This window comes from Rhinichthys klamathensis, unplaced genomic scaffold (genome assembly GCF_029890125.1).
Source record: "Rhinichthys klamathensis goyatoka isolate OS25496 unplaced genomic scaffold, OSU_Roscu_1.1 h1tg000076l_1, whole genome shotgun sequence".
Taxonomy (NCBI): domain Eukaryota; kingdom Metazoa; phylum Chordata; class Actinopteri; order Cypriniformes; family Leuciscidae; genus Rhinichthys; species Rhinichthys klamathensis.
The window spans coordinates 2,384,637-2,629,540 of record NW_026606618.1 but is presented as its reverse complement, the minus strand read 5'-3'; the positions used below and the strand labels follow the sequence as shown (position 1 = coordinate 2,629,540).

General features: G+C 37.3%; 6 protein-coding genes and 2 long non-coding RNA genes across 23 annotated transcripts in view; 4 read left to right on the top strand and 4 right to left on the bottom strand.

The window, feature by feature from the left end:
• Window positions 1–8,922: 8,922 nt before the first annotated feature.
• On the bottom strand, window positions 8,923–15,715 carry LOC130085260 (uncharacterized). Its single transcript, XR_008807127.1, has 3 exons — window positions 15,628–15,715; window positions 9,097–9,257; window positions 8,923–9,009 (listed from the first exon to the last, which is right to left on the bottom strand). It is a non-coding gene; the product is annotated as an uncharacterized LOC130085260 (long non-coding RNA).
• Window positions 15,716–30,855: 15,140 nt separating this feature from the next.
• On the bottom strand, window positions 30,856–79,636 carry kiaa1549la (KIAA1549-like a). 4 transcript variants are annotated; one of them, XM_056250894.1, is made up of 23 exons: window positions 79,057–79,636; window positions 58,232–58,582; window positions 56,549–57,139; window positions 55,121–55,236; window positions 51,742–51,964; window positions 50,843–50,976; window positions 50,558–50,726; window positions 49,471–49,530; window positions 48,899–49,050; window positions 48,231–48,402; window positions 47,601–47,761; window positions 46,574–46,609; window positions 43,991–44,178; window positions 40,902–41,029; window positions 39,880–40,004; window positions 39,357–39,595; window positions 37,788–37,917; window positions 36,867–37,229; window positions 36,647–36,744; window positions 35,241–35,380; window positions 34,194–34,351; window positions 33,920–33,994; window positions 30,856–32,715 (listed from the first exon to the last, which is right to left on the bottom strand). In XM_056250894.1, the coding sequence occupies exons 1-22, from the start codon at window positions 79,256–79,258 to the stop codon at window positions 33,965–33,967; spliced, it is 3,966 nt and encodes a 1,321-aa protein (XP_056106869.1). In that variant the 5' UTR covers window positions 79,259–79,636; the 3' UTR covers window positions 30,856–32,715; window positions 33,920–33,964. The 4 variants fall into 4 exon arrangements, with proteins under 4 accessions (XP_056106869.1, XP_056106871.1, XP_056106870.1 ...); XM_056250896.1 differs by having other exon boundaries at window positions 34,200–34,351; XM_056250895.1 differs by having other exon boundaries at window positions 40,902–41,026.
• An 872-nt stretch (window positions 79,637–80,508) lies between these two features.
• hipk3a (homeodomain interacting protein kinase 3a) lies at window positions 80,509–121,617 on the bottom strand. Of its 2 annotated transcripts, none has more exons than XM_056250899.1 (16): window positions 121,229–121,617; window positions 116,515–117,706; window positions 95,928–96,051; window positions 92,118–92,237; window positions 91,886–91,972; window positions 91,389–91,573; window positions 91,139–91,298; window positions 90,916–91,039; window positions 90,327–90,448; window positions 90,063–90,181; window positions 89,810–89,971; window positions 89,273–89,569; window positions 88,670–88,816; window positions 88,319–88,575; window positions 85,812–85,942; window positions 80,509–85,047 (listed from the first exon to the last, which is right to left on the bottom strand). In XM_056250899.1, the coding sequence occupies exons 2-16, from the start codon at window positions 117,702–117,704 to the stop codon at window positions 84,619–84,621; spliced, it is 3,654 nt and encodes a 1,217-aa protein (XP_056106874.1). In that variant the 5' UTR covers window positions 117,705–117,706; window positions 121,229–121,617; the 3' UTR covers window positions 80,509–84,618. The 2 variants fall into 2 exon arrangements, with proteins under 2 accessions (XP_056106874.1, XP_056106875.1); XM_056250900.1 differs by having other exon boundaries at window positions 90,063–90,178.
• A 3,722-nt stretch (window positions 121,618–125,339) lies between these two features.
• Window positions 125,340–131,894, bottom strand: tcp11l1 (t-complex 11, testis-specific-like 1). 2 transcript variants are annotated; one of them, XM_056250926.1, is made up of 10 exons: window positions 131,737–131,894; window positions 131,179–131,332; window positions 130,963–131,095; window positions 130,637–130,757; window positions 129,451–129,671; window positions 129,234–129,370; window positions 128,920–129,083; window positions 127,022–127,203; window positions 126,447–126,619; window positions 125,340–126,341 (listed from the first exon to the last, which is right to left on the bottom strand). In XM_056250926.1, exons 2-10 carry the CDS (start codon window positions 131,324–131,326, stop codon window positions 126,124–126,126), a joined length of 1,497 nt encoding a protein of 498 aa, XP_056106901.1. In that variant the 5' UTR covers window positions 131,327–131,332; window positions 131,737–131,894; the 3' UTR covers window positions 125,340–126,123. The 2 variants fall into 2 exon arrangements, with proteins under 2 accessions (XP_056106901.1, XP_056106900.1); XM_056250925.1 differs by having other exon boundaries at window positions 131,179–131,329; window positions 131,737–131,885.
• Window positions 131,895–134,120: 2,226 nt separating this feature from the next.
• On the top strand, window positions 134,121–143,770 carry LOC130085246 (coiled-coil domain-containing protein 73-like). Its single transcript, XM_056250919.1, has 17 exons — window positions 134,121–134,170; window positions 134,267–134,404; window positions 136,338–136,409; window positions 136,570–136,641; window positions 136,713–136,748; window positions 136,910–136,984; window positions 137,960–137,998; window positions 138,466–138,601; window positions 138,968–139,047; window positions 139,170–139,298; window positions 139,369–139,428; window positions 139,691–139,795; window positions 140,386–140,496; window positions 140,647–140,787; window positions 140,955–141,108; window positions 141,289–142,767; window positions 143,435–143,770. The coding sequence occupies exons 1-16, from the start codon at window positions 134,129–134,131 to the stop codon at window positions 142,569–142,571; spliced, it is 2,673 nt and encodes an 890-aa protein (XP_056106894.1). The 5' UTR covers window positions 134,121–134,128; the 3' UTR covers window positions 142,572–142,767; window positions 143,435–143,770.
• A 15,231-nt stretch (window positions 143,771–159,001) lies between these two features.
• wt1a (WT1 transcription factor a) lies at window positions 159,002–176,253 on the top strand. 5 transcript variants are annotated; one of them, XM_056250938.1, is made up of 9 exons: window positions 159,002–159,751; window positions 163,347–163,469; window positions 164,955–165,057; window positions 168,400–168,480; window positions 171,946–172,045; window positions 173,383–173,530; window positions 173,617–173,706; window positions 174,386–174,469; window positions 175,752–176,253. In XM_056250938.1, the coding sequence occupies exons 1-9, from the start codon at window positions 159,355–159,357 to the stop codon at window positions 175,871–175,873; spliced, it is 1,248 nt and encodes a 415-aa protein (XP_056106913.1). In that variant the 5' UTR covers window positions 159,002–159,354; the 3' UTR covers window positions 175,874–176,253. The 5 variants fall into 5 exon arrangements, with proteins under 5 accessions (XP_056106913.1, XP_056106911.1, XP_056106912.1 ...); XM_056250936.1 differs by having other exon boundaries at window positions 159,004–159,751; window positions 174,386–174,478; XM_056250937.1 differs by having other exon boundaries at window positions 159,004–159,751; window positions 168,397–168,480.
• Window positions 176,254–210,775: 34,522 nt separating this feature from the next.
• LOC130085257 (uncharacterized) lies at window positions 210,776–212,120 on the top strand. The gene is made up of 3 exons (XR_008807125.1): window positions 210,776–210,823; window positions 211,822–211,864; window positions 212,055–212,120. It is a non-coding gene; the product is annotated as an uncharacterized LOC130085257 (long non-coding RNA).
• A 29,498-nt stretch (window positions 212,121–241,618) lies between these two features.
• pax6a (paired box 6a) overlaps window positions 241,619–244,904 on the top strand; it is a 17,932-nt gene continuing 14,646 nt past the window's right edge. For 3 of the 7 annotated variants that reach the window (XM_056250927.1, XM_056250931.1, XM_056250928.1), the window contains exon 1: window positions 241,619–241,987. The gene's annotated coding sequence lies outside the window, so the exon portion shown is untranslated. The remainder of the gene's footprint in view (window positions 241,988–244,904) is intronic. The other 4 variants (XM_056250929.1, XM_056250930.1, XM_056250933.1 and 1 more) reach the window with 2 other exon arrangements.

The window sequence follows — 244,904 nt, the reverse complement described above, 5'->3', positions numbered from 1 at the left end:
AGGTCAAAGCATGACATAACTAAGGTCTTTTGACAATGATAAATTCCTCTATTTTAGAAAGAGAGTCATTATTTTACTTTACACTTCCGACTTTCTTTTGATCTATCGTGAATGGATGGAGCCTTCTCTAAATTGTCTTTAAAATGAATTTCTAATCAAAGTTAGTCTAAAAAGTAATTTCAGTACACTGTCTGCATGCCATGAGAAATTAATGTAGTTTTTAAACTATAAGCAGCTTTTAACTCCAAGCAAAGTTTCCATTCAAACAAACAGTTTTGAAGTAATTCTGAGCCAGACCAAAAGGAATTTTAAATGATCGATCACCCAAAAATATTTTTTCTGTCAAGATATAAAAAAGACAAAAAAGGGTTCATAAAAATATCTTAAAAGTGGTTGTGCGATCTATTTGTTATATTCCAAGTCATAGCTTTGTGTGAGAAACTGATTGAAATTTGACTTATTATCTGCAAAATGTCCCCTTCAGCGAGCCACTGCAACTGATCTTTGATTCAGTGAGTTTGTAAATGAATCATTTGTGAACTGTGAACTTTTATGAACTGATTCACCAATTCATTTAAATCAATAAGTTATGACAAAATGTTTTTACAGTGCTTTAACTCATCAAAATAAGGTAAGCAATTTTCAACTTTTTATACAAGATTCAACTATTTTTTTTAAAGTAAGTAATTTAAGTTGAAATGACTTAAACATCCAAGTTGATTATACAAAAAAAATGTAAGGCAACAACTTTGTATACAGTGTAAATACATCAGTTTGACCTGACTTGATTCATTCACTTCCATTACATGCAATATTAAAGAAATAAAGTCAAACAGTTTTGGAGCAACATGAGAGCAAACTATTCTTTAAATACAAAACAACAAAAGGGTGTGAGGAAACTACTGTAACAAGCCAATAAAAAGCTTAATACCGCATTTCCCTGCCAAAGTTATTTTTTCTTATTTGCGAGAGTGCTTTTTATGGCGCTGCTAAAACATCTTTAAAAAGCTGCAAGCAATTTAAAGGCCCCATAAATCCAGTTTAATTGTTTTAAAATGGGCTGTAAATTCAAGCCTCTTTTGTTGATTTCTGATGTACAGAGCAAATCGAGTCCAAATGATGTCATAGCGAACAACGCTAGATTTCGCCTTCCTGTTTTAATTGGAGCTTAATGTACTCATGCGATCACTGAGGAAACTGCTTCAGAAATTCCCTTTTTATGCCCCATGTGTCAAAATAATGAGCTCTGGATGTAATTTAAACATTGTATTAGCTAATAAATATCGTTGCCTCCAGAAAGCTGATTTTAAGAAAGGACGCAGAAGCTACCAACCAAAAACAGGGGTTTTGAAACCCAAAACTGATGATACAAGATCTTGGACATCATGTCAGAAGTGAAGAATGGGATGCAAGCATGCTCTTTCCACTGTCAGAATACTTCATGAAACAATGCATCATCAAATAATGCGGTTATGTGCGAGACCACCTGTAATCAGAAATCCCAGTAGCACTTTTGTGTGTATTCTAATCTTCCCGTTTTGTGCTCTGAAATCGCCCGACAGTGCCGGCCTTGTCCAAACCACTGTAATTACCTCTCTTATCTGAAAAGAGAGGGCTTAGACCATTTCCTTTTGCTAAAACAGCCACTTTGTATGACACGTTACAAAAAAACCCCTAAAAACCGAGGTCTGCAGACACTGCTTTTAGTATTGTGTTCAGAAGGATTTAATATTCTGAATGAAAGTAAACGTGCTGCCCCCGTTCGCTTCGGTTTGTGTTTGTGACTCCAAGCAGCAGAATACAATCAAAGTCCATTATGACTGGAACAGCAAATCGTATCTCTTGAATTTTAATGTGCTCTGGAGAGGAAATATGACTCGAATTCAATTTTATTAATTCTAACTAACTGCATAAGCCTGTGCAGATAAGGCAAGAACTTTTTGAACTTTTACCATACATTTTAAGAGGGGTTAGTTTTACTGACTATCAATCATACTTTTGCTTAGAAATAATACCATAAGCTATAACTGAAGAGCTATAAATCTAAATAATATAAAACTGTGAAACAACACAGATTTTCTGATTCGATTCCGATTCTTTTTGGTGTATTTGTAAAATAATCCATTTTGCTAACATATGAACCAAATTCTCTCTCCAATTACTTGTCTTTCTGAACCATTCTTCAAAAGAACCAACTCATGAAAGTCATTCGTTTCAGGAATCGTGCTACATTGGTGGCCTGCACGTATTTGATTCGCTATAAGAACCAGTTCATAAGAGTCATTTGTCATTCTTGGATCGGGACTAAGACGTTTTCACGCAGCCACTGAGAGTAAGAGTAAAGATTGTATTTGTATTCAAAACATCCATTTAAAAGCCATTTCAAGCCAATTAAATAAACATGTGATACTGCTTAAATGACATATAAGAGGATAGTAATGCAGAATTATGGGTCCAAGGTCAAACAACCCGTGCCGCTTGGATATAACATCTTGAATGGTTAAAATAAGTAGCTTTTCAACTCCTAAAAAAACATAGCTTTTCAACTCCTATGCTCACAGTAGTTCTACTGAGACCTTTTCCTGTCATAGTCTAGAGACTCTAAGGACTCGAGGGTCAGTAGAACACAGCCAAAGGATGACACTTAACTCAAAAGTGAGGCTTGCGTGCAACTGCAACCGACAAGAGAAGAGGAAATTAATGATCACTCAGCGGCTCGTGAAGTACACTTTGGTGCGGGCTTGATCCAGGACACACTTCTAACATACAACAAGGGCCAAAGCTTAAGTGTTTATTCCATCAGACATCAGAGTGGATATTGACACAACAACAGAAACATGGAGTACAAGCTGGGTGGGGTTGCCAGATCTTTACAAATTTTTGACCCTTTGAAGATATACTATGTACTATATGTATATGTCTGTGTGTATGTATGTGTATATATATATATATTAGGGCTGTCAGTTAAACGCGTTATTAACGGCGTTAATGTAAACCCATTTTAACGGCGTTAATTTTTTTATCGCGCGATTAACGGTCTTTTTGGCCTAGCAAACTTTGTAGTTTTTTTTTTTCACATGCTTTTGCAACAGGACGCGGCATGCGCCGCGCGAGGACGTTTTGAAAGCGCAAGCGGATCTAGCTAGACTGGAAACAAAACAACAGGCACGCCTTGCGAGGTATTTCCTTGAGGTTTACGTTATGTTTTGAGAGGATGACGAGTGCGAGACGCCGAAATGGATGCCAATAAGATTCTGAATGGAAAGTTTACTTTTAAAAAGTTGCCAAATGGTTCCATTGACAAGACCAAAGTGATCTGTGTGTTTTGTCGTTGTGAACTGAGCTATCATCATTGCAGCACATCCAGTCTGAATTAGCACTTGATGGCCAAGCACACACACACACACACACAGCTGATGCGAATTCTCCGCCCCCTCGTCAATATCAGGACCTCGTCAGTATTTCTTTCACCCTTTTATTGATGGACAGTGTTATATTGTGTGAGAGATTATTTGCTCCAAGTGAGAATGTTAGTGTGAAATTGAATTCAGTATTGTCAATGTTGTTTTCAATAAAAAAACATTTGCACAAAGCAAGCCGATCCACTTTTCCATGTTGATAAGAGCATTAAAATGAGAAAAAAGAATGGGACAAAAAGAAATCAAGAGACATTTAGAATAGATAAAAATGTGCGATTAATTGCGATTGCATTAACTGTGACATTAATGTGATTAATAGCGATGAAATATTTTAATCGTTTGACAGAACTAATATGTATACACATATAGTACACAAGGACACTTATCTAATATACACGTTGCACTTTGTGTGATGTGTACTGTCAGTTTGCAAGTATTTTGGCTCATGCATCATTTTTCTAAATGGTCTGCCATATAATGGCAGTTCAGGGTGAGATAGAAAGATTCTTCAGAGAAATGAAGCGTCAAGGCAGTAATGTAAAGCGATGTATGGCATGTACAAATGGTACAAATTGTGTTGAGCAGATAACTGCAAGGAAAATCCACTGAAAGCAGAAAAAGCACATACTTTGAAGAGCACATCTCCTCCATTAGTAAATTTGATGAATTTTCATGCCAAATTCCCTGGATTTGCAGAAGACCTGCTTAGCAGTGCCCTATGGAAAATAATTTTTTTTTTATTTAGTGCCATTTTTATTTAGAGAGACATTTTGCTCTTAAATTGCCTTTCCAAACTAAATGTTTTAAAAGTCAACATGAAATATACCCTTTCTAAAACAAAATTTTAAATGAGCTTTGAGCATGTCAGAGTTTTAACATTGTTACTCGACAAGCAAATCAAAAAAATGCACTCATACTGTACTTTATCATTTCAATCTAAATTCTGTAAGAGAAAAACCGAAACCGAGGAACAGCAGAATAATCCATCTCAATGAAGCATGGAATCATGCAGAAACAGACAAAAAGACTGGATGGAAGACCAATCAAACCTGCAAACCAAACAGACATGGTTAAATCTGTATTGGATATCAGATGGAGAATAGACTTTTAATTAAATCCGGATTGTCCCTAAAGACAAAAAAAATTTTATTCAAATTTATTATGCTATTAATTCACATCAGTATTGGGTTGGCTCAGCGTCGGAATGTTATATGATAATATGTCACTGAATCTTTTTCAAGAATGCCAACGGTCCTCATTTGCCAAATATTTTCCATGGCAACAGGAGACAGTATCCTGATTAAGTGTTTGTGCATAAATCGACCAAATAATGATGGTAAAAAATACTTTGTCATAATTGGACAGTTTTGCAGGCTCATCCAATATATATGCAAATTCCATGGTGTTTGAGTGTATATTAATTTGGTCGAATGAAACAAAATATGTCTTGCACTTCACTGCTAATGTATGCCAAATTGACACTTGGCCTTTTATTTTTAAGTGAGAAATGTCTGTTCCCTGGCCATCGGCAAGACAACTGTCACTGTAAACTTTGTTGTCTTTTTAAAATCTAACTTAAAATTAGCCTAGCATGAAAAATAGCTAGTTTTACAGTAAACACATGAAATGTCTGGCTCCCCCCTTAAAATGGTACATTTGGCCCGTTCCACCTCAGAGATTTTAACCTTCATGACTGTATCTAACAATTAAAATCATACAACAAGGGCATCATTTTGACAATCTTTTGTTTCAAGAAAAACTAACATTACTTTTCCCACAGCATGATGGAGACAAGTAAACAATCTCATTCAATTTTGTCAATTTCTACACAAACTTCGGACAATTTTTGCTTTAACCATTCAACCCTGCCATGTTATTGTAAGAAAAAAATCATCAAACAAATATTTCTCTTTAATTTATGGGAAATGATAGCTATAAACCAACATTTGGCCCTAACTAGCTAGCCCATATTTTCCAACCCTGTTACAAAAATAGATAAATAAATAAATGGATGAGATTTTCACTTTTCTATGAGAAGCAACCATGGTCTAAACCTAAACATACATATATATATATATATATATAAAGTGAAAATCCCATCCTATGTGACTTGCTATATTGCTCTCATACAGGGTGACCCCTGCTAAACAAACACATCTGCAATAGGTTTGTGATGGGAGCCAACAATCATTACTCATTCGCTTCAGATAACTTCACCTGCCTTGAAAGGACTAGGGAGGTTCTGGCAAAACACACTGCTTGCAGACTTTAAGCTTGTATTTCATATTGGAGCAAAAAAAAAAAAAGTATATATATCATGCAATTCTTTACTAATCGCCTTTACTAAGTTCTTCCTTCTTGCTTGGATGTCTTATGAATGTATGATTACATATCTGGCCTCTTAAGTAAGACATATCTGTGCAGGCCGAACGAGGTTTGTGCGTTGTATTCTTTGTTTTCATTCATTTCATGTGTGCAGCAATAAAAGCAATTTCTCCCACCATAAATGATTAAATGTTTCCCTTCATAATCTATTGAATTTGGCCTAATGCTGCCAAGGAACAATAAACAAACCCAAATGGAAGCCACTAAGGCACAAGTGAAGCAATTTTCCAATTGCATGAGAAACTCTTTTCCTATTTTTTCACAGCAAATGGGAATGGTGCTTTGTTTGAGATTTATGCTTGCTTTTTTCTTTTTCTTTTTGATTCTCACTAATACTCTCTAAATCGTTTTACAAAGTAAAAACAATTTGTTGTAGTCTATTATTCATAAGCTTGCCACAATGTTATGGCTCTCAATAAGGAAACATTTATGGGTGTTTCTTCAGCTTCAGTTTTATGGCAATTTTTATGTCCTAGCAGTTGAGTTTTATTACAATTAGCAGATTTCAACATTTGTCTTTGCATTATAAGACGCTTAAAACAGTCTTTATGGTTTTTTGCTACTTTTCAAATAACTTTTGTATAGACTATCATTTTGTTTTCTAAAAATCTCTCTAAAAATACAAAAATCTACCATAAAGTATTAATGATAACATTTAAAAAATATATAATAATTAGGCAAATAATGAAGAAGAAAAAAAAAGGATTTCAGTCATGACAACTATTGGGATAGTTTATAAAATGTTTTATTAATGTAAACGAAATGTTTGGTCTTGGCGGACTAGTATGCAGGTGGTGCTGGGGAGGACGGAGGGCTAGAATAAGAATTTGCATAGCGCGCACAGTTAGTGTAATTGTTTGGACGTGTTGTAGTCATAAAGGGAAGTAGTACTGAATACATGAAATAGATTGGCTGTGGAGGTTTGAAACAACCAATCAGAACGCAAATAGTGTTTCGTGGTTGAACTATTCATTTATGTAAATTTTTACACAAATCCTTCCTCACTACAAAAAAGTAATTTTCACCAAGTCATTTCCAACACTATTAGAGTGCTATTAAACACAACACATAATTGGAGAGGTACGTGTCTGTAATGACATTTTTGAATTAATTAAAAAAATAATTTCTCCCGTAAAACATATTTTATATATTGCAAGTGGACAAATTACACTAGTAAGAGTGTGAAAAGTGAGTTAAGAGATTTTATTTTCAAATAAGGGCCCAGAGTTGAAGACGCACCCACACTGTCAGAAAAAACAAGCTGTTGTACCCCAAAAGGAACATTTTTTACGATTTTTTCCCTGAAAGTGCATAAATCCTTGCTTTGTGCGTTTCATTAAATTATGACATGACGTTGTGCTGCTTACCTTAGTTTTAATCCAATTGGAGATATAGGTGCTTCATCATTGAGCAATGACACAAGAAGAAAGAAAGATTTTCCTGACTCTGTGCCCAGCACTGTTGTGCATACTATCTGTTACGGAAAAACTATTTCAGGGAACCACAAGTGTATCGATTCAAATTATGGAATGGAATGTAGCATCCAATAATTTTCCTTAATGCCGTAACTAAATGTGCAAAGTAAAATATGATAAATGATTGTGCAGTACAGGACGTTTTGTTCTTTAAGGGTTATTCTGTAATGAAACTCATATTTTGTTCTAATATGACATACTACTTACTTTTAAACCTTAAAAAGGAAGTAAAAGCACATAAAAGCAGGTGCTCTACCTTCAAATTCTGAAGTGAGGAACCTTCCAAAACTTAAGTTTATTTACTTATCACCTAAATTATTTAATCAGTGAATTGAATTTTAGAGCTAGGACAGTATGATTCATACAAATCATTTAGACCACTTTTATGAACTACATTCAATGAGAGAAATGATTCATTCTTTGTCAAATCATGACCGTATTAAAATTTCTGGGTGATTATTCTTTTAAGTTACCGACTGCTACACAGCATAACTTCTACAGCATCTTTTATAATGGCATCGAGTTTGAACCTTTGCTTTATAGCTCAGTTAAATTTCTTTTTGTAATTACTGCCAACTTATGTCATTTCCTTTGAACACAGCACTATTGTCTCTTTCTGTCTTTCATCACCAGAACAAATGTGTATGGCATTGGCTTGTTTGAACTTGTGTGAGCATAGAACTTCTATATTAGCTTATCCTCTGAGACCATTTGCTTAAATTAGAATAAAAGATCAAAGTAAATTTCTCATAAAAATCTCTCTCTTGTCTCAGCAGCAAAGTTTAATGGTTAAATAAGAATGGTTAATCTGTCAAAAAGTGATTGCGAAACCAACTTTCAAACTTACATAATAAGTCCCCCTCCACCTCCCCATTAGTTCTGGTCTAAATAAGTACCAGTATGTTACACCTCTGGAAGAGGGATGCCATTTTATCACATGTTTGCACTTGAATGATGTTCAGGATATATTCAATGTAATGTTTTAGGCAATATAGAGGCATAAACCATCTGAAAAACATCTTATTGTTGCATCTACAAAAGAATATTTTTCCAATCACATCCTTACAATCTCTGAGGACACACTACAGCATATTCTTTTAATATACTATATGTATGAAGAAAATGGACAATATTTTGTGAAAGCATACTGAAAAATGTTCAAATCTTGCCATATTGAATTTAGACCAGACTTCATGAATCAATACAAAATAATATTTCTGATGGCTCGTCAGTGTGGTTGGTATAGCTTCAAATATCAAGCCATATTTCATATCAAAAGTGTGTAGCACAATAAAAAGAGAGTTATATGAAGCTGTAATAAACAAATAAATGTATTGAAAGGTTTAATCTTAAATTTAAGGCTTAATATTTTAAATAAATAAAAAATTATTAAAATACAGTGATAGTGTATCATAACAGACTTGGGGAGAGCAAAGGGAGATTTAATAGAAGCAATAGGGTAAATCACAGAGTGGTAAGGCACAAAGAGTTTACCTGCAGGGAAGTCAGTGCAAACCATGCCAGGTTGTTGGGCATTCTCGATGTCCATGATATCCCACCTAATCGGTGCAAACAATTATAGAAGGGTCAAGAATGTGAGAGTTGGAAAGGTTTACTTGATACGTGATAAGGCGTCAGCCATCTTGCTTGGCGAGGACTAAAATGTTTGGCAGGCCGGATGTATTCTAGGTTCTTGTGGTTCTAGGTTCTTGACCATTGGCGGAGTTCTCCTTCAGACCAAGAGATGTCAGGATTGTGGAGGGCTAATAGCCAAGAATAATGGGGTTTCAAGGAGACTGGACAATATGAAACTCTACCTGTTCTTTGTGCAGTAGTCACACTTGCAGTTGAATGGCAGCAATGATGGCTTGAACTAGGCCATTTCCAATAGGTTTGTCATCAATAGCGGTGATCCTGAGGAATCTTGAGTCTTTCTCGGCATCAATGAAGTTGGCAGCAGCTCCTGAGTCGACTAACGCTGAGGCAGTGAAAGAGAAAAATCATGATTGGTATAGCCTCAAACATAATGTTCCACAGCAGAGTAATTTTTTGTTCAGATAACTAAAAAAAATGATTGTTGGTTTAACTTAAAAAAGTAAGTAAACCAGGTTACCTTAAAAATTTGAGTTCATTGAAATTAATTTATTTTTAGTTAATACAACGAAGAAGATTGGTTTAATCAACTGAAACTCAAAATATTATGTTATCTCAACCACATAAATTACCTGAGTTGATTTGGCAAAAGAAAAAATGTGATAAAAAAATATTGAAAATATCTTTTTACAGTGTAGAAACCACTGCTTTAGCTACAATTTGCTGTCTGACAGTCTTTCAGGAAACATCATCGTGATTTTCCTCATCATTCAAAAGATCTCTAAGCTCTACATTCCCCTTTGAACATTTATTGTCATTACTTCATTTAAATAACCAAAAAGCGATGGGTATTGTCTTCCACGTCCTCTTATCAGCACAACCTATTGCAGCATCCAAAAGAGGTCTTAAAATGTGTGGTTCTGAGAGGCCTGTGGAAATGGTTTTATCTTTGAAGCAAACAGCTCCTTCTGATAGAAAAGATGAAAGGTGCACGGAGAGAGAGAGAGAGAGAGAGAGAGTGAGTATCCAGTTTATCCACACAGCAAACAGAGATGCATGCTTTTTGAGTATTTGCATGTGAATGTGAGAATCTGTTCCCATGGCTCTCTCAGGCACGAAAGGTAGGACGACAGCACAATAGCTCATGTTTAGCATTTGAAGATCCCAGCGACAAAACGCCTCTCTATTTAGCCTTCACAAACACTGTCGAGGGATGCACATACCAAACTGGGAGAAGGTGACAATGTATTAGACACATAATAAAGTTCTTGGAGCGAATACAATCCGGTGACAAGGAGGCACAGTCTGTACTACAGCATTGTGTGAAGTTAAATAAAGGTTTGCTGATGATTTAACGGCAGAACGCTATGTTCTCCTCAAGCTGTTTATGTTTCAAAGTGAGAAATTTTAATCAGAAGTCTTATGGCTAGCTGGCAGTTCTGTTGGAATGAGCGCCTTACACCCTCACGACTATCTCAGAAGTCTCCGGGTTGACCGCAAGCATATGTAGTGTCTAAACACATTTTGTCATCTTGGAGTTCAATTACAGGAATAACAGTCGTTGCTTCTGTGGCTGTTGTGGATTGCACCTTCACAGATGCTGCATAAACCACTAAACAATCAGACTAAGGCTTTATTGGCTGGTATACACATGTGGCACACTGGCAATTGCGGAAATTTAGTTTCTACTGTCTGGACAGAACGGATCAAGATAATGAACTCCCATTTCCCATAGTACACACTGGCACTCAGACAAAAGTGCACACTTGGGGCCAAAAGCACATGAAGCTTGCCATGTGTTTTGATATAACAGCAATGCTTTTATTATTAAAGTTTGCAGCTTATTTTTTGTAGCTGTACTCATTTTAAAGCTTATGAAAAGAAGTTTTGAGCTGAGGATTTGATTTCTAGTGGATTTTTTATTGTCGAAATAAAATTTTCTTCAAGTCTAGCTGCACTGTAAATAACAAAAATATAAAAGCATAAAAAAATATATAAAAACTCTGGACATGTTTAGTTTTATGAGTATGCGCATTGCTCAAGAAAAAAAGATTCATCACAAACCAATTCATTCTTTGTCAAAGCTGAGCATTGAATGTTGAGAATCAATGCACACGAAAGCGAAAATTCATCATTTAACATTCACACAAAAGTGGATTTTTGAAGAATATCATTCTTTTCAATACAATAAGAAGTTAATGATGACTTGGGCTATCAAGCTTCAAAAACAAAAGTATCATACAATACGACTTGTGTGTGATTTTCCATTCCTTCTTAAGCCATATCTTTTTAACTCAAGAATTGGGACAGTCAGATTCATAAACAAATCATTCCATTTTATGAACTAACAATTCAATGAAAGAATCAATTCCAAATTATGTTCATAAGAATATAAGATACTTTACGTTGCTTTTGCGTACTTTTGAGTTGCTTTAAATAAAACCATCTGCCAAATACATAAACCATTATACTGCAGTTCCATGTCAAAATCTGCTGCAAAAATGCAAATGTTTCTATTTGACCTCGCACAATAGTATTAATTTACAGAACCATTTTACTAGACATTTTAAATGCAACCGCTGACATTTTAGTTGGAGAGTGAATATTTGTGTTGCCCCTTCATTCACCTATAACATAAAGGCCCACCACATCCTTTCCAAGTTGCTTATGCTGCACTTCCTCCACTCCTTTTCTATTGGTTGTGAGAATGAGCCTGATTTGTTTACTCAGGGTCAATTTGCTCATCCCTCTATTGTGCTTCAGAATATTCATCACAGCTGTGTACACTTAATTGCCATGGAAACAATTAAAGCGCCTTCCAGTTAAGAATCTGCATCTGCCCAGCTGCAATAACAGAGAGGCTTGGAATTAAATTAGAAACGTCAGTCAAAAAGGATGTAGGTGGAGGAAAGGTTTTAGGTCACTTCAGACAGCTTTTTTGCACAGAGACAGGCATGCTAATGGAGCTGCATTTCCCTTTCTCGCATTATTATTGTGGGTTTTCAAGGAAATGGACATCTTACAGTGGAACTGTCTTGCCCCGGGGCTCCGAAATGGCGGTAAACAAGAAATCCCCATGACCTGGATCTTTTTCCTTCCCATCTTCCGTTCTTTTCTCCGCCTCCTTTTTTGGCACAGGCCAGTAATTTCCCAGTGGATGTTAGCACAGTAAAAGTCATTATCTTTTCAAACTGTGACAGTATAGCCTAAGGAATGTCAAAGTGTCTACTTCTTCGACATTAAACTTTGGACCCCCTGACATCCACCTTCCATTCTCTGGTTGGATTGATTGGCTTGGAATAGATTACTCTCAAACATCAAGCTGAGAAATGAGCCCGCACTTAGAGACAGGTGAGGAGGCTAACTCACTCACTCATTCTCTCACACACACACACACACACACTCTGTGGTTGATGTGTCAACCTGGCACCAAAACCTTGACCCGGCACAGACCCGGGGGGGTATGGCATAATACTATACATTCAGGAGGGACATTTACTCACTATCGTGTCATTTCAAACCCAAATTACTAATCTTATATTTAGTTGATAATATTTATTGCACAGCTCTCTGGATGTTTAATAATGGAATTCAGTGTAAAGAACTACATTACCCATGATTCTGCAGAGAATCTCCACCAATCAGAGAATCACAACAAGCAAATTGCACCAAAAGAATTCTTTAGCGCCCGCCCACTTCCACGAAGTCTCTCTACACTCTCAAACTATTTAAATATTTGTATTTTTATGTATATTTTGCAATAAAATGTAAACTATATTGTTTCTATAAACGTAATCTACATCTTTAAATGAATAGTTTTATATTTATCCATTGTTTGATTATATTATTTGCAATGCTTTATAGGATTGTAGTTCTTTCCCTCATTAAAGCTGATAAGTACAGTCTTGTACCTTTGTCTTTTTGTCTCATTTTCAAATACTTTTTTGATTCAAATCAAAGTTTGTAATGTTGTGATTCACCTTGTTGCTGGTTGGTTTGGTTCATTGCTTATAACTCTTTATTGAAAACTTTTTAAAAATCTCTTTGGGAAAGATGAACGTGAAAAATACTTCCGGGACCAATGCCACTGAAAATCAAACAGACACTGTTGCATTCTCTCTACTGTATACTATCTTTCTAAGGCCAGTAAGCGCATTATCTTGAGTATTAGGCACATGCTTGATTTGTATTATCCCATGAAAGCATAAGACGTTTGGCTTTCTATCTAATTCTGTCTTTTAATCCCACTGTCCAGCAGACACATTCATTACAGAAGTATTTGCTGAGGAAGACAGTTTTCACCAAAAATATTTCTGCACAGTCTATTAAAATCCTCCTCTGTGATATTTTCTTTCATTTAAAGAATAATGTATGTGCTGTTCTCTCTCTGTTCTGAAGTGCGAGATAGTATCTACTTGAGCAAAACAAACTTGCTTTGTTAAATTTGTTAAAAATCTATTTTTTTTTAAGGGTCACATTTCACTCAACATCAGGACAGCTTAAAGAAAACAACTACAGAAAGCCACAATGATTTCCAAAAGAACACTGTGGGTACAGGGATCTAATTATGAATAATTGCAACCCGGTTTCTCGTCATGACAGGCGTCCTGGCTTGGCTGTATGAAATCATTATATCCCTAATCACAGAAAGGACGCGACGCCCTTCATAAATCTGCATTAACGTGAATCTCACTATGAAAGACTTGTTGGTACCACTGCTTAAATCACTATTACATTTACATTACTGTACTTGCTGAAGTTGTGACGCCTTGACAAATGGCTTACATTGCGTAAATGTCACTCGGAGCGCAACAACGGATTTGCTGTAACACTTGCAATTACATTTAACATACGTTCTGCACAATCAAATGAAGCTTGATTCAATTTGCACAGGATCTAGCATTGAATAAAGCCGATTTGCAAATTGTTGCAGGCACCGGACTCAACTGGGATCCTTATTCTTATGCACAATTTGATTTAAGATAACCACATTAGGCCAACCGAGAAAATAATCAGACCGTTTTAAAATAGCTTACTTTTAGCATCATTGCTTTTCATAAAGATTATTACCAACTCAAAAATTATGTCACTGCAAGTCAAAAGACGTCTCATCCAAAGCCTAATAAACTAGATCTCAGTTCCTTCCCACAGACGAAAAAGATTTTCATCTTTTATCTCAGTTTGAATCCACATCGCCTGCTTTCTTTCACCACTGACCTTTCCAAACCTTCAGAGATCATGATTTTTGATAGGTCACAGAGAGACTTTGAATGTTATCACTTTCTACACCCCTATGTTGAAAATTTGTGTCCAAGATGGCTGTCCTCTATGAACTTTTTCTATAGAGATATGAGTCGAACTATGAGATTTCTGTCTTTCTGTTTAGGTGACAGGTTTGTTTTTTCCAAGTCTAAAAGCATAAATAATAATTACTGATCAAAAACATTGAAATGTATGGGCCAACAAAAGCTATAAAAGCTCCCGTCCCACGGGAACTCCCATCCCACATGCTGAACATTTGTTTACATACCTCAGGGACGCTTGACATGTCCATAGCCTTTAAAGCTGGGTCTGACTAAGGGCAAACCAGACAAAACAATACAGTGTTTTGAGAAAGTAGTTGTTTTTAAAGAACCAGAAAAAGTTCTTTCTGATATGAGTCTAAATGTAATATTCCTTCTCATAAGATAATAATCAACGAATAATCTTATTCTCTTAGTACAACGGATTCTTGAATAGTAAAGAGATTGATTCAGAAAATTTGGACTAAACCACTCAATTCATAAGGATTCATTTTACGATCACTTTATGAACTTTTTGCAGTGTCAAAGTGGTAGTTGCGTAGCTGTCAATGAAGGGACAGAAATCTCTTCATTTGTGTTTCAAAGATGAACGAAAATTGTCCTGAATTTGTATGAATTAACCTTTAATGTCCCAATTAAAGTAACTCCCAAAATTCTGTTTATTTCTAAAATCCCAGATTTTCAAAGTGGTCTCAGACTCTTAGAGCCCATGTATGTTGAAGAAACAAGCGAAAATGACAGGAAAACATACCAATTTAAATCTAATTATAAAAACATAAATCTAACGGTCGGTTACCATTAACAAAAAATACACACGCTCACTTCAATCCAACACATACTGCTAAAATATCACAAAAATTACCAAACACCAAATCCTATCTCCAAAAAGCCATTTCACTTTAAACAGCCTATGCGTTGCACCATTTATTCTGTATGACACTGAGAGACAATTTGTTTCAACACAAAGACATACGCTAGCTTCAAGCTAATGGAGATGAATTAAGCAAAGTTAGGGTTCATTTAGTTCACAAGGCTTTCCCATTTCCACCGAAGGTGTTTAGCTTAGGACATTTCATTTTCTCTGTTATTGTGCCTGTTAATTCGCAAACACTTCCAAGTCTTTATTTTGTACATATCCATCATCAAACAATTGAAGAATCTAACAAAGCACCTTACAAAGCTCGTTTTTGATGACTTTGGAAGCTAGTTGCCAGATTCACGTCAAACGTCTTCTATCATTTGATGATGAACTGGCGGGTAATTTGTCTGTTGTTTATAGTTTACAAGCGGAGACCTCATGCTAAGGTGCCTATAAATCTCTAAAATCTACCAACAAGACTTTTCCGGAAGACAAACTGCAGGCTACAGACATCTGGCAAGAGATATGAGTTTTGCTACGCTGCTGTGAAATATAATTTTGGCACAATGTGTCATGAGTCACTTCTTTCTTACTTTTTGTAACTATGTTTCACGGCGAGAGATTCTACCGCCGTCATTCGCCGAGCCCAGTCAAGATGATGTTCTGCGTAGCCCTTGGCTTCTTACAAAATGAAACACAAAAATGAAACATTATTGAACTGCACCTTGGAGATACCCAGGGAGTAGTAGTCTCTTTACTGATATCTCAAGTGCTTCACCTTGTAGACGGAATATTGGAGTGAGTAAGATTTGAAAAAGAAAGAAAAACACGAAGAAAAAACAAAGCGGCCGTGAAGCGATTTCAGATTGCCCTTCATAACCTTCCAATACATTCCTGCAGAATCCAATTTAACGAAAGATATATGGAATAAAACTGTTCACAGTACGGGAAATGTTATCTCCTACTGATGTTTAAGACATACTGTGTGGCTTAAATTGAATATTTCTTTGAAACTTTGAGTTTTTCAGGATGAAATTCACTTGTTCTTGCCAATGATTTTATTTCCTGTTTCATAGTAAAGTCGTTGGCTGCAACTCCGATATATTCAGCGAGCTAATTTCAATTTCAAATTGCATGATTCAAGTTTACTGTGACACCAGACTGAAAGTGTGCTTATCTAACTCTGGATCGCAGTGCCTTCACTGTGATATCCATCATCATTTTAATGATCTGCAGGCAGCATCTAGAAGTTTTTTGGATAGTGTAGTGTCAGCCAATTCGCACCAGTACGTGTTGCCGATAAGTTCAGGACTTCTCGATTGCACACGGTCTCCATCAAGGGCCCGCAGGGACTTCAGGTGAGGCAGGTACTAGCTGTATTATTAAATGTTATTTTGTGGGTTCAGCAAAAATGACCAAATGGAAGGAGCTGTCCTCTGCAACCAAGAAGGATATTGTTAAAATGGCTAAATCTGGTCAATCGGTTTGGGATATTGCTCATGTGCAGGATATGAATGGTCACAATGTCCGCAGAATTATTTCAAAGCCCCGTGAGACCACTACCATGCAGAATGCAGAGTGCTGTGGCTGGTCTAGGACTAGTGAGCATTTTGATAGGGGGATGCAAACCACCTCACAACAGCTTCTAAAGACCTGGATTAGACCTTGAACTGTATGCCAATGGCTACAAGAGGCTCGATTGAGAGGTTGTGTACCAGTAAAGAAACCATTTATTTGTTTTATCTACTGAAAAAAACACCTTGCATTTGCCAAAGAAAGAAAAATTTGGTCACTTGGTCCGTTTGCCACGTGACCCCTTTAAATTAAATATGCAGTATACTTGGGGTTTTCACTTAAAGGGTTAGTTCACCCAAAAATGAAAATTCTGTCAGTAATTACTCACCCTCATGTTGTTCCAACCCCGTAAGACTTTTGTTCATCTTCGGAACACAAATTAAGATATTTTTGATGAAATCTGAGAGCTGGCTCACTCGTTCATAGGCTGGTAGGTAATTGCATCTGCCGGCCCAGCGAGATCTGGGGTGCGTTTCCCGAAAGCATCGTTAGCCAACTATGGTCGCAAGTTCCGTCGTTACCAATAGAGTTCAATGGGATTTGCGACCAACTTGCGACCATAGTAGGCTAACGATGCTTTCGGGAAACGCACCCCTGATCGGCTTATTTTTATTTTTTGACACGCTTGCAGATAAAGGCTTACCAAAACAAAGGTACTGGGTTGTCACTTTTCACGTTTTCTGGGTTGGTAGATGCACCGGGACCCGATTATAGCACTTAAACACGGAAAAAGCCAGATTTCCATGACATCTCCCCTTTAAAGGTTTTTTTTTTTAATGCCTTAAAATAACTTGAATGCAACTCTACACTCTTGCTTTATTTAGTATATGCGGAATCTGAATATGCTAATTAGCCCCGCCTCCACTCACTCACACCAGCTCACAGATTCACTCGGCCAACTTACCGAGGTAAACGCTGCACAATGGTATCGCTCTTTACAACGCCGGACACATAACGGTAATTCATATGATTAGCCTTTTGCTTGACTATGTTATCAAACAGTTAATAATGTGTTGCTAATGTTACACAAACCATGTTCCCATTCGCATCTCAGTCTGCCTTCTAACAATCATCAGAAACGTTTTGAACAACTCAGAACGTCAGTGGAGAAAAGCATATAGTTCATCATAACATCGTAATATACATCATACACCAGCTATATTGCTAAATCAACCCAATTTTTCATATCAACAAAAAAATATACCGGGATAACCTGGCATCTTTCGAGACCCCCCCCCCCCCAGTTCACTGTTAATGATATGCTAAAGCCCGCCGCCACATTGACGTGATTGGTTACAAGGTAGTTTGTGACGTCAGAAACACCAGCGATTTCAAACCGCTTTTTTTCCACTGCAGTTTTAAGGAGAAAATATCAGCAATGGTGTTGACTTATGAATTTGCACATGGTTTGTCTTAAAGCACATTAAAAACACCACAAAGACATATAAACCACAGGGGGGACTTTATTTTTCCCCACTAGAAAAACTACCAAAACTATCAACATCCTAAGGATAACCATGAATGTATGAGCTAAAACACACGGAATCTACCAATTTACACCGAGCATGGGAACTAGGATGATCTAGATAATGATCATCTCCCAGGGTGTTTTTCACACCCAGTTGACTGAATGCCGTGTCTTTACTGATTCTCAGCTGAAGGAGAAGAGGTGTGGAACGAGGGATCCATTAGAGGGAAAGGAAACAGCAGTCAAGGCTTCCATGCGCTGATGATTTATGTGTTCAATATGAGGGCAAGGTGCATTTTTCTCCATTTTAGCGCTTTAGCCCTGACACTCGGAGCAAGGGGATGCAGGAGGCCGTAAAAGTGTTTGGTTTGGACTCAGAATGACAAGATGTTATTCACAGACAACCTCTGAAAGAAGTACAGCAGCTTCCTGTCAAAACAGGATGCGAGAAATTTTAGGCATCAATTTAGGCAGAAAACTCTAATTTGAAAACTGAATGAATAAATAATAAAATGCATACAAATAAAATGAACGAATAAAACACATGTATTAATAAACTAAAAAATAAAAGAATAAACAAAACATGTATGGTGGCAAGTTTAGAATACAAAAACATGCATTTAAAAATGGATTTGGACCAGACATGAGTCAATCAAAACATTATAATATGTGATGGTCTATTCTGCAGTCTTAAAAGCATATAAACCTTGGTCTCCAGAGCATAGAGATGTCATAACATGGTGATTTGCAGTGATCATCATCTAGGGCTGTTTTGTCCCAGGTACTGTACATGTTGCGGTTTTGAAACGAGGGCCGTGGGTCATTACCGGCTCTCTCTCAGCTGAAACAACAGCTTGGTATTCTTTACTTAAATTACAGTGAGACTGTCAGAAAATAGGGGCAATTTTGTGCTATTAGACTGTCATGCTTTCTTTTTGTTTGCTAATTAGCCTACTGAATTGTAGCTCCAGAGCATGGACTGCAATCCTGGTTATAAAGCAATGCATCCCGAATCACCCATTATCTGCATTCACAAAATGAAAAAGAAATGTATAGCCTATAGTGAGGTATTGTAAGTGAGTGTTGATCACATCTTGAACTACATAATAGCTGTCTTTTTTTTCTTCTTTGTTTTTTAAAACTAGGCTTCCACTTACTTCTGTTTCTTTTTACTAGCGTTTGCTAAAAGGTTTAATGCATTTGTCCCATGATGCAGAACCTTGCTGACGTTTGAATGCAACACCACAAAAGACCTGCCAGTTGCATCAGTTTTCGTCTGCTGCTTTAATGAGGTTCGGTGGGTTGTTTTAGTAGGGAAAATTTCAAATGTGCACAAGGGAGCCAAAATGCCACAGAAACAACTCTTGGTGTTTCTATAAACATGGGATTACCATCCACATCCTTTTTCCTCCCAACCAAAATTAACTAAACATGATAGATGAGTAAGACGCTGTGTTTTATTTTCACATCCATCTGCCAAAATAAACTTTCTCACGTATTGGATAAGTCCAGCTGTGGACCCGGCAGTCAGAGTTTTCAGAATGTAATCGGAAAGCCCTGTTTGACATCGTGACAATCAGCCAACATGAATTTTAGTCCTTCCAAGCAACCAGTTTCGAAATGTTCTCAGAATGAACCTTATGGCAATAACCTAATAGTACATTGTTTTTACTGAATAGGTGGCTAATTCGTATGAATGAGATTGTACAAGCTTTTGTACAATCTGCTTATGTCGCAATGATGGTTCAGTTTAGGGGGTGAGGTGTGGACCTTCATGCTTACTTTTTTCTAAAAATCTTATGATTTTGTACAAAACAAAACAAAATTGTATTTGAAAATGACACTTGCGTTGAGAATAGAAATGAAAGGTTTATGGCTCTCTTATGATTTTTTCTAAATTGTGTGCATTAATTCTCACTAATGTGCCCACTGTCTGTCTACCTGCACAGTATTCAGACAGACAGATTGATCTTATCTAAACGACTGTCACTGGAGGATGTCTTTATTCAACCCTGAAACAGTATGTTACCGTGACCCCTGTACGCTAGCAGAAGGACACAGATCTAGCACCTCACAGCAAAACACTGTAAATCAACACCGCTCTATATTTCTCTTGTCAGACTGAGGTAAAGTGTTACCAGAGTATGAGTTTTCTCACATAGATTCAACTGGAACTCATATACAGTAGCATGTTGGTCAAATGTAAAGAAGACTGGGCGCTGTTTACACCTGGTATTAAAATGCCTTTTGGTCGATCGAATCACAAGTGGACGATGCTAAATACAGGTGTAAACGGGGTCTAAAACGTTTTGAGTTTGTCCAGTCACGACCACTTCCAGAGGTAGTCAAAAACGCATTCGACTGAATTGCTTTCGAAGTGTAAACGCTCATGTGGTCGAATACATTCGAACAGCCGCGAAAGACCAACCTACTGACCTAACGCGCAAACATTATGGGAAGCGCGCTAGCCAGATTTTGTCAGAAGTTGGGTTTGAAGTCGAAAAATGTACCAAGCACAATGTTCTCTCACCATTTCTGATTTTTAACACGCACTCACCGCGTTAGTCTTGAGGTTATTCGAGCAGAAACGAAGTGGAGTGTTCTCCTAGGTGCTATCTGTTAATATGTGTGTGTGTAGCAGTGTTTTTATTGTTAAATAAAATAATTAATAGGAATAAAGCTGAAATAAAATCTAAATATTAGATGAAAAAACTAAATGTAAATTAGAAGTACTAAAAAAAAAAAAAAAAACTGAAAATATAAAAATATTGTTTTTCATATATTTCACTTTCTTGCAACATACAGAGAGAGCAAAAGAGGATGAAGAGAGAAAGAAAGCCAGAATTACAGGTTTAAGACCCCATTTTAGGCCTTAATTTACCAGTTCTCCATTGCCCACTTCAGTTTTTCCAGTTCCCGCTTTCCCTGTGGTTACATCTAGTGTAAGCAGTTTTTGTCCAGTAAGTGTTATTAGCACTGTGTCAAGAAAACCGATCACTCAGCTCCCTGCCGGGCCACACTGGCAAAATCCGCCACACCGAGTTTAAAGTGACTTGAGAACAGAGGGGGATGGGGCACAGTGGTCGTACCACACCAGAACGGCGGAGCACAGAGGTCGCGGAGATACAGAACTTGTCCAGATCCCTGTGGACAGCCATGACGGAGGCTTGATTGCCCTGTCACATGATTCCAGCCCGAGACCTAATGAGAAACATGCTTGGAATCGCCAGTGACACGTGACTGCTGCTGCTGGGTGAAAAGGCAGTTTACAATAATGTAAGTCAAGGGACCATGACCATGATGTCTTTGAGAGGGTGGAAACGATGTAGGAGGGTGCAGTCAGCTGTCAAAACGTTCCCACGTTCACACGGATCCACAAAAACGGTTAAAAACGCTGCATTATGATGCCAGGCCAGTAGTTGGCGATGTTACTTTGTAAAGAAACTACGCTCCTATAGACTGAACATGACGTCATAGTTTTCACAAATTTCACAAAGTTTAGACGGAGACAGTAAGGGTGTCATTTTCAAAAACGTGCATCGTGAAAACATTTTCAAAAGTTTTCTTTTCAGGTCCCCAAAACGCCATTGTCATGTAAATGAACAGTTTTTTCAGTTTTTAGTTGAAAATTACCAATTAGTTTGTGCCAAAAGCAGTCACACACTTCACAAGAGAGAGATTTATGTGAACAAAAATGAGTCAGCACATGGAATTGAACAAGGAGGATTCATTAACTTGAACTAATTGTTCAGTGCTCATTTCTACCTACCGGTATTTGACTTTCATTTTTCCGAATCAAATAAAACTAGGTAATTCAGACGAAGCACACTGGAAACATATTGAACATGAAGCACACTTTTCTGTCAGTACCTGACAAAGCCACAAAGCATTTTTATAGTACAACTGAAAGCCATATAATTAGATTCAGCAAAGGTTAATGAGCATTTTCAGTGCACAATATTATTATGTTTAAATATATGGGAATACTTTATTTTAAGGTGACGTAGTTATATGTTACTAAATGTACTTACTATAGTAATAACCGTAAATTATGCAGAATTACAACTTACCCTAAACCAAACCCTAACTGTAACTCTATAGTGTACATGTAGTTAATCAATGTTACTATGTAACTACATCACCTTAAAATATAGTGTAATCAAAAATGAATATTGCCCCAATGGCACCTAATGTATAAAGCCCTGTTAACATCCAAGGGAACGGAGATCTATAAGTCAGCCAGGGAAAAGTTTTTGATTGCTTGGTGAAAAACTCAGTGTGGGGGCTCAAAATATGTGCAAGATAAGAGACAAGGACAAGAATAGCACAACACATTCAGACTCACAAAAGCCTGACAGTAGAGCAGGTTGCAGCTGGTCATGAGGTGGTGAGCCTAAAACACACACAAACACACACACACACACACACACACACACACACACTATCCCACTGGCAGTCACAGTCGATAGATGGACCGAGAGATAGATGAAGAGGTAAGAAAATGTAGTGACAGATGGAGAGAAAATGTGTGTGGGCAGGGGACAGCCAGCCGCAGGGACATGCAGTGAATCTATTGTTTCCTAAAGGTGAGAGAGAGAGAGAGAGAGGGAGAGAATAAGAGAGAAAGGAAGACAGAATAAGAGGACGGGAGAGAGGCTGAGAAACGACATTCACTGGCCCTGAAAGACACAATACATTCAGCTATCAGGCTCATTGTGAAATCCTCCCTTTCACAATAGTATTAAAAGAGAGACGGCACCAAAAGAGACATGGCTCTTTTATTTAACCCCTCAAAGAAGAGGAGACGCAGAGAAAATGGAAAATGTGACAGAATTACAGTCACAGAAAATAGCCCCCGCTGAAAATCGATTCACACTTAACAATCAGCCAGATAAGGCAGAAACGGCTGTCATGCTGTATCATTCAGTTGGGTAGAAGAGGATATTTGGTACCATGATGCATCATGGGAGGGAAAAGTGGATCTGCAAGTCTTTCTAAACTCCTTCATCTTCACAAGCTCTCTCTACTAAGATCAAATGACACACAGCGCCCCCTATTGGGAATGAGATGCAATTTCAGATTAACCAAGGAAAAGAATTACTAGCATACTGATCAGTTTTTTTTTAAATAGTATGTGAAACAGTTTGTAATATATAAAAAAAGTTTAAGATAGTAGTATGCTACACTGTTGCTATGTGCATGTCGTTGAGTGCTGACCCGTCTACATCTCAGAAAAAAATTATAATTTTGCATTTTAATCCAATTTTGTACAAAAATGTCTTCAGTTTTGGCCAGTCTAACCAGATAATGAGTAAAGAAAGATATATTAAAAGTCAAGTGCATTGCATTGTGGGATATATTACTCAATCCACTGTGCCCTTGTTGTATACTGTATACCATCTAGGAAATGTAGTAGGTCAAACAGGGTTTACATGAATACAAATAAATTGCATACCAGTGTTGTTATTGTTAACTAAAACTAAAATAAATAAATATAATTTTCACTAATTTAATTAAATCTGAAATAAAATAAAGATATAAGATACATTTTTTTAACTTAACTAAAAACTAAAAATGAATAGAAAATAAATAAGTGGACATTTGAGTACTAAAAATGAAGTAAAAATGAAAGATCTATATAATTTTTTGCCAAAAAAATAATAAAATGAAAAAAGCACAAAAATGTTATACTTAATATTAATAATTAAAGTATTAAAAATGTAAATAATATACTGTATATAGATAATAATATTATATAATATTTCTTATCATTTATAATATTATTATTAATAATAAATCTTTTTTTCACTTTTCTGCACTTTCTGGTCATTTTATCTACATTTATCTCACCTTATCTTTTATGGTATCAATATAAAAAAAAAGTATTAAAAAATATCAATATAAAATCGGTCTCTGGCTTAGCAGAAATGAGGGTCATATACAGTACTATTGTTACAGGTATAAGCATAGGTGCATGTTTATGAATGTTGACATGTGCCTTTCTGTACTTCTAGGTTTAACTCTATTAAGCTATAAGTTTAATTATCACAGGTAATTATTGCCTAATGTCTAAGCAGCAAAATCTCAAAGGTTAAGGATAAATATTTTCGGAATAAATTAGCGAAACCCCAAACTGTCACAATTATTTTTCATCCGCGTCTGCAAATAACCCTGAAATAATTATTTTAAGTTTTCAACTTAATACAAAGCTGTCCTGCCAGAAAAGAACGTGAGCCGGTAGCATAAACTGCTAAGACTAGTCTTACAAGTTAGTCATCTTTTTTTTCTCCTTTAAGACTTTATAAGTAATCTACATAAAACGTTAGATTGGTCTAATTTGATACAGAAAAGGAAGACCGATTACCCCAAACTAATTGCGATCATATAGTTCTTAAGACACAGTCACGTTTCAGTCCGATGATGATGATGATGAAGAAGATTCAGATAGAAGTGTTTTTATTAACACAAAGTAAACTCAGGTGATCCGCAACGATGCGAGATAGCATGCAAGCACAAACGCACGATCAATACCGGACCATGAATGTGCACTAAGGAGGAACTTAAATACACAGAGATAATGAACTGAATATAGACAGGTGTGCTCGTTACATGACTGTCCATGAACACCGACTAGTGGCGGGAAACTAGAACAAAGGAAACAGGTACAGTAACAGAAGAGAAATGAAAATGAATAAAGCTAAACTGAACATAATGGTTGACATTATGCAACTGGCCCCAGAAAACAAAAGTGGCCTATACTGTGTGCGCTGCTGTGTCTCCCATTATTGTAGGGTAATCGTACTTAAATGTGCATTGCTTCTGGTGGAAACAGATAAAGAGAAAACAGCACACTGTGCGTCTATAGCTGTCAGACTGCTGATCTTGCACTAGTGTTGCGTACGGCATGTTGAGAACCTGACACTTCCCTAGCGCTCATTTGCATAAGGCACAGACGTGCCCAGTCAGTAACGGGCATGCAAATCTGGAGTCATTGCTCCATTGCACCTTCATATATAACTGGCGTCCTGTACTTTGATTTGTCTGAAGAATATTTATTTAGGTTTCGCGTGGTTGCTGTGACGTGCATAATGCCGCATGAGCAAAGATTTGTGTAAATTATAGAAAGCGCAAATATCTAATGTTTCGCTGATAAAACTGCATTCCGAAGATTAGGCGATTTGATCCCGGAGAAAGACAAGAACTTGTCAAAATCAACTAGGATAACCATCTTCTAAGAGCAAACAAAAACACATCTAATCAAATGCAAAGAAATCATTCCCCACAGGACACAAAAGCAATTCCTAATTCATGAAAAAGGTTGTCAATCAGAATACGAAAATTCAGCTCAGGGAACAGTGTATGCATATTTTTATCATTTGAGAACATTTTTCCCCCTCTAGTTCCTCTCTCCGCCTCCCTCAATGTCATTTCTCTACCTCATTCCCTTTCTCAGGCCCTCATTTCGCCCTTCAACAATTTAATCAGAGCCGTAGCTCTGCCAGGTATATTGAGCTATAATTATAGCCTTGCCTTCGTTCTTATTAGTAGATGAGACTTTGATAATGAGCCCTCAGAGAGAATCCAAATGGAATTGCTCCTGGCCAAACAAGGCATCTATATGAGCTTGGCGCTCGTGTTGCCCGTGTAAAAAACTGGGAGATTACGGTGTAGATCTATGGAGATATGGATATGTTAGAATGGAGATCAACTGCTTCATTAATTCAAGATTTGTTCCATTTCCATCCCACTAATGAGACATTCTACCACCCTGACTCAACCAAGTGCACTTACTCATCGTCAAATCCAAAATACTGCTTCATTAAGTTTGATTCACAAACATTCTGCTGCTTTCTTAGTCATTGGGACATTCATTGTCTCAGCTGGCATCTCGCTTTTTTGAGCCTAACTCTAGAAAACGACTCACCCAGAACACCTACTGGACAGGGTCTATGAAGAGCAATGTTTACCTCACATGTAACACTTTAAATAGCATATAATATTTATGCTTGTTGTCTGGTAGATGTCATACTTTTTATTCGGATAAATTTTTTTGGGATTATGATGTGGATTTTGAACGACAACTTTGGAATAGACACTGCACCACTAGTGGCCACAAACGGATTTGCAATGTTTGTCTGCTGGCTAGACGGGGCGGGGCATAGCACCAACTGTGTGGATTTAGGGGTGGAGCTAATCGGTTTTTGACCACTAAAAATGTTAATTAGGGGTGTAACGATACCCTTCATGTCAGTATTCGATACATATCACATTACTGAACTCACCATACGATATTATTGCGATACTCCAAGACATATGGTAAAAGGTTAACAAAAATGTACTGTTGATGAAAATGCTAAATTTGCTATTACATTGGGGGTGGAAATGGATAGGGTTGGACTTGGTGCTGGTAACCCAAAGCACAGGACAGTGGTGACACCAGAATAAAAATATTCATGATTCTGAAGCTGAAAATACAGAATTATTGAATCATAACGAATATGCTTGCACTCTGTCACTGACTAGATATATTTAAAATAATGTAGGCCACTTTTTACTGGTAACATAAGACATTTACCTATTAGAATGATTTGTGAAGGATCATGTGACACTGAAGACTGCGAGTAAAGACATTTATCAGTATCAGGACCCACAAATATTCCCAGATTGCATTAATATACATTATATATAGCACTTTAATGTAGTACTGACACTAAAACTCTGAAAACTTGAATTTTTTCCTCCCACAGAAATTTATTTTTGGGTGAATTATACACAATACATATTGTCACTATCCACGGTACATATTGTTGCATTTTTGTATTGCGAGATATTGAGACACGATATATTTTTACACCCCTAATGTTAATGTTAATTTATCATTGTTTTTGCAATTCTGTTGGGCGTCACAAATGGGCGCAACAATAGTTCACCAAAAAGAAATAGGATATTTCTACATCGAACACACCTTGACCAATAGTGAGGCACGTTGTCGCACTATAAAAGGTAAGTTGTATTATAGAAAAAATATACTTTAAAAAAACAGTTATTAAATGTCATACTATAGCTGTGGATTTCAGGTATTGCACCAGAGCATAGTTTGCTCATCTCTGGGTAGCTAATGGTAGCAATGTTGTATTCAGTATATTTATAGAATGGTTGTCAAGCACACAGTTCAATATTGCAAAGAACACAAAGAACTTAGAGGGAGTTGCAGTAGCCTTCTGTCTTACTGAGAAGGCGTTCGGGTGGTGAGGGTCATTGTTCTTAGTCTACAAAGAGCCGGCGTGGGGCAGCTGAAACATACAGTAGATTCACCCTCTCCATCTATTAATTACTCAGGCATTCATCCAGTAAGCTCCTTATCTCACACAGTTGCCACCAGGGCTGTGCATCAGAGCCTGCCTGGGGTGGCATTAGCCTCACTGCTGGATTGTGACTGGTGAGTCCTTGAGTTTGTCATATTAGTGCTCGCGAGATAGTTTATGCTTGCTGTTGAGCAATCCAGGAACGGTAGGCCTATAACATTAATCTATTTCAAATTAATGCTCAATGAATTCTTTGAAACTTTCTAATTCAAAGAATCCTTAAAAAAATTGATAGAGGTTTCTATAAAAATACTATTAATATTAAGCAGTACAACTGTTTTTAACATCGATAATAATAAGAAATGTTTCTTGAGCAGCAAATCTGCCTATTAGAATGATTTCTGAAGGATCATGTGACACTGAAGACTGGAGTAATGATGCTGAAAATACAGCTTTGCATCACAAGAATAAATTACATTTTAAAATACATTCTCATGGAAAACGTATTTTAAATTGTAATAATATTTCGCAATATGCAGCTTTTTTCTGTTTTTTTTATCAAATAAATGCAGCCTTTGTGAGCATAAGAGGCTAATATAAGAGGAAATATTATAAAAATTATTACAAAATCTTACCAACCACAAACTTTTAGTGTATTTGGTGTTGCTAATGACACAGACACATTTATAGCTGCTTTATTATAACTCTTCATTTTCCAAATATCCCAGGATGGTTTCTAGATGTGGCGATGAAATGAAACCCTTCCTTACAGGTTATTTTTAAGGTTACTTAACACAAGTCATGTGCTCTAAGTGCAAAATCTAGAATTGATTTTTGCATATCCCGCAGCTCAGGGGAGATACATTTTTTAGAAAAATAAGTCTGGCTTTATAAAAAAAAAAGAAGCAAATTCTAGAGGAAGTAGATTCTGAAGTGAATGGATTATAGGCGTCTAAAATAGCTCAATGATTATTAAATATTCAAAAGAGCTGTTATAAACCACAGGGACCACAACACAGAATGAGCATTTGCTGTTGTGGTTTAACCAGTGTAAAGAGTTTCTGCGATGCAGGAAATACAAGGACTGTGCAAAATTAAGCCGCTTGAGATAAATATGCAAATATCCTCCTGGCATATTTAAAATGTAAACATCTTCAGATAATACCACAGCTTCGCCTACCTACATTCCCTCTGTTATCCAAGAGCCACATGACGCCTCAGGGACCCACATTTTTTTAATCATTTTCTACTTTGCCAAACTTGTTAAAAATGCATGCTTGCATTTGCATTATGTCACTTTATGGCTTTCTTAAATGAGAATCACTTTAGCTTTAACCATATTTAGTTCACTTAAGCTGCATTTTCTCGCTTTCTCTCTCTCCCTCACTGGAAATGTAAATCCTCCGAGTGGCTGATACCCTCCACTCTGATCATTTGCTGAGTGCTGTGCAATTCCCATTTGTTTGCCTTTCAGTGATTGCACATTAATTACTGAAAGAGGCGATTAAACATCTCTTATTACACCAGGCCTCCCAGGCAGTCCACACGAGCTGAGCCAGCAGAGCTCAAAGGGCTCCAAACGCATATTTACATCCTTGACAGCAGTGAAAGTAGCCCAAGCCTCGAGTAAAGTTGCTGCTCTGGCTCTAAGGCCAAACACATGATGTGGGAACAAATGGGAATTGACTAGCCAAAGGATCAGTAAGGACGAGAGAGATGATGCGACAATCACTGTAAATTGCATTAGGGTCAATGACATATAGACAGTCCACAATAATGACTAATATTTTCAAAGATTTAGTTCATAAAAATCTACTCTTTGTATTGATGTTGGTTTAATATGGTTTTGAAAAACATGTATACCATTTTCATAAACTATTAAAAGGAACAGTTCACCCAAAAATGAAAATTATTCCATAATTAACTCACCCTCAAGCCATCCTAGGTGTATAACAGTTTAGAGGTCATCCTTCCGCCGGAACTCGACTCTCTCGCGAACGTCCGTTGCCAGAATCTAGTGATTATTGTTTATAAAGTTTTAAATATGGATATTTTTCTTACAAAAACACATCGCTTCGCCTCACAAAGCATTTACTAGCCCACTGGAGTCGTATGAATTATGACACTGCTTTCTCGAGTTGAGAAAGCTAAACTTCTAAAACGTAGACCTTGCGTTACAGGTCAGTGTAATGGGGGGGGGGGGGGGGGGGGGGGGAATGCAGAAAAACAATGGAAAAGTAGCGTAGAAGAATAGAAAAACGAGTTCTGTGTGAACAGGCACTTAATTTTTCAAAAAGTATATTTTTTCCTACACACTGTAATGAATTGCTGTAAAAATTACAATTACATTACACGGTGTAAAAATTACAGCATTATTTTACAGCAGCTGGCTGTTTTGTAATAATACAGCATATTGCTGTTAACTGCAATGCATTGTGGGGTCGCGCGGCGAACTCACATTAGAGTGAGTAAATAATTACATAATTTGTATTTGGGTGAACTATCCCTTTAAGGACAAGCGGCAGCTTTTTAAAATTAATCGTGAAATATTTTTTCCATTTCGCCCATCCCATATAAACTGCACTTTTAATGTATTCTTGAATAAATTAATAGGGGAAAAATCGTTTGCTGGTCTGAAGTGTTTTTTGACAATATATTGCCGTTCGAAAGTGCAAAAGTGTGCAATAGTCGATAATTAGTCTTTTTTGCTAGCCGAATACGAGTGTTCTTTGGTTACCATTCAACTAAATGATTACCACTCTTCGTAGCTTAGCTAGTCATAATGGAAGTCATTCCGCGTGAATTATGACCAAAAATCCATTTACTCTATGTAGCTTCACCTGCAGTAGTCTAAAAGGTGAACAGTAATTAGCGCTTTAAATGCAACCAGACATTTGGGAGAGACAGAAGCTCCGTCCCTGCAGTGATTGATGTGACTCATGTGGCTTTGAATGGCTTTGCTGTCACAGATAAAGGGCCAGAGACGAGATCGAAGTGGACAGGCCGCTTTTACCCTCCGGCAGCCTCTTGCGTCGTTAGAGAAACTCACCTCAGCCGGGCTGACAGCCACCCCACCCCGCCCGGCCAGTCCACAAGTTAGCCGATGAAAGACACCTTGGCAAGGTAGATGGATCCCCTTGAGGGACGGGGAGAGAAACAGGGACCGCACATAAACATCCAAAGCAGGGCCAGATAGAAAATACGTCTCGAAATGTGCTTAAACTAGAGTTAGGGGACATAATGGATTTTACAAAGTGAATAAAAGCCGCTCCATCAATGCCAGGAATAATTTTGCAGCGGAGGAGGTTTTGGTTGAACTGAAATAGAGGGGTAGTGCTGCCCTCTACTGGACAGGAAATGAAAAGCTAAGCAAAGCTAGGCTAGCATGGACACCATTGTTTACGAACTTTAAAAATGCTACAATGGACAATAAAGCAGTTAACTGTTAGTAAAACATGAAACACAATATGAAGTCTTTTAAAATCATTTTTAAATGATCAAATGTCGTTTTTATTAGATTTGATTCAGTGTGTAACCCACAAAAATGAGTCCTTCAAAGTGTTAAACCATTATATAATGATGGTTATTTTACACTATGCTAAATAAAATAATCAAGAAGAAAAGAAAATAACAAGTAGAACGTTTAAACCGAATTATTTTTTACAGAAACGAAGGAAAATATACAGTACTGTCAAATATGGAGTTATTTAGTGTCATATAAGTAGGAAAAGAAGTCAACATCTTATTTGTTATGATGATGTACACATTATGAATATTACACAATTTTCCCACATAGGTTCACAAGAAGGCATTTTTTTGTAGTTTTTTTTTTTTTTTTTTTTACATTTGAAGCACAATATTGTACATTGGTAACAATTTTTAGCCGAATGTCCTCTGTTGTTGGCCAAAAAAAGGTGATTCAATTGATATAAAAATATTAAAAGAAAAAAACTTTAAAAAGGAACAATTACATGATAGATATTTGCACATCCCCTGCACCACCGAAGTTAAACAGAAAGGACAACGTTCATTTCAACACAAATCATACAGTAGTGGCATTTGTAATAATGTAATAATTTACACGACACATTATGTAATTTTCATAATCCGATTATGTTAATGTATCTTGATTCATTCTGCAAATGGCAAAAAAAAAGAAAAAAGTTTGTAAAGTACATTGACAGGTAGCATGTATTTAATGGGATACTTCTGTTGTGTATGATTCTTTTTACAATAGATTTCCGTCATATAACTGCCCAAATAAAATATGGGACTTGCTTGACATACAAAGCCCTTATGATTCATATGTCCAGACTACATGCATTAGACTCATTCTCTTAAGAACACATGCCCAATGTTACTTCTGCAACACCGTACTTGCTTAATTATAGCAATTTTATATCATATTAGGATATTATGCTAGAGTTTTCATTTGATTTCATGGGATCAATATATTCTAAATCAGATTTAAAGTCAATTTTGGTGAATGCTGCATATTTTATCTCATAAATATCTCTATGTTTTGGTACCTTTTATAAGGCAATAAAATATGTAGTTTTTGTTACTCTTCCAGTACTTACAAAAAGGCTACTAAAAATAAGAATCCCTCCATCCATTCATCATTTATCAATCTCTTTATCCACTAAACCTTTATGGCTATCTTCCCAAGTCACATGTAAACTCTCAAAACATGATTCATGTCTTTCATGAAAGCTTTTGCATCGTGAAACACTTTAATACAGCATAAGCTATGGATTTTTGAGAGAAAGAAAAAGCATATACTATTTTTTTTGCATTGTGACTACAGTAGATACAGTACAGGATGTAACATCCCTCCAAATGTTTGATTTCTTTTATATCATTCATCGTCATCATCGTTTTTTTACACAAGCCATACGGAGTGCTCAAAAAGAATCGCCCGCAAGAACCGTTTCTTTAAAAAATGCATGAATGAGAGCAAAAGACACAGATAGGCATCGATGAAGCAAGGAAAGCCCAAGACGGAAAAAAAAAAAAGTTTTAGTTTTTCGTTATTAGTAACTTGGGTGTTTAAAATACACTTAAAACCACCTGCATAAGATACAACACTTCTTAATTTGAAAAAGCTTTAAGAAAAACACAGTTTTGGCCAGTGAGGAAACCTGTTGCTTGTTCAGCGTGGTTGTTGTGGTTATTTACCCTCACTGCAGACGTTGATTAATAATGGGTGCTGCATCTCACTTAGGCTGGCAGGTGAGTTTGTGGCTTATGGGTCTGGGTGGCGTCGTGGTTGGTTGGGGCTGCTGAATCCAAAATTTCAGAGTAGACGACGATTCTTTTTGGTGGTACGCAACCTGAAAGATACAATCACATGGCTTCTTAAAAAATGTTGTTAAAAATTTGTTTTCTGATATTACCTTGTATGGACAAATAGTTTAAAAAGGAAAAAATTTAAATAACACCACATAATCTTTAATATTTTCTCTTATATTTAAAAGCATAGTTCACCCAATAATGAAAATTCTGTCATCATTTACTCACCCTCAAGTTGTTTCAAACCAAAATATCTAAATATCTTCTTTTGAGTTCAGCAGAACGAAATTTATACAGGTTTGGAACAACTTGAGGGTGAATAACTGATGACAGAATGTTCATTTTTGGGTGAACTGTCCCTTTAAGAAATAATTTAATTAATATTAATATACAGTTATAATTAAATTATTTATTGTATTATATATATATATATACACACACACATATATCAGAGATCATTTAAAAATAATTTTGGTAACACTTTAAAATAAGGTTTCATTAGTAACTACATTAGTTAACATGAACTATCAATGAACAGTAATTCTATAGTCTTAGGGTGTTTAAACGACACTGTTTTCAACTAAAAAAGGAAAACTTGTTATGCGTTTTGGCCGTTCATTCACACGTCAACTGTGTTCTGGGGGCCTGCAAATGCAAACCTTTTAAAACGGGTTTCAAAGTGCACGTTTTTGAAACCGATACCGTTATTGTCTCCGTGTAAACTACAAAAACGTGAATTTGTGAAAACGGTGACATCATGCGCATCATGCGTATTATGTGTTCAGTCTATAGGCACATAGTGTTTCTTTACAAAGTGACATAACCAACTACTGGCCTGGCATCATAATACAGCGTTTTTAGTCGTTTTCACAGATCTGTGTAAACGGGAATCGTTTTGACATTGTCGTCGTCCGTTTTTAGTACATCGCTGTTGTGTAAACATACCCTTAGTTAATGTTCATTTCAACATTTACTAATTTCTAAAATTAAAAGTTGTACTTGTTAACATTAGTTAATGCACTGTGAACATGAACAGACAACTGTAACGGTTTATTTTATTAACTAAAATTCACAAAGATTAATAAATGTTGTAACAAATCTACTGCTCCCTGTTAGTTCCTATAAGTTAATACATCAATTTAAAAAAATGAGACCTAATTGTAAAGTGTTACCTTAATTTTTTTTTAAATTTATAATCAGTGTAATAATAATGTAAATGGATAGTAATTTAAAACTCCAATATACCCCTTTAAATTTCTGTGTCTGCTCAACATCAGAAATGACTCCAATTCAGCAGATGGTCTCCAGGTGACACTGGTTCTGTAAGAAATTTTAAAAAAGAAAAGAAAAAAAGACATTTACATTTAAGATGACACAACAGAGGCATTTCAGATGAATAAAGGTTCTTTGTGGATAATAACAAAATGTGAATGTAATTGGGTCACAATACCAGATGTGTTAGGAGTCATCGGGTAGGGTTAGTCACGCTGGCGGTACTTTATATAGAAACAGAGCTTGCCTTTACCGTGTCATTCCACTGATGTGGAAGGTCCTCTGGCTCTGGAGGGTAGGACATCCAAGACGGGCTCCGGTAGGAGGACGGTGGAGACAGGACGAAATAGTCAGAGTAGCCGGGACGGTTGGCAGATATGGCATATACTGCTGTCATTGGGTTTCCTGCAAAACATTGGAAGGCAGATTTTTTGTTTTCCTTTTTCTTTAGTGTGTTATGTAGCTGTTAGTGCGAGTATAAGATTTGCAGAGTTACAAAGCTCAAAGTGTCAGAGATATTATTTGTAAAAGTTAAGGCTCAGCCACGCCTTCCTAAAACGCTTCATTCAAACGCCCCCAAAAATCTACGTCAGTGTGTGTGGCCAGAGTTTCAGAACACCGCACAACTGTACACCCAAAGAAAGAAGGCGTGACTTTTATTCTCTCTGTATTATTGTTGCCGCCATGTTGTGGAGACGCTGTATTTTTCATTGTGAAAGCCAAACTACTTTGTTTGGCCTTCCAAAAGAGGACACAATTAAAAAACAGTGCTTAAGCTTTATTTACAACACTGTTCCAGAACAGTACAACCAAAATACTTGACTGCGTGCTGCGCATTTTTCAGAGGACTGTTTCCAGAACCTGGACATTCTTCCAACATTTTCTGGTTCAGATTCAGGCTCGAATTGATAAGGTAGTACGACATTATCACCTGTCATTAATGCTTTGGGAGCTGATGTTTCAAATATGGTAAGGGGCGTGACATTTTCTGTCACACGCTTAAGGTTTTTGGGCCAATCATAATGCACTGGATCGCTGGCCAATCAGAACACACCGCGCTTTTCAGAACGACGAACTTTGTAAAAATCGGTGTGTTTCAGAAAGGCGGGGCATAGTGGAGCAACAGAAAGGCGGGGCATAGAGGAGCAACAATAATGTACAGTATGTATAAAATAATGACTTTTTTGAACCTAAAACCGCGTAAACACATTGCATTAAACCAAATACACAAAATAATGTTCTTTTTGGAACCATCATATGACCCCTTTAACCAGCGTTTCCCGAACACACTGACCTGAGTAGCTTGTCATAGACTCGTCGACAGTAACCGCAGGGAAAGGAGCTCGGTTGATTGGCAGATAGGGGGTGCCATTGTGCTGACTCATCTCAGAGGCCTCAGACACTTGAGGCTTCAAACTCATGTCTGGTGTGGAGCTGCAATAAGAGATGAAGAAGTCTTGTTATACTGTTCTCAAACCACCAGGGGGCAACGCTGGCCAGCATCGCCTCAGAGCCGCATGACAAACCTCAATGCAGTCAGCAGGACTGACAACCATGCAAAGCACCTTTAATGCATGCCAGCCACAGAATCTCAGAGGGAAAAAAGCTTCTCTTTTTCAATGTGATGCTGTAATGCTATGTGCTTTCTCTCAGAAAAAGAAATGTGCAAAAAAGCTTTTCGTGTAAGGCAGTACGCTCAATTGTAGCCCCGCTGTACCCTTTATTATCAGTTAAACCTTGTCTTCCCCTAAAGGGCAATATGACAGTTAATAGGTCAATCAATTCAAAAATTAGCCAAATCTTTGTAGCTAATAATTATTAACATGTGGATATCAAATAAAGTATTTGATTTTGATAAAAAAATCTTTTTTTAATACATTAAATTTTTTTTTATAATTTATTAATAAAAACGTAGATAAATAAGCCAATTGAAACTATTTTTATTTAATTAATCTAAATGAATTCATCTCATTTTTCAAATGATTATTGACTGTCACATTTGGTCTTACATAAAAGGATGCATAGAAATGTACCTTTTAGGTGTAGATATAATACTAAACCACAGGAAAACTACAACAAAACAAAAGGCATGATCCAAATATGAGTATGAATATGTTTTATATATAATATTAAGCAGCTGGAGTTATGGCTGCTACAAAATTCAGCTTTGCCATCACAGGAATAAATTACATTTTAAAATATATTGAAATAGTTATTTTAAATTGTAAACATATGTCACAATATTACCATTTTGACATTTAAAAATAAAATGACTTAAAAAGCATGACTTAAATATGACCTTAAATAAAGTATGAAAAATAATTTATTTTATTTAGCATGCAAACACAGCAAATATAATATAATATAATCCTATAACCCAATGCATGATCTGAATATGAGTATGAATGTATGCGTGAATATATAAAATATATATATTTTTAAATATATATTTTATTAAAGTTATATTTCTTAAATTACACTTATATAGTTATATATTTTTTGACAAACTACAAAGAGACCTTTTTTCAAAAACATTAATACAAATTATGTAATTAAAAGATGGAAAATAATTTTGCGTTCATTTATTTCATTTAGCATGCAAATAAGCATATACAGTATATATAATCTATATAACCTATAATATAATATAATATAATATAATGCATGAACCAAATATGAGTATTTTAAGGTTTCTCTCACCGCCTCAATGATGTTCCAGGTGGGGCTCCGCCTCGTGGAGGGATGAGGGGTGGTGGGGAACCCAAACCCATATCAGGCAGCTGGGTAAACCTGAATCCCTGCAGAGCCAAGCACAAAGTAACTTTATGAATACTTATACGATGACTTATATCAACATATGACCGTAAATCCTCTAGTTTCTTCCCAAACTCAACTCAAAGTACAAATGCGCGGCACTCACTGGTTTGGGGAGGCTACACTGGTGCATTTCCGGCCCAAAGGAGGATCCGCGCTGTAGAGCTCCATTGGGGTGGTTCATAGTCCCAGGTGCGCTGGTAACCCCGTCCAGGTAAGGGCTACCGTGGCTGGGGTTGTACGGACCGTGAGGGTGGTGGTGGTGGTGGTTTGCCGGAGTTGGCTCGGCAGAGGCCAAACCAAAGGCGTTGTCCAACAGGAGGTGCATCTGCTGCCTCACTTCATCGATGGAAGGCTGCGAGCTCAGGGTGGACGAGTCGGAGTGACCTTTGACCTGGTGGCCACCGCCAAAACCCAGGGAACTCAGAAGGCGGTCCACATCTGTCTCTTCAAATGGTTCAGGCTCACCCTGAGGTGGATTCAATAAATAGACATAATTAAATGACATAAATATTTCCTCTCTGGTTTACATGTTTCAAAGTCCCATAACTAGAACAATGATAACACAGGGTTAAACGCAGTGTAAAAAGCCCTGATCTGATCTCACTTGTGTTGCAAATATTATCTGAAAACTCAGAACTTTTAAAAGCCCAGCACATTCACGGTTATTATCCGATATCGAATTTCCAATCTAAAACACAGAAAACACCATAATTATAATTAAGCTCAATGACGTTCTGTTGTTTCATGATGACGTGGGTTATTAAAAATACAGGGTTAGTGCATCGGCTAGGCTACCATCATCTCAAGCTCCCTTCCGTCACATCCGGGTTTAAAGTTAAACCTAAAGGTAATCGCCTTCATTTAAGCCTCGAAGGAAACTTGAGCTGATAGCCATTACTAAAGTAAAAGTAATCTCTGCCGGCTCCCTGAACTGTGAATGACACGCGCCGTGCGGAAAGACTACAGCAGAAGACTTTATATGGGGGATTTGGGGTCCCATGATGCAACAGGCTGGAGAGCTTACATCGTAGCCGCTGTTGCGGATGCCCCTCCTGGATCGCTCCCTCATGACCAGCATGTCCATCTCTGTCTCTACAGGGCTCGGGGTGTTCAGAGACTGCCTGCTCCAATATGCAGGTTCCCTGTGGGAGTCACTGGGGAGAGAATGTTAAAAAATTCAGTATCGTGATCTTACGAACCGACATATGGTTATGGAAGTCATGGTTCATTTTACATAATGCTTTATTTTTAGCTGTATACACACTGAAATATTAATGTCCAAACATTACGTGCTCCCTGTTTTCGGAGAAGAGCTTTAAAGGGATCTTCTTTCATGCCACAGGGGGAATTTACTAAGAATTAATAGTGTTGTTTATTTGGATCATCTGTGTTGTTTTAGTACGCAATTCGATAAAAGGAAGTATGCAACAATTATGCAATGGCACAAACATAAAAACATATGCTCTATATACAGTATACTACATTATAGTTTACATTATAGTTTGTTTTTTGATAAGAAATGTTTCAACGTAATGCTGTTCTTTTAGACTTTCTATTCATCAAATAATTAAATCACGGTCAAATGTAGCTTTTCAATATTGAATATAATAATAAATGTTTCTTGAGCATCAAATCAGCACATTTCTGAAGGATCATGTGACATTAGAGAGTGGAGTAATGATGCTGGAAATTCAGCTTTGCATCACAGAAATAAATTATATTTTAAAACATTAAAATAGAAAGCGGTTATTTCAAATTGTAATATTTCGCATTATTACAGTTTTGACTGTATTTTTGATCAAATGCATGCAGCCTTGGTGCGCATAGTACATTTTGACAAAAAATCTTACAAACCACAAACTTTTAAATGGTATTGTGTTGCATATATGAATTAATAAACGATTGTCAAATATTTTATTATATATGTACTTACATACTATATATATATTGTATATGTATATATATTAGGGCTGTCAAATGATTAATCACATCCAAAAAAGTTTTTTTTACATAATATATGTGGGTGCACTGTGTATAATTATTTTGTATATATATAAATACACACACATGCATGTATATTTAAGAAAAAAATATAATTTATATATACTGTAAAATATTTATATTTATATATAATATAAATTATATATAAATCTATATACAGTATATACATGAAAATATTTCTTAAATATATACAAGCATGTGTGTGTATTTATATATATAAAATAATTATACACAATGCACCCACATATATTATGTAAAAAAAACTTTTATTTTGGATGTGATTAATCACGATTAATCATTTGACAGCCCTAATATATATATATATATATATATATATATATATATATACACACACACATGCACAAATGTATAATATATATATATATATATATATATATATATATAATAATATATTATATCAACACAAACTTTTATTTTAGAATTGATCGAATAAGTGTAAAAGTTCCTTAACTGTTTGGTAAATTCACCCCCATGATTTTAGTGCATATTCTATATCTAGTAACACGCAACTGGCTTCATTTTCTCTAAATATTTTGGGATGAGTAATAGCAGGGATTTAATCTCCGCCTACCTCCTGCGGTACTTTACGTAAGTGGAGGGTTTCCTGTCCTCCTTCGGCCCCCTCAGATCTTCCAAGTCCAAGGAAGCGTTCTCGCGTCTCAGCCTGTCTCGATGACTGTACATGTGACCGCTGCCGCTCCCGCTGCTGCTGGTGACCGGCCCGTCACTGTAACCTTTCCTTTTAGCTTTTAACCTCAGCTTATTACGGTAATGCTCAATGTCCGACTTCTGCTTCAGCCCCATGTTGACCTGCAGGTGAAAAGCTGATGATATTTATTTGCTCCCATTTTGTGCAACTCAGCAGCTCATAAATCAGTTCTTTTTTTTTTTTTTTTGCTGATCTTGCAGGGACATGCAAGTCCGTTATAACTGTTCATTATGTTCAAGTCCAGCATAACTGTTCATTATGGAACAGCTTCTGTGTGGGGAAACAGTAAGTTTCTGTTGACAAGCACTCAGCACATGTAAAAATAAATCAACAATAAAAGCCTCCTAATGAGGCGGCCCCATCTCCATGGTGACAGCAAACTCACCTCTCCGTTCAGGATGACAGAGTCTTGGCTGTGATTGGAGGAGTCGGGATAAGAATAGTTGAGTGGGGCAGCCATAGGCTTGATGGTGATGAGGCGTAGAGAGCCAGTTAGAGAATCATAATGGTCTGCAAAAAGTCACAGGAGACCAATGCAATCAAAAAATTACAGTAGGGGGGTAAAAAGGGGATCAGTAAAGAGTCCAGCTGTAAATACTCAAAAAGAGCGTGATACTAGTCACTGGTGCGGAATATATTGAACAATCAATTTTATATGGGTTTGGGGATTTAGTGGGAGATATCTTGGCTGGCAAAGCTCCTTGTTGGACAGCATACTGTATATAAAAATGTTATAAAAAATAATGTTACTGTATTGCTATTTTAAGACCTTATACACTTATAAAACCTTTAATAAACTATTTATGAGAAAGAAATACATATTAATAGTTTCAACGCTAGTTTTTCAAAACAAAACAAAGCAAAGCAAAACAAAGTAAATCAATGCAATGCAATGGAAAGTAAAGCAAAACAAAGCAAAGTGAAAAAAAACCATTATTTTTGTTCAGCAAAAATATCTATTGTAATATTTATTATAAACCAAACTAATATTTAAAAATTGGTTTATTTATTTTTTACACCACTGGCAAAACTTTGACACAATTTAGTGTAATAATATAATGTAATAATAATATTTTAGCATTACTTATAAATGTTTGTAATTTTTTACAAAGTTCTCATGAAAGGACTTCAATAATAAGTTCTCATATAGGATATATTTCTTCTTTAGGATCTTTTTCCCCTCGTTAAATATCCAAGTATCTTTTGCTTCTACAATAATTTATCTTTTTTAATGATGCTTACATTTTATTATTACATTACATTATACTGGAAAACAAGACAAAAAAACAAATGTATTTTTTTTTTTTTTTTATGAATTAAAACCAACATTCTTATAAGACCATTATGGTTATGAACCTAATAAAGGAATGAGAATTTTGTTGCTCCTTTTACTTCTGCCTTTCTCACCATTTCTCGCGTGTTGCTCTTCTTTGGGCGCTTTCTGTGCCGTCGATCTCCGAGCTGTGGAGCTTCTGCCCGTGTTCAGCTTCCCGGATTCATTGCTGGAAACAGAGCCGTCCTCGCTTGGCAACCTGCTGCGGGTAGCCATGGCAACAGAGGCAATGGTTAGTTTGTTGCATGCAGTGTGATGCAGGGTTAACTGTTGCCTTGCAGGACCCTCTGGCCTCTGTTAACCTGCGTTGAATTGCAGTGGTGTCATTTAGCAGACATCACCGTAGGGTGAGCATCCACTCATCATGGTTTGTGTCATTCAAACAAATGTTCAACAACAGGAGGACATCCTGCTCTGTAACAACAACCACAATGGGCCACGGACAACATATCAGAATGCACATCATGTGCCGGCGAGAGTTGTAAGGCATCACAACTGGATAAGCACTGGTACGCATTTCACCTCAACATTGACTTGCAAGAATGAAGAAAATTTGAATCTGACTTTTTTATGGTATAGAATAAAAATGATGAAGAAACTGAACTGGTCCCAAAAGATCTATATCGGGTGAAATGCAATCTAATTTAAACAGATTGTGAAATGAATTTGAAATCAAAACTGACCAAATTTACTTTGTTTCTTTTATTAGTGTGAACGAGTCACGGTCTAAATGAATTTGATATATGTATATATAACATTATATAGACACACACGCATTATTTAAAACATTTATATATTTATGTTAAAATTTGAATACTTACTTTTAAACATACTTATATAGCCTATATATTGATATGTATTGTACTATATATGTATACATACATGCTTAGTCACATATACTATATACTACCATTAGTGATGTCACTAACTAATATTAGTGATGTCAAATCGATTAATCGCTACTAATCGCATCTAACATAAAAGTCTGTAAATATATGTGTGTGTGTATACATATATAATTTTAACTTTTATAATATAACTTTTATATTAGATCCGATTAATTGCGACTAATCACGATTTATCGATTTGACAGCACTAATCTATGTATAAATTTTGTACACATTATTTTAAACAATTATAGATTTATATATATTAAAGTTTTAATTATACATTTATACTATATATGTACAGACTTACATATATAATTTATATAAATAATCAATTCTCAATGAATATCTCATTTTACTCAGAAATAAAGTTGAAAATGGGGTCCACATTGATTTTATAATTCAACTGTATTTTATACGATCCATAAAGTTCAAGGAACCTTAAAAGCAATTAACTATAAACAAGAAAAATTGTATTTTCACATCACAAAATAAAATGCTTACACCGAAAACCCATCTCTCTCTAAGAAGGAGATAATAAAGCACAGTCAACAAAATATGAATATTACATTAAATCAGCTAATCTCTCAGGCATGCGTGCCAACAATCTGCCATGCACATAACGCCCAGCCCCGCTGGACTCGCTGCCGCACGAACACACGCACGTCTTCTGGGTCTGACACAGTCGGCCAAGCTGCCTATGGGCACACTGAATCATACATGATTCTGGAGCTGTGAGCGCACTTATCTTCCCTGCATGCATCTCTGTCTCTCTGCCAGGTTTAAATGCTCGTGTATTCACCACATTTACTTTCCAAATAATTATTTCCCCAGCTCTGCTCTCTGCAGGCTCATTTCCCTTTAATCATGCCACTCAGGAGAGATAACAAACGGCAGAATACATTTGTATTCCGCTTAATAAGCACGGAGTCTAATAGAAAAAGAGCAAGAGAAGGAGAAGGAAAAAGAGGGAGAGGAAATAGAGGTGAAACGCTAAGCCACACTGCAACGATTTCAAGGATCGGTGCTCTTTGCTCTGTCGCATTGTCCCGCGTACGACATAAAGGCATATTTACGATCCCACGGCCCGCAGAGAGTGGTTAAGTAAGCCTGGAGATGTGGGAGATGTGTGGTGGTGGGTTTTAATGACCTTGAAGAGTTGTTTTGCGACGAGACCGTCGTGCGAACTGAACGCTGATACATTTCCTACCGTCTTTCATTTGCATTTTTAGCAGGATGCGAAAAGAACCTTGGGAGGTTTTGCTCTTTGTGAAGAAAGACATTTCTTTGAAGCATCGAGGACAAAGAAAAACACAAAATTGAAACCCGGTGCACACTGCACAATTTGATCTGTCCTTAACATTTTTTGCTTGTACGGTATGACTTGAGTTATCTTGAGTGATGGTCTTGTGTCTGCATATACAACATATACATATTAGTTAGGACTTTAGCCTCAAATAAACAGCACTGACTGGGCCATTTGTGTTACATAATGTAAACCTAAACAAGCCATTTTGGCAATTTCAGTAATATTTTGTCTGTATTTTCAAAGAAAAGTTTGTGGATTGCTCATTTTTCAGAATAAACTTAAGGGCCCGGTTTCACAGACAGGGCTTAGATTAAGCCAGGATTAGGCCTTAGTTCAATTAGGGCATTTAAGTAGCTTTTATAAACGTGCCTTAAAAAAACAAAACATTACTGGTGTGCATCTTGAGACAAAATAATGGCACTGACATTGTCTTGCACACTTTGGTCATGATTTTGTCCAAAAAAAGAAGTATATATATATAATTTCTACTTTTTGGACAAAATCATGACCAAAATCATACAGTGTGCACCAGGCAGATGTTGGCATTGGGGATATTTTTGTGGCACGTCTGTCTTTCTTGATTTACTTTCTATAAATATACGTCAAAAGAACCATGTCTTTGTTCCTAAGCACACGGTGTACTTTGTTCTTCCCTCCACAATGTCTCAATGTCTCTGCTGCGTCTTAAAGTCAAGAGCTCAATCCGCTCACTAGTAATTATACGTCATGCTTGAGGTGTACTTGATTTTTCAGCAGAAGGAGATAAGAAATGCAACTTAAATAGAACATTGTGGTCATATCGGCTGGGATGGCTTTTAAAACATTTATGACGTTCAGGCTTTAAAGCCTCCAGTGTTCTATAGAGAGTTGAGCGATATACTATCATACTAGCTTATTCCATTTGGTAAGCCTAAAAATGTGCACATACTTCCACATTGCTTCTTTGTTCTATAATTAAAGCACTCACCTGAGATGCATCTCGGTCGACTGGGGTCTTTTTGAAGCTGTGCCATCTTGTAACACCGCCACCCTGTCTTGTGTGAGAGGGGCGTCCCGTACCGGTAGGGATAGGACAAGTGTTTCCTTGGTGACTGTGAGAGCCTCCTCACCTGGCCGGCCCATGTGCTTCTTGGCGTAGTCGAAACCCTGCACGGGCTGGACAGGAAATGATGCGCCGTGATTGGATGGTGGAGAAGAAAGCAAGAGTTACACAATGCCACATCCAGCGTTTCATTTCAATCAGCAAAGGAATCCCGGCCATCCTAATTTATTCATGGGCTGAAGGTACTTTGAGTCAAACTATATTTTATGGAGCCCGCATACGATGTATCAAGTTGCCATGGGATATTTAATATGGAAGAGCTATGGAGCCCCTCGTTTTAATGAATTATGGATCAATCTCCTGCGGAACAGGGCGAACGGAGGCAGGGTGCCTTTTGGATCTTAAAAAGGTGTCAGAGGGCGTTGCTGTTATGATGTAAATGGGGAAAATGTGTGATTAATTCAATTAATAATTCATGCGACGCTGCACTTTGCACATGGTGCTGTCACATCTACAAGATCCTTTAGTCAGGTGTATAATTTTTATCTTTCATGCCTATCTAAAATGTGTTGACAATACCAACAACATTTTAATTTTAAGATCATCACCCTGGATGTTCTGTACTGGACATTGACCTTGAATGAGGTCCAACTCAAATATAATTCACATGCTCAGCTGAACTATAATTCACTTGTGCTTCATCCGATTGTACTTAAGAGGAGCCGGACGTGGGTCGCGACAGTCCACAAACCCCTTATATAAATCTTATTTCAATCCAAGTTCAATTTGATTTAAGGATAGAGACGTCGAGTCCTGATTGTAAGTCTTGCACAGGATGTGCATTGATCTTCCTCACACTGTTGTACAAACAAGCAAGGAAAACACGCAAGGGCTGCTCAAACACAACGACAGGTAGAAGCAAAAAGCAGGCAAGCAGACACACATGCAATTGATCACGTCTGAGCCTGACCAATCATCAGTGCCGGTATCCGAGTCCTTATGCCACTTTACACACCTCCTCTAATTCCCCTGCGCTAACACAGGAAACTCTTGTGTGAAACCGGAACGCTTTATACACTGATCCGTAAATTACCGTGCATAAGCAGAATCATGTTCCTGAAAGGACATCTTAATTGGACGGAGCAGGGAATGTTTTCAGATCAGAGAACACGGCTATGATCAAAGAGACGATTATCATAATTGCAATTGATTTGCATATTGTTTTATTCCATTACTAAAAACAATACCGTTATACTACAGGGATAGATCACCCAAAAAGGAAAATACCGTCATCATTTACTCACACTCATGGTCTATGCCTATATGACATTTCCAGAATTTTGTGCCAAAATTTCGAAATGAAAGTGAAAGGTGACCATGGGCTATCATAAAAACATCATGTAAGTTGAATTGTGCATTACATTCCAAGTCTTCTGAAGCCATTTTATAACTTTAAGTTTTGGTCACTATTCACTTTCATTGTAAAGAAAGAGCAGCTTAGACATTCTGCTAAACTTCTATTTTTGAGTTCTATGAAAGTCGAAAGATTTTTTTATACTCAACAAGGGTGCATGTGTTTGATAAAAAATACATTAAAACAGTAATATTGTGAAATATCATTACAATTTAAAAGAACTGTTTTCTACTTCAATATATTTTCAAATGTAATTTATTCTTGAATTTTCAGCATCATTACTCTGGTCTTCAGTGTCATTCAGTGATCCTTCAGAAATCATTCTAATTCTAATCTCAAAAAAACATTTCTTGTTATTATCAATGTTGAAAACAGTTGTCGCATACAATGTGATACAGTTTTTAGAAGAATAGAAAGTTCAAAAGAACAACATTTATTTGAAATAGAACATTATAAATGTCTTTACTCTCACTTTTGATCAATTTAATACATCCTTGCTGAATCAAAGTATTAATTTCTTTGAAAAATTTTTTTTTTTAATGCCCATAAACTTTTAAACGGTAGTGTATAATATACACATTTGCTATAAATACATATGAACACATAGATCCTATAGCTCATTCCTGTTGGGTCATTTAATGCATCCTGTTTTAGATGGAAAAGTCCTGGTAATCTATTTAAACTTCACCTAATTATTCATATATGTAACCTTGGCATATCTCTCAGCTTGGGGTGGCCTAATTTATTACCCTGCATTTGGCCTGTATCTATTTAAAAGCCCCCTAATCCAACCACAACAAAGAAATCATAATACAGTAATACTGTGGTAATACTTTAAATCCTTCCCATTCTGTTATTAGTCACTGTCCTACGATCTGAAATGGAGGTACAAGAGAGGAGATATTTGTGCTGTGCAGATCAAAGATATCCCCAAAGCACTAGATCTTACTGAACAGTTCATTGATTATGCAGAGGATAGATAACCTTCTGTTTCCCCTTCCCCCTGAGGACCGATTTCCCACAAGCACAGTCAACAAGAAGAATGTCTGGACTGTAAGCATGCAGCCAAGCACCACAAACAAGCCAGAAAATACCTGGTGGTGATAACTCCCATCTCTTCGATACGAGGTCTAGACAGGAAGAGTAGTGAAGACACAATTGGAGGGATATTTTGTGGGAGTCAAAGTGAAATTTTTCATTCCAATGTTTTAAACAGCATGTCTCGTGTGTGGTGACAACACAAAGTGTTTGAGGAACAGTCCACCATTTTAAATCGTCTAGCACCATATTCAGAAATAAGATAGAAAACAAAGTTATTTTGTGAATAGTATGAAGGAAAGCAGGATATTTTAAGCCTGTTGGTAGTCATGAGATGACATCATCGGTATGACATCACAACGGGTCTCATTGACTCATTTAAAACAGTCCTGATTCATCATTAATATTGACAATAAAAAAACAAACCCACACACGAATCAGAGTTTTTTATGGGAAAAATGTTTTTTGCACATAAAGTACACAAAGTTGCTATCAGATTTTTTATATAGAAATATACTTTATTAATGTTAAATCATATATTTTATTTTATACATAAATATATTAAAAATAATTAATGCAATCAATATGATTAATAATAATCAATAATTTAGTTAACAAAATTAATAAATTGTTATATATAGAAAATAAAATATAAAAAATATTTATGTTAAAAATAATTTAAAAAATACAAAAATGTCTATTAAATTGTTTATGTAAATATATATGAAATTGATTGTTATATTTACAAAAAAATACATACATACACACACACAGACATACATATATATATATAATTACATTAAAACAATTTAATCATTTTTTTTATCTATTTAGAGAAAATAGTACAGAATTTTAATATGAACCATTCATCAGTTATAAACCGCATGTAACCAATTGTCAGCTTCTCCATGTCAGTCAGAATTTTAAAAGTGGTGTATTAGTGAATGAGACCCATTGTTACTGGACTTCCTTATAAAGTCATCTTTAATATTAAATGGATTTAATAATATGATGCTGACATAACCGGCCCCCGTTTTGACAAGACAGTGATGATTTGAAGAGTCGTGGTCTGGATGAGCCTACCTTAGTGCGGCTGTGGAAATTGCGAAACGCACTGGTCTTGAAGACGGTTCGGTTTCTCCTGCATAAGATAGCAACCGTCATGACCACCACGACCATCACAATTGACACAGGTATCAGGACTGCCAATGTCCAGAGGTTACTAGGCAGACTCTTCACCACCGCTGTTTACACACAAACACAAACACAGACATACATTGGAAATCAATAAACTCAGTCACAATGTTTGCACATGATTTCCGCCACTTGCATCTCCAGCACACTCTCTTACAGTAATCCAACTCCCCTCTGTCTCCAAATTGTGTTTTATTCATACAAAACTGGGGCTTTGCTCTTCTCGGGCAGACAAACTGGGCTTGATGCCCCAGTTGAGAGCTCAGTAAACTTGTGTAAACTCTCTACACCCAAGTCCCCTGCGGTTTCTTTAGCGTGGTGTGAGATAGCTATAGACTTCATTTGGAAAAGTAATGCAATGCAAACTATAATGTACTGGTCTCTTTTGACACTTCAAACATAGTTCTTGATCGGATGTACAGTAAACACTCACAAAATCCTAGGTTTTCCTGCGTATAAAAAGAAACTAATTAATGGTTTGGAAAGAAACTGGGCTAAATGAGTCAAATATATACATACCCTCTGCTTGAATCTGGACAAAGTATCCAAGAGTGAGAGCCATGGTCTGAGAGTCCACTGTGTTGAGGGTCTTGGCCGCAGTAGTGCCAGTTATTGGAGATCCATCTACTTGTACGTAGTAGGTCATTTCAGCTGGGTTTTTGGGACCAGTCAGTCGTCGGATACTGACCATCTGTATGAGGAAAACACTCCGAGTTGGTGTTTGATGTTTCCAACACAAACTTCAGCAACTAGCCTTAATCTAAAACCTAAATTGAATCGAACATTGGCCAAATTTCGATTTTAAATTGCCATACTATACACTTTTGTAGCATTTTTTCCTTGAATTCCATATAAAACAGTAACATTTATTGCACCAAACAGACATCTATATGCAAATGATCTCATTTATGATTGGCTAACCTCTTTGGATGCAAAATGAGAAACATAATCCACATCCACCTTTTAAAAAACAAACAGGCCTTAGTTTCATCGCGGTCATTAATATGTTTAGCTAATTGGTTGCAGGTTGTTTTGGGGAGGAACTTTCTCATTCTAGAGCATTTGATTGGACAAAAACCTGTGTAGTGCAGGATGAGTCATCAATATATTTGTGTTTTCTCAAGACAAGAAAAAACTATAAATTGTAAATGGTAAAATTACAAACAAAGAACAAATTGACAGCACACCTGGACAGTGTAATCGCCTGCAGTCGTGGCTCTCCTGAAGCGGAGGCCGTGTCGACTGGCAACCAGAAAGAGTTCGGCCAGCCGCTGCTCCATTAGACTCGCAAAGCTCTGATAACTCCCTTCAAGAGAAGAGCTGTCAACGTCCTGAATTACTGGAGAGAGAGAGAGAGAGAGAGAGAGATGAAGCAAGGTGAAAAAGAGAACTTACCTTTCTTACACTTTGAATCTAAAAAACTGCAATTACTATAGAATTGACCTTGGTAAAAAGGATTTGTTCTCCTGGGTAAAAGAGGGGGAGGAAGAGCTAGCTAAGGCAACAGAGAGAACATTGAGTGCAAGAACTTAAAGCTAGAAATAGCTTTTTCATGCTCAATATTCTGATCAAATGTGATCTCTCCTAATCAGTTGATGGGGGAAGCTAAATAATACATCAATAGCTATCCTAAAAAAAAAAGAAGGCTCTCTGAATTTAAAAGAAGGGGGAAAAACATTAGCTAGGCTCTCTCACATAACACATGCTGGCAAATAGCTGTCTGGGTGCTGGTTAGCAGCTGAAATGTTAAGGTAATTACCTGTGATTACCCAGTAATCTCGGGTTGCTACTGAAGTGTTAAGGTTGTGGTACTCTAGAGCTGTGAAAAAAGCGGTAAAGAGAGATGGATGTTTACTAGAAAACCATTCTGAAAAAAAAAGACAATTCTGTCACCATTTACTCAACTTTATGCTATATTGGTAATTTAATGTTGTTATCATATCAGTCTTACGTATATGTCGAAGAAGCTGATAAATTATAGTCAAATGATCATGGGACCCATAGCCTACTTAAGATAAAATGTTACTGAGAGCCAGTAAGCCAGTAATATATAATTTAAAAAATATTCATATTTTTTATCCATAGCACACATGAATTTTGTTTCTTCATTCCTTGTTATATTTGTGAAAGATTTTTTTAAATATTGAATAAAAATATAAAATCTTTTAAATTCATATATATTTAATTGAATACATACTAACATAAACATATTGTGTTTGTGTGTGTGTGTGTGTGTGTCGATTAGATAGATGGATAGATGATTATTTATTATATTAATAACAATTAATAATCACATATTAATATGAATCTACTCTACATGATATTAGATATCAAATATGGACTTTCTTGATTTGTATGGTAATCATTCTCACAAAATTATCCTCCTCCAATATACTGGTTATCAGCTTCAAAATATAATAATGATCAGTTATTGGTATCTGTCAAATTTTCCATTATCGGTGTATCCATAGTGCTGTGGTGACCAATAACATTTTAAAAGTACAAATATTCTAGTCTCTTAATTAACATGTTCACAAAAGTTGCATGCATATCAGTTAAAAAGCATAGCAAAATAGCTGTTTAAAATACTTTTAGATGGAGTATAGCATGTTGCACAGCAGAACATGTCAACTTCCCAAAAGTGTTTTACATCAACTACCCATCTAAAAAAGGAGAATGCTATGCATCCTTGGAAAATGTCTTCTGGACCAATCAAAACTGAAGATTAAGGAAAACATAAACTCACGGATTCAAACAGAAATAAACATGAACTACCGTTCGTGCACTGACATGAAAAACACGAAAGTAAATGTAACATCAAGCAGTAAACACAAGCTGGAACTTACGCTCAGCGATGATCAGAGGGGGGAAGAAGAGGAAGTAGCCCACCAGCTCGGCAGTGAGCTGGTTAAGGAGTCCGCTGGACACAGTACCGTTCAACGGAGTGCTACCGTTCCACACCACATACACCAGAGTGACTGCCAATGAATTCCCGGTTTGATACGAGTTCAGAATCTGTCCGAAAACATAAAGAAACTATAAATCCAAATCCAACAGAGGGACGGCGTTATCAGGCCTCTGAAGTTAAGCCATTTATCAAACTTTGTTTTCAAGTTCAATTGAAAAAATACCTCAACAGAAAGAGTCCCATAAGAGTCCTCCACTTTCTCCTGCGCCTCAGCAAACACATTTTCCAATCGTTGCTCCATCATTTGGATGAACACGCAAGACTTGATGTCATCTGCCGGCCCAACAAATCTGAGAACTATATGCAGAATAAAAACAAAAAAAATGTAACCAAAAACACACCAATTTCCATTCTAGTTACCAAGATTTAACTGAGTAAAATACAATTTAACAAACAGCTAGATAAAACAAAAGTTTGTCTAGACAAACTTACAAGTTTGCATGAAAAAGCCTGACTAGAAAGCTTTGGTTCTCAAAGGTTTTCAGTTTGAACTAGTTTTAACATATTGTTAACATGTTTTTGCACATTACTAGCATGAATTAGCACATTATTAGCATGAATTAGCATGTTTTTGCACATTGCTAACAAGAATTAGCACATTGCTAACATATTTTAACACACTGCTAACATGAATTAGCACAATGCTAGCTTGAATTAGCATGTTTTAACATGTTGCTAGCATGATTTAGCACATTGCTAACAAGATTTAGCATGTTGCAAGATCGAAAAGATAAGCAAGATTAGAAAAGATATAGCACACTAAGTCAGAACAGTCTGAAGGTCTGACCCGAGTTTGGTGGTTGTAGAGTTAGTAAAGCTCTAGGACGAGTTAGAGTCAGAAATTTTTGTCTACTAGGTTAGGTTAATTAGGTTAATAACTTCAACCTAATAAATGGATGTTGACTTTTTCACACTACACATTCATGTAGTGTGAAAAAGGTTAAACGAAGAGACTCATGTATAAAACTTCTTAAGAATTTTGCATATTTAACATGGTTCATCAAACGACAGATGATTTCCAGTCCGATTTCCCAACAATCTCCCAATGGAAAAGAATCTCACCCGTTTTGAGCTGCAGGTGGATGCCGAGGCTGGGCAGCCAGGGGGCCACTGGATTTGGGACGGCCAACAACACAGGAACATACTCTCTGATGTCATTCAAAAGCTTGTCAAAGCCATAGGAAGATAAGGTGTCTATTACAATAGAGGCCACCAACACGGTCTTCCCTCTCGAGACGTAGTAGCCCACAGTCACATTAGAAGGCGTGCAGATATCTCTTTCCAACTAGAGAGAACACAGGTGATGTAAAATGACATGAATAGCATGTATAAAGAATGTATGCTGGTGGATAGTGATTAATTCAAAACTAGTGAGTGTATGAAAAGTGCATACAATGTTTACATATGCCTCTCTGAATTCATATTATAGTGCTAAATTCACACAAATGCTCTTACTGGCTTTGTTTATTGTTAAGCGCTTGAGGCAAATGCTAATACAAATCCCACATGAATAAATTTCATCATATTGAGCCAAGCTGACTGACCATCTCTCTCTTTTTACTCCAACATAAACACACACTCTCTCTCTGTGTTTGTGTGTAGATAGTGATTGTGTCGTCTCCTGCTGATCACCTCCAGGGTCTGTAATGATACAGATCCTCTGATCTGATGGACAGTTGAGGAGGAGGAGGAGGAGAAAGAGGAGGAAAACATCACACAGAGAGCAAAACAGACATTTATAGAGAAAGATCTTCCAAGAGAACAGATTGAGTCACTCAGCATAACAGACACAGACGGTTGCACTTCAAATGCTAATAACAACCTTTTCAGTGGTAAATCGTCATTAAAGGGACAGTACACCCAAAAATAAAAATGTATAATTTACTCACCCTCATGTCATTACAAACGCACATGACTTGTATGACTAGCACCTTAAGTATAATAGAGTCATACAGGTTTGTAACGACATGAGGCTGATTAAACGATGACAGAATGTCAATTTTTGGTTGAACTGTTCCTTTAAAAAACTCTTATTTAGTCGGCTGCCCTCCCTTCAGCACATTGTCTCTGCTGTTACCATGATATTGATTCTTTTTTTGCAGCATATGAGGTACCAGCGCTGTGCTATTTCTGAACGTGCAGTTCTGACGGACAGACGTGCGAATTCTCCTTAGGCTTCAAACCAAGTGTTTCATAAGACGGTCCATTCTCTGTGCTTGAAAACAGGGAGATGTTCTACACAATCTCACTCAATGAGCTGCACACTGATCATACACAGGAAACACCACCCACACAACCTCCCACCACATTGTCCTCTGCTAAACTACAATTCCCATGATGCAACTGTGATAAGATCCCAGATGACTGCGGTCAAAGCACTTATCTCGTTGCTGCTGAATATTCTACTGTATAAGTCATATTTTACTGTGTTTCCAATGGCAACAAACTATTCCGATTTGTTCTTTTCATTATTTATTTTGCATTTCTCATTTCATGTTGTACTTGCAGTGAAGGAGAAATAAAAGGGCTTGGATAAGGTACCGCATGAAATACTGTTTCTTTTTTTTCTTCTTTTTTCTTTTTTTTTTATATCCAAGATGCCACTGGACAAAATAAACATGAAATGTGATGAGGTCATGTGATAACATGATGTATAATGCATCGGTGTTGTAGGCAGTATACACTTACTGGTCACTTTATTAGGTACATCTGTTCAACATCTCAATGTAAATTCCTAAACAGCTAATCACATGGCAGCAACTCGATGCATTTAGGCATGTAGACATGGTCAGATGATCTGCTGAAGTTCAAACCGAGCATCAGAATGGGGAAGAAAGTTGATTTAAGTGACTTTGAACGTGGCATGGTTGTTGGTGCCAGACGGGCTGGTCTGAGTGTTTCAGAAAGTGTTGACCTACTTTTCACGCACAACCAACTAGGGTTTACAGAAAATGGTCTGAAAAAGTGAAAATATCCAGCGAGAAGCAGTTCTGTGGGCGAAAATGTCTTATTGATTCCAGAGGTCAGAGGAGAATGGCTAGACTGGTTCGAGCTGATGGAAAGGCAACAGTAACTCAAATATCCACTCGTTCCAACCGAGCTCTGCAGAGGAGCATCTCTGAACGCACAACACGTCGAACCTTGAAGCAGAAGAGCTACAGCAGCAGAAGACACACCGGTGTCACTCCTGTCAAATAAGAACAGGAAACTGAATCTTTCAAACAAAATTAGAAAACAGAAGACTGGAAAAACATTGCCTGGTCTGATGAGTCTCGATTTCTGCTGCAACATTCAGATGGTAGGGTCAGACAACATGAAAGCATGGATCCATCCTGCCTTGTATAAACGCTTCAGGCTGCTGGTGGTGTAATGGTGTGTTTGATATTTTCTTGGCTCACTTTGGGCCCTTAGTACCAATTGAGCATCGTTTAAACCCCACAGTCTACCTGAGTATTGTTGCTGACCATCGCTTTATGACCAGTGGACACATCTTCTGATGCATACTTATAGCAGGATTACTCACCATGTCACAAAGATCAAATCATCTCAAACTGGTTTCTTGAATATGATAATAAGTTCACTGTACTAAAATGGCCTCCACAGTCACCAGATCTCAATCCAATAGAGCACCTTTGGCATGAAGTGGAACAGGAGATTCGCATCATGGATGTGCAGCCGACAAATCTGCAGCAACTGTTTGATGCTACCATGTCAATATGGACCAAATCTCTAAGAAATGTTTTCAGCACCTTGTTAAATCTATGCCACGAAGAATTAAAGCAGTTCTGAAAGCAAAAGGATGCAACCTGGTACTAGCAATGTGTACCTAATAAAGCGGCCAGTGAGTGTATATGGCCCAGTATTCAGTAAGTAGCCAACTACAATTTAATTTAAAAAGATATACTACTGTTCAAAAGTTTGAGGTCAGTATTTTCTTTCTTCTTCTTTTTAAAGAAATGAATACTTTTATTCAGCAAGGAGGACACATTAAATTGATCAAAACAGTAAAGACATTTATTAAGATTTCTATTTCAAATAAATGCTGTTTTTTTACATTCTGTTAATCAAATAATCCTTAAAACAATCTATCATGGTTTCCACAAAATATTCAATATTGATAATAATAAGAAATGTTTCTTGAGCAGCAAATCCGCATATTAGAATGATTTCTGGAGGATCATTGAAGACTGGAGTAATGATGCTAAAAATTTAGCTTTTTCACAAAAATACATGACTTCTTAAAATAGAAAACAGTTATTGTAAATTGTAATAATATTTCCCAATGTTTCTGTTTTTACTGTATTTTTGATCAAATAAATACAGCCTTGGTGAGCATGAGAGATTTATTTCAAAAACATTCAAAACATTACCGATCCCATACTTTTGAACTTTTATAAAAGGTGTTTCCCTTATTATTCACCGACAGTGTAAAACTACCAACCTGAACATGGATGTTGCTGTCGTTGAATGCTTTCTGCAGCGCATGTGTGAAACCTTTAGACAGGTTCTGTCTCATTCCAGCTTCTAGGCGATTTCGGCGCATCTGGATGGACAGCACTGGGGGGAAAATGATACAACACTTGTGAATATCAGGATTTTCTAACATCAAAGCAGCCCATATCCCAAGGGAGACAGCCATTCCTGTGAACATGTTGGTTTCACTGCAGTGCATATGCCATCACTGTAGAATGTCGGAAAGGAGTAAAATGACTGCATAATATTATTTGCATAATAAAGCCTTTTATAAGATATGTGCACTAGTACATTGGTTTTGTCATTTGGCTCCGCTGTAATAAGCTGAGCATAATTTAAATGTCAAAATGGCTTTATTTTTTAAAATGTTACTGCATGTTTATTCATCATTCCATAGCTGTTTATTATTATTTTTTAATTAAATTAAAATCTAATTGGAAATACTGAAAAATGTTAAGCTATATGACTAAGTGCGCTTGTTTGCACAAAACACTGTCAACCAAAAAAATCAGGTCATTTTAAAATCCTTTTGTAAAGATTTACATGTGCATTGACAATTCATTTTGATTTGAATAATCATATTTTTCTTATTATTTATAAGAAAACAAACAATCACTATAGGGAAATACAAAATGTATCAATGTAAAACACTGAAATAATTACCAAAAATATATAATTAATTAATTAATTATTAAATCACTTGAAACTAACTAATCTATTTTTATACATTTGACATGGATAAATCCTATACATTCCCTATATGAAAATAATGATAAAGCAAAGTAAAAAATATATTTAAGAACACCCAACCAACGCAAAGAAACCCGCCAGAAAACATTATTTACCCATCTCTTGTGAAATTATTGTATATTTTATATTTGTAATTATTTATATTTAGACTTTTGTATGTTTTTTTCTAAGACTTATGTTTTTTTTTTTTTTTATCTATTTAAGAGTTTAAAATTCAACAGAATAATCTATGTTTTTCCTGATGAAACTTTTTAAAAACAATACATTTTATCCTCCAATCTCAACAGGAACATGCCGAACAAACCCCAAAAGAATTTACATACAAAGCAAAACCATGGGTAACTGGAAAAAATGTAGGTGTGCTGACTGGGTTTCACTTAAAACGTAACTCTTTATGCCCAAAAAAATGTTTGTTTGCAGCAACATGCAAGTTATATCAAGACCTAAACAGAGGTCATGCAAAAAAAACTCTCAGTGGTAAATTCACACACACTGGCGGCACTTTGCGCACAATATTATTTCAACAATTCAGTTGAATGAGATGCTAAATATGCTGTAATAGAATGTAAATTACATTCAGCTCAGATTTGTGGCATAATTCCTTTACACGTGCAGATAAACGCTAATATAGTAAACAGGGGCTCACCTGTTTTCACCCATAACCTTTCGGTCACATTGCAGGTCAAAGGAGCACTGTCAGTAGAGGGGATGGCTAGTTCAGTCGTGGTACTTCCAGAGGTAGATACAGCGGTGGTTTGAAGAGGGGTTGTCATTGTCATTGTGGTAGTTGCTAAAGTGATTGTGGGCGGTTTTGTGGTCGTAGGCGCTACTTTTGTGGTGGTGGTAGTAGTTGTCGTAGTGGTTGTGGTGGTGGTTGTAGTTGTGGGCGGTTCCGTCTCGGTTGTAGTGGTTTGGGTGGTCGTTGTGGTGGGGATGCTGGTCGTGACCTCTTTCGCCACAACGACGGCGGTGGGCGGAGTCACGGTCATGGATGTCACAGTTAGGGGTGTGACAGTCGTGGTGGTCACTGTGGTGAGTTGGAGACTGTCGCTGGTCACAGTGTGGGAGATGTTGCGTGCTGAAGCGCTTTCAGGAGAGGTGGCGTTAAAAGCAGAAATGGAGACCGAAGTTGTCACATTGTCAGTGAGGGTGGCGTCTGTGTCTGCCACAGGCATGAAAGAGGAACCCGAGGCGGTGGGTAAATCAGGGTTCCTGGGGAATTCACTGAGGGTCTCGTCTGAAAGCAGAGAACGTTTGAGTGAGCCACCTCAGGAGCAGGAAGTGAGATTGAGGACACATGAATGCTCGCTGATGGTGAAGAATGACACATAGGACATGTGCTAGCTAGAGGACACATGTAGCTCTGGGGGATTATTCAGTAGAAGGACTTGTTGAAGTGTGTAATTTTTGTGCCACTAGAATCATCAAACCAAATGCAACTGAAGATAATGATTTTATTTCCCATTGATTCAACAGATTCAGTGAAAGTCAATTTTGTGGTGTCGGACTAGTTGGGATGCACAAAAATTACATTCTTCAGCTTTAACAACAACATGAAATCAAAATCGACCCAATACACTACTTGTTTGAAAGTTTGGGGTAAAATACAGGAAAAAATAGAGTAAAAATAGTAATATTGTGAAATATTATTACAATTTAAAAGAACTCTTTTCTATTTTCATTTATTTTAAAATTTAATTTATTCCTGTGTTGGCAAAGCTGAATTTTCAGCATCCTTCTTTACACGATCCTTCAAAAATCATTCGAATATGCTGATTTGTTGCTCAAGAAACACTTATTATTATTGTTATTAGTGTTAAAAACACTGCTGCTTAATATTTCTGTGGAAACCATGATAATTTTTTTAATAGAAAGATCAATATGTTCTTTTGTAAAATTATAAATGTCTTTACTGTCACTTTTAATCAATTTAATGCATCCTTGCTCAATAAAAGTATTCATTTCTTTCAAAACAATATTAACAGTCTAATATTTCACAATCCAATCAATTTCTGATGAAGTCTTACATTTATTGAACTACCGTTTTACTCAGAAAATGTCACGTTGACCAAGTAAAATGGGACGTGAATGCAATTTCATGTTGACTTTAAAGGGATTGTTGTAAAGAAAAATGTTGATGATGATGGTAACAACAAACACAATGACCTTGAAAATGATGATGACGTTGATGATAATGATGAACAAATGATGAAGAAGGGATGATGACAACATCAAATCAGCAAATCAGTCCCTGAAAAGAGACACCTTTCAATATATCACTTGATTTTTGTACACAGCATTCATTCGACGCTTCATAATCGAGCGGTACCTGGGCTAGTGGTCAAGACACTGTTGATTTTCTGTGCCGGGGACGGTGGATTTGGCACTCTGACGGCCAGCTCCCCAGGGGACTTTTGATTGGTGCGATTGTCACTGTTGCCGGGTGGGGAGGGCAGAGAATGCACCAGCGCTTGAGGCTCTGTTTCTGCAACCTGCAGGGTCTGCACTGAGGCGAACACAGGCTGCTCCCTTGTGCTTTCTGCCCTCGCTGGTGGGGAGTGAAACTGCGAGGCAAAGTCTTCATCCTCCAATAGTGAGGATGAGACTGTGATGTTTGGGGCTCCGGTTGGATCCCGGGAAGGACTGAAGGGTTGCCCTGATGCCTCCACCTTTGCTTCATCTGGTAATGAAATAAAAGGAGATGTTATGGTGCAAAATAATAAACATCACTCTTATAGAAGGAAGGATTTTCACCGAGTGAAAATCTTAAAAATAATATGATTTCATTTGTCGAGGCAAGATTCGAAATACTTGACGGCATTAGAGGCAGCTGCATTAAGATTGTGAACCTAATGACACACTTAATCAGCATTAATGATAATGCGCTGTATTAAATTGCTCTCAAGGTATTTGAGACAGAGGAAAAATTGAGGGAGAAACAAGCCTGCTTGCTTGCTTAATTGTAGCATACAACAAGAAATATACCTGAATTTGAAATACATTCTCTGTAAACAACTCCCACAATGTAGATTTTTTATAGTAAAAAAAAGGACAAAAATGTTACTTAAGAAAAATATTTTTGCGTGTATGTTGAAGGCAAGTTTTTTTTTTTTTTCACACTTACTTAAAGTCCCTCTAAAATAACATTACTCTCTTGGGTGTCTTTAAATTATTTAGCTTGCTTAACAACTCAGAAAAGAAAATTGACTTCCATCCCGGACCGCTGGCGAGTCCTTCTGAGATGATTAATATCGTGATTAATCGACCTTTACAGCTCTTTACTTTATTTTTATCTTGGGGAACATAACACGGACGGAGTCATACAATATAGTGACTTGTGGACATTAATCATAAATCCTTTAGCCGGAGGACCAAATTAGAAATGTGAAGGGTTTACTTGGGTGCTGCGAGCTCTCTTGGTCCCTTTCTCACTCTCTTTGCTCCTAGTGAACAGCCTAAAGCTCAAGTGCTTTGTTAATTAACTCACCCAATCACATCCTTTTAGTCAGATATACAGTATACACACGCAACATAAACGTAATATTAACTTACCGGTACATCTGACGCCATTACAACTTACACAAAGATGACGCAAAACCACAAGTGTGAACTAAGTTACACACTATCAGAATGTGTAAGTAATGTTGTGAAGACGCTCTTTCCGTAACAACACACTAAAACATACAATAATAAAGCATTCACAACATTATATTATAATAGTGTACTCAATATGTTATTTCAGGATTCCAGTTTGATCATAAAAACAGTTCTCAATGGAATATGACATGATACAATACTTTTTAAAAGATTTCTTTAAAGATATTTTCAAAAACAAGATAGATAGATAGATAGATAGATAGATAGATGACAGATAGATGTGTGTGCAATTTAAGCATAATGCAATGTATTGCGTGGGTTCTGTAAGCGGTCACGTCAAATTCCTATCCTCCAACAGATAGCCACCTGCTCTGACAGTTCGAACATATGGGATTGTCCTGATTAACAGGCAGCAAGAGAGAAGATGAGATGTCATGTGAAGGGGGCTCTGGGTGTGCATCCAACCCATCATCCTAATGACTGCACTTCCTGTGAACGGGATAGCAATGAACTCTGAAAGCTCTAGACACTTGAGTACGCTTTCTGACGGCCTGAGATTTAAGTGCGCCGTAATGTGTCACATGACTTGGGTCAGTGAGCTGAGCCAATCAAACTCTACAGCTAGGCAGAACAGAGTGAGTTGATTGGAAGACAGGATGGTAAATGCCAAGAAGGCTTCATCCATCACAACCCCCAAGTGCGTGGCCTGGTCTCAAACGGGTCCCACTGCATATTGTGGGAGCTTCCGAATCAATAATGTCAAATGTTAAAAATGAAGGACATGTTTTTAGAGCCACTGCATATTGTAGACATCAGGGGGCTAGAAAAACATGGACCTTCTCCATTATGAGGACAGGTGGTGAAGGGGGCTGATGGGTACCAGGCCAAAGCCACTGAAGCCCATGAGGGAGTATATGGGGAACCAAAGCATGGAGTCACACCATTCCAGCAGGAAAGATCCGTATCCGTAGTCTATTCATAGATCCCATCTGCTTTTGTTGCATCTTGTTGTGGCATTGCGAAGGTAACAGCATTACATCTGTTTGTCAAAATAGTAAAGAAGATTTAAAGGGATAGTTCACGCAAAAAAATAAAAATAAATTGTCATTCCAAACCCATATGAACAAAACAGGTGAATTTTTGTACAGTATCTGGGCCATTTTTTCAATACAATAAAAGGAATGGGCTTTCAAGCTCTGAAATGACAAAGATGAACCACAAAAAAGTGGTACATATGACTATATTCCAGTACTTCAAAGCCATTTGATATGTTTGTGTGAGAAACAGACTGAAATATAAGTCATTATTCTCTGTAAAGTGAAAGTGGTAGTTGAATTTGTTAGCAAATCAGTTAAAAGTGGAAAAAGCAATTTGTGGATTGATCAGGGGTTTTTTTTAGTCAGATCTTTTCAATGAATCTATTGATCTGATTCACAAATACGATAATCAATTTGTTGATTCATTAACGAATCAGAATGATCTGGTTCTTGAGGTCTGTTCAAAGCTATCGCATAGTCAAGTTGACTTTTTATGATACTTTGCATTTGTGTCCTTCTCAAGCTTGAATTCTACAGTTCACATTCACTGTAATTCCATGGAAAAAAAACAATATCTAATATTCAAAACTTAATTTTTTATGTTCCACAGAATAAAGAATGCCATAGAGGTTTGGAACATGAGGGTGAGTAATTGTTAAAAAAAAAAAAAATCTGGTAAAATATTCCTTTATCAGAGCTTTTTGCTATTTAAAAATCATATTTCTATAAACATGTGGCATATTTCATATTTCCAACATCAAAAAATTATACAGCAAAGCAGATTAGGGCGTCTATGCGCAATGAAGCAGATTAAATGCTTTGACATGGAATGGGATGTCGTCCAAACGAACACCCATCAACCCTCAGGACAGAAAGCACTTTGAGTGTCGCATATCAAAATCATTCCACACTGACCGTAGACGCTGCACAGAAGTCTCAGCTGTGGAGACATGTCTGCATTAGTATCATGTACAGTTAAAAAATGATATTATGGCTCAAAAAAATATTTTTTTTTGTCCTATTTAATTATTTAAAAAACATTCACATTTACATCATATATCACCTATAATATAACCAGCTCCATATGTATTTTTTGTTTACGTTATTTTTTAATTGCAATAGAGCGTTAACCTATTAGCACCACTCTCTGCACATTTCATTTCCCAACTGCCACGATACAACCAACATAATAAAACATTACCAGATTTACGTTTCAAATAAAACTAAACAAGCTTTGAGTGCCACTCATAGGACATTTTACTTTGAAAGTGTTGCGAAACACACTGTAATATAAAGCAAAGCGACGTAATATAATTTAGCAGAAATGCCATTCACAGGCACATTTTTCCAATGAGCCTGGGCTAAAAAACTATTAAGTGGAAGAAAATACACTAAATTTGCAAGCAAGGCCTTCTTAGCCTGGTTATACCAAACTCTGCTACTTCACTTTGCTTCGTAGACAGAGTCTGGAATGGCATAATTGAAAAGTGTTTTCTTTCTCGCGGGGGGGCGCTTGTCTGAAGTATAAAATCATTGGTTACCCGTAAGCCAATCACATAACGCAATTACCTCTCTCTCCAACTTAAACATCACCTCTTCTTGTTCGGGCTTCAGTTTGCAAATGCCGGTGTTGTGCCGAATTTCGACCCCCTGCCAACTTATTACCCCCCTCGTTGAAGTCAGTATCTGATTGCCTAATCCCAACCCCACCCCTAATCCTAACCCCTCCCCCACAACTAATCCTAAACCTACCAATGCTAGGGGGGTAATAATTTGGCGGGGGTCGAAATTCGGCACAACACCGGGAATATTCTCCACAACAGAGTGAATTGCATCCCATATCTCCATATCTGCGGTCGTTTTCGATTTCCCTAACCTAAAATACAATCTTAAACTCGGCGCTTAGCGTCTACGTCACGGCTCTCAGCCCGCCCTCTGTTCGTTGATTGGCCGGCTGTTTTCAGGCCGGGGGAAAACTGAGAGACAGGTCGCTATCTCAGACTGAGTCCAGAAGCGAACTGAAATTGAGCGGAAGTGCGAAGTCTGACGTAGTCAGGCTAAGGCCTTCTATCGTTCTTTGAAAAAACCTGGTTTCTGTTCCTGGTACCTGGTTCCTGGTTTGCGGTGCCATGGTGCAATGATGATATCAGATGGTAAAGCCATGGTACTGAATAATTATCTGATATTCCAATGGTACTCCAAGGTACTTCAAAGAATACCAGGGTATATGCCCCAAAACATTGTATTATCATAGTACCATGGCACTTTTTTAGTTAAGATGAAGGTCTGTGTTTCTGAAGATGTTTAGGACTGTTTATTAATCATTAGATGTTCAAAACTAAAAATATGCCACTCAATAATGTTAAATTAATCACGTTCAGGGCATAGCTCATACTGTAGCTCCTTAAAAATTGGCTTGTAGCTTAGCTACTAAACAACTGGGAGCTGCCAGCAAGAAAATGAAAAAAGAAACAATTGACTCCAATTTCAACAAACTGCTCCCAGCAGGGCAGGGTAGGATAAGGCCAGACTAAATTAAGACAACACAGCACATTTGCTTTGGGTATTCATGTTTACATTCAGATTCTATTCCTGGAAGTTCTTGCTCAGACACCTGACAGCATTCAAATGGGTTGGAGGTTGATTAACAACAGCAGAATTTTCATTTTTGGTTGAACTATCCCTTTAAAGTATAAAATCCCGGTTCTTTTTTCTAAAGGCATGGGAAATTAATGCATCATAATATATGAACAGCCGGTACAAAAACAACACCTTAGGGCCTCCCTTGAACTAAGCAACAACCCACATCCTTCGGTGTATTTTAAAATGCTGTGAGCAAGGAAATTAGGGGCATGGCGGACACACACATCCCACACACACCAACACCATCACTGTTTTTAGATGAGGCAGGGGATAAATCTGAGAGACAGGGAACAGTGTGCTCTTGGCGGAGAGCTGAGGTAACAGCAGTGGCAAGCAGATTTGAGATTTGAGCTGTATTAAAGTTTATCCCTCTGCTGATGGCTATATGTGTTTTTAGAGTTGATATACCGTGGCACACCTGCTGAGAACACTGGGATGGGTAAGTACTGCAGAGCACAGCCCGTCTTTGAATAATTCAAGTGCTGGCTAAGCATCTGGACCCTACGTCTAAAAGCAACATGGCATGGCCAAACTGTGCATCAATATCCGTGCTGAACATCACTATCTTTAAAAAGGAAGATGCTGTGTATTAAATTATATTTAACATGTTTATCTCCAGATTTTGCATTTATAAGCATAGTTCATCCAAACAAATCATACATCCTTTTTTTTTACCCCCATGTCATTTCAAACCCATTTGCTGTTGATTCTTCAAAAAGCACATGAGACTGGAATGACATGATGGTAGGGCTGGGTGATAAATGGTATCATATCGAGATCTCGATAAAAGCTCTGGACATATGGATTACCCTACCAGTCTATAACACAGCTGAAATAAACGTGACAACAGCCAGTCCGTGCAGGAAGCCGGTGAGGGAAACAAAAGCAAAAGTGAACTTGCATTACCCTCCAAAGCAGAGGAATTGGTTGGGAAAAAAGGTAACACAACGTCAATTATATGGCAGTGGTTTGGGTTTCTTAAAAGCAATGAAGTGCAGATTAAGGGCCGGTTTATGCAGAACATGAACGTGGACACCGGCACCAGCACGGACAACAGCACGAAAACCCGGCACGGGCTCACCGGCATGGAAACCTGGCACGGAGACCGGCACGGCATGGACACCGGCACGGAAACCCGGCACAGAAACCCGGCATTGGCAGGGGCACCGGCACGGAAACCAGCATGTAAACCCGGCACGGCACGGCGGAAACCTGCCACGGAAACCCGGCACGGACACCGGCATGGGCACCAGCACGGACACCGGCACGGGCACCAGCACGGACACTGGCGCGGAAACCCGGCACGGGCACCAGCACGGACACTGGCACGGAAACCCAGCATGGGCACCAGCACGGACACCGGTACAGACACCGGCGGCATGGAAACCGGCACTGACACACCATCACAAAAAACGTGAATTTGACTTGGTTACATGAGACTAACCAACAGCGGTTAAACAAACAAAATTAGACAAAATACAATGGAAACATGAGGGCTATTTGTACACCAAGACTAATGACTAACAAGAAACACCTGTGAACAATCAAGACAATCAACCAATGAGAACATGACACCAGCGTGTGTTTACATAGAAAAACAGTGTAGTGGAGGGCAAAAACCCATTCTGTGTGAACTGGCCCAGTCGGTCTGCAAAATAAGTCGTTGGTCAGTTCCAACCAAGGAGTGAAAAGCAACAAACCTTTTCCATCACCTAAAAAGGTACTATCCCAGCGACAACACAGAGAATACGAAATGTTTCATGTCGCATGTTAACCTGTGTAGCATGATGACTGGTTTACAATGTTTAAATATTGCACTTTTTACAAAAAATTCTACCTTTAAATCATTTCATAGATGTAAAACCAATGCATAGGTAATATTTTTGGACTATATCTAACAGTGAACTTTAAATATTTGAGATGTTTACTGCTACTATTTTATAACGTTACAAGGCAACCTAACTTCTATTGTTTTAAGGCAGAACAGCATGTTTTCGCAGTTAAACATTTACATTATGTTATTCTATTTTTGTTAATAAACTATATTCTAAAATGTAATTAAAGAACCCTCTGGTTTCTCCAGGCTCCAGTCAGTCGGGATAGTCTTCAAGCTGACAGCATTATCAAGTTATATTTCATGATTTATAAAAAAAAAAATTGTATTTCTCATATTTCTTGCTATATCACTCAGCCCTACATGAGGGTGAGTAAATAGTATTAATTTCATAAATAATATTGCATATGGTATAAGCCTGAATAAATATTATGGCCTTGAGCTTTGGTGCTAATGAGTGAGTTGTAAGTTTGAATCTTGCTTGTGACATTTTCTGATTTCTTCCATCATTTCTTGTCTTTGCTCCAGTCATATTGAAAAAGTAGCAAAATGGCCAAAGTAGAGATAATACTGTATATTCAGTATAATCTATGGAAAAGATATGAGATGCCAACCAAATATTTAAGATTGATTCATCGTTTACTTGAGCAGGAGTCATCAATCCATTCCCTATCATCCATCATCAATTATTTTCAGAAGGAAGTTATGTGGCTTTAACATTAATAACCGTATTTCTATATATAGTGTTGCAGTATAGAATTACTGTAATACAATTATTTTTACATTTAAATCAGCATTATCATTTTTCAAAATAAGATTTTTGCATCACAGCAATAAGAATGTAAACTGTGGAGAGAAATGTAATTCAAATATGTCACTGATTTCCCCATTTATGTCACAATCCTAAAAAGTGAGCCATTGAGCTGCAGTAATCATAAAAGCTGTGGCTTCGTTTAGCTGAAAGGATGATGACATGAATTATTGAAGAAGATACAAACACAGATCTGATTAAAATAACAGCCTGTACCCCTCCAGCCTCTCTAACTGATGAGGCAAACACCATCACACATCTGTGTAAGCATCACCGAGCACTGCCTGATTGGATAAAGGGGGGTCATGTGACTTCCTCGCATGGGCACTGGGTAGGTTATCTAGTCCCCGTCGAGTCTGGGGGAAAAAAAATGGTGTATGTGACTGACTTACACTAATCATACTCTCCGGCGAAGGTTTAAAAAAAGAATGATGATGCAGTCGAAAATATTACATCATCTAGCATTTAAAAATGCAAACATAAATGGAAAGTGCAAGAACAAGAACCAAAACAATAAGCATGCAATGATTGATTTATTTTGACTCGAGATGAAATTACCAATCAGATGCCGAGCGCTCAACATGCCAACACAGCAAAAGTGAAATTCCACAAGCCCTCATGCTACCTTCCCATCAATCCTCGTAACGGCATGTGTCTCCTCAGCCTCCTGCGCAAAACCTGCAGGCTCAAATGATGCTTTTCTATGTTTGTTTTACTTTTCCCAATCTTTCACAGCATTACACAACTGTCAGACCTGGTTAGTTTCACCTCTGGGATTGACTGGAAGTGATATCAATTTTTACACAGACTGGAAAAGATTCCATATTCCCTTCCGGAATATGTTGTAATATTCAGGAGCTCGTGCAGGACACCTTTGATGCACTTGACTCAAGAGTCTCATGGGCAAGGCGGGTTATTGCAAACCCCATTAAAACTGAATGAGTGTCTCACTCTCTCTGGTTTGCTAAGAATAAGTAGCGCCTACTGCTAGTGTCAAGACTTTCTGTTATTTTAGCACCATCGTGTTTTTATTTAAATCTAAACAAGTTACTAAAAAAAGAACAACTACTTTAAGAATGTGAGTTTACTTGCTTAACGAACCAAACAACTGTTGTAGTCTTTATGTAGCAATTTACGTTTTAAAAAAATATGACACTTTCGAAATTTACTTATAAAACCATGCTGTTAAACAAACCGAGTCTCTTTACATAATGCTATTGCTAACCACAGATCTTAGGCCCTATTTTAACGATCTAAGCACATGGTCTAAAGTGCATAGCGCAAGTGCACTTAGGGCATGTCCGAATCCAATTTTGCTAGTTTAATGACGGGAAAATGGTCGGGGTAACCGGCGCATGGTCTAAAAGGGTTGTCGTCTCTTGAGTAAGGGGTGTTTTTTGGAGCGTAATGTGCAATAAACCAATCAGAGTCTCATCTCCCATTCCCTTTAAAAGCCAGTTGCGCTCGTGCCATGGTGGATTTGCTATTTACATGGCGGAATATGCAAGCAGAAAAAATTTACTCTTCTCTAGCGAGGAAACGGAGGTTAAAGCGCGCAAGCAGACCATCTATGGGACAAAGTGTACACGCGTTGTGGATCCGCCTATAGGCGCACATTACTAACGCTCTCTTTAAATAAAAAAATATATATATTGCGCCATTGACTTTAGCAGTTTGTTTCAGTTGCCTCAAAATAGCAACGCGCCAACAATGCGCCTGAACACACCTAATTTTCAGACCAGCACGCCCACGGGCGCACAAATAGGTGCAAATGCATTTGCTATTTAAACAACGCGGCACAGGACATTAAAATGATAACCGCATCAGGCTGAAACTAGCAAAAAACACTTGCGTTGCGCCAGGCGCCATATTTCGCCGGGTGTATGATAGGGCCACTTATTTTACTCATAATTTCAAAACCAAGTTGGCTTGCAAATTAGTGCATGACCAGTGTTAATCTTTAAAACCAACAAAGTGTAAACACGATGAAAATAAGAGATTCATTTGTACAATTCACAAGTGCGCGTCTTGTGTTGAACAAAACCTTGTGTGTTTTCAGCAGTGTTGACCTATGTATAGCACCTCTGATAGGCCACTGCGTTCTTGCGCTCAACACATATGATTGTGATTGGCTACAACCCTCAACGCTTGTAAAAACACACTGTAAATAGAAACCTTTGATTAGGGATGGGACGATTACCGGTTTCACGATAAACCACGATAAAATGTCCTGGCGGTTAGTATTATCGTTTAAAATTTAATTATCATAAAAACCGTGTTTGATTATCGTGATTTTGAAAACTCGCGGTAAATCCTGTCCAGCCAGAATCAGTCTGACGCAGGCGCGAGCACTCAGCAGGCGCGCAGATACAATGTTGTTTTTTTTGCGCGAGAAGACATGGCGGAAGTCAGTGACAGCGCACGGGAGATTTTTCAGCCATCCAAGAGGACAAAATCGGAGGTATGGTCGTATTTTGGCTATTACAAGAGTCCCGAGGGCAATTTAATCGAGGATGGGCATCCTGTCTGCAAATCTTGCAAGAGGAAAGTCGCTGCAAAAGGGGGAAACACGTCAAATCTGCTAAGTCATCTAACGTTACGTGACAACCACCCACTGAGTTAATTTGTACCTTAATAGCACAACTAACTTGGGCAAATAATTAGACAAAAAATTTATTGGAGATGAATTATTTCATTATCTCACGCGAAGAGAAAAGTTTTACAGCAAGTGGATTTGAGCCAAGACGAACGAACATATTCAAACTATTAAGGGTGACATTTAAGGGATAATGTATTGTATTCATTCATAGTAAACTTATTACAGTTTTATTTTTTTATTTTTTACCACAGAAATAATTTAAGGGACATGAAATATTGAATTGTGATTAACTTAATGTTTTTAAATCTTGCCGGTTTATAAATCCATTAGCACTATACAAGTTACAGTGTCCAAATCAATCGTAAAGTAAATGTGATCACTACAACAATATTGTTGTAGTATTAATACTAAATTACTCTGATTTAATTTTCAAAACAGTCAAAACTGAGACGCAAGACATACACATTTGAATGAAACCAGAGATTGCGTCCACGGTGATCCGAGACATGGATGTGCGCTGTGTAGTAGTGCGTTGCTATTTACAACAGTCATTATAAGTATTCCAGTAGTTTAGTCACCCTGACCCAACCAACATATTTTGTTCATTTAAAGTGTGTGTGCGTGCGTGCGTGCGCGCGTGTGTGAGTGTGAGAGAGAGAGAGAGAGAGAGAGAGAGAGAGAGAGAGAGAGAGAGAGAGAGAGAGAGAGAGAGAGAGAGAGAGAGAGAAGAAAGTGATTTATTATTTATTCATAACAATAATAATATTCAGTCATAATAACTTACACACATCCATAAGTGTTATTATCATTATTAATGATAGGGTTTAATGACGGGTTCATTAAAACCTGCACTAGTAAAACTTATACCTCTCACTCTCAGGGTTCCATGTTAATGTTAATATAATGTTTATGCTTAAAAAAGTGCATAGCTGCTAGCTTGCTAATTGTATTTTTTTGTTTGTTGATTTTCAAATGTTTTCAGGGTGAGCATCAGTTCTTTTTGAACATTTCCATCTCATTTTAACAAAACCGTGATAATATTGATAATCGTGATAACTTTGGTCACTATAATCGTGATATGAAATTTTCATACCGTCCCATCCCTACCTTTGATACTCAAAACCGGTGTGTTTGACAACCCTACTCTGTACAAAATGACAAAGTGAACTTGAACTGTGCTAGTCAGAATGTGTAAGTCATGTTGTGAATACGTTAACTTATTTCTGTAGCAATGCACTAAAACACAAATAATTAGCCTTTGCGCTCTCGATGACTAAAATGTTATTATCGTCAACTAAAATTAGGTGCAATTTAATTTCGAATAACACTGACTAAAATTAATGAATGAATTTAAAGGACTAAAAAAATAGGACTTAAACTAAGAAAAAAAGATGTGTAATCCTGAAAAGAATGACTTAATTTAAACACTCGTGCTGAAGCGCTATTTCAGTGCATTTATAGCCTAAACTGGATTGCTGGTACAGCACAGAAAAGTAGCGCAGCTGTTTAGTGAATTTGCCCCAGTCTCTTTCCCAGTTTTCCAGACCATCTCTTATGTTCAAGCCAATCTGACCCCCAGGGAAAAGAGCAGAGCAACCGAGAGTCCTCAAAATATGCATTCTGCACGCGAATTACAGTGAATATTATGGGCTTTAGCATAGCAAACATGACATGGCCACATAACATCAGCCTTCTCTGAAGGCAAAAATAGATAATCCCATTCCTTTTACATGGCATCATTTTCCCTAAGGGATTTTTTAACGGTAAAGCTGATGACGTCTGAGGTTGGACAAGGACAGAGTTCATTATGCAAAAAGCAAATCTTTTCCTTTTTCTCATCTAATGAGCACTGTCATGTGGGTAATTCCAGGTGTGAACATGAAGCGTACTTTTATTTCAAGATAGGAAGGCAACAGTTTGACCTATTGAGGGTAGGACCAAAATCGAATATGGCAAATCTATCAACAAGAGCAAAGACGACCGCCTGATTTAATTACGCAAGCGATTCCACAAGCACAAAGAGAATTATGCGAATGCACATGCCCAATTAGCTCAGAATATCTGCGCTCCGGTTTTCCCGCATTTTTGCTGGAACAACGCTTTGACTAGATTTCAAACACCTCTAGAGTCAAATGAGGCCACAGCTATGAGTTCCAGGTAAATGAACAGTGGTTGAGTAAAACGAGGACAGATTTCGATCAGGCCCAAAAGACAGACAGACAGAAATCCGCACAGCTGAGCCAGTCTGGAGCTTTGAAGTAGGATAAATGCCTCTAAAAAAATGGGTGCGCTATAAAAGCTTCAAAACAATATTCAAATCAACGACATCCACCCTATACGAAAAGCTCCATAAAACAAGTGATGTCTCTCTTTATACATCTATTGACCCTTTTAATGTCCTTTCTTCTTGCTCACAAACCAGATTAGCCCCTCCCCAGCATAAACCTTGTTTCATAAGCCTGAGGAGATTTTCAGGTGTGAGCTGGCACTCAATTTCATTACCGGTTCTCTGAATTGTGTATTCATCTGGAAGGGGTCAGCATCAATCCCTTGATCTAAGCAAAATAGATCAAAGTGAGGGAGCAAAACAATAACTCTTTGGTTTATGGCATGGATAATGGACATCATAATCTGTTCATTCATTAACAAAACAGATTAAATAAAACATATTTGTTTGTCATAGCTCCGGGCAAAGGAACACTTTTAGGGAGACGATTGGCATCAGATGGTTGGATCTAAGTATTAGCTCGACGCACGTGACCTGAAAATGACTGGCTTGTGTTATAGCAGATGTCCTCATAGGCAAGTGACAAACAAGAGAGCTGTTATATAGCAATAAATGAACAAGAAGCTGTTTAATAAATGCAAAACATTAGGGATCGATGATATTATTATCAATGAAAAGCTGATATTTTCATGTTATGGTTATATAGGCTGCTATTATTATATATACTAAAATATACTATTATTTTTATTTTTGCTAAAGATTACATTTAACAGTGTTATTCTATTATTACACTCTAAACAATGCTGGGTTGTTTTAACCCAAAATTGGGTAAAATATGGACAAACCCAAATGTTGGGTTAAAAATATAATCTTTAAATTTTAACCCAACTTCAACTTTCACTTTCAACTGTACATTTTTAACCCAACATTTGGGTTTGTCCATATTTGACCCAAATTTGGGTTGAAATAACCCAGCATTTTTTTATAGAGTGTAGCATTTTTAGAGATGAACTTTTAAGTGAGTGTTAAATGGAATAAATAATATCGGCCAATAACCAATTTGGAACCGATATATCGTCCATCCCAACAGAAATGAATTATGTTATGCAATAAATGTTGTCAGATCCAATGCTGGAAGTGGAATATTATATTATACTGTTATATAGGCTACCAAATACATCCAGAAGCTGTTAAGAAAATGCAAAAAATAATAATATAAAAAACTGTTATTGAATAAATGCTGTCAGAGATATCATTAATGAGATTTCAAAATAAAGTTCCATTTATGGTAGTCCAGGCCTACATTTCAATCGGAGTCTAAGAAAACACTCCCAAAAGTGTAAGTATGACCACATTATCAAGTGATCTGGATACTCACCTATATATTTCATATTATAAAGAATTATCCAAAACACTGCCAAGGAAAGCAATTTCTAAACATTTTTGCTCCAAAGCTCCTGAATCCACATACCACATCATAAGATGGAGGAGATGGTGGGCACCCTGATTGAAGTCATTCATCTCTGGAGATGAGCTGTTTGCAAACGGCTTGTCAAAGCTCTGTACTGATCATTCATCATGACACGGTCACTGTTGTCGCTGCTGAACTCATAGCTGCAATGTGGCGGTTATTTCATAAAACTACCACAAACAAAACAGCATTATATGTATAAGTTTGTCCCAGGCAAGGGGCAAAAAGCACCTTTTGGTGTAGTGTTATATAGAAGAACATACTATAGATTTGTTATAACGACAGAGTAATGTCGAATTGGGGTTATGGATTTTAGCACCCGCATAAATTAGCTTGGGCCCAGCAGCAAGGCTATTAGCAAACTGTGCCAAAAAAAGAATGAAGGAGGAGGAAAATAACCTTTTGTATATATGGAAACAGAGTGAGCGCCTCAGACTCGACATAATCAACTTTCACATGGGCTGTTTCACTAATGAAGCATGGAATTGTCGGAAATGGGAACATGTCAGCTGTGAAAGCGGTCAGTCAGGGAAGCAGATCGGCTGCTTTGGTCATCGCTGACATCAGCAGATAATTAACTGGTTCAGGACTCTAGTGGCAGTAATTAGACTGAGAGAAATACGCATTACGAAGACTGAATCCTGTCCTACTGGAAACTGTAATTGTGTTTCTGTTTGAGACGCCAAACGTCTACTAGTTCAAATATGATATTTTCAGCATTTCAACACTAGTTGTGGTGTGATGCATCTTTTTCCTGGCAGGCTTTGATCCTCTGGAAAGAATCCTGGTGCTAACAAAGTTGGCTCTAATGTAATTCTATGGAGTGTGTAAAGACTAACAAAATGGATGGTTAAAAGACAAGCCAAAAGGCTTAAAAGGGTTTAGAGTAATACAACCGTGCTCTTTATGTAGGTTTTTCACCTTCACTGATGCTATTCACTGACCATATATAGAGTTTGACATCTGTGTGGAATTTAACAAGCCATTATGAGAAATAATGCCAAGAAATAATTCCTTCAACATTCTGGAACAATTAATATTTATGAATAATTAGTCATTTATATTATCAATCATAATGAATCAAATAACCATTGTTATTATTATTACTTTAATTAATTATTTATAAAAGTATTTAACTTCTGCAATGAATTCAACCTAAATAGCTTAGCATACACTCTTTTCTAGATAATAACAGCCTTAGCCATAAAAAAAAAAATGCTCCAACATTCTGGTTAGGGGTTTGTTCAAATTATTTATATCATTTATTAATTGTTAGTTATTTTTATCATTAATAATAATGAATCAAAATATTATTATTTAATTATTAGTAGTATCAAACTTATTAAATTAAAGGGTTTATTCAATGTGCAGCATTATTCAATGTGTTGATGTAATTTCCACTGAAACAGGAAGACGGGTGGGACATGTCGAACAGCTCCTCCCCTTTTTAAAAGTAGCCAATAGCGTTTAGTTTATATCACAGTTCGGCCAGAGCCGCTGAGCTCGCTAAAGCCGCAGTTTCCTCCTGATCTCTAATGGTGTGTTCACACCGAACGCGAATTTAATTATTTGCGCGAGTGGATTACATACAAAGTCAATGCAAAGACGCGAATAGACGCATCATTCGCGCCGGGCGTTGCGAATGACGCGAATTGGGCGACGCGTTTGCCGCGAATGTCTTCCGCGCAAGTTGAAAAATTTGAACTCGAGCGAATGTTCAAGCGTCTAACTAGACGTGATAGACGTGTATTTGACGCTCTATTCGCGTTCGGTGTGAACACCATAACCGTTTCTCGTCCTAATCTTCTGTGCAGAATTCAAATGGGTCCGATACGCTTTCTGGTCTGTGCCGACTTGCGCGCATATGATCCGTTCTGTGCTATCGTGTCTCTGTACCGGAGCAGACTGTGCGCGCAGACTGTGTACTTGTTCCCTATCCCCTATATAGTGCACTATGTGCCATTCACCATGTAGAAAATAGTAAATGCGTGAACAAGTGACCGATTTCGGCTGCAACGTCTATTTAGAATGTAGGGGGCGGGACGCTTTAGATTCTAGAGAGCATTTGATTGGACAGAAAATCTGATGAAAGCTGAAGTGCAGAGTGATGTCATCAAAATTATTGATGCATTTTGGTGGAAATGAGAGACTGCAAGTTTAGAACGCTTATATCTTCTAAATGCAAATTTTGTCATTGTTTTGAAGCACACTTGCTTATACATAATAGTAAGGCTAACATATTTATAGTAAAAGTATTTTTTAATCTGAGACGAACGTCATTAACCATTGCGCTTGCGTCTCACGCATGGCACTGCATTCTAAAAACGCAGAGCTTCATTTTAAATAAGTTCAACATACGTTGTCTCTAGACCTAGCACTTTTTTTCGTTTTACTGATCTGCGTCTTTTAACCGGCTCGCGAGAACAAACCTCTTGCTGAAGCTCAAACGTGCTGCGTAACACACATGAATGAACCTCATTGGTTATTGCGGAAGTCTTTATGCTATGGTTGATAAATGTTTATATGTTAATAAAAGCCTAAATTAAATCTGTTCATCATATAAAGTGAGCAAATCTCTTCAGAAAATTTGGACTAAACCGATCTCTTTATGAACTTTTTGAAGTGTCAAAGTGGTAGTTGCATAGACTGTCAATGGAGGGACAGAAATCTCTCAGATTTCATTACAAATATCTTCATTTGTGTTTCGAAGATAAACGAAAGTCTTACGGGTGTGAAACGACATGAGGGCGAGTAATTAATGTCGGAATTTTCATTCTTATGTGAACTAACCTTTAATATAACCCAAATAGCTTAACATACTCTCCATTCTTTGTGTAAATAATTTCAGCCTTATTCATAGAAAAATGCATTGCATGACATAAAAATAAACAATATATTGATTTCTAAAGCCATTTTTTTGTAATGTAATAATTACACAATAATGTCTTTAAATGATCTTGATATGAGGACTTTCTCAGCAAATGTTGATATGCAATTCCTTTGATTAATTAATCAGTATATGATGTAATTAATCCGATTACATTTTATAAACGATTGACAGCCCTAGTAAATACATAATAATATTATGCCAACCTCGTCTTTAACCATATCAATATTTCAACAGTGATGTCATCATTTTTTTCAACCTAAAGTCTTTCTACCATTTTAATGGCAGTATTAACAATGTAAAAAGCTCTCCCCTTTGTTCTCAGTCATTTCAACCGTACATGGCTGTGAATCAAAGACTCCCGCAGTTGTCATCATAGCATGTTTTTTTTTATGCAGCTCCCTTCTTGAGGGAGAACAGATGGGTTTTTGCAAAGATGCTTCAAACGTTTTGATGGGATGTTTGACTAGTCCAGGTTTTATAATGTGCGTTACAGAATAAACCACCACAGATTTCTTAAAGAGCAATGAGAGACCTGCTTCTCCAGTTATAATAATTACACACACAGCACGGGTGGAAAAACACTATGCCTACTCCATTAAAACTTGGCTTTGGTTCCGTGTTACACACAACCTTTCTACTGACAAGTGACAACGCGCATCCCCATAAAATAGTCAATTAAAGCATGAATCCAGTGTAGTTAGGTTTAACTAATTGCTGAATCCAGTCACTGCAGGTCTGAGGCCGCAAAAAGGCCTTTGAAAAGCAAACGGAGCAGTTCATCACTGTCATTCTTGGTAATACACTCACTCTTTCCACTCTGGTCAAAAAAAAAAGTAGATCAGTTCCCATGGCAACATAGCACAGCAGGCTCCTGTTGACTAGCAGAATCATCACTGTAGGGGCATTGAGGAGAGATGCCTCATCCTCAGCAAGCCACAAGTGTGTCTGGCCATGCGCCATAGACCCAGCTCAAAGCCAACAAGGACAATAGCAGTTTTATGAATGAGAAGGCATAGGCTCTTTACCTCTGTGTATTAAGCCTATGGTCCAGACTGACGCATGTCTGCGTGCCCACATAAAACTAATCTGGTGTAATTCTAGCTTTAGAAATGTATTTATCTTGTAATTCTAGCTTTAGAAAATCTAATCTGCTTTTTTCGATATCTGTATTTCAGATGTTTAAGAAGGGCCATCGTGCCCGGAGCGAGTTCACATCATCAACGCTGAACTTGTTTGCACAAATTAAATCATTTTTTTGTTTAAATGTCCTTCTGGTCCTCAGGCACAGGCTACTGATACATTGCAGCATTTATAGAGAACACGGTTGGAATTGAAAGTGCCATGTTGATGTACCAGACATTTCAACACTCCAGTATCATTTTCAGGAGGAAAACATCTGCAGTGTGATGGGGTCAAAGGTCAAGAATATTAGGAACACATTCAACAAAAAATATTTCACCAGAAGGCAACCTACTTGGCTACTGTCACTGATATGGACTGAAAATCAAGTTGTATCATTATTATATGGCTCTCTCTAGAATACTTGCTTCTTGATCAGTTGCACCATTCACTAGTTCAATTTAAAAAAAAAAAATCCATAAAATATAACAGCTGTGATAACCAGAACTTTACACTCTTAAAAATAAAGGCTCCAAAAGGGGGTTTTCACAATAATGCCATAGAAGAACCGTTTATGGTTCCCCAAAGAAAACATTTTATTGAATGGAATTGTTCTCATATTTATATACGGACTCAACTTTTTTGTTCACATGGCACACTAGAGTCCGTTTGACGTTCTGTCATTTGGTATGAATGCGTCTTGGGTATGGTTCGCAACTTCACATTTTATATGAAAGCAATCCGTTCTAAATCATGGAAGTGTCGTGACGACGTATATTTTTTCAGAACTGTCAGCACAACAAAAACATAACCGCTAGTAGCCTACTCACTGTCCTTACGTTGATACTCATGTTCAGTGGTTTAGACCCAGAAATGAAAATAACAATGTGAAAAAGAAGGTAGAATTTAACCCAAGTTCAGACCAAACAACCAAACAAGTGTTATGGTGCGTCAAGTCATGTCGAAAAGATTGTGTTCAGCGCACACGAACGCCACCACAAAGTCGTAAATACGAGTGGGAAGCTCGGGATTTTCTTTAAGCCCCGATCTTTACGAGTTGGGGGCGTGTCTGTCTATAGCCTGGTTTCCATTACAGATTTGCGCAGAACTTTGCGATATTTTCTAAATGTCGTCGATAAAAAACTATTGCGAAATGACGGCTTTTCCATAAACCGATGTTATACGACTCATTTTAAATATAGACGTAGGCTCAACTATTGGCCGACGCTGGTCGTGTGTGTGATGCGTGTGACATACAACACAGAAGCTTTGCGCTGTTACACTACGTGAACTAACTCGAGGCCTACAGAGAAGGAAATTAATAGTTGAATAAAGTCTCTTTTTTTTTTTTTTTTTTGCACAAAAAGTATTCTCGTCGCTTGATAAACTTAAGATTGAGCCACTGTAGTCACTTGGACTATTTTAACGATGTCTTTAATAACTTTTCTGGGCCGGCAAGTTTCGATCCCTTAAGAAGCCTATGGAGGAGTGATCCAGCTCTCAGATTTAATCAAAAATATCTTAATTTGTGTTCCGAAGATGAATGAAAGTCTTACGGGGTTGGAACAACATGAGGGTGAGTAATTACTGACAGAATTTTCATTTTTGGGTGAACTATCCCTTTAACGGTGACATTGTCAGACTTTTTATTTACAACAAAATAAATTCCCTAAACAAAATATAATAGCATTGTAATAACAATAACGATAAAGTTTACACGGGCTTCATAAATAAATATATATATATAAAAAAAAAACGTTTAAAAGCAAAACACAACTGATGCACTTTCTTCATTTTCTAGAAGTAGAGTTTCAAAACCTTGTGTAGTTAAGAGAAGGCACGCCGCCATCTTGCACCGATGAAAGTGACTTGAACGCACCTAGTAAACACAAATAGTAAATTATTTGTAAAACTAGTAAATACGAACTTCCCAGGAATACTGACCTTGAACCAAGTGACTGTTTTCCTCCATTTAAAGACTAATTATAACAGGAACCAATAGAATTCGAGTGCGGGCTGTAAAGGAGATATTTAATTGGCTACTGAATAAATAGTCCTACATCCCTTCACTGAAGCATCTCGTTCGTGAACTAATTAAATAAACAATACATCTCGTTTGTCAACCATAGACATAAAAAATACAATATTTTATATGTCTACATAGACATATACAATATTGTATTTTTGTTGTTGATAGCAAACTGAATTAAAAAAACATTTCGTTTAGGAACGAACTGAATGAACAAAATATCCCATCTTGTTTGTAAAAGATATTAACGAATCAGCCATCTCGTTCTCGAACTTTTAGCAAATCGAAGTAACCTGCAGAAAACGTAATTGAACGAATCCGTGAAGCGTTTTGTATCCTAATCAAAAGATTCGAGATGAATCACAATCTCCAAATTCCTTCACCTCAGCCACTTGGTGATTTTTGCGAGTGCGCAAAATCACCAAGAACTGAAAATGAATGAAAACGTCTGAGGAGCGACAGACCACAGCACTGCAGCACTGAATGCCCTGGTCAGACGTCACATGCTGTTTATACACAATGCTTTAGATTAGATAGAGTGATGTAGGGCTACGGCTACCTGCATCTTGTTTTTGTCTGAGAGCTGTTGCTGTGTCTGTTTTGTTCACGGTCACAGAAAACAGACACAACAACAAACACACAAGTGGTTAATATCTAAACAAATAGTATATGGTCTGTATTTTAATGTGATAAGGTTTTCATAAGACCGAGTTTTTATTCCGCATTGCGTTTAACAATTAACCTCCAAACAATACTTCGTTTGAAATGATTCGAAATCCAAACGTGCCGTTTCAGAACATTCAAATTAAACATAAAAACACAACACCTTTTTTTAGAAAGGTTTTGAAGCTGGACACTCAAACAGGTTGTCCACAAAATAACCCAAAAATATCTCACCGTTTATGGCAAATATGGACGGAACCAGGAGCAATGTAATTCCAACAGATATCAGACACTTGGTCCACACACCGTGCAGGTCAACATATTTTCGGCACAAGGACAAGCCTATCCAGTCCGACATGCCTTGGGTTCCAGCGTTGCCATTCCCGCTATTGGAGCCCAAAATGTAGAAATCGTTACGCGCATTTCTTGGGGCCATCGGGCTAGAGATAAATTCAGCAATAGGCCGAAAGGTCCCGAAAAAGACATTTGATCTATCCTTTACAGTTCCTTAGACTGAGGTCTTCTCTCCACTGTTTTTCTGCTCTATGTCAGCATTGAAACTTTAAGGCGATGCGTCTGCAAAGCGCATTCAGAATCATCCGTGACCACCACATCAATCACCCGCGCGTTATAACAGCAGGTTATCTAGCACGCTTCATGAAACGAATATTCAGCATAGGAATCCATGAGCGTCAATCCTATAATCCCGCTATTATATTAATGATGCTGCGACGGAAAATCGGCTGCTTTTGATTGGGAAAAAAGACCGCGTCTCCAAGCGAGTGTATGCAGGCAAACTGGTGATGAGGCAGGCGCGTTATAAGGACTGATGAACAAGAGGAAGACGACCTCTGCTGGGTTTACATGAGGATGACTGCTGCTCATGGATAGGCCAATGCAAACATTGTCCATCGACATCATGCTGTCTGCTGTTGTGGGAAATTCTACGAAATTCCTTTGGATTTTATATATTACCAGACTTTTTTATACTGCCTTTAAGTGGTAAAAAAAAAATAGCACCGTATATCTAAAGCAAAATTATCATTAAACTAATATGTAATCTTATAGCATTGATATATGTCTATAAAGCAAGGGGTTGACAGTTTCAAAGTTAATTTTGAACTCATGTCATAGTTAAAATAACGTTAACAACAATCTGTTAAGTTAAATGTTACAGTTAAAATATAGGCCTACACGTGTTATACTCAACTAAAAAGTGGACGATGTAAGGGAATTGCAGCAATAATTTGATTTGCAAATAAATAACCGGGTATTAAAATATGTGTACTTACTAAAGAGATTTTAGCAGAATAAATGTCCTTGTATAGGCTACTTATAAGTAGGCCTATCTGTTACATAACAACCGGAAGCAACGATATAAAACGTCATACAAAATGTGTGATTCCATCCGCATGATGGCGCAATTTCGTCAGTTTCAAACTTAGGTTTTTTGTTCGTTTTTTTTGGCCTGGTACAAGATTATATTTTTGTTTAGAATTAAAATAGTATAAAAACAATGATGTAAATAGACATTTAAATATAATCTTCAGAAGATAATCTTATTTGTGATAAGAAATTTTAAACAAGTGTTTTCAACAAAAAAAGCATGCATCAAGCTAAGAACATATCACATTCTTCATGTTCTCAGTTGTCTTAAAGATTTCTTTAAATAAAGACAAACAAACATTGTGTGCCCGCAGCAATATATATTTTAATTCAAAGTGAATTTTGACAATACACCATAATTTCTTTAATTTGACACTCACCAATAGTCACCAGGAAAACCCGCTTTCTGTGACAAAGTACATAAGGCTTGGTCACATATAAATCACTGAGAACTAGAGAGAAATACGACCGCAAACTGTAAGAGACATTACATCAAAAAAACAAAACAAAAAAGATTCCCAGTCCTCATATAGTGAATATTGCACAGTGCAGTGGCTACATGGCAAACTAATGTAGCATAGAAATCAAAAGCAAACAGAAATCAGAAAGCCACAAAAAAATGTACAAATATGAAAACAGTAACAGTTCAGATTTAGTCAATCAAGTCTGTTTGCTCTTAAGTCTAAATATTATCCGATAACTTGCAGTGAGATTTAACTTTTACTAAAATATAATCTGCAGAGGAGTTAAAAATAGATCTAAAGCAATCCAACCCAAATCCTACGGCAAGTGTTACACAGTAGCACATATGACAAATACAAGGACCCTGAATTAACTGTACAAGAAGATCTAAAAGAAAAAAAAAACAGGAATCAAAGAAAGCAAAAACTGTTTGGTTTGGGAGTTTCAAAGACATTTCAACTTTAGTTTCGTTTGCAGATCCCTCTGTCCTTCACGTTTACGCCAAGTTTCACTCTTATTAGGTTGGTAGACCTTGTTAGAAGTAAAACATTTCGAGAATGTTTACTTGCAGTCAATTAATGAAAAGAATTCATATGATGTGCGCATGAGTAGCAATTTAGTACTCATCTCTATTCTCTAGTGCTACATGCTAAATGTAAAATATAGGGTCATAATGCGAGGTACAACACCATATTTTGGACTGTATCTCCATGAAGTCGGCTATGCTAAAGCAATAAATTCTGATCACGTCCTGTGAAACAAAGGGCAATGTTCATTCTACTTTACAAATGGTGGTTTACATTCACAGTGTATCATGTAAAGCTTCCCAAATACAAGAAAACCGTGTCTTGGGCGTTTAGTCAGCATAATAATAATAATAACAACAATCCCTGATATCATTTCATTATTGTTTTGCTGCTGTTGTTGGTCATAAAAATATAAATTAATCAAGCATGATTGGATTTCCTTTCCACGATTTTGAGAAACAAACATCCATTTTTCACCTTACAGGTGATTACTGCATTGCATGAGTATCAAGTTACACTCGCTATTGGTTATCAGGTTATCAACATCCAACAGGATTACGATCTACTTTTGAGCAACTGGTCGGTAACAGCACTTCAGTTATGACTATCAAACACTGCAGTTACACTTTCATCCCTCGGTCAAGCATGAAAGCGAGGAAGAGGCTGGCAGGCAGTGTTTGAAAAAGGGATATAAAGGTCTGAAGCACATTTCAAAGGCACTAAAGCAGTGTCGCTCGCTTTTAAGAGCAGGGACCGGTGCGAGAATGAACACACCTATATAGAATCGCCCACAAAATGAGAATGGGTGCCCTAACAACTCCTGGTTTTCAGAGTTAGCGAACAGTCCGCCTTAAAACATAAGCAAAACGTGCATTCTGTATCGTGTGGTGTGTTTTTTTCAATTTCTTAATACATGAATATACCTGATACACCTTTTTGTGTGCATTTCAATGTAAAATTATAATAAGGGGGAAAATGAAATCAAATCAAAATTCTAAGCACTGTAGTTAAGATGAGACGCCCAAATGCGATTTTTTTTTTTTTTTGCCCAGCCCTACATTTTGTCTAGCTTATCAAACGTATCAAGTGCTAATAGCATTACTAAAATTAATATTTTGAAATGGTGAGATGAGTGGGTCATTGAATACAGAATTTAAACAAATCAAAACAAAAAGTTAAATCAATCCTGCAAGCTATGCTTTAACAAAATGCAAATATACGTACTAAGATAGATATACACCAATATGCATCTAATACGTAAGATTAGCCCCAAGATAACAACAGATAAAACACTGATGCAAACGAAACGTAAAATACAAAACCCACGCACACAAAAACCCAAATCTCCATTACTTGCAATACAGTAGTTACAATGACACTTCAAAAAAAGAAAGCAAAACAGAGAGAGGCATTAAAATGCTTCTGATGCCAGTCAGTACGGTAAAACCCAAAACAAACTAACAAACAAACGGAAAAAAAAAATCATCTCACTTCTATTTCAAGGTAATTAGACATATATAAAAATAAGAAGGCTAAGAACAAAGTTAATCATCTAATTTCACAGCTATTATGAAGTGGCAATCAGTATATAGCAGCTTATCTATGATACATTCAAGAATAAATGAAACAGTCATAACTTGCCCGAAAAAGCTAAACATCAACCTCAACATTTTTACATAGATTTTTCTGTTAAATACGGCCTCAACTACACTACGTTCGAGGTCTACGCTAAAACAGTAGCTACTCTGCTTAAGAAAAGAATTACTGTCTTTGGTGTAGCGAAAGCATCATTATGAAAGAATGCACCTAATGAAAAACTCAAATCTAAAAAAGAAAAGAAAAGAAATTCACACAGAAAAAAAAAGCTATTTCTCCCTGACGGAATGTATGAAATAAAAACAGCCAGCGTCAAAAAAAGCAATTAAATGGTGAGAGAGGGCATACAAAATCCAATCTTTTCACATGCATCTATAAAGAAAATTGCACACGATCAACTCTCGTCTTATAAAGCACTGAATACTCCAGCAATGATAGACTTTACAGTTGGATACTCAATACTGAATAATTCTGCACAAAGCAAACATGAAACCATACAACATCATCAAAGAGCTATCTGCTGATACAAGTCCAACACCGATAACACTTCTAACTCTAAAAATTAACATAGAACTGATGGAAAGAAAACGAAAAACACACCCCGAAAACTATGGATTGTATTGCAGTTTCATTAAACAGTGTAAATACTATTAGATTAGAAACAGATTATCAAATATGAAAGTACTCAAACGTTTCTATACATAGTTCATCGGCCTCTGCTACGGCGAAGCACGTTATACTCGAAAAATCGAACTCTGCTACCACTCAGCGTAATACATCCACCTGTAAATACCACACGCAAAAGGACTATCGCTTCAGAATAATGCGCAAATCATCTAAGGCGTTAAACAACACATTTCGCCCTGTACAAAAGGTCAAATCATGAGCCTGATCATGCATTCGGCAGGCGTAAATAGCCAATCAGGTGAGATTTTGACGGTTTTAAACATGAGACCCATTAGGGCGTGTTTGGTTGGACACCCAAGCCGCTTTCCGAACAAAAACTCCTGTCGAGAGCCTAAGAGATTAATTAAATAATGATAAATGACACCGAAGTAGAGATTATGCAAGTCAACGAATACACAAATGCACCAAGCTCGAAAAACAAAACAAAACTAAAAGATCTATGAAACAGCCCTAATATAAAAATCACAAATAACGATTGAAAATGTTTCAAGTGCTGCAGTCCGGTACACGCATGACTGCACGTAGGACTCGGGGTAACTTGCAACAACATGTATTTTAAGGCACTGTTTATTGAACCCCAAGGATTCAATGCAGCAAGTCTTACAACATATACACAGAGGGTGAAAAGCCCCCTCCCCCTTTTTGAAGTCCAACATTGGTTTTTGCCCATGCAGAGACATGCAGTGTGACAGAACCTTTTCAACACCGGTCTAAAAGAGAGAGACTTAACACTGAAGAGCATGGGGCTACTACGGAAAAATACAGACAGGTAACACCGGGTCACCACAAGGGGGACTCGCACGCACACTGGAGACAGGGATGGCTTGAACGAGAGTCACTGTGTCTATTACACACGTCAGAAGGCAATATCGAAAAATAGCCTAGGGGAACTGCTGCGGCCCTCTGCCGAGGGTTTCACGACTAGGGATTTTGTTGTATCAAATGTGCAAAAACACATTAAAAGTGAGTTGTGTTCAATCCACACACTCGCTCACGCATCCATTTGTTTGTTTTATTCTCCATGATATCTGTAAAGCTTGATTTGCATCATCATCAAACTTTATAAGGAAAGGAAATGAAAAGAAAGATGTCGCGGCTCAGTGCCGGCTGCGTGCGCGTGGCTGCCGCGGGCTCCAGCTCAGATGTATGGGTACTGACTGAGTTTGCTGGGGCTGAGGGGGAAGCCTGCGTAGACGGGCGACGCCACATAGGAGTGCGGGTGAAAGAGGGCTTTGAACTGGCCCTGCGGAAGCAGGGTGGGGGAGGGCAGCAGCCTGTGGTTGATGCCTACGCTGATGCCCTGGTGGTGCACCAGGCTGTAGGCAGGCTGCAAGACGGGCCGAGGGCCCGGTGGTGGGCACGGTGAAGGCAAGAGGTGGGCCACGGGCGCGGAAGGTGGATAGGAGAGGAGGGCGGGAGGTGGTGGGTGGCCGGCCGAGTGTGTGGGGCTGCCATGGGGAAGCGGGAAGGTGTGGCCGTGCACCGTGGGTGGGATGAAGGCCTGCGGTCTGCGCGGCTGCCGGTAGTTGCCGTTCCACTCCTTGTGGCAAGAGCCGTAATGCTGGACCTGAGCGGGGACGAAACAAAACAATGTCAATTTTGTTCCAACATTTTAAATATCAACTTCATTAACTTCCCAGTTTGGACAATTCCTATTAAAGCGGACTAAATTAGAGAAGTCTAGCATTTGTCACCAGAGAGAAGATATTTTTACTGGAAGATTGTGTAGACATTTTGATTGAAAATTACAGTCAAAAAAGTCAACTAAATAAACATGCAGGGACAAACATTCACAATAAAAATCTATAACATGCATTTACTAAATATATAGGGTAACATTTCATGCTGACTTTAAAATAGGAAGTTGGGTGGCTCATTTTTTAAAAATTGTATTAAATACTTGGTAGTCAATTGCAGGCACTATTAGTGGTTGGGACACTCATTCTAAAGCATTTGGTTGGACAAATCTGTGTAGCACAGGATGAGTCATCAATATTTTTTGGTACATTTAGATATGTAAAAAATATGCTTTTTTGTTTGTTTAAAAAATAGTTACCAGACAAACTAAAAGACACAAAATGTCAATTTTGGATTTCATAAGGTCCTTAACTGAATCTTAAATAAAAAGCAAAACATTTGAATCCATGTACTGTTTGGGAACTAAAAAAATGTTTTGGAACAGACTCAGTGTATGGTTTCATTCAACATCAGCATTCACAATGTTTATTTTAATTAAATAATTAATTTAGTATAATCTACAGAGCTTTTCTCTACGTTTTCAATTTGTACAGTATTACCGAGAGAAGTCAAAGAGAGTTAAAACCGACAGACCTGGCCAAAGCCTAGCGGCTGTGGCTGGAATGAAGAGCTCAGTTTCTGCTGGCGGGGCAGCGTGGGCGTGGAAAGGTGGCTCAGTCGTCCTGGGCCGCAGCGACCTCTGGACTGGCAGGAGGATTCGAAGACTGCAGAAAGCAGAAAAGACCAAAAAATGAGTGATCAATAGATAAAAGGGATAGAATGAAAGGAGGATAATTAAAATGCAAAACTTCAGCTAATAGAAATTAACATTTGCAGTTTGGCACAAGAACTGCAACTTGTACGAACTGAATTGGCTGACGTTCTGTTTACAAGAAAGTGATTTAAACATTAGAAAAAAAAACAAGTACAAACTTTGAGGTTGAAAAAAATAAAAACTGAGGACCTACCAACTTATAAATAAACTTAGATAGCAATGTATCTAAAACAGAAACTCTCCTCAAACTTTCCATGGACACCCCAAAACGGTAACGTGCCATGAGAAGCTTCTGAAAGAGTTTACCACTCCAGCAATATTTCTTTCATAGCATGCGTTGAAAACAAAGCATTGGCTCCATCTAGGAAGCAGGAAAGATATGCTTTGATACGAAAGGGGGAGGCCGGGAATTGTTTTTCCAAAAACAAGTAAAGAAATTTAGGGCAGTCAACACGCAGAGTAAAAATGAATACAGGAATGAAAAGATCACAGGTATGGGAGAGGAAGCTCAAACCGAAAGGGTCACTCAACACTGGGATGTCGCGCACAAGACACAGGGTCGCAGTGCACGTTATACCCATAATCACCTGCGATAGCCTCTGTGACAACTTCCTGTTTCTCTCCTATGACCTGTAAAGTAGACATTGGCTGTGACCACACTAAAAAAAACTGGTTGTGCAGAAGGAACTTTGTATTAATAGCCCAATTTTAGACTGGAAAAAAGTCCATTCAGAGAAACCAGTCTGTATACCACACAAAAACAATTTCACAAAACAGCAACAGTTCAACAGTACGGAATGAAGCAAGTCGGTTTATATTTTTACCACGCAGCCATGTAAAAATCTGAGCTGTGGATGTAAATGGGATGCAAATAGCACTTCAAGAAACAGTTGTACATTGAACCTGCACAAGACAAAGGACCATTACAGGTTTGACAAAAGTTGAGCTATTTTCTATTTAGTTTCTTGAGGTATGATGGCACAGAAAATTATTTTGGCCATCCTTCATTTAGTACAAAACTTGTTTGTTGTAATGCACTGTGCACATACAACGGAAGTCTATTTAGCATAGCACTAGGATACAAGTTTAACATTTCTTTTTTTCTTTTCTTTTTTTTTACATTATCCCCCAGTTTCACAGACAAGGCTTAAGCTAGTCTTAGACTCAAATGCATGTTTGAGCTGTTTTAACTGAAATCAACTTGCCATTGTTTTGTCTCAAGATGCACACCAGTAATGTTTTTTTCTTTCTAGGGCACATATTTAAAAGCTACTTAAATACCCCAATTGAACTCAGGCCTAATTCTAGTTTAGTCTAAGCCATGTCTGTGAAACCAGGCCATTATGTTTTATTACAAAAAGGGTAAGAAAGTGCTTGTCTGTGCAAAGTTATAATCCAATCCAAACTCATGTCATGCAAAGTAAACTTTAGTAAAGTAAAAGTAAACACACAATACACACACAAATAACACAAAGGGAGATGAGATACACTACCGTTCAATTTTTTTTTACTCTTTAAATGTAACTTATATTCAGCAAGGACACATTAAACTTAAAAACATTGCCATTAAAAAAAAATGCTGCTCTTTTGAACTTCTAATTCATTGAAAAATTAAAAAAAAAATTAAAAAGGCATCACGATTTCCACAAAAATATGAAGCTGCACAACTGTTTTCAACATTGACAATAAGAAATGTTTCTTGAGCAGCAAATCAGCATATTAGAATGATTTCTGAAGGATCATGTGACACTGAAGACTAGAGTAATGATGCAGAAAATACAACTTTGCATCACAAGAATAAATTACATTTTAAAATACATTAAAAAAGAAAATAGTAATACTGTCAAATATTATTACTATTTAAAAGCTGGTTTTATTGAATTTTTGATCAAATAAAAGCAGCTTTGGTAAAAAAAAAAAATTGGTAAAAAAAGTTGTAAAAAATATGACCAACTCTTTTTTTAAATGGTAGTGTAGCTATCTGCAAAGTATTGTTTACATGAAGCAAACTCCACTGGCAGGAATTACACCTTTTAGTAGCACTTTAACAGCATGGAAAGATAAAAGGTTGATTTAGATGACACACGCTTCAGCTCAGATGAATTCAATGCCCCATAGACTTCCACAGTAACAGTTAAATTTTGTGTTGCTTTTATTCAATCTAAAGGACAAGTTGAAATGATTTCCTGTAATAACCGACAGCCTGTATGAAACCTAAAACATTATTTCAAGAAAACATAGGCAACAACTACTGTTTCACTAAAACTTTATATGTTTCTGAAGGTCTACAACTGGAGTTATTCTTCAACATATGGCCAGTCCATACCTGTGTGGTGCTCACTGTTGGGATGATGGTTATTGTTCAGCACTCTCATGGGCGGCACCACCACGGTCCTCACCGCAGGTTTATTCAGCCTTGTGTCAGGGTGTCCACGTCTGGCCTGGGGTTCCTGGTTCTGGTTCTGATTGGTCAGGAAATGTCTTTCGGGGAAGGGGCTGTCGTGGGGCCCTAAGGAGGAGTCTGAAGGGGGCGAGCCGTCTACTGTTTCACACCCACTTTCATGGCCGTCATCTTCTGATATACTGCAGTAGGGCACAGGAGGGAAAGAACATCAAAATACATACAGACTCAACCTCACCTCACAGTTCTACTGGTGTTAAATATAAAATGCCATACCTGCTGGGTCTTTTGCATGGAGAAGGGCTGGATTGTGCCGAGGCTGAGGAGCTGGTGCTGAGACTGCTATCAGGACTGCTGAGGGAACACACTCGCTCCATGTTCAGAGAGCCTGTGCATGCTTCACACTCTGGACTGCCCTTACACCTGTCAAAGACACATGCCACTCAATTTAGCAACAAGAGCCATATTATGCATGCAAGCTAAACAGAATTAAAGTCCACAACTGACAATATTTTCTAGTAGTGTTTTATTTAGTAGCATTTTATTTCCCTGAAATCTACCTAGAATGTTAGTTAAGATGTTTTACACCATAATTTAGCCATAAATAACCATTAAATACCTCGCACTGAATTATTTTCTTATGCAGCTTTAAGAGCTCTATATGCAAATTACTTAGTTTACTTGCAAATAGATTAACCAATCATAACATAAGTCAGACTCACACCACCCCGGTCTGAATACTGAATATACACTACTTTTCTGTTGGAAAGAATTTATTGTTTTATTTAGCATGGATGCATTAAATTGATTAAACATGACTTTTGGACGGTGATGAATGTTGATTTGTAAACGTGAGTACATATTGAGGGTTAAACTCACTTATTAAGAGAGCACCTCTGTGCTTGTTCCTCTTCATCTGTGCTGCTGCTTATACTAATAACGCTAACCACCGGACTGGGCGACTCTCTGATGATGATAGACTCTCGTTGCTGATTGGCCACTGCTGTCTTATAGCAGCCCTCTTCCTCCACCTGCTCCGGTTCCTGCTTCACTTGGGCCTGCACTGCTCTGTCAGGAGAACTCTGCTGTTGCTCCGCACTCGCCATCCTGTTCGCCATCTTTGGTGACGGACACACTGAGGGCTGTGTGTCCGTGTAGTGCGAGACATTCATACTCCTAAAAAGCAACAAGAATTAATATATTTATCTCCACTCTCCCCTTCGGCTAAATGTTATGGATCCTTTTCACCTAAATAAAATGATGTTAATAGCTTTGGAAGTGCGTCACAGTCTGTGAAAAGGATCCATTTAATCAAAACCGAATTAAACTAACAAGAGTATCATAAGTTTCGAATAGAGGCCAAGGCATCTCGCAGGCTTTTTGAGACCCTGCCAATGACTGTAGGCTGTTGCTCACCTGTTCTGGCTGGGTTTGTTCCTCTTGTTAGATGCAGGCTGAGGCCAGACCACATGAGCGATGCCAATGTTTATAGGCTGATGGGCTGACACAGCCATTTGGCTGGGAACAATAGCCTGGGTCATCACCGAACTGTAATGGCTGCTGTGTGGCCGCACTTTCCTTTAACAAAGAAAACAACAGTCACCGAAATGCTTAAGAGGTCATGTCAGCGCATGATTTTTAAGGCGCAGCTCCTTCTTGATGATCTTACCCCCAGTCTCCTCTCCTCTGCGGTCCAACGACAGTATCGGATGCCAAGCTCGTAGCAGGTGGTGGGACCTGCTGCCAAGCTGGCACTAGGATCTGTGGAGTTCTGTTGGACCACGGCTGCTGAAAGGTCAAGAAAGGACAATGCTGAACCTTTGTAATGTATCTTGCTTCGTGTTAAATATCAAAACTGGTACGTCAAGATGGATAACAACCCTTGGCAGATTTCCATTATTTTTCCCCGGTATCTTGTGAAATAGGCACTTACTTGTGCTATAACTCCTGGTCTCATGGGTAAGGGCTGAATAGCTGGGGCTTGGGTCACCAGAGGAAGAGTGTTCTCCATTCTAACCGAATATCCTCCCGGCTGATTTGGGTTTGAAGGGATTCCTGTAGAATCAAACAACCAAATTAACGTCTCCATGTGGTTTCTGCCAAAATAAAATCCTGATGGTTTTAAAATGAAAAAATTAAGACAAGCATAAATATAAGAATTGTCATTTTTATAGTTGTATTGTAAAACAATTATTTATTATTATTGTAATTAAATTATATTTATTTTTATTATACAGTGAAATATTTGTAATATTTATTATTACTAAATAATGGAAATATGTATTATTTTGCTTAATATTTTAAATTAGTAGTAGTAATAACAATAGTCATTTAATTTTAGAGTACAATTATAATTAATCATTTTATAGTCATATTGACATAAATCACAACACTTTTGCCCAAATTGTTGCTCCCTACAATCAAGCACTCTTTAACACATTTTTTTAAAGATTAAAAGTGCCCTCGTGCATCCCTAGTTCAAATTATTATGTGCAGCCCACTAGAATGTGAATATGCAGTACCTTGAAGAGCAGGAGGGCATAGAATGAGCGCCTGCTGAAAGGAGTCGTTACACCCAAACTGGGAACTTCCTGTCTGGATGGGAATTCCAGGATGCACCACAGGTGGAGCAGACGGCGGCAGAGTCTAAATGGAAAGGTAAATAGATTAATCTCAGAAATAATCTGTCGTTGTCTTCTTGCTTGCACTTAAACCCTGAGCACTTTTCAGAGCATGCTGTTTTACCTGAGAGTGGACAGATGGCATTTTGTTGAAGGCGACAGTGATATTTGGAGCACTTGGAAGAGTCACAGGCTTCATGAGTGGGGGTGCTTTGTTGCGGTTGAGAGTATCGTAAATGCTTCTTGAGTGACACACATCCATGATGTGGAAACAGGACTGGACACTGTTGGAAACAAGCAAACGATTTCTCGAGAATGACCACACAAAATAGACAACAGTCCATGAAATTGCCATTAAAAATGTCTGGACATACTGGTTGCAATGGGGGAAATCCATCAGGTGCTGCATAGTGACAAAAGGGTGATTAAGTGCATCTGAAGGGGCGATTCTCTGATCGGCATCAATCATCAGCATCATCTTCAGCAGGTCCACGAATTCTCTCCTGTCAGCTTTCTCCGCCAACTGGTCACAGCCCTCCATGTTAAGCACAAGATTCACCTAATAAATTAATAGAAAAAATACAAATACTTAAATACGTTAAAACAATAAAAACAATTATTATCATTACTTCTACCACATACAATAATAATATTTTTTATTGCTGTTATGCGATTAATAACTGTCATTATTATTATTGTATAAAATAAATGATTAACAAAACTAATATTATTATTAATGATTAAATTATGATATGCAATATTATATATTACAATATAGTATTAACTATATTATTATATTTTTATATTATTTGATAAACACTTTTCTTGATTTCATATGCAAAAACAAGATGCAAGATTAATGAGGTCTTACATGTCCAATGTCATCCAGACAGCTAAAAATGTACTTCCTCGCCTCCTTGGACTTCAGTCCTGTTTCGGTCTCATGTTCTTCAGTCGTCTGCAGAAACAGGAAGTGTGTTTGAAGTCATTACATAAGAAATTCACATCAAAACTTTAAGCAGAGCAGACAGTAACTCAATCCAGAGAGCTATGCTGTTTATGACAGCAATGTCTGGTTAAGTGGATGAGAAATGGACCCTTGCCTTCAATCTCCAGGTTGCGTACGGTGAATCGGACTCCTTGCAGAAGAATCTGGCCGTCTTCGTCCCCACATTCAGAAGCTGCTCACCTGGTAACCCTTGAGTTTGAGAGATGTAACGAATCTGCAGAGATGTTTTCAATATTAGTGGATTTCTGATAAAACAAGTAAAGCTAAATCCATATGAAAATCCTTCATGACAAAAATCCTTTGATTTACAAAGCATGACAAGATGGTGATGGTAGTTTTCCACTATTCCAAGAGGAAGTAATTCGAGATAAGGCTGGTCAGGAATAGGCAGGTCCCTATGAGTGGTATGAAGCAGGGGAATTGTGTGCCAAAATACCAATGAACCATTCAGAATGGCATTTTGTCTTGACAAGTATATTTGTATCACAACCCTAGTGCTTACGAAAGATAAATATGGCTCAAATGTATTCAGAAGGAACAAATATTTCAAATACTATAAAAGAACAGATATCACCCATGATTGTGCATGTTCAGGATGAAAAAAAAAAAAGAGCGTTTCAAGAAGTTACAAAGCATCAATCGACAAGAACCAGCAAAACCAGCTCTGATATGCACAACAAAAGAGACAAATATAAGCAGATAACTTCTTCAGTTGTTATTTCAAGCTATCAGTTTTATCAGCTTTATGAAGGCTAAGCTCGGCAAGCTCGGTGTTTAACTCTCAATACAGAGCGCAGTATGGGGTCTGCTGCTCCTCAAGGCTTTATTAAGATGCCAACTCAAGATGCTGGCCACTCATTCTGCCCACAACAGATGTCAAACCTCTCACACCGCACAGACTTAATGCAAGCCAACGCAGGGCAAAATGTGTTCTTTACCATTTGGTACCACCACCACCTACAGAATAGTACATGGACGGATCCCATCAAGCAACTTGAGGGAAATGGAAAGTTTTATTGGTAGTGAATGACAACAGGGTAAGAAATGAACCATGGATCATCGTAAATGTCACTGGAGGTGATAAAATAATATCCTGAATGTGACAAAAATGCTTAAATTTACAATGTGAGTGTGAAAAGCCTCATACAGTGCATTTCACTGATATTTTGCCATCTAATATTTGAAACATTTAATTTAATTCTAGGCGTAAGGTACGTGTTTAGTATTAGTTTAACGTTTCTGAAGTTTTCATTCAGCCTTTTGAACTTTCTAATGATCAAAGAATCCTGAAATGGTTTCAACAAAAATTAAGCAGCATAACGGTTTTCAAAATTGACAATAAGAAAAGTTTCTTGAGCAGCAAATCAGCATATTAAATTGATTTCTGAATAATCATGTGACACTGAAGAGTGAAGTAATGATGCAAAACACTCTGCTTTGCCATCACAGGAATAAATTACATTTTAAAATATATTAAAATTTTAAATATATTAATATTTTAATTCAAATAATATTTCCAAAATGCTACAATTTTACTGTGTTTTTCATCAATAAATGCAGCCTTGGTGAGCATTAGATTTTTTTCTTTTATGTTTTTGAAATAAGTCTCTAACAACCCCAAACTTTTGAAAGGTAGTGTATCTTTGTGCATCATTAACAGCTACTTACTGTAATGTGGATGTTATTATATATTCACTTACAATATTTAATTTAATTGTTCATGCAGAGAATTTGTTTCAAATAATATTAATAGAAATTGAAGTATTTCAAATAAACAGACAACACAGTGGGTGTTAACAGTTACAATTACAGGGGAAAATATTGCCCTCGGTATTGGTCATTCAGTCAACAAAGCACTGAAAATGACCACTGACAGCCTTGTTTTTCATTTGAATAGGTTTAAATAAGTTGTCTAACTAGACAAAGGTTTGTAGTAATAGTCTCTTTGGTTTCCATCTTTAAATTATGCTACATCACTCCCTTTTAACTACCTACTGTTGTGGTTTGTTTGCCAAAGCACGCTTTTATAAATCTATGACGGTAACGAGCAATGACTTCATAACGCAAATAACATCACAAAGGCATTAACGGTGTTTGGTTAACCATAGCGGTGTCTTTTTAGGGAAGGCAGGAGCAGTTCAATCCCACCAATGCATGAGTCTCTGTGTAAAAACACCATTGTTCTTGTTGCCTTGGGAAACCGAGTATTACTGGTCAGTAAACTCTTCTGACGTTCGCCTTCAAGCGTGCATCTGTTGCTTCTCAGAAAGACTGTGTCATAGTGGGCCTCTACCAGTGAAAGCAAAGCCACAACAAAGCCCTCTTTGGCTGCTCGCTCTCATTCCTCTTAGTCTCTTCCTCTCTCGACTATGACGCCACCTCTCCTTTTACAAGCGCTGAGGCTCAACACCGCTGTGTTAAACAAGCAGTGTTTATGGCATCTTAGGGGTGTTATAGTGCCATGATCGGGTTGCCGAAGCGCTGCACAAACACAGAGAGTGCGCTGAAGTGAGAACCTGCTGATAGTGCAGAGGGAGAGGGTGTGTGTGCAAGTGGGGCTTTCGGTTATAAATACATTCTGCTGTGTGGAGTGGAACTGGACCCATTGCTGGCACTGACAGGCGGCCCGGGGGTTTGTGGCCAGCAAACCCAGTCCAGCTTACTCTGACATAGCCGGCTAGTTTTGCTACTGTCATATGTGGCATTTACACCACCTCCGACATCTGGTTTATCGGCAGCGCTGGTCCACGGTGACCATAAATGTGCTCACACATTTTAATGTGTGCAAATCATCCTTCAGGTTGTGTGTTGAAATTTGCTTTAAATACTGAGCTAACAAACATGGTCATTTCACATAAACAAATAAATAAAATATAAACTACTGTAGTCCATGACAAAATCTGTAGACATTGGGTTTTCTGTACTTTTTTGTGGGAAAATGAGAAATTAGGAATGATTTTGAATACTACATTGTTAAATACCACACTACACTGTTATTGATGGCTGGAAACATTTGTATTAATTTTACTATATATTTTATTAGCCAAATTGTTTAATACAAATTTGCATTCAGCATAAATTTACTTAGCTCTCTACCTGCAAAGATTCACAATGGTTGACTAAGAATATCTAGATTGAAATAACTATATCATATTAATGTATACGAATTAAAAAGATAAATCAAATAAATTAATAACAATTAAATAAATCATTCAAAATAGTGACCATGCTTATGGCATCACAGAAGTGAAAGCCCAGGATGATCTCAAAGATATTTTATTTTATTTCATTTTAGAGGTCATCCTGGGCTTACCCTATTGTAATAAAATCAAATTAAATATTTTTTTATTTTAATTAAAAATATTTCATGTTTTTTATTTTATTAGGGTAAGCCCAGGATGATTTCTTAAGAAATCATCCTGAGCTAGCTCAGGTAAGCCCAGGATGATCTCTAAAATGAAATAAAATATCTTTGAGATCATCCTGGGCTTACCCTATTAAAATTACATTTACTTAAATTAAAGTTGTTTTTGGTGGTTCCTAGGAAAAAAAAAATCTAGATAAACTCAGTTTTCCAAAATCCAATATTGGTTAGTCTCTATCTAGCATGCTCAAACTGGTTTCACAGTTTGCGTTTTGCAACACGACTGTTACGACGTTGAATTCAAGTTAAAATAGTCCAGCTTTTAAAAACATGCCAGGAGATCCCTAGATCCCGTACTATACTTGCTTATGTACAGTTTTGCACAACCCTGCTACTAATAATTTTCTTTTTTTGTGAAGAAAAGTTATCACAAAGCCTTACACTGAGGATAAAAGCCAATTATGTAATACTCTACCACACATTAGCATGGCACCAATGCAACAAAGTGGGTCATTATCCGAGATCACTGCCTTATCTTACCTGGTCATACTCCAGTGCTCCTGGATAAAGTGGCCAGCCCAGGAAGAGCTCAGCGATGACGCAGCCAAGTGACCACATGTCTATGGCCTCACAGAAGGGTAAGCCCAGGATGATCTCTGGAGCCCTGGAACACATTATCAGAAAAGAATAAGAATTAATGGAGTTGTTCCCTTGACAACAGGCCGTTGATTGAAAATAGCGGGACACGTAATTACAAAAGCTCCGGAGAAGAATGAAGATGCATTTGTTTGGATGAGCAAAATGCTACAATTTGAATCATGCAAATCATAATAAATGTCAAGATGGTTTATACACATCTGATGTTAAACGCAACATTTAACGTGATGCAATGACACAGACTCAGTAGTTTGGGTTTGTGACATCTATGCAAGTCACGTCTCGTGCTCTTTAAGCTCAAGAGTCATGTTTTGTGTCCATATTGATATAATCTCGAGTCTAATGACGCAGGGCTCCTGTTCTGATGCAGCGAGAGTCTGCTGTTGGATCGGGGTTTTGACGTCAACGGGCCCATACACATCTGCTACCGTGACAACCGGAGGGAAAGTGCTGGCTGCCTAGCGACAGATGAGGACGGATCTAAACACCAAAACTGGATGACAGAGTCGAGGAGTCTGATGACACAATTAACCCTGGTCACCATTAATAATCAACTACAGAGCAAACTCCTCATGCACAGTTGCTAACAAGCTTTGCTGTTTGTCCGAGCCTGTTGCTTACCCGATCAAGCGTGTAGCACCTAAAGTTAAAGGACACACAGTTAAAACAGTAACTTTTGCCACATCTATTGATACAGGAACACGTCATGCTAGGTCACTAGTAAGCGACTGTAACTACCAACAGGACAAACAGTAACAAAAGCCGCTATGAATAATTCACCGGTAGCTTGGCAATGTGAGACTACCTTTTTAAATTCGAAACTTTGAAATTAAGTTACAGTTAAGGTTTCCATTATTGCCTGTACATTTAGGCCATTCTTAACCAGCTTAGTCTTCATAGTCAATGGTGTTGCAGAAGCACATGCTGTGATTCATTTTAAGCCGCACAACCCATTATTTGCACACGCATTATATGATGCATTATAAAAAAGGAATCACAGCGTGAAACAAACACACTGCAATGCTAGATATATTTGGCCAGCTGTCAATGGACTGAACTGCTTTAAGTTATTCATATGCAAGAGGAAAAGGGAAAAAAAGGAGAGAAAAAAAGAAGAAAAACTGCCGGCCAGATAATCTTGTTAAGTGTTAAGCTAAATTCAATTGTTTGCAGTTGAAAAAAAAAAATCCAATAAGCAGAAGTAACTTGGAATACGTGTTCCTGGAGTATCCAATCAATAAGCATGGCAACATTTATAAATAATAATAATAATAAATAATGAATTATATATTATAATAAATTAAAATAATTTAATATAGCTAAGCCCAGGCAGAAACTGCAGTTATTTTTTGTTATACAAAACATTTAAGTAATAATACCAATAATAATAATAATAATTTTTATTTACAAAAATAAAAAGGATCTGAAGGGTTGTTTTTATTATAAAAAAAAATATTATTATAGGTATATTAAATGATTTAATATAGGCCACCTAGACAGAGTACACAGGGTTTTTCCTTCATATTTTCTCCACTGGTTTCCATAAAAAAGAAATTTGCAGAATGGGTTTAAACATAATAAACAGTGGTAAATGGAGCTAAGAGTACTTAACTCTTTTTGATTATGCTTTAAGCTACTAAATTGGCCAAACTATTAAACAAACAAACAAACATTTACAAATCAGCCTGCACATCCATGTGGGCTTGCATATTAGCCATTTTTCATAAAATGTCCAGCATAAACCATCTACATCATTATATAATATGAAATAACCCATGCCATAAGATTATGGTCTTATGGCACAAAATAAGAATACAGTTATTAAATATAACTCTACAGACAGCTGTTGTTTCAACAGAATAACTACAGTTTCAAGCAGGAGAGGCTATTTTCTGCCCTGGTAACGGTATGGCTTAGCTGACAGTACAAACATGAGTTTGTTTGGCTTTGTGACAACAAATAGAGTGCTCTATATTCTGCACAAGATCTTATGGCCTAAATCCTAATAAACCTCCAGCATAGTGATGGGAAAAGTGACGAAATCCAGGGCCTAACATAAGTTAAACCTGATAATACCACACGCTCCGGCTACACAGGGGAGAAATCCAATAGCAAGGGGCATTGGAGGACGAGAGGGTATTAGGCCAGCTAACAGACCCTAAACCAGGGGTCTGCAAGTAAGTTTGGCATTGGGGCAAAAAAAAAATGTTTGCCACTAGATGGCGGGCCAGAACATAGTCAAAGGATAATTTAAGAAATGAATTGATGAAAAATGCAACTATAAATTGTCCGTGACAGACTGTTACAGTGTCTTTTGTAACTGGTAGTGAGCTGTTACTCTGTGTTAAATCCTGTATTAGGACAGTCATTAACAAAAAGCCACATTTGTGTGGCGGTGTCTGGGTTTAAAGGCCATTGCACACTGAGTCCGAAATTTTCGTATGCGTTTTTTCGTATTCGTGATTCGGAGGCTGTGAATTGTCAAAACACCCTTCAAACTGCTTGCAACGGATGCGAAAAACCCGGTTCGATTTTTTTTATGACGCACGAAAGTTTCGGAGGCGGTGTGCAAGCGTGATTGACATAACGTGAGGTCGTATTTATTTTTTAACGTGCGAAAATTTCGGACGCGAATTTCAGACTCAGTGTGCAATGGCCTTAACACTGGATAAATCAATAAAGCAGTAGAGACCTAACCAGGCAAGTATCTTCATTCACCAACTTGCAACACAGACCACCTTGCTAAAACACATTTGTGGGAAATGCGGAATGGATAAAAATAACAAAAACAAAAAAAATAAGGACTTGAATAAGCATGTTTGAGTCATGCTCTTAACTAACTATGTTTTATTTCCTCTTTCCATAATTGTGAATAATAAATGTGTATCATTTTAATTTGCTTGTTACACAATGGAGCCTAACTTATTGTAGGGCTGGCAATTTTAGTCGTTTAGTCGACTAATCGGTCGATGCCGTCTTGGTCGACTGACATTCTTATTGGTCGACCAGTTGCTTTTTTCTTTTCTTTTCTTTTTTTACCAATAGAAAGAAATTTTCAATGATTTACTCCTTGATATTTATTCCTTTATAAGCAGTTATATATTACTGTATTCTAAATATAATTAGCCTATGGTTTATCCCCAACTTTAAATGCTTTAATTTAGGCTATTTTGTAACAGCGCCCAGCACTGTGGCTGGCTGCGCTGCTGCTTCGTGCTCAGTAGGTACGGGGATAGGTACGGTAGTTTAGCTGTATTCATTCAGTTAGAACACTACTTGTTTCGGTTTTTATGTTTTTATACACTATGTTTTTATCTCGATGCGGCGTGGACGTACTTGGAAAAAAAAAGAGCGCATCGCACCGCGACCGCGTTGCTTCCATCATGAGCGCGCACACCGCGCGCCTACATTTGAAATCGAACTTGAGCGCGCAAAAGACGTGAGCAGTCCCTTTAACGGCTTTATCATGCTGACTCAATAGATTGTGTTTTCTTTATATGTTTTTATTTGTAGGCCTACACTTGACGCATTTGAAAATAGCCTAAATAATGTAACAAAACGAAATAAACCTATATGCGGTCCTACAATACAGCCTATTATTATTAGGATTGTTTTTTAGGCTCTTTGTGTTTTTTTGTGTGTTTGTTTTAAAACGCCTAGATCAGCTGGACAAAAGTTAACCCATAGCTTTGAAAGTAAAGAATATACAGCCTGTATAAACGAGAGCTTTTGTTAGGATTTTTCATTGTGGCAGATAGCAGTTATATTTTTTGTAGCATGTGGTGTGGTCAGGTGCGCGATTGTGACTGTTATTATAGACCTAGGACAGTTTTATAGACCTAGGACAGTATTATAGACCTAGGACAAAAAAAATCACTTAATTTTCAAAGAATTGTATTATTATTATAGTTATGTATTTTTGATGTTTTTTCGTTGTTGTTTTATAAATGCTCTATCACAATTGTTAAAAAATGTTCAATCAAAACATCGCGTCTTTTTTATTATTTTTTTATTTTATTTTTAGTCGACTTATCGTTGCGCAGGACAAGACTTTGGTCGACTAAGAATTTCTTTGGTTGACTACAGCCCTAACTTATTGTAATAATTATTTGACGTAGCCTACTTTTACGCTCTTTATTCCTTGGCACCCTCATGTACTAAACTGCTTTTTTTTATTGTTTGCATGCTGGAGGTACGCTATTACGTCGTGTGCAGAGTGATGCTAACATTTAAGCTAGCTGGTGAGAGAAAATGGCACTGTGAAAAGAGTCTAAAGAAGAAAGTTGACAGCAAAAATAGGGCATACAAAGAAGAATGGAAAGACAACTATGCGCTCATCCTACTACCTAGTTTTGTGAATGCAAAGCCGATGTCTTATCTGCAACAAAGCCATACACAGACATTTAAATGTCTGTCAGAACTTTTCAAATGAAAAGCTCTCAATTCATCTCAAAATAAAACATTGCTGCAAAAACGTTCTCGTACTTATATTTTGAAGGCAAAATCACTAAAGACGAAGTGATTGTTAGTAACTGTTGCTGTCATGACAGATCTATTTCAAAACCAGCCGCTATCAAAATAATCATGCTATCATATAATCATACAATATTATTGCTGGCGGGCCACTTCTGGCCCGCCTGTTTCCGACCCCTGCTCTAAACGCTAACATGGTAATATTTTATTATGCCAAATTATATCGCAATTGGGTTATGTTCCAAAAAAAATTCAAGATTTTAAGACTACTTAGTTATATCAATATGGTTTTGCAGCTTTAAAAAAAAAAAATTTCCAGCAGCCCACAGTCAGCAGGAAGTCGCATTTCAAGTGAAAGAATCAGGGGAAGTTACAGAAATCAGGTCAAAAAGAATGATGACATAACAGAGCAGGTCTTGACTTTCCAACTCAAACAAAGAGAGTTACTGTTAAGACTATTTAGAGGATGCTTTTGCACCCGTGTTATATTTGCTTGAGTCCAGGCCAGACTTCAAATGTTCAAGCTCTTTCCCCTGGAGAAAGATTAGATTTCAGAGTGGTAATCTCAGAGCAAAGCTCCATTTTTTAACCGCAGCCAAGAACAGCGTGGACTAAAAACAAACTAACAAATAATGTAATTCTCAATCTTTGTTAATTTCACATAACTACCACATACAAATATTTGGTAACATGAGCAGAGTAAATTTTGAGATGGTGACATGTAATTTCATTAAATACAGACATCCCTGGAAACACGACAAAAATGATAAATGCCTGTTCCATATCACATACCCAGAACTTGATTTGTCCTGGTTGACTAACTAAAACGATCCCACACTGTACTTTTCCTTCCTACCTTTTGTTTTGTTTTAAATTGTCCTGTTTTAAATTTCTCTCGGATCTGCTGTGCCTCCATTACTGCTTAAACAAGTGGACCCTGCAACTGCTAGCTTAATGAGAGTCTGCAAATTAGTGTCTGACAAAAAAACTTGAATATATTTCCAACATAATGTTGAATAATTTCTGAAGGCGTGACACTGAAGACTGGAGTAATGCACAAGAATAAATTACATCTTAACATATATTAAAATAGAAAACCGTTATTTTAAATTGAAATAATTTCACGATATTATGTTTTTACTGTATTTTTTGATTAAATAAATACAGTCTTGGTGACTGTGCCTTCACACCGCCGCCGACGAGAGCGTCAAAGTGGCCGGAAGTCATTCATTTTCAATGAGAGCCGGCGGAGAGGGCGGCGCGGCGCGGCTTGGACGGTGAGAGCGGCGAGGAGAATCAGAATCAGTTGAAATCAGCTCAACTTTATGGTAATGAGCTATGACGCGGTTCGGCGGCAACCGGCGGCAACCAATCGGAATGCAGAAGTGCTCCGTTTGAGAGGATTCCAGAGAACGCAGTCAAGTAACTTTGGTTCCGACCACATTAGTTCCCAAGCAAAATAGAGGAGAGGTTGATCATTTGAATTTGATAAGGCGCGCAACACTATTTATAGGCAAGATTTTCGCGCTATAATGCTTGTTTTTCAGCGGGAATGCAAATTAGAATAGCACTTAACCATGAACACAAAAGGCACACCACACAAATGGCTTTTAATTGGTTTATTTCGTTAGCAAACATGTCACAAAAGTTCTTTCCATCGATCAATTTTCTGCAAAAATAACGATCGACATGCTTGTTTGCTTTACGGCCCCTTTAAATAAAGTTTTAAAAAAGACCAAACATTCAATCTACGTCAGAGCATCAGAGCGTCCACGAATCTTTCCACGGCGTCGCTGGCAGGGCGGCGAGAGCGAATTTTTCCGCTCTCGCCGGCGGCGGTGTGAACGTACAGTGACTCCAAACATTTGAATGGTAGCGTGTTGTCTTTAAATAATTGTTTTTTATCAGATTCTTTAAGACAAAAACAAGGTTACAACCAAAATATCACATAAAAAAGGATACCAAGATGAAAACAATAGCACTATGAGAATGTTCACCATTACTGTCAATTTTACCAAAAGTGTTTTTGAAAGGAGGTGTTGTGTATCAATCCATCCGCTGTTCTCTGCCGTGCAACCTGATTCCACAAGGATCATGTTTTAAAGACCAAAAGAAAGACTAAAACATGGAATTTACCAACAGTCCCAATGGTGGCCACATGCTAAAAAGGACCATTTTCTGAGTCAGACAAACCAGTAAGTCAGTGTTCGTCAAGCAAAGCCATGCTAAATTTGAACCCCTCTCCAGCTCAGTTATTTCCTGTGAGGTCAATGCGGTGGGAAGGAGGGGGGTCCGAGTCATCTGGTTCAAGCTGCAGCCGGAAAGCCTGGAGCGACCACAGTCTAAAGCAGCTACTGGGACAGTGAGCCCTGACCACACAATAACCTCTCTGAAGGCCAACGGAGCTCTGCAGCTGTTCAGAAAACAAGCTTACGGCACGTCGTCTAGAGAGCGCCGATCGGGGTGGGATTTCAGTCGGGGGATGTTTAAAAAAAAAAAAACCCAGAAAGGCAGTGAAACGTGTCAGGGGACGTGAGATTAGGGAGATCAGCTGTGTCAAAACCGCTGTCAACAGTCTCTCACCGCAAACAGGCAGAGTGCAAGAGGGTGTGGGAGTTTCAGAAATCCACCCCCAGCTGATCGTCAGAGCGTAACCCCTGGGTTTCAACGTCTTGTGTTGCTCACAAAAGGGGCGAGGACATCAGACTCTCTGTCTGGCACACAGTCAACCGCCCCGCAGAGAGTCGAATGTGAACACGTAGCTGAAGCAGAAGATCCACACGTGCCTGCCAGGAGCGAAACAACATTAAAGCCTAACATTAACAGCAGCTTCTGAGAACGAGAATGAGAAGACGTGGGTCACTGGGTTTTTTCCTCCCCTCCTGCTCAGCATCCAGTCAGAGAGCTCTCTGTAAACAAATCCCACCCAAACACTGCTTATCTAATCTCCTACAGCAGAGAGCAGTTATTCGGACTTCCCCTTCAAGTCATCCAAAACTTTTCCGTGAGCACCACGGGTCCCTTTGCATAAAGGAACATATATCACTGGGTTTTCTCTCCTAATCTGAAAGGAAATTTAAGTTGAGTAACACAACCCGAGCCATTATGACATCCTGTACCAGACTGAACTTTCAATAGCACGCACGGTAACACGAAACAAAAAGACACCCATAAGAAGGTTTAGGTTAGAAATGAGAACGGGTGAATGTTAAGCTCAAATAGTAGGACATTGCTGTTTATTACTACATTTAGTTGAAAAACGTATCAATGCATGCAAAATGTTGACAAACAAATAGATGAATCAGTTTTTTTAACTGATTCAACGGAGAAATAAAAAAAATATGAAATAAAACTTAAAAATATATATTTTGTTTCACCACTCCTATATTCATGAATTATGACAAACAGCAGGCATGAAACTAATCTACTGACATGGTTTGAGGGAAACTTAGACAATTAGGCTGTTATTAAGTGTTAGCAGTCATAATACTGTTTAAATTTTATATTGTCCCCACAAAATGAGAGGACTTCTCCTTCAAGTCATCCAAAACTTTTCTGTGAGAGCCACGGGTTTTATCTCCAAAACTGATAGGAAATAGAGTGGTGCAGGTATGACATCACTTTGTAGGCCAAAGCTTGGAAACGAGCTAGCATTTTAGCACTTTGGTTCCATCGTCCCGAAGTCAATGGTTTTTGTGAATGGGATTTTGGCTAAATGGCTGAAATAAGGTCTGTGGTGTGAACACAAGCTCAAGACACTTTCACGTTTAAATCTATGACAAAATACATCAGTATTACCCCACTCACTGTTACGCGTATTAAAAAAAGGTGGTTGCTAACAAGTTGCTAAATGGGACAACAGAGGCTGTCGAGGAAAACTTTCAGAGAATTTGTTTTAGATAAAAACTGAAAGGTTGTCGGAAGCTTAGTGATGGTGAGGTTGAAGACTTTTAAACATGCACAGTAACACAAAACAATTGTCGGCTGTAAATCTGAATTTGTTTACCAATTTTAAGAGAACACATACTGAACAAGCTGCTTTTTTAAAATAGAGATTAAGATTCTTGATGATCACTACCATAGACATCAGTGTTTGTATCTGAACTATAAACTTTTATCCCAGTACCTCTGTGATAATTTGATGACGTGGGTGCTTGAATCAAGATTGCGATCTTTTAACGATTAATCATGCAGCTCTAGCTACTTGTTTGTCTGTAATAAAAGTGGCTAGCAATAAAACAATTCCCTCTATTCCCATTTCCAACCATAACACTCAAGTATTGCAAAACATACAGACAAGCTAATGCTTTTCTCCAGCTAACGCCCAAAGGTTAAAGCATACCACTCAGCTGAAGCCTGGCTCGTGAGCCGTCCCATAGTTTTAGAAGCAGAGCATACAAATGAGAACACACTGGCTAAAAAATCACATTCTGTGCGACCTCTCAACAAGGGCTATTCTAGAAATAAGTTACGGGTTTAGGGTACCAACCAAACCTTTTTTAATGGCTAGGTATTCCTGAGGTCACAACAAGACAGATTCCCATCAGAGGGGTTAGGTTACAAATGAGCATGAGGAAAACTTAAGACAATTAAAAGTTATATTAGTCAAAATATAGAGTGCTGCAGGTATGATGTATTTTTGTATGCCAAAACCCAGAAATGAGTTTTAGCATTTTAGCACTTCCGGTTCCATTGTCCTTAAGTAAATGGGCTCTTTTTTTTATGGGTTTTTGGTTAAATTCTTAAAATAAGCACTGTGGTTAATGTAAGCTTTAGATATTTTTGCTTCATAAGGCTCACACACTCAACTGAATGCAGAAAATGAAGTATAACTGGGCCTTTAGTGATGTTGATGTTGAAGTTGTGATGTGACCGTAGTGTAGTTCGTTTATAGCTTACGTTTAGCTTTTTGATTCTGCCGATTGCATTTAGGCATCAAAATTCATAAAAGTTGTTAACTTGTGAAGATTATCCTGATTAACAAAATGTGTAAGAATAATAAACTTTTGTTGGTCACAGAGCTTATTTTCTGCAATACTCCAGAAGCCAACTAGAAAATTTCTATTGGGTTTTTGTCGAGGGAATCGGGTAGGGATGGGACGAAATATTGTTTGACGAAATATCGCGATACAAAACGTGACGAAACGCATCGAGGTCGAAAAAAATGGATCGCGAAATAAAGATAGATGGCACTGCTGCATGATTTGCGTAGTATATAAATAATTTAGTGTATTATATGTGTGTGTGTATGTATATGGGGCAGACACACAGTCTATGGTGGCAGGCTGGCAGCACCATCTGCTGATCAAGCAGGGTAAAACTAAATGAAAAAAAAATTATATCCGGGGAACGGTGCGGTACGTCATCACGTCAAGACAGCGCATGTTGCAACAACAACACTGCAGTCTACAGCGAGCTAACAAATATTAGCATCAGTACCAACTGCCTTGCCCCCAAACAGCCGACCATGGAGTCAAATGTATATATATACCGTAAAACTTCAAATAATAGCCCGGGCTTTTATTTTCCCAAATCGTCGAACTGCACCGGCTTGTATTTGAGACAGGCGTCTATATGAGACCGGCCTTTATAATTTAGTGTTGAGATGTTGTTCATTGAGTCTAAGTAAGCCTAGAGTCTCTAATCTCTAAAAATCTCCAAATGCTCCACGTGAAACTGCGCTCTTCCGACCTTTTACTATCGTGTCAATTGATTTTGATTAATATGCGCGAGGGAGAGAGAGCAAGACAGCGCTCGTTTTGTTTGAAGACGTGAGAGTGCGCGCGCGCGGCCGGGGCTCTCTCTCTCTCTCTCTGCTCGTTATGCGCCCTGTCATTGTCAAGCGCAGCAGTCAATTCATTCTACATCACTCGCCGATCAAAAAAGGCTTTGCAGGGACACACATTTGCTTTGGCGGCCAAAGCAAATGAATAAGTTGTTGTTATACAGTAATATTTTTTTCTTTTTTTTCCTTTTTTGATATCGTATCGTGACGTATCGTATCGTGACCCTGGCATATCGAGGTGCATCGTATCGTGAGTTTAAGTGTATCGTCCCATCCCTAGAATCGGGTGATGCCAACTAGGGCTGTCAATTTAAAATTAGTAAAATTTTGAATATTCAACGCAGAAATAAAGCAGCTCAATGCAGAGATCTTCATTGCGTAAAAACCATAACCAAGCAGTTTACACAGAATGCATTTTCTGCTCCGCTTTTTCATTGTGTGCTAAGACAGAGGTAAACAAACCAAAGTTTTTAATAAGAAAAAAATTTCCGACATTTAACCCAGTTTCTTCAAGCTCTTCAGAGACGGAAGTCTTGTTTGCATGGAGTGTTATGTGCATGGAGTGTTATGAGGCAGAGGCCCCAGAGCATTAAACATAGCCTTTTCAACACTGCATCATTTCAGCTCCCGTCGGAAATGCGGAGAAACGCAGACAGTCTGGTCGGCCTCAATGGAATCAATGTACATTAGATGGAGCTGAAAATAATCCTCTATAAAGGCCTGATGATCTCAGGAAGCAATAGCATGAACAGCTATATTATGAGGTATTGATTTGGTTTAGATGTTCTTGAGATGACTGAGCTAAGGAATGAGGCTACATTAAGGTTAACATCTAGGCTAACGATTCAGCTAAGAATCTGTAGAGTTTTTTTGAATTTGTCCTGTTTCAGAGTGCTGGACATTTTTTGGGAGCTGAAAGTATTTTCAAATTAAAAATATTCAATAAGAAAACATGAAAGGAGCAAAGGATTTGAAGAATTTTATGAAAGTTAAAATTCTGCAGAAATCCGCAGGGCTTTAAAGTCAAGATGAAACAGAAGTAATGACAAATCTTTTAGTCTGTATTATGACGTACATTCAAGTGTAACAGATTATCGGGAAAGTAATTTTTTTTGGCAGTAAACTGCCAAGTCATTGGATTTTGAGATGTGGGTGTTGCATTCAAGAATGCAAGCTAGCAATCGAGTGTGGAGGGGTGGGGTTTAAACACACTTAAAAATAGAGGTTCTTTATTGGCATCTTTGGTTCCATGAAGAACCTAATATCCATGGAACCTTTCCATTACACAAGGTTCTGTATAGTGGATAAAGGTTTGACAGCTATTCATATGAAGATGATTAGTACTGGGTGTAGAAGTGACTAAGGTGATATGAGACTGTGCAGTCGCTCACATAAACTTTTGATGTTAGGTGCCGTAAGCCCTAAAGTTTGGGAATCAAGCCAGGAGCTTCTACAGATGAAATGGGAACCTTATACCATGGCATGTAAAACAAACTCCAGGTTCTAAGGAAGGTATAAGGCTTCACACCTGTAACCTACCCTCTCCCAATTCAAAATGTCGAACAGCAATGGCGAGCTGTTACAGGAAGCTGCGTGTGATCAGGTTTCATTCTCAAGTGGATGATATACAGATTACAGACCATGACATATCAAGATGGACTGACAAATGGATCAAAGTGCAGAAACTGATACCAGGTTCTTAAAACACAGCTGACCACCAATAAACAAACCTTCTTGATCTGATTTCAATTTCAACCCCATTTGCTGCTGATGCTGACCTAATCATAACCAGCAGTTTCTGGACAATTTGCATGACGTATTACTGTGCACATGGAGCAAAAATCAAGACTTATGTTACATGCATCTTGATGCATTGAGTTTGACACAATGTTCAAGGCATACCATTCTATTCAGATAAAAATTATGCATGGCAGAAATAGTCTAGATGGGACTACCTTATAAAATCTCTAGAGGTGCAATATATCGCTACCATATCAGTTACTGGCCGATATTAGGTGTTTTCATTTATAATGACCGATATTGGATCTTTAACTATGCATTTTCCAATTTGTACATGTAGATTACCTTCTCATTCAATCAACGTTCAATTAAAGTTAATATTTAAAAAGAAAAAATAACTAAATTTAATAACGCTGTAAAATGCAATCTTTAGCAAATCTCAAAATAATATCCATTATTCATATTGTAAATTATTATGTCCCAAATAAAAGCTTTTATTTTTATATTTTTAATTTAGATAAAATGAATTTAATTTAATATTGGCCATAACATGAAAATAAGTGTATATTAATATCTGTGCCTTCTCCAAAAAAAAAAAAAGTATTATAATAATTTTTTTTTTTAAATTTAAAAAAGGGAAAATAATGCTCCAAAGTTAAGCTATCTGCAACACTTGTCATGTGGAGGTCAAAGTGGCAGATGATGCTTGTTTTGAGGGCTGTACTGAAGTCCTGTTGCAAATCGTGTGAAAGGGTCAAGATCGGGCTAACAAGCTCTCTGAAAGAGACTTCACAACTTGAATGAAGACCAAGGCTGAAAACGCTCAGTCTGCATGGTCCATCTATTCATGACGGACACGTTAGGGTTCAGTACCTACCATCTGGTTGGAGGTCAAATAGCATTCTAAACCTAGTCAACGAAGCCTGACTGACCCAGTAACGCTGCAAGGAGTTTGCGATGCAAGAATACTGCATCAAAGGGCATGGGAAGCACAAACAACTAGATTTGTGCTCTCTTTCCAAGTGAATCATACCACCAAACCCTTCAGGCTGCTCATTAGTCCAGGAATCTGGCCAATTAGGTCTTCTTCATCTGCAGAGAGAGCAAGTCCACACCAACTGACAAGAAACAGACGTTCACACTTAGTCACTCCTCGGGCCACAGATGAATGCAGGGCTCGGTCAAGGTTTATTATACATATGGACGTATGAAGACTGTAAAATTATGGAAAAAATAATCACAGCTGCAGCTGCTAGCGATGCTACATTGGCCCACTTATGCTTTTAGATGCTAGTCAGGAGGTTGCACTTAGTTGTGGATTATTTGCGAACCATTAGTCTTGTTTACTGGGTATGCATTCTAGAGGGTTCAAGCAAGGTAAGTGGAAAATGTGCACACACAAAAAAAAGTGATGACCAGAATAAATGGTTGACATTGATTGGGCAAAGTCAAGGTCTCAATTTTGATCATTCCTCATGGTTTTGCAAAAAACACTTTGTGAATTAATGAATGTTTTACGCCACATCTTCCTGAAGCCAAAACAGATTTATTAAAGCAAAGTGTTAGGACTTTAAACTTTATGACCCAAAAGAAAATAAAAATAAAGGAAGAAAAACAGAAGAGTTGCATAATGCTTATTATGGGCTGACGGCAAAACCTGTCATTTGGTTTCTATGGGTGTGCCTGCACAGATATGATCGTGTCTGCATTTTAAAATAAGGCTGATCTCTTTCACACTTGTCTAGGTATAAAATAAACTGCTAAGATTTACAGGATATGAAAAAGCTCCAAAAATGGCTAAAATTAGGCTCAGCTACTGTTTTATTTATGTTGCAGCTGGTAACGCTTCCTTTTACAGTACAGTACTTACGTGTTGACATTACAGGCTGTACCAAAAATGTTACCGTTGCACATTAAAAAGGTACCAAGAGGAAAATTAGTATTTGAGAATTATGCAAATTCAGCAAAGCCATAACCCTAAAAATGCATGGAGGGACTCTTTCGCCTGCGTAACTTTAGGGTTTACAGTGCAGGACTCAGAGTACTAGACTGCTGGTTATTTGAACAGCATACACACAATCCATTGAGGCCAGCCAGACTCAGGTCCCGTCACTTGGCCTTCTCTTTAATGCAAGCGGCTTGTTATGCAACTGTCCTGTGTATATCAGCTTTCCTGGGGTTTTAACACTGTTTCCAATGTTCTGATACCATTATCCTTCTGGTGGTTAAGTAGCCCATTTTAAAACCCAAAGCTGAATGATAGGGCTGGGATAAACGATTATTTTTTAAACGATTAATCTAGCGATTATTTTTCCGATGCATCGATTAATCTAACGATTCGTTTTTCTGCCCGATTCGATTTCGATTCGATTCTGTTATCGATTATCTCCCCATTAATTGACTAATACCAATTTATACATGTTGATTTATATATCTGAATGAAAAAAACATGAATTCCTTAACATTGCAATATATGTTTATTGCTCTTAAAATTCCCAAATAAAAAAATATACAAGTGCAAAGTAATGCATTCTTAGTCAGAGGTAGCATTCAATAAAACTTTGAAGCCTTGAAAACACATAGGCCAAGCTTACTAAAAAATAGTGCATCTTGTAATTCTTCTTTCAGATAAAAAATACCAACTTGATGTCTAGCATTCAATAAAAAATAAATTCTATAAATATTTTTGAGTCTTCATTTTCTTTTCTGACATAGCCTACTCCAGTTCTTGTTAAAACACACCAGACATGCAAATTCTGTGCATTTGGGCACTTTTTGAGTGAAATCATATTTATTTTGTCCATCAAAAGTGTGCTTTCACTTTAATTGAGAGCAGTGCTGCAAAAAAAAATACTCTGCACCGAAACCCGCGCTTCATTGCTGCTCACGCGCTGCTCCTGCTCCCGGTGTGAATGCACTCATTGATTAACATGCACGCCGGAAAAAAAACCCCGCACTGCTCATGCTTGCGGTGTGAAACGGCCGTAATTCACGAGGTTCCCTACATGTGCGTTCCGTGTGCACGTGTGATGCTAATGTTGCGCGATGTTAATCATGCGGCGTCCGAGTGCATTTGACCGGCATAAAATCGGAATATGTCAGACTGACCGGCCGGTCGCCGATCACATGAAAATCGGCCAATTCCGGTCACCAGCCAATCAATCGGTGCATCGCTACTTTAGAGGAACGAGTGCACTTTGCACCTTGCACTTTGAAAGTCTGAGGAGCCACTCGTGTTGATACTACTCTCCGGCGCCGCCATCTTTGTTTTGGGTCTGACGAATCGACGCGCATATTTTGCGTCGACATATTTTTTGCGTCGACTTAATCGATGACGTCGACGCGTTGTCCCAGCCCTACTGAATGAGGAAACCTGGAGATGATTTGAGCACAATCAATTTTGCAACACTACAAATTTATTTTCGTTACTCAAAGTGGCTTCATTAACTGTGTTAGTTCAATTAAGGCTGTATAGAATTAAGGGCTTTCTCTGAGCATCACAAAAGCGCATTGCCTCCTCCAGGGCATGATTTGTGACAATCTCCTACAATCTGTGAGAGAAAGAGAAAAGTTAGGCTAACCAGAAAATGGAAACTTACAATTAGACATGGAAAGGCCAGTATTGGACACTTCAAACCACTTTTTTTTGCAGAACAAAGACAGTATGAGTGTCAAGGAAACAACAGGATGAGTCACTTTAGGAGGCCATAAGAAACAATAAACCATGGCACCTAATGACCAATTCCTGTAGCAACTTGAAACTCAAGCAAGTACCTCACTTTGTGGAACCCAACACACGCTGATCTAAGTAACACAATGAATTATTAATAGGGCCACAGTGATTATTTTAGCAAAGAGCCACTGGTATGTTACCAGACTAGGGATACCACTATTACAACTATTAATTCATGACATTTTCTGCAACATTATCCAGTAGTAGTGATGCGCCAAAATGTTCGCAACAAAAAAAGCGTTCTGTTGCAATAAAATAAGAATTTTAGTTCTTTTTTACTGGCAAATTTTTTACTTGTGGTGCGAATTAGGCTTGCTACGATAGTCGGTGTTACCGGTGTTCAGAAGCAACACCAGTCACATCACTTGCCCACCGCGGCACCACCCCCCACTGTCGATTTGATTTTTTTTTTTTATATAAAATCATTTAGTTCAGTGAGTTAGAGAACAGACACTATTAAACTGAACATGTCTGCTTAATAAATCGTGAGCTGAACGAGAGTCGCCGCACAGATCTGCAACAGGCGTCAGGTTTCATTCATCACGAGAGTGAGGAGCTGACTGACAAGGTGACTGCGGAATATTTGGTGTCAAAGCGAAATGTAAAAGCGCCTATTTAAGCGAATTTGTCATTGCACTGTTTTGTTGTGTTTTTCATTAAGAATCATAGGCTAATGAACTAACCATTCAAGTAATCCACCCCGAATTGGCGCTAATTTAAAAACGAAACTAAAATGTGCTCGGCCACGAGTTAATGGGAGCGGAGCGAGCAGAACGGAGCGAGCGTTTTCAGTTTACATCTCGTGTGGCCGATTTAAAAGCCCCCGCCGGTGATACCAGTATTACCGGTGTTGCCACACGTCAATTAACCGGTGGGAAAATATCCTCACCGTCACATCCCTAGTGCGAATGCAACCAGGAAAACATAGGGGAACATTAGGTCTCGGGGAAACCACCCTAAGTTCCTAAAACTTAGTGTAAGCCCCTATTATTATACCATGCATATTTTTACTTAAAGAAACCAAACCAGTGTATAGGCCTAGTTGACATTTGAGGTTTAAAGCAATAAAAGCTTTTCAGGAAGAGTGTTTTCAGCTTGCTTTTTATTTTTATATAAAAATGTGGCATGCAGTTGCTTCAAACAATGGTATAAAGCTATTAAAAACATCATTAAATGTAAATTGTGATAATCTGTGATAATCGTAATTAATAATCGCAATAACAATTTCAAGGGAATTATCGACAACTATCATTTTTGTCATAATAGTGCAGCCTTATACTGAAATTTTATTTTTCGGTTTTAGTTTTCAGCTAAACTTTAATTTTGACTGGTTTAACTTATCACCTTGTTTAATTTAATCACCAGTAGCATACTACTGAGTTTAATTACCTAATCCAGTGACAAACTTATCGACTAATGTCTAGATAAATTGACATTCTTTCAATAAGCAGGAAGAAAAGTGAGCCTTATTACAAACCAAAACAACTTAAACTGTTTAATGAGAATGCAAAAAAGATACTTCTGTGCCTACTGAACTGAAAACATAGGCCTAAGAATTGCATCATGGTACAAAAACAGTCTAAACTAAATTATTTAAGATTCTTCTCAAAACATGACTCTTCTATTAATAAAAAAGGGTAAACTAAACTATCCCTTAAATGTGACAAACAAACCGGCACCAGTTCTAAAACTGCGTGAAATATAAAAACAGCTCTGCTATTTGACAACACCTGCAAAATTTCACTTCCTGGCACATGGGTACGTGCTCAACGCAGCCAGCTCCAAGTACAAAAAATAAATACTTGTCATGACGACCTCACATACCACAGTAGCAATGAACAACAAGATCCGCCCTAAATTTAGGTGAGCCAGTTTTGCACTGGGAACAAGCTATGGATCCTTACAACATCGATCATGCCGACAGAAACAGGGGACAAATGGAAAACAGAAGCACATGCTGCCCTTTTCCCCCCACTTTGGGATTCACACGTTCTGAACACAGATGTAGATCCATCCACAACATGGGGCTTTTATCAGGCATGCAAAGACTTTATAATAATACATAATAATCTTTCAAATTTGATGCAATAACTAAAAGAAATTAGCTGTAACAAAATACTTAAACACTGATTCAGTTTAAGTAATCATAAGCACTTCAAGTGTTTGTTTTAGAACAAAATGTGCACTTTATAAAACAAAAGCACAACAAAGAGAAGAGGAAGATGTCAAAGTTAACACTTTATATTACAATGCTCATGTTAAAAATATGACTTCATTACAACAGTAAAATGTGCAATTATATACCACTCAAAATAATTGCACATTAAGTACATTTTGTTCATTAGAATTACTCAGTCCTTATGTGATGATTTAATACGAACACTATATAAAGAGACGTACAAATTCCCGGAAAAAGAAAAACAAGCTAGAGTGAATGATTATTCATAACGTTTTATAAAAACATCTGTTACCACACACTTCTTTTGAGCACAAAGACAGCACTACCAACAGACACATCCTCAATGCATCTCATTCCCATGCAAAAGCGATACATTCACACGTGCCACCTGCATGGGGCGGGAGTTCATGCAGTTGCAAGCATCGAACTGTGGCAGTGCCAAAGTACAAAGAGTTCAAATGCCCTATTTAAACTAGCACCTATATCCTCTTTATCTTGTTCACTGATAGCTTGCCCACAAACCAAGCACATTTACAAAGACAGACTGTACTCACCGCAATGTCACATTATGTTCGAAACTCATTTGTATACCTTTCAGTGGCACAACAGTTCTTGAAGGGATAGATTACCCAAAAATAAAAATTCTAAACCTGCAAAATACTTCAATGCTTCAAAATACTAACCATTCAAAAGTTTGGGGTCTGTACAATTTTAAAGACATTTTTGAAAGAAGACTAATATGCTCAACAAGGCTGCATTTATTTGATCAAAAATACAGTAAAAATGGAAATATGAATAGCAGTTTAAAATAACTTATTTAATTTGAATATATTGTAAAATGTCATTTATTCCTTTGATGGCAAAGCTGAATTTTCAGCATCATTGCTCCAGTCTTCAGGTCACAAAATTCTTCAGAAACCATTATAAATGTTGATTTGCTGCTCAATAAACATGTATTAGGCCTAGTTGAAAACAGCGGTGATGCTTAACATTTCTGTGGGAAAAGTGTAATTTTTCAGGATTCTTTAATGAATAAAAAGTTCAAAAGAACAGCATTTATTTGAAATTTTCTGTAACTATGTCTTTGTCACGTTTAACCCTCTGGTCCTCTTCACGTGTCGGTCAAAAATTACGCTTTTTTTTTAAATTTCAATTAAAATTACTGTACTATATTTTAGTTCAGTATATATTGCATTTTTAGGGGATTTTATGGTACTAAATTGTATGCTGTATTTATAATCCATTTACTCACTTTTTGAGCATAGACCTAAAAATTTCAAATTTAAGGTCTAAATTTCCAATTTAAATTGTCGTAAATCTTGAATGCTTTAGAGCACAGACTTAAGTTGGATCTCTTTTCAAAGATGACACTTGGCAGATTATTGCTGAAGTGAAAAAAGTTTTAAAAAAGTTACGTTTATTGTAATGAAAAATATGCAAAAATACTATTTTAAATTTTTATATGAAATATATATTTTCAAAAACATGTTTTACTCTAAAACTGTGAGAAAATCAAAGCCATAAATCTAAACAAGTTGTGTTCAAAATTTGAGCCCGTTATCTCAAAAAATTGCTTTCAGTATGATTTTATTTGGCCGCAGTTTCAAAAGTTTTCACGAGGTGAAATTCGTCTCCCTTTCATTTCCTATGCGGTCATTTTTGATCACGAAGAGTACAAGTGTTTTTTTCAGGACCATTTAACCTGTTTGAATTATGACCATGATTTATTTTTTGTGTTCACACAGCAAATGCCAAAACCTTTACCAAGTTTCGTACCATTCCAATGAAGATAAAATTCTAAAAATGACCAAAGAGCACCAGAGGAATGCATCCTTGGTGAATAAAAGCATTTCTTTCAACAAAAAAATAAAATAAATTAAATTGTACAGACCCCAAAGCCCTAACTATAAAAAAAGTAGTGTACTTTTGTGTTCTACCGAATGACATGAGTGTGACGATACATTTAAGTGGAAGGGACAATATTCTATAGATTAAGAGTAAAAAAACTGATTTCTGGAGTAAAAACAAACAAACAAACAATTAAGCTTGACATGGAACTTAAAACATAAACATCTGGAATGTTCTAATAAAAGAGTATTTCAATGTTCTTCCACATCCCATGAATCACTTTAGCAAACCACATTCTTCCTAAAGAACTGCCAACCACATGGAGACACAAAGTACAGCCATCACGGTCAGGACTGACCCCATTAGAAAAAATTGTGCGTTGTGTTATTTTGTGTGTGTTTTTTGTTTTGAGTTACATAAAGTTAGTATGGGTGTAGCTCCATGGCAGTTAGTGCAGTTGCAATCGAACAAAGAATGCTTGCCAAACTTCGACAAATGCTATAGATGGCATTACATAATTGTTCTGGCAGGAAGTGCAGCTTAAGTAAACGTTCCTCAGTTCAACTTCCTCAAAACGAACACCATAAATTATATCTTCATAATTGCCACAAATACAAACACAAGCTGAAACATTTACCAAAAGTCTATTTATGATTAAACGGAAACATGACAAAGTAGCAAACCTACTAGAGAGAAAAAAAACACTGCTTACCTGTAGTAGCGAGACTGCAGGTATGTCGAACACACAGCTTTGGAGACGTGGCTGGCAGAGCCAAAGTCAATCACTTTCACACGGAAGGGTTGTCTCACAGGATCTACCAGCATAATGTTCTCCGGTTTAAGATCGGCATGGATCAGGCCCAAGCTTCTGAGCTTCCTCAGCGCCGTGGCCACCTGTTGCAGCACGGGCCTAATCACCTTCAGCGGCAAGGGACTGAACTTGTTTTGTTTGAGGAAGTCGTACAGGTTCTGCTCCAGCATCTCGAACACCAGACAGGTGTGGCTTCTATGCTGGAAACACTCAAAAGCTCGCACCAGGTTATGCTCCTCTGCGTTCTCCCCGCTAAGTCGGGCCAGAATGCTCACCTCGATCTGGCCCTGACGGGCATATGATGGGTGGTTCTTCAGTATCTTCACCGCCACAATCTCATTGGTGCCTCGTTTCCAACATTTGACCACCTGACCGAACGTACCACGACCCAAGAACTCCAACACTTCATAGGTGTGCTTCATGGAGCACAGCACTTCGTGTTGGACCAACTGATAGTCGCCGTCACCTGTCCCGCTCACGGCTCCCGTCCCGGTTCTGTTCTGCTCGGTCGGGGCAACGCCTACTGCGTTCGTGCTCCCGACGTTTGTTTGCAACATGGCAGGTAGAGTCGAATGCTCCTCTACTATCTGCATGATGCTCTTGCCGTTCTCAAGCTCCTCCCCTTTGCATTTAAACCCACATCGTTTGGTGCCGTCGACCAAATTCAAACCACCGTTTCTCTCAGACCTTTCTGGAGCGCCGCCACTTTTACTACTACTTTGGCTGTTTTGGACACTGTCTCCACTTTCTTCAACTGCCCCGGCCGCTCTGGCGAAATACTGAAGGTCACCCTCCGACGCCACACGCTTGTATGGCGAGGAAGCCCTTCTGAGGAGCTCCTGTGGAGCTGATTCAGTCTGTATTGAGTAGTCCTGCGCGGCGCACGGTTTCTCGCTAGTCAAAGCTTCGAATCTCGATAAAGGTATAATATCCGTAGGGTGCGCAATGCCTAGATTCACACCGATCACGTAAGTGCGAGGGAACTTCTCATGGTAAACACAGCCGATGGGATCGATTTTCTTCACTCTGCAAAAGGCACTTGTCTGGGGTTGATAAACATGTGGTGGGTAGACCGTAACCTGTGAGGCCATACCTATAAAGGACAGAGTGGAAGAAAACTGTTAGTCTAAGTCATTTCACAGATGCTGTTCACATGAACCAAAACCTGCTATATTAAGAGGTTTATTAAGATTAATTTTATGAAAAATACAGTGCAATTTTTAAATGCTAATTTTTAAATAGCTTTAGGTTTGCTGTGCTTGTTTGTGTGATTATATACAGGGGTGCACATAACTGGTGCGCTTGCATGGTAAAAATAAACTATGCGCAGCAGAAAACATGGAGGAAAGCACTTTTGAGTACCAACATTTTTGGGGGAAAAGGACACGTTTACTTACCAGTAGGATTTTTCTCCATCTTTGGTAAGATAGCAATCATGATGATAAGCGTGTTCATTAATTATTAGTTGTTAATAGAGGTGCAGCGGTTCAGCACGCAATATGTGATGTGAACTGCTAAGTCTAACCATCAGAGTGAAAGTTTATCATTTGAACGGGTTATGTCTTGCCAATATACACATTCAAACGATTTTAAACGCAAAAAAGGGGTGAAAATTAGGACTCGCGTGCTGTTATCTGTGCGCATAGCCGAACGCAGAGAGAGAGAGAGAGGCGCGTTTCAGACAGCGCTCAAACAAAGAGAATTGATTCATCTTTCGCGTTTATTCGTGCTTGAATGGACACAAATTTATGTAAAAATATACCCATCTCTGCAAGTTCTCTCTCGGTTATGTCATAAGAGTTAAGAAACCGGATGTGTCAGTATATTCGGTCTGTGCATTCAGTCTTAAAGTAAGGGTAAGCCAGTCTTAAAGTGACAACACCCTTATATTCCTGCTGTTGTCTGTCATCAATGTTAATAAAATAAAAAAATAGAGCTTGAAGTTGAACCTATATTTAATTTCTACAGTGAACAAATAGTGTTATAGTGAGGAGAGGATAAGTGTGCCCTTGAGAACCAGACCAAAAACCAGACCATTGATATATATTATAAATACTATAATTATAAATTACTCTAGTTAAATATGAAACAATAAGAAATATTACTGTAAAAAGAGCAAGAAAATATGATTTTTATACAGTTCAACTGTAAAATTACAATACTAATATTTCTGCCTTAATTTGATCTTTTTCAAACTTTAAACAACTGAGCTTTTATTCCGGGTGCAAACTGCAGTTTCTCGTTTGTTGGCAACAGGTTTAGAAACTCTTATGCACATTATAAGCGATGCAAACTCGCATCACTGGCAGAGATGGAGATTGTGTGAAGTAGCATTTACTGTGTGAACTGAGAAACTAAAAAACACTTATCAGCTGCTACAGTGACAATGAACAATGCTGAGCTTCACTCTGAAACACGTGGATACATTTAAGTAGGCTAAATTGCAGTTAAAGCAATTTGATTAACGAAATAAGCCAAATTCCGAATTTTTTTTTCTTCAATTAATCGTTCAGCCCTAGTGTGCCATAGTGTGGGTAATATGTTAGTAGATCCAGACAGACAATTGACCAATGGGGATTAGCTGTCTTAGTTTCATGGGAGACAGGCTACTTATACTGGCACAACATATGGCACAAGTTCAGACATGAGGACAGGTGTGGCTCTAACACACCCACATACTAACTCTCTCACACACTTATTACCCAGCTAACACTCTGGCAGACTAGGTAGGATTTCATAAAGGCAAATATTGAGGCTAGAAAACATAAAAGGGATGCAAACATATCACGTTGCTTCTTGAGGAATGCATATCTGATGCATTTCGATTCCAGAACCGTTATAAAAGGCCCTTATTCATTCACACTACCATAGCAAAATCAAGGTTTAAATCATCCCTTTCGGTTGCGATTAAGTCTACACTGGTTCCTACTTCCTAATTGTGCAAACAACATTAGGTTCGCAAAGTAAGAGATTCAGTCAACAACTTTAAAAAGGACAGTCCCATCTGGAGGACTGTGTATATGAGGTCTGTCCTTATAGAAGGGTAAGCCTTGAGTAGATAGGAGTGGCCAAGGTTTTGGGTTACAGTCTCTCTACTGTTTTCAAACACGCTGCCTTCTGCTATAAGCAGGTGGAAACTGACCTTTTACCATCTCAAAACCTAATGGGGGTGGGCGAGAGATGGCACAGGGAAAACACCTGTTGACTCTGCAACTGCTCGGGCTATAAAAGTTTAATGACAGGAAAAGATTAGGAAGTAAACTTCACTGAATTGACATACAATCTTTTTTTCCAGTGATGTAAAGTGATAGTAATAACAATGAGGAACTTATAATCTATGACATAAAATGACAACCAACTTCATTATATTGTAATACACATTTAATAAAATGCAACAACGTTTTTATGGCATAACCATGAATGTTCTGTGTGTTTTTATAACGAATAAGGAAATTAATTTCCATACTTTTCCATCATTCTTCCAGTCATTTACAAGTTTAAAAAAAGGGTTACACTTTATTTTAAGGTGTCCTTGATACAGTGTAATTATACATTGAAGTATTGAGTAATATTAATTAACTACATGTACTTACAATAGGGTTGTGGTTAGGATTAGGTTTGTTGTAGGGGTTGCATGTAATTAAGCATAATTTATAGTTATTATTACTATAGTAACTAGATGTAATGTGTAGGTAGGACACTGTAAAAATAAAGTATAACTCAAAATAAAATATATACTTGTGCACTAGAATAATAAAATGTTCTAACCAATAAAATATTTTACAGCTGATTATATTCACTAACTTCCAGCTCACTTTCCACAACTCCCCTATATTTCATCATCAACAACTGTGGGAACTCAATGAAGCACTAGAAAGTACGAAAACTTCCCCTGGCAAAAAATATACATTAAATAAGCATTGTTAAGGTTAAATATCAAATAATTGTTTAAAATGTATTACTGAGCAAATATAGGAAATGCATGGTGATTTACCTTTCAAGGACAGGAAATTCAACTTTTTACATAAAAGGTTTTTTTTTTTTAGGTACAACTTTTGCTTAATCTTACCAGCATAGTGTCAAATTACAGAAAAAAGAGAAGTCAGCTACTAACAGATTACCAGGCCTGTGCATTTTGGGAGGATTGAGCAACATGTCACTTGATTATAGTACAAGATCAACAGCTGGCGAGTTTATACGGAAAACTAACCCACAATTCATATGCACTGACGCTTGAATGTTTAATGTTTAAAGGTTAAAAACAGCAAATGAAAATCTTTACGTCATGGTTTTAAGCAGCAGGATTTAGGTAAGTTAAATATTATGGGTTTGGCTGGTGACCAGAAAGTCTTCGCGAACATTTAACGTTTAAAAGTTATCAGGGAAACAATAAAAAGTTTGTTTTTTTATTAAAACCATAAACTTGCCAGCTACCAAAACACATTAGCAAACCCTGCGAAACATTGCTTTCAAGTTTTTGGTGTGGCGTGGCAACTTTTTCGCAACAACTACGAGCTCGCGATCACTCCTCCGAAGTCAAGCCTGATTTAATATCTTCACTATTAAGTATCAGACACGCATTTACGCCTTTACAACTCGTTAAAATCTTCCTTACCTTCACAGACAGCAGCCGTGGTCGAAACGCGTATCTTTAGTGAACATGTTGGGGTTTAATTCGCACCCACTGCATGCTCGACGCGCTCGCGCTGCCATCTTGTCCTCTCGCTGGACGACGAGGGAGAAAAAAATACAAGCTCCCTCATTTCAACTGCGCACAACTCGCATACTAAGCCATCCACGGGAACCGAACAGGGTCCAGCGTAGAGTTAAGGATATCCGTTTCGGTCAGGGGAGGTTTTTGTCGTCATGTCGAGGACGTTTAAGCCCCCCTGGTTTGTTTCCTCCTGACGGCGACGGACAAACTCTATCAGCTCAACTAACTCGCTCGAGCTCTCTCAGCTGAGCGCTCGAGAACACTCTCGCGCTGCTTCTTCCTGCGCGTGTCGGTGAGGTGATTCAGAACTGGTGTGAAGCATTACTGCCATGGACAGGGCTGGAGAGTCAACACACACACACAACCACAACATGAAACGCCCACGGAAGTGAGAAGGGAGGACACAGGTCTGCTAAATAGTGACCCCGTCAGGTGGGATCTGAAAGATGTTCTAAAATGTAAATATTTAAATGGAATATTGTGCAATAGAATAATTTACATATTTTATATATAATAATTATTTTTGATAAATTATATCCTAAACAGTGTTTTTTTTCCCAGAATGAAAACATTCAATTTAACTTAAAACTGCTAAAAATTAATCTAATATTACAATACTAATTGATGATATAAACATAATATATTGTTCACAATAAAACAATGTAACAATAAGCCTAGTAATGTAAATACAATATATAGATAAAACGAAATATTATATAAATATTATAGCCTATGTAATATGTATTATATACTGTATGGAAATATTTTACATAATTAAATATTTTGATAGTATATCTTCAAGTGGTGTTTTCACATTTCATTTCATTTAAAAATGCTAATATATAAAACTGCTGAAATACATCTAATATTTTAATAATAATTGATAACTTAAAAGTAGTGGTGGTAACACTTTACAATAGGATCACATAAGTGAATGCATTAACTAAGAATTAGCATTACACTTGTTACAGTATTTATTAATCTTTGTTAACATTAGTTAATAAAAATACAACTGTTCATTGTCCAATCATGTTGAGATCCATTAAATATGAACAGATACAACTTTTGCTTTTAATAAGGTTAGGTTAGGTCAACTTTGTTATCCCCAAGGGCCAATTTGTTTTACAGCCAGCAGTAATCCATACAATCAACAAAAAAACAAACACACAACAGTATATATATATATATATAAAATAAAATAAAAATAAAAAAGACTTCCTTAATTAATTACTCTAAAATAATTTAGAAAACCAATGGCAGCTGGTACCAAAGAATTTTTAAATCTGTTAGTCCTACAAAGTGGTAAAAAAATATCTGTGAGTAGAAGGTAACAACTTTAAAAGATTCTGCAAAGGATGGCTGTAATCTCTCATCATTAACACGGCCTTCCTGTCCTGGCTTTATACAAACTATTCAAATCATTCAGGGTGGTGCCAACAATCTTACTACACTTTAACAGTACCCTGTAATCTATTTCTGTTTTTAAGATTAAGTGATCCATACCAGCACACAAATGAAAAAGTAATAACAGACTCAATAAAACAAGAATAAAACATTTTCATAAAAGTATACCGTCCACATTAAAACCACAAAGTTTCCGTAAAAAATACATACGCTGGTGGGCTTTCTTACACAGCATCAACATGAGCCTCAAAAGGCAACTTTTCATCTATTACAGTACCAAGGTATTTAAATTGATGTACAATCTCAACACCATGATCATTAATAGCCACAGGAGAGATGGCTTTACGATTCTTCCTAAAATCTCTAGTTTTACATTGATACCAAAAGGGACAATTTACACCAATCAGTAAAATCTGCCAATACAGGATCAGGATCCTCATTATTAAGAAGGTGAAAGAACACATCCTTGCGGTGACCCAGTAGAAGAAAAGAGTACATCAGATAAAACACCATTTACCTTCACACGTTGAGACCTATTGGTTAAAAAATCCATCAGCCAATATATCAATCCAAAATCAATATTATGGACACTCTTTAACCGTTCTGCTAGGATATGAGGTTGGATACAATTAAAGGCTGATGGAAAATCAATGAAGACCAAACGTACACAGGTTTTTGCGCCCTCAAGGTGTGCCAAAATCATGTTTAATAGAGTACATATCGCATCATCAACACCCCTGCCTGACCTAGGCAAACTGAAGCGGATCTAGATTTGCCTGTACCGTGGTCAGAAGCGCATCCTTCACAATCCTCTCAAATCTTTTCATTATCAGAGACCTAAGTGCTACTGGCCTGTACTCATTTAAAGATTTTGGTACATTAGGCACAGGTACAATTATAGACTCCTTCCAAAGACGAGGAACCTTATGAACTATGAAGACTCAATGACATTTTAAAAATGAAACAAAAAAATATCTGCCAGTTGTTCCGCACAATTTTTAAGAATACGGCCTCCAATACCATCCGGTCCAGGACTTTTCCTCTCTCTTACACCTCGAAAAAGTTTTAAAACCATATCCTTATTAACATTAACCCTAGCATTATTAAAAACTGCCAATTCCTGACTAAAATTATGACTATTAAAACGATAAAAACATTTAGATCATTAGAAAGATCGAAATCAAGCTTCCCATCAAGAGAAATATTACGTTTTTCTAGAATGCATCCCCATCATGGATTTCACCGCCTCCCATGCAGATATGTATTTATATAATGTATTTATAAATGTTGAATTTAATATTAACTAAGTTTATTAAATTCTTTAGAGGAATTATTTAGTGTTAGTTCATGTTAACCTCTTAACCTGCCATTTGCCATTGCATGTTTAAAACAATAATATCTTAATAAAAACCTAAAGTAATATTGCCAAACTATATATCATTTGAAAGCTTAAAATCTCTAGTTTTCATATTTGGTGGCTGTTATCTAAAATAAATTACAGAGGAGCAGTAATTTATCAATTTGCAACAAGAATATTTCATATGCATTAGGAGTATTTAGGCCTTTATTTTGAAATAACAATAAACACGAAAAATCATGAAAGATTGGTAGAAACCTCAGTTTTTTTTCATGCCATGAGTTCAAAAGATAACACCAATTCCATTTTATGAGAAAAAAAAGGTCTGAAAATGTTTTAAATATAAAGAAAAATGTATGGATTCTCGATTTCTGATTGGCTGCGAGCTATAACGCTATAACGTAGTCTTTTTATGCATTTATTAGAGGTTGAATTCAAATCAAATACTGCCAAACCACCCATACTACTTCTGAATAGGATGTCTACTTCATAAATTGTATGAAAATTATGGAAATACATGGTTCAGATCACTCAAAACACATATGAAAATGGAGGCGCCCTTATATGGGCAGTAACGGAGTCTAGTGAAAAAGTTGGGTACTGCGCCCAAATAAAATCTTACTGAAAGCTCATTTTTTTAGATATCAACCTAAAATTTGGAATACAACTTGTTCAGATTTTTGTCTTTAATTTTCTTGCTGTTTTAGAGTAAAATATATTTTGTAATATATATAATTTATATAAAATATTAATACTTATATTTTTACATTACACAATTTCATAAACTCAAACTTAAAAAAGTTTTTTTCTGTTTCATTTTTTATCATTTCTAGACTTCTACAATAATCTGGAAAATGTCTTCTTTAAAACAAGACCAGCCATAGGTCTATATTCCAAAGCATTCCTGAATTACAACCATTTAAGTTTGGATAGTGATTTTTATGTCTATGCAAAAAAAAGGGGGGTGACAGTTAACAGGTTAACTAATGGTAACAAATGTAACCTTATTGTAATGCGTTACCAAAATACAGTAGTCAACATTTGAAGTGGATCAAAACCTTTCATCAAAGTTAATACATGAATTTGGAACAATCTTAGGACGACTTTGATGAACTTTTTCGATTTCGACTACTGTAGTATTAAAAATATATAAAACAATGTAATAAATGAACCTTTAATATAATAAAATACATAATGTCATGTGAATTAGATAAATGGTAGAAGAAAAAAAACAGTAAATCCAGTCAGCAATGTTTTCTACACACCTCGTGTTTTTATTGACAGCCAGCATTCAGTTTCAAATAACCATTAGTAATACTGCATTAATAAGACACGCCATAGAAGTTTATGAAAGTAGAACATAGAGAAGTGCAGTGGGGAATACATTTACTTGTGAGGACAAGGTGTCTTCTGTAAAACATGCTCAATGTTGATAGAAACATTGTTCTTTAAAAAATAAATAAATCAGGAATTATTTAAAAAGAACATGCTCTCATAACTGTCGGAACAACATGGGGATAATCTGAAGATTAAAATGACCATTGTGCACATAAACATGGGTGGCACTTCACAAACTAAGGCACCAGTCAAATACACATCCTTTACCTCAGATTTATCCAAAACGAGCCAGAAACCTCAATAACACCTTTGCCGAAGGGTTCGGGCTACAACAGCAAATGTTTGAAAACTGCTCCTAATCTTTTGTAAAATGCAAATGTGTTTTTTAATATTTTGTTGCACACTAACAGTATTCACAAGGTTCTCCTACATTTCAGTTCACTATTCTATCAGTCACTGCCTAAAGTAATCCAAGCTTTAGGCAAATCAAATACTTTGATACATTCACAAATATTCCCTGATATACAATGCAATGCAATGAGAGGACCTTAGGAGTGTTAATTCTTAAATATCCATTAGTGCTAGCGTGTGAGCTTTGAGGGGTAAATTGGCAAGTTTATAGACACTATAATCCGTATATATAGCTACAGAATGTGAAAGCCAGGATGACTAGTGGCAAGTATTTCATGTGTTTTGTTCACACATCTAAACCTTCCCTTTGTTTCAGAATGTCTTGGAGGATCTTCTGATAGAACGGAGAGTAAACTAGCTTGTTGAAGGTCACCAAACGTTCCAGTTTGACAGCAATCTCCTCTAACTCTTTGCTGATGGGCGTCAGACCTCCAGGGAGAGCTGGGGCGCTCCGGTGGGCGCTTGACTCCAGGAAGCCAAGAAGGTACGCCTGGATCCGGGAGTCTAATAGAAAAAATACAGTTTTAGATAAGACTTCACTTCTAAATGGAATCATAACTGCTTTTTGGGTTGTCAAAGCACAAGTTCTCCATAGAGGGCTGCGCTTACCAATGACCTTGCGGATGGGGTTGTCCGCAGACTTTGCTGCTACAATTTGGCCTTTCAATGTGTTCTCTCTGTCTGAGGGAAACGGGGAAAAGCCATGCTGAGACAAGCATCCTCTGAGCTCTAAACACAATTTCTCTGCAACAGCAGCAAAGGTTTCATCCGCTTTGAAGGACCTACGAGAGGAAAGTACAACAGTTTTGCTTAGTTATATAAGTGGGAAGCATTAGACAATTTTAAAAGTGTTTTTTAATGGAATATTGCAGCATTATAAATGATTTATAAGTGCACATTATTATTATTTTTTCAATTCATGTGCCGTCATAATCTTTAACCAAAATAACAGCGACTTCTCTTCTCTGATGACACGTTTACTGGTGCGAGGGCGGTACAACCTGTCACTCACATGACATCACAGCAATAGCAAACCACAACCACCCGAACAATTCCAGATGAACAAAATCAAGTCCCGCCCTACATTTTCCTTGTTTAAGGGGCTGTTTCATTTGGACATACACGTCACAATAGGGAAGAAAAGACTATCGCAACTTCCACTTCCATGCCAACCTCAAACTTACGGCGTGTGCATCTCTGCTAACAGAATCTTAATGGTTTTCTTCAGTCTTTCATTGAGTCCCGGGAGTCCAGAAATGGCCTCCCCAGCACTGTTGTACACTATGAGCAGGATTGATGCCACCAGTGCCAGCTGCTCCAGCTCCTGTTGCATCTCCTGAAATCTGCACTGATCCAAGAGAAGAGTCTGTTTGATCGCAGGAGGGAGAAAAGGGAGGAAAAGAACAGCAACAAGTTTTGGTTTCAATAGTGTACATAATGTAGAAAAATTGTTTAAAACACATGTGCCAAGTTCTTAGTTGTGCCTTAGTTTCATATCATTTTGTAAAAACATTTGTAACAAAAGTTTACATTTAATGACCCTGAAATGTCATGTGGTGTAAAAAAAGAGCAACATTTTCCATACATATTGAATGCTTGCGAACGTACACATTTTAAATATTTGTAATATATAAAATATATAATTAATATATAATATACACTCACCTAAAGGATTATTAGGAACACCATACTAATACTGTGTTTGACCCCCTTTCGCCTTCAGAACTGCCTTAATTCTACGTGGCATTGATTCAACAAGGTGCTGAAAGCATTCTTTAGAAATGTTGGCCCATATTAATAGGATAGCATCTTGCAGTTGATGGAGATTTGTGGGATGCACATCCAGGGCACGAAGCTCCCGTTCCACCACATCCCAAAGATGCTCTATTGAGTTGAGATCTGGTGACTGTGGAGGCCATTTTAGTACAGTGAACTCATTGTCATGTTCAAGAAACCAATTTGAAATGATTCGAGCTTTGTGACATGGTGCATTATCCTGCTGGAAGTAGCCATCAGAGGATGGGTACATGGTGGCCATAAAGGGATGGACATGGTCAAAAACAATGCTCAGGTAGGCCGTGGCATTTAAACGATGCCCAATTGGCACTAAGGGGCCTAAAGTGTGCCAAGAAAACATCCCCCACACCATTACACCACCACCACCAGCCTGCACAGTGGTAACAAGGCATGATGGATCCATGTTCTCATTCTGTTTACGCCAAATTCTGACTCTACCATCTGAATGTCTCAACAGAAATCGAGACTCATCAGACCAGGCAACATTTTTCCAGTCTTCAACTGTCCAATTTTGGTGAGGTCTTGGAAATTGTAGCCTCTTTTTCCTATTTGTAGTGGAGATGAGTGGTACCCGGTGGGGTCTTCTGCTGTTGTAGCCCATCCGCCTCAAGGTTGTGCGTGTTGTGGCTTCACAAATGCTTTGCTGCATACCTCGGTTGTAACGAGTGGTTATTTCAGTCAAAGTTGCTCTTCTATCAGCTTGAATCAGTCGGCCCATTCTCCTCTGACCTCTAGCATCAACAAGGCATTTTCACCCACAGGACTGCCGCATACTGGATGTTTTTCCCTTTTCACACCATTCTTTGTAAACCCTAGAAATGGTTGTGCGTGAAAATCCCAGTAACTGAGCAGATTGTGAAATACTCAGACCGGCCCGTCTGGCACCAACAACCATACCACGCTCAAAATTGCTTAAATCACCTTTCTTTCCCATTCTGACATTCAGTTTGGAGTTCAGGAGATTGTCTTGACCAGGACCACACCCCTAAATGCATTGAAGCAACTGCCATGTGATTGGTTGATTAGATAATTGCATTAATGAGAAATTGAACAGGTGTTCCTAATAATCCTTTAGGTGAGTGTATATAATGTGTTTAAATGTTTGGGATTTGTGAGATTTTTTTATGTTGTTTTTGAAAGAAGTCTCTTATGCTCATCAAGGCTACAAATTATTTGATCAAAAATAAAGTAAAAACAGTAATACTGTGAAATATTATTTCAAATTAAAATATAAAACTACAAACTACAGACAAACTACTATCAGTGATCTCCAATAACACATTACCTCTGGGAAAGACTCAGCATCATGGTCCCATTTTAACAGGCGTAAATAGGCAAGATTGTGGAGTTGAGCAGAAATTGTTGTAGATGTTGCTCCACCCTCCGTTTCTCCACCGGTTGAATAATCTGATGTGTCTTGGAGCCACTTCTTTGTGAAATCCAAAGCATCTGCAAACATGAATACATAACTGAATGAAAGAGGTCAGCATTTACGAAAGTACAAGAAGCTTATCTAAGTTTTTTTTAATCCAATGTTATGCATGTATAGCATAACATTCATTGAATATGTAGATCATACAAGTAATTGAATTTCCTTACTGGGTTGTTTTTCAAGGAACTCGTGAAATTTCTTCCGCTCGTATTCCACCGACTGCTGTAAGAGGTGAGGTCGCAGGCTGCTCACAGCGAAGTTGGCCATGTCGATCTTCATTTTGTCTAGCACTGCAAATATTGACCTGCAGATGTGTACAAATAAACATGATTATATGATTTGGAGTCATGTGACCTTCGTCCTTGATCTGTTTAAGTGACTTACTTAAAAAGGGGCACGATGTCAGGGATTTTACGCAGCTGTTTGATGTCTTCATCACGGCAGGGTGCGCAAAAGGTGCCCATCATGTCAATTATAAACCGGGCTACTTTACTGATGTCTAGAGCTTCGTTTTCAGCCTCCTGCTGGATCAATGAGAGGTCCAGAGTCTCTTCAATTTGCCCTCTCAGTCGGCTCTGTCCTGGCAACAGAAAAGACAGCAGGGTCTGGAAAAACAGGGAGACAGGGAACTTATGAACACCTTCAAACATTTTTTTTTTTTGCATAATGTTCACAGATATGTTGAGAAAGTATACAATGGTTGGTAATATATTTGCAGTCTGTCTGTTTTCCTCTGCAAACATTTGTGTAGAATTAATCGATTCGCACCACAGCACGGAGAAAAAGACTGTAAAACCAAGTATTTAGTATTATTACTGAGTATTGAGTACCCACCGGCAGAAACATAAGTCTATGAGATATATACAGTCATGGTCAAAAGTTTACACACACCTTGCAGAATTTGCAAAATGACTCAAACACAATTATTAAAAAAGGTGGAAACATTCTATAATGCTCTAGATTGCCTAGAAGCTTCTATGCTTCTATTGTCCAATTTTGATGAGCCCTTGAGAATTGTAGCCTCAGTTTCCTGTTCTTATCTGACAGGAGTGACACCGGTGTGTTCTTCTGCTGCTGTAGCTCTTCTGCTTCATGGTTCGACCTGTTGTGTGTTCAGAGATGCTCTTCTCAGACCTCGGTTGGAACGAGTGGATATTTGAGTTACTTTGAGTTATTTGAGTGGCATCAACAAGGCATTTTTGCTCACAGAACTGCCACTCACTGCATATTTTCTCTTTTTCAGACCATTCTCTGTAAATCCCAGTTTCTGAAACACTCAGACCAGTCCGTCTGGCACCAACAACCATGCCACGTTCAAAGTCACTTAAATCAACTTTCTTTCCCATTCTGATGCTCAGTTTGAACTTCAGCAGATCATCTGACCATGTCTACATGCCTAAATGCATTGAGTTTCTGCCATGTGAATGGCTGATTAGATATTTGCGTTAATGAGCAGTTGAACAGATGTACCTAATAAAGTGACCGGTGATTATATATATATATATGTGTATATAATTTAATGAATTTCATGTACTATATCATAATATGTAAGCCTGGATTCTTTCCTTACCTCTTTAATTTCACCAACCAGTGTGACAGCATGACTGTAAGATGGTGGGTCCTCTTTCAGCTGTGACTCAAGGCAATCCCAGAATGCTTTGTGCATCATTTCCTTGACCTGTTTCTCCAAACTGAGTATACAGGAAAGATACGTTCAAAATGTTAAAAAAACACTCTCAAAAACATTCTCAAATCAAAGTAATGTGAATATTGAACCGCAATATGTATCCCTTTAGAATAATTGCATTGCAATGATAATGACAACTGAAAGTGCTAACATTTCAAATATATCATTAGCACATGGAGAACACTGTGATGTTATGATAAGTCCATTACCTTCCCTCTTCTGGCTCATAAGGCTTGACTTGGAAAGCACTGTTCATCACTATCTCATGGGCCAGTGCCAGATTAGTGACTCCTTTGGCTGTCTCCATAAGCTCTTCCACTGAGACAAATCTGGGTGGACTGGCTGTGAGTGTTCGAATGCAATATTAACATTGTTAAAGGGTGATTTGCCACATTTTTTAAGTTAATAAACATTTCTCTCCTTACACTGGGGGGTGAGTCTGTGAGGACTGGGAGTATTTCTTCGGATCCTCTTCCGGATCATCTCTTCTGATGGTTCCACAGTGTTCTCTTTCCCATCCATGTCAATCTTGCTCTGCTCCTCTTTGGAGGACTCATCAGATTCCTTTGGCATCTTCTGCTGAAAACAAAGAAGCTGATAAATTAAAAAGATCTTTCATAGACTATAACATCAGCTGCTCTATCCAATTCCACACTAAAATGACAACACTGGGTTTTTATTTCTGGCAACAGTGTGACAGCGAGCTGAGTGTGTAGTTGTTTTGTTTTTATTATAAAACAGAAGGAAACTACTAGAATGCCTTTCAAATCAATAAACAATTGCTCTCTAGTACCCTCATCCCTCTACTAGTCACATTCAAACATTTTTATAAACTCGCTAGTGATTTGGTTTACTGCACTGTCTGTGACAAACAACCAGCCGGATCCCATTACTAAAATCTCTGAGATGCAATGTCGCATCAGTCTGCGCTCTAACATCCGGTCATTCGTCATTCAGATTTCTCTTTTACAGTTTAACGTTACCTGGATTCGTTAAAGCACCTAGCGCCCGCTTAAACTTTATTTTCACCAAGCTGCAATTCGCCACATATAATAAAAGTAGCAGCCCGAGCGTTTTCTTCTGGATGAATCAATACAACCTGATGCGTGTATTTACGGAAGTACGACTCGGAAGGTTCCTTTGTAGTTTTTGAGATGTGATTTTGAATGGGAATGAAGCTGTGTAAATGTAACATAGAACTACATTTCCCAGTAGTAACAAAAACTTCGACCGCCCCCTAGCGCATGTGCTTCGAACAGGGAGGATTGTATAAAAATAGTTAATTTAAATTTTTATATCGAAGGCTATAAAACCACGATTCTGATTAAAAATGAATAAAATGCATTTGAGCTTTCTTCTTGTAATTCTACATTAAATCCAACTCAAATTAATATATTCATATATTACACATACATACTGGGCCCTGTTCGAATATTTTGCTATATTTCGCTTTTTTTATTCTTATGCCATAAACTAAAAATATACACATACAAAAGTGGTATGTACAAGTCAACGCGACATGTAGAAAAGAAAGACCTGTACTTGTGAGAAACAGTGGACACAGGCTCTGAGTGGGCAGAGCTTTCGAAACCTCTCCCGTCGTCACACACTGTACACTAGGTGGCAGCAAAGGCAACTTTTCTTTTACCGCCTGAACTGGTGATGACACAGGTAGGGTGACGTGATTTAAAACAATTCGGGAAAATAATTAATAGATCCGCATTATTTGCTGTTAAACATCTTTTATGATGATGTTTGAGAGGAAAGTGTACAGAAATCGAATGATGTAACTTATTATTCTTTTGTAAGATATATCGTTATCCTTGACTAAACCTCAACCACATCAAATCCAGTCAGTGCGGCTAACAACGGAGTCGCCGAGGTCTGTTTAAAGTATTATTTTTTTCTTCAAAATTATTCTTAGTATGCTTGATAAACAACCATTCATTTTCTTTAACTATTTGCAACTCTTCTCATTAACCGTTTAGTCACTTATGAGGAGAAATAACTGTTGTGATAGTTTAGCTTGTGCTTAGCTTACCAAAACATTTGTAAAGTACACAAATTGCTATTTAGCATTTCAAGAATATGCTATTTTTATTTTTTATAGGCATAAAAATCATGTTTATAGTCTATTCAGCCTATAATTTGCCATGGCAACGTTAATTAAAATAGCTTATGTGAAATGCTTAGTTAGTTACCACGGTCGAAATTAAAATTTAATTTATAAAAAAAATATGAATACTCTTAATAAAATGACTCAAAAATCACGAAAAGCTGCTTACATTATACATTATATACATTTTCCCAAAACTGGGCTAACCATGGTTATTTCTTGTTTACCATGGCAGAATATTATTTAATAACTCGGAACAATGTAATTCTGGGGTTAAAAGTCTTCTCAGACATTAAATCCAGATTTCTCTCTTGTAAACTTGATCAGCTGAGGTCAAAGGTTAAATCTGACCGTTGCAGATTTTCACCTGAAGTCCCGACCGCTGCCATTCACATTTACAGATCAGTGGTTATGCGAGTCAGTTTACAAACAGTAATATGGACATCACACCGCAGACAGGGGGAATTATCCCATTTTATGGATGGTGTCCTTTTAATTTTGCCTTTCATGGCTTATAAAGTTGTTTAATATCTGCTGAGGTGAATCAGCGGAGGAAGCGAATAAAGACATTGGCCCTCCAGGTCATTTGTGATAGTAGCAAATTCTAACGGGATCATTTAATTCCTGCACATGATTGATATATCAGCAGCGACTAAATGGGCGAAAGCCTTTCTTCTATTAAAACACCAGGCAGAATGAAGCCCTCCCACTTTCCAAGTCAGTCATGATGATGGCGATACAGTGGACCAAGCACAGATCAAATTAAATATCTTTTATAATTCCTTCTGAATGACAGAGCCATCTGTCCATCCGGTGTTATGGCCCTGACCCCTATTAGCCTACACTCTTACCATGGCGCCATTTTCACCTTGATAGGTTCGAGATGGGATTTAAAAAGCTTATTTTGACGCAACGGCATGAACTTTGTCTACAGCAGTGCTTTTTATATTCTTATGAGGCAAAATTTATGTAGTGGCAGTTATTTTTGTCATATGCGTACTATAAAACCAATAGTTCCAGCTCTAAATTCTGCTTGGATGATCCCTGTTAAGAGTCATGCAGTTGATTCCCAACAGCAAACAGTCTACAGTTGAGCTAAAATACTGTATTATTTGGCAGACGAAAGTTTATTTTGATCATTTTTATGTCATTATTGAACACTGGTTTATTTAATCATATTGTTGCTGTTTTAAAAAGCAAAAACACCAGATTTGATCTGTAGGTTCTGTTTAGGTGCCTAAAGTCTTTTCCCAAGTGCAATGGAGTTGAGCGTAGAGTCCGGAACAGAGCTTTTCTCTTTGGTAAGTTGAAATATTCCAAAGCAGAATGATGTGTTTTAAATTATACACAAAAAAAGCTCCAAGATTTACACACACTCCTGCTGTTTTTGCCTGTAGATGGAAGATGAAGGTGCTCTCGGTCAACTGAAGACCCCAAACATTGCCATAGAGAATGATGGCCGTACCATCTCAGTGCAAGTACTGGAATTTAAAACAAGTCTCCTGGAGGCGGTCGAGGAGTTGTATATTCACAGGGTATGGTGTCTTACTTTCACTTCTGTTTTCTGATTATCTAAAATGTGTGGTCACACTTTAGTTTAGGGTCCAATTCTCACTATTAACTACGACTTTTGCTTCAATAAAATCATAATTACTGCTTATTAATAGTTAGAAAGGTAGTTGTTAAGTGTTGAGGTATTGGGTAGGATTAAGGAATATAGAATATGATCATGCAGAATAAGATCACAGATTAATATGTGCTTTGTAAGTACGAATAAACAGCCAATATCCTAGTAATATGCATGGTAATATGCAACTATTTAATAGTGAGAATTGGACCCTAAACTAAAGTGTTTCTAAATGTGTAAAACTGGAAAAGTGGCAGTTTTGCAAGAGAAAACAAAGTTAGGGCTGCAAGGTTGGAGGTAACAATGATGTTTATTGCATTGTTTTTTTTAAGGTTTTATTTGTTGTATTAACATTAGTACCCTGCTAGGCTCAGCAATTAAAGACAATTCTTTTAATTGATTACCTAAAGAGATAAAGACAGAAATAATAAAACCTCAGTGTTGCCTTTGAATGGCCCCCACCCCTTCCCACCCCATTTATTTAGTTAGTTAGTTGGTATTTATCTTATTTATCTTTACTTATAATATTAATACATATTTTCTTCTTTTTTTTTTTTTTTACATTTACATAGTGCAATAACTATGATAGAAAGCAATTAAATAATATACTCTGAATAATATTTAAAATGACTGAATTAACCTAACTACACTGAGTAATTTTGTAAGCGTCAGATCAGGTAGAAACTAATCACATAACATAATTTGCATACAAATTTTTCTCTTGGCTGAGAAATGTTCGTAATAGTCTTAACCTAAGATGTGTACATACTTATTGAGCTTGTGCAATCTCAAACAAATATCAGCCCTGCTCTAAAAGGCTGCTAAATGACATCTCAGTGTATTAGGACTGTCAGCCTATTAGTATCCCAATGACATCAAGGTTCTCGTGAGGAACTGAGGAATGTAATTTTGCGTGAGGAGGAGTGCCATGAGCGTTCAGAAGAACCTAAAGCGAGCAGCACTTTCTGTCCATCTGGACATAAGCCAGCAGAAGTTACACTTACATTAGAATGGGGTCATGGCATGCAGCAGGACCTGACAAATTCACATATTTGCCTGCATGACTGGTACCCTCGAGCAAAGCACTTAAAACCCGACGCTGGACATGTTTAAAGGTTGTACGAGCAAAAATAAACAATTGTACCTCTCATGTTTTACTGTTATTATGATGTTGGTGAGGAACAAAGGCATTAAATCAATGTGATCCTCAGGCATGCCATTAAACTAACACTTTGTAGTTCTCTGGTTTATAGGGCCGGGGTTAAGATGGAGGATTTCCTGCCAGACAAACGCGCTCAGCTGAATGCAGTCACTTCTTGTGTTCTTTTAAGAGAGTGCAAAGTGTGTTCCATTAAAATGACTGTATTAGCTTGGGATGTTGTCAGTCGTTTTGCCAGACACAGGAAATTCGTTCAGATGCTGAACGCGAATTGTCCTGATGCATTACACATGTTTTTTCTCTCTCATTGTTTTATTAGATTTAATGCATCTAATCACATATGTGATCAGTCTCTGTCCTGAAAGATTAATATGACCCACCAATTTTAGTGCTCTTTTCTTTTTTTTTTACCTGCAAACCCCATTTATTCAATTTATTGTCCGTCTACGAAACGTTAACAGCTTTGCAAGTAGCACACTTTATTAGGAAAATGTAAATAAACTCCTACACGCACATAAAAGCCACTATGTAGAAAACCATTGACCGAAACCTGCAGTACTGGATGACAATGATGTCTTGTCCTCTCTTATGTTCAGATACCTGCACATAATGTAATCTATTCCTTTCTTGTGAATTTATTGATGATGAATAAAATGGTGTTTTGTCGACATTTTGGATACAGGATGCTGAAACAAGATATGAGGAGCAGATTTGTAAACTTGTGCTGGAGAAACAGGAGTTAGAATGGCAAAAGGTTTGTTAGGAATGATAAAGATACTGTTGTTTTTCCACTAACTTCCCAAGATTCCACTGTTAAACATTTTTAGGAACTGACTGAGCATTTATAGAAATTTTTTTTTTTATATTGATAAAGTTTATGTTCATATTAATGTTTTATTCTTATATTTCTGCAGGAGACCTTACAAAGTCAGAATTCTAAAATGTCAACTGAAAATTCAGAATCACTTGCTGCTGTAAAAAAACAGGTATGATATCACACTCAATCTATGTATGTAAGATTTTATATACACACACAAATATAGAAATTATTTTGTAGTTTCAGGCCCAAATCCGAAGAATTGAGGGAGAAAAGGTTAGTTGCTTTATTTGACTATTTCAATCTGTGCTCTGATTTATGTTCTTATCAATATTTGTATTTCTTCTTTAACAGTAACTATTAAAAAAAACGATTAAAAAATACTTAATTAAAATAAATTAATTATCACTTGACTAAATATGAATGACCTCTTTAAGGGTAAAAACCAGCTGGCTGCTGAACTGAAAGACAAAGAGATCATCAGCCTCAAGGAAGAACTAAAACTGCTGCAGGTACACATAATCAATACAATAACAACACAAGATCTTCTGTACCTTGCTTTAGGGACATATATCTAAAACAGTGGGAAAATCCATCTCATCGCTGACCTTTTGAGTGGGGGTCTGTGTAGGTCTATTTGGTGTTGTGAGATAAATGATGTCACATGGGTGATGTATGCTTTCTCCTACGGTTCATCACACCCTCGGTTCAACCGTACGATTAGCCAATAAAGGCCCTTGTTACCCTTTTATTTGGTAATGGTAATCTAAGCTATTTGATTCGTGTATAAACACAGCAATTATTGTGATGTATTCTTGAACACTGCATCACTTGTCTAAGACATGATTTACAGAATTATGGAAGTTGTTAAAGTCCCCCTGTGGTGAAAATCAAGCTTTTAATGTTGTTTATATGTCATGTGGTGTTTTTAATGTGCTTTAAGACAAACCATGTGCAAATTTATAAGTCAACAACATTGCTGAGTATTTCTCCTTAAAACTGCGGTGAACCAAAAACGCGGTTTGAAATCGCTGGTGTTTCTGACATCACAAACTACCTTGTAACCAATCACTTCAACGTCAATGACTGTGAGTGGAGGCGGGGCTAATTTGCATATTTATAGATCCATGTATACTAAATGAGGCAAGGGTGTAGAGTTACATTCAACCAATTTTAAGTCATGAAGATAAAAAAAAACTTTTAAATATGTAATTTTTGTGATCAAAGATTTAAGGGATTCATTTATTGACTACAGGGGGACTTTAAATTATTGACATAGTCTGAGGTAAAAAGCAATACAAGTAGTATAATATTATACTAATAATATTAATAGTAAACAACAGATTATTCTAGATTATTCTAGTCTTTTCTCTTAATAATGTGCCTTTTCCTTTCATTTTTATTCATATGATTTAATATAGTAGTAAAATAATAATAAAATGACAAAAAAAACACTGAAACTACTTTCTTTTACTACTGTCTTGCAGTTGCTCAGGTACAGTTTGGAGAAGAAATTAAGCGAGCTGGTAAGGATTTCCAATTATATAAATTGTTGACAGAGGCAAGTGGGAGTGGGAAGAATTAAAGAGGAGGAACTGAGAGGGAGAGCGGATCATCAGGAGTAACGGATAGGGAGGGCGTGACACGTGAACCGCCAGCGCCGCTGTGAAAATACCACTATTAAAATATTTTATATCAGAGCCTCGCTCTGTTTAACCTTTCAATGGCGGAGAGGGGAATCAGTTTGATACAGACAATCAAACAGTAACGGGCTGCTCTTCGCATAAAAGCCCCTCAGGCATGTTTGGAAGTTGACTCCTTATCTAGCAGAAAGGAGCACTCAGCCGAGATGTTAAACAAAGGTCTTCAAACTCTCCGATGCAGTATATATTCACGGTCTGCCCTTGCCGAGAAGAAGAACTGTTATTACTTGTACAGGCGAATGGGGATATTCCTCTTCGAAGGGAGGACAATGTGTTTTTAAACTTTACAGGAGCAAAAGTTGCAGCTGCAGACACAAACGAAAGACAGCCACCTGAATCAGTTGGGGGAGGTGGAGAGGCGTTTCGCCGCCCTCTCCAGACAGTGTGCCATGGTCAAACAGGCCCATGAGAAACTTGAACAAAATGGTATGACTTTTAAAACTGACAAACATCATCCTAGTGAAACATTTAATTAAAATGAAACTTCAGTTTATGTTGAGTCAGGGTTTAAACCTGATTGTATTTTGCCTTCAAACTCTATTATCGCTGTTTATGCAAAGCAATGATAGTCACTGACTCACTGCTAAAAACATTGGGCTTGTATGTATTCTGGTATTCATAATCTTTCTTCATTCACTCTGGACAGATTTGATGTAACAAAAAAACTCCTTTGCTTTGCATCAGTGAATTGATTTGTCATTCTCTGGACATTAATTATTTGGCCTTTGTAGGTGAATGCTAAATGAAAGCCTGTGTAGCAACGCCAAGCTTTTTAAATCTTTTTTTTTTTAGTTGAAGAGGCCATGCGAATTAATAAAAAACTCACATCCATCAACGAGAAACAAGAATCTACGATTAAAGCCTTAAAAGAGGTAAAGGTTTTTTTTTCTGCTGATGAAACCGCTATTGCTTTGCAAATTGATTTGCTTTGAAGTTAGGAGAAGTGCTCCATCACTGCATCACAAATTGTTGCCCCTTTTTACTTCACATTTAGGATTTGGAGAGACTCAACAAAGAGCTGGTTACATTCAAAGTGTCATCGGTCTGCAGACCTGGAGAGGAACGTTTACAGAATGTTCTAAAAGAACAAGAGTTTCAACAACTTCAGCAGAGACTCTTTGTGGTAGAATTTCTTTACATTTGTTAATAGCAAAAGATGATACCAGGATGTTTTTAATTGAATATTTTTTTAGGAAACAGAACTTAACAAAAAACTGAGAAATGAGACCGCTACAGAGAGGGCAGAGAAGCAGGTGAGCTCCTCAGAAAACAAATCTGGACCTTTTTGTGTGCTATTTACAGTTTTTTACTGTTATGGGGACAAAATGTTGTGGGGACATTTTTGGTCCACATGAGAAAAACAGCTTATAAATCATACAGAATGATGTTTTTCGAAAATGAAAAAATGCAGTCAGTTTTCTATGATGGGTAGGGTTAGGGGACTTGTACAGTATAAAAATCATTATGTCTATGGAAAGTCCCCATAAAATTTGTATGTGTGTGTGTGTGTGTCAGGAGGTATTGAGATCCCTCCAGCACAATCAGAGATTGCTGCAGACACAGACAGAAGCTCTGAGCCGAGCAGAGCAGCAGCTCCGCACACTCCGTGAGGAATATCAGGTTAGGCTTCCCCAAACCCAACTCCACCTGCAAAATCACCTTCAGCTTAAATAACACAAAAATCTATTTTTTAAATGTTTAAATTTTTTGTACAAATTATAGTTTTTTTCCCCCCATAGACACCTAAATCTGTTTACACACTACTTTTTTTTAATTATCATTAACATTTAATTTTTAATTTAGATAAACACATCTAGTATACACAAAATAAAACTGCAAAATCTGATTAATCTGAAAATGTTAATCTTAATAAGGTATAAATATGCAGAAGTAAACAATGGTCACCTAGTACTCATAAACTTGATTGAGATAACTGAAAATCACTTTTGCACATTTACAACACACAAAGTGCAACTCAATAATAGTAAGTGTGTTTAATGACCGTTTACAGCCTCCTTCTCTTTTATTCCCTCCATTCCTCTATTTAATTCACTTAGTCATTCACTGATTAAAACCATTATTAACATGACAAAAGCCAACTGATTTGTATTGGCCTCTCCATCTGTTTAGAATTTTCTGTCCAGGTTAAATAAACACATAAAAATTTATTATTGCATTAAATTTTTTCTGGGTGATTAATTTCATTGCAGATCCTTAAAACAGAACATGAATTGAACCAAGAGAGGACTAAAGAAAGAGACAACAGCATTGCTCGTCTGAGAGATGAATACCAAAATTCTAAACTAACTTGGAAAAAAGAGGTGAATGAAAGTTCTACAAATCATCACTGTTATGCTAAAGAAAGAGCTGGAACTGTGATTTTTTTTGAAAACCATTTGTTGTTAAATTTATATATACATTTTTTATAAAAAAGGAATGGAATAAAAAAATGAATATTGGTGTTCTCACAGATTCTGCAATTGCAAATGTCAACGGAGGCAAATCAAGAAGAGCTGATAGTGGTAAAACAGGCATATAATCAACTCCAGGAACAACACAAAGCGCTGTCTATTTCTGCAGTCCATAAGGTCAAAGACCTTCATAACTCTGAGGTGGGATGATTACATATAAATTCAGAACCAGTGATTATTTAATAAGCATGTAGATTAGGTATTGTACATGGATAAATAGGTCTAAACCTCACCATTTTTGAAGAGGCATTTGACAATATTTGTGTTAAATGATTGAATTCTAATCTGACTGTGATCTTTTATTATAGATTGCCCTCAAAGATCAAGAACATTCTCTTGGTACAACATCTAACGAGATTAACCTTGTGAAGGTGAGCAGTCTCCATAAAGATCTTGAGGACAGTCTTATTAGTCCTCATGATAACCGTGAACCAACAAGTCACCCTGATAAAGACATACCAGGTAAGAAAGAATGCAAAGTTGTCTTCTCCAGCCAAGCTTGGCGCCGCTATAACTAATAGTTTTATACAGAATGATGTGAAGTGCAGGGAGGTGGTTACTGGAGTCTCTTTATCAAGAAAGCTTACATGTACTTCTCATTTTTCTCTCATAATGATGCATGCATTTAATTTCCTTACACAGATGAAAGTATTGAGTCTCAGAAGGATAGAAAGGATGGCCACTCTGATAACAACAAGGAACTTGATATTTTCATGCAGGTAGATAGAATAGTACCTGTGCTCTCACCATCGGTTTCAACTGATGGGTCTGATAACATCTCAAGACATGAGGACGTTAATCTCAAGACGAATCAACCGTCAAAGTTGTGTGATGAAACAAAAACGGGTGTCAGCGAAAGTGAGCCAGTCTGCAACACAGTTGATAAAGGATGCCCCTCAAACCCAGCCCAAAGTGACACAGACAGTCGTCTCGCTGAGATATCAGGGCCTGAAACCAGGTCTGTTTATGGCGTAGACGCCGACCCTTTGGCTTTGGAACCGAAAGATAGACCGCTGGAGCAGAATCTGTGTATTTCTGAAGTGACTGAATCCCAGACATCAGATAAACACATGGACAGCCAGGGATATGCTACATCTCTGTCTAAAGAATACAAAGACCACCAGACTGCCATACCTGAATTTATCCACAGTGTTTCACAAAAGGAAAGTCTAACAACTGCAGAGAGACTTTCAGAAGAAAAAACTGCAAATTCAAATGCACAAGTTGTCTTTTACGACAAAACGGAAAGTTCAGAAGGTTTGATTGCCGCCCAGCCAAGTCTATGCCACAAAACTGTCTATGAGGAGCCTGAAACCACTTTTGATAGTGCAAGTGCCACAACATCTTTAGATACACACCTTGATGAGTCCAAAGATCAGTTCTCACCACCTGAATTGATCTGTGAACCTTTGCAAAGTCTGGTTTCCCAAGCTGATGACTCGACTGAAACAAGCCTCTATAATGTGGTCAGTGAAGTGGAATCTAAACAGTTGCCTCTTGTTGATCAGACCACTTTAGTGACTGCAGTTGACACAGTGGAGGTCATATCAGAAAATAATGCTCAAAAAGAGGATGGGACTTTTCTTTCACAACAATTGAAAGCGCAACATATTGAACTGGGTGTTTCTTCTGAAGAAGCCAAGATTACAAACCCTGACCAAGATCCTTCTTCTCCTGGATCTACAACAGCAAGTGACCAATCAGATGTTGACCAGAAGAGCATTCCAATGGGAGATACTTCAAACTATTCTGGAAATAGTCTATATCAGTCGTCCTTTGCATGGGAGACTTTTATAAAAGGGAAAAAGAAGCCACATCCAACATCCTCAAAAACTGAGCTGTGGTCCTCAGGATTTCAAGAGCTTGTTTCTCCATTATGTGCTCCCCTTTTTATGAAGGATAAATTGGCAAAAAGAGGCATGTAATGTTAATAGAGTATGTTCAATAATAAGAATCAATATCTGACCACAATAAATGTAAAATTCAAATCCTATTTTCACAGCCGTAATGAAGACACCTGACAGATTGGAAACTCCAAGCAATCGTCCCCACCAAAAGAACGACTGTCAGGGAGAGTGGAATGCAATCAAGCAGTCTTTTTCTGAAATGTTACTGGAGAAAGTAAGTTTACAAACACAGGCCAGTGAAGAATCTAGCGAGTTAACGCTGTAGAACACGCCCAAAGACAACTTCCATTCCCAGAAGTATTTCAGCAGGGTGAAATGGCAGCATTTTTCTCAATTAAATGTTGATAGAAAACAGCAGGACAAAAGTCTGCGAGTATAAATCACAGAAATGCAGCCCAACTCCAAAGGGAGCTAAGATACTAATAGGGAATAAACCAGAGATCGGTTTGCAGTCTGTTGTTTTCAGTAACATGGTTATCTGGTTTCAACTATGTTTAATGCTGGACTACTCAAATGAAATCAATCAAAATTGATGTTTTATATTTTTTACATGTTTTTTTTTTTAAAGTGCAGTTTTGCCTCCATGAGTTACAAAGCAAAATAAAATTTTGAAGTATATATTTTACATAAAATACATGCAAACACTATTTGAGAACATCAGTAATTTTTTAACTATTTAAATGTATTTATGTAATTTTGAAACACACTCAATGTGCTCGTTTCTCTTTTTTTTCTTTTTTTTTCTTTAATGTATGACTTAACATGATGGCAGTAGACCAAATTTGGTGGATTTCTCTTTTCGTTGCTATTAATACGTCCATAAGAATTAAATCAAGGTAGAGTGTCATGGCACTTTTATGACCCACTTTATTTTCCCGCAGGAGAATCAAGTTCTTATCTCCTACAGCTCATCTCCGAGTGACAGTCCAGTCTCTTCTTCTGTGGGTAATGGGCTGCGACAAGACTGCACTCCTACAGTTCCTCCTCCCAAACTCCTGAGCCTGGAGAAACAGACCCGGCCTATGGCATCTAGTTCTGAAGAAAAAGAGGAACGGAAACAATCTGACATAATGGCCCAAATTGCAAAAATCGAGGAATTTATGTCATCTGAAGGTTTAACGCCTCAAAAAAGACGCAAAATTGATTGATATGGATTAGAAAGAAATACGTTGGTAATGTTGCTGTTGTATTCAAATGTGTTTGCTTAGATATATTTCTTACCCTCCATATGATTTAATACAGTAAATATGATTTTTGTGTTCATTGTTAATATATTTCCAAATAATTTAACTGAATAAATGTTCATTATTACAAACAGCTTTACTTTTTGCTTTCTTAAAATAGTTAAGCATCATGTTAACCCATCGCTAAACAATGTAAGTGTTACACATAAAACCTGTTAATTATGCTGCACAAGCTAATTAACACTCATTACTCCCAGGCTAGCTCGTTCCTCAGAGGGCATTTAATGACCAAACATTGCTAATTTACATTTGGTACACAAACTGTGGCCAACTATAACTTGGGATAATTAAAATACACAAGTAAGAAGAATCAATTAGCACATATCAAGCCAAATTAACAAATGCAAATGAGTCTGCCATTAAGTTTATGTCCTTGGTAAATAGGCTGTGGGGACCGTGTGGACACATGTTAGGGCAATAAGATGACAAAATAAAATGTGTTGCATATGGCGGCACTGGTCACAATGAAAGTGGATACTTTGGTTGATCCACATGAGCTGGTTTTAAAGCAAGTTTTTTTTATAATTATTATTATTATTTTAAATATGACAGATGCTGTCATCTGCAGAGCTTGTTTTGTTTGTTTTTCTTGCGTTAACATGGTTTATGCTATAATGCTACTTATACTAGCCCATCCGGTAATATTTAATAAGCTATATTTTAGGAAAATAAACCAGATGAGTTTTCATCTCAAATTAACATGCCTCACAAAAACAGTTCGCCTAGTACTAAAATCATCCAGCATAAAGCAAATGTGCACCTCTTGATGAAATCGCAAGGTCCCTCAGAGGTTCACCTTAATACACTTACTCATTATTAATATGTCAAAATGTTAATGTCCTCGTAAAGAAATCTTATGCGTTTCAGCCACTGTGCCAGCAGTACTGACCCTTATCCTTAGAAGGAGTGGGCAATATGGAAAGCGTAATTTTAATACACACACTGGATTATGAAGTGGCAGTCCTTTGAAACAGTCAATTACACTTGAGCGCGGGAGGGCCCTAGTGTTAATTACTAGTCGGTTTTATATAGTGTGTAAATACAGAGCCTGCTGACATTCACATTCCATCACCATGTCCTGACTGCCACAGCAAATTAGCCTGACCCGTATGCGCACTGCTAGGCCGCTGTGTGTTCGTTTAACTTTAGAACAACATTCAGCGCAAACAAGTTCACTTCTGTTTATAGGGGTTGCTGTCGCTACATGTTTAGGCCACTGTGCTTTGCTTAATTTCTGCACCCTGATTTAGAAATGATAAAGAATTTAGTGGTGCTGGGTCCAGTACCTCTTAATAATCTTCCATTTCTGAACATTCCATTGCCAGATGATGAGATAATTGCAATAATTAAATTTATAACGATTCTTGCCAAAGAATGCCATATTTTGTTCATCAAAATAAAATAAAAACCTGACAAAATGCTAAATGTTTATCTTAAACTACACACTGTCATGTTAAAAACAAGCCAGTAACTACCCTGATTTAAGTATCACAATTTTAAATTAACTAAAAAGAACCAACTCATTTAAATCATTTCGGGAATGGAACTACGCTGGTTTCGTTATATTTTACTAAAAAGAACTGACTCATTAAAATCAATCATTCAGAAGTTGGCCTACACTGGTTGAGTTTATGTTTTTGATTCACCAAAATGAACTAACTGGAATTGGAATAATTTGTTTGGTAATCTGACTAAACTGGTTGCACTGTATTTGCGTAATTCACTAAAAAGAACTAACTCATTCGAATCATTAATTCAGGAGTCATCCTACACTGGTTGTGCTGTGTTTGATTCACTAAAAAGAACAGACTCAGTACAATCACGTGTTAAAATTGTCCTGCCACAATTTTCTCTTTCAATAACTAGGGTTTTTGAAGCCCTAAAGGTGACAAAAGTGTGCACTAAACCAGGCACGCATATGAATATTTACATTTAACTTTGTGCAAGCCCAAGACCCTCCTTTTTGAAAAAAAAGAAAAGAAAAAAAGAAAGGCAGTGCAGTCTTGTTCTCCCTCTACAGCTGTGAATCACCTACACTCTGGCCTTCTCATCTTACCTCACATTGAGAGACGAGAAGATAATCTCCGCCTTCCCACTGCTGTCAAAGGTCAGCAGAGTTTAAAGTTCACCATCCACATCATTTATATGGCCTTAAATTAGCCCAAACCCAAAGTTCTGACTGCTCCTCTCTCTTTCAACCAGTTGTTAATCTTGTCGTCGTACTACGAATCCAGTGAGAAATAGGAATGCTCAGCGGACGGCTGTTTTGATTGAATTATACCCCTCAAGGACCACCATGGCAGGCCCATACGTTTTTAATTCTGAAGAGACAAGAAGCGATCACATGGGTACACGGTACTCCCCATACGTGGAGTATTTTATCCCCACCTATATATCTGTTCAGCCGGCAATGTGCACCTCTTAAAGGATGAGCCATTTTGGCTGTGATTGGTGGGGGCGATCAGGAGCCCTATCTTAACCCACATGCCGTCCTGCATTAGCCGTGTCCCTATTGAGGTGTCAGCCCATAAGTCTTACTCAGTGGGATGTCACAGCCAGATGATGGAGAGCGCTTCTTCACTCCAGGGAATCTTGTAAAACTTGTATGCCCCCAGTCTCTACTCCCAGTCCGGCCTCCTCCTCGACACAGCCTCCCCTTGTGCTAAATCAGAACTAGTGAATGACACACTGAGATCCATTAAGCCACAAATGTATTTAGTTACAAACTTTTAAAGGGTATTGCAAGGGTCTTGGTTGAAGTACTACACTCAGAAAACTCATAAAAGTTATGTGGTTAAGTTTATCAGGGGGGTTTTCACAATCAAGCTAGGTGTAGTGGGTGAAACAAAAAACTGATTTTAGTGTTTATAATCACAATAAACATTCTAAATATGTATGTACACATACACGAATACACATACAGACTTAATATTCTTCTAGGTAGTCTTATTTGATATCCAACCTTACAAAAGCGAAATAAGTTTAAATGGTAAGATTTTTCCCCCCCATATTTTTAAAAGAAGTCTGCACGATGGCTGCATTTATTTGATTATGAATACAGTAATATTGTGACATATTACAATTTAAAATAACTGCTGATTTTCAGGATCAATATCTTCAGTGTCACATGATCCTTGAGAAATCATTCTAATATGCTAATTTGGTGCTCAGGTTTAAAGCGCATTTATTTGTCAACATTTATTAACGGCCTAAAGCTTCAAGCTTTTTTTTTTTCAGACTCATTTTGCTTTTGATATTTTAAGTTGCAGAGTATTTCTGTAACCAAGAGAGAAAATAGATATGGATACCTCCCCCTCAGTGAGGGTTCAATGATGTGCACCATTACGTTCAGTCAGCGACCCTTAACTGCTCCTCAGTGATGAGCTAAGCTTCTCAATTGCTCTCTCTCTCTCTCTCTCTCTCTCTCTCTCTCTCTCTCTCTCTCTCTCTCTCTCTCTCTCTCTCTCTCTCTCTCTCTCTCTCTGTCACATACTGCACAAGACATGAATGGCATATACTGTTTTATAAAACAACCTTTCATTTTTTCATAGCTGTTTTTATAGTTCCATATAATCTTTATAAGGCATTTTTATAATTAAACTATCCATATGGTGCAGTATATAAAATTATGTGTTTAATTTGTGTTCCAATAGTTATCAACTTTCAGTGGTAGGCGGTTATCTAGGAAAGGATCCTAAGAGACATTATCGCTTACCTATTAATTTATTAGACATCATGCTAACAATATATTCACATTTTTACATGGACCTCAGATTTGGCTGATCTCAGTGCAAAACTCTTCACAGTGTTTATGTTTGCGTGGCAGCTCCTTTGTCAAATAATAAGAACTGATTTGTTCCCAAAGAAATCTTTTTTTGGCATTTGGCATTCCACATATTGGATATCTTGTTTACTTTTCTAATAACCAAGCTCCCCCTCAAAGACCAAAAAAAAAAATGGTATATGAAGGAGTGATTTTTGCATCTATGTATGTTAACTCTGTGATTTTAGCACAATATAATCTGTGAATCAATCTGTCAGATTTTCAGCGGGAAATAGAGATGTGTATTTATCCCCTACTGCTAGATTAATGACCACTGGTGCAACCTTACGACCTGTCAGATTACAGGAAAAATGAGCTCAGAGGTCATTAGATTCAGATCAGTTCCATTCTGCCTTATTGGTGCCACTGCCTCTAATTTTAGATCATTCCTAAACAAAATCGGAAGCCACGAGTGGACTTTCTTTTTTCGGCTATCACCCTTATTGCATTTACAAATATATTTTACGACTTCCTCGAACTCAGACTGTGTTTCTGGACCGCAGTGAGGACGTTCACCTTTCACATGCTCTTTAACTAAATGTAAACAGTTGATGCTTCATTCAGGCTGTAGACTTTTAATAAAGAGTGTGTTCATCCAAATGTGTGTTGTTGAAGGTAATGGCTAATGAGCTCTTACGCAACCGTCAGAAACGCGTTACGGTTGCATCATTAATTATCAAATGAGGAATGCACAGGCCTTTTCATCTTAATCTAGAAAGCAAGGGCCACAGCACAGCAGGAATTCAGATGATTTAGCTGGCTTTGACTTAATCAGTCTCAGAAGCATTACAATGGCAGTGCACAATGATGGATCACTTTCTGGTCCCTGAGGAGTGTTTATATAGTGTGCTTTCACTGACTTGCTCACCCTGCTGACCGGCTAAGAAAAAACGGATAAGTTGGTAAGATTTGAGGGGTTTCTTATGGAAGCCAGTTTCTGCCTCAGAGTAAAAAAAAGGTAATTGTGAGATTCATTTTAAGATAAGAAATAAAGTCACATTGTGCAATATAAAGCTACAACTGAGATAAAGCCATAATTGCAAAATATAAAACCACAATTGTGAGATAGTCACAACTGCAAGATATATTGTCAAATTGTACGTTAAAGGTCACTATTCTGAGAAAAGTCGCAACTGTGAGAGTAATGACTGCAAGATATAATGTACATTTTTGAGTTGTAAAGTCGCAATTCTGAAAAAAGCCGCAACTGTGAGATATAAATAAACTGCAAGATTTAATGTACATTTTTTAGCTATAAAGTCGCAATTCTGAGAAAAGAAGTCACAATTGCGAGGCTTAAAGTAGCAATTATGAGAAAGTCGCAATTGATACAAGTGAAGTCACAATTGTGAGATCTAAAGACACAATTTTGAGATAAAAAGTGGCAACGGCGAGATTAGAAATTGCATTTATGAGAAATCATAATGGCAAGATATAAAGCCACAATTGTGAGAGTCGCAACTGTCAGATATTTTATCAAATTGTGTTAAAAAGTACAATTCTGAGAAAAGTCACAACTGAGAGATAGTCACAACTGCGAGATGTCAAATTTTGAGTTATAAAGCCGCAATTCTGAGAAAAGTCACTATTGTGAGATAGTCACAACTGCAAGATATATTGTCAAATTGTGTTAAAAAGGACATATTGTTGTTTGCTGATCATTTCAGTGTATATATAATCTATGTTGTCCTGGCAAAATGCCAATGAAAAAGACTGGAAATAAATTGTGTTAAAAAAGTCGCAATTCTGAGAGAAGTCGCAACTGTAAGATAAAGTAATAACAGCAAGATGTCAAATTGTGAGTTATGAGAAAGTCGCAATTGATACAAGTGAAGTCACAATTGTGAGATCAAAAAACACAATTTTGAGATAAAAAGTTGCAACTGCCAGATAAAAAATCTCAGTTATGAGAAACAAGTTGCAATTGCCCTTCGAGAGTTACAATTGTGGGATAAAAATGTTTTTTTATTATGACTCCCACAACAAAGCAAAGTCATGAACAACAACTAATTTAAATCATAATTAGCAAATAATTTTAGATGAGTTAAATTATCAACAGCAGTCATCACAAAATATTTGAAGAACTAAGCGTGATCTAACACGTTATCATTTGTTAAAAATGTTGATGTTTTTATTGCTAATTGGAGTGAAAGTCTTCAGCAAAATGATAACATTGAAAACAGTCTTCCCTGCGGAAAGCCCCTTATCCTGACCAGCCCATGAACCCGTACGCAGTCAGAGACATCTCTCTTCAAGTAACTGTACTCTTGTAAGTTTGTTGCCAAATGATCTGGCATGAAAGGATTTGCTAGAGTCTTCATGCCAAACTAGCATTTTTAATTGCTGAACCATAAAAATGGTTTAGCTTACGTGTTGTGGACTTGAAGATACAGAACAGAATGTCTCCTGAAATAACGCTTAGACAGTAGCACATAGTCAACAGCATGCCTCACCACCGAAAACAACCAGTACACAAACAAACTACGGAACAATATTACTATCTAGCTGAGTCATGGATCCAAAAACATCACGACGGTGACCGCAAGCTAAACAAGATCCTCTATCTACACCCACAACAACCTTGTGTCCTTGTGCTGGTGCGCTTTTGACTCTTTATCAAACCAATCCGTCCTCAGCATTTATTATTTCCAGATCTGATCCCTTTTCTGCAACAACGTCGACTTGTTGCTAAGTTCAGCGCTCATGATCTGGCTCAAGATAAGCACTTCATCGTGATTTGTAGACGTGGTATTCGATTCCTACTAAACTGATGCCGTGGCGCTCAAACATAGAGATACTATCTTTGAAGAAACGTCTCGACATAATTCTCCTCTCTCCTGGAGCCCCGCCAGCCTCTGTAAAGTTTTCTCTCCCCATAAACTTAAGTGGAGACTGAAAAATTTCATCTCCAGAGATTGATAGTGTGTGCTTAGGATATAGACCTCTCAGCTTTTATTAAACAAGGAGCCCTTTTTCCATAAGTGTTCCATTGTGTGCTATTTGTAGAGCGAAAGTCTTCACGATGTCTCCCATCCTAAACTATCACCCTGCGTTTAGAACAATAGTATGTATAACACATAATGTATAAGAGCAATATATAACGATGCTTTGACAGGACGATGTGTAAGTCAAAGGGGTTCGTGCATTTGTTAAAACCCCTCAGAGTTCTAATTAAATCAAATGTAGATGTTTTTCTTTTCTCTTTCCACATGTTCAAGGTTGTTCCAGCGTGAGCATACCAAAATGAATTAATTAATGGCCTTGCAGCTGGCGGTACCACTCGGTCTGATACCCTTTCTGTGTTTAGGTTTAGGTTGGACGCTTTCCCGTATCTGTTTAAATGCTGAATTTCTCTGCGTTTGGGGTTTTAAAGGCAAGGCAGTGTTTTAAATACCTCAGCGGATCTCAGACGATTCTCAGCCATTGCCTTATCGGCAGTTCGCCACAAATCCACAACAACCTGCAGGATATTTTAATAGCATATTCTAATGCCTCAGGCCTTGTGTAGCACCAACAACCCAGCTAACAGGAAACATTCTCAGAACGCTCTGGCAAGGTGCTCTCAAAGTTATGAACAAATGTTCTTCCAAAGTTACCTGGTCTTCAATAATGTTCTCAAAATGTTTGCACAAAAACATTATTTATACATCGTTCGTGGAGCGTTTTTTTCTTAAACATTCTTGGGCGTTCGTCTAAACGGAATGTTCCCTTACTGTTCATATAACCAAGTAAAAACATTTTAAAACGTTTAAAAAACTAGAAGTACTAATTCCGGGACCATTTTGTAAAAATGTAAACTATGCATAAAATTAAGAGTTTTAGCAAGATTAAATTTGAAGTATTAGGATTTATAATCACAATATGCGGAATCGCTTGAAATTTCGATTGAAAGGATTAACCACATTGAGCTGTTATTGGTCTCAAACATAGTGTCTAACTTCAGTTCAAGGCCACTTTTCTATGTATGTCCATTAGCACAGAAAATTATTTGGATTTGTCCCTCAATTAAAAAAAGTTCTTTTAAAAGCAGGCCACTTCACTTGGCGGCCATTTTAACGCTAATTCCAGTTAGCTCCTATCCAATTGAATGTGAAAAAGTCTGAAATGTCTTTAACTGTTTGTCGAAATTATGTTTCGTAACATTTCAAATCAGGAATTAAAATCTCACAACAATAGAATCATATATTGCACTCGGGAAGCTGAAATTACGCTAAAATTATATATTGGTCCAGCAAATGTGCATGAACTGCGAAAAATAATTTGAAGTATGTTTTACAAAACAATTACTATTTCAGTCTTTCGACTTCAAAAATTTCACATTCAGATGGTTTAAAATTATACATCTGACGCTCTTATTGTTTTGAAAGCTTTAACATGAATTGGATAAAAACCTGGATAAACTTGGTAATGCAAATTCAACGTAATGTACTGTAAATGGTGCGTTTGGTCTTGTCTCATGCTAAAACATAATATCTTGCAGGCATACTTTTAAATAGTATGTTTTAATGATTACTGCATAGCTTAACCCAGCGTACTTCCACTGAAACTGCCACAAATTGAGTTGTATTGAACCCGGGACTCTTTGAGCCACCTGTTCAGCAGTGCTATTGGTACTTTGCACGTGGCATTTGGTTCAGCTGACTGCACTGTTGTGAATGGTATCAGCAGATAAAGGCCATGGGAGTGACGGAGGCCTTTTTTTTGCCACCAGACAAAAACGCTCCTCATTTTCACCCTCAATATCAGTGACTTTACTATCCTCCCTGTCTGTTTAGGACACACTCTGTGTATCAAAAGGAATTTCTAACATCGGACACAATGACCGATCTTTTAGAATTTGTGCATATTTGTGAGTGTGAGAAAGAGAGAAACACGGCATGAACAGTGGGGCATTGTTTTGAAGCAGACAAGGGAAAATTCACGTCCAGAGATGTAACATTGCATTTCGCCGAAGCCTTCGGCTGATAAGGACGACGATGATTCATTTCACCTCACATCTGTGGCTAACAGAGCTTTTATTTATTTGACAAAGATAGTGTGTTCTCTGTCAGCGTTGACATCCGTTACATTGGTCGTCCATGGTCTTCGGACCTGTCCGTTTCATTACTTATGACTTTAATCACAAGTCTTCTCATGTTTACAATAAATCGCCGCTTCAAGTGGAATCTGTTAGCTCAAGACTCCACAAGCATACTCAAACTTTGGTGTCCTTTGTCATGGGTGAGCAGTAACATTTCTCATTTCCTTGAAATGCTCTCCGAGGACCACAAGAGAGATTCATCAAACGAGTGGAAATCATCTGGGGCTATCAATTAGTCTGCTGTACAAATGAAGTCGGTAGAGGATCTACCTTGAAGTCAGATCTCTTTGATGCAATAGCGAGCTTTGGAAAAACAAAATATTTTCAGGGTCACTTGGACCGCTGTGTTTTTCTTGAGCCTGTGGAGCACTTGGGTAAAAGTCGGCTAGGTTTTATTTTAAGATAATTTGTTGTTTGTTAAGTGGAAAAATGCATTTGAATGGCCAGGGGAGCCATTCTTTTTCTGCGCTGTTGTTTCAGAAATGCGGCATTAGACATCTACAGAATTTCTCCGACCCCTCGTGGGAGCCCAGAAAAACCTATGGTCTTTTTTTCACAGCAGAAATAGCAAAGAGTGGGTGTTGTGTGTGTGAACAAGGAGTTCAGCAAAGAAAATGAGGTGAGACCTAGTGCTAACTAAAACTCATTGGCCTGGTTTCACAGACAGGGCCAGGATTAGGCCTTAGTTCAATTTTTTAAACATACCTTAGAAAAAAAAAAAACATTACTGGTGTGCATCTTGAGACAAAACCATAGCACTGACATATTTACACTGACATATTTACACTGACACATTTACACTGACACATAACCCGAAGGTTGCGGGTTCGATTCTCAATACCGGCAGGAAATGGCTGAGGTGCCTAACCCCCAATCGCTCCCCGGGCGCCACAGCAAAAATGGCTGCTCACTGCTCCAGATGTGTGTGTCCACAGTTTGCAATGTGTGTGTGTGTATGTGTTCCCTACTCCCTAATGTTTGAGCACTAACTTGGATGGGTTAAATTCAGAGGACAAATTTGGAGTAGCCTATGTGTTCCTTACCACACTTGGCCTTCACATGTCACTTTCACTCATTTAGGTTTGGCATTAGTACGGTAACTTTACACACAAACTCTGAGGGTCATATTACAGACAGACAGTTAGTTGGTAAGACTCGCTCCGTATAGATCATTGAATCAGTGAGATGTTCACTCGTAAACAGCTGCAACTGGATCAGTTCAATTCGCACATGATGGTTAATGCAATCTGTGTGAAACGATTCATAAGAATCAGTTTGAAAGCATAATTCGCTCACAAATGGCTATTGCATTCTGACTCGAGCCTTGATTGCTTTACTTCAGAATAATGAGGGACGATATGTTTTTATTAAATGTTGTGCAGGAAAAGATATGAGCTTTAGAATGAGATGGGTAGATGGATAGATAGATAGTAAACAATGACTGAATTTCATGCTTAGTGTGAAGTACTCTAATGGAGTAAAAATACCACAACAAATTATCACAGGTACATGGGTACATGGGACTAGATTGGCAACTTCCATCTACCCTTTACTTTGGATCTCTGCCTCTTGGTGCTGCCAAAGAGCTAGTTTAATCCAAGCCGTTATTCCAAAGCTCTTCAGCTTGATGACAAGATAAAGGACTTTGACACAGTGACTTCTGCTGACATGACAGACTTTTTCTTTTCCTCGCTCTCCTCTTCCCTGAGTTGAAGAGTTGAATCCTGGGTCAGCAGCTTTCAGCAGAACGCCAGACTACAATTCCAGATGGTGAAGTAGGACCAGATCTCAGCTCATCAATTTAATGAGAACTGCCTCTGCTTAGCCACGTCCTGCTCCTTGGCCAACGCTTCCGGCTACACCAAGGCCTAAACGTTTGACAAATAAAGACGGATCTCAGTTAAATGTTTAAGGGATGGCCTTCGTGTATGAAAGTGGCAGTGTAATATGATGCAGATCCAGCAGTTTTCGTGACCTCTTGATAGCTTCTGAGATCGTAGTGACTGAATGTCACCTTTTTAGACCTGTTTATAGACACTTAGGATGAACAAAATGGGATAGACTGAAGTGAAGGAAGTGATTGTTTATATTTAATGAAGCAATTAATTAATTCTGTGATAGTCTACTCTAAATTATTACGTTGAGTGTTCTTTTCTGTTCTTCAGAGTAAAATTTATAGCAACAATGACCTCTTTTCAATATGATGTTGTCTGGTAATGTTTGTGTGTAACTGTTACTATGAAAGCAAAACGGCTGGCAAGACGAGAAGCAGAAAAGATAAACTGTAAAGTCTTCATACATCAAAACAAAATAAACTTTCAAGGCCACTAACACTGCCCCTGTGATAAATCAAACCAGCCGACATTTTCACCAAGGAATCAAATATTTCTGTACAGTAAACAACAGACATGACTCATATACAAAATATAGACAACTAAGACTTTGTACATTTTTTAATTTTACACCTCTTTTCACAATTCATGTTTAATTAAAAAAAATCAGAAAAAAATGTCAACAAGTTGATCCTGTAAATTCCCATTTGTCATAATTTGATTGCAGCTCTGGGCCTACATTTTTACATTTACATCACTAGCCTACACTCTAAAGCGTTATGTCTTATTTTATTTCTCCACTAAATTTTTAAACATATCGTTCCTCGCTATTTCAAAATGAAGAACTACCAATTATTTTCGTTGAATCTGTTGAATCGGTTCACTACCACTGATGACGATTCATTGATTCATTCAAATGGAGAATGATATGATCGCTGATTCACGAGTCAGCAACTCGGTAGCCTAATTCAATGAACCGGTCGGAGCAAAACCATGAGCAAAACTCACTGAACTGGTCACGTCATAATCAAAATGTGCCAAGAACCGTAAGTATGATATCCTCAGCCAAAACCCGGTTGTGGAGGATTTATGCTGCCTTCACGTGCTATCGGAAACTTCCTACTTCCCACTTCTGAAGTCGTGATTACAGCTCGTCGCATTCAAGTAGGCTACTTTGTTGTGGGGAGAACAGGAACCATGGAGAACACCAGGTTTATTCTTGCCTACTAATTGTGAAACTCAAATTAAAGTCAAAATGATCCTATGTCCCATTAAATGATAACCATAAACATTCACCTCTTTATCTATGTCTTGCTGACGATTCGGATTTCGCTGTAAAACATAGCCTACGCTTCAAATGGTAAATGTAAATATGTACTTTTAACTACAAGACAATGCATATAGCCTAGCTGTTGAAAAAAAGAAAAGAAAAAATAATTAGCAGTCACAACAACAATCGTTTTCCTTCCGCCATGTTTAAAGTTTGTGGCCAACGCGGGAACTTCGGGATCAAAAAATAATCTCCGAACTTCATTAAACACCATTTATGTCAAGTGTCAAGTAACATTAAATACCTCTTGAGAAGACGTTCATGTCTAAATTTGAATTAGGAAATTCGTATACTGTAATTCCGATTCTAATGCCGCGTTCCAGGCAACCTGCCTGTAACCCGTGTTTTTTCAACTCGTAACTGGGAGTAGGCTACATCGATCTAGTACGAATTCACGGGTGGGAAGTCACGGGTTTGACTGCCGTTCCATTGCACTTTCACGGGTATAAGGTTGGAAAAAACACGGGTAACAGGTTGCCTGGAACGATGTACTCCCAGTTACCAGTTGGAAAAACACGGGTTACAGGTTGCCTGGAACGCGGCATAAAGACAGCTTAAATTAATGGCGCGAAAAGGAGGCAAGTTAGCCTACTAATGCTCAAACCCATATCTGTGTCTTGTTTGAGTGTAGGCTCATTGTTGTAGTTTGAGTTGTATAAAATATTGCAAAATTGCTAAAAATATTAGGCTAAATATGGGACAGCGTATATAGGCTAGGCTACATAAAAAAGGACTTTTGTAGGCTACTTAAATATAACACGTAGCCTAATGTAGCCTATTAGCTAGCCTACTTAATTTTTAGCCACTTCGACCACCAATGGATCTGTCATGGATCTGCATATTATGCTTCCACGTTCGTCCAACCTTGTCAGTTAGGTCTAACTTACTTTCTTGTTCTTTTAGCCTATACAGATACATTTACTGATTGCCAGTATTTTACAATATCCATAACTCTCACTCTCATTAATAATACATTGTTATATTGTTTCATCTTGGACCATAAAAGTGTCTGGATGCCGGGCGTGTGTTGTGTCACACCATATTTTTCGAACCACTGTGGAACTAAAATCTTCATCACTGTCTATTACTGTTATTGCACGTATTCTGCAAATGGTTATGGATGTCCATGGGCCCTGGTTAAAAGTTAAAGCTAAGAATTGACTAAGTGCTAACAATATAATACAGGATTCGTTTGTTTTCACATCTCCAACCTGATGGTATGAGGACTTCCAGATGAGGTCCATCTCAGGCTGGAGATGTGGACTTCAGTAATATTACTCTTCTCCAGACAGTGAGCCAGAGGTTAAGCAGGAACTCAGCCCTTGCTGAGGGAGTGTGTGTAGGGGTGTGTGTAAGTCCTCTCTTCCTCGCGGCAGATTGTGCAGTGTTATAATTGACTCGTCCCTCCTCATGTCTTCATCGCAACATCACGTATTTTTCATCGGCTTTTCATCGTCCTTGATGGTCGCCAATTGTAGGCTAAGACAAAACACTTTCATTAGGACATTACATGCGCTTTAACTGGCTTTGCCTGCGTGGAATTTCTTTTTGATTCGGTCGATCAAACGCGCATCAATGCTTTGCATAACGACTGACAGATTAAATGGAAAATGTGAAAATTCAAACAAACTTCTTTTTCTTTTCTATTTTAAATAAAAGAACGTTAATCATTCCGTTTTTATTTGACTGTTAAATAATTTATCCGTTTATATGAACACGAGCACCTGCAGATTCGTTTTTTATGATGATGATAAGAAACTTTATCTAAACAAAATTCGTCCTGCACTTAAACAGTTCATATGGATCCATAACGTTTTTTTTCCTGATTAACAGTTAGTTGAAACATTAGCAAGAAGTTTCATTTAGGCCTAATTATTTAACGCTTTCGGGTTATAAATAACCTATTAGGTTTTTTTTAAACATAATAAAGCTTAATGAATAAATCCAAGAATAGCCTACTATTTTAATTAAAATAATAAAATATAAAACAACGGAATATTAATAGGTAGGCCTAATTGTTTTAAAAACGATTTAAAATTAGAAACAAGACAGATAAGCGGACTATTTTCGTTACATTTTGTCTTTTTCATTGCTGCTATATTTAGCCTAAGGTATTTTTAAAATGTATATTTTTATTTATAAGAAAACAGGTCATGATACGTTGCATAAAATCTTAGGCTAAACTAATTTTATTTCATTTTTTGAAGAAAATGGCTGATACGGCCACTTGAGTAGGCCTACATATCCGATATTAAATCATATAATATAGCAATAATTAATTGAGCATGTATTATTATTATTATAAGACTATTTTTAATCTTCGTTTAAAAGTTTTAATAAAAAAGATGTTGCGGAGTCAATGATCTAGGTTTTTCGTTCTGCCATAAATAACGTCAAAAAAACAATTACTAGCCGTTTAATAATTAACCATTTCCTTTCTCGTATATATTGTTGCAACAACCCACTTATAAAATAATCATTATAATTATGCCTTCCATGCATGGTAGCTATTACTTTTTACGCCTATTATTTTCTAAAGTCGCCCTAAATTATAAAAGGGCAGCATTTGTATAATGCATATAAGACCGTCTGAGCGAGAGAGAGATAGAAAAAAAAAAAACATTAAGTTTGATGGATGTTAATGATAAAGCGCTAGCTTGCGCGCGGTCATTATGATGCTGTAAGGTCAGCGCCTCAAAATGTATAGTCTTGAAACAAAATGAAAGACTATTTAACCGAAGCATATGGTTAGAACAATAATTAGAACGAAAGGCCTGTCCCTTCACAAACCAATTCAAATTCTGAATGCAATTCAATTTAAAATGAATTTCCACCTCTTAAATGTCCTTCAGATTTGTATATCACTTCAAGATATTACTGTACCTGCGCAGCCAAAGTCTGAAGTGCATTTAACAGTTTTATAGTGTCTGCTAAAATGTGTTTCAAAACTCATAAAAAGCCAGTCTCTGAATCATTGTTATCTATCCAGCCGACTCCCACAAACACACACAAGTTATTGAGACTCCCTGCATGCTGTATGAGTATACAGGGAGGAGTATTGTACAGGGAGAAGTAAATGAATGAAGTGTTACACTCATCTTTCCTCACTAGCTCTGGCTCCTCCTCCTCCTCCCGACTCCTCAGACTGGCTCTGTATGTGAGCTCCTAGGCCTCCAAAGAAAACAGACACACAAGAAAGGAGGAACCTCTCTTCTGCTCTCCTCACTCCATTCACAGAGCCTGCGAGAACTTGCCCCTGCTGGGACCTCCCAACTGAGCCCCCGTTTTCTCTTCTCCCATTGTGACATGGACTATTCTGGTTGAAAACGATAACACCGTTTTTAACGAAGAGCACTTTTTACTGGCCGTGACCCAACTTCGTCTAGCGATGACACCTTGACTTTGGATTTTAGCACCAAATCGAACTCAAACCAGATCCTCGTTGGACCTCGTCTCTCAGCTGGGCCGTTCAGGTGTTTCAAGTACCCGAAAATGGGTTCCGATGTACGTGACCTCAACACTCTTCTCCCTCCCGTGCCTGCTCTGCCAGGGGGGAACGGTAACTGTGCCCTGCCCGTGAGCAGCACCCCGCAGTGGGCTCCTATGCTGGACTTTCACACCGGCGCACCCTACAGCTCGCTGGCCCCGCACTCCTTCATCAAGCAGGAGCCCAGCTGGGGCACGACCGACCCTCACGAAGACCCTCACTGTGGGCTGAGCGCCTTCACTGTGCACTTCTCTGGACAGTTCACTGGCACTGGGGCCTGCAGGTACGGAGCCTTCGGGGCCCCTACAGCCAGCCAGCCACCACCCACCCAGCCCAGGATGTTCAGCAATAGCCCTTACCTGTCCAACTGCATGGACAGCCAGCCCAGCTCCAGGAATCAGGGTGAGAAACTCCTTTAATGTCACTGTCATTCTGTTCTGGGTCCTTTGTGACATTGTTCCCGAACTGCTATAATTTGTCAATAGATATAAATTTTTTTATTAATTATTAAGGGCACGAATCATCTCATTTTACTGGTATGAGGCCTATAACCTTGCCTATCTTAATTTCAATTTTATTTCTGTCATTCAGTTTAAATGTCTGCTGAACACACGTTTAATTGTCTGCTAAATACACTTTTAACAGTTTTAGTAAAGCTTGTAAAACACCTTTTGAAAAACAAAAGTACTTTATTTTTAGTTGGGATCTTGTATGTCATTCCTCTCAGTTTCATAACATTTTGAATTCGGACCATTTATATTTCTCAACAGTTGGCCTAAAAGTCGATAAGTGTAAACATTCCTATTAATTATTAGGGACAATAAGCACCAAATTTACTGGTATGGGGCCTATAACATGTTTTTTTATTTATTTAAATTGTATTTCAATTATTCAGTTTAAATATGTCTGCTTAATACATGAATTCAATTACATATTAAAGCTTGAAAAAAAAAAACTTTTTGAAAAAACAAAAGTACTTTATTTTTATTTCTTGTATATCATCCCGCTCATCCATTTTATAACATGTTGAAATTGGACCATTTAAATTGCTCAACCATTGGCCTAAAGTCACTCTTAATAAGTTTGATGTAATGTCAAAGTAGTGTACATTTGTTAATGAATTACAATTTATTTGTATTAAAAACAATGCTTTCTAAAAAAAAAAAATTATTTTAATTAAGGAGAACTTCAGTGACAAACTAAACCATTCATGCAAATACAATTATTTTTATAGACAGTTAAAAATAATACAGTTTGTCATATATTTGAGTTTTTTAATGTGAGTAATGAACACAATTTGTACAGTACATTACTATTTTATAGGACAACTTTTGAAGAGAGTGTAGTTTGTCAGGATGTGAGCTTGTTTTAACAGTAATGTAGTAAGTGAGTAAATGCATTCTGTGATTTATCCATCACCAGGGCCATCACCTCACACATATTTGTCTGCCTTGAGTAATTATGTATCTCAATGCTCCTGTATTTGGCAAAACAGTTCCTAGTTATTTTACAGATATGCTCCAAACACCTCATCACACAGGCGTTTAATGCATGTTGGGTCATTGTTGTGTCAGTGTATAATGGACTTTAGGTTACTGGCTTGGGGGTTTCAACTTATGGGATAATAAGGATTTTGCAGTTAGACAAGAAAGAAACATTTTCCTTTTCATGATGACAAATTGCATGAAAACAAAGACGAAAAACTGCACCTGCTAATAATATTAAAAAAAACTGAAAGATTATAATAAAGTAAAACTGATTTCAGATAAGCCAAATGAAAATAAACAATTTGTTAAATGAGATTTCATAAAGTAAATGTACATGTATAGACAAAAATACCATAAATAAATGTCTATTTGAAAACAAGCATAATTCGATAACTATATTATTGGAGACTGTATTTAAAAAAATAACAGACTTTAAAAACATAACATCAAATGATTTTGCACATGTTCCAAAACGTGTTTTTAAGTTATAAATTATACAAAGAAACCTTGGACACCTGAGTTATTGGTTAATAAAATTCAAATTTGATATTATCTATGTATTTCATGACTACATAAATACATTTTCTCCTTCTCTCATTTGTAAACGAATGCCTTACAAAATGACTTGATATTTTGCAGTAACAACTTTAATCCATGTTGCTACTATTTGGTATACATTCCCACATTATATTTAAATATTTTGAAAACAATTAATAAATATATGTTTTTATGTAAAAATTTATTTGAACATATATACTCTGTAAATTATATAATCAATAAGTTATGACAACATATGTTTTTACAGTCAAACCAAAAATTATGCAGACCCCAGATATAATTTTTGATTTTTTTTTTTACTAGTGGGTGGAGGACACTATAGTTAATTTATGCAAGTGAGGATAGCAAGGTGTCTGAATTATTTTTGGTTTTATCAAAATAAGTTAAGCAATTTTCAACCTTTTTATAAGTTATACAAGACTCAACTCATTTTTTAAAGTCAGTTTAATGTAATTCAAGTTGAAATGACTTAAACATCCAAGTTTTAACAGTGCATATGATGAGCAGATTTTGCCCTCAATAATAAAACAAGATCATCAATAATAATAAATAACATCAGACATGAGATCTTGTTGTGGGTGCTTGAGTTACCCCAGACATAGAAGAATTTATTTAAAACACTAACACTCCCTCAGACATCTGATACTTTATAGTTCTAAATTGCATTTGGGAAATCTAAAGTTACAATTAATTGTGGGTGCTGCCACTCTTCACAATATCAGGCCACACTTAGAGCCAGTGACCAGCACCTCACTGACTCCCAGGTTAAAGCTCTTGCTGAGACCTGGTAGGGTGGAAGAGAAATGGTCATCTTTAATGAGTTTTTCTCTCTCTGAGGTGAAAGTGGTTGGCTTGTAATTAATGAAGATGGTGGTGGGAGACCATGATTTATGATGTTACGTCTGACCTGGGGTTAGACCGAGGCATGATTCACCCCCTAAACCTGGTGTCGGCTCTCGGCTACACCGTCCTGCCGGCGTTTGTTTTCCTCTCACAGCTTGTCCGCTCACCCCCGCTGGGCAATGGAGGGGTGATTAGGATCCAAAGAAGAATATTCCTATTATCTGGAGAGTAGCTGTGTGTTTCTGTTAAATTACAGCTACTAGATTTGCTGATGTTGTTTTTATTTCTGACACATATAGAATATACATATTTGCATCTAAAATGCAAAAGTTTGAAGTTTACGGAACAATTAAGCAATTCTAAAATTACTAAAACATAAATGGCATAAGATCTATAGTAGTGGCCAAAACTGACGTCTTCACCCTTTATTCAAATATTATTAAAAAACTGTTAAAGATTTTGTAAGCATATTGTGTTGTACTTGGAGTCAATTGTTTTATTTGTGATAATGCAATGAAACATGCCAAATTGTGCAGACATAATTTTTGGCCAGGCTGTCATACGTTTTATTTTTCTCTGCATTTCTTTTTTGTATAAATGAAACCTCTAGCTGTAGTCTGCCTTTTTTGCTAAATCATTTTGTCAGATAAATACCTTAACCAAGTTTAGTGTTTTGTTCTATCCCTCATTTAAAATATTTAAAAATTCTAAAATATGTTTCTCATATTTTGAACTTGTAGAGACATAACTTTTGGCCATTTATTTGGCCAAATACAATTTAAAAATACTTCTGACTTCATTTATATTTCCATTTCAACTAAAAATATCTGCAGTGTACCAATAATTAGCAAGTTCTAAAATGTCTAAAACAAATGGTATACGATCTAGATTTAAAATATTTTTAAAACGGTTTTAAAATATATATTTAAAATATTTCTGACTTCATTTATATTTCCATCTCAACAGAAAACTTTTGAAGTTTACGGAATAATTAGGCAATTCTAACATTTCTAGAACAGAAGATCTATAGCCTATTTCAAATATATGTAAAACATGTTTTAAAATAATATTTCAAACATTTTTGACTTCATTTATATTATCTGTCCCAGGTTACGGCACAGTTGCTTTTGATGGAGGCACAAACTACGGACACACGCCTTCCCACCACACCTCGCAGTTTCCCAACCATTCCTTCAAACACGAGGACCCCATCACGCAGCAAAGCAACATGGGTAAACACAAACACACCATGCACTAAATTACATTTTATTGTTTGTATAAATGCATTTATTGGAGGAGACTCTAATCTGCAAACACTTTCTGCATGTTTGAGATCCTGCCCTTGCTCTTTGAACTTACATAGCGGTTTCTGTAATGTCATTCAGGGGGCAAGTTGCACAAAACGTCCCATCGCTGAACAGTAAATCAGCCCAAACTCTTCTTTCTCCCCATAGTCCTCTCTGCTCTTATGCACGTCATAATGTTGAAAATCAGCAAACAGCTAACCGGACGATTTGGTGTTCATTGTGCCGCAGTAAATTCTCCCTGAGGTCTCGGTGCTAGTGACCAGAAGACTCTGCAATGTAAGATCCCTTTCGGAATGTTTAGAACTACCATGGGACGCATTCACAATATGGGGGCCGGATGAGCCAAAGCAGCGATTCCTCATTTGCACTCGAAACGGAGAGCGAGGGTTTGCGTGCTTTATGGCTTCAAAGAAACTCAGCCTGTTGTTTTCATAACTGCGAAGTGTACTCGGCTGCGTCTCCATAACCCTCCCTCACGCTCATATTCCCTTTGTAAGCCGGACTACACCACACATGCTCGATCATGCGTTTAGCTGGAACTGCAAAGTTATGATACTCTTAGCATCCAGGCATGGTTATTATTTTCCATGTGGGACTCAAGAAAAACAAAGTGCACAAATGTTCATTCTCGTTAATTTAATTATAGAGGGAATTATTCAAAACAAAATGTATTAAAAATCAAACACAATGTTGTTATCCAAGGTGTGATAGAGGAGAAAAAAATAGAAAAGTTCTTGTTATTTAAGGAAAAAAGTTCAACAATTTTTTCTCTATCTTTAATCACGTCATGTTTATTTATAAGTAATACATTTATTTAAAAACAAAAGAAATTGTCCCAAAGTTCTGTACAACAAGACATGATAAATAAAAAACTGTAAAAAAAAATTATTTAAGTATTTTTTATAATATTTTATTTTTATTTTTTATAGTATTTATATAATGTTTTTATATTAATGCCTCTTAATATAAAATGAATATAAAATAGATAATATTGATATTATTTAGTAAATAATAATAATAACATAATAGATAGATACAACGTGTGTGTGCGCTATGGTAAACCTACATTATGGAGACAAAATGTCCCCACAAAGATGGCAATATCCAAATTCTATTTGGACATTTTTTGATCCCCATGAGAAAAACAGCTTATAAATCATACGAGGTGATGTTTTTTGAAAATGTAAAAGTGCAAGAAGTTTTCTGTGATTGGTAGGTTTAGGGTTAGTGTAAAGGGATAGAATATACAGTTTGTACAGTTTAAAAACCATTATGTCTATGGAAAGTCCCAATAAAACCTGAAAACACAACATGTGTGTGTGTGTATATATGGCCAATACAAAGAGGTATTGGCCAATACATTTGAAATGCTATCAAAGGCTTCTCATTAATATGTGTGTTGCATTTCAGGTGAGCAGCAGTATCCTGTCCCTCCTCCAGTGTACGGTTGTCACACTCCTTCTGACAGCTGTACAGGAAGTCAGGCTCTGCTCCTGAGGAACCCGTACAACAGGTAGGGCTGTCCATCACACAAATAACATCTCAAGGTCTTCGGAAACATGTTCCTCACACGTTTGACTCCTCTCTCTCTGTCTGCTAGACATGTACATCATTGCGCTTCAGATGTTTCTAAAATGCTGCCTTAACAGAAAAACAGACGTCATGCAATTTAATATATATCTTAAAAGATAGGAAAAATGTCCAGACAGGCTACAGACAGTCCAACTGATAGTTGTCAGGACACTCTGGGCGCAGGAAGTTCAAATCCAGTTCTGTTCATTAACCAGGCCTGTGCAACAATCAGAGACACTTCAAAATCTGTTATGGCGGCTCCAAAAAGTCACGCTGCCATTGAGCACGTAGAGGAAGCGGGGAAATTAAGTAACAAGAGGAGGAAAAGGAGGAAAACTTGTTCGTGCAGGATGTTCAAATAAAGTTTCTGCAGGGATTTTTTTTTTAAGTGCATTATCAAAATACACTACGGTTCAAAAGTTTGGGGTCGGTAATATTTTTTTTATGTTTTTAAAGAAGTCCCTTATGCTCACCAAGGCTGCATTTATTTGGTCAAAATAAAGTAAAATTTCAGTGAAATTCACTGATTCTTTTTTAGTCTTCAGTGTCACATGATCCTTCAGAAATCCTTCTAATATGCTGCTCAAGAAAAATGTATTATTATTATTATCATCAATGGGGAAAATAGTTGTGCTGCCTAATATTTTTATGGAAACCGTGATACATTTTTTCCAAGATTCTCTGATTAATAGAAAGTGCAAAATAACAGCATTTATTTGAAATAGAAATCATTTGTTATATAAATGTATGACCTTACTGAATAAAAGTATTAATTTCTATAAAAAATCAAATAAAAATCTTACTAGCCCCAAACTTTTGAATGGTTGTGTAATCCACTGTTAGACAAACAAAAATATTTCTGAAAAATACGAGGAATTTGAGCACTCAAAAAATCCCAAATTACAAGTGTCAGGGGTTAAAAATGCAAAATGGTGTAATTTCATTTGACAGAATCTTGCCAAATCAAAGCTGGGTTCTGTCAAACATGCTTAATTAAGGTCAAGTGCTGAACAGCAGTGTGTACTACGCCAAGACAAACGCTTTAATCCACCACCCGTTTGCACTTTCAGACCAGCTCTGAATTCTTTCATCCTGATAAGTGGTTAACTGTTCTCGGTGGAGTTCCATTCGCAACTTTGTCTAACAGTACGAGTACTACAGCCCCAAAATCATCTCACATTCCTTGAATGCTTTCGCCATGTTGTTTTTCCAGCGCAGAGGGAACATAAAGATTCAAAATAACAGAATTGGGATGATAAGAGGACTCTGACTCAGAGTCAAACTGCATTTTCCAGTTCCTGCTTCTCTGCGTTGTAATAAACAGGCCGCAGTGAGGCGGCTGTGAATCCTCAAATCAAAATGCTGTGCCGCTTTGCAAATCAAATGCCTGGTACCTACAGCCCTGTATTTACACAGGCCTCTAGGTTAAAATGTTTTGTTTTTTTTAGGTAGCACTAGGTGACTGGAATAAAAACATGACCAGATTTTCAAAGTTAAATTAGGTTGTTGTTAATCTCAAAGGCAGATGTAGTGTAAACTATTCACAATCTACAGGCTTCCTGCATCTGCGTCTGGTGCGTCAAAAATGAAAAACAAAGATCCAGACCATGTTGTACAGGGAGTCTACCAGACCAGTGTTATATCTGACCAAACTATTAGTTTTTTTCCGTGTATTTGACTCCGTTTAAAGCAATTTATCAGCTTATGTTTTAAAAAAAAACCTGACATCTTACTCGTGTTAAAACCTGCTATTATTTGAGCTGCAAAGCTGTATAAATCATAATATTACAGTCGTTTTAAGGTTATAGTCATTGTTATGTCATCAAATTGTAAAATTGGATATTACTTTACACACAGAAAAGATGAGTAAGCATTTTTTTGCGCACTAAAACCACTGCACTGTAAAAAATTATATGATCATAAGTTATGACAACATGTTTTTACATTGCTTTAACTCATCAAAATAATTTAAGCAATTTCAACATTTTTTATAAGTTATACAAGATTCAACTAATTTTTTAAAAGTCAGTTTAATGTAATTTAAGTTGAAATTACTTAAACATCCTAGTTGATTGTACTTAAAAAGGCAGGAACTTTTTTTTTTTACAGTGTGACATCAATTCTTCTGTATTATCTACTTAAACTGCAAAAGCTGTATAAATCACAATTTTTTTATAGTCATTTTAAGTTTATGGTCTTAGGCATTACCTTGTCATGGAAATGAATTGTTAAATCTGATATAACTTCACACAGAATAGATTAGTAAGCAATTTTTGCACACTAAAATCATGTTATTGCATATTGTTTACTGTATGTCTTGTGGCTATACTTTTGAAACAGTGAGGATTTTAACATTTACAGTCTGGCTCAATAAGAATATTCTAGGTTAATTTTATGAAAGCACTAACATTAATTCTTCTGTTAAAAACAGCATTATTTGAGCTGCAAAGCTGTGTAAATCATAATTTGTTACAGTCGTTTTAAGGTTTTAGGCACAACATTGTCATTGCAATGAGTTGTAAAACTGAAACTTTACACATAAAAAGACTAGTAAGCAATTTTTGCACACTAAAATCATGTTAACGCAAAATTGTTTACTGTACATGTTGTGACTATACTTTTAAAACAGTGAGGGATTTTAACATTTACTTTTGGCTCCATTTAACTCAATGTAATGCCATAATGCCATAATGCCATAAATGCTGTTGATTGAATATGCCTTTAATTTAAAGTTATCATTATTGAAATAGTCCTGAAACATTTTTAACACGCATGTAAAAGGGCCATATGGCATAATTGTATTTTCTCAAAACAAACTCTTGATGCTGAAATGCTGTTATGTTCGTTCAACAGTGAAGCAAGCACAGTACCAGGTACCAGTTCATACCGTCGTATACTGTTGCCTGTCTATGATGAAACACTATGATGTCAGAGTTGCTGTAGATAAATCCAAACTATGTGTTTGGGTGAGCACCTGGCAGGGTAACTAATGGTTCTACGGACAGGCTTTTAATAACGTATGGCAGGTTTTTGGTCAGAGGGATGACCTGATTAACTGATCACCCCGGTGGTGTGGGTAAACTCCTTTTTTTTTCTGCGCTTATGACACATTCATTCGCTGTTACCCAGGATGCCTTTGTCAAAAAGGCTATTTTTCATCCACACATTCTTTACACGTGACAGTGGTTGCTGGTTTTTAATATTAAGTGAGCTTGTTGTAAAGGAAAATACTGTACATGCATATTTTCTCAAATAGTGTTTCTGTTGTTTTCAATCCCAGCAGCGATAATTTATATCAAATGGCGTCACAGTTGGAGTGCATGGGGTGGAATCCTGTCAACCCTTTGGCATCCACTATAAAGAGGTAGGTCGACGTGACCCGCTCCTGTCATGTAGGAAATTCTTCTGTGATTTGGATAAGCACACATTTGCTTCAGCTAAGAGAAGAGAAGGACTTATAATAGGCTTCGTTTGAGCTGGTGCTTAATATGATAATAGGTCTGAATGCAAGTTGAATTATGTGTGCAAACCACATCGGTTTGGGTTCTGTTTCTTCTATGGTACATTGCCATGGATGTCAGAAAAGCCATTTTAAATTCATTGCAAATAGTTGAACACTGGCCAGAGCATTCATTAGGCATTCTTACAGAAAACTGTTCTAAAATATTGTGACAGTTTCCTGCGCTACTTAGTTAACTGAATCAACAACGCGAAACAAAGCATGATCAATGTAGTCCGATACGAATTAAAGCTGCAAGCAGCGTTGAACGGGCCCTCGCACTGGTGCCAACGCCATCCGGTGGCCTTAAGAAAACAGTGAACGGTGGGCAATATGTATTTAAATGGTTAATATAGGAGGACTATGTCAAAGTCATTTATATGTACCACAGTTCCTGCTACCAGCTGGTGGTGCTGTGTCTATAACTAAATATTGCATATGTAGATGTCTTCAGGCCAGGACTTTTAGGAAAATGTTTGGGGCAGATTAGACATTGAGTTACAACTTCCTGTTTCATGGCATTAATAATTTGCTTTAACCCTAGCTAAGTGTTGCTAGCATGGCGTCTCTGTTTCCTTCCACTGTAGAGAAATTAAGTCAAAATATCCCAGTAACGGCCGATTACGTCATTCAGAGCCAGAGTTTGCGCAGTAGTGATCCTGAGGTTGAGCCGCGGTATCAAGGTTCTGTCCACACTCTCACTCAGACTCAAACCTATTGGAAAAACGTATGCGTGAAGAACTACCTAAAACGACAGAAACCATCTTTCTGAAAATTATTTGAAGTGTAATTGGCGATCGAAATGCTTTGGCTTCACTTTTCAGGACTTGTGCGGCCCACTTGGGTTTAGCATGTTTGTAGCATCTTGCTACTAGCATGTTTAACATTTGATATCATATTTTAATATTGTTTTAAAATGTTAGGAGTGCATTGCAGTGTAAAACATGTCACTTCCTGTTGCCATATCTTCAGGCCATGACTTTTAAGAAACATGAAGATTGGGCCTACAAGTAACAACTTCCTCTTTCATGTACTCAGATTACAATACGAATGACTCTTATAAGAAGGCTTTTTCGTAGTGAAACAAAAACATACACCTCATCAGTGTAGTCTGATTCTGAACTCTTGTAAATGATTCTAATGAGTCGGTTCTTTTTAGTGAATCAAAAACTGACAGCGCAACCAGTGTAGTCTGATTCCTAAATGGATGACTCTTATGAGCCAGCTCTTTTCAGTGCATCACAAACATACTAGTGCAGTCCGACTGAACGAATTACTTCTGATTCTTTTTAGTCAATCAAACACATACAGCTTAAAACTAACTTTGAGACCAAGAATGCGTTTTTCAGCAATATTTTAGTGTGTTTAAAAACAAAGCGCAGTGTAGTCTGATTCCCCCAAGCAAAAATCTTTTCCCCTCAACTTTCTTCTCATCTTTCTGTTTGTGCCAGAGAGTAGAGTGTGCACATACAGAATTAGCCTCTGTTTTGTCTGGCTAGAGAATGATATCCTGCCATATATTTCTGCCAGTGGCACCTCAGCCTTGACCAGGCCGAGCGCCGGCCCGCCGGGAGGAAGGGAGCCGTGCAGGGGGGAGGTGGAAGTGCATCAGTGCACAATGGGACAGCCTCTACTCCCCCTGGGACCCAAGCGAGAATCCGCAGTCACGTTCGGCCAGGCGGGGAGGAGGCTGTGACCTCTTTCCAGCCTCTCTGAAAGAGTCAGTGGAGCCCTGGGTGACGGAATGATTCATGTGCTGATAAATGAGAAGGACGGTGCTGGTTTCGGTTGAGGAAAAATCAGACACGCTGATCGATCCCAAGGGGGCTGCCATGGAAGCGTTGCTGTGGCTCCTCAATCCAAACTTAATCATTCCTATATACATCCAACAATCTAAAGCTCTTCGCATTCCTCCAAATCCCATGTCTGTCACAAGACCAAGGTGGTTCGGCTTGGGTGAATGAATGAACTGTGAGAAGATTTACTGCAGGATGCTGTTTTGAACTGTCTTTCTGTCTGGCTGGTCTTGCATAGAGACAAAGAGAACTTTATACCTCATGAACTGTTACACAAAATTCGTGAAATTTTGTTCAAGCAAGGCAAAGATCTTCGCAGTAACATAATGTGTGGTCTTTTCTCCAAAGGGGAAACATGGTCTGAATTGTCCTGAGAAACATGTATTTACAGCGCGACGTAAAAAGGCATACCGTTGAGGTTCAGGCAGAAGTTCAACAGTGAGCAAGACCATACATTCCCCATTCATCTCTCTGACTGGCCCTACCTCAAATGTTTAGGGCAAAAATATTGCTCTTTGAAACAGGGAGCAATTTGCCCCAATGTCAGGATGAGTTACAAAGACATGAATCTGTGTATTTTATGGCTAGCAATGCCCTCTATATGTCATCCAAACTTTGTGAAATAATGCATGGAGAGATTTAGGAAGGACTTTATCTGCTGTCGTACATAAGTAGGAAAGTTATGAGGTAGAATTACATTTTGTGAAGAGCTGCTATAGCTTGGAGCAGTTTTTGACGTTTTTACATGCATCAAAAAGCATGTCTTAGTGAAATACTAGTTATCATTGCAATTAACTATAAAGTTTAAGACAAACAGGTATAGACACAAATTAAATTGTTCATTAAATGTATATTCAATTATTGTTTTTCCTCAACAAATAACAGATCTCCACACTACTTTAATCAGTATTTTGTCTTATTTTTTAGTAAAAATAGCTGATACTATGACTTGTTTTCCATGTAAAAAAAAAAAAGTACAAATGTACAAAAATGTTTTTATTTAAAGATTTTTTAATATCATAAGAAATCTCTTATGCTCACCAAGGTTACATTTATTTGATAGAAAATACAGTAAAAACAGTAATATTGTGAAATTGTATTACAGTTAAAATAACTTCAGAAATCATTCTAAAATGCTGAAAATAATAAGAAAGATTTCTTATTATTATCAATGTTGACAACAGGTGTGCTGCTTGATATTTTTGTGGAAATGTGATGCATTATTTTTCTGGATTTTTTGATAAATAGAAAGTTTAAAAAAAAGCATTTGAAATAGAAATATTTTGTAAAATTATGAAAACTGTCGCTTTTGATAAATGTAATGCATCCTTGATTAATATTGTATTCATTTTTTTAATCTCACTGATCTCAAACTTTTAAACATTTGCATTTTTCCCATGTTTTAAAAGTCACAAAATGTTATCACATTATTTATACTTATAGCAAACAGTTTGCATTTCCAGTTCTCTGAAAAAGCTCACTTTATTCCATCTGATCACAATAACGAAATATTCTCCCCTCTGAACACAAACAGTCATGCAGGAGGGTATGAGAGCGACCCCAGCACACCCATGGTCTACAGCTGCAGCACGCAGTACCGCATCCACACCCACGGTGTCTTCAGAGGCCTTCAGGTCAGTATCTCTAACTCACGGCACACTTGAGTTCACTCCCAGGACACACTAAGATTCTTTGTGCTCTTGGGATGTGCTCACATTGGGCCAAGGTCAGGCCACGGCGTACAAAGTCACACAGGGACTGAATACTCAACCCTTAATCAAAAGGTTGATTATACAACTTGCTAAAATGAATAACTCAAAAAGAAAAGATTTAGAAGTGTGATAAAGTGCCTTAAATAACTAATTTAAAAAAAAGAGACAAATGTAATTTAAAAAGAAGGTGCTGAAGAGAACCATCTGACGCAATGAGAAGGCTATGCGAGAGGAAGCAGGCCCCTGCCAAAATAGCTGAGAGATTTGAAAGGCATTTCAGGATGAAAAGCGAAGAGGAATCACTTAAAAAAGTCCATTAGCCGTAAAGCTGCAGTTTCCAGTTGCCTGCTGCTCATGCATATAAATCATTAGCTCTTAATTAATGTCTGTCAGCGGACTTAAAGCAGTAAAAGAGGAGATACTCCAGAGCTGCTCTTGTTCAGAATGGGATGCTTTTCTTCACTTCTCTGTTTACTCTTTCTTTTCTTATTGTGTAAATGCGTGAATTTTTCAGCTAGGGGCGGGGGGATGGGGGGGGGGGGGGGGGGGGTAGATAGATAGATGGACGGATGGATTGATGGATGGATAGATAGATAGATAGATAGATAGATAGATAGATAGATAGATAGATAGATAGATAGATAGATAGATAGATAGATAGATAGATAGATAGAAAAGTGACAGACAGATATATAGATGTTTGCGAATGTATACAATACATTAGTTAAAATTGATCATTTAGAACAGCTAATCTGAACGAAACTGTCACATACAAATCAGACGTAGCATGCTAGCCCGCTGGGGTGTATTGCCTAGCCTGCTGTGTTATCATCCCCGTGGGGTCAATATATAAGTCTGGCACTACAGCAGTAGAACAGTTTTAGTAATTTACTTATCAATAACACTTAACACTCATTCATTTCCATGCCAGCGTACGGAAACGCCATTATGCTAAGCACTAGTTAATTAAGAGCAGATGGGCTTTAGCAGTGGGCAAATGAGGGAAACGGGAGGAACAGGGGGAGTGAAGCAGTGAAATAAGGTCTGCCTAACGTCCGTGACTAACCGTTCACAGTTTGAGCTCATATCAGTAGCATGGGTAAATCTGAATAATCATTTCACAGCTAATTCTGCAGTAATGAACCGATTGGGCATGCTAATCATTAGCGGTTTTCTGCATGGGCAGTGGGTTTGGATGTCTTGTTTGGTGCTCAAGCGTTTGCTGTAGCACGAATTGAATGTTGTCGACTTTCTCACAGGATGTGCGGAGAGTACCGGGCATTACACCCGCCATTGTGCGTTCATCTGAGACCAACGAAAAAAGGCCGTTCATGTGCGCCTACCCGGGCTGTAACAAAAGATACTTTAAACTTTCTCACTTACAGATGCACAGTCGTAAACACACAGGTAAGACAACCCACAAATGTTATTAATTACCATTAGCACAAATGCTAAGGTCATCATTAACATGTTTGGTTGTATTAAACTCATAGGGGAGAAACCCTATCAGTGTGACTTCACAGACTGTGGTCGCAGGTTCTCCAGATCAGACCAGCTAAAACGACACCAGAGAAGACACACAGGTTTGCGCCTCTGTCCCTTATTATTTCTGTCTTCCTGTTTTCCCTCTAGTAGTTCCTTGTAGCAAATGAAACTATTCGGTAAGGGACACAAACGATTCGAACTTCAGATCTAAGCCCTCTTGTGAAGAAGAAGTACTGTTTATCATACTTTTTACATGAATACTTGTTACGGAGATTTATTGATTTTTGGATTTCCCAGAATCCCCAAACTCGCATGCTGAATTTGGACCCGCATACTAGCATACTACTCTTACTAGTTCTGCCATAGAAAGATATGGTAAAATTAGAGTAGTATAGCATGCGAATTCACCAATAGAAACACATGCAAGTAGAATCATGCTAATGATGCTAATTCCTCATATCTTTGTTATCACATACAAAAAGGTGTGATAACACAGTCTGCAGTTGTCGACTTAAGGTCGGCTAAATGTTTACATTTTCACTCGCGTTCCAAGTGTGTGAAAACATTACAGTTTTAGGAGTTAACATTTAGCACAAGTGTTTGCTGATGTATTGCTATCTGGCCGGACTCTCTTTGGACATTGATCTCACATACTTAATACAAGACGATTTTTTCTCTCTGACACATTTTGGCATGGTCTCTCTACTGTAGCCTGTACCCGTTCTCTCCTTGTGTGTGTGAGTGTGACCACACTTGTATGTTCCTGTGTGTGTGTAGGCGTTAAGCCATTCCAGTGCGAAACCTGTCAGAGAAAGTTCTCACGGTCAGACCACCTTAAGACCCACACCCGGACACATACAGGTAAAACAAGTGCGTAAACCTTTTCATTTTTTCATGATTTGCTCCTCTCTTTCCACTCTTTGAATAGTTGAAGATTTAGAGGTCACCTTTATTTAGCATTATGTTATCAGTTTGTATTCAAAAGTGAATGCTAGAAAAATCAGTTTATAACTGAATTGCAGTGGTTCTTAACTATGGATAGACTACGGAGCGCCTAAAGGGACATAGTGGTGGAAAAAATATGGGATGGGAGGAAAAAAATAATATTTCAATGCTTTTTGCATTCTCTCGTAAAAGCTTTGAATTCCCCCGAGAAACCTCTGAGTTCCTCTGAGAAACTTTGCATTCACTCGCAAAGAACTCAAAAAGTTTGCGAGCAAATGCAAAGTTGCTCGGATGAGCTCAAACATTTTTCAAGTAAACGCAAAGTTTCATGAGGAAACTCAAAACATTTGCAAGAGAATGTAAAAGCATTGAAATATAATTTTTCCTCCCATCACATTTTTTTTTTTTTAACATCACTGTCCCTTTAGGGGCTTTTAATAAAGATGATAAAATATATTTTTTATATATATTTTCTCAAATAAATGTGTGACTATTGAGATCAGAAAACAAATTTGGCATAAATATAATGGATACATATAATACATAAATGAAACATATTGAAATATATCATCGATCTTAAAACGGATTTTTCAATCGTGAATCATTTGTTATAAGGATAAATTTAGTACTGAATTAATGGAGAGGTTGTGTGGCGTCATTCGTGGCAAAAGTTTAAAAAAAAAAGTCCTAAAAATAAGACTTTTATTACTATTATCATAAATAGCACAGGCCCAACAATATACAAAATTATTGCTATAACTAAAGGCTTTGTAGGAAAATTCTGATTTCTGAATATATTGAATTTTAATGTATTTCAATGTTTTTGGACAAGTGGCTGATGAATTTCTACCAATTTTCAACCAAAAAACAAACATCATATAATTAGTGTTTTCTCCTTTTAATAAGTAGATTAATTATTTAAATAATATTTTATTTATTTTGTTTTATTATGATTTGTTATCCAATACACAATGATATACTTAGCTGCATTTTATTGTTTGCATTAAGCAAAATTTATATGATCTTTTTAAAAAATGTATATAAAATGTATATAACTTTTTTTTGAGAAATATAGGAAATAGAACACACCAATGTTATAGGTGACCTCAATATTATTTAATAATGCTGCTATTCCTTACTGCTCTCTACTTTTACCTCCGATTCCATCCTAATGTTTGTATCTTTTTCTCTCTCTCAGGTGAGAAACCCTTCAACTGCAGATGGCCAAACTGTCAGAAGAAGTTTGCCAGGTCTGATGAGCTTGTCCGGCACCACAATATGCACCAGAGGAATCTGACGAAGCTGCAGCTGGCCATCTGAGCCGTGTCCCATTGGCAGTGGCTCCTCCTGGGTGCTGGTGCGGCCCCGTCCCAGAGCATAAACTGCAGCTTGTTTAAGGAAAAGCAAAAGTCTGTTTTCCTTTATAATAGTTCAGGTGATGGAGTTGCAAGACAAGGCAACAGTACTCTTTATCTGCATGTGCAGCGCCCCCTAGAGGCAGCTCGCAACGGGCCCTTATAAAACACTACAATGGTGTCAATGTACAAGCATCTGTTTCCAGTGAGGAAACCTTACGTCTTTTAATACGATTTTGAGATTTGGGATGTGAAATATTATGTATCTAACAATTAATTAAGTAGTGTTTAGACTAATTTATTATGTTTGTTGTAAATTAAACTCTTCAAACTATCCGTCCTCAACATGTTGTATCTGGAATTGTAAAACTCTCTCCACTGAAGTGCTCATCCATGCTGTTTGTAAAAATACACTCTTTTTGACCTTACCAGTTAATTTATGAGTAGGTCACACTGGTTATGTGGCTGAGCGATTGTGGTCAAGTTGTAAATATTAGTTTCAATCCTCAGCCAAAACACACCAAAAAAAAAAAAATCTAGGCAAAATTCTGTTTATGGGAAATGTGACACATAAGTAACGGAAAGAAATGTGAAACATATTTGGATGGAAGTTTTTTTTTAATGAGCTTTATTTGTATGTGTGTCGTATATATCTGTTATCGACAGTCATTCTTTTTTTATTTTGTAAAAAAAATAAACTTTTGGCATTAACTTGCCAAAAAATGTGAAGCACCGATTCTGCTCTGAATTAATGTTTATTTTTATTTTATGAAGATAAATCTTCAAATTATGACTTAATAAATATTTGCTCATTTTTGATTTTGGGCTTTATTTTATAAATCTGCAGGTAATTTATCATAAATTAATTTGTCTGTATATTTTCTTTAGCAAAGTAAGTGATTGTTCTTCAGATATATACCGGTAGTATAAGGGACAACAGGTTCAGTTTCCCCTCACAATTAAAGGTGCTTAAATCCATAGACAGTAAAAGTAAAAGCTTAAATCCAGTGATTTGCATATAGTAAAGGTGATTTGCCGTCCAGCATGGCGTCGTCACGTGGTCGTGGTCACGTGTTTGCAAAGGAAATTCAGAAACCCTTGTTATTAGCGAGCGACACCGGTGGCCGTTAAGTGAACTGGAGCCAGCAATTTATTGCTCGTGCTGCTCAAGTAGCACTCGTGTAACGGTAAAGAGACTGAATGTTATTCAAGGCCCCGATATAATGACGGCAAAGTTCTTTTTTTGTTCTTCGCTTAGAAGTAAAAAGAAGTTGGAAATACCTTTGCAGTCATCTCGACGCCGTCCACGCGGCTGAGAACGACGTTTATGAAAATATGTCCTGCGCGCTTTTCAGTAACAAAATAAACACAACAAAAATGACAGCGGTGAGAAAACCAAGAAAGCATCTGATCATAGCGATGTGGATGTTTGCAGCAGCATTGGGATTCACCGGCATCATGTTGACAGATGAGGTAACTATTATTAGACTGTTGATATTTTGATTGTAGAGTAGGCTAGTAGGCCTATGACTATAGATCTCTTGGTATGTGAGAGTTTGAATTAATACCTTCTTTCTTTGCGTGACACATTGACATTAGAGTAACGTTAGCTACAGAATGGCTCTTTTGATCGACATTATGCTGAACATTGTAGCCTATAATTTCACGTGTCAACGGAAGAGAGGCTCTCTTTTGATTTTCCCGGCAAAAACGTCCCGACTCCTTCACATAAAAATCAGTCTACAGTACAGGCTTCATAGACAACATAGGAAGAACATAAAAGTTTCCTTGTAAGCTGTTAAAGGAGAACTCTGGCGCAAAATGAACCTTTGGTCTAATTACACATTGTTACCTAGTCAACCGTTATCTGAGATTTGTTTTCATGATTATCGAATGTAAATAGTTTTATCTCTAAAAACAGTTTAGCCTATAAAGCTAGTATAACGCTAGTATATTGGGCATAGTGTAATGACAAATAAAAATCGCTTGTTAATACCACTAACAAGGCTGAAAATAGCCCCATACTAACACGGTAGCATAATGAGGGTCCCTACCTTCAAACCGAAGCATTGAGAACTTTGTCAGTGTCCAGACAGTTTAATAAGAAGATATTTTAAACATACAGTCAACTTCGCGAATACAGACAGGAGCCATCTTTGAAATACAGCCTTTACCAGTCGATCTACGAACGCCGATCCAAGTGCTCTGGTGAGAATGTGAACGAGCTATAAGTTGTGATAAGGTGAGCGCGAACAGCAGGCTTGGATCGGCGTTCGTAGATCGACTGGTAAAGGCTGTATTTCAAAGATGGCTCCTGCCTGTATACGCGAAGTTGACTGTATGTTTAAAATATCTTCTTATTAAACTGTCTGGACATTGACAAAGTTCTCAATGCTTCGGTTTGAAGGTAGGGACCCTCATTATGCTACCGTGTTAGTGTGGGGCTATTTTGAGCCTTGTTAGTGGTATTAACAAGCGATTTTTATTTGTCATTACACTATGCCCAATATACTAGCGTTATACTAGCTTTATAAGCTAAACTGTTTTTAGAGATAAAACTATTTACATTCGATAATCATGAAAACAAATCTCAGATAACGGTTGACTAGGTAACAATGTGTAATTAGACCAAAGGTTCATTTTGCGCTGGAGTTCTCCTTTAACACATTGCCAATGAAATTGCGATTAGCCTAAAAATCATTAAAATTCACTTAGATATAGGGCCTAGGATCATAAAAAAAATATTGGAAATAGAACCTACAATCACATTCTGTTTCATTCAACTAAGGCCTCCCTTCAACCATACATTCTCTATATTAAAACACCCATGAAAATGTACAGCTATCTGCTGATATTTTATCTTTATCTGGAGCCAAAGTTGTGGCCGTCTAGCCTTTTCCATCTTAAACAATTTGCTTGGCCCCCAGTGCTGCGTAAATCAGTGAGCTTCTCCACCCTATTACTCATGCTGAAAAGTCCCGCTATATCTCACAGAGACAGTGCTTAATCTCTGTCCTAGATTTTGGTCCGAGTGCCCTTTGAAGGCGATGTGGCTGCTTTGTGTAACTCCGGCACAGTCCACTTCCAATGGACTCTGGGTGCGTTTTTACTCGCCACTTCAAATTGAAAGAGTAATTGGTCTTGAAATGGAGATCTTCAAATGGGGGCAGGCGAATGGAACTTTAGCATCGCACCAGCTTGAAATGACCAATGACTACCAGTCTTGTGTTTGATTTTTGTTGGCCAAGGGCCCCAAGGCAGGGGACATAATGGGTTTGGGGTCAAAACAAATGATAGACGAAGCCTGCGATTCTGTTTTTATCTCAGTTTCTCCTTCTCTCTATATGTGTACCTTCATTTTTCCCTCAGATGACTGTAAAAAAAAACCCTGCTAATCAGCGGCCTGTTTTTTGGCTCTGATACCACAAGATGAAAGAAACTCACACTCTCACTGATCCTTCGAAACGCTGATAAAAGTTTGACTCCAGTCTTTAGTCTTGAAGTTTTAGGGGCATCTCAGGCCCGTCAAAACTCTCAAAAGGAGCGTTAGTTTGATATAGACATGCAGCGGTTGAAGAATGTCTCCAAAATAAAGTGTGTGTTGATGCACGGCAGTCTTTTTCAATTTTACCTCCATCTTTCTCAAAGCGAGTATTCAAAAAGCCTTCTTGGAAAGCTTAAAGTGATTCCATCCATCCAGTACCTTTCCCATAGAAGACAACCTTTTGTGACTTTCCAAAATAAACAAAAGATGCTTCGCATATAATATCGAATGTAAGTGAGGTTTTAGGCTCAATATTCTATTGTGTATGTTAGATTAAGCTCGCATGTGATTTAAAGTAAGGCCTATATTATATATTTTATTACATATTTCAAATAAATGCTGTTATTTTGAACTTTCTATTCGTCAAAGAATCCTGAAAAAAGAGTGCGAAATGTTGACATTGAACATGCTAAATCTCGTAAATCACAATTCAGTTCAATTCTCAACACTTTAACATTATTATACATTATTCACAAAACATACCAATCGATTAGAAACTACAGAGAGTGACGAGTTCAGGAGGAAAGATGTCGTCACACAAGAGAAGGTCTACATCTGAGTCTTGATAACACCTGGAGCTGCTCCCTTCACCAGACCAGCTGGCCGCGCAGGACACCTTTATGACCCGAGCGGTGGTCGATCAGAGAGCCCGTTCATTCACGGGATAAGATAAGGGAGAGAGGGAGTGATAAATTATTGGATAGACTCAGAGGTAAGATGAGCGAGGTGGATCCCTGACCCTCTGCCTCACATGTGCTTGTTTATCAGGGGGTCGGCGGCCATTATGGGATTAGATGTGGCTTGACGGTGAGGATGTGAGGGCTTTACCGTGGTGTAATTCTGACTATAGTTTGTCATTTAGGATGAACTTCACCAGTCTCTGTCTTTCTTCATTCTTTTAAGTCATCCTGTCTCCGTTTGTTCTTTCTGATGATGTTTCTTGAGCTATAACTTAAGTCTCTGCCATATTAGTAGAGGCACAGCACAATACATATTTTATGAAAAGCATTCTTCTGAGGAATAACCAGAGACTCACCGCACCTCAAAAATTCATCCAACAAGTGTGAAGACCAAAACTACAATCAAGGAAAAATTACAAAAAGTCTGCGCACTCTGAAAATGAAGGAAAAACCAACAAATGCGAGATAAAACACCTACTCTAATGAAAATATGTTTATCAGGCATTAAGAAAGGTCACAACGCGATTTTGATTAAAGTAGTGGTTTCCATGAAAAGCATTCTAAAATGGTCGCTCAGACTCTAAAATCGAATTGGATGAGTTACATTTTGATGTCATTGTAAAACAGCCTATAAAAATAGGATATTTCTTTATATTGTATTTACTAACTTAAACTAAAAAAGTATATGAAATAAGTTTTGAAAAATTAAGCCAGAATCACCCCAACTTGTGACCTATGGAAGTACATATCATAATAACTGGAATGTCTTGAAACATTTATATATTATCATTATAACTTTTTTGTGCTCTATATTCATACCTATGACCACACATCACATAAATTCTATTTTTAAATTCATTTGGCAAATATAAACAGCCTAGGCTAAATAAGTTGCTGGAATATTATTAATGAATGTGATTATTTAGTGAACATTTGTGTCGTTTATCGTAGTACTGTTTCTAAAATCAATAAGCCATTTGTTACAGTACTGTAAGAACCAAGATTCAGTGTTATTTTAGTATTACTTATGCTTTTATAGTATTTATTAATTTCCTGAATTCGCTTCAAATTTTTGTTTTTCATTTTGTTATGTGCGTTTGTCCTTTGTATTAGTTTTTTTAAAAATATATATTTCTATTTAGCTTTATTTTTACTTCAGTTTTTTTCCAACTTAAACTTATTTCAGTTTGTTATCAAGGCAACATTTCTAATTATGTTATAATTATGTCATACCTAACAATGCCGCTTAAAGTTTCTTTTAACTTACTGCTTTAACATAACTATATCTATGCAAAAGCATTACATTATTATCAGTTTCCTTCCCTCAACAACTAGTGCATGCTCCAGTAAACCAAAAAAGTGTATCCAAAAGTCAGAGATAACATCCAGAGTTCACAGAAGCAGTGTGTGTGTGTGTGTTTTAAAGGCCGCAGCTGATCCAGGCATCTGGGGTGATGTTGTTATGCTGGTGGCTGATATTCTGGATGTTGAGGTCCTGGTACGGCTCTCTAGAGGCTGCATTCCATCAGTCACGGTACAGATTTTCTCCTTCACCTTTCTCTCGCTCTCACTCACAGAGGCACACTCTTTTTCTTTGTTGTGCAATAGCTCTCCAGTATCCTGGCACTGTCATCAGTCATACCTCTGCACTTCCTCAAGGCCTGTACAGTAATGAGGGTGAGATACGCTCCTTCCTGGACTCTCTGTGTGGGAGTGTGTGTTCAAGGCTGAATTTTCACCAATTATAGATTCACATTCATTCCTTTATTTAAAACCCCAAATGGTGTGAATTCCAATCTTGTATTCAGAATGATCAACCCCTTATTTTATACGTAATTAAAATGACGAACCCAAAGTGCTGTCCAAAATGTTTTTCGCTGTTTCATAGGAAAAACAGTGATGCAACACATAGCAGAGATATTTGCTTGAAATCTTGCAATGTTAAGCTCAGGCTCAGACTCTCTAAACCCACCAGACCATGAACTCGGTGGGCCGAATGTTCAAGAAGCCTGTTTCAATCGGATAATATGCACAATAGGAAAGAAAAGACTACCGCAGCTTCCGTTTCATGCCGACTTTAAACCCACAGCACATTTAGTTATTTGTATTCATTCTTTTTCCTGACCAGAGACCCATTTTCGCAACCCATCAGTTTGAGAACCACTGCTTTAAAGTGGCGAGAAACTAAAACGCTGACCAAAACCTATAAAGTAACCTCTGACCTTTGACCTCTCGTTGTTAATCCAACGTATGTTATGAACTTAGTTCCACTATACTGAGGTTTTCTCCTAACTTTTACTGCCACTAAAACGGATTGACATAAGAAAGCAAACACAACCCGCATGACGAACAGTGTGGCAGGAGTCTGTTCTCCCAGCTGCAGCCCTAGAGGCCAAGAGGTTACTCTCCTCACTCTCTAACTGACACTTATCTCTGGAGAAAACAGAGGACAGGTTGTTCAGTGAAGCCTTCTACTGTCCACACGTGTAACTGCTCTTCAAACACCACTATCATTCACTCAAGGATGTAGAAGTGGACAATGAAGGAACCAGCCTTGATTTAGACCCCTCTTAAAATTCTGTGTTTTAGAAGATGGGAAGCTTCAGCGCGAGTGGCTGGTGTTTCTCAATGCCAGATCGGCATGTGTTAAATGAAGTAGTCATTGAAGAGGAATCTTCAAATTGGCATATTTCTCTGGCCGATTCACCACTTCAGAAAAACTTGAGATGAAACTCGAAACTGTTATTGCTTGATGTGTTTGTCCATGTGGAATATCCCTTTTGACAAGGTATTATAACTAATTATAATTAGAAGTATTAATGTCCCACATTGCACAGAAAAACATAATGAATCATCCATATTTATCTAATACTAAGCTTCCCCATCTTTTTGTCTTTTGTACCTCCAAAGCCCCATCAGTGTCATCATCATCATACAATAAAGTGGCCATTATTTCAATGATTAACTTTGTAATACTGAAAAATGTATAACTTTGTATTAAAAAAACAATAAAATTATTATTATTAGGTATTGAAAAAATGGTCTTATTCTTAAATAATAATAATAATAATAATACGATTTATTAATAAATTATAATATAATTAATAATAACAAACAAAATTGGGTGTTAATAAATAATAATAACAAATAACAATATTTTTATTATTATTGCTATTATTTAAAACAAGATTGGGTGTTATTCTTAAATAATAATAAAACATTTATTAATAATATAATATAAATATAATAATAATCATTATTATTTATTAACACTCAATTTTGTTTTTAATCAAAATAAAAATTATAATTATTGCAAACAAAATTGGGTGTTAATAAATACTAATAGTAATAATAATACAATTATTATTGTTATAATTATTGAAAAAGATTGAGTGTCTTATTCTTAAATAATAATAATACAATTACTAATATAATATAACAATAATATTATTATTATATTTATTAACAACACCCAATTTTGTTGGTGGTGATAATTATAATAATAACAACAATTATTATTATTATTATTATTATTATTATTACTACAAATACAATTTGGTGTTAATAAATAATAATAATAATAATAATTATTATTGTTATTATTATTATTACAAACTTGGATAATAATAATTATAAATTGTAATATTAAAATAATAAAAACAACAACACTGGGTTCAATTAAATAATCTAATGAATATTAAAGTATCTTCTAAACAGTAAAAGGACTAGAAGGAAAGAGGGAAAATGTAATAAGTCACAGATAGTATTTTAAGACAGCAGAGGTAATGAGTAAGCGGTCTGCATGCTTGAAACCTCTCTGAAATACCTCTGGGAACTCAGTGCCCAAAGTAAATAAAGGATATTGAGTTCCTCCAGCACTCCCAGTAGCAGCTAAAGTTCATTATGATCTCCCCTCGTTTGTCATGGCTAATTTGGGAAAGGGAACAATACTTAGATTAACAGGGTAAACAATCGCCTTATCGAGATGTTGAAACTCGGAAAAGGCATTTCCACAAAGCGATAGCATCTTGCGCAAATATGATGATTTGCACTGAAAAAAGAACTGTAGTTCACAAGGCCATAGGATGATTATCGCTGTGCAGCTGTTATCGATGGACGTTTGTTTGTGTTGCATGGAGACATTTCTGCCCACTCGATGCTTTACAGTCATGAATCAGAGGACTAATTAACATTTAGTTTGTTTAAAGTTTCATGTAGCGTTTTGGCTTGTATTACAAATGCTCTTGTGGTTAACCGGGTTTTGCTTATTATATAAGCAGTTCTGGTGGCTGTTATTGTAAAATAAAAATAAATAATAAAAACTAATCTGAGAAGAAATAATGAGACTGAATGAGATTACATGAGCTTTTATGGAGAGAAATTATAATTACTTTAATATATTATAAATATGTATTTAAATGAAATAATATTTACAAGTATACATTTATTTTAAATATTATATATGTTTATATATAACTTTTTAAAAGTATATAAATATTTATTTATATATACATACTTTTTTAAAAAGTATGTATACATTACATATACATGTATGTATGCATGTAACGAAGTAACAATTATATATATATATATATATATTATATAAATAAATATTTATACATTTTGTAGTTTATTTGTATATACAGTGTGTGTGTGTGTGTGTATATATATATATATATATATATACACACACACACACACTATATACAAATAAACTACAAAATGTGTAAATATTTATAAATATTAAATATTTATTTGATAAAAAGAGAAATTAAATATAATTATGTATATAAATTAAATAATATTTGCAATATATTAAATACTATATAAAATACAGTAAAATGTTTATTTATAAATATATATATACGTGTGTGTATGAAGACTTCAGATACAAAAGCCTCTAAGTGCCATCTGAAATTTTCTTTTAAAATGAGCATTTTTATCAAGCTCCTATATTTAAGTTCAGTAATTTCACTTTAATGAAAATTAATTGGTAATTGTCATTGCCATTAAAGTGAAATAACTGAATATAAACATACGAGCTTGATAAAAATTATCATTCTAGAAGAAAATTTCAGATGGCACTTAGAGGCTTTTGCATCTGAAGTCTTCGTATATATATATATATATATATATATATATATATATATATATATATATATATATATATATATAATTGTTTTAAAGTATATAAATATATATGCATTGTTAAAGTGTGTATATATATATATATATATATATATATATATATTATAAATACAAATAGAAAGAAAAATAAGTAATAATAAAAATATAAAATAATATTTATTTGATTATATTGAAATATTTATAAAAAATATCTAATGTAAACAAATACACACGAGCCTATATAATAAAATATATACAATTATTTGTGTAAAATAAAACAAGCAAATATATAGCTATTTATAAATACATATTTATATTTCTATTTTATAGTTGATAAACTGAATATAATAAAGTGACACATCAGAAGGAAATTATGTCACACATGAATATGCCAGTAGTAGCCTTCTTCTTTTCAGTAACCCAACAAAGCAACTCTGATCCCTGAGCAACTCAAATCTTTAGCTTTTGAGGAAGTGCTTGGCAGAGCTGAAAAACAGCACACACTATCCTTCTGTCTAGTGGTGAAAACATATATTTTGCTTGGCAAAACTTGGCAAAAACATATTTAGCTTGGCACAAAAACTAACAGGAAATAAGAAACCGTTTCCACAGGACAATAAGTTATCCAAACGAACATGAGGAAAATATAACCTTTTCACATGAGACATGTCAATGATATATTACTTAATGTAGGAAAATAAAACGATATCTTTACGTATTTTAAATGAGCTCAATTCCAATCATAATACCTCAGTGTGTGGAGTGAAAGGGAGAAGAGCGCCTTCTACTGTCCGCTTACAGTACGACGAGGAGCTGAGAAAGGTGCATTTGATCTTGTTGTGGCAGGTCATTATGAGCTGTCTCTATGGAATGTGACCATAGTTCAGTCTCTCGCGCCACAGATTGATGATGTAAGCTGCCAGACCTCAGCATGCTTTAAATGCATCACACTCGTGTAGGAACACCTGGGTTTAAACAACAGACAATCCTGTCAATGGAGCAAAACTGTTGGCCTTGGTGGATTTAACCAAGCAAAACAAACATTTGCCTGTAAGTTAGACTAAGTATTATATTATTATGAAGATTTGATTGTTTTATTCCATGTTTATGTTGAAAAACAAACTTGTGGCGCTTGTGTTTTGGCATTTTAACGGGGTTGATCAAACAGACAAACCGAATCCACGAACAAGGTTTGTTTATTCAGCCTATAGTGAAAGTCAATGAGGATTCAGATGTCATTCATCAGGCCCATTAAAACAAACACACACACACACTATCACGCCCCCACCTAACACATGTCCTGAGCCCCAGTGACCAGAGAGCAAACCTGAAAGGTCAAAGGTCATCTCTTGAGCTATTTATCTGATTTATGGGCTGACCGAGGAAGCCTTATGGTGAAAGATGAACTCAAAACAAGAACGAGTGTCACAACAAACTGAAGTGTTAATGGCTAGATTTAGTGATGGTGAAGGGAGGAGGGCGGTAGTTAGTTAGGCTCTGATAAATGGACAGATTTTATTTATTTATTTTGCTTAAGACAAACAACCAAAAATGTAAATTAAGTTGTTCCAAATCCATTTGTTATTTTTAACATTTATTTGTTAAATAATTGCATAATTTTGCATACTACAGGTTGTCGAGCTAAAAATAAAAATTGATTTGTGGAATAGGAACAAGCTTTTCATAGACCTTCAATTCGTTAATAATAAACGTTAATAAACTGAAATAAAATTAATAATAAAAAATTTAAGTTATTTTGTTTCAGCTAGTTGCATTTGGCAACATTACTCATTTTCATTTAGTGTAACTTGAAGTACTAAAATAACTCAAATTAATAAATACAAATTAAAAACTATACACTGTAAAAAAAGTGCTGCCTTAAGTACAATCAACTTGGATGTTTAAGTCATTTCAACTTAAAATGCATTAAACTGACTTAAAAATATATATAACTAAATAGGCTACATTAAACAACTAAATACATAAATAAAAGGTTGAACATTTCTGAACTTATTTTGATGAGATAAAGCAATGTAAAAACATGTGTTGGCATAACTTATTGATCATATGACTTTTACAGACATTTAAAAAAAAACAATAAAAACACAAAAACTGCTAAATTACTAAAACTTACTTAACTAAAATTAAAGTGAAAACAGAAGATCTAATTCAAAATATTAACAAAAACTATTAGTATATCAATGATACAAAAAAAAAAAAAAAACATGAATTATATCACATTTAATGTGTTCCTCTCACAGTCTTTGCACATGGAAAATATATAAATGCCATTTTTAATAAAGGGGTCCCTTGCAAGGAGATCATTTCACTGTCCAAGTGTTTAAACCACCACATTATTTAACCACTTGGGGGCAGTATTAGTCTGTACGTGAGTGTTGAATCAAACCTGTTCCTGCATCCGGTCTCGTGTCCCTGAAAATGGTGCCACAGTCCTCGGTCATAAAATAAGCACGGAGTGAGTGAATGTAGATCAAATATGCATGATGTGTATGGGGTTGTGTGTCAGTTAGCGTGCAGTTCAATAAATAGGTGAATTATTCAGGTGAAAAAAAGTCTTAAATTAAACATGGCCTGGAAGAGAATCGTTTGGCTTGTCCTGCAAAAAAACTAAAATGACAACAAAAAGAGATGAACATATGTGCTGAAACATATTTGATTTGATTAAACGTGGGTATTTTCTAGGGGGTAAAACTAAGATGGATGCTTTTGGCACCGTCGTGTGCTACATGATTTAAATCAATTAAAATATTTCCCTATGCAGATTTGCACATGTAGGAATAACCCTTGACAAACTGGCTTCAGTGTAGCCTTGTTTAAATAAAGCAGGCCCCGAGGATGCTCCAAATTAGATTACATGTCAGATAACCTTTGTCTTTTGAAATGAGAGAAACGTATCCATAGTGGCAAAATCCATGCCTGGCACGTTAGCAAGTCAAATGAGCCTATGGTGCATATGCTAATGACACTTTTGATTTGCTCATGTCCTGCTCTGCCTATGTAAATGCTCTTGTTTGATAGAGAAATGTGCCATGTACATCTGGGTGAAACTGAAGGGACTAGTGTTGTGTTAGCGCTGCCCTAAGGCGTTGGACGGTCTCCCAGTTCAGTGCTTGTAAACAGATTACAGTCAGTCTGTTTTCCACTAACGTCTTCATTATTACACAAAGACATTTTGGATGATTTCAATGAAACAGATGTGATTTATTTGACTTCTGTTCCTTTTGTTGCTCACAATTAACGTCATTAATGCTGTCATCAACACCATCTTCGCTTATGATTATTTATACATATGAATTTGTATCAAAAAAAGTACTACTAAAACATTAAGGTCTTATGATTTAAAAAGGACTACAAAAATGCTTATGCATATATTTCTGGAAAGAATGCGTTTCTCTACCCCTTTCTTTTGCATTTTTATAGAAACAAATTTTATGAATTGTCTCCAATCCCCCCGGATTATTTGTCACACACACACACACACACACACACACGCACACGCACACGCACGCACACGCACACACACACACGCACACACACACACACACGCACACACACGCACACGCACACACACACACACGCACACACACACACACACACACACACACACACACACACACACACACACACACACACACACACACACACACAGTACAGTTCTCAAAAGAAACCCATGATGTGAAATGAGAGGTCATAATTAAAAATGTAAATAATTGCATTATATTTAATATACACACAGACACACACTACCGTGCCAGTTTGGGGATGGTAAGATTTAAGACTCTTATGCTCTATAAAACTCCATATATTCGATCAAAAACACAGTAGAACCAGTAAAATTGTGAAATATTATTATATTTAAATATATTTTAATTTCTATTTGAGATAATGTTCGTTTTTTTAGTAGTTTATTCCTGTGATGGCAAAGCTGAATTTTCAGCATCCTTACTCCAGAAATCATGCTGATTTGCTACTCAAGAAACATTTCTTTAGATTTTTCTTTGATGAATAGAAAGTAAAAAAAAAACAGCATTTATTTGACATAATACAATTCTATTGAAAGTGTACTAAAATAATTATTCATTTGCATAATTTACACAAGAGAATCTTACATGGTCATATGACGAGACCGATTTTAGTGCTCTAAGAATCGCAAAGTTACTGTAATATTTGTCCATTTTTGACCTTTTATCAATAAATAGCAGTGTCTGCAAATGGACCACTTCAAATATGTGCCCTAGCTCTTGTTGAGGAGCACTTGTCAGAGCTACTCCCTTTGGTCCCGATCATGGAATAACAAGCCACAATTGACTTTTGCGTAAACTGGCCTTTGGTCAAAATTGCAAGAAATTCATAGTTTAAAAACTGCTTTTTAGCCACAGCCTTATTAAATTTTAGGCCACTGACACCCAAGGGAAACTTTGAAAAATTCCATAGCACAATATTGGTTAACCAAAGCATTAGGAAGCCACAGCTAGTATTGATGCAAGAGGCTCTCAGGGGGATTTGTATGTGTCCTGAGGGCGCTGTGTGATTAATACATCCGACACTACGAAAACACATGGAGCTTTTCATTTAGAGACCACTCTAGGGCATTGTTAGCCTCTTGTGTGTATAATTGTCCAATGCCAGTCTGTCCATCATAAAAGAGCGAGGAGAGTCGAGAAGGAAAAGGAGAGCAACGAGAAATGGCGACGAATGACACGACAAGAGGGATAGAGGGAGGGTCTGCGGTGGGTCTCTATTGAGGTAGAATATTAATTAAATGTATTAAACAAACATGGCAAAGGAACGAGGAGGCTGCGCTCCATCTGCCGTCTGTGGTAGAAGTTGGGGTTGGGGTTGGGGTTGGGGGCGGGGGGGTGGGGGGGTTTCTCTGAGGAGTCGTCGTGTCCGCCGCTAGTTTTGCTTCAGTGGCACACACAGACAGATGGGCTCCCCGTCTCCAGGGAAAGGCCTACAGACCCTCTCCGCCTCAAGCTCTTTTTCTGTGCCGAAAGACTCAAGGAAAGATGAGCACATGGGTCGGAGAGAGAGATGGGAGAAGAACGACAATGGAAAAGACTTAAATCTCTGTTCAGGCAACACTTACACCTGATCCAGCTGTGCACGAGAGTAATGTGTGTGTGTTTGTCTTGTATATCCTCAGTATTTAAGCAATACTTGAGCCCATTAACTTCACCTCTCTGTGGAGTTACTGAAGCAAAGAAGAGCCTGGAAACCTGGAGTTTAAACCTAGCTATTTAAGCACAATAACATAAATAAATAAAACAAAACACTGCACACTAGGCCTACTTATTTACAGTTTATGAATTTCTCACAAAATGAAGCTAAATGAAATGAAGCTTTGAAACTAACAGAAATAAAATAAGTTTAAGTACTAAAACTACTAAAACCTATGAACATAAAAGCTAATTCAAAATATTAATAAATACTATAATAGTATAATAAGCAATACTAAAATAACACTGAGAAATTCACATGACCAAAAGAGCTATTTTTTTCTGAATATCAGTATGAATGCAGGTAATCAAACTGATTGTAATTTCAATGCCCTTTTGCTTTATACAACAGTTCAATAAACAAGAAGTTAATTTTGAGAAACGTACATTATAGGCACAATGTTGGTAGTTAATTTTAATGTCATGAAATTCTGTTGCGCATCTGGAAGCAACGCACAGCAGTGGTGTTCCAGAATGAATCAGTGTTTCTGAATGAATCGGTTAAGTAAACGATTCAATGACTCACTCATAAAGATTGGATTAGTCCTGAAAGAATCAGTGTTATTGCCTGTAAAGACAGAATGAACCAGCATTTTGAACGCATCAGTAGATCAAAGTGTCACTCAATAAGGCGTAACAAAGTAACATGCAGAAAGAGAACTGAAAATCCTTGTCACTAAAGCCTAATACACAGACTGACAGTGTGTCTGGAGTATTGTTTTTTTTTAAGCAAATCATTTTACACAATAGTTTGTTAGGTTCGTCACACATCCATTTACCAGCTAAGAAAAATGAAGTTAACTCTGAGAAAAGTTTTGCAGATGCCACTTGATTTTATTTTTTATATGCAACATATATGTGACATTTAGACAATTTTAAGTGTGGCTTTAGTCTCCAAAAGTGTCCAAATAGTTTTGGGGGCCATTTTTTGTTAAGCTAACAGTGTAGCAACAAAATTGCAGTCCAATTTTCAATTCAAGAAATACTTGAATTGAATCATTCTGCAAAGCTCCAAAGTCAGCGTATCCTCTTGGCCTCTGCCAGTCATCGAAGACATTTATTATACACTTATTCATTAGCACTGACACCTGATGCCAATCCTTTGTTGAGTCTTTAAAATAAAATGGGTGGCTGCAAGATGAATCACGAGTCCTCAACAGGAAACCTGTGATCTATGTTCACTTTCACTGAAAGGTAATTATGCTTCATGTCAGATATAATTTCCCAGGCCTAATTTTCAACCCACAGATGGATCTAATGGGTCCTCATTTGATGTCCTTGTATATCTTCTTGCAGTTTGAATTAGTGTTGTCAAGGGACCAAGGTTGAGGTTTCTTCCTTCTAAATTGGAGAAGGTTAAACCCTGTATCTTTAGTCAGACTTTGCAAATTTCAGAGTTTTTCCATTAAGCAAAAATCTTTTTGATGGGTTTTATCCACTTCCTGCCAGTAAAAATGTCAGTGGTTAAAAGCTTAGTGTGCATTAGTTTAAGCCTTAAAAATTTAAAACGAGATGTTCATTGAAAAGTACTTCAGAATAAAAGTACACTAGCAAAAGCTGAACCCAAACAATTGGCATGTAATTGCTTATCAGACATGGGAATTTAGCAAACTCAATTTTCTCCCTCAGCCAATCTTCCTTATGTGCTCTAATACAGTGTCTTGTAGCTTTTCATGTCACTGCTAGCAGAGAACGCCAGAGCCATGTCAAAATGACACTGAGACGTCGTTAGTTTCATTTAAAATTACACCGAACAAAAGCAAGCATTTAGCTAGGTTATCACCTTCCTGTGTCACTTCACATAATGCCAAACGTCATTCAAATCACAGCAATTTCTGCTCACCCATTCATACACACACGGAGCACAGCTAATGCTAGCATTGTGTACATTATAGAGACTCAAACACACACATACACCCCTGTCTCCTATTATTGCAATCCACATTCCAGCCCTAATGGCATGTGAGGAAAATAAGTGTGACACGCTGCAACATATAATGATACGTAGATGAGATGGAGACCACATCTTGATAGACAGGACATAGAATGGAAGGGAAAATGAAGTCCCTCTCGCTAAGCCAACACGCGTTTTGCTCCCTGATTACCTCAGTCCATTTCAAAACCAAACAATAGGAGAACAAATTGGCAGATGTGAGAAAACATTAGACGTCTTGGCTTATTAGAGAGCTTTGACCTCAATAAAACAAGTCAAAATTCACGGAAGCGGAGGATCTGTGCCCAATTCCATGCCCCCTATTATCACATGTACAGAAATCCATGTTTTCATCTTGCTATCTTGAAAGCTAATGGATGCATTGGACTTCTGAGCTAAGAAGTTGCAAAACCATTTCACTGACCTTAAATGTGCATTGTTTTTGCAAGATTGTATGACGAGCGCTAACATGTTGATATATAACCATTCAAAAGTTTGGAAATTGACATTTTTATTTAACCAGGTGGTGTGAAATGGATAAAAAATTATGTTTGCCAAATGAATGCATAAAGTTAAAGCATTAAACTGATTAAAAAACAAAACAAAAAACATTTCTGTTAAAAACAACTCTTATTTAGTAAACTATAGAGCTCAACCAGTGTAGTCCAATTCTTAAGTGAATGACTCTGAGCCGGTTCATTTTAGTGAATCATAAAAAAGACAGCATGACCAGTGAAATTACTCTTTTGAGGTGATTCTTTTTAGTGAATCAAAAACATCAAAAACAGTGCAACCAGTGAAGTTTAATTATAGTCTCAGACTTCACGCTAGCTGAAAGTCTGATCCATAAGGCACACAAAATAGGAAACATTTCGGGAGTTTCGAAGTTGTCATTTGAATGGTTGAATTCTCCAGGATTTTCGGGAGAGACGTGTGTGTCGCATTCTTTAACAGTCCGCCTAGAAACAAAGCCGTCGTCATGCCAAACCCCCTCATGGAAAAAAATCTGGTTATCAGAATCAACTAAATGCTGGATTTTCAAAAGTATGTGAAGTATGCAGTGCCATTGTTGCAGTAAACTTGCACAACCTTCTTGAATGAATAATTTATTTGATGTACGCTGGTCTGTTGTAGTTGGGACATCGACTTCACATTTTCACGCCCCTAAAAATTACCAAGCGGAAAACTCCCAAACGAGTCGGTTCTTAGTGAATCACAAACGTATGAATCCATTGGAGCAGTTCCTCAGTTAATCGAACTCACTTTCTGAATCGCAATTAATTCATTTCGTCATGTCAGGCATTACACAAGAACTGACAGATTGTTCATATGACAATGTGTGATTAAAAATAGCCTACATATGAGTTTTGTCAGTGATGTTATATAAAAGGTAAAGGCATAAATTAACTATGTTAGCATTCTCTTCTTTGCTATTTTCAAAATTGTAATAAATATTTCTAAATATTTCCAAATATTCCTTCAAATTCAAATGAATCATTAGCCGGGAACTGGAATTCTTACAACCCACCACTAGTAGGCCTAAATTATGACAGTATTAAAATTTTTGGCCAACTATCTTTTTAAAGGGATAGCTCACCCAAATATCCATTAGATTTTCGTTTATCTTCGAAACACAAATCTGAAACGCAATCTCGTTATCTTCAATATCTTAAAATATCGTCATTTGTGATGAGAAGATGAACGAAAGTCTTACGGGTTTGGAACGACATGAGGGTTAGTAATTGATGACAGAAGTTACATTTTTTGGTTAAGAGAAGGTTCCAATATTTCATTTTCAGGATTTGACACATTTCTCCTGAATTAAAGCACATCTTTGTTTACTCGGTACGATTATGCAGTTACATATATGTGAATGTCCCAGTTTGCGTGATCAAATGAATGAATTCAATCCCTGCCTCAGTGAACATCAAAAGCATTTTTGAATTCTCGTTTACCATGATGTCACAACCCCCTCCATCTGTGTGGTTTTTTTCAAGCAGGTGAATTGGTTTCAGAAACTACTGAGGCAGAAAGGTAATCCCATATAGTCGGTAATTTACAATAATTCAGGACGATTGCACATTTCCTTTTCATTATGCTTGTGGATAACGAACACTTCTTTCCAGTGCTGAATAATTTATAATTCTTATTTGTTGGCTGCGTCGAAGGAGTAACAATGTCAGGGCTGCTGGGGACATGATGGTAAACGGTCAGGCCTATTGGCTCACCAGCGCTCAGTGTAAATCAACACCACAGAGGAAAAGATGTGGTAATGAGGGCCATTTCTCTTTCCAAATAGGAGCAAAGGACTTATTAGGCCTAATTTTCAAGGACGTACAGACAACACGGCAGGGTGTCACTCTGCTGAGGTGAGATCTCAGGTTCAATAGGAAACTCTCATTTTGGTTGGGGGTTGAGGAGCTCACTTGAGACATGATATTAGCTGGATAAGGAAAACGGTTTAATGAAGGGCAGAGGTCAATGAAATCTGCCAACCTCCTCCATTACCCCAATTACTGACACATCCTCTGTGGCCGCTCTTGGCCGAGGATGCTTATTAAGCCACTATTTGTCAGAGATTAGATAAAGTAGCTGTCAGTCATGTGAGCGGACATCCTTTTGGCTTCAGAAAGAACCCCCTGAAGATGAAAGACAAAGCACTGACAGCCCCTTTGATATGACTGCAGATGATCGTATAATTGGAGCACCACAGAGATACTCGAGGACTGAGTGACAGCAATTAATAAAGCTCAGAGCGTATGGAGGGATTTCGCAGAGCACACGGCCGAGATGGATTGAGAAAGGTAAATATCTGTCTCTCCTTTATTTATGATAAATAACCTACTTATTGCAACTTAATTGGTTCTAACTCCACACTTCTTTAACCCTCTAAGCCTTAGTAAAGTAAGGTTTAACACCTGAACTTTTGAAAGCTAATTAGCGCTCTGGCTTATGAAACTCCAGTGTAAGGTTAGCAACATGGATGGATGGATAGATAGATGGAAGATGGATGGATGGATAGATAGATGGAAGATGTATGGATGGATGAAAGATAGATAGATAGATAGATAGATAGATAGATAGATAGATAGATAGATAGATAGATAGATAGATAGATAGATAGATGGATAGATAGATAGATGATGTATGGCTGGTAGATGGATGGATGGAAGATAGATAGATAGATAGAGAGATAGATGGAAGATAGATAGAGAGATAGATGGAAGATAGATAGAGAGATAGATGGATGGATAGATAGATAGATAGACAGACAGATAGATAGATAGACAGACAGATAGATAGATAGATAGATAGATATATAGATAGATAGATAGATAGATAGATGATGTATGGCTGGTGGATGGATGGAAGATAGATGGATGGATAGATAGATAGATAGATAGATAGATAGATGATGTATGGCTGGTAGATGGATGGATAGAAGATAGAGAGATAGATGGATAGATGGATGGAAGATAGATGGATGGATGGATAGATAGACATACAGATAGATAGATAGATAGATAGATAGATAGATAGATAGATAGATTGATTGTGCTGAATTTCTTCAAATGACAATTCCATTTATTCCTCTTGTCAATCAAATGCTTGCTATTTTCCTCATCTTTCTTCATCACGAGACAAACAACACCACTGCTGGCCCGGCCTCCTCATTCTCCACCTGGAACCAGATGCCCCCTTTGGCACTTCTCTCATGCTCCCTGTGCCCGACGAGTGCCAGCATGTGAAATCTCAGGTGACAGTCACCTGGAAGCCTCTCAGCCTCACAACAGCTGTAGGGCCTTGATTGCCTCGCTCGCCCATGTCAGCCCTGAGCCGGCCCACTGGCTCTCTCACATCAATCGGCTGTCAATTCCTCTCAGCCTTAATCAGAAGGCACTCGAGCAGCGAGAACGAGAGGCGGGATGGGGCACACGGGGGAAAAGGCTGGGAGGAGGGGGACGAGCCGAAGAGAAAGTAGCGGCCGCACTGGCACGAACGAGAAACGACGGAGGAGAGGTGCGGGGAGGGGCGGCGGTCGCTTGCCAATGGTTCAAATTAATTGCTACATAAGGAAAAATGGGGAGATAATTATTTGTGCTTTCCTGTCAGAGCTGGAGGGGAGATGACCTCATTAACTTGCAGCTTGTACACAATTCAATTACCGAGATATGGAAAATGCATTTTTGATTACTTTGGTGGCTGGGGCTCCATTCATCTCCATTTCTGTCCTCTATGGGTGCCATGAGAAAGTGTGTGCATGTGTGTGACTGAGACAGAGGGGTTGCGCGCTTACTGACACTCGTGTCTAAAGCGCTTTGCATGGGTATATGTTGGGATGCTTTAAGTGGCCTTGCTAGATTATGGCGCTTCCCCTAATTACATTCATCACTCATTATAAAGGAGAGGGATAAATGTTGCTTCATACTTGAACCTGCAGGTCCCGTTTGTTCTTTAGCACTCTATGTATGAGCAGACGGGTCATTCATACTATGCAGTACATTTCCACGGCCCCATCATATATGTCTTAATGTACTGAATAAAAAACTAAAATTACAGTTTTAAAAATATCATATTAGCCTTTTTGGTTACATTTCTTGAATTTTGAAGGAAGTGACATTATTATTTTATTTATTTTTGTGGTGAAACAACAGCCCAAACAATTATATTACAGAAGAAACAGAGAAAAAAAAGCATCTTTCTTCATTGACTGTCATTTCAATGTATCCAACAACACAAGCATGCATTATCTAAAGTTACGAAGTTCAAAAGATACTGCATAACAGGAATGACCACTGGATGCAATCTCTCATTATACAGTAGGTCATGTGATCCACAGATTCCTTATCTTGTATTATTTAATAGCTTGCGGGTCATGCGTTTCTTTATTTAGTCCTATCACATGATCTTGATCAAATGAAACTCTCATGCCCTTTCTCCAGAGCTTCTAGAAGTGATGCTGATAAAGATTCTGTATGTTCAAAAGGGTATTTTTCATCTTTGTATATTACTGTATGGAAAGACTACATCACTGAATGTATACTTCCAAGAACTTCTGTGAAGGTGCAATAACAAATATTGTTTATGTGTGCAGGAAAATTGTATTATAAAGAACGACGAGTTGTTTTGAACTGATTATTGAAATGAGGTTTGAGTTCAGATCAAAAACTGCCACAGGGAGTGTCTCATTTCAGATGTTGAATATCCATTAGATGAGTTTTGCACACTAGTTTTATGAACCCAGTCAGACTGAACCACTGACATCATTGACAATCCCATTGAGATGGCACAAACAAGATCGACTGGCAAATGTGTATGCAACTCCGATTCATTTTTACAGTAGATTATACTCTCCAGTGACAGTGCTCTTCCCAGGCTCACTAGTGTAAATTGTCGCCTGACAGACATCCAGTTTAATCTCTTGGTACAAGGTCAGGTAAACCTCATCCTGTCTGCATTAGATAATGTGTCTTGGGTGTTATTAATGCAGGATTGGAACTAAAAATAACAGCGGCTGTGGTGTTTCCAAAAGGCCACGGTAATCTGCTTCTGCTAGGGGTGTATGGATTTTGTGTTCAGGTAAAACAATGTGAATCTCTCTAGTTTTCCTTCATGCATATCCAAATAAGTATTGTAATTGAAATCTGACTGTCTCATTCTTTTCACAGACCGCTGGGCGCTGTTATTATCCATTTCTATACATAGATGGGCACCATTGGCTAACAAAGAGGTAATAGGAAACACAGTGATGCCCATGTATTATTTAAGAATATAGTATTGGGCTGCATATTCTCATTCAAGTTAAATTTATTATCTGAGGTGACTAAGAAATATGTGTTGTAGCAATGCTAAGCTATGCAGCTATTTGCTAACAAAAACAAATTAGTATGTATGTGAATTTGAGATGGGAACATTCAGTATTATATGACACTTTTTTTTGGTTTTGAACTACATATTTGAAAGCAACATACAACTAGAGTTAACACATCTGTGTAATTCGACTTTTGGCTTAAAAGTCTCTGTTTCTCAGTCTCCGACCATACAGTTTCATACAACATGAACAGAACTGGGTTTTAGCCCATAGGCAAACACATAAGCGATGCAGTCAAGCAAACTGTAGGCACAGATGTGTCTCTGCTGTAAGCTGCTATTCAGCATTATAATTCACTAGACTGTATCACCACACTAGTCTTTTGTTTATACAGACCAGAAGTGTTACATTGTTTCATTGTCTAGATATTTGGAATGAGCCGAGACGAGATGAGGGCCGAGTCTTTGCTCTCCCTTCATGTCCCTCGTCTCTCTTCGGATGGGAGTTTATTAAATAAACTGGGTAAAATAACATTTTGTAATATTTTAAGTATATTGTGTCTATATACAGTGTATACGATCACTGGCCACTATATTAGGTACAACTATTCAACTGCTTGCAAATGAATTGTGCAAGTGAATGCAAATATCTAATCAGCCAATCTTATGGCAGCAACTCAATGCATTTAGACATGGTCAGATGATCTGCTGAAGTTCAAACTGAGCATCAGAATGGGGAAAGGTGATTTAAGTGACTTTGAACGTGGTATGGCTGTTGGTGACAGACAGGCTGGTCTGAGTGTTTCAGAAACTGATGATCTACTGGGATTTCCACGCACAACCATCTAGGGTTTACAGAGAATGGTCTGTAAAAGAGAACGTATTCAGGGAACGGCAGTTCTGTGGGCGAAAAATGCCTCGTTGTTGTCAAAGGAGAATGGCTAGACTTCCAATCGAGGTCTGCAGAAGAGCATCTCTGAACGCACAACACGTCAAACCTTGAAGCAGAAGAGCTACAGCAGCAGAAGAACACACCGGTGTCACTCCTGTCAGATAAGAACAGGAAACTGAGGCTACCATTTGCACAAGCTCTCCAAAATTGGACAATAGAAGATTGAAAAACATTGCCTGGTCTAATGAGTCTCGATTTCTGCTGCAACATTCAGATGGTAGGGTCAGACAACATGAAATCGTGGATCCATCCTGCCTTGTATAAACGCTTCAGGCTGCTGGTGGTGTAATGGTGTGTTTGATATTTTCTTGGCACACTTTGGGCCCTTAGTACCAATTGACGATCGTTTAAACACCACAGTCTACCTGAGGATTGTTGCTGACCATCGCTTTATGACCACAGTGGACACATCTTTTGATGGATACTTATAGCAGGATAACTCACCATGTCACAAAGATCAAATCATCTCAAACTGGTTTCTTGAATATGATAAGTTCACTAAACTCTAATGGCCTCCACAGTCACCAGATCTCAATAGAGCATCTTTGGCATGTGTTGGAACGGGAGATTCGCATCATGGATGTGCAGCCGACAAATCTGCAGCAACTGTGTGATGCTATCATGTCAATATGGACCAAAATCTTTGAGGAATGTTTCCAATACCTTGTTAAATCCATACCACAAAGAATTAAATCAGTTCTAAAAGCAAAAGTGGATCAAATCCGGTAGCAAGGTATACATAATAAAGTGAGTGTGTATATATATATATATATATATATATATATATACATATACATTTTTATTCTGCTTGCAAAAATTAGTTTACAAACTGCTGTTCAACAAATGTAATCATTTAGAAATACACTACATTAGCCTATATTGTAGGACGCCCTAAACAGACCATAGAGAGGACTTCAAAGAGTGTTAGAAGGCACTGGTTATAAGAACTTGCCGTATGTATCACTCAAAGGGCACATGTAGGCCAGCCAGCCAGGCATCTGCCACCCCTCTTAGGCCTTGCCGGGAGATATCGGCCTGAATCAGAAAGAGAAAGAGAATAAAAGACTGTAATAGGATTACATCTGTTAACATCATGTAGATAAGAGTTTGAGCGAGGGCTGAGCTCAAGGGGACCCCCCTCCCCCAGTCTCATCTCTTCTTCTTCCTCCATCCTTGCCGATGGGTAGCAGACACAGAGAGAGGGGCGGCTGGGGAAGAGAGGGACGAAGCCTTCAGGCAGTGGCCTCATGTGCGAAAAAAAGCCTGTCTTAGAACAGAGAGAGAGAGAGAGAGCTGGTCTCCTGAGACTAGTCAGATCCCTGAGCTCATTGTCATGCGGACTTAATGAAAATGTTTGGCTTGCTCTCTTAATTAAAGATCATTTCCATTTCCATTTGGAAATCATGTGATCCATACACTCAAAGAGCTCTCAGAAAATCATCCTTTAATGGCATTAATATTTGATCACTTAATGTCTTGTGTAATTATTCAGCTTTGTCAGTCTGGCTGGTGAACAAACAAGTTTCCGTTTGTGTTGAACTGCAGTTTTTAGTTTTATATTTTGGAGTCTTTTAAATGGGTCAAAGAAAGTGATGCAGAGTTATTTAAAAATACATTTAAATCCATTAAATACATTTTTGTGTAAATATATTAATACAAATGTATCATATTTTTGTGCAGCTTAAGCTTAATATATATATATATATATATATATATATATATATATATATATATATATATATATATGTGTGTGTGTTTGTGTCGGTGTGTGTGGGTTCATTAAATAAAATAATAACAAACTGAAATATTTTCCCCTTTTGGTCAAATGGACAATTTCATGATATTTGTAATGATAATAAAGATAAATACATTTAAAAACACTAAGTACAGAATAAGGACACTTACATATTTTAGTATACACTTGCATTACACACATTCTTTTGACGTAAAGGTTAAAAAGCTTGACGTTTTATAAAGTCATCAGTAAAATAATTTCTTCATAAAACAAACTTTGTCAAACATTAGGCTACATATATTCCATTCCTAAGAATTTGTCGTCAATTGCATTTTAAACCGATTTTCAAAGATTTTTCTATTTGTATCATCTCAAACATCTTTATTTGTTGCTTAAAACAAAGAAAGACTCATTTTCATACGGACGTTTGTGCAGCTTTCAAATGGCTTTGTGACATCACAATGCTGATATGCCGAATATTCAAATTAAAATGAGCTCTTCTCGTTTTTGTCTGCTTAAAGCTCATTAAATAATATTGTTAAAGAAAAACAATAGCTGAGCTAATCATGCTCACTGCATGAGAGAGGAGATTTCCCAAGGGAAAAGGGTATGAATTTTACCAACACGGTAATTCAGTCCGTTAATCAGCTTCTGAAAAGGCCTTGCAAATGGACGGGTGATGTAAAACCATTTGATATCAAATCAAACCCTCACTAGCGTCTCTAAATTGGCTTTCTTCCCTAAAGATGGTAAAAGTTAATTAAGCACTCAACGGGTTTATGGTGTTTAAATTAAAATATATCGCTCTCATTGTGTAGCTATCACGGGAAAAGACGCCTGGGCGGTTAATGGCTGGATGAAAATGCATAATGTAAGACAAAAAAGCTTGTTCTGCATGCCGGTGAGTTCGTGTCCCTCAAATGAGCGCCCGTCATTGCTATTTCTGGTCTATAGGAGGAGTGGAGGGCCAATGAGAGCAACCTTTATTCAAATGATGAGGGAGAAATTAAAGGTTCATGCAAGACTTCAGTTCTCTTTGTCACACACGCATTCCTGGAGAAGCGCACAAACTCTCTCACACACTACAAGGCTATTTATTAGCATATACAAGGATTGCAGAGTCCAGAATAGGCCTTTACAAAGTACATTTTAAATCTGATCCAGAACTCTACACTGTAAAAAATGATTGTTAGTTTAACTTAAAAAAGTAAGTTGCCTGAACATTTTGAGTTCATTGAAATTAAGAATTTGAGTTTAATACAACAAAGTAAATTGGTTAAATAAATAGAAACAGTTATAAACCCTAATGTTAAGAAATCTTCTGTATAGCATAGCTCTATGGGTCAGGAAATAATAATTATAATAATATTCTAAATGCATTTTTAAAAGAAAATGAAGGTGTAAGTAGGTTGAATGGATTACTGCAATAAACGCTTGCAAAAACAACAACAACTAAAAAAAAATGTAAGGCCTGAATGAGAGCGAGCCTCAGCCAGAAGAGAAAAAGTCATGTAAAAGCAATGTAACGCATTGCTTTCCATAGAAAGTAACTAACTAATGTAATATTGTAACACATTACTTTTAAAAGTTACTTTGCCCAACACTGTCTATAACAAATGTAGCATATTATGCTCTCATTTAAAAGCATTGGTTTTATTTCTTGGTTAACATTTCTCATTTCTTGGTTACCATGTATTCACTTTCATTATATGAAAAAGAACAGCATGAACAGTCTGCTAAACTTCTCCAGTTTTGTTCCACTGTATAGAAAGTCATATGGGTTAATTTACTGACAAAAACATCAGACATACTGCATGGTCATTTTAATGAACATATTTATGTGGAAAAAACATGAGCACTAAATCCTATTACATTTCAGTAATATGTATAGAGAATTTCAGCAAGTGTTTCACCAAGAGTAAGTTTTAGGTGAAACGAGGTGGCTGATGTGATATGCAAATGCCGGCTAAAAAAGCATTAATATAATTCAGCGGTGTGAACGCGTTAATATTTTACTCTGCAGGGCCACGAGGGGTGAGAACCACTCTGCTTCGCCGCTGTCCGTCATTCACTCAGGGTGGGGGAATGCAAATCAATTAAGATTAAGGTTAATATACGATCAGCTCTACCACATGAAATTTGTGTCTTAATACCCTCTACGCCTCTATTAATATTGTGAATACCCAACATACAGTCTAAAATGGAATATCTAATACTTTATCTACGCTGCAAGCAAATGATCTTCACTTGTGTAAATGGGGTGTAATTATGTATATGTGGATGTTTTGTGATGTTGGTTTATTAAATAAAAACAGTAGCATCAAATATATTTAAAGGGACAGTTCATCCAAAAATGTAAACTCTGTCATCATTTACTCACCCCCATGTTTGTCCAAAACTTTAAATACAAAAAAAATGTAAAACTTTCAAATAAAGCCAAATTGTTCATATTTAATATTGTTAATAATTTTTACTTTTTTTTTTTTAAATCATGTTAAAATTTGAGTACATCAGGCATAAAAAAAATGCAAACTTTAGATTTAAAAAAAAGGGAGAAAAGAATTAATAGATTTTTTTTAATAGACCATTATTTTATATGTCAGGCTTTAGGGGTAATACAATTGACTTTCATTGAATGGACAAATTTTCACAGATTTTTAGGTGAACTGTCCCTTTAAACATAAGAATGAAACGTTTTCCAATTTGTAGTGCACCCTTTGGATTTACTCCAATTCAATTTGTTTAAATCCTTTAATAGATAGTTTTTTTTAAATATTATATTTAAAAATAAAAAGAGGTACAGGCTATTTAAATGACAAATAAACCTAAAGTTACAGCCCTTTTGCCCAATTCATCTGAGTCTCCATGCTAGTTTTTGCACAGAACAGCAGTTTTCACCTATTCATGAATTTAGATCTTTGGAATGTGCTTTTAATGTGACCACATGGCGAATCTGTAATTAAAACACCTTAGTTATCAATGTGTGTAAACAGTCTTGCTCATGCCTCCCCAGAAAATGCTTTGTAAGGACTTTCTCTCGCTTTTTTTCCCATTTAGTCAATTGACCTTGACTGTGCCAGCAAATTCCTGGCAATATTAGACCCTCCACCCCTCTACCTCTCTTTCTCCATCACTCGTTCTCTGATCATCCTCTCTGAGCTTTAAAGTCCCATCAACAAAATTTCCCCATATCCTGATTGTACCAGAAACTGGCTGATATGGAAGCTGCCACATTCAAATATTAATATTCAAATTAAAATATAATTTATTACATTATCTCGCTTCTCAGACCGACTCTGTAATTTTATTGGAGGCACATAATTTACATAGACGTTCGCATAAGACCTGTCCACAGCCATTAAATTAGCCTTGCCTGAATAATTAGATACTCATCTTAAACTGAGAGAGCCTGTGTAAAAGATAAGCGTATGGTGAACTGTGGAAGACCTCTGCGATTCACACATACACACACACACACATTCCCAGTCACATGTGAGAAAGTACATATGCTCGCAGTGGAGATGTGGAAGGAAGTCTTTTAGTACCAATTAACACTGCTGGCCTGCTAACGAACACAAATGGATTACACAGAGAAATAACACAGGCCTTAGGGGTCATTAAATGAACGTGCACACATTTGATCAACATCGCCAATGGACTGTGCTTAAATATAAATTTACACAAAGCCCAAAGTAGTTTTCAGGAATCTCAGGAAGTCAATGTGACATGCATAAATACATAGAAATGTTTTTTTTTTTTTTTTTACTGAATTTCACACTGCTAATTTGTATTTTAACAGTTGGAATTTGCATGTCAATAAGTCTATTTATAATTTATTATTTAATAAATGATAATAAATAATCTATATATATATATATATTTTAAATTGAATAAAAAACATTTGTTTTAATTTATTTTTATATTTATTTTACATAATATTATGAAATTGTTTCAGTGGACAAATTCAAGCAGTTCAGTCCAGCGCACGTTTGTGAGACGTGCCGTCATGTTGACCCAGTCCAACTCCATACCGAGAAAAGAGATACTCTGCACAGGGGAGAGTTTGCTCTTTTCCCAGTTGACCCGAAGCCCCAGATGGCTGAGGTTCCGGAGCACCAGGTCCCTGTGTTCGCAAAACTGATCTCGCGAGCGAACAAGAATGAGCCAGTTATCGAGATAGTTGAGGATGCGAATACCCACTTCCCTTCACGGAGCAAGGGCAGCCTCCGCGACAGGGGCGACAGGGACAGCTCGAAGGAGAGGACCTTGTACTGATATGCCCGCCCCTCGAACGCAAAGAGCAGAAACGGTCTGTGTCTAGGTAGGATTGAGACATGAATTTACGTGTCCTTCAGGTCGATTGTTGCAAACCAATCTTGGGGGCGAATGCATGCGAGGATGCGTTTCTGCATTAGCATCTTGAATGGAAGGATAAATGGCATGTGAAGGGCCCGATTCAAGACACGAAGATCGGCCGTAACTCACGCCTTTCTTTGATACTATGAAGTATGGGTTGTAAAACCCTGACCTCATGTAGGCTGTAGGGACCGGCTGTATTGCGTCCATTCTGTAGTAGAGGTCGTGAGTGTGGTGTAACACTTACCTGGCTCCACGGTTACCGCAAGAGAGTGGCTGGAGATGCGTGAGGAGGCGTAGCGTCGTTGAACCGCAAACTCCTGCCTACTGGCAAAAGAAGAGGGCAGCAAAGCATAGTGTTGCCCGCTGTCAAACTGCCTCTCGTGACCCATAGATTGAGGAAACTGCTCTTTTTATTTCAAATTTGGGTACCGCTGACAGTGAGAACAGAAATATCTATTTTTTTAACAAACAAAATATTCTCCGCTCTGCCAACCTCCGAGGGAAGAAGCAATGCATCCACCGTTTCCTGAAGAGCAGCTCCCTCCAACTCTGGGTCACCCATCTCAGGGGTGTCATTTCACCAACCGCTTGGAGGACTGCTTGGGGGAGCGCTTGGAGGACTGCTTGGAGGACCGCTTGGAGGACTGCGTGGAGGACCGTTTGGAAGACTGCATGGAGGACCGCTTGGAGCAGCAGCTAAGCCGGGCCGCGTGGCCTTCCTGCTGCCAACTCGACATTGCAGCCTGGGTGAAGGTTGCTGCTTTGGCCGCACCGGAGCAGATATAGATGCTGCAGGGGGATGCCCTCGGCGACGAGCAGGCAGGGGCACAACCCCAGGCGGGCGGGCGGGTGGTGGTAGGATGTGTTTAATTGCCTCTGTCTGCTTCTGTTCTGCCGAGAACTGCTGGGCAAAAATCTCGACAGCTTCGCCTAAGATGCTTGCCTGGGAAATGGGGGAGTCAAGAAAGTGAATTTTGTTGACTTCCTTCATCTCTGCCAGGTTCAGCCAGAGATGGCGTTCCTGGACCACTAGTGTGGACATTGTCTGCCCGAGGGACCACGCAGTGACTTTCCTGGCCTGTTGGGTGAGGTCCGTCGCTGTCCATAGTTCCTGCATCAACTCTTGTGCAGTTCTTTGAGTGCTTTGGCCTGGTCTACCTGCTGGAGGGCCATAGCGTGCCGGGAGGAAGCAGCCTGTCCAGCTGCACTGTAAGGCTTGGATGGGAGGCGCGGGTGACCCCACCAGATGGCAGGACTTTGCGGGCATAATTACGAGGGTAATGAGAGTGGAGGAGTCAGCTGAGCGGTTTTGGGCAGAAAAAGGATCCTTCCATGACTTTGTGACCTCCTGATGCTCCTCCAGGAAGAAAGGAACCAGGCAAGGACACTAGTGTTTAGCATGCCCCATGCCGAGAAACCAATCATCCAACCGCGAGCGTTCAGGACAAGGTGGAGGGTTCACTTGTTCCTGACGTTTGCGGTTGCCCAGGAAAGCATGGCAGTCAACTCTGGGTCAGGCTCGAACAACGCTACTCTCCCAGAAGGGGGCAACGAAGCCAAGTCTTCATCCCCAGAGATCTCCAGCCTGCCTTCCGATGCATTGATTGACATTTGGTCCTCCGTGGGAGCCCCGAATAAGACGCTAGGTCCCACATGAGAAGGAACAGTAGCCTCACCCGGAAGCTCTACAGGCTGCGATGTGAAAGAGGACTGTGAGGGCCACGGGGACTGGCCCAGCGGGAGAGCTCCTACTCTTACCCTCAGATCACCCTGTGTATTAACTTAAGTAGTCCTCTGCGGGGCAGTGAAACCATCGTGATGGTCATCTTCCCACAGTGGGTAAAAGACTCATCAATGAACACTACCTCAGCTGGCTTGCAGCCCAAACACGTGAGGCAGTGATCATAGCAGTCAGATGGGGCCAGGAAACGACCGCATCCAGAAACACATGGATGAAATGACATCTTAAAAATGTCACACTCGTGTTTGCTCTTTTAGGAAAATGCTCTTTCAGTGCTGAAGTGCACAGGGTAAAAGGTTGCTCAGCACAGGGTAAAAGGTTGCTGCACAGGTATTGTGCAAATACTCTTTTTTTTTTTTAGATTGCGACCACCCCTGATCACGCCATTACACCAGAACTTCTTCCCTCTTGTTCTCAACACGAACGATGATTGACAGAGTTAGTAATCAGATGACTGCTCGGCTCCGAAGCGAAAGCTTAACTGTGTGAGTGTTGCATGCTGCCTGATATACCCGAATATACGGGGAGTGGCTTGCGATGCAAATCTCACTCGTCAATGTGCATTGGCTTGTTTTGTTAACACTCGAAGATGATTGGGCTCTCAGGCGAGATCCAAATACATCAGTCACTTGTGACTTTACGTTGAACTTGATTGATTAATGATTGTACTAAATGAATTTACATCTTTATGACTGAGTAAAGTTAGGGTTGAACTATTGGCACTAACCTGAACCTGTTTACACAATTAACCGACATAATACAGTTGTAATGAAATGTATGTAATTTCTATCTCAGTATGAACATGAGGAATATGATCGGAGGGCTTCTCACAGGGCCGTCTCATCTCTTGCAGACATACCTTCTGTCCTGCTGCTGACCAAATTTAGTGCCACTCTGGCTGGGTTCAATTAAGCGTGAGTTTTTAACCTTTCCTCCTCTGAATCGTCCTGCCTGAAAGGTCGGCTCTCTTTGGGCCTCCACATGCCCATCTAAAAGCACTTTGACTATGCATTATACATAGGACAGAAACTCTTACTGTATATATACTGCACTGCATGAAAACACAATTTTTGGTCATTTGGCTTGGTGGCACTCATGCAGGGAGTCAGCCTTTCTCTGAGCACCTTTTTGAGGGGTTCCACCTGTGCTAGTCCTAAAGACTTAACTTGTAGTACTACTAAGAACACTTAGTAGTACTTCTTTTAAAAGTAGTGTAGTCTAGTTTTAAGAGAGGACATACAAATTGATCTCTCTCTTTCTTTCTCTCTCTCTCTCTCTCTCTCTCTCTCTCTCTATATATATATATATATATATATATATATATATATATACATACATAAATACATACAGTGCTTCTTGAAAGTTTGTGAACCCCTTGGGTTAAGGTGTAAGAGAAGGGTCAACAGTAGGCGCGTTTCCATTACAGATTTACGCAAAACTTTTGCGATTTTTTTCTTCTAAATGTCGTCAAAAAACTACTGCGAAATGACGGCGTTTCCATTAAACGATGTTATGCGATGTTAACGCCATTTTTTCCTCTCGTGATAAGTCATTCCAAAAATCATGGCGACGGATGTTGGTAGGTTTACGTATATCCCAGCCACTGCACTGGCCATTATTATTAATGGAATGAAATGTATGCGTGTTATCCAAGCATTAATGGTAAGGAAATACCCTTATACTTGGAGCAGCTGGTGTTTCTGGTTGTTTCTCCCTCATATCGGATTCAAGGTCTTGATTGTGGCATTTCTTTGAGGTTAAGAATCCAGTATTCCTGTAATTCTTTTGTCTTTTATGAATTTAATAGAGAACTCTGTCTCATATTCTTTCCAAACATACCACGTCATCTACGCCAGGTGACCTATAAATGCGCAAAAAAAACCTCATGGGAGCGTAAAAACGTGGAGAAATTGACGTCCATTGGGTGTATTTTCAATTCGCAGTTTCAATTTAAATTTAATTCAATTTAAGCCACTTAATATAAAGTGGGACCGTTATTTTTTATTTAGTACTGTCCTGAATAAGATAGTTTAAATAAAATATGTTTTACAAAAAAATATTTTATAGTCCTCAAGACAATAAAAAAAATAGCTGAATTTATGAAAATGACTCTGTTCAAAATTTAACGTACCCTTGATTGTTAATTCTGTGTGTCATTACCGGGATGATCCATGATGTGTTTTTTTTTTGTTTTTTTTGTAATGTTTTTTTTTCTTGAGTCCCTTGTTTGTCCTGAGCAGTTAAACTGCCCAATGTTCTGTTCTGTGTGGATGGACGGCCGGAGCACGTTACGAGTTTTTTTTCATGTTAGCGGCTAAGTTAATAACTAATGATCTTCGCAACGGTAGTGAATCAATCAAAACTAACTTTAGCTGGACAATAACTTTATCCTAATGCTGTTGTAAAGCCTAAACAATTGTTACGGTGATTTCTATTATAACTGTAAAGCTGCTTTGAAACAATCCATACTGTTAAAAGCGCTTTATAAATGAAGGTGACTTGACTTGACTTGACTTTAGTACTGCTCTTCGGAAGCAACAGAATATTTAAGTCCTGCCTAAATAGCGTATTTAGTATAAGTATAAGTATTCTTATACTTAAGAATAATCGCTACATTTCTAAAAAATAATTGCTACATTTCTCGAAAAGAATCGCTAATTTTTTTCAAATGAATCGCTACATTTCAACAAAAAAATCGCTACATTTCTCGTAAAGAATCGCTGCATTTCTTGAAAAGAATCGTTACATTTCTTGAAAAGAATCGTTACATTTCTTTTAAAGAATCGCTACATTTTTTCAAAAAGAATCGCTACATCTCTCAAAAAGAATCACTTTTTTCAAATGAAGTAGTGTAAAATTACAGTGTAATAAACTTTGTAGTATGAAGGTGTATTACAGTGTAATAAATGTATAGTTACTAGGGGTGTAACGGTTCACAAAATTCACAGTTTGGTTCGATACGATACAGTAGTGTCACGTTTCGGTACATTTTCGATACAGCAAAAAGTAAGAAATGCCAGAGAAATTTCCTATTTATTAAAAGAAAAATATATTTTTAAATAAGTTTGAGTTTTCCTACATCTTGAAACTTTCAGGTTTATAAATGGGGGTAATCTTTGAAGGATGAACAAATAATGTTTTGGTCATCACATTAAAAATAACATTTAAATATAGGCCTATATTTATATATATAATATTAGATAATATTTGAGTTTTGCAGTGCTGGAAAAAGATGTGTGAAGTACTTGAAAGCATTTCACTATTCCAGCCAAACTTCCATGGTTACAGTTAGTGTTACATATAATCCATGCTGAATGTTGCTGATCTGTGGACTTAAAGCCTATAACTAGATAATTCACGGCACAATGTTTCTCCTGGTTTCCACGTCAGCGCTGTTTTATCTAATAGTGATCTGCGGTTAATAACGGAGAAATGTGAATGCTTCTCACTAGATCTCGCAGCGATGTTATTACTTCAGTGCACTGTTAACTTTCGCTGTAGATTTAGCAGCACAGTACTGTAAAAACCTACAGTACAATACTGCAGTTCTATATTACAGTAAAATACTGTAATTTGCATTGCATTCTGGGTAATTTTGTTTGAGCGGGAACATTTTACAGTACATTTTAGTGTTGTTGTAACCTAGCTGTAACCTGGCTGTAACATGCCAGGCAAATATACAGGGTTGCTGTAAACAGAGCGCGCGCGCGCCGCCTGACTGACGTCAGAGGAGAACTGCGGCAGTTCACTCACTCAGCGCGGATATCTCACTCTGCGGATATCTGGAAATTTGGTAAGTTAATTTTGAATTTTATAATAAGGTTTTAGGATTTTACGCTATAGTGTGTAGCCTACATAGCTTTTAATGTGAAATGACAGTGGAAGTTTAGCCAGCGACGGTTGCAAAAACACTGTTAAGTTTGTTAACGTTATCTGCTCTTTCACTGCTTGTCCTGACATTTTCAAATTCAACATTATAACTCCGTAAATTAACATTACCTTAAGGTTTATTTCGACAAAAACAGATTTGGTGATTGTTGGAACGGTGGAAAGACAAATCGAGATGGTCTTTTGTGAGTTTTATTTTGTTTCTGTCGAGTTTTAATTAAATGTGTTTTACGATGGTCTGCGAGATTAAATTAATGCATTTGACATGTTAGTCTAACGTTAACTGTTAGGCCTATCTCTGTAGGGAACACCCGAGCCTGTCAGTGGTAAAAACAAGCAGTTATAATAGACATAACGTTATACATTTTGATCAAACTGCTATATTTGCAGTCCGTTTCCCGAATGACGAACTTAATGATTTTATGATCAATACTGGACCAAATTGAAGTCGTTTAGACACAAAATAAGACGCGGGAAAATAAGGCTTAAAAATACTGCACTTTCCTTTGCAACGCAAAATGGGTGATTTATTTGGGCTTAGAGAGATGGGCTAGAGAGATTGGCTATTGGTACCAGTTTAGCCTTTTACTTCATTTCTATTTAGGCAGGAGACCCAGTTATATTGATTATTATAATAATTAAAAATATAAATAAAGGTGTAGGCCTAAATTGTTGAAAAACTTCAAACTATCAGAGTTCAAACTATAGAGTTAATGATCTATTAGGCAACAAAGACAAGTAAACTGCATGCCAAAAAATCAAGTTAGAATATTTAGAGAGGCCAAGTGAAGCTTTTTTTTTATTAACCTAACTTAGATGTATTGTAAGCAGATTTATGAGATATTTCCTTAACAAGAAACACATAACCGTTAACTGAATACTATTTATTTTGATTTCTTACAGCTCTACAGTGTGGGACAATTTGCAGCCTGGGAAGGAGTTTTATGTAAGTATTAGCCATGTTAATACAATGTTTTAAACTTAAAGTTTTAAAATCTAAAGATTCCTTTTTTTTTTTTTGTGGCTGTTTTTGTTATTTCTACAGAATTTTCTCTCTTCCACTGTCTGTCTGCTCATCTTTGGTGCTGTGGCTAACAGATTTTGTCATGTGTTTTTGTGTGTCATGTCTTTTTCAGTTTTGGTCATCGGTCCAAGGTTCCAGTACCACCTCAAAATCCCAGCCAAGTTTTTAAAGGGATACTCTACTGGTTTTTCATATTAAACTATGTTATTCCCTTAACTAAGACGAGTTGATACATACCTCTCTCGTCTCAGTGCGTGCACTAAATCGCTGTCTTGCGGCGAAACTTTGTTAGATCTTATCTCAGCCCTGTTCATTCAATACGTGCCAAGAAGAGAAGCGACCAAACAACTCCACGTTTTCCCTATTTAAATACAGTTACACGAGTAGTATGACTCGACCTAGGACGGTGACACAAAATTTTCTAAGCGTGTAAAATGGATATCTATATTGTATGGCAGAATACCATAGCAAGTGCTTGAGAGCACTTCGACTCGGCGCAGTAATATCATCTCTCGTGAAAAGTCCGCTCCCGTTGAAATGAGAGGGAGCGGGGGGAGAGGACTTTTCACGAGTGATGATATTACTGTGCAGAGTCGAAGTGCTCTCAAGCACTTGCTATGGTATTCTGCCATACAATATAGTTATCCATTTTACACGCTTAGAAAAGCACAACGTTTTATTTTGTGTCACCGTCCTAGGTCGAGTCACACTACTCGTGTAACTGTATTTAAATAGGGAAAACGTGGAGGTGTTTGGTCGCTTCTCTTCTTGGCCCGTATTGAATGAACAGGGCTGAGATAAGATCTAACAAAGTTTCGCCGCAAGACAGCGATTTAGTGCACGCACTGAGACGAGAGAGGTATGTATCAACTCGTCTTAGTTAAGGGAATAACATAGTTTAATATGAAAAACCAGTAGAGTATCCCTTTAAGTATGTCCAGCTACAGCTGCAAGTCATGCAGTTTCTCAACCTCTCTCTTAAATGCGTTCACCATACATGGTTTTAATAGTGTAATTGATCAATAAAAATTTTTTTTGACAAGAACATTGTTTGGATTGTCTTTTGATTTGCAGTTATTCTGAAGTTGCATTATAATATTATTACCTATAGATTTATATACTGTAATAACTACATATTATATAGTTATAATATCATTAGTAATTTGAAAATTACAATGTTTTGCAATAATGCATCAATATATCAATATAGATATTACAGTACAATATCGTATAAATTACAACAGAAGTAGACAAAAATGACAAAATACTGTAAAAATACAGTACAATACTGTTTTGTAGTTTACAGTACTGTTCGTGTGTACTGTAAATTGAATTACAGTACAGTTACTGTAAATCGAAATACAGTACCTTGCTGGCAACCTTGCTGCCAGTACTGTACTGTAAAAATACAAGAAAATTGTTAACAGTGTGGCGAATTCAAATCTTTTCTTCACTGGATCTCTTAGCGCTGTGTAGTAAAAGTGTCGCTTGATCAAGATCGGCTCACGCTGCACAGATGTTGCTGGTCCAAACTGATAAACGGTCCGTGAAGCACAATATAATTAGTAGCGCAGTTTCGTTCCGCTTTCATTACCTTTGCCATTTGATGTTGTGCAACGCTGTGGTGGTCGCGCTGTCGCGCCGTCGCGGATTTTGTCGGCAGGAAAAATGGTCCAAGGAAGCATTCGTTTTGTATGCGTACCGAACCGAAGCCTCGTATGAAACGGTTTAATACGAATACATGTACCGTTACACCCCTAATAGTTACAATGTAATAAATGTATAGTTACAATGTAATAAATGAATAGTTAGTGTAAATGTATAATAACTATTGTAATAAACATATAAGTACATTTTAATAAACGTATAATTACATTGTAAAAAACGTATAATTACATTGTAATAAATGTAAAATAAGACTGTAACAAATGTCTAATTACAACCTTGAAAAGAATCGCTACATTTCACGAAAAGAATTGCTACTTTTTTCGAAAAGAATCGCTGCTTTTTCAAATGAATCGCTACATTTCTCAAAATGAAGAAACGCTACATGTCTCATGCATAGCGTAAAAAACAGTGTAATAAACCCTGTAATATAATTATAATGTAAAAAAGTATAATAATAATGTATCTAATGTATAATAACACTGTAATAAATATATTGTTACATTGTAATAAACGTATAATTACATTGTAATAAACTTATAATTATATTGTAATAAATGTATAATAACAATGTAACAAATGTATAATAACACTGTAATAAACTTATAATTATATTGTAATAATGTATAATAACAATTTAACAAATGTATAGTAACACTGTAATAAATGTATAATTACATTGTAATAATGTATAATTACATTGAAATAAATGTAAAATAAGACTGTAACAAATGTATAATTACAACCTTGAAAAGAATCGCTACATTTCTCGAAAAGAATCATGACTTTTTTTAAAAGAATCGCTACTTTTTTCAAAATGAATCGCTACATTTTCAAAAAAGAATCGCTACTTTTTTCGAAAAAAATCGCTACATTTCTCAAAAAGAATCACTACTTTTTCAAAATGAATCGCTACATTTTTCGAAAAGAATCGTTACTTTTTTCAAAATGAATCGCTACTTTTTTCGAAAAGAATCGCTATTTTTAAAAAAAGAATCGCTACTTTTTAAAAAAGATTGCTACTTTTTTCGAATGAATCGCTACTTTTCTCAAAATGAATCGCTACTTTTCTCAAAATGAATCGCTGCATGTCTCATATATAGCGTAAAAAACTATAATACACTAATATAATTATAATGTAAAAAAGTATAATAATAATGTAACTAATGTATAATTACATTGTAATAAGTGTATAATAACAATGTAACAAATGTATAACACTGTAAAAAACGTATAATTACATTGTAATAAATGTATAATAACACTGTAATAAATGTATAATTACATTGTAATAAATGTATAGTAACACTGTAATAAATGTATAATTACATTGTAATAAGTGTATAATAACAATGTAACAAATGTATAAGTAGCGATGTATAATGGCTTCTTTTTCAAAAAGAATTGCTTTTTCAAAAAGAATTGCTACTTTATCAAAAAGAATGGCTACTTTTTCAGAAAAGAATCGCTACTTTTTCAAAAAGAATCGCCACTTTTTTCAAAAAGAATCGCTACTTTTTCAAAAAGAATGGCTACTTTAAAAAAAAAGAATCGCTACTTTTTCAAAAAGAATTGCTACTTTTTTTCCAAAAGAATCGCTACTTTTTTCAAAAAGAATCGCTACTTTTTCAAAAAGAATCGCTACTTTTTTCAAAAAGAATCGCTACTTTTTCAAAAAGAATTGCTACTTTTTCAAAAAAGAATCGCTACTTTTTCAAAAAGAATCGCTACTTTTTCCAAAAAGAATTGCTACTTTTCCAAAAGAATCGTTACTTTTTTAAAAAGAATCGCTACTTTTTTCGTAATGAATTACTACTTTTTTCAAATGGAATCGCTTCTTTTTTCGTAATGAATCGCTACTTTTTTCAAAAGATTCGCTACATTTCTTCAACTGAATCAATACCTTTGTATAATTACACTGTAATAAACAATCACACTGTAAATGTATACTTACACTGTAACAAATGTGTAATTACATTGTAACAAACATTAATACACTAACAAATGTATAATTACACTTGGCACACTGTAACCAACGTATAATTACACTAACAAATGTATAATTTGCATTAGACGGATAGATAGATATATAATCACCAAAATCCATCCTCTCCACAATGAGGTCCAGAGTTCCTGTTAATTCCTAAATTTCTTCCGTGCTACTTGAGCACTCATCTCCTCATCATCATCATCCCGGCACATTTCCGACACGCACAGCCCCTTCCCTCAAGAGAGCACCAACATGAGGTGATGGCTACCAGGCCCAACCCGGTCCAGCCTCCAGGCGAGAAAGACAGAGACTCACCACGCTATAACAAACGCTGACAACTACCCGGTAATTATCAGAAGGTAATTTCACTCAATGGACCTTAATTACAGACCGGGAAAGTGTACTCCTCCATTGTGTTGCTGGCTCATGGGGAGCGTTCCAAATCGGCCATCTTAAATTGTGGCCTGACGTGCTGGGCTTGAGGAGCTGTCATCATTTCTCCTCCTTCTGTATTTAGCCTCCTGGGGTCATTACCAGGTAACTCTTAATCACTTACCTGCAGCAAGCTATTAATTGTAATCCTGCAAATTAAAGATAATCTTAATTAGGTGGCAGGGAGGAAATAACTCAGAACTGGGAGACATAGGAGGTGAATGTGAGAATAAAGCGATGAGGGTGCTTTGACACAACATCCTCAATCTATCTACTGGAGATTCAAAACACACCGAAAGAACACTAATCATTAATGCTGCAAACAGAAGAAGGCTAAAACAGGAATGTTTGTATCTTACTCACTTAAATGCTCTTTAAATCCATTAGAAGCTGGTAATTTTCCTCCTACTGCAACTTAAAAGGGTTTAACTGGTGATAATAAAATGGATAAGTTCTTTACGACTAAACAGAGGAGACAAATTTAACGGGACATTCAAGTATAAGATACCTCCATCAACTACCCCTTCATGTCCGTATGAGCTAATTATATTATTCTTAAATTTAAAGTTGTCATGAAACAGAAGTTGCAATAGTCTTTTCTTCCCTATTGTTATGTATTTCCAAGTAAAATGGCTTCTCGAACAAGAAAACATGTAGGGTGAGACTTGATTTGTCTGGGTTGTCCTTGATTGTCCTTGATTTGTGCCTGGGTTGGTGGTGGTGCTAGAGTAATGCGTACTCTAGCACACACACGCAAGGTCTCTCGCTCTCTCCCGTGTGCGCGCTACACGGTTTTGAGTACGTATTAAGCCCCGTTCACACTACACGCGACTTTGTCGCTGCAAGTCGCCAGCGATGAGGTCGCTAGTGGGCGTTCCCACTACTGGTTGACTAGTATGACATCCAAAAGACAGCGAATCAGCTTTCTTGCTATCCATCACTGCAGGCCCAGGGGCTGAGGAGAAGGATCACGTGCGCTCCACTCCTATTGGTTGTCGCTCGCGAAAATCGCTCTTCATTTGCATAAAGTTAAAAATTTCTCAACTTTGTCGCGTCGCTAGACACGCCCCATCTAGTCGCCAACGGTCGCTGTTGCGCGTGTCGCCGGAAGTCGCCCGCTCACCATTGAAATGAATGGTATCGCGTCGCTTGGTCGCGTGTAGTGGGAACGGGGCTTAATGCGTATTCTAGCACACACACGCAAGGTCTCTCGCTCTCTCCCTCTGTCGTGCGCGCGCTACACGACAGTTTTGAACATTACATACATATTCACGCAGCCTTTCAAAAACGAAACCTATAATATATGAAAATATATATATATTTACGATGAAATGCGGGACAAAACATGATTTTTTCATAATAAGTTGGGACACTAAAATTAGAGTTGAAATACGGGACTGTCCCGGGAAAAACGGGACGTCTGGTCACCCTACTACGTGTGGCCGGGGCCTCGTCTCATGATTCCTATCTTCAAACAAATGAACAGTGCAAACAAATTTAAACATACATACCTTTAAGTTCAGCCCATACCATAGTTGCTATCGTTCTTGAATTACTAATATTTGTTAATTTTTTTAATAGTTTTAGTAATTGTAAAAGCATTAAAAGGATAGTTTACCAAAAAAATTAAATTCTGTCATCATTTACTCAAACTCAAGTTGTTTGAAACCTGTTCTGTTGAACAGAAAAGTAGATATTTAGAAGAATGTCAGTAACCAAACAGTTGATGGGCTCCATTGACTTCAATAGTATTTTTTCCCCATACTATAAGTCAATGGGGCACATCAAGTCTTTGCTTACCGACATTCTTCAAAATATATTCTTTTGTGTTCAACAGAAGAAAGAAATTCATGCAGGTTTGGAACAACTTAAGGATCAGTAAATGATGACAAATTAAAAATGTTTGGGTCCTGTCCCTTTAAATTGTCCCCCTAAACCAGCTAGTCCAAACTTCTCATTGCTAAATGAAATGAAGGGCTCGACGTTATGACATCTTTCTCTTAGTACACAAACCCAACATTACAGACTTGTCAAAATAGCCTGAATATTTAATGGAGATCACGCTTTCATAGACTTGAATCTGTTTGAACTTACTCTGGTCTCTGTGAACACTTTAGCTCAATCGAGGGGAGCTGTTTTATCATGGAGTGAATGCTCTAATCTTGCTTTTTTGTGTAACATGTTTTCACCAACATGAATAATTAAGATGTTAAAGAGGGTTCTGCAGTTTTTATGAAATCTGATGTCAGAGTGCATTAGTCCAAACATGACACGCAACCTCAAACCCTGACCAGATATCTGTGAGATATAACCCAATTGACATGCAATTCAAGAGAAAAAATGCAAAAATTATTGCACTCTAACACCTTCCTAATGTTTAAAACAGATTTACATGACATCAAATACAATACTCATCAAATAAATACTTAAATACATTTACTTACCCTGATGTGGTTCCAATTCTGTATGACATATTTTGAAAAGTGTTTTTTGCTGACTAGTGGTACTAAATCACTTGATCCATACTGCAAATTTTGAACATAAATATACATTATAAATATAATTGATTGACTCATTTCATGCACAAGATTAAACATTCTTCAAAATATCTTCTCTTGGACAGAGATAAACATTAAGCTGACCATAATTGACAGAAAAATCTAGCTAGCATTAGCTAACCCTTAAGTGAACACTGCAGTGACTTTCATGCTTGACTATATTAGTGCAAAAAACCAGTTGATTTGAGACATAAATATTTCCTAAACCTGCCCATGGTGACCTCTTCTGCTCTGGGAGTACCTGTCTCCCGCAAGCCCATCGCATCTCCTGAAACAGTCCTTTACTTTAGCTTGAGCCGATGCTAGCAACGCCTAAATGGGCTTAGGTACATGGACCTAAATATCTCCATCTCCTCCGGGTGGAACAAGGTTCTTCACGGATGACTGCCACACTATCATCAAGGTCAAAGTATCGCTAAGTTTTCCCCTTTACTCCTCATGTTTAGGGCTGACAGGTTGTACTGTTGGGATGTTGGATCATGGGGGATCTTGAAAGACTGTCACTTCAGGACTGGTTTCATGTATGAAGAGCATCAGTTGCATCATTTCTACACTGAGACATGACATAACCTCGCGTCTGAAGATATTATATGTTTTTTTTTGCTAGCTATTTCACAAAACATGGCATTTATATGATCACTTCTGTTTAATTGCGTGGCAGCACATTCCTCAAACCACAGAAAATGTTACTTTATGAATGAACGCAGACTTTTAAATGGTCAATTTACATCAGGTTACAAGAAAAGAAAGACACAGAGGTAATATTCCTTGTCTGAACGGAGCTAGCATAATTAAAAGATTGTATAATCTCTGCAGTTTTAATTTGATTCAGGCCTATCTCATTTGGCCGTCCAATCTAATCCAGTTCACTTGCGCTGGCTGTCAAACAGACGAACGATATGACATAAAATGTCGCTAATCACCTTTAGCGGGGGGACAGCAGAGGTTGAGCAATGAACAGAAATGAAGGAAATACTGTATCGCTATCAGAAGCTATAATTAAGAGGTTGACATCAGACAATAGCAGCAATGACATGATGTTAGCAGCCTGGATAAATGTGTTCTTTTCAACATGAATATTTCAGGGTGAGAGTGGGGAGGGGTGATGAGGGGGGCTGGGCGGAAGGAGTGTGTGATTCCGCTAGAGAGGAGAACACTGTAAATCAGTGATTTAATTAAGTGAAAAGTTGTGTTTAGAGAGCAGAGTGGCTTCTATTTGGAGCAGTGTGGTGTTTTCACGTGTCACTTTAGGATCAGGTTCACGCTGGGAATCGGTTGGACGCAACATATGTCCAGGGTTTTTGGGGAAAGCGCAGATGTAGCCTACTGAAAGTGCTGGAAGGAATGCTGGAGATTTTCTTCTTGATTTAGACACTCTTAACTGACCTGGTAGAGACAACTGAAGAACACTGATTAACTGTCCACAGTTAATCAGTCACAAAGCAATTACAAACTAACACCAACAACAAGAACCAGTGGCTAATAGGGATGTAAAATTGCTGACAATAATCATTCAAAGTAAATTTGATTCAGTGATTACAGAATTTAATTATCAAATATAATTAATATATTACCCAATATATTATGCATTCATTTGGAAGCTACTTTGAAACTACAGCTAAAATCTAATTTAGCAACTGTTTTGAAAAAAAATAAAAAAAGTAGCACACTACAAGCTACAAACTATCATAAGAGGGCTTTAAAAAAAGCATAAGGGTGTAAGGGTTTTCTGTAAAAAAAAAATCGACACTAAAAAATGATCGTGATTTTAACGGTAAAAGACTGTAAAAATGCTACAGTGAAAAACTGTTAATTGGTTAACAGAAAGTTTCCTTACTATATACGGTAAATAACTGTGATAGATCTAACGGTACATTTAATGTAATTTTACTGTAAAATACCGTTAAATTTACAGTTTTTGAAAGTGAAAAAGAACAACTCATTGTATAATTTACAGTGAAAAACCGTAAATTGACATTCCCACAATTCCCTGTGTGACACTTCACATTTGATGTATTTTTGTTGAAATAACTGTTTCTTCTTAGTTTTCTTAGTTCTTTTCTTATCAGTTATGTACATTAGAGTTTTATGTTACATTTAATGTTGTTAAATTAATGTTTATTGCATTTTTAAAATTTCATGTGTTACCATGATGCTGTTTAGTGTTTGTGCGAATGACACTGTGCAGCTTCTATATAATAATATTAACTTTCTTGTGGAAGACTGCTTGTGATGAGCTTTGATTTATCATGTGACTTTCATCACTGCTGTGATGATTGATGTTTGTCAGTGTATTACAATGGTACAAACCAGAATACATAAATAGGTTGGTAAATTAACATTATATCAGATAATGAAATACGGTTTATTACTGTAAATTTTAAGTTAAGTCTGTAAAACCAATAACGTCTGTACCATATTTTTGACGGTAAAGTTCTGGCAACCACAGCTGCCGGTATTCTACCGTAAAAATGGCATTTTATTTTTTACAGTGTAACATACCGTTCTCCACCCACGGTTCAGCACGCACTTGCACTGGAGTTCATCTTAAATCTGATAGCATCTATTATATGGTTTGTTTAAAATAACAACACGTAAAACAGACAGAGTTTGGCTAATGTTTTTGTCGATAGATACACATTCTGGCTTCCCAACAAGTTACAACAGTGATGATCAAAAAACGTGGACAAAACAGTCACTCTTTGTAAACTTTGTTCGATGTGCGAGACCTGAACAGCACACATTGCTATCTTTGTTTAAACTAAATTAATTTAAACCTTGCCAATTTAAACATTCAAGAACAAGAAGACGCGAAAGAGAACTCTGGCACGCTGTAAGAAGATTTTTGTGTGCACTCATCCAAGGAAGAACGCGCATGGAAAGCGTGCAAATATTGAGTTCTCTTTCACGTCTTGACTGGACAAATTCACTCAAAAATTGTCAACAAGCCCATTGAGCCGGTGGCTTGATTGATGAGCGACACCTGCGCGACGCACCGGTCTCGTATCTCTCACGGAGGAGCTACGGATGTATAAAAAGAGGAGCGACAACCGTGAAGGATGAGAGAGGACCAGGCCAGGACTATTTATGTTATGTTTTGTTTATAAGTAGGTGCAGTCGTCCGTGAGGGGCTGCCACCTGTGCTTTCGTTTTGTATTTGTTTATTTAATTATTAAAAGTTTGTTGGAATGTTCGCCGGTTCCCGCCTCCTTCCCATAACAAATAACCTCGTTACACCCGTCTTGGCGAGTATCCTAGCAAACAGTTGGTTATGTCTTACTGTATAAGTCGAGAAAGACAACATATGTGTATCAGTATCAGTATTATTTATGGATCAGTGCATTGTCTTAAAGTGACAGCAACCTAATATTCCTGCTGTCTCTGTTTTTAATGTTAATCAAACAACAAAAGACTTGAATTATCAATTTCACTTAAGACGACAGCAGGCCTATCAAAACTGGACAGGTATGTATACTAAAAATACAACAAAAACACGCTTACATGGCTTAGAAAACTGCATAGGATCGCAACTCGAATCTGTGAATTATTTTTTAATCTGTTCATTTTACATGAACCCTGCAAAACGAACCGACCAACGAGAATCAGACTTTCCAACGATACATTTGATAGAAAGAACCAAATAAGGATGAATCGATTCGCTGGAATGAATAAAACTTTCCAATACATGAGGGGGTCAGTTTTGAAAGGACTGATTTACTAAAATGAATCAAACTTTCCAACGATAAGAGAAAAAAATATAAGGACCAAATGATAAATCAAACTTTCTAACATTACAGTTAAGAGAGGTCCGTTTAGGACAAACCAATTCACTAGAATGAAGAATGAATCGGACTTTCCGACACTACGAGAGAGAGCGTGTTCTTCTCTACTGCAGATAGCCTATTAAAAACAACATTTGCTCAGGGTAAACCGCTACTTGTTGGAAAAAGCAAATCCGGAAAAGCAACAATACTCTGAAAACAGCAAACAACTGTCACACTACTGAAATATCTAGCTTGCATCCCTAGATACAGCAGCAAAAACAATTGATGAAAATATCTGGAATATTATAGTTGATTTCACGACAGCTATGAACGCACATAATTGCACATCAACACATGCTAAAACACTTTGAAAGTCACCTAATAATAATCTTAAGAGGAATGATTTAACCCACAGTAGCATTATACTTGGATTCATAATTTATTGCTCGTAAAAGTTGATATATCCAAATGTTATTGGTACTGGAGATGCCCTAACCTGGCCCTAACCAGATCTTCAAATAATAAGCAGATCGATTCCGTTTGACGCATATGTTGATTAAATGGACTGAACTCAATATAATTTGTGCCATAAAACATGTAATCGGGCTTGTGGAGTAGGGCTGGGGAGGTCAGAAGGACATGCTGAGTTGACGTGTTTATTGGATGGTATAAATTAGGTCCGGTCAAGCACGTTTTACCTGCCAGAGGGCTAACATGAACCATGAGCTGTTGGCCATATTCCACTTGATGTGATACTTCAGTGAATAACTGAAGCAAGTGGGCCAATGCTGTCAACACTGCAGAGAAAAAAGACCAGATTGTTACATGCAAAGCCAAATTACTGAATTAAATTTGACGTTTTTTCAGACAAGATTATTAGAAACAAACATTAAAGTGCCCATACCTTTCATGCAGTGTGTAGGCTAATAGCTGTTTGTGAATGTAAAAGGTCTGGAGTTTTAAAGGTCCCCTGACATGAAATTTTCACTTTCTGAGGTTTTTTAACATTAATATTAGTTCCCCTAGCCTGTATTTGGTCCCCTCGTGTTTAGAATTTTCAATCGGTGTAAACCGAGATTTGGCTATTTTTCTCTTCTCTGCAGCTCAGACGCGCTGATCTTGAATCTCCTCATTATGACGTCATAACGAGAAATGGTAACCTCCCCTTTCTCTGCTTTGCCCGCCCGGAGAATTTGGCTCGCCCCTGAGAAAACGAGCTATAACAGGAAGTACGAACGCGCCGGCGCAATTTTAGTTTTTCCTAGAGAAATAGCTTTGAGATTTGAGTTTTTCCTCGAGAGATATCACGGCTTGCAAACGAGCGAAGCATGGCAGTTGATCAGTGTTCGGATATACAAATGAACACAAACGTATTTTTTAGTTCCTTCATCCGAGCCTCTGAAGAAACAATGGGTTAATTTTATTTTCTCTGGAAATGCGCCGACACAACTTCCCAAAGTTTTGTATGGTCCAAACATTTCACCGACGACTGTTTCCTCAACTCGATGAACGTCTGAAAATAAATCGATCGAGCTACCAAGCAACAATTTCTGATGTGTAGCCTAATTGTTCAAGTTCAGACAAGTTAATCTTTCTCTCAAAATCGTTCAATACTGTTTATGCATCAGTAAGTCAAGCCAGTGACTAAAATATCAACTTCACATCGTTTCTTTTAGTAGGATGAAAATTAATCTTATTTAAATTGTGAACAAATTATACAGATAGCGATCAAAGAACAATCTTTCCACACAGCGTGAGTTTATCTGGACAACTCGTTATGAAATCAATGACGCACGTTACACTGCACAACGAAGCTCTTACTGTATGTACATCATCGTGTTTGCATTGGTGAAAGCATTAGAGAGAGCAGAAACTGAGTTGCAATGATAAGATCTTCATTCTCGCCATCAACAGACTGTGATCTGCTGCTCAATGCTCATCACGACAACATTTTATGTGATGGGAATAGATCTAAATACTTTAAAAACTTCTCACGATTCGAAACGTATAATAGCTGTAGTAAAAGTATTCGAGAAAGTTTCGCATGTAATACATAACTATTTCATATGCAAGCATGTCATCCAATCACAGCAGTGGCTGGCTACACTGAATCCCACAGCAGACACGCCCCTTCAAACAGAGTGTTCAAATCAGAGGCTAAAATCAGGCTAGGAAAATTGCCTTTTATTTCTAAATTATGACTATTTTTGATCTAAAAAACATACTAACATTATAAGGGCAACCCAGGAAACATTATAAAATAATAAAATAACCCCATGTCAGGAGACCTTTAAAGATCAAAGTGCACGACAAATAAAGTTATTGCCTCCTAAAAGAAAGAACTGATTCTGATGCCGAAACGAGTCGTCAGCAATTTCAATCATGCTTCCTGGTATACCTACGTAACAATGTAATACATTTGCATGTTGCCAGCCTGTGGTCTTTATTGGTTGCCATGGGTCTAATTTGACCCGCTCTCAAACACTCTAGTTGTCTCTGAGGCCTTTGGTTCATGTTGCTGACATGTCAATAAGATGCTGTTTTCAGGGCTGCAAATCCACTTTGTATGCACTTCAAAAGGATGAGGACGCACTGGAACTGAAAATCCGATGCCAGCGTTACTGTTCTGTCAGGGTGTGGTGCAGGCAGAAGCAGCAGAGAAGTCAGAAGTTCCAAGGTAAAGCGTTTACTTACAACATAACAGAAACAGGTATAGACAGGCAGAAGGTTCACGCACAGTTACAAAATACAACAGTGATCGGACAATGAACCAGGCAACACACAGGGCTTAAATACATATGGAAACAGATCAGGGAAACGAGACACAGCTGACAAGACTAACGAGGTAACAGGTGAGACAGATTAACTAATAAGGGTTACCATGGAACAAATGAGTGGCGGGAAAACAGAACAAAGGAAGACATGTGACTAAACCAAACTAACAGAACACAACTGAGACAGTATCACTGTGTATCGAGTGCTGTGGAAGACACCAGAGCTAAAATTCAGATATGGTAATAGGCGTTTTGTTTCCGACACACACTGTAAACGATAGACCAATCACAACAGACTGGGTCATCTGACCAATCAGAGCAGAGAATAGGCTCTCGGAAAAGAGCTGGCGTTCTGACGTAGAACCTGGAAGCGCTGATTTACCCTTTTAACCCTTTAATGCAGATGAAAACAAGGCTGTGAGGTATAGAAATACAGTCTTTACAATGGCACGCACTGTATAAAGGTCCTAGATCACATCATTTTCATAACACACAACTTTTTGAAACGGTTTTATGGATTTTTTGTCTACTGGAAGTTTTTTTTCTTTTCGGAATGACGTTTCATCAACAGTACAATCCATTGCACACTGTATTCTATCCTTCACAGCCTCATTTTCATTCCTGTCAAATATGACATATGGCGCTACCTTGGCTAAGTTCTATTAGTAGCAAACTTTATGACATTAAAGTCTTGACTGTATAAGATTGTAAATGATAACGTAGAAGCAACCTATTGCCTATTATTAATTTATTCTGCTCAAGTGAATAATATTTTGGCTGGGCCCCAGTGTAGTGACTCATTCCATGTAAAATCATTTTTAAAAATATTTCTTTGTGTAAAACTTTTTAATGAGAAAAAATACTTTTCCTATATCAAGAGCCCCTTCTTCATCTGTTTCCTCCCCCCTATCTTTCCACATTTCTAACCACTGTCCCGTCCTGCTAATTTGAGAAATGTTAATGAACTTCTCTTCAAAACTCCACTTCTGGTTTAATCGCTATAGTAAAAACTGCAGTAATCAAGGGCCGTCCTCCTCGTGACATTTTCAAGCTTCCCCCTGCTATCGGCTCCACTTGTGGGAAACAAATGGCAGCCGTGTGTGCGCTATCGAGATTGAGTTTCTCCCCCTCCGACTCATTACTTCTGTCAGTGGCGGCCATTTCTAAATTGAAAAATCTGAAACAATAAATGATAGCGACGCCGTTAATAACTGTTAAGAAATCGCATTTGGAAAATTGCGTTTAAGCAATAACCTTTTCTCCCTGTAATTAAATGACAGAAAGGTCCCAGCTTTTAATTAAGTCAGCAATTTACAGTTATGAAGCTATACTTCACTATGCAGATTAGTGGATGATAGGTCACCGAACACCCTGCCTGCATTTTTAGCAGAGCTGATCTGGTAATTACTCCCCTGTTTCGGCAGTGACCACGTTGAACCCGGACCGCCGCTTGCTCACTCATTTAACTCAGAAACAGAGACTGAGAAATTAAGGACAGGGATGAGAGAGAAATAGAGAGAGTCCTTTACTCTGATGTAGGCTCTGATGTATAGCGAACCAACATTAGTCACTCTTCCGCTGTTGGCATGTCAAGCATCTTTAAATTGAAATAGATTTGAAAAGAGGGGCATCAATGGAGGGAATAATGTTTGAGGAAGAGTGTGTGCGTGTTGGGATGAATGGCCCGATGGGGGGAATATATCATTGTCCTTCTGGGGTTTTATTCCTCGGGTCCTGACTGTGGTCGGCTGCAGATTTATGGGGAAGTAAAATCCTAATGCTGGAGTATTTATAAACATATGATAGCGTTTCATCTCTAATTCATCCCATTTCAATGAATTATGTAGCACATGAAAAAGAGATTAAACAGTTTTGAACAGTGTCGGGGGGTTCATTTATACCGCCCTCGCAATTTATTTGACTAACCCCTCTCAACTCCTACAAAACACCGATTATGCAGTTGTAGCTGTATACTGGTGGAAAAATTAGGCTTGAGGTTTTATGTGGCCTGAATGTAAAGTTGTTTAAAAAAAAAAACGCTGTGCAATTGGCAAAAGTGCAATATTTTGGTACTCTCTGGGAACACAAGAGTCATAAAACTATATGCACAAATCTGTCTAATAGATCTTATTCAGAGCAGCGCCATGACAAGTATGAAAGTAAGCCTGTGAGGGATAGACTTACTGTGTTTTCAATGGCATCCACTTTGAAAAGCTGTATAAAGCTCCTAGATCACTTATCATTTTTCACAGCTCATGTTGTCTGGAGTTTTTTTTTGTCAATGAAATTTCTTGAAAAGATATTTTTGCAGTGTTTTGTCAGCAGAACAATCCAAAAACATCAAATAACAGTTGAAGAGACGTATGTCTATCCCTCACAGCCTCGCTTTCATTCCCTGTCAAAGATGGCACTAAGGTCTATAAAGGCTGTCAAAATTCATTTGATGATTTGATTTGATTTGATATTTGATTAAATAACTCAATGAGTTTAATGTATGTTGTAGGATGCAGAGGTTTTTCATATTGTAATTATGTATAATAATATCGTTAACTTGCTTGACTTCAATAACTTGATTGACATAGGGTGTGTTTGCACTAGTAGTATAAACTAATCACATAGATATAAGTCAACATTTGAACCACTTTATAGTTTTATTTTTATATGTGTCATTACTCATTAGATATTTGAGTAAGCTGAAACCCATACTTACGTTTAAAAGTGTAATTTGCAATTTCCCTAAAAAAAGCCCCTGTTGTCACTGGAATTATGGGGTAGGCAAGGCCACGAAGGATCCATCTGCTGTATATCCTTCATGTCATGGGAAACGAAGGATGCATTTGGAGGACTCATTTGAAGGAGCCATCGAATTGGGACAGCCTTCGTCGTGGCGCAGTGACGCAATCGGCCTTCGAAGGATGCAGCCTCTGAATTGGGACGCAGCTCTACTTTTTGTCGGATAACAGACTACCTGCTCTACTTGCCTTTTGAATACTCCAGCGATCTCCTGTAAGCTACTCAACAAACTCATGTGAAGAGGTGTTTGCACTGTCTCTACACAAGTCATATTTGCACTGCTTGGTAAAAAAGATTATATAATATTAAGCAAATCTCAAAATGAACATCCATTTTTCATTCTGTACAATATAATGTTGTGACGCCTAAATGGAACATTTAAAACCATTGATTTTAAATGATCATCATTTATTTAGACTAAATAGTAATGAATTTAATATTGTTTATTTTTCAGTTATCATCCACGGAATTTTAATATCGGTGCATCCCTGTTATATACGTACAAGAGAGCCTTTACAATGAGATAGTGGGTATAAATTGAAAAAGTAAAGTGGATTATTAATCCAGACAGCACCATCTGATATACTAGTCAGGCAAGTGAACGTATAGCTGTGTTTGAAGACTTGCATCCTTGAACACCTGCTTGCAAAAGCATCAAAGGCTTATAATACGCTGAGCAGAATCTTCTGCTGACGAGAGCATGTGTGTGTTCTCCTGTCTGTTTACCACCCATAATGAATCTGGCTCCGCAATAAAGCACATCAGGAACAAATCTCACGAGTTCCTTTGAAAAAGAGAAATCATTAGACTTAGCATACTGAAGAGCATCAAGCTCAACAAACGAAATCATCTCCTCGTTGCAGAAATCAAAGGGTAATCCATCTTGCCGCACAGCCGGTTGTAGGCAGAGTCAGAGGATGGTGGTTATTACCTGACAGAAGAACCTGTAAAGAGTTGTCGGGCTTGCAGTGATACAAAGGGCTGCAGCTGGCAAACAGGGTGCGGGCAACATATGCGCTATCCCAAAACCATCATGTCCTCTCTCTCAGCTGTTCGGCTCCCATGATCACTGATCAATGGAGCGTTACAGTGCTAAGAAAACAAACACATGCAGAGTGAATGTAAATCAGAAGTAAAAATGTTAAAAGACAAACTGCTGCTCTCAATTATTAGCTACTTTCATAACAATCAGCCATTCATTAATAATTCTTCTTTAATTATATGCAGTTCACTGGCCAATCAAACCTTTTTTAACTTTAAAGCACAAATACAACTCCTGCCAACCCATTTGCAATCTAAATTTCTCTTAAGGTGTGTTCACACTTGGCAGGTTTGGTGCAATTGCTCTGTTAGTGTGGTTCATTTGAATAAGTGTGAGCGCTCCCATCCGTCCATCCACATTTTCAGGGGGTCTGCGTCTAAACAAACTCTGGTGCGGTTCGACTGCAATAGGAACGCAACACTGACTTAAGACAACTAAACGTACCAAAAACAGGGCATGATGTCACAAGATGCGACCTAGTATGAATGTAATCCGGACATACATTTATCATGTTGTCACTGTCATGTGGCCTAATACCAGTCACTTATGTCACTTCATTACCATTCACAAATCCTCTCCCGCATCCTCATTAGATAGTAAAGTGTCCATCGTATGCACACTTCAGTCATCCGGGTACTTTTTGTATCCTGTTTTATGAGTACTGTGAATTTGACATACTACTCTTCACTGTAACAAAAAAAAAAAAAAATCTTAAAAAAAACTTTTACAAAAAAGTACAATCACCTTGCTTAAGTCATTTCAACTTAAATTGCATTAAACTGACTTAAAAAATTTTGTTGAATCTTGAGTTTGGAAATCACTTAACTTATTTTGATGCGTTAAAGCAATGTAAAAACATATCTTGTCAACTTCTTGATCATGTAATTTTTTACAGTGTTGTCACATACTGTTTTTCGCCTGCTATATAGTAAGGAAATATGCTATTTTGGATGCAGCCCTGCTCTTTCTCGTCATAGGAGCTACGCTGCCCCTTACAGTTCGGCACAGGCATCAGAACCACCACCTTCTTCCAGCAGATCTTCGTTTGTGTGCTACGGAGGAATATATGGCACTGTTACAGTATTTAGCCCAGCGCACACCGCTTTGATTTGGATGTACGGTAAGTCCCGCCGTTTTTTGTTTTGTATCTTTATTTTTGGTGTTTACAATAAAAGTGTGAATGCCAAGCAAAACCAGGACGAAACGAATTAAGAGAACCGAACTACAAGTGTGAACGCCCCTAGAAACATGTGATTTCAATCATCCACTTCCTTCACCATTCAAGCTCCATCATAGTCCAATCCTCCTGGACTCAGTGCCCACTTTCATAAGATGTGTGTGCGCGGTTAAGCCACGGCACATCTGGCTTTGCGGGGCTGAGCAGCGTGCTGGATATGCAGCATGGCGGGAACAGATGCACAGTTGGTGTTGGAGGTAAATGTGAGTGATAGGATCAGAAGTCCCATATGCTGATAATACTCCAACCAGAAGGCCTTCTACAGCCCATAAGCTTTTCAGCATGAGCACACTCTGGCTTTACACACCTACAACCCTAGTTTATTTTTGCAGCGGGTGAATGGTCAGTGGCTGTGCCTGAATATATATATATTTTTTTTATACAAGCAAATGTATAGGTATGTACAATTCTGGCCTATACTGATAAGCTGTTAATTATCAATATTTTGTTTAGATATCATTTTAAATGCTACAAGTGAAATTTAATTATATTTTACAAGTGTGTGGATGAGCAGTTGAAACAAAAAGGTTGTGACTCCCCTTAAAATATTAGTTCAGGTGAGGGCTATTCTATCTGACAGAAATCTTCATCATATGAGGACAATGCTTCACTGATTCCACAAGCTAAGACGTCTAAAATGAATAATCACAATTCTGTGTTATTAATAGGTGCTTGGGGCAGCATGGGATCCCCATTGTGCTTAAGGTCACACCACAGAGAGCAATGGACAGAATATCTTTCATGGAAACTCAGCTGGTGACTAGACTGTAAGAAATAAGACTTGTTATTATGAGTGTATAAAAGCATCACCATTTCTTGGCAGGCCGAAACAAGGATCATTTGGAAAGTATATTTTAAATGAATTAATTTTACAGAACTGCTTTCATTGTGACAATTACTTTTTGTGACTAAATTTGTATATTATTATTTTTCTATGTTTCTATGTTTTATAAAAGTTTCATATAACATGATATAATATTAAAAACACACATATACACATGAATATATAGTATCATATTATATATTATTATATTATACTATATATAATATATATACTATAAAAGTAAAATATATATATATATATATAAAATAAAGAATATAAAAATAATTAAGTGAAATATATCATATTATATTTAAATATATGATAAAGTTTATAATCTCAAATTAAACTAATGTAAGATGAAATACCTACAAAAAATTTCCCTTTAACTTTAAGTTTATTTTTAACTCGATAAGTACACATTTGGTGACCTAGTGACTGACTGAAAACCTCAATCTTTGAATACTAGGCAGCCAACAATAACGGTTTGTCCTTCTGTATCCCACCCAACGGACAGTGTTCTTTATACTGAGCGGTGTTCAGTATGTGGTAACAAGAGACGAGAGCTATTTTTTGGGCATAGAGCGGCAGATCTGACTGGATGTGTGCTGTAGGCCTGTAGGGAATGGCAGTGTGGAGGCATATGCTGCCTAGCGGGTGAATCTGCTTTTGTTCCAAGTCCTTCTCTCGCTCCCTGCATACGTGCCTGGCACCGAGTTCAATAACATAAGCATGACCTTAGCCCGTCACCAGAGCAAACTTTTCCCACTCATACATCAAAATAGACTCAGCTCAAGCAGAAAACTGATGGCTAAGAAAGTGGAGGACAATCTTAAAGTTGTTGTTTCTAGAAAGACTGCTCACGCTCAATAGCAATATATATATATATATATATGTGTGTGTGTGTGATCAATAATCAAGGTAAAAAATTTAAGTTTGGATTCAATTTACAGCTTTTTTAAATGTCAGCAAACTTCACCCCAGCCTTCTGTAAAGCGTGATGATCCACATCCATCATGTTCTGACAATTTCCTATAAACGTAGCAGAACATTAGTGCTGGTTCTCGCATCTCAGTGAAGATTAAAGAAATACTTCATCCAAAAATGAAAATTTTGTCATAATTTACTCACCCTCATGTCGTTCCAAACCTGTATGACTTCTGTGGAACACAAAGAGATTAATAAAGAAAAACTTATTTCTGTCCATCCATACAATGAAAGTCAATGGGGCCCAACAATGATGTGTAAAGCCAACGTGTAAAGATGTCTCAGAACACATTTAAACTATGGAACCTTTCTCTACTGTCTGCAAATCTTTCGATTTGAGCCTCCTCTACTAATATGAATGATAATTACTTAAGTTGGGGGGGGGGGGGGGGGGGTTTGGACACTGCCGGGTGGACAGTTATTAATTTATAAGATTATTTAATATGTCCAGTGAAAGAACACTTGATTAATTTTTCCTTTTCCCCTGCTGTGTTTATTAGTGGTTGAATAAAAGATTAACCTTTTAAATACGTCTGACATTTTCCATGTACTCTCAAATGCAAAATTAATGCATATTTTTTCATCATTAGTTTAATTTTCAGCATGATACTTTTGTTCTTTGGACTGCTGAGTGGTTGAGTGTTACAACCCTTCAGATTGTTTGCCTCTTCCTGCCACATTTTTGAATGATAATTTCACTTTTCGGAATACTTCATTAAGCATCATTAGCCAAGCGTGGAGCACCTCATTTAGTAGACATCATCTCTGACTTATGCTATAGCTTGACACACAAAGTTTCAGTGTAGAAAATATGCAATCTACCATAAGAGAATTTAAATATAATGTGGTTTGAATTCAATAAAACAGGAACAGCTATCATGCCTTAAAGGGAAAAGTTGTACCTCAGATGACTGATGATAAATGACCGATAAGCAGACTGTGTATATTAGAGGTGAAACAACAAGACAAATGTCTCATATAATTCCATCGTTCCTACAACGTGTAACCATTTTCTAACCAATTACTCTTAAAAGTACATCAGATCTAGTATCACTTTGAGCTCAGTTCCTCATCAGTGTTGAAACAACAATGTATTTCATGCATGTCATCCTACAGAATTAATGCAATGCAATGAATCATGAAACGAATCCAGAAATCAATTGCTCTCTCTCTCTTTGTAATTTACTGGGCCTTGAACACAAACACGACTTAGACATTGCAATTCTTTTGCTCACTATAGACCGGTGCACAGCTCTCATGTCAAAATCCAGAAGAAATTGCATTCTAGTTACAAGACAGCTGATGACTACTGAAGTGCATTGACAATATAGTTTAACATGATAAAGTGTTGAAGTGTGCAATTTTATGTGTGAAGGAGATCACACAATATTCAAATATTCTGTAAAATATAAAATGAATATTATAAAAACTTCAGAATATTCAGAATATTATTAGGCCTATCATAAATTATCTTAAATCCTGTTATTGTTGATCGTTAAAATTACATGATCAATAAGTTGACAACAAATGTTTTTACACTGCTTTAACTCATCAAAATAAGTTAAGCTATTTTTGAAAAGAATTATAAGTTATACAAGATTCAACTAATTTTTTTTTAAGTCAGTTTAATGTCATTTAAGTTCAAATGACTTAAACATCTAAGTTGATTGTACTTAATTTAAGGTAGCAACTTTTTACAGTGTGTTACAGGGTAAGAATTCGTATTTGCTCAAAGTTTTGGGATAAGCTAAATCACACACGTAAAATAGAGTCTACGCTGAACAGTGATTTGGGGGGGGGGGGGGGGGGGGTCCATCAAAAGTAACTCTAACCTTCCCTGACCCTCATTAAAACACGGGAATGCCTTGTTAAAAGACAAGCCGGATTTGTGTTTAATGATCTCGAAGGAAATGTAATTGACTGGGCATTACCATCCAAAAGGTCCCGAAGCACACTGTTTACCGTGGGCGCGTTCAAAAATAGTTCTGCAAACTTCGTGGATTAGTTGTGAAAAGTGACGCAAAGAAGAAGAAATAAACCCTTTAAACTGCAAATCCCGGTTTCCTTGATGAGCAACACAACGCATCCTCAGAAGGTGTCACGTGATTTTTAATCGCCACATATAGTCCATAATAAATAAAAAATACGACATAACGTTAAGATATCAATATGTCAAAGGCAGAGATTTTCGACTCTTAAAATAAATCTGTTAGTAATTTTAAAGGCGAATTCAACGTAACCAAGGTTATGAACGCCTTATAGGCCATTTAAGCGCAATCTGACTAACTTTCTTTGTAAATAAAACGTTGTTTTATGTAGGCCTGCTTATATGTTAAACGATTAAATTCTTTAGACACCTCCAACCCATTATTTCTCTCCCATCCCCCATTATTTGCACCCCGTTCGCTTTATTACTTGTCGCTGTCCTTTCAGCACCACGAGCGCCTTCTGCCATTGTAGAAGTCAACAGACATCAGCACGTCCACGGTAGCCTTCTAATTACTGTAAATTACGTAACATACATATTTAAGAACAGATTATGCATATGTCAAAAACGCAGGATTACGAAAGCGCGTGCAAGCACACCTACAAAAGGCTACATATAAGGCTTATGTGTGTGTGTGTGTGTGTGTGTGTTTTTTTTTTTTTTTTTTTTTTTTTTGCTTTGTTTATTTCCCATAGGCTATAGAATAGGTTGTAAAGACATTTGGCATCAGTGAGTTTGAGATATACTTGCAAAAGAAACAACCAGTTTGGGTTTTTTACATTTCGACTCTATTGTGTTGGAAGCAGAGGGATGCATTAAAAGTCATTAAGCTGTAACATTACATTTTAGTGCAATTTGAAAACGCATTTGTGTTCGAATGTAGGCTATGCTTTGTTGCTACTTAATTTGATTTGTGCAAGTGTGTTGACTTAATGTTTTAATTCATTGTGCATGCTATTATCTCTGTTTCTCTCTGTTCCTCTGTTGCAGATGAACCGCTAGAGGGCGATCGAACATTGTTGAAGGCGATAAACCCACACTGACTGAAGCATCGGTTCCGTCCACAGCTGAAGGATGCAGAACGGCAGAGATATGCATATTCTCTAACTCATCATTCACCGCCACCTTTATATTAGACACTAACACGTGCAACAGACAAAACTGCAGTAACGTTATGAGGGAAATGGAATTGATTTAAAGTTGCACGTAATCTACTGTAATTAATCAGTAAAATATAAAGTAAACTTCTAAACACTAAACACGGATGCTCACGGATTTATTATAACACACTAAAGACGGTGACTTTATATAATCTAAAAACGACATACATCTATGTCTAAAAGGCAGACATATAACAGCAAAAAATTTACAAAATGTTTTGCATTCAGTAAATCATACCTCTACATTTCACTAAGTAGAAAGTAGCCTGTGTTTAAAAAAAAACTTATATACAATATTTACAAAAATATAAGTTTCAATAATGTCAGGGTTTGTTTGATTAATCTAAAATCGCTTAAAAAGTTTTAAAATATAGGCTAGACTTATTAAGTGTATTTCTTAGACTACAAATTGCAAATTAAAAGTACAAAAGTAGCCTACAAAAATAAAAAATAATAATAAATAGACCTAAATGAACGTTTACAGTCCAGCCATTTTGGGCTGGTTTCAATTATACTGTACACCCTCAAAAAAGACAATACAAATTAATCTAAGCTGAAAACAAACAAACACAAAGACATTATAAGTAAACTGACAAGATGTTATTCGTGTGTATTCTTCTCTCTTGAGTGAAAAAAGCCACTACACATTATTGATAAGAGAAGAACTCAATAAAAACGAACTCGGAATTTAAAAACGGTCCTAAATTCAAAGCGGGGTTTGTGCTAGTAAAACCTGTGTTTCTTTGTAGATATCACCCATAAGGCCAAGGCCTAAATCATACCATATTTTACAGTAATGAGTGATGAAGGCGTCAGAATTTAAATGTTCCTATATCAGATTTGTAACTGACTAAAAATGGACTAATTAGACCTTTTATCCATTTATGTGGGAGCCAAGACAAGCCATCACATGGTCTCTCAACATGCGCTCTGTAGGGCCCCAACGTTCGAGTTATGCCATCAGACTAATGCGTTGTGACTGCTCCTCTCTCTTGTGACGAAGTCTTACAGCTGCCTCCAAATCAATGGATGTCAAAGAAATATGAAAACAATCATGACGGAGAAGAACAACAAATCCTGTCTGGATAATCAAAGACGGTGTTTTGCACAACTTCCGTCGAATTGCTCTTCGTTGTCTTTTATTTTCTCCCTACAGGCAGACGAAGGCCCCATGTCACATCTGTCAGATTTGTAGTGTAATTTGTAATTATTGCTCATCATGAGGTCTACAGCTTTATCCCGTCCTTAATTAAAAGCATATTTAAGGTTCTGTCAGAGGCAGGAACGTAAACAGATGGTTTTCTGTCAACAGCGCAAGCTTTTAAGAATTCCTCCGATGGACGCAGATTGTGATCTCGTTTTGTACCGCGAGAGATCCTATTACTATTACTAGGCTACTAACAACAACAAAACCTTCAATCTTGTGTTATCGTAAAACGTTATTTTTTTATATTTAAAATTCGTCAAGGGCAAGGGCAACTGATATTATTTAGATAGCCTACTATTTTAGTCCATAATAAAGTGTTTAGAAGTTTATATTTGTATTATTTTCAATATTTTGAGTCTCACAGACACTCAGTGTTGAAAGACTGGACATTTATTTTGACTTAAATCTAAATGCAATGGATACGAGTGAATTTGCATTAATAAATCGTGACATTATTAGTAATATCACTTGACAAACTGAATAATGATTTAAATTGTGCATTGTGGGAAGTGTATTCTGTTTTACAACGCTATTTTCGCATTCAAACATTCAGATGAGCAAGCGAGCAGTAATCAGTTCAATTATCTTCAAAATATTTACTTTAGGACAAAATTTGTCAGCTAGATAAAACCGGAAAAATCTCATTACCCCATGAATCTATTTTCCGGGCGGTTTGTCGTCGTTATTGCCTGATTTAGTGTTAGTATCCTTGTTATTCAAACAGCGGCGTTGCAGCTGAATCTATTTAAATGTATCAGCCAGATTTGTGTTGAGTTTGTCACTTTAGGTGTTTTTACATTTCGTCTTCGCTTCGCTGGGAGCAATGCGGCCAGATTTAATGACCTTAGTTTTATTCATAATCTCCTCCCTCCTGTTACGCAGGTTTCCTAGAAAATTGCTTTGCGGTTTCATGAAACATAACAATCCTCGGGTTTTCTCATCACACGTTTAACGAGATTTCCAGACAGACAATATGGCTAAATGGGCAAAAGCGTAAAGATTGTTTTGGAATTCTTTTTTGTTTCCTCCAAATTATCATAATGTGGAGGTTAAATGTACAAATCCATATAGGCTAGGCTACACTATGTGTTCTCTCTTAATTTAAAATGACACTCATCATTCCATTTGCAGGGAATTCTATGCTGGATATGCAATCCTATTTCATAAATCCATTATTAGTCACATATATATAATTGACATTAGGCTACCTTTAACCTTAATTTGCCTCCATATCTTCTAAGATGATTATCTTGTAAAGAGAGAGACAGAGAAAGAGATGTTTATTGTACTCTTATCTAATAATGAGAACTGTGATAAAAACTTAAATTGTCAGCAGGATAAAATTTCACTTCAGTCATAATATCACTCCTTGAGGTGCCCAGCATGCAGCTTTATTCCAATGCATGCATTGGGAAAGAACACCTGGAGGTGCGCAGGCCAAATTAGCATGGATTAAGATTGGGATGGAATCCTTTCAGTTATTGGCAAGATGGGGGATGCTAATTATAAGAAATTGCCAAGGGTCCTGGTCTCAGTGGATACTCGGATGCCCCCACAATGGTATAAAACACCCAGCGATGTAGCTTTTGAAATTATAATGGAAATGGACAGAGTCACCAGGGAAAACAGGCAAAAGGGAAACCTAATTCTCTGCTTGATGTCTTGCTTTACATTGCTTATACTGCCTCTGCGTGGGCCCAATTTATGGGAATGGACTCATATACCCACTGGATGGTAGCAGGGAATGTCACTTGATAGGACAGTGTATGTTTCAATGTATATAACCTACAAATAAAACTAATAAATGAGGTATGCTTATAGAAAATGAAAATATAGGATCTAGCTTCAAATAGCTTTCAACACTGATATAAAGTGTAGCATAATTATATAAGTTCACAACCATGAGAAGAAACCATGCATATCTCGCAATTATATCTAGAAGCAAGATTTAAAAAATCTGATTATATCATTCATTTATGAGAATATAATTGGATAATGCATATTTCTCCGCACTCAATTGCTTGTGAACTTGGATGGCTTCCAAGTCCAGGCCTTCATTGTGCTTTCATTGTATGAACAAAACTTTGATTTGCGCAATGCACAGCTGTTTATCACTAGCAGTTACATGGAAATTACGTTTAGAAATCGAGACATACTGACATATAACAATGTTTTGGTAAGACAAAAAATATCCATCTGTATTCAATTCAAACTAATCAGCAATGCAGATTTTTTTCCATGACAAATTGATCTGTTTTTTGCTTCCTTTTAGGTATTAACACTCCACAATTGTTAAGGGGCAACTAGGGTCAAGAAAAAAATGCACAGAAATAGATCTAAAACCAACAGTGCAGAAGCATGGCAGCTCTTCTTATGATGAGGAGGATGATCTCAGAGGAAGGCAGTTTTTTCCAGAGGCACGAGGCATATGTCTGACCTAACTGATCACAAAAAACACTGAATTTGTCCATTTATGGAGTGGAATCTTGGACTGAATATAATCTGCCCTAGCTCATCATTTAGTCATTACTCAATTTTGTGATGTTTTACATCACTGTCTGCAAAAGAAATTCTCCTCCAACTCATTTGATAATCTAGTGTTCAACTTGTTGATGGACTATGTTCTGAGTAAAATGGACCCCCGAAACGTCATGTTCATTAGGGGTCTCTACACATATAAATTAAGTACAATCAACTTGGATGTTTAAGTCATTTCAACTTAAATTATACTAAACTGACTTTTTTTAAAAATCTGTGGAATCTTATATAACTTAAAGTTGAAAATTGCTTAACTTATTTTGATGAGTTAAAGCAATATAAAAACATGTTGTCAATATATTGATCATATACATTTTTACAGTGTTATTTTACTTTGACTTGGCTCTGTAGACAATAAATAGTAGCCTACCATAAGAGTAAAAAAAAACTGCATAAGGGCATTGGATTCAGTTTAAGCGCAAAAGAAATATCTGCCATTTCACACAACCAAATGGATTCAAAATGATCTTTAATTTTCACTTGCATGCTGTAAGCACAAAAAGAATACACATCAGCCTATGGGGTAGGCTAAAGCATGATTTGATTGGCAAGTCAAAACGCCAGCGATATAAACAATATTTTCTGCAAGAAAAAAAAAAATCACTCCATTAATGTCAGTCATGTAGGTACAATGGTGTTTACTGTTGTCCTTTTTTTCTTGACAAGAAAATGACAAATGTGCTCTATCCATTCATATAATTTTGTTGTACTATGCAGGTGTCAGTCTTCGCCTTATGCTATTGGTCCCTGTCAATATCTAATCTCAGAGACTGAACTCTCTCTCTCGACACGGTTATATGCAGGCTAGTCTACATCTTTCTTAGTGCCTCTGAATGCTGGGGTGAGTCTTAATGAAAATAACGAAACGTATTTTGTTGCACTCACACACGGGAGTATTTTAATTTAGGATTAGGCGAAAATAATCAAAGGTCTTTCCGCCTGACGCGCCTTTAAATACATTGAATATCGAACTCCGTCTTGTCGCGTTGAGCAAAAATGAATTTCTAACACAAGACGTAGCTGTCGACTTTAAGCAAACTGCATCCAATCACCCTGAGGGAATTCAACTAATGTCGTTTGAACAAATAAAACCATACACACACACACACAAGCAAGCTTATTAAATTACTTCATAATCACCAAAAATCCACCTCCAATGAAATCACGATTAGTACCATAAATATTTTGTCAGGTGTTTTCACAAGTCAGGAAAGCTTTTGCTATGGATAAATTACCCACATGAGTGATTCTGTGCTCATGATGAATTAAAAAGGCCTTCACGGGTTTTTTTTTAATCGAAGTAGTTTTTTGCTTTGATTAGCCACTAATTATTACAAGAGCATAAAACCCACAAGCATAAAATTATCTTTAATATTCAGCAACAAGAAAAAAAAATCTTCAGAGCAGAAAAAAAACAATACGTCGATTATTCAATGATCATAAAACAAGTTATTTAAGCGTTCGGTAAAGGCAAACTGTCCCAAAGTATATAATATAGTATATATACCAAAGTATATATCCTTTATTCAGAATAGCATCTTTTTCTGTCACTCACACATACATTTCAAGAACAACAAAACAACAACAAAATAGCCTAATAAAAGAGTGACTGAGAGCATAAGTCTTCAGTAGTAGACGTTAATGTTTAAATAGGCTACTTATGTTTATATATAAGGGGGCTCCCCTTGCTTTCCTCTCTCTCTCTCTCACACACATACACACACACACACGCTTGGAAGCAGAGGGTCGGCGTAAGGGAAAGCTGGCTGGACAGATTTACGTTTCCGCCTGATCGCGCTCTGGAGTGCAGGCCAGCGGAGAGAGGGAGAGACAGCACCTGGCCCGGCTTTAGCATCCCCATCTCGCTTTATTGACAGCCTGATAAGCGGGGCCAGACCGTGCGGTTTCAAGTGGAGATCTCAAGAACTCTGCTGGGTTGCACCGGATTCACGGGGTCTAAAGGGTGGCAGCACTTGATTCTCATGTGCTCTCCTTTTTGAAAATGTGCATAGGCCTACTTTTATGAATCTGCTGTGATCTTTAGTACAAAGATATTATCTTTATAGTCTTTAATCAGACTACTATTAACAGTTACGTTGGTTACATTGCTCCTTGATTCAATAACACGCTCCCAACGGCGGAATAAGCCATTTTAATTGGCTATTTTATATATGCACATCTGACAACATGATATAAAGCGTTTGTGTTATTACAGCGCGTGCATATGGACAAACATCAATTCCATAACATGTATAGGCATATGGGGTCCCATGACATTAAACGTCATTTGGTGTTGTCATTCATAATAAATAATTAAAAGAGTTGTTATATTTTCTGCTGGTGACAGTTTTTAAACAGCATAGATGAATTGCAATATTGCACGTGCATTTCATTTTAATTCTATTTTGAATATATAGGTCTATCAAAACAAAAAGTGCTCCTTTGTGTTTTAAAGAAATCATAGGCTACTAAATTAATAACTCACTAATTCAGACATTCTTTTCATGATGGTTCGTTTTAAATTGTTACATTTAAACCCATTAAATCGGGGGAACCTCAAAGAAACTTTGTATGGCTTATAAACGCACACAGCAGACAGCCGTTCCTTCAACTTCCCGGTTTGGGGAATGATAAATGGCGTCAATTGTGACGTGGCCGTCACTCTAGCCAATCACTGCCAGGTTGAGGTTAATATTTAGAGAAAGTTGATGGTGAGACGAGGACGTCTTTTTTTATTCCGAACCACGTTTAAAGTGAGGTATTTTGAACTCGTCAAGACAACAGTTAACGTGCGACGTTTGCGTGTGTCGTAAGAAACACGAGGGAGAGTCCAAAGTTGGACCTGCTTTCATCTGTTAAATAGGCTAGTATTTTCATCAATAGGCTACTACAAAGAGGGGTTTACAATCTCTCACAACTTTTCCCGTGGTTCCCTTTTTGGCTTGTTGGACTGGATATCGTTTACTTTGGGAGTAGTTTTGTGAAACGGATCCGGATCGGAGGGGTGCTTTCTAGACACTCTTTACGCTTGTCTCGTTTGGAAACGTTCCTCTCATAACGAAATCACTCACAGGCTATAGCGTTTATTGAGGTAAGTTTACGACGTTCTAAATTCTTCTTTTTACCATGTAGAACTCATTGTTGGCTGACATCATTTTGGGCTCTGTTAATCTCGAGCAATAACAAATATGACTGGCATGCAGCAATGTATTTGCCCTAAAAATGCCGTGAAATTAATTTATTCTTCTTTAATACTTAATACTCGTTTTTGACACCATGCCAGAAAATTGCTTTATGTGCAACGTAAAGCCTTGAAAGACATCTGTATACAGGAGATCCTCACGGGGAATGATTATGAGAAATATGTAATCTGTCAGATGAGAGTAAACATCATTCAACCAAATAAGTAACAACCTTTTCATTATTATAAAACATGGGACGTCGCGCATCTGTAAAGCTCAATTTAATATTACTAAATAAACAAAAAGTTGAAAACGAATTTGAAGTATAATTATAAATGTATATATTTAGGCTACTAAAATAAATGTAAGATAAATAAAAGATAAATTAATGAATGATCTTTTAATAATATTGTATTTGCCATAAAGGAATATTTTATGGAAGATATTAAACTTCCCATAATGCAATATAATTCTTCCCATAAAGAAGAATTGTGTAGTTAAAAACTGTGCATTTAAATGTAAGAGAATAAATATTTTAACCACTATCAATGGCTACTATGCAAATTGCACTATTCAGTATGGCTACTGATAAAACAGTCGTTAGATTAACATTTATTTTAAGATATTAAAGTTCCCATTTGACCTGCAATGCATAAACTTTGCTCTGAATGCAGATTACACGTCCCATAAACTCCGTCACAACTGAAACACGTCATGTTATCGAAATAATTTAAATCTTCACACCAGGCTGCAAAACTATTCCCCGGGTTCTCTCCTCTCCAGTAATCAGTAAAAGAAAGAACGGAAATATCAATTAAAATGATCAGCCCAAGACAACTTCTGTCTATTATAGCCTAATGAAATGGAATAATGTGTAACTTGCTTCTTTTAGATCCTAGAGTTACATACATATCAGGGCCCTTTGCCAGTGTGGTGGTCTGTCGCTGTGGGCAACCACCCACCCACACACACACACACACACACACACAGTTTAGCAAGTCCCCTCCCCCAGAACATGGTGACTGGATGTGGGGCTTGCTCTGGCCGATAAACTTTTCCCACATTGCCTTAATAAGAGCCAGTCTTTCTCTAGTTCTCTCTCTCTCTCTGACGTCAGCTGCATTCAGTCCTGTCCCCGCCCCTTATTATTAGGGTTTTTTTCTCCCTGTTGAAAACTTTTAGGGAGAGGCGAGGCACCGTCTATTTTGCCTGAGGGAAATAACGACAAGATTAGGTTCTTTTTCATGACCAAACACCACTGACTGCTAATCCGAACTGTGCTAATTGATGGGAGGACTACAAGAGTCCATCCGTGTGAAAAGTCTCGAACTAGTCAAATATTTGATTTAAACAGGTTGTATCTTTAAAAGCTGCGTGGTTAAACGATAGCGTAAATAGGCTACTTTTTTCTCCAAAAGGATGTTTTTATTTACTTTATAGGCCTATATAGGCTACTCTTAAAAGTAAACTTTCCAATTAGAACCAAAATAGTTTTACAACATATCATGGAATCATCCATAAAAACTTTTAATTTAACGTTAAAAACAAATAGGTTAGGTGGTTCTGAAGAACAGCTAACGAAACATTAATAAACTTTTTAAAACAATAGCTAAATTTAATTCTCAATAAGATTATTGCTAAACCCGGTTGCTTAAAAGAACCATTGAAGAACTTATATTTTTTAAGTGATTAAAACTGATTTATTTTAAGAACAACCATCACTTAGCTTGCTACGAATATTTTAAACAGTATGGGGTCTTATAGCACACACACACACACACACCAAAACACTAATAACAAAACGTTTGAATCAGTGCAGTAGAACAACGTGTTGCATTAAGAGGTGAATCCTTCACCAGCAAAAAGTTGAAATGGTGAGGAGAGGGAAAATATTGTAAAATATCAAACGGCGAGGAGGGGTCGCACCGCAGGACCCGAGATGACAGTGCATGACGGTCGCGCCAGCTCATTATCCGACTCCCATTCAAGCGGCCTTTCATTGCGATGCAGACTCTTTGGCAGTGTCGTTTGTTTCCTCATTGTGCTATAGTGGGGAATGCAATGGTTGTCAGAGCTCGCATTCACTTTCGCGATAGTTTATTGATGAGCTCCGACTTTTAGCACTTTTCACATGTCAAAACGAAGTCAAGTGTATGCAACCACAGCTTAATTTTATGCTCCGTGCGTCCCAACACATTTTGTCTCTCTTTAAAGCTGTCCCACCATGCTATACTACGTCCCCCCTCCCCTTCTCCAGTTCTTGTATCCCAACCCGGAATCTATTCCACTCCAGTGAACGGGTGGAACACCCCAAGCTGCGAGTGGCGAGCTGAGAGTGCAGCGCATGTAACCTCGAACACAGGCGCGGAGGGGTTGCTTTGGGGTTTACCGAGGTGTGTGCTAATGTCCAAGCAATCAACAAATGTAGTTTAAGTGTCCGGCCATGGACGTAATGATATTTTCATTTCCCCCTTGGCAACCCACGACACGGAGTTTCTTTTTCTCCCGCTGAAAAACGACAACAAATCACGCTATTAATGTAAATAGTATGGGGTCTCCCAACTGATCACTGAGCGCGCGCCCTAAAGGCTGATGACATTCTCAGACACCAAGTCAACAATGACACGTGGAGAAAGTTTGCGCTCGTTTCAGTGGACAAGAGTAGCGTAAATTAACAATATTAATGGGGTTAAAGTAGGCCTACAATGTATATAGAAGCAGGTCATCACTTAAGAAATTATGGTTAGGCTACATTTTATTTTAAGGTGTCTTTGTTACACTGTAATTATACATTTACGTACTAAGTAATATTAAGTAACTACACTG

Bases quoted from the DNA above. Each gene is read 5' to 3' on its own strand.
- kiaa1549la (XM_056250894.1), bottom strand. From the start codon at position 79,258: ATGGCCCCAAGAAATGCGCGTAACGATTTCTACATTTTGGGCTCCAAT. The intron at 51,965-55,120 runs GTTGGTAGTTTT...TGTTCTCTCTAG, and splicing joins ACAGCAACATCCATGTTCAG to TTGGAAAGAGATATCTGCAC. The intron at 47,762-48,230 runs GTATGTATATAT...GTGTGTAAACAG, and splicing joins TGTCCAGATTCAAGCAGAGG to CGGTGGTGAAGAGTCTGCCT.
- hipk3a (XM_056250899.1), bottom strand. From the start codon at position 117,704: ATGGCCTCACAGGTTACGGTCTACCCACCACATGTTTATCAACCCCAG. The intron at 96,052-116,514 runs GTAAGCAGTGTT...AATGTGTTCCAG, and splicing joins CTGCAGTCTCGCTACTACAG to GGCTCCAGAGATCATCCTGG. The intron at 88,576-88,669 runs GTATGGCATTTT...GCCCTACTGCAG, and splicing joins CCATGCAAAAGACCCAGCAG to TATATCAGAAGATGACGGCC.
- tcp11l1 (XM_056250926.1), bottom strand. From the start codon at position 131,326: ATGCCAAAGGAATCTGATGAGTCCTCCAAAGAGGAGCAGAGCAAGATT. The intron at 129,672-130,636 runs GTAAGGAAAGAA...CTGTTTTTCCAG, and splicing joins TGGTTGGTGAAATTAAAGAG to ACCCTGCTGTCTTTTCTGTT. The intron at 127,204-128,919 runs GTAATGTGTTAT...GCGATCAAACAG, and splicing joins ATGCTGAGTCTTTCCCAGAG to ACTCTTCTCTTGGATCAGTG.
- LOC130085246 (XM_056250919.1), top strand. From the start codon at position 134,129: ATGGAGTTGAGCGTAGAGTCCGGAACAGAGCTTTTCTCTTTG. The intron at 136,410-136,569 runs GTTTGTTAGGAA...ATATTTCTGCAG, and splicing joins AGGAGTTAGAATGGCAAAAG to GAGACCTTACAAAGTCAGAA. The intron at 138,602-138,967 runs GTATGACTTTTA...TTTTTTTTTTAG, and splicing joins TGAGAAACTTGAACAAAATG to TTGAAGAGGCCATGCGAATT.
- wt1a (XM_056250934.1), top strand. From the start codon at position 159,355: ATGGGTTCCGATGTACGTGACCTCAACACTCTTCTCCCTCCCGTGCCT. The intron at 163,470-164,954 runs GTAAACACAAAC...GTTGCATTTCAG, and splicing joins CACGCAGCAAAGCAACATGG to GTGAGCAGCAGTATCCTGTC. The intron at 173,531-173,616 runs GTAAGACAACCC...TTAAACTCATAG, and splicing joins GCACAGTCGTAAACACACAG to GGGAGAAACCCTATCAGTGT.